The 288,358-nt window shown below is 44.7% G+C and overlaps 3 protein-coding genes across 4 annotated transcripts; all 3 read left to right on the top strand.

Moving 5' to 3' along the window:
• Positions 1-60,603: 60,603 nt before the first annotated feature.
• Positions 60,604-62,163, top strand: LOC309964556 (steroid hormone receptor ERR2-like; the record flags this gene model as incomplete). The annotated part of the gene is made up of 1 exon (XM_082843688.1): positions 60,604-62,163. Exon 1 carries the CDS (start codon positions 60,862-60,864, stop codon positions 62,161-62,163), a length of 1,302 nt encoding a protein of 433 aa, XP_082699814.1. The 5' UTR covers positions 60,604-60,861.
• Positions 62,164-68,151: 5,988 nt separating this feature from the next.
• FAM120A (family with sequence similarity 120 member A) lies at positions 68,152-172,265 on the top strand. Its single transcript, XM_082842586.1, has 18 exons — positions 68,152-68,645; positions 88,524-88,770; positions 92,616-92,698; positions 106,977-107,105; positions 107,869-107,965; positions 119,251-119,348; positions 119,593-119,870; positions 130,574-130,661; positions 132,435-132,662; positions 135,238-135,412; positions 144,963-145,212; positions 152,785-152,899; positions 158,238-158,447; positions 160,214-160,397; positions 160,991-161,128; positions 163,453-163,594; positions 164,063-164,159; positions 170,359-172,265. The coding sequence occupies exons 1-18, from the start codon at positions 68,172-68,174 to the stop codon at positions 170,668-170,670; spliced, it is 3,345 nt and encodes a 1,114-aa protein (XP_082698712.1). The 5' UTR covers positions 68,152-68,171; the 3' UTR covers positions 170,671-172,265.
• Positions 172,266-184,966: 12,701 nt separating this feature from the next.
• Positions 184,967-279,620, top strand: PHF2 (PHD finger protein 2). Of its 2 annotated transcripts, none has more exons than XM_082842588.1 (22): positions 184,967-185,397; positions 236,741-236,826; positions 241,285-241,399; positions 247,033-247,193; positions 255,830-255,971; positions 256,791-256,977; positions 258,144-258,306; positions 259,257-259,344; positions 259,789-259,895; positions 261,478-261,569; positions 263,047-263,136; positions 263,702-264,061; positions 265,137-265,256; positions 265,737-265,855; positions 267,721-267,899; positions 268,046-268,116; positions 268,892-269,052; positions 273,277-273,551; positions 275,216-275,311; positions 275,847-275,956; positions 276,559-276,949; positions 277,626-279,620. In XM_082842588.1, exons 1-22 carry the CDS (start codon positions 185,300-185,302, stop codon positions 277,712-277,714), a joined length of 3,300 nt encoding a protein of 1,099 aa, XP_082698714.1. In that variant the 5' UTR covers positions 184,967-185,299; the 3' UTR covers positions 277,715-279,620. The 2 variants fall into 2 exon arrangements, with proteins under 2 accessions (XP_082698714.1, XP_082698713.1); XM_082842587.1 differs by having other exon boundaries at positions 268,889-269,052.
• Positions 279,621-288,358: the final 8,738 nt, after the last annotated feature.

The following is a 288,358-nucleotide window of genomic DNA, read 5'->3' as shown; positions in this document are numbered from 1 at the left end:
GCTGGGAAGAGCAGAGGTTTAAATGTTTTTGAAGTTAAGCTGCTGTAAATTCAAATTAGAATGTTATAACTTTAGGATGTTAAATGTAATCTCCATTGTGATTACAAAGAAAACTATAGAATATACACAAAAGAAAATTAGGAAGGAATAGAAATATTTTACTATAAAAAATCAACTAAACACAAAAGAAGACAGGAATACAGGGAAGAAAGGACAAAGAAAAGCTGTAGGGTATATAGAAAAACAGCAGGACAGAAGTAGGTCCCTCCTTATCAGTAATTACTTTAAATAAAAATGGATTAATCTCTCCAATAAAATACGGAGATTGGCAGAATAGACAAAAACACATGATGTATGCTGTCTGTAAGAGACTACATGCTGTCTGCAAGAGACTCACTTCAGATCCAAATGTATAAATAGATTGAAAGAGAAAGGATGGAAAAACATATTTCATGCAAATAGTAACCAAAAGAGAGCAAGACTGGCTATACTAATATCAGAGTCAGTAGACTTTAAATCAAAAAAGTTTAGAAGAGACAAAGAAAGTTATTATATTATGATAAAGGGGTCAATTCTGCAAGAGGATATAACAACTATAAACATTCATGTACTTAACGACAGATCATTAAAATATATGAAGCAAAAACTGACAGAATTGAAGGGAGAAATAGACAGTTCTACAGTAACAGATGGTGAATTCAATACCCCACTCACATAATGCATAGAACAACTGGAGAGAAGATAAGCAAGGAAATTGATGACTTAACAAAATAAACCAACTAGATCTACACACATATACAGAATACTCCATCCAAAAACAACAGCATACACATTCTTCTCAAGCACACATGGGACATTTTCTAGAATAGACCATATGTTGGGCCACAAATTAAGTCTCAATAGATTTAAGAAATAGGTAACAAAGTATTTCCTCTGACCACAAAAGGATGAAGTTATAAATAAATAATTTAAAGAAAACTGGAAAATTCACAAAATGGAAAACAGAAGTTGGTTCATTGAAAGAATCAACAAAACTGACAAAACTTTAGCAACTGAGAAAGAAAAGAAAGTAAAGCAAAATTACTAAAATCATAAAGAAAGTGGGGAGATTACTACTTATTCTGCAGAGATAGAAAGGATTAGAGAATACTATGAACAATTGTATGCCAAAAAATTGGATAACCTAATGAAATGGACAAATTCCTACAAACCTAAAACCTACCAAGACTAAATCATGAATAGAAAAATCTGAATAGACCTATAATTTAGTAAGGAGATTTAATCAGTAATAAAAATATACAAACAAAGAAAACCACTGGTCCTGATGGCTTCACTGGTGAATTCTACTGAACCTTTAAAAACTAATACCAAACCTTCTCAAACCTTTCCAAAAACTGAAGAGGAAAGAACACTTCCTAACTCATTCTTTGAGGCCAGTATATCCTTATACTAAAACCAGACACTCCAAGAAAACTATATACCAATATCCCTATGAACACTGATAAAAATTCCTCAACAAAATACTAACAAAAAATTCAGCAGCATATTAAAAGGATTATACAACATGACCATGTGGGATTTATTCCTGGAATGCAAGGATGATTCAGCATGTGAAAACTGATCAATGTAAAATGAAATATTAGCAAAATTAAGGGGAAAAAAACCACACGATCATCTCAATTGATGTAAAAAAAGCATTTGACAAAATTCAACACTCTTTCATCATAAAAACATTCAAAATATAAGAATAGAAGGAAACTATATCCACATAATTAAACCCATATATGAAAAACTCATAGCAACCATAATATTCAATGGTGAATGATTGAAAGCTCTTCCTCTAAGATCAAAAATAAGGAAAGAGGGGGGAATCGGGAAGATGGCAGAAGAGTAAGACGCGGAGATCATCCTCCTCCCCACAGATACACCAGAAATACATCTACACGTGGAACAACTCCTACAGAACACCTACTGAACGCTGGCAGAAGACCTCAGACCTCCCAAAAGGCAAGAAACTCCCCACGTACCTGGGTAGGGCAAAAGAAAAAAGAATAAACAGAGACAAAAGAATAGGGATGGGACCTGCACCAGTGGGAGGGAGCTGTGAAGGAGGAAAAGTTTCTACACACTAGGAAGCCCCTTCGCGGGCAGAGACTGCAGGTGGCGGAGGGGGGAAGCTTCAGAGCCGCAGAGAAGAGCACAGCAACAGGGGTGTGGAGGACAAAGCGGAGAGATTCCTGCACACAGGATTGGTGCCGACCGGCACTCACCAGCCCGAGAGGCTAGTCTGCTCACCCGCCGGGGCGGGCGGGGCTAGGAGATGAGGCTCGGGCTTCGGTTGGTGTGCAGGGAGAGGACTGGGGTGGCGGCGTGAACACAGCCTGAAGGGGTTAATGGGCCACGGCTAGCTGGGAGGGAGTCCGGGAAAAGTCAGGACCTGCCGAAGAGGCAAGAGCCTTTTTTTCCCCCTCTTTATTTCCTGGTGCGCGAGGAGAGGGGATTAAGAGCGCTGCTTAAAGGAGCTCCAGAGACGGGCGCGAGCCGCGGCTATCAGCGCGGAACCTAGAGACTGGCATGAGACGCTAAGGCTGCTGCTGCAGCCACCAAGAAGCCTGTGTGCGAGCACAGGTCACTATCCACACCTCCCTTCAGGGGAGCCTGTGCGCCCGCCACTGCCAGGGTCCCGGGATCCAGGGACAACTTCCCCGGGAGAATGCACAGCGCGCCTCAGGCTGGTGCAACGTCCCACCGGCCTCTGCCGCAGCAGACTCGCCCCGCATCCATACCCCTCCCTCCCCACCCCCCCGGCCTGAGTGAGCCAGAGTCCCGAAGCAGCTGCTCCTTTAACCCCGTCCTGTCTGAGCGAAGAACAGGCGCCCTCCGGTGACCTACATGCAGAGGCAGGGCCAAATCCAAAGCTGAGCCCCAGGAGCTGTGAGAACAAAGAAGAGAAAGGGAAATCTCTCCCAGCAGCCTCGGAAGCAGCGGACTAAAGCTCCACAATCAACTTGACGTACCTGCACCTGTGGAATGCATGAATAGACAACCAATTATCCCAAATTCAGGAGGTGGACTTTGAGAGCAAGATTTACTATTTTTTCCCCTTTTTCTCTTTTTGTGAGTGTGTATGTGTATGCTTCTGGGTGAGATTTTGTCTGTATAGCTTTACTTTCACAATTTGTCCTAGGGTTCTATCGGTCCGTCTTTTATTTTAATAACTTTATTTTATTTTATCTTTATTTTATCTCCTTCCTTCCTTCCTTCCTTTCTCTCTCCCTCCCTCTCTCTCTCTCTCTCTCTCTCTCTCTCTCTCTCTCTCTCTCTCTCTCTTTCTTTCTTTCACTTTTCTCCCTTTTAATCTGAGCCGTGTGGATGAAAAGCTCTTGGTGCTGCAGCCAGGAGTCAGTGCTGTGCCTCTGAGGTGGGAGAGCCAACTTCAGGACACTGGTCCACAAGAGACCTCCCAGCTCCACATAATATCAAACGGTGAAAATCTCCTAGAGATCTCCATCTCAACACCAGCACCCAACTTCACTCAACGACCAGCAAGCTACAGTGCTGGACACCCTATGCCAAACAACTAGAAAGACAGGAACACAAGCCCACCCATTAGCAGAGAGGCTGCCTAAAATAATAATAAGTTCACAGACACTCCAAAACACACCACCAGTCATGGACCTGCCCACCAGAAAGACAAGATCAAGCCTCATCCACCAGAACACAGACACTAGTCCACTCCACCAGGAAGCTTACACACCCCACTGAACCAACTTTAGCCACTGGGGACAGACAAAAAAAACAACGGGAACTACAAACCTGCAGCCTGCAAAAAGGAGACCTAAAACATAGTAAGATAAGCAAAATAAGAAGACAGAAAAACACACAGCAGATGAAGGAGCAAGATAAAAACCCACCAGACCTAACAAATGAAGAGGAAATAGGCAGTCTACCTGAAAAAGAATTCAGAATAATGATAGTAAAGATGATCCAAAATCTTGGAAATAGAATAGACAAAATGCAAGAAACATTTAACAAGGACCCAGAAGAATGAAAGATGAAACAAGCAATGATGAACAACACAATAAATGAAATTAAAAATACTCTAGATGGGTTCAATAGCACAATAACTGAGGCAGAAGAACGGATAAGTGACCTGGAAGATAAAATAGTGGAAATAACTACTGCAGAGCAGAATAAAGAAAAAAGAATGAAAAGACCTGAGGACAGTCTCAGAGACCTTTGGGACAACATTAAACACACCAACATTCGAATTATAGGGGTTCCAGAAGAAGAAGAGGAAAAGAAAGGGACTGAGAAAGTATTTGAAGAGATTATAGTTGAAAACTTCCCTAATATGGGAAAGGAAATAGTTAATCAAGTCCAGAAATCACAGAGAGTCCTATACAGGATAAGTCCATGGAGAAACACGCCAAGACTCATATTAATCAAACTGTCAAAAATTAAATACAAAGAAAACATATTAAAAGCAGCAAGGGAAAAACAACAAATAGCACACAAGGGAATCCGCATAAGGTTAACAGCTGATCTTTCAGCAGAAACTCTGCAAGCCAGAAGGGACTGGCAGGACATATTTAAAGTGATGAAGGAGAAAAACCTGCAACCAAGATTACTCTAACCAGCAAGGATCTCATTCAGATTTGATGGAGAAATTGAAACCTTTACAGACAAGCAAAAGCTGAGAGAGTTCAGCACCACCTAACCAGCTTCACAACAAATGCTAAGGGAACTTCTCTAGGCAAGAAACACAAGAGAAGGAAAACACCTACAATAACGAACCCAAAACAATAAAGAAAATGGGAATAGGAACATACCTATCAATAATTACCTTAAATGTAAATGGATTAAATTCTCCCACCAAAAGACACAGACTGGCTGAATGGACACAGAAACAAGACCCATATATATGCTGTCTACAAGAGACCCACTTCAGACCTAGAGACACATACAGACTGAAAGTAAGGGGATGGAAAAAGATATTCCATGCAAATGTAAACCAAAAGAAAGCTGGAGTAGCAATTCTCATATCAGACAAAATAGACTTTAAAATAAAGACTATTACAAGAGACAAAGAAGGACACTACATAGTGATCAAGGGATCGATCCAAAAAGCATATATAACAGTTGTAAATATTTATGCACCCAACATAGGAGCACCTCAATACATAAGGCAAATACTAACAACCATAAAAGGGGAAATTGACAGTAACACAATCATACTAGGGGACTTTAACACCCCACTTTAACCAATGGACAGATGATCCAAAATGAAAATAAATAAGGAAACACAAGCTTTAAATGATACATTAAACAAGATGGACTTAATTGATATTTATAGGACATTCCATCCAAAAACAACAGAATACACATCTTTCTCAAGTGCTCATGGAACATTCTCCAGGATAGATCATATCTTGGGTCACAAATGAACCCTTGGTAAATTTAAGAAAATTGAAATTGTATCAAGTATCTTTTCCGACCACAACGCTATGAGACTAGATATCAATTACAGGAAAAGATCTGTAAACAATACAAACACATGGAGGCTAAACAATACACTACTTAATAACCAAGTGATCACTGAAGAAATCAAAGAGGAAATCAAAAAAATACCTAGAAACAAATGACAGTGGAGACACGACGACCCAAAACCTATGGTATGCAGCAAAATCACTTCGAAGAGGGAAGTTTATAGCAATAAAATCCTACCTTAAGAAACAGGAAACATCTCGATAAACAACCTAACTTTTCACCTAAAGCAATTAGAGCAAGAAGAATAAAAAAGTACCCAAATTTAACAGAAGGAAAGAAATCATAAAGATCAGATCAGAAATAAATGAAAAAGAAATGAAGGAAACGATAGCAAAGATCAATAAAACTAAAAGCTGGTTCTTTGAGAAGATAAACAAAATTGATAAACCATTAGCCAGACTCATCAAGAAAAAAAGGGAGAAGACTCAAATCAATAGAATTAGAAATGAAAAAGGAGAATTAACAAGTGACACTGCAGAAATGCAAAAGATCATGAGAGATTACTACAAGCAACTGTATGCCAATAAAATGGACAACCTGAAAGAAATGGACAAATTCATAGAAATGTACATCCTGCCAAGACTGAATAGGGAAGAAATAGAAAATATGAACAGACCAATCAATAGCACTGAAATTGAAAATGTGATTAAAATTCTTCCAACAACCAAAAGCCCAGGACCAGATGGATTCACAGGCGAATTCTATCAAACATTTAGAGAAGAGCTAACACCTATCCTTCTCAAACTCTTCCAAATATAGCAGAGGTAGGAACACCCCCAAACTCATTCTACGAGGTCACCACCACCCTGATACCAAAACCAGACAAGGATATCACAAGGAAAGAAAACTACAGGCCAATATCACTGATGAACATAGATGCAAAAATCCTCAACAAAATACTAGCACATTATACAAACAACAAAATATATACAACAAAATATATACAACAAAATACAGCACATTAAAATGATCATACACCATGATCAACTGGGGTTTATTCCAGGAATGCAAGGATTCTTCAGTATATGCAAATCAATCAATGTGATAAACCATATTAACAAATAGAAGGAGAAAAACCATATGATCATCTCAATAGATGCAGAGAAACCTTTTGACAAAATTCAACAACAATTTATGAAAAAACCCCCCAGAAAATTGGCATGGAGGGAACTTTCCTCAACATAATAAAGGCCATATATGACAAACCCACAGCCAACGTCGTCCTCAATGGTGAAAAGAAGAAACCATTTCCACTAAGATGAGGAATAAGACAAGGTTGCCCACTCTCACCACTATTATTCAGTATAGATTTGGGATTTTTAGCCACAGCAATCAGAGAAGAAAAGAAAGAAAAGGAATCCAAATCAGACAAGAAGAAGTAAAGCTGTCAGTGTTTGCAGATGACATGATACTATACACAGAGAATCCTAAAGATGTTACCAGAAAACTATTAGAGCTAATCAATGAATTTGGTAAAGTAGCAGGATACAAAATTAATGCACAGAAATTTGTTGCATTCCTATACAAAAATGATGAAACATCTGAAAGTGAATTTAATAAAACACTCTCATTTACCATTGCAACAAAAAGAATAAAATATCTAGGAATAAACCTACCTAAGGTGACAAAAGACCTGTATGCAGAAAACTATAAGACACTGAGGAAAGAAATTAAATATGGCACAAATAGATGGAGAGATATACCATGTTCTTGGATTGGAAGAATCAACATTGTGAAAATGACTATACTACCCAAACCAATCTACAGATTTAATGCAATCCCTATCAAACTACCACTGGCATTTTACACAGACAGAACTAGAACCAAAAATTTCACAATTTGCATGGAAACACAAAAGGCCCCGAATAGCCAAAGCAATCTTGAGAACGAAAAACGGAGCTGGAGAAATCAGGCTCCCTGACTTCAGACTATACTACAAAGCTACAGTAATCAAGACAGGATGGTATTGGCACAAAAACAGAAATATAGATCAATGGAACAGGATAGAAATCCCAGAGATAAACCCACACACATATGGTCACCTTATCTTTGATAAAGGAGGCAAGAATATACAATGGAGAAAAGACAGCTTCTTCAATAAGTGGTGCTGGGAAAACGGGACAGCTACATGTAAAAGTATGAGGTGAGAACACTCCCTAACACCATACACAAAAATAAACTCAAAATGGATTAGAGACCTAAATGTAAGGCCAGACACTATCAAACTGTTAGAGGAAAACATAGGCAGAACACTCTTTGACATAAATCACTGCAAGATCCTTTTTGATCCACCTGCTAGAGAAATGGAAATAAAAACAAAAATAAACAAATGGGACCTAATGGAACTTAAAAGCTTTTGCACAGCAAAGGAGCCATAAACAAGACGAAAAGACAACCCTAAGAATGGGAGAAAATATTTGCTAATGAAGCAACTGACAAAGCATTAATCTCCAAAATTTACAAGCAGCTCATGAAGCTCAATATCAAAAAAAGAAACCACCCAATCCAAAAATGGGCAGAAGACCTAAATAGACCTTTCTCCAAAGAAGATATGCAGATTGCTAACAAACACATGAATGAATGCTCGACATCACTAATCATTAGAGAAATGCACATCAAAACTACAATGAGGTATCTCCTCACACCAGTCAGAATGGCCATCATCAAAAAATCTACAAACAATAAATGCTGGAGAGGGTGTGGAGAAAAGGGAACCCTCTTGCACTGTTGGTGGGAATGTAAATTGATACAGCCACTATGGAGAACAGTATGGAAGTTCCTTAAAAAACTATAAATAGAAGTACCATATGACCCAGTAATCCCACTCCTGGGCATATACCCTGAGAAAACCATAATTCAAAAATAGTCATGTACCAAAATGTTCATTGCAGCCCTATTTATAATAGCGAGGACATGGAAGCAACGTAAGTGTCCATCGACAGATAAATGGATAAAGAAGATGTGGCGCATATATACAAAGGAATATTACTCACCCATAAAAAGAAACGAAATTTAGTTATTTCTAGTCAGGTGGATGGATCTAGAGTCTGTCATTCAGAATGAAGTAAGTCAGAAAGAGGGAAACAAATACCATGTGCTAACACACATATATGGAATATTAAAAAAAAAAAGCAGTTCTGAAGAACCTAGGGGCAAGATGGCAATAAAGACACAGACCTACTAGAGAAGAGACTTGAGGAAATGAGGAGGGAGAAGGGTAAGCTGGGACAGACTGAGAGAGTTTCATGGACATATATACACTACTAAACATAAAGTAGAGAGCTAGTGGGAAGCAGCCGCATAGCACAAGGATATCAGCTTGGTATTTTGTGACCACCTAGAGGGGTGGTATAGGAGGGTGGGAGGGAGAGAGATGCAAGATGGAAGAGATGTGGGGACATATGTATATGTATAATTGATTCACTTTGTTATAAATCATAACTAACACACCATTGTAAAGCAATTATACTCCAATAAAGATGTTAAAAAAAGAATGATTAAAATAAAAAATAGCAATAAACATGTAAGCATTGATACAAAAAAATCAATCAGTTGAAATACCATAGTAACGAATTGAAAAATACAAATGATATGATCTTCTCAATAGGTGCAGAAAAAAACTTTGGACAAAATTCAACACCAATTTATAACAAAAACTCTCCAGAAAATGGGCATAGAGGGAACATACCTCTACATAATAAAGGCCATATATAACAAACCCACAGCAAATATCATTCTCAATGGTGAAAAACTGAAAGAATTTCCTCTAAAATCAGGAACAAGACAAGAATTTTCACTCTTGACACTATTATTCAACATAGTTTGGAAGTCCTAGCCACAGCAATCAGAAAATAAAAAGAAATAAAAGGAATCCAAATTAGAAAAGAAGTAAAACTGTCACTGTTTGCAGATGACATGTTACTATATATAGAAAATCCTAAAGAGGGTACCAGAAAACAGCTAGAGCTCATTAATGAATTTGGTAAAGTTGCAGGATACATAATTAATACACAGATATTTCTTGTATACCTGTACACTAACAATGAATGATCAGAAAGAGAAATCAAGGAAACAATGCCATTTACTATCACATCAAAAAGAATAAAATACCTAGGAATAAACTTCCCTGAGGAGGCAAAAGACCTGTACCAGAAAACTATAAGATACTGATGAAAGAAATCAAAGATGACACAAACAGATGGAGAGATATACCATGTTCTTGGATTGCAAGAATCAATATTGTGAAAATTGTATACTACCCAAAGCAATCTATAGATTCAAAGCAATCCCTTTCAAATTACCAATGGCATTTTTCACAGAATTAGAACAAAAAAATTTTACAATTTGTATGGAAACACAAAAGACCATGAATAACCAAAATAATATTGAGAAAAAAATACGGAGCTGGGGGAATCAGGCTCCCTGACCTCAGACTATATTACAAAGCTACAATCATCAAAACATTATAGTACTGGCACCAAGATAGAAATATCGATCAATGGTACAGGATAGAAAGCCGAGAAATAAACCCACACAAGTATGGTCACCTAATCTATGACAAAGGCAGCAATAATATACAATGGAGAAAAGACTGTCTCTTCAATAAGTGGTGCTGGGACAACTGGACAGTTACATATAAATGAATGAAATTAGAGCACTCCCTAATACCATACACAAAAATAAACTCAAAATGCATTAAAGAGTTACATGTAAGGCTGGATACTATAAAACTTAGAGGCAAACATAGGCAGAACACTCTTAGGCATCAATCACAGCAATATCTTTTTGGATCCACTTCCTAGTGTGAAAATAAAAATAAATAAATGGGACCTAATTAAGCTTAAAAGCTTCTGCACAGCATTTTTTTTTTTTTTTGCAGTACGCGGGCCTCTCACTGTTGTGGCCTCTCCCGTTGTGGAGCACAGGCTCCGGACACACAGGCTCAGCGGCCATGGCTCACGGGCCCAGCCTCTCTGCGGCATGTGGGATCTTCCTGGAGCGGGGCACGAACCCATGTCCCCTGCATCGGCAGGCGGACTCTCAAGCACTGCACCACCAGGGAAGCTCCTGCACAGCTTTTAAGGAAAGGAAACCATAAACAAAATGAAAAAACAACACACAGAATTGGAGAAATCTTTGCAGACAAAGCAACTGACAAGGATTAATCTCCAAAATATACAAGCAGCTCATGCAGCTCAATATCAAAAAACAAACAACTCAATCAACAAATGAGCAGAAGATCTAAATAGACATTTCTCCAGAGAAGACATACAGTTGGCTAAAAAGCACATGGAAAGATGCTCAACATCACTAATTATTAGAGAAATGCAAATCAAAACTACAATAAGGTATCACTTCACACCAGTCAGAATGGCTATCATCACAAAATCTACAAACAATAAATGCTGGAGAGGGTGCGGAGAAAAGCAAAACCTCCTACACTCTTAGTGGGAAAGAAAATTGGTACAGCCACTATGGAGAACAGTATGGAGGTTCCTTAAAAAACTAAAAATAGAGCTGCCATATGATCCTGCAATCCCATTCCTGGGCATATATCTGGAGTAAACCATAATTTGAAAGGATACATGCACCTCAATGTTCATTGCATCACTATTTACAATAGCCATGACATAGAAGCAACCTAAATGTCCATCAATGGATGAATGGATAAAGAAGATGTGATATATATATATATATATATATATATATATATATATATATATATAACAATGGAATATTACTCAGCCATTAAAAAGGAACGAAATAATGCCATTTGCAGCAACATGGATGGACCTAGAGATTGTTATACTGAAAGAAGTAAGTCAGACAGAGAAAGACAAATATCATATGATATTGCTTATATGTGAAATCTAAAAAACGGGTACAAATGAACCTATTTACCAAAAAGAAATATAGTCACAGATGTAGAAAACAAACTTATGCTTACTAAGGGGGAAAGGGGGAGGAGGGATAAATTGGGAGATTGGGATTGACATACACACACTACTCTATATAAAATAGATAACTAATAAGAACCTACGGTATAGCACAGGGAAATCTACTCAATTCTCTATAATGACCTCTATGGGAAAAGAATTTAACTGATTCATTTGGCTGTATAGCAGAAACTAACACAGCTTTGTAAATCAACTATACTCCATTAAAAATTAATTTAAAAAAATTAAAAATAAATAAGTAAAGGGGATTAGTACATTGACTAGATGGAAAATTTATTAGATGATATCTCACACAAGAAACTGAAGTAAATTCCAAATTTATTAAAGAATTAAATATGAATGAAACTGGGGAAGAAACAAAGGAAAATATATTTAATGTTTGATCTCAAGTTTGGTATGGAAAATACTTTTTAAGCATAAAAGCAAAGAAAGAACAGTAAAGGAGAAGATCGATTGATCTATGTAAAAATTAAGGAAGTCTCTACATTGAAAAAAGTTCAAAGAAGCTAAGCATCCAAAACAAACTGGGAAAAATAATTACAATATATCTGGCAAAGTGTTATTACATTTAGCATAAAAGACAAGACATCTCAATATAAAAACATCTCAATATAAAAAGTATAATAACATCTCAATATAAAAAGTATCAATAGACATGAATGGGAAAGTTATTTTAAAATACAAATAAGTGGCCAAAAAATATTTTAAAAGGTCAATCTCAGTAAAAACAATAAGTACACTTTTGTACCTATCAGAAAATTGCAAATCTTTGAAAATGATAATTTTTGGAGTAGGTTGGGGGCAGGAAAACAGACACATTTTTCTACGGCAGTAGAGTGGTACGTGATACAATCTTTGTGGAGGGTCGTTGGTCATTGGGTCATGCATCAAAAGACTAATGGTTATACTACTTGCCCTTGTAATTCTATTTCTGTAATTTATCATTTGAAAATGAGTAGAAGTAAATATATCTATGTTTGGTGATGTTTGTTACAATGTTATTTAAAATAACAACAGACAGGAAACAAACAAAAATATACAAAAAAAAAAAAGTTTGGTCCATTCATAGGATACAGTATAGCACATTCATTGAGCAGAACACTCTGCAGCCATAACACACAGATAACAAAATATGTACAATATTCAACACAAAAGCATGAATGGTATCCACACTGGAAATATTTGTTGAAAACATGATTTTAATATCTACTGCATATTCTACCTAGTATTTGCCAAATACTCATAGTGTGAAATCTGTACCTCGAAGTATTAACAATGTTACCATCAGAGAGTAGGGCTATGCATGCAAATTTCCTTTACTATATCTTTCTTCATTTTACAGAAATTTGACAGTGACAATACATTGCCTTAAAATCAGAAAAGTAAGGAAATATCTGACTCTAGACAATTAAATAATCAGAAAGATGAATGATACTAGAGAAATGCTGACTTGGGAGAAAATGACAAAAAAGGGTCTTAGATACCCTTTGGACCCCCGCATTTGATAGATGATGAATCTAAAGCATCAGGGGTGAGCCAGTCCTGAATCACATGGCCAATCAGTAAACATCCCAGTCCAGACCCCGTCAGAGGACACCCCTCTCAAAAATGTCTTTGTGGGCACATATGGTACTCAATGGCTTAACAAATGCAGTTTTACAAGAAATGCATATGGTAAACTGCTAATTTTAGAATCCGATAGACCCTCTACTTTCTTCTTGAAAGCTTGGTGGCTTATTGTAAGGCAATTGAAGTACTAAGAGCAAAAGCACACTTTACTGGAGCTATATACATTATTATTATACTCTAGGTGATACCTTTCAAACTCACTACATTATTTATAAGCTTGTTGGCTATTCACTTAATTTTTTTTATCCCCCAGAGGGCTTCACATAGTACTATCAACATAGTGGGTGTCCAATAGGGCCTTTTGCTTGTTGTTTTGCATTTCCTTTTGTTTTTGTTCTTTGTTTAAAAACCAGTTTTAATATTTATCATTTTAGTGTTAAAAAATGAAATAGTAATAGAAACAAAAATAATATTCCCTGCCCCTCCCTCCCTATTGTTCCCTGCTCTTATGTAGACATAAGAAGTCATCAGAAGAAACTACATTCAACTTTAAGCTATTTCTTCTACCATTTACCTTCATGTTCCTAAATAATGCTCATGTGCAGTTATTTCCTAATTTACTTATTTTAGACATTATCTTCTGTGATCCTGTTTTGAGAGATGTAGAGGTGGCTCATGTGCACATTTGCTTTCCCTTCTTCATGCCCTCAGTATAATTATACCACAGTTTTTATATTTAAATTATTATTTGTATCACATAGATACTGTTCACTGGAAAGCCTCTGGGGCAAGAGAAGTGGTAATCACATGACTGCTTATGAGAGGGGAACAGATCAGAGCAACAAACTCTCAGCATATAGACTTCCAACCAGTCACCTTGTTTTAGCGCCAGTGCTCTAAATAATTTAATGTCTCAGTTTTGATAATACTCAGGAGTTCTGCAAGGCAAGCAGCCGTGTCCCTGCCAGCTTATTCCTTTTTTTTTTCATTGAAGTATAGTTGGGTATACAATATTATATAGGGTTTTGGTGTACAACATAATGATTCACAACTTTTAAAGTTTATAGTTATTATAAAATATTGGCTATATTCCCTGTGTTGTACAATATAAACTTGTAGCTTATTTTATACATAGTATTTTGTACCTCTTAATACTCTACCCCTCTCTTGTCACTTCCCCTTTCCTCTGCCCACTGATAACCACTAGTTTGTTCTCTGTATCTATGAGTCTGTTTCTTTTTTGTTATATCCACTAGTTTCTTGTATTTAGATTCTATGTATAAGTGATATCATATAGTATTTGTCTTTCTCTGTTAGACTTATTTCATTTAGCATAATACCCTCCAAGTCCACCCATGTTGTTGCAAATGGCAAAATTTCATTATTTTTATGGCTATGTTGTATTCCATTATATGTGTATATACCATGCCTTTTTTACAAAAATTTGAAATTGTAGTCGCTGTACAATATTATATGTTATAAGTGTACAATATAGTGATTCAGAATTTTTAAACATTATACTCCATTTATAGTTTTAAAATGATGGCTATATTCCTCATGTTGTACGATATATTCTTTTTTTTTTTTTTTTTTTTGCATTACGCGGGCCTCTCACTGTTGTGGCCTCTCCCATCGCGGAGCACAGGCTCCGGACGCGCAGGCTCAGCGGCCATGGATCATGGGCCCAGCCGCTCCGCGGCATGTGGGATCCTCCCTGGCCGGGGCACGAACCCGTGTCCCCTGCATCGGCAGGCGGACTCTCAACCACTGCGCCACCAGGGAAGCCCCGATATATTCTTGTAGTTTATTTTATACATAATAGTTTGTACCTCTTATTCCCTACTCCTATCTCCCCCCTTCTCTCTCTCTGTTTGTAACCACTAGTTTGTTCTCTATATCTGTGAGTCTGCTTCTTTCTTGTTTTATTCACTAGTTTGATGTATTTTTTAGATTCCACATATAAGTGAGAGCATACAGTATTTACCTTTCTCTGTCTGAATTATTTCACTAGTATAATGCCCTCCAAGTTCATCCATGTTGCTGCAAATGGCAAAATTTCATTCTTTTTTATGGCTGAGTAGTAGACCATTGTATATAAATACCACATCTTCTTTATCCATTCATCTGTTGATGGACTCTTAGGTTACTTCCATATCTTGGCTGTTGTAAATAATGCTGCTATGAACATTGGGGCACATCTTTTCAAATTAGTATTTTCATTTTTTTTTTAGATCTATACCCAGGAGTGGAATTTCTGGGTCATATGATATTTCTATTTTTATTTTTTTGAGGAACCTCCATACTGTTTTCCATGATGGTTACAATTTACATTCCTACCAACTGTGTTAAGTTTCCCCATTCTCCACATGCTTGCCAACATTTGTTATTTGTGGTCTTTTTGATGATAGCCATTCTGACAGGTGTGAGATGATATCTCATTGTGGTTTTGGTTTGCATTTCCATGATAATTAGAGACGTTGAGCATCTTTTCATGTACCTATTAGCCATATGCATTTTTTCTTTGAGAAAATATCTATTCAGTTCTTCTGCCTATTTTTAGATTGGGAACTTTGTTTTTTTGATGTTGAGTTGTGTGACATGTTTATATATGTCAGGTATTAACCCCATATCAGTCATATCATGCAAAATCTTCTCATTCAGAAGGTTGTCCTTTCATTTCTTGATGTTTTCCTTTGCTGTGCAAAACCTTATAAATTTAATTAGGTCCCATTTGTTTATTTTTGTTTTTATTTCCTTTGCTTCAGGAGATGGATAAAAAAATATTGCTGCTATTTATGTCAAAATGTTCTGCCTAAGTTTTCCTCTAGGAGTTATATAGTATTAGGTCTTTAAACCATTTTGAGTTTATTTTTGCATATAGTTTTAGAGAATGTTCTAATTTCATTCTTTTATATGTAGCTGTCCAGTTTTCCTAGCACCACTTATTGAAGAGACTGTCTTTTCTCCACTGTATATTCTTGCCTCCTTTGTCATAGATTAATTGGCCATAAGTGCATGTGTTAATTTCTGGTCTCTGTATCCTGTTCCATTGATCTATGTGTTTGTTCTTGTGCCAGTACCATACAGTTTTGATGACTGTAGCTTTGTAGTATAGTCTGAAGTCAGGGAGCATTATTCCTCCAGTTCTGTTCTTCTTTCTCAAGATTGTTTTGGCTATTCGGGGTCTTTTCTGTTTCCATATAAATTTTAAAACTATTTGTTTTAGTGTGTGAAAAATGCTATTGGTATTTTGATAAGGATTGCATTGAATCTGTAGATTACCTTGGATAATATGTCATTTTAACTATATTGATTCATCCAATCCAAGAACATGGTATATCTTTCTATCTGCTTGTGTCAATTCAATTTCTTTCATCACTGCCTCAAGTTTTCCAAGTAGAGGTCTTTAGCATCCATAGGTAGGTTTATTCCCAGGTATTTATTCTTTTTTGAGGTGATGATAAACAGGATCGTTTCTTTAACTTATCTTTCTGATATTTTGTTGTTAGTGAATAGAAATTCACACAGATTTTTTGGGGAATAGAAATAATGCACAGATTTTTGTGTATTAATTTTGTATTCTGAAACTTTACTGAATTTGTTGATGAGTTCTAGCAGTTTTCTGGTGGTGTCTTTAAGACTTTCTATGTATAGTATCATGTCATCTGCAAACAGTGACAGTTTTATCTCTTCCTTTCCAATGTGAGTTCCTTTTATTTTTTTGCTTCTCTGATTGCTGTGGCTAGGACTTCCAAAATTCTTTTGAATAAAAATGATGAGTGGGCATCCTTGTCTTGTTCCTGATCTTAGAAGAAATGCTTTCAGCTTTTCACCATTGAGTATGATGTTAGCTGTGAGTTTGTCATATATAACCTTTATTATGTTGAGGTATGTTCCCTCTATGCCCACTGTGTTTTATCATAAATGGATGTTGAATTTCATCAAAAGCTTTTTCTACATCTATTGAGATGATCACATGGTTTTCAGTCTTCAATTTTTTAATGTAGTGTATCACATTGATTGATTTGAATATATTGAAAAATCCTTGCATCCCTGGGATAAATCCCACTTGATCATGGTGTATGATCCTTTTAACGTACTGTTGGAGTTAGTTTGTTAGTATTTTGTTGAGGATTTTGCATGTATGTTCATCAGTGATGTTGGCCTGTAATTTTTTGTGTGATATTGTGGTCTGGTTTTGATATCAGGGTGATAATAACCTCATAGAATGAGTTTGGAAGTGTTCCTTCCTCTACTATTTCTTGGAATAGTTTCAGAAGTATACGTGTTAATTCTTCTCTAAATGTTTGGTAGAATTCACCTGTGAAACCATCTGGTCTTAGGCTTTTGTTTGTTGGGAGTTTTTAATTACTGATTCAAACTTATTACTGGTAATTTGTCTGTTCATATTCTCTATTTCTTCCTGGTTCAGCCTTGGGAGATTGTATCTTTTCAGTCATTTGTCCATTTTTTCTAGGTTGCCCATTTTATTGGCTTATAGTTGCTCATAGTAGTCTCTTATGATCTTTTGTATTTCTGTGGTGTTGGTTGTAACTTCTCCTTTTTCATTTCTGATTTTATTTATTTCAGCTGACTCCCCCCACCCCTTTTTTTTTGTGGTAGGTGGGCCTCTCACTGTTGTGGCCTCTCCCATTGTGGAGCACAGGCTCCGGACCCTCAGGCTCAGCGGCCATGGCTCACAGGCCTAGCCAATCCATGGCACATGGGATCTTCCCAGACCGGGGCACAAACCCGTGTCCCCTGCATCGGCTGGTGGACTCTCAATGACTATGCCACAAGGGAAGCCCTCCCTTTTTTTCTTGATGAGTCTGGGTAAAAGTTGTCAATTTTGTTTATCTTTTCAAAGAACCAGCTTTTAGTTTCATTGATATTTTCTATTTGTTTGTTTGTTTGGTTGGTTTGGTTTGGGTTTTTGTCTCTATTTCATGTATTTCTACTCTGATCTTTATGATTTCTTTCCTTCTACTAACTTTGGGTTTTATTTGTTCTTCTTTCTCTAGCTCCTTTAGGTGTAAGGTTAGGTTGTGTATTTGAGATTTTTCTTGTTTCCTGAGATAAGGTTGTATTGTTATAAACTTCACTCTTAGAACTGCTGTAGCTGAATCCCATAGGTTTTGGATCATTGTGGTTTTGTTTTCATTTGTCTCTAGGTATTTTTTATTTCCTACTAGAGTTTTTCAGTGATCCACTTGTTGTTTAGTAGCATATTGTTTAGACTCCACATGTTTGTGTTTTTTGCAGCTTTTTTCTTATAGCTGATTTCTAGTCTCATAGTGTTGTGGTCAGAAAAGATGCTTGATATGAATTTAATTTTTAAAATTTACTGAGGCTTTTATTTGTGGCCTAGAATGTGATCTATCCTGGAGAATGTTCCATGTGCACTGGAAAATAATGTGAATTCTGCTGCTTTCAGATGGAACACTCTATATGTATTAATTAAGTCCATTCGGTCTAATGTGTCATTTCACTCCAATACCACATCTTTATCCATTCATCTGTTGATGGACACTTTGGTTGGTCCCATATCTTGGCAATTGTAAATGCTGCTATAAACATTGGGGTGCATGTATCTTTTTGAATTAGTGTTTTCATTTTTTTTCATATACATAACCAGGAATGGAATTGCTGGGTCATATGGTAGTTCTATTTTTAGTTTTTTGAGGAAACTTCATACTGTTTTCCACAGTGGCTACAACAATTTACATTCCCACCAACAGTGTACAAGGATTCCTTTTTCTCTGCATTCTCACCAACATTTGTTATGTGTGGTCTTTTGATGTTAGCCATTCTGACAGGTGTGCAGTGATATCTCATTGTGTTTTTGACTTGAGTTTCTCTGGTGATTAACAATGTTGAATATCTTTTCATGTGCCTGTGGCCATCTGCATTTCTTCTTTGGAAAAATGTCTATTTAGGTCTTCTGCCCATTTTTAAATCTGGGTTTTTTTTTTCTGTTTTTTGATGTTGAGTTGTATAAGATGTATATTTTGGAAATTCATCCCTTGTCAGTATCATCATTAGCAAATATTTTTCCCCTTCAATAGGTTGTCTTTTTGTTTTTTCAATGGTTTCCTTTGTTATGCAAAAGCTTTTAAGTTTAATTAGGTTCCATTTGTTTATTTTTGTTTTTATTTCCTTTGCTCTAGGAGATAGATCCAAAAAGATATTGTTATGATTTTTGTCAAAGAGTGTTGTGCCTATTTTGTTTGTTTGTTTGTTTTTATTTCTTTTTTTATTGGAGTATAGTTGCTTTACAATGTTGTGTTAGTTTCCACTGTACAGCATAGTGAATCAGCTATATGTATACATATATCCCCTCTTTTTTGGATTTCCTTCCCATTTAGGTCACCACACGTGCTATACAGTCGGTTCTCATTAGTTAGCTATTTTACACATAGTAGTGTATATATGTCAATCCCACTCTCCCAATCCATCCCACCTCCCACTTCCCCCCTTAGTATCCATACATTTGTTCTCTACTTCTGTGTTCCTATTTCTACTTTGCAAATAAGTTCATCTATACCATGTTCCTAGATTCCACATATATGCGTTAATATATGATATTTGTTTTTCTCTTTCTGACTTACTTCACTCTGTATGACAGTCTCTAGGTCCATCCACGTCTCTGCAAATGGAACAGTTTTGTTCCTTTTTATGGCTGAGTAATATTCCATTGTATATATGTATCACATCTTCTTTATCCATTCCTCTGTTGATGGACATTTAGTTTGCTTCCATGTCCTGGCTATTGTAAATAGTGCTGCAATGAACATTGGGGTGCATGTGTCTTCTTAAATTATTATTTTCTCTGGGTATATGCCCAGGAGTGAGATTCCTGGGTTATCTTGTAGTTCTATTTTTAGTTTATTGAGGAAACTCCATACTGTTTTCCACACTGTTTCCATATTGATTTCTAATTTCCCTCTTAGAGCTGTTTTTGATGCATCTCATAAGCTTTGATATGTTGTGTTTTCATTTTCATTTGTTTCAAGATATTTTTTGATTCCTTTTTTGACCCATTGCTTGTTCTGGAGCATGTTGCTTAATCTTCACATATTTGAGAATTTTCCCATTTTCCTCTTGTCACTGATTTCTAGTTCCATACCATAGTGGTTAGAAAAGATTATTGTTGTCATTTCAATCTTCTTAAATATGTTGATACTTGTCTTATAGCTTATCATTTGCTCTATCCTTGAAAATGTTCTGAATGCACTTGGGAAGAATGTGTATTCAGCTTCTGTTGGATGAAATGTTCTGTATATGTCTGTTAAGTTCTTTTAGTTTAAGGTATAGTTCAAGTCCGGTTCTTTAATGATTTTCTGTCTGAATGATATATCCATAGTTGAAAGTGGGGATATTGAAGTCCCTTAGTATTACTGCATTGTTGTCTATTTCTCCCTCCAGATCTGATAATATTTGCTTTGCTTTATATATTTAGGTGTTCTGATGTTGGGTGAATAAATATTTTTAATTGTTACATCCTCTTGATGAATTGACATCTTTATCATCATATAGTGACCATTTGGTCTCTTGTTACAGTTGTTGGTTTAAAGTTTATTTTATCTGATACAAATATAGCTACACCTGCTCTCTTTTTGTTTCTATTTACATGAAATATTTTTTTACCTCCCTTTGTTGTCAGTTTACGTATGTCCTTAAAGCTGAAGTGAATCCCTTTAAGCAGCATAAGTTTGGGTCTTATTTTTTGTTTGCTTGCTTTTAAATCTATTTAGATATTCTATGTTTTTTGGTTGGAGAATTTTGTCCATTTACATTTATGTAATTATTTATAGGTATGGGTATACTGTTTCCATTTTCTTAATTGTTTTCATGGTGCTTTGTAATTCCTTTGTTCTTTTCTTCTCGTGTGCTACTCTTTTTTGGTTTGATAATTTTCTGTAGTGTTATGCTTAGATTCCTTTCCATTTATCATTTCTGTATTTTCTATAGGTTTTTGATTTGTGGTTACCTTGAGGCTTACATAAAAGTTCCTATAGTCTAATTTGTTAAAAACTAAAAGTTGAATGCATACAAAAGCTTTACATTTTTATACTCCCTCATTTTATGTTTGGATGTCATAATTTACATTTTTAATATTGTATGTTCATTAACAAACATTATTATAACATTGTTATAGCTATGGTTATTTTTAATACTTTTGTCTTTTATACTAGAGTTAGAAATGATTTACATATCAACATTATAATATTAGAGATATGAATTTAACTCTATATTTACCTTTACCAGTGAGTTTTGTACTTTCATATGTTGTTATGTTACTAATTGTATTCTTCCATTTCAACTTGAAGAACTCCCTTTAACATTTTTTATAAGGGATTTCTAGTGGTGATGAACTGTTTCAGCTTTTGTTTGTCTGGGAAACTTTTATACCTTTTGTCTGTTTTGTGTGTGTGTGTGTATTTCTTTTTGCACTCTGAGTATAGTAGCTCACTCACTTTGGTCTTCAAGATATTAGCTGGAAAATCCACTGATAGTTTTATAGGGGTTGGCTTGCATGTAAGAATTTGCTTTTGTCTACTGCTTTTAAGATTCTCTCTTTACCTTTAACTTTAGACAATTTAATTGTAATGTGTCTTGACGTGGGTCTCTTTGGATTCATCATTTTTGGTTGTTTTGGGGCTTCCTGTATCTGGATGTCTGCTTCCTTCCCCTGGCTTGGAAAGGTTTCAGGCTTTCTTTCCTTCTTTTTTTTTTTTTTTGAGTCACTAAGTTTCTTTAAATTTTTATTGGAGTATAGTTACTTTACAATGTTGTGTTAGTTTCTAGTGTACAGCAAAGTGAATCAGCTATACAGATAAATGTATCCTCTCTTATTTGGATTTCCTTCATATTTAGGTCACCACAGAGCACTGAGTAGAGTTCCCTGTGCTATACAGTGTGTTCTCTTTTGTTGTCTATTTTATACATAGTATCAATGGTGTTTATATATCAATCCCAATCTCCCAATTCATCCCACTCCCTCTTTCTCCCTTGGTAACCATACATTTATTCTCTATGTCTGTGTCTCTATTTCTGCTTTGTAAATAATATCGTCTATACCAATTTTTTCAGATTCCACATATATGAATTAATATAGGATTTATTTTTCTCTTTCTGATTTACTTCACTCTGTATGAGTCTCTAGGCACATCCACGTCTCTACAAATGATCCATTTCATTCCTTTTTATGGCTGAGTAATATTCCATTGTATATATGTAACATGTCTTCTTTATCCATTCATCTGTCAATGGACATTTAGGTTGTTTCTATGTCCTGGCTACTGCAAATAGTGCTGCAATGAACATTGCGGTATATGTTTCTTTTTGAATTATGGTTTCCTCTAGGTATATGCCCAGTAGTGGGATTGCTGCATCACATGGTAGTTCTATTTTCAGTTATTTAAGGAACCTCCATACTGTTCTCCATAGTGGCTGTATAAATTTACATCCCCACCAACAGTGCAAGAGGGTTCCCTTTTCTCCACACCCTCTCTAACATTTATTGTTTGTAGATTTTGTGATAATGGCCATTCTGACCTGTGTGAGGTGATACCTCATTGTAGTTTTGATTTGCATTTCTCTAATAATTAGTAATTTTGAGCATCTTTTCATGTGTCTCTTGGCCATCTTTGTCTTCTTTGGAGAAATGTCTATTTAGATCTTCCACCCATTTTAAAAAATAAGTTTATTTACTTTATTTATTTACTTTGGGCTGCATTGGGTTTTCACTGCTGTGTGCAGGCTTCCTCTAGTTGCAGCAAGCAGGGGCTACTCTTTGTCGCAGTGTGCAGGCTTCTCATTGCAGTGGCTTCTCTTGTTGCAGAGCACAGGCTCTATGCATGTGGGCTTCAGTATTTGTGGCATGTGGGCTCAGCATTTGTGGCTCACTGTCTCTGGAGCGCAGGCTCAGTAGTTGTGGTAAACAGGCTTAGTTGGTCCGTGGCATGTGGGATCTTCCCAGACCAATGCTTGAACCCATGTCCCCTGCAATGGCAGGTGGATTCTTAACCACTGAGACACCAGGGAAGCCACTGCCCATTTTTTGATTGGGTTTTTTGTTGTTTTGATATTAAGCTGCATGAGCTGTTTGTATATTTTGGAGATTAATCCTTTGTCAGTTGCTCCATTTACAAATATTTTCTCCCATTCTGGGTGTTGTCTTTTTGTCTTGTTTTTGGTTTCCTTTGCTGTACAAAAGATTTTAAGTTTAATTACGTTGCATTGGTTTATTTTTATTCTCATTACTTTAGGAGGTGTGTCATGAAAGATCTTGCTGTAATTTATGTCAAAGACTGTTTTCCCTGTTTTCCTCTAAGAGATTCATAGTATCCAGCCTTACATTTATGTCTTTAATCCATTCTGAGTTTATTTTTGCATATGGTGTTAGGGAGCGTTCTAATTTCATTCTTTTACACGTAGCTGTCCAGTTTTCCAGGCACCATTTATTGAAGAGACAGTTTTTTTCTCCATTGTATATTCTGGCCTCCTTTGTCATAGATTAGGTGATCATAGATGTGTGGGTTTATTTCTGGGCTTTCTATCCTGTACCATTGATCTATATTTCTGTTTTTCTGCCAGGACCATACTGTCTTTTTTAAAAAAACATCTTTATTGGAGTAAAATTGCTTTAAAATGTTGTGTTAGTTTCTGCTGTATAACAAAGTGAATCAAATATACGTATACGTATTCCCATATCCCCTCCCTCTTGCATCTCCCTTCCACCCTCCCTATCGCACCCCTCTAAGTGGTCACAAAACGCCAAGCTGATCTCCCTGTGATATGCAGCTGCTAACCACTAGCTATCTATTTTACATCTGGTAGTGTACATATGTCAATGCAACTCTCTCTCTTCGTCCCATCTTATACTTCCCCCTCCCTGTATCCTCAAGCCTATTCTCTACGTCTGCATTTTTATTCCTGTTGTTGCACTATGTTCATCAGAACCTTTTTTTAAAATTTTTTAGATTCCATATATATGTGTTACTATACGGTATTTGTTTTTCTCTTTCTGACTTACTTCACTCTGTATGACAGACTCTAAGTCCATCCACCTCACTACAAATAACTCAGTTTTGTTTGTTTTTATGGCTAGTATTCCATTGTATATATGTGCCACATCTTCTTTATCCATTCATCTGTCAATGGACACTTAGGTTGCTTCCATGTCCTGGCTATTGTAAATAGTGCTCCAATAAACATTGTGGTACTTCTCTCTTTTTGAATTATGGTTTTCTCAGGGTATATGCCCAGGAGTGGGATTGCTGGGTCATATGGTACTTCTATTTTTAGTGTTTTAAGGAACATCCATACTGTTCTCCATAGTGGCTGTATCAATTTATATTCCCACCAACAGTGCAAGAGGGTTCCCTTTTCTCCACACCCTCTCTGGCATTTATTGTTTCTAGATTTTTTGGTGATGGCCATTCTGACTAGTGTGAGGTGATACCTCATTGTAGTTTTGATTTGCATTTCTTTAATGATTAGTGATGTTGAGCATTCTTTCATGAATTTGTTGGCAATCTGTATACCTTCTTTGGAGAAATGTCTATTTAGGTCTTCTGCCCATTTTTGGATTGGGTTGTTTGTTTTCTTGTTACTGAGCTGCATGCACTGCTTATAAATCTTGGAGATTAGTCCTTTGTCAGTTGCTTCATTTGCAAATATTTTCTCCCATTCTGAGGGTTGTCTTTTCATCTTGTTTATGGTTTCTTTTGCTGTGCAAAAGCTTTTAAGTTTCATTAAGTCCCATTTGTTTATTTTTGTTTTTATTTCTATTTCTCTAGGAGGTGGGTCAAAAAGGATCTTGCTGTGATTTATGTCAAAGAGTGCTCTGCCTATGTTTTCCTCTAAAGGTTTTGTAGTGTCTGGCCTTACACTTAGGTCTTTAATCCATTTTGAGCTTATTTTTGTGCATGGTGTTAGGGAGTGTTCTAATTTCATTCTTTTAACATGTAGCTGTCCAGTTTTCCCAGCACCACTTATTGAAGAGGCTGTCTTTTCTCCATTGTATATTCTTGTCTCCTTTATCAAAGATAAGGTGACCATATGTGTGTGGGTTTATCTCTGGGCTTTCTATCCTGTTCCATTGATCTATATTTCTATCTTGGTGCCTGTACCATATTATCTTGATTAGCTTTGTAGTGTAGTCTGAAGTCAGAGAGCCTGAATCCTCCAGCTCCATTTTCTTTCTCAAGATTGCTTTGGCTATTTGGGGTCTTTTGTGTTTCCCCACATAATGTAAAATTTTTGGTTCTAATTCAGTGAAAAATGTCATTGGTAATTTGATAGGGATTGCATAGAATCTGTAGATTGCTTTGGGTAGTATAGTCATTTTCACAATGTTGATTCTTCCAATCCAACAACATGGTATATCTCTCCATCTATTTTGTGTCATCTTTAATTTCTTTCATCAGTGTTTTATAGTTTTCTGCATACAGATCTTTTGTCTCTTTAGGTACGTTCATCCCTAGGTATTTTATTCTTTTTGTTGCAGTGGTAAATGGGATTGTTTTCTTAATTTCTCTTTCTGATCTTTTGTTGTTAGTGTATAGGAATGCAAGAGATTTCTGTGCATTAATTTTGTATCCTGCAACTTTACCAAATTCATTGATTAGATCTAGTAGTTTTCTGGTGGCATCTTTAGGATTTTCTATGTATAGTGTCATGTCATCTGCAAATAGTGACAATTTTACTTCTTCATTAACAATTTGGATTCCTTTCTTTTGTTTTTCTTATTTCTCTGATTGCTGTGGCTAGGACTACCAAAACTATGTTGAATAATAGTGGTGAGAGTGGATATCCTTGTCTTGTCCCTGGTTTTAGAGGAAATGCTTTCAGTTTTTCACCATTGAGTGTGATGTTTGCTGTGGGTTTGTCATATATGGCCATTATTATGTTGAGGTAGGTTCCCTCTATTCCCACTTTCCAGAGAGTTTTTATTATAAACCAGTGTTGAATTTTATCCAAAGATTTTTCTGCATCAATTGAGATGATCATATGGCTTTTATTCTGTGTTAATATGGTGTATCACATTGGTTGATTTGCATATATTGAAAAATCCTTGCATCGCTGGGATAAATCCCACATGATCATGCTGTATGATCTTTTTAAAGTGTTGTTGGATTCTGTTTGGTAGCATTTTGTTGAGGATTTTTGCATCTATGTTCATCAGGGATATTGGCCTGTAAGTTTCTTTTTTTGTGATATCTTCGTCTGGTTTTTGTATCAGGGTGATGGTGGCCTCATACAATGAGTTTGGGATTGTTCCATCCTCTGCAATTTTTTGGAAGATTTTGAAAAGGGTAAGTGTTAGCTCTTCTCTAAATATTTGATAGAATTTATCTGTGAAGCTGTCTGATCTTGGACTTTTGTTTGTTAGAAGATTTTTAATCACAGTTTCAATTTCAGTACTTTCTATTGGTCTGTTTATATTTTCTATTTCTTCATGGTTCAGTCTTGGAAAATTGTACCTTTCTAAGAATTTGTCCATTTCTTCCAGGTTGTCCATTTTATTGGCATATAGTTGCTTGTAGTTGTCTTTTATGATCCTGTGTATTTCAGTGGTTACATTGTAACTTCTTTTTCATTTCTAATTTTATTGATTTGAGTCCTCCCTTTTTTTTCTTTATGAGTCTGCCTAAAGGTTTATCAATTTGTTTGTCTTCTCAAAGAACCAGGTTTTAGTTTTATTGTTCTTTGCTCTTGTTTTCTTCACTTCCATTTCATTTATTTCTTCCCTGATCTTTATGATTTCTTTCCTCTACTAACTGTGGGTCTCCTTTGTTCTTTTTCCTCTAGTTTCTTTAAGTGTAAGTTTAGATTTTTTATTTGAGAATTTTCTTGTTTCTTGAGTAATAATGTATGGCTATAAACTTCCCTCTTAGAACTCCTTTTGCTGTGTCCCATAAGTTTTGAATCATCGTGTTTTCATTGTCATTTGTTTCTATGTATTTTTTGATTTCCTCTTTGATTTCTTCAGTGATCTCTTGGTTATTTAGTAGCATACTGTTTAGCCTCCATGTGTTTCTGCTTTTACAGTTTTTTCCTGTAATTGATTTCTAATCTCTTTGCATTGTGGTCAGAAAAGATTCTTGATATGATTTCAATTTTCTTAAATTTTCCAAGGCTTGATTTGTGGCTCAAGATGTGATCTATCTTGCAGAATGCTTCAAGTGCACTTGAGAAGAACGTGTATTCTGCCACTTTCAGGTGGAATGTTGTATAAATATCAATTAAATCAATCTGGTCTATTGTGTCATTTAAAGCTTGTGTTTCCTTATTTATTTTCTGTGTGGATGATCTCTCCATTGGTGTAAGTGTGTTGTTAAAGTCCCCTAGTTTTATTGTGTCACTGTCAATTTCCCCTCTTTTGGCTGTTAGCATTTGCCTTATGTATTAAGGTGCTTGTATGTTTGGTGCATAAATATTTACAATTGTCATATCTTCTTGGATTGATCCCTGGATCATAATGTATTGTCCTTCCTTATCTCTTGTAGCAGTCTTTATTTTAAAATCTATTTTTTTCTGATATGAGTATTGCTACTCAGGCTTTATTTTGATTTCTATTTGCATGGAATCTTTTTCCATCCCCTCACTTTCAGTTTGTATGTGTCCCTAGGTCTGAAGTGGGTCTCTTGTACACAGCATATATATGGGTCTTGTGCTCATATCCATTCAGCCAGTCTATGTCTTTTGGTTGGAGCATTTAATCCATTTACATTCAAGGTAATTATCGATATAATAGTATGCTCCCATTGCCACTCTTATAAGTGTTTTGGGTTTGTTTTTGTGGGGTTTTTTCTTCTCTTGTGTTTCCCACCTAAATAAGTTCCTTTAGCATTTGTTGTAAAGCTGGTTTGGTGGTGGTGAATTCTCTTAGCTTTTGCTCTCTGTTAAGCTTTTGATTTCTGCATCAAATCTGAATGAGATCCTTGCTGGGTACCCTTGGTTCTAGGTTTTTCCCTTTCATCACCTTAAATATATCCTGCCACTCCCTTCTGGCCTGCAGAGTTTCTGCTGAAAAAGCACCTGATATCCTTATGGGGATTCCCTTGTATGTTATTTGTTGTTTTTCCCTTTCTGCCTTTAATACTTTTTCTTTGAATTTAATTTTTGTTAGTTTGATTAATATGTGTTTCAGCATGTTTCTCCTTGGGTTTATCCTGTATGGAACTCTCTGTTCTTCCTGGACTTTGGTGGCTATTTCCTTTCCCATGTTAGGGAAGTTTTTGACTATCATCTCTTCAAATATTTTGTCAGAGCCTTTATCTTTCTCTTCTTCTTCTGGGACCCCTATAATTCAAATGTTGGCGTGTTTAACTTTGTTCCAGAATTCTCTGAGACTGTCCTCATTTCTTTTCATTCTTTTTTCTTTATTCTGCTCCTTGGCACTTATTTCCATCATTCTATCTTGCAGCTCACTTATTCATTCTTCTGCTTCAGTTATTCTGCTTTTGATTCCTTCTAGTGTATTTTTCCTTTCAGTTATTTTGTTGTTCATCACTCTTTGTTCTTTAGTTCTTCTATGTCCTTGTTAAACATTTCTTGTGTCTTTCTCTATCCATGCCTCAATTCTATTTCTGAGATTTTTAGATCATCTTTACTATCATTACTCTGAATTCTTTTTCAGGTAAGTTGCCTGTTTCCTGTTCATTTATTTGGTCTTGTAGGTTTTTATCTTGCTCCTTTGTCTGTACCGTATTATTTTGTTATCTCATTTTTTTCGATGTGTGGGCCTGTGTTCCTGTCTTGCTGGTTGTTTGGCCTGAGGCATCCAGCACTGGAGTTTGCAGGCAGTTGGGTGGAGCCAGGTCCTGGTGCCACTATGAGGACCTCCAGGAGGGCTCACACTGATTAATATTCCCTGAAGTCTGAGGTTCTCTGTTAGTCCAGCACTTTGGACTAGGGGCTTCCACCACAGGAGCTCAGGCCTGACCCCTGTCCTGGGAACCATGACCCTGCAAATCACATGGCACAGCAAAAGAAAAAAAAAGGCAACAAACAAAAATGAGTAGAACAATAACAAAGAATTTTAAAAAATAAAATTAAAAAATATATTAGAAAAAATAAAAATGAAACAACAAAGCAAAACAGAACCACGAGAGCAAAAAAAAAAAAGCAAGAACAGGTCTTTGTCAAGGGAGGAGGAGGCTTTGGCTCAAGACCCACATGGCTGGAAAAGGTATTGTGGGGGTGGGGTTTAGACTCAGCACCCACCAATGTGGCCAGAAAAGGCCTTGCTATCGTCATTTATTTTTTGACAAATATGCCAAGAATACACATGAGCAAATGATAGCCTCTTTAACAAATGGTGCTGGGAAAACTGGATATCTACATGCAAAAGAATGAAATTGGACCCCTGTCTTATACCATACACAAAAATTAACTCAAAATGGATTAAAAACTTGCATTTAAGACCTGAAACCATGAATTTCTTAGTTTATAAGGAATAAGCTCCTTGTCATTGGTCTTGGCAATGAGTTTTTGGATTTGACACCAAAAGCACAGGCAATGAAAGCAAAAATAACAAGTGGGAAATGTCAAACTAAAAAGCCTTTGTACAGCAAAGGAAACCATCAACAAAGTTAAAAGGCAACCTATGGAATGAGAGATAATACTTGCAAACCACATATCCAATAAAAGGTTAATGTCCAAAGTATATAAGAAACCCATACAACTCAATAACATAAATAAATAAACGAGTGAATAATCAGATTTTAAAATGTGCAAAGACAAGAAAGACATTTTTCCAAAGAAGACATACAAAGTGGCCAATAGGTACATGAAAATGTGCTCACCAACACTAATCATCAGGGAAATGCAAATCAAAAACAGAATGAGATATCATCTCACAACTCTTAGGATGTCTAACATTATTAAATAGACAGGCGATAAAGTCTGGTGAGGATGCCAGGAAAAGAGAACACTTGTCCACTGTTGGTGGGAATGTAAACTAGTACAGTCACTATGGAAAACTGTATAAAGTTTCCTCAAGAAATTAAAATTAGACCTACCATATTTTCCAGTAATCTCACTTCTAGATAAATATGTAAAGGAAATAAGCCCACTATCTTGAAAAGATATCAGTATTCCCATGTTTACTGCAACATTATTCATAATAGTCAAGGTACGGAAACAAAAGTCCATTGATGGATGAATGCACAAAGAAAATATTTGATACGTGTGTGTGTGTGTGTGTGTGTGTGTGTGTGTGTGTGTATAACAATGGAATATTATTCAGCCTTATAAAAGAAGAAACTCCTGCTATTTGCAACAACATGTGTGATAGTGGAGGGCATTATACTAAGTGAAATAAGCCAGACAGCAAAAGACAAATGCTGCATGGTATCACTTATATGTGGAATTTTAAAGAAGAAAAAAAAAGTACAACTGTTAGAAATAGAGAGTAGAATGGTGGTTGCCAGGGGCTGAGAAGTGGAGGAAATTGGAGACATTTGTTAAAGAGTACACACTTTCAGTTATAAGAAAAATAAGTTCTCAGGACCTAATGTAAAGCATGGTGACTATAGTTAACACTGTAATATATAATTGAAACTTGCTAAGATAGATCTTAAACATTCTCGCCAAAAAAAAAGAAGAAAAGTAACTATGTGAGGTTATGAATGTGATTGTGGCATAGTTTTACAATGTATACATATATCAAATCATCACATTGTCCACTTTAAATACATTATAATTTTATTATTCAATTTTACCTCAATAAAGCTAGAAAAAAATTAATAAAATCCTAAGGAAAGAATCTGGTAACCATAGCACTTGGGATAATAGTATCTCCCATTCCAACTATTCTCTATGTTTTCAATTCAGTATTTTCCCTAAGTTTAGTAACGCTGTGGGTCTAGGACTAGTTGGTTTTGCTTGAAAGGAATCTATATTTGCATATTTAAGATTTTCTAAAGAGAGATGGAAATTTTAATGTCATAATTTTCTTTACCCATTTTCTCTGTAGCATTAGCAAATTAAGGGAAAATACAGTTCTTGAATCTATAATAATGCTAACTTTTTCATTTGATTTTGCTAAATTCTTTGTGCTTCAGATTTGAAATTTAACAATCTCAGTAAAATTTTAGCATTGATTTTTTTTTACTACGAACAAAACGTGGCATTTTTAGCAAAACTCCTTGTGTGTGTTACTAAAAATTCACTTTTTTATTTTGATTTCATTGAGCTATTTGTGGGTTAATTTTTGGCCCTTACACATGAAAACTCCTTCGAGTTCAGAGCGTGTTATGTTCATGGAATGACTTGAGAACTGGGCCTTTGGTTTATTTCTCAAATACTCACTTGAATTTCCTTTGGTTAGCTTTCAAAAGGTAGTTTCCCGGATCTCTATTCATTTGTACACTGCACCCTCTCTTTCTCTTTGTAAATTTGGACAATTCATACCCCTACCCTCTCTTTGGTTTCCAGAAGTTCTGGTCTATGAAGCATTGTTGCTTAGCAACAGGTTAACCAGCTCTTCCTTTCTATGCCATACTACAAAAGATCTGATCAGAACCTCCACACACTCTTACTAATCAAATGACTATAGATACAGTTTATAATGTTGTATTACTGATGGACTGTATAATTTTGTCTGTCTTCAAACTGTAACAAAATTATTAAAAGTGTGTTTTAAAATCAAACTTTCTTATTAAAATTTGCCTACTTGTTTGACTTGATTTTAAAATAATCTTTTGCTTAAAAAGATTCCTTTAATTGAAATAAGCTAAATCTTTTCCCCCTACATTTAAACCAAAGAAATAGACATTATTTTAAGCTGATCATAAAACCCTTCAAAATACCTTTTCTTACTAAAGTTTGCTTCATATAAATAGTGTTTTGAATAGAGTAGTGACAAGTTAATCTTCATATATCTTGTATCAAATTTAAATATACAGCAGAAGCCAATTTGAGATTCAAAAGTGCAGTATTTATACTTGGAGAAATAAAAAACTTTTTAAAACATCTTTAAGACATTCTAAAGCTAAGGTCCATTGAACCAGGGAGCGAGTGTAGAGAAGGTACAGTTGGTAGTTTCTCATTTAGGAATAAAAGATCATAACATGTCAGATTATTCACCTGTCAAACTGTTCTAAAAGTCCCTGTTGCTAGGGAAGGAGATTAAAAAAAAAAAAAAAAAGCTAAAACTGCTTGGAAAAAGCACTTGATTATCTAAAATAAATAAATAAACTCAAGCTTACATTTTACAAGATTTCAAAGTTTTGGACTTCTCATGCTGGCCAAGATAGAATAGGCACACTACAGCCTATCTCTCCCACTCCATTATAACTAAAATTTCTGGACAAAATTGTATATCAACCAACTATGAACTTTGAAAAGTAAATAATGGCAGGCACTTTGTGGGGTAGGCAGTCAAAACCTGAAAAAACGACATGTACAGGAGTGAGTTTCCCATTTTTTTGTTCTCTTAACACTTCCAGCTTTGACATGAAAGTAGACCCAGTCAGAGAATTCCCCAGTTGGCACATACAACAAAAACTCCAAAAGGAGCCCTGTGTTTCTGGTCAGAGGCCAAGAAAAGAGGTCCGTGAGCCAGAGAGACTGCAGGGGGAAATCCCTGTTTGTTCCACCACACTTATTCTTGATAGATATAGGTGATACAGACATAGACATAGACACAGATATAGACATAGTTATATCTTCCTTCTTTTCCTTTTTCAGCCCTACTTGAGGGAAACTCCAGTCCTAGTACTATGAAAAGGCAGGATGGGCAACAAAAACTCCAAAAAATTCCTGTGAGCCAAACAGGTGTTTTGGGGAATTCTAGAGAAGATGGAACTAGAGAAGTGGAAACCCTGACTCTGCATATGAACTGGCATAAGCTCTGGCCTCAGGCTTAAGGTACTGGACAGACTCAAAGAAGTGAACAAAATATTTGAAACCTTAATTGCCAATGGAATCACCACCCACAGAAGGAGAGACAGAATTTGCAGCCTGATCTTAACTGGGTTGATTGCCTGCTTTAAATCAATATACTCAAGAGGATTTTAACAGGTTTCAGAGACTCACAACATAATCAACATGTCCAATACAGGATTACTGGACACACAAGGAACCAGGGACGTATGATCTCCTCACAAGGGAAAAGCCAATCAACACCTGTCCATACAAAAATGAAGCAGATGTTGGATTATCAGACAAAAACTTGAAACCAGCGATTATAACCATACTCTTAAGACAAATAGAAAGAGAAGTTTTTGACAGAGACATAGAAGCTATCAAAATTCCAAGTGGGGATTTTATAATTGAAAAATACAATTTCTGAAATTTAAAAAAAGAGTAATGGATGGAATAGCAGAATGGAAATAATAGAACAAAGAAGCAGTAAATTGAAGACACATCAGTAGAAATTAACCAACATGAGGAACACCAAGAAAAGGATAAAACAAAATGAACAGAGCTTCAGGAATCTGTAAGACAATATCAGAAGGCCTAATATTTTTGTCATTGGAGTCCCATAAATAAAAGGAGAAAAATTTATTCATAAGAAAAATGTTCTGAAAGCATAATTGCTGAAAACTTTAAATTTTGTGAACTATATAAATTTACAGGTTCAAGAAACTCAGTAAAACTGAAACAAAATGCCCAGTATATCATAATCAAACTGCTGAAAAATAAAGATAAAAGATCTTGAAAGCAACCAGAGACAAAGAACACATTCAACACAAGGAACAACAATTTGAATTGCAGATAACCACAGACACCCAATAAAAAATTGTGTAGGCCAGAATGCAGTGAAACAACATCTTTAAAGTATTAACAGAAAGGGACCATCAACCCAGAATTCTATATGCAGTGAAAATATTCTTCAGGAATGTGGTGGTTCTAATATATATCCACAAATCCATATTTATCCTCCATTCAAAAGTTGGAGCCTAATTCCCTCTGTTTGAAGGTGAGCCAGAATTGATGATTCACATCTAATGAATAGAGTATAGTAGAAGTGACATTTTATGATTCTGAAATTGCAGTTACCACAGCTTTGTTGACACCAGTACCCCCAACACCATGGTTCAAATTTCAGTTACCACAGTGTATTAACTGTGAGTAAATGCATAAAGTACAAACTTGCTACAAACTGTGCTCCTAGCTCCTCAGTCCCCACCAATCACTACATAAATAATTCAGGTATCATGCTCAGTGACCAATGACATTACTTCTTGCAGAGTCTATCAGTGACTGGTCACAAGCATCTCTTAGTTCATGCACAGACGGCAAAGCATGTGGTTGTGTTGCCTCCTTGTCTCCCAGTGATAAGTTCACAAGATGATTTACAAAAATGGATCATCCAATGATGAAAGTGCAGCAAAGAAATTAAAACTGGAAACACTAAAAGTGAAATTTAAATCCAACATAAATGGTGTCATCAAAGAAATAGCTGACTGTGGGGAGGTCAATATTGCTGCCATTCCAGACACTCAGATGTGCAACCAGAAGAACTTAGTAAAGATATTTTTATCAAATACATAAGGAAACTGTTTGCGACAAAAAGGATGAAGATGTTCTAGAGGAAGGGACACCAGCAAAAACTTCACATTAAAGGAACTTGGAGATATTTCATGGCATTAAAAGCACAAAGGAGAAAATGTTGGAAGCTAATTCAAACTTAGAAAGGAATATTACAAGTTGTCAAATAAGTTATATGAAGAAGACAAGCACTGTTCAAATGACTCTTGATACATTTTTACAAAGACTAAAAGCACTTTAATTCTCAGTGTTGCTAATGTTTTCAATTACAGTGTGCAAAATAAATGTTAATTTTACTATTATGCTCATTTCCTTATACATTTATAAATGGCAGTATGAGTTTTTAATGTTTTGATGAAAATTTCTAGAAGTCACAGTAAACCATAATTTTACCCCTTCATTATTAAGATCATATGGCACGGTTTTAGCTTGCACAGCCATTTGTATGATTCCATAATGTTGGGCAAAACAAAAACCATCTGTTTTATGTTGGGAGACTAAATGTGCTAAAATTCTAAAAAGAAATTATCTGGAGAATGTTGATTTTTTGTTTGTTTGTTTTAGCAGGCAATCACCCAGGTTAGCCTCAGCCTGAAAAACCCTGTCTTGCCCTCTGTTAGTGGTGGTTCCAATGTCAGTTCGTTTTCAAATGCTGCTATGCAGCTCTGTACTGAGCACAGACATATGTATGAACACAGAATTGGGGAGCCCCCTTTCCAGGTCTCTTCTCTCTAAGATGTCCAGGCTCTCTGGCTCTCAGGGGTCCCCTTTCCTGGTGCTCTAGCTAGAAAGATGGGGTTTCCCTCTGTTACTTGCCAATGTGCCCCATGATTTTGTCAAAAGGAACTGCCCTCAGGCAAAGAGAAGAAAGAAAATGGAGGGAAAAAAAGAAACATAGATTCCTTCCACATTCTTCAGAAGGGTCACTTCTTCCTGTCTCCCTGGCTGGAAAGACAGGTTTTCTCTCAGGGTTGAGTAGACTGCTATCCCCTTGGCCTCTGCAGTGCTTCTCCACAACTAGGGTCAACTTCAGGTCAAGTCTGAGAGAGTAAAGATTTAGGAGCAAAAACAAAAACAAAACAGGGATACCGCCACACTGTGGCGTGCAGGGACCCCATTACCAGACCTTTTAAAGAAAGTTCAGACTGTTTTCCCATCAGCAATGTGAGAGTTCCAGTTCCAGCGCATCTTCATCAGCATTTAGTAATAGGCACTGTTAATTTTAGCCATTCTAAATAGGTGTGTAGTGGAATCTCATTGTGGTTTTTAAAAAGCTTTATTGAGACATAATTCACATAAAATTCATCCCTCTAAAGTGTACAATTCAATGGGTTTTGGTATATTCAATGTTAATTTTTTAATTGTGGTGAAATATCACATAGAATTTCCCATTTAACAATTTTAAAGCGTAGAGTTGAGTAACTTTAATTACATTCACAATGTTGTACAACCATCACCACTATCTAGTTCCAAAAGTTTTCACTACCTCAAACAAAGTCATAACTTTCCATTCCTACCTCTCCCACAGCCCCTGGTAACCTCTAATCTAATTTCTGTCTCTATGAATTTGCTTACTCTTCATATTTCATATAAGAGGAATTATATAATATTTACCCTTTTGTGTCTGACTCATTTCATTTAGCATAATGTTTTCTAAGTTCATCCACGTTGTAGCATGTATCAGTACTCCATTCCTTTATATGGATAAATAATATTCCGTTGTATTTATATATCATATTTTATTAATCCATTCATCTGCTTATGGACACTTGGGTGGTGTCCACTTTTTCGCTATTGTGTATAATGCTGCTATGAACATTGGCATATCTGTTCAAGTTCATGCTTTGAATTCCTTTGGGTAAATACATACGAATGGAATGCTGGGTCATATGGCAACTCTATTTAGTTTTTTGAGGAACAAACTATTTTTCACAGCGGCCGCAACATTTTATATTCCCACCAGAAAGATATGAGAGTTCTGATTTCTCTACATCCTCATCAACACTTGTTATTTATTTTTTTTAATTGCAGCCATTCTGGTGTGTATCTTGTTTGGTTTTGAATTGCATTTCCATAATGATAATGATGTTGAGTATCTTTTCATGCTTATTTGCTATTTGTGTATCTTCTTTGTAGAAATGTCGATTAAAATCCTTTACTCACTTTTGAATTGTGTTTGGTTTGGGGTTTTTGTTTTTTTGGTTGTTGAGTTGTAGGAGTTTTTCGTATGCTCTGAAAATTAATTCCTTATAAGACATATGATTTGCAAATATTTTATCCCATTCCATGGGTTTCTATATACTCTCTCAATACTGACCTTTGATATACAAAAGTTTTTAATTTTGATGAAGTCCAATTTTTTCCTTTTTTTCTTTTATTTTCTGTGGGTTTTGTGTCATACTTAAGAAATCATTGCCTAATCCAATGTCATAGATTTTCACTTAGAGTTTTATAATGTTAGCTCTAAGAGTTTTCTTCTAAGAATTTTATAGTTTTAGTTCTTAAGTTTAGGTCTTTGATCCATTTTGAATTACTTTTTATAAATGGTATAAGGTAAGAGTCCAGCTTAATTCTCCTGCATGTGTCTATTTAGTTTTCCCAGGACAATTTGTGGAGAAGACTTCCCTTACCCCATTGAATAGTCTTGGCACCCTTGCCGAAAATCAGTTGTCCATTTACGTGAGATTATATTTCTGGGCTCTCTTTTCTATCTCATTGGTCCATATGTCTATGCTTACGTCAGTACCACATTGTTTTGATTATTGGAGCTCTAAGAAAGTTGTGAAATTGAGAAGTATGAGTTCTCCAACTTTGTTCTTTTTAAAGAATGATGTCTTGGGACTTCCCTGCTGGTCCAGTGGTTAAGACTCTGCACTTCCACTGCAGGGGTAATGGGTTCAATACCTGGTCAGGGAAATAAGATCCTGCATGTCACATGGTCCAGCCAAAAAAATAAAAAATGATTTTTAAAAATGATGTCTATTTAGGGTTCCTTGGGATTCTATTTAAATTTTAGGATGGGTTTTCCATTTCTGTAAAAATTGCTGGATTTTTGGTACAGATTGCATTAAATCTCTTGATCCCTTTGGGTAGTGTTGTCTTCTCAAATAATATTAAATCTTCCACTCCATGAATATGGCATATCTTCCCATGTATGTAGGTTTTTAAAATTTCTTTCAGCAATGCTTTGTAGCATTTAGTATACAAGTCTTTTTCCTCCCAGGTTGAATTTATTCCTAAGTATTTTATTCTCTTTGACACTATTCTAAATGTAATTTAAATAAATCCTCAGATTGTTCATTGCAAGTATATAGATATATAGCTGATTTTTGCACATTGACTTTGTATTTCACAAATTTGCCAAATTCATTTATCAGCTCTAACAATATTTTTGAGGATTCTTTAGGATTTTCTATATATAAGATCATGTCATCTGTGTAGAGAATTTAACTTCTTCCCTTCCAGTTTGAATGTGTTTTATTTCTTTTTCTTGCTTGATTGCTTCAGCTAAGACTCTCAGTATGATAAATAGAAATGGTGAAAGTGGGTGCCTTTGTTTTGTTCCTGATGTTAGAGGAAAAGCTTTCAGTCTTTCACCATAGAGTACGATATTAGCTGTGGAATTTTCGGGCTTTATCATGTTTATGAAGTTCACTTTTAGTCTCAGTTTATTGGGTGTTTTCAATCAAGAAAGTGTGTTGAACTTTTCTAATGTTTCTGCATCAATTATGATGATCATGTGGGATTTTTCCTATTAATTCATTCTATTAACATGGTGTATTACACTGATTCGTTTTTTATGTTGAACCACACTTGAATCATCTTGGGAATAAATCTCATGTAGTTATGATATATAATCCTTCTAATATGCTGCTGAATTCAGCTTGCTAGTAATTTATCAAGGACTTTTGCACTTATCTTCATAAGGAAAATTGGTCTATAATTTTCTTTTCTTGTAGAGTCTTTATCTGGTTTTGGTATCTGGGTGATTCTGGCCTCTTAGAATGAGTTTTAAAGTTTTTCCATCTTTTCAATTTTTTTTGAAGACTTTAAGAAACATTGGTGTCAAATTCTTCTTTAAATGTTGGGTAGAACTCACATTGAAACCATCTTGTACTGGGCTTTCTTTGCTGGGAAATTTTTGATTCCTGAGTTAATCTCCTTACTTGATGTGGATTTATTGAGGTTTTCTATTTCTTTATGATTCAGTTTTGGTAGATTTTGTGTTTCTATAAATTTGTTAAGTTCATCTATGTTATCCAATTTGTTGGCATACAAATGTTCATAGTATTTGCTTATAATTTTTTATTTTTGTAAAATTGGTAGTAATGTCCCAAATCAGTAAATTTCTGATTTTAGTAAGTTTAGTCTTCTGTCTTTCTTTCTTACTGAATCTTTGTCAATTTTGCTGGTCTTTTTAAAGAACCAACTTCTGATTTTGTTGATTTTCTCTATTATTTTTCTGCTTTCTATTTTATTTATCTCTACTCTGACCTTCATTATTTCCTACATTATGTTAGCTTTGGGTTTAGTTTGCTCTTCTATTTATAGTTTCTTAAGGTGTGCAGTTAAGTTCTTCGTTTGTTTCTCCTTTTTTAATCTTGATTCTTTTCTTTTAATGATGTATTTTGAAGATCATTGTTTATCAATACCTGTGGGTATTCTTTATTCATCTTTCTTGCTACAGAGTATTTTATTGCATGTGTGTACAATTACTTATTTACCCTGTCTTCTGTTGATGCACATTTAGATTGTTTTCAATTTTATTGGTATTACAAACAATGCAGTAATTGATATTACCATGAAAATATTTTTATTGAGCGAGGATTGCATTTGGCTGAAGGTAAAAGAAAATTCAACTTTAAAAAACTTAAATAGAGTGTATTTTTCTCTTACAGAAAGGAGTCCAGGGGAAGGAATTAGAGAACACAGACAGTTGATCAATGTCATCTTCAGGAATCCAGGCTCCTCCTACCCTCTCTGCCTTCCTTAGTGTATGACTTTCATCTTCATACTTCCAGAATGGCTGCTTCTCCTTCAGGCATTGCTTCTGCATTCCAGACCAGAAAAAAGAGGACAAAGAGCCAAAAGACATGTCCATGAGTTCTGTCCATTTTTTGAGTGTGTTCTTTTATTTATTTATTTAAACATCTTTATTGGAATATAATTGCTTTACAATGGTGTGTTAGTTTCTGCTTTAAAACAAAGTGAATCAGCTATACATATACATATATCCCCATATCTCCTCCCTCTTGCATCTCCCTCCCACCCTCCTTATCCCACCCCTCTAGGTGGTCACAAAGCACCGAGGTGATCACCCTGTGCTATGCAGCTGCTTCCCACTAGCTATCTATTTTATATTTGGTAGTATATATTAGTCCATGTCACACTCACTTCGTCCCAGCTTACCCTTCCCCTCCCCATGTCCTCAAGTCCATTCTCTACGTCTGCGTCTTTATTCCTGTCCTGCCCCTCGGTTCTTCATAATAATTTTTTAAATTCCATGTATGTGTGTTAGCATACGGTATTTGTTTTTCTCTTTCTGACTTATTTCACTCTGCATGACAGACTCTAAGTCCATCCACCTCACTACAAATAACTCAATTTCGTTTCTTTTTATGGCTAATATTCCATTGTATATATGTGTCACATCTTCTTTATCCATTCATCTGTCGATGGACACATGTTGCTTCCATGTCCTGGCTATTGTAAACAGAGCTGCAATGAACATTGTGGTACATGACTCTTTTTTTTTACATCTTTATTGGAGTATAACTGCTTTACAATGGTGTGTTAGTTTCTGCTCTATAACAAAGTGAATCAGCCATACATATACATATGTTCCCATATCTCTTCCCTCTTGCATCTCCCTCCCTCCCACCCTCCCTATCCCACCCCTCTAGGTGGTCACAAAGCACCGAGCTGATCTCCCTGTGCTATGCAGTTGCTTCCCACTAGCTATCTATTTTACGTTTGGTAGTGTATATATGTCCATGCCACTCTCTCGCTTTCTCACAGCTTACCCTTTCCCCTCCCCATATCCTCAAGTCCATTCTCTAGTAGGTCTGTGTCTTTATTCCTGTCGTATCCCTAGGTTCTTCATGACATTTCCCCCCCTAAATTCCATATATATGTGTTAGCATATGGTATTTGTCTTTCTCTTTCTGAGTTACTTCACTCTGTATGACAGACTCTAGGTCTATCCACCTCATTACAAATAGCTCAATTTCATTTCTTTTTATGGCTGAGTAATATTCCATTGTATATATGTGCCACATCTTCCTTATCCATTCATCCAATGATGGGCTCTTAGGTTGTTTCCATCTCCGGGTTATTGTAAATAGAGCTGCAATGAACATTTTGGTACATGACTCTTTTTGAATTTTAGTTTTCTCAGGGTATATGCCCAGAAGTGGGATTGCTGGGTCATATGGTAGTTCTGTTTGTAGTTTTTTAAGGAACCTCCATACTGTTCTCCATAGTGGCTGAACCAATTCACATTCCCACCAGCAGTGCAAGAGTGTTCCCTTTTCTCCACACCCTCTCCAGCATTTATTGCGTCTAGATTTTTGATGATGGCCATTCTGACTGGTGTGAGATGATATCTCCTTGTAGTTTTGACTTGCATTTCTCTAATGATTAATGATGTTGAGCATTCTTTCATGTGCTTGTTGGCACTCTGTATATCTTCTTTGGAGAAATGTCTATTTAGGACTTCTGTCCATTTTTCGATTGGGTTTTTTGTTTTTTTGTTATTGAGCTGCATGAGCTGCTTGTAAATTTTGGAAATTAATCCTTTGTCAGTTGCTTCATTTGCAAATATTTTCTCCCATTCTGAGGGTTGTCTTTTGGTCTTGTTTATGGTTTCCTTTGCTGTGCAAAAGCTTTGAAGTTTCATTAGGTTCCATTTGTTTATTTTTGTTTTTATTTCCATTTCTCTGGGAGGTGGGTCAAAAAGGATCTTGCTGTGATTTATGTCATAGAGTGTTCTGCCTATGTTTTCCTCTAACAGTTTGAGAGTTTCTGGCTTTACATTTAGGTCTTTAATCCATTTTGAGTTTATTTTTGTGCATGGTGTTAGGGAGTGTTCTAATTTCATTCTTTTACATGTAGCTGTCCAGTTTTCCTAGCACCACTTATTGAAGAGGCTGTCTTTTCTCCATTGTATATTCTTGCCTCCTTTATCAAGGATAAGGTGACCATGTGTGCATGGGTTTATCTCTGGGCTTTCTATCTCTTCCATTGATCTATATTTCTGGTTTTGTGCCAGTACCATACTGTCTTGATTACTGTAGCTTTGTAATATAGTCTGAAGTCCAGGAGCCTGATTCCTCCAGCTCCCTTTTTCTTTCTCAAAATTCCTTTGGCTATTCAGACTCTTTTGTGTTTCCATACAAATTGTGAAATTTTTTGTTCTAGTTCTGGGAAAAATACCAGTGGTAGTTTGATAGGGATTGCATTGAATCTGTAAATTGCTTTGGGTAGTGGAGTCATTTTCACAATGTTGATTCTTCCAATCCAAGAACATGGTATATCTCTCCATCTGTTTGTATCATCTTTCATTTCTTTCATCAGTGTCTTATAATTTTTTGCATACAGGTCTTTTGTCTCCTTAGGTGGGTTTATTACTAGGTATTTTATTCTTTTTGTTGCAGTGGTAAATGGGAGTGTTTCCTTAATTTTTCTTTCAGATTTTTCATCATTGATGTATAGGAATGCAAGAGGTTTCTGTGCATTAATTTTTTATCCTGCTACTTTTCCAAATTCATTGATTACCTCTAGTAGTTTTCTGGTAGCGTCTTTAGGATTCTCTATGTATAGTATCATGTCATCTGCAAACAATGACAGCTTTACTTCTTCTTTTCTGATTTGGATTCGTTTTATTTCTTTTTTTTCTCTGATTGCTGTGGCTAAAACTTCCAAAACTATGTTGAATAACATAGTGAGAGTCGGCAACCTTTTCTTGTTCCTGATCTTAGTGGAAATGGTTTCAGTTTTTCACCTTTGAGAACGATGTTGGCTGTGGGGTAAGTTCCCTCTATGCCTACTTTCTGGAGGGTTTTTTAATCATAAAGGGTGTTGAATTTTGTTGAAAACTTTTTCTGCATCTATTGAGATGATCAGATGATTTTTCTCCTTCAATTTGTTAATATGGCATGTCACATTGATTGATTTGCATATATTGAAGAATCCTTGCATTCCTGGGATAAACCCCACTTGATCATGGTGTATGACCTATTTCTCCTTTTTTAACATATACATTTATAACTATAAATTCCCACTTTAGCACTGCTTTTGATGCATCCCATGAGTTTTTGTACATTGTGTTTTATTTTCTTTTGTCTCAAGGTATTTTCTAATTTTTCTTGTCATTTCTTCTTTGACCTATTGTTTCTGTAAGACTGTGTTGTTTAATTTCCACATATTTGTGAATTTTCCAGTTTGCCCCTGTTTTTCATTTCTAATTTCATTCCATTATGATCAGAAGATATACTTTGGATGATTTCAACCTTTTTTAAATTTATTAAGACTAATTTTGTGACCTAATATATGGTAAATACTAGAGAATGTTCCATGTGCACTTAAGAATAATGTGTATTCTGCTGTTGTTGGGTGGAATGTTCTGCATATGTCTGTTACGTCTAGTTGGTTTAAAGTGTTTGTACAAGTCCTACAGTTTCTTATTTATCTTCTGTTTGTTTTTGCTCTTCATTATTAACAGTAGTGCATTGAATTCTCCAACTAGTATTATAGAGCTTTCTATTTCTCTCTTCAACATGTCAGCTTTTGCTTCATACATTTTGGAGCTTTTTTTATATATAAAGTAGTACAATATCAGTTGAAGGTAGACTGGCATGAGTTAAAGATGTATACTGTAACCCTAAAGCAACGAATAAAATAAATAAAAAAGAATAATGGTACTAAAACTACAAATAAGATTAAATAGAATCATACAAAATACTAAAGTGACCAAAACAAAACAGAAAAAATAAGAAAAAGGGAGTAAAGGATATATGGGACAAACAGAAAACATAGGAAGATGGTAGATTTCTAATGTTTATAATTGTTATATCTTAGTGCTATATTAAATGTTTTATCAATATATGATGAAAACTTTTTTCATTTACAGTCTCTTTGTCTGACAATAATACAGCCAAGTCAGCTCACTTTTAGTTACTATTTGCATGGAGTATCTTTTTCCATCCTTTTACATTAAATGTATTTTCATCCTCATATCTAAAGTGAATATTTTGTAAACAGAATATTGATGAATTCTGGTTTTTTAAAATATGATCTTCCAAATCTGTATTTTAATAGGAGAGAGCAATCCTTTTACATTTAATGTAATTACTTAAAAAGAAGAATTTACTTCTGTCACTTAGCTATTTGCTTTCTATGGTTTTTATACTTCAATTTTCCATTACTGACTTTTGGGAGATTGCAATTAACATATTAAACTTAATAAACACATAGTTTGAATAATACATAAGATGATATCATATTTTACAAAAATTCTGCTTCCATACATCCCCATTTCTTCCCTTTTGGGTTCTCCACTTCAACCCTTTGTGATGTTATTATCACAGATTATCACCTTATGCACTGTAGTCCCCTTAACATGAATTTATAACTGTTGTTTTATACACTTGCCATTTAGTTTATATAGGAAAAAGAGAGAAGTTACAAATCAAATGAAAAGAACAATAATACTGGATTTTATATTTATGCTTGTTATTCTTTCTTATGGATGTGAGTTACTGTCTGGTGTCCTTTCATTTCAGCCTGAAGGATTCCCTTTAGTGGTTCTTGTAGGGCAGATCTATTGGTAATGAAATCTCTCAGCCTTCGTTTACCTGGGATTGTCTTAATTTCTCTTTCATTCTTGAAGGATAGTTTTGCTAGATACAGAATTCTTGATTGACAGGGTTTTTTTTTTTTTCTTTAAGGGCACGAAGCATGTCATCCCACTGCCTTCTGTCCTCTATGGTTTCTGGGGAGAAATCATCTGTTAATTTTATTGAGAATCACTTGTATGTGATGAGTCACTTGTACCTTCCTGCTTTCAAGATCCACTCTTTGTCTTTGGGTATTGACAGGTTGATGATAATGTGTCTTGGTGTAGATCTCTATATGTTTATCCAGCTTGGAGTTAGTTGAGCGTCTCAACTATACATATACATATTCATGTATTTCATCAGATTTAGGATTTTTTTTTTTGGCCAAATATATTTTCCTGCTCCTTTCTCAATATCTTCTCCTTCTGGGCATCCCATAATGCATATGTTGAACACTTAACAGTATCCCACCGGTCCTTCAGGCTTTGTTCATTTTTCTTCATTCTTTTTTCTTTCTGTTCCTCTGAATTTATTATTTCAATTGTCCTTATCTTCAACTGATCCTTTCTTCTGCCTGCTCAAATCTGATTTTGAACACCTGTAGAGAGTTTTTCCTTTCAGTTTTTGTGATTTCCAGCTCCAGAATTTCTATCCAGTTCCTTCTCTTTATTTATCTTCATTTGTATTCTTTTTTTTCCTTTTTTTTTTTTCCTGCGGTATGCAGACCTCTCACTGCTGTGGCCTCTCACATTGCAGAGCGCAGGCCCTGGATGCACAGGCTCAGTGGCCATGGCTCACAGGCCCAGCTGCTCTGTGGCATGTGGGATCCTCCCAGACCGGGGCACGAACCCGTGTTCCCTGCATCGGCAGGCGAACTCTCAACCACTGTGCCACCAGGGAAGCCCCAGTATTCTTATTTTATACAGACATTATTTCTTGATTTCCTCTAGTTCTTTGTCCATGATTTCCTAAAAATCATTTAATATATTTAAGAAAGTTGATTTAATGTCTTTGACTAATAATGTAAATGTCTGGGCTTCCTCAGGGATGGTTTCTAATTCTTTTGTTCCTATGAAGAGACTGCACTTTACTGTTTCTTTGTATGTATTGTAATCTTTTGTTAAAAACTGGACATTTTGAGTTGTGGTAACTCAAACTATAATGCTGTGGGAATTCTAGAATTCCAATTCTTCCCCTTATCATGGATTGCTGGATTTGATTGTTGAAGGCTGAAGCCATACAATGTAACTTTTCCAAACTGTTTCTGAGAAGCATGAACTCCTTGTGTGTGATCCTTAAAGTTTCTGTTCCATTGTCTCTGCAATCAACCTGTGACTCAACAAAGATATCCTTAAGCATCTGGCTCCCAAAAGGGGAAAACCTAGATACTGTCTCTTTAAACCCTCTCCAAGCCAGGAAGACATTTTAGCCCTTTGGTTTTGAAACAATGGCTAACCTCTGTGTCAGCTCCTCAGTGATTAACAATAAAAACCTATGATCCCAATTTTTGGAGGACAAGGTCCATATTCTCCACCATGGCCCCAGCAAGCTGCACCAGGAACTGGGTTGCTGCCTTCCGGGGTGCTGGAGTGTAAGGCATGGTAGCCACTACCATGTAATCACTAAAATTCACCAAAATTTAATGAAATTTACCAGCTTCTTCATCAAGCACTCCCCTGGGTCCTGTAAGAGGTCTATTAGACCAGGGTTGCAAAATAGTTGTGCAGACAGTTCTTACCAGCTCAGATGTCATTTCTGTGAAGAGTCATATTCCTGGGGCTTTCTACCCTGCCATATTCCCTGATATCACTTCTTTGTGGTTTTAATTTGCATTTCCCTAATAACAAATGATGTTGAGCATCTTTTCATGTGCTTATATGTCACCTGTATATTTTCTTTAGTGATGAGTCTGGTCAAATTATTTCCCAAATTGTACATTGGGATTTTTTTTCTTAATGAGTTTTCAAGGTTTTATTATGTATTATGAATACAAGTTTTTATCATATAAATGATTTGCAAATATTTTCTACCACTGTAACTTGTCTTTTCATTAACAGTATCTTCCTAGGAGTTCAAATTATTAATTTTGATGGGGTTCAATTTTCCAGTTTTTCTTTTACAGATCATGCCTTTGGCACTATCTAAAATATCTTTAAATAAGAAAATATCACAAAGACTTTCCCTTATGTTTCTTTCTAGAACTTTTACACTTCTAGGTTGCACATTTAGGTCAAACAGCTTTTTTTTTTACTAAATTTTAAGCTAATTTTTGTATATTTGTGAGATATGGATTACACTTATCTATTTTTTTTTACTCCCGTATGGAAATCCAATTAGGTAAGCACCACTTCTTGAAAACGTTACCTTTCTCCATAAGTTGCTTTTGCATTTTTGTTGAAAATCAACCCCAAATGTGCAGGTCTGTGTCTGGACTCTCTATTTTGTTACATTGATCTCTTTATCATGATGCCAGTATCACACTGACTTAATTACTCTAGACGTATAGTAAATCTTTTAATTAGGTAATGTAAGTTCTCTACTTCTGTTCTCTCTTTTTTTTCAAAGTTATTTTGGCTATTGTAGGTCTTTGGTAGTCCCATATAAATACAGTATATCTCTTTATTTAGATTTTTCCATGATTATTTCATTAGCATTTTAAAATTTCTTTTAAAATTGTACACTATGTGTACAACATAGTGATTCATAATTTTTGAAGGTTATTTTCCATTAGTTATTATAAATATTGGCTGTATTCCTTTTTCTGTACAATATATCTTTGTAGCTTATTTATTTTATACATAATAGTTTGTACCTCTTAATCCTCTACCCCTATCTTGCCCCTCCCCCTTCCCTCTCCCCATGGTAACCACTAGTTTGTTCTCTGTGTCTGTGAGTCTGTTTCTTTTATGTTATATTCAGTAGTTTGGTTTTTTTTTTAGATTCCACATATTAGTGATATCATACAGTATTTGTCTTTCTCTATCTGACTTATATCACTTATCATCATACCCCCCAAGTCCATCCATGTTGTTGCAAATGGCAAATTTTCATTTTTTAATGGCTGAGTAGTATCCCACTACACATACATACCACATTTTCTTTATCCATCCAACTGTTGGTGGACACTTAGGTTGCTTCCATATCTTGGATATTGTAAATAATGCTGCTATGAACATTGGGGTGCATATATCTTTTTGAATTGGTGTTTTTTTTTTCTTTAGGCATATAATCAGGAATGGAATTGCTGTATCATATGGTAGTTCTATTTTTAGTTTTTTTGAGGAACCTCCAAACTGTTTTCTACAGTGGGTACACCAATTTACATTTCCACCAACAGTGTACGAGGGTTCCATTTTCTCCACATCCTTGCCAACAGTTGCTATATCTTGTCTTTTTGATAAAAGCCATCCTAACAGGTGTGAGGTGATATCTTGTTGTGGTTTTGATTTGAATTTTTCTGATGACTAACAATGTTAAGAATCTTTTAATGTTCCTTTTGGCCATCTGTATGTCTTCACTGGAAAAATGTCTATTCATATCTTCTGCCCATTTTTAAATTGGGTTGATTAAATTTTGATGTTGAGTTGTATGAGCTGTTTATATTTTTTAGATATTAACCCCCTATCAGTCATATCATTTGCAAATATTTTCTCCCATTCTGTAGGTTGTCTTTTCATTTTGTTGATGGTTTCCTTTGCTCTGCGAAAGCTTATAAATTTAATTAGGTCCCATTTGTCTATTTTTGCTTTTGTTTCCTTTAGCATTTTGAAGTTTTGAGCATATAAATTTTATGCATGTTATGTTAGATTTACACCTAAGCATTTTACTTTTGTAAGCAATTGTAAATGGCATTGTATTTTTAATTTTGATGTCCACATGTTCATTGCTAAGTATATGGAAGTATACTTGATTTTTGTCTGCTGATTTTGTATCCCATGACTTTGCTGAATTCACTTGTTAGTTTTAGGAAATTTTAGTAGATTCTTTGGTATTTTTCTATGTTGATAATCATGTTATCTGCAAATATGGACAATTTTATTTATCCTTTCCCATCCATATGTCTTTTACTTCCTTTATTGCTTTATTGTTCTGGCTAGACCTTCCAGTGTTTTGTTTAATAGCAGCGGTGAAGAAAATATACTTGTTCTCAATCTTAGGAGAAAAGCATTCAGTCTTTCACCATTAAGTATAATGTTAACTGTTTTGTTTTGTGTTTTGGTAGATGATCTCCATAAGGTCAATAAAGTGTTTGCCTCTTCCTATTTTTCTGAGGGTTTTTCTCATGAATGAGGGCTGAGTTTTGTTAAATACTTTTCCTGCATCAATTGATATGATCACATGATTTTTCTTTTTTAGCTTGATTTTGATTTCCCAATATCAAATCAGTCTTGTATTCCTGGAATAAACCTCACTTGGTCATGGTATATAATTCTTTTTTTTCTTCTGATTATTAAAAATTTTATTGAAATATAGTTTATTTACAATGTTGTGTTAATTTCTGCTGTATATCAGAGTGATTCAGTTATACATATATATATTCTTTTTTATATTCTTTTCCATTATGGTTTATCACAAGTTATTGAATACAGTTCTCTGTTCTATACAGTAGGACCTTGTTGTTTATCCATCCTGTATATAATAGTTTGCATCTGGTAATCCCAAACTCCCAAACCTTCCCTCCCCCAACCCCCTCACCCTTGGCAACCACAAATCTGTCCTCTATATCTGTGACTCTGTATCTGTTTCATAGATATGTTAATTTGTGTTGTATTTTAGATTCCACATATAACTGATATCATATGGTATTTGTCTTTCTCTTTCTGACTTACTTTACTTAGTATGATCATCTATAAGCATCCATGTTGCTGAAAATGGAATTATTTCATTCTTTTCTGTGACTGAGTAATATTCCATTGATACACACACACACACACACACACACACACACACACACACATATTTAGTTTTTTAAGGAACATCCATAATGTTCGCCATAGTGTCTGTACCAATGTTTTGGTGCAATAGTAAATGGGATTGTTTCCTTAATTTCTCTTTCTGATTTTTCATTGTCAGTGTATAGGAATTCAAGAGATTTCTGTGCATGAATTTTGTATCCTACAACCTTACCAAATTCATTGATTAGTTCTAGTAGTTTTCTATGACACCTTTAGGATTTTCTATGTATAGAAATGACATATGTCATCTGCAACAGTGACAGTTTTACTTCTTCTTTTCCAATTTGGATTCCTTTTATTTCTTTTTTTTCTCTGATTGCTGCTGCTAGGACTTCTGAAACTATGTTGAATAAGAGTGGTGAGAGTGGACATCTTGTTTTGTTCCTGATCTTAGGGGAAATGTTTTCAGTTTTTCACCATTGAGTATGATGTTTGCTGTGGGTTTGTCATATATGGCCTTTATTATGTTGAGGTAGGTTCCCTCTATGCCCATTTTCTGGAGTGTTTTTATCATAAACTGGTGTTGAATTTTGTCAAAAGCTTTTTCTGAATCTATTGATCATATGATCATATGGATTTTATTCCTTAATTTGTTAATATAGTGTATCATGTTGATTGATTTGTGTATATTGAAGAATCCTTGCATTCCTGGGATAAACCCCACTTGATCATGGTGTATGATCCTTTTAATATGTTGCTGGATTCTGTTTCCTAGTATTTTGTTGAGGATTTTTGCATCTATGTTCATCAGTGATACTAGTGTATAATTTTCTTTTTTTGTAATATCTTTTGCTGGTGTCCGTATCAGGGTGATTGTGGCTTCATAGAATGAATTTGGGAGTGTTCCTCCCTCTGCAATTTTTTGGAAGAGTTTGAGAAGGATCAGTGTTAGCGCTTCTCTAAATGTTTGATAGAATTTTTCTGTGAAGCCATCTGGTCTTGGACTTTTGTTTTTTGGAAGATTTTAAATTACAGTTTCAATTTCATTACTTGTGATAGGTCTGTTTATATTTTCTAATTCTTCCTGGTTCAGTCTTGGAAAATTGTACCTTTCCAATAATTTGTCCACTTCTTCATGGTTGTCCATTTTATTGCCATATAGTTGTTTGTAGTAGTCTCTTATAATCCTTTATATTTCTGCGGTGTCAGTTGTGATTTCTCCTTTTTCATTTCTAACTTTATTGATTTGTGTCCTCTCCTTTTTTTTCTTGATGAGTCTGGCTAAAGGTTTATCAATCTTGTTTATCTTCTCAAAGAACCAACTTTTAGCTTTATTGATCTTTGTTGTTGTTTCCCTCATTTCTATTTCATTTATTTCTGCTCTGATCTTCATGATTTCTTTCCTTTAGTGACTTTGGGTTTTCTTTGTTCTACTCTCTCTAGTTGCTTTAGGTGTAAGTTTAGATTGCTTATTTGAGATTTTTCCTGTTTCTTGAGGTGGGATTGAATTGCTATAAACTTCCCTCATTTAAAAAAAGTATTTATTTATTTTATTTATTTATTTTTGGCTGCATTGGGTCTTCATTGCTGCGCAGGCTTTCTCTAGTTGCAGTGAGCGAGTGCTACTCTTTGTTGCAGTGCGCAGGCTTCTCATTGTGGTAGTTTCTTTGTTGCAGAGCATGGGCTCTAGGCATGCGGGCTTCAGTATTTGTGGTTCACAGGCTCTAGAGAGCAGGCTTAGTAGCTGTGACACATGGTCTTAGTTGCTCTGCAGCATGTGGGATCTTCCTGGGATAGGGCTTGAACCTGTGTCCCCTGCATTGGCAGGAGGATTCTTAGCCACTGTGCCACCAGGTAAGTCCCTAAACTTCCCTCTTAGAACTGCTTTTGCTATGTCCCATAGGTTTTGGGTCATTGTGTTTTCATTGTCATTTGTTTATATGTATTTTTTTATTTCTTCTTTTGTTTCTTCAGTGATCTGTTGTGTATTTAGTAGTGCACTGTTTAGCTTCCATGTATTTGTGTTTTTTAGCTTTTTTTCTGTAATTGATTTCCAATCTCATATTGTTGTGGTCAGAAAAGATACTTGATATGATTTCAATTTTCTTAAATTTTCCAAGGCTTGATTTTTGACCCAAGATGTGATCTATCCTGGAGAATGATCCGTGTGCACTTGAGAAGAAAGTCTATTCTGCCACTTTCGGGTGGAAAGTCCTATAAATATCACTTAAATCTATCTGTTCTATTGTGTCATTTAAAACATGTGTTTCCTTATTTATTTTTCTGTGGGGATGATCTGTCCATTGGTGTAAGTGGGATGTTAAAATCCTCTACTATTTTTGTGTTACTGTTGATTTCCCCTTTTATGGGTGTTAGTATTTGCCTTATGTATTGAGGTGCTCCTATGTTGGGTACATAAATATTTATAATTGTTATATATTCTTCTTGGATTGACCCCTTGATCATTATGTAGTGTTCTTCCTTATCTCTTGTAACAGTCTTTATTTTAAAGTGTATTTTATCTGATACGAGTGTTGCTATGCCAGCTTTCTTTTGATTTCCTTTTGCATGGAATATCTTTTTCCATCCCTTCACTTTCTCTGTATGTGTCCATAGGTCTGAAGTGGGTCTCTTGCAGACAGCATATATATAGGTCTTGTTTTTGTTTCCTTTCAGCCAGCCTGTGTCTTTTTTTGGAGAATTTAATCCATTTACATTCAAGGTTATTATCAATATGTATGTTCCTATTCCCATTTTCTTAATTGTTTTGTGTTTGTTTTTGTGGGTCTTTTACTTCTCTGTGTTTCCTGCCTAGAGAAGTTCCTTTAGCATTTGTTGTAAAGCTGGTTTGGTGGTGATGAATTCTCTTATCTTTTGCTTGTCTGAAAAGTTTTTGATTTCTCTGTTGAATCTGAATGAGATCCTTGCTGGATAATCTTGGTTGTAGGTTTTTCTCTTTCATCATTTTAAGTATATCCTGCCACTCCCTTCTGGCTTGCAGAGTTCTGCTAAAAAGTCAGCTGATAACCTTATGGAGATTCCTTTGTATGTTATTTTTTGCTTTCCCCTTGCTGCTTTTTTTTGGGGGGGGTGGGTACATGGGCCTCTAACTGTTGTGGCCTCTCCTGTTGGGGAGCACAGGCTCCGGACGTGCAGGCTCAGCGTCCATGGCTCACGGGCCTAGCTGCTCCGCGGCATGTGGGATCTTCCCGGGCCGGGGCACGAACCCGTGTCCCCTGCATCAGCAGGTGGACTCTCAACCACTGTGCCAAGTGAAGCGCCCCTTGCTGCTTTTAATATTTTTTCTTTGAATTTAATTTTTGTTAGTTTGATTAATGTGTCTTGTTGTGTTTCTCCTAGGGTTTATCCTGTATGGGACTCTCTGTTTTTCCTGGCTTGGCTGACTATTTCCTTTCCCATGTTAGGGAAGTTTCTGACTATAATCTCTTCAAATATTTTCTCAGACCCTTTCTCTATCTCTTCTTCTTCTGGGACCCCTATAATTCAAATGTTGGTGTGTTTAACTTTGTCCCAGAAGTCTCTAAGACTGTCTTCATTTCTTTTCATCCTTTTTTCTTTATTCTGATGCTCAGCAGTTATTTCCACCATTCTATCTTCCAGCTCACTTATTCATTCTTCTGTCTCAGTTATTCTGTTACTGATTCCTTCTAGTGTATTTTTTCCTGTCAGTTAATTGTGTTGTTCATCTCTGTTTGTTCTTTAGTTCTTCTAGATCTTTGTTAAACATTTCTGTATTTTCTCAATCCATGCCTCCATTCTATTTCCAAGATTCTGGATCATCTTTGCTATCATTACTCTGAATTCTATTTCAGGTAGGTTGCCTATTTCCTCTTCATTTATTTGGTCTTGTAGGTTTCTACCTTACTCCTTCATCTGTGACATAATTTTTGGTCATTTTTTTGTTTGTTTTTGATGGGTAGGACTATGTTACTATCTTACTGGTTCTTTGGCCTGAGGCTTCCAGCAGTGGAGTTTGTAGGCTGCTGGGCTTGGTACCGAGATGATTACCTCCAGGAGACCCCACTCAGATGAATATTCCCTGAGGTCTGAGGTTCTCTGTTAGTCAGTGGTTCGTACTTGGAGCTCCCACTGCAGTATCTCTGGCCCGACCCCCAGCTTGTGAACCAAAATCCCGCAAGCAGCACAGGGTGGAAAAAAAGAAAAAGAGAAAAGAAAAAAAGGAACAGAACAATAACAAAGAGTAAAAAATAAAATAGGATTAGAAAACTAACAGGTGTTAGAAAGAATAAAAAAGTAAAAATATAGATGAAACAACAACCAGAAGGTAAAGCAGAACCACAATAGTAAAAAAGAGGAGAGAAAAAGAGAAGCTGAAAACGCCTTGGCTGTGGGGGGCCAGGCTTAGGCAGGAGTAGGGTTTAGGTGGTGGGTAGGGCCTATGCTTAGGACCCACAGGCCTAGAAAAGGCCCTGCGGGTGGGGGGTGGGGCTTATAATCAATGCAGTAGGCAGTGTCCAGGAGTGCCTCTGGCCTTGGAGGTTGGAGGACCAGGTCCATGACCCCAGCAGGCTCACTGGGCCCAAGTGAGTGAGGAAAATGTTAGGCGCATTCCCCCCTGATCCTCCCCTGAAGGGCCCCTCCCCGTTGGCCTCTCTTCTTCTTCTTCCCCTCCTTCCTCCCTCCTATGCCCCTAGGAGCCACATGGCCAAAGGGGGTCCTGAAGGTAGGGGACGAGACCCCAAAGTCCAACAGGCTTCCTGAGGCCGAGTGGGTGGGGGAAATGACCTCTACACCTCCCCTGATCCTCTGATCCTGGAGGGCCCCTACCCATCTCTCTCTCCTCCTCTTCCCCGCCCATGCCCCTAGGACCCCTGCAGCCAGAGGGGGCCTTGGAGAAAGGAGGACTGGGCCCAGAAGACTAGCAGGCTTCCTGGGGCCTGAGTGGGTGGGAGAAACACCTGCCGCACCTCCCCTGATCCTCTGGTCCTCGAGGGTCCCCCCCACACCGTTCACCTCTCCTCCTCTTCCCCCCTCCTCCCTCCCTCCCATGACCCTAGGACCCATGGGGTTTGAGGGGGTCCCAGAGAATGGAGGACCAGGCCTGGGAGACCAGCGGGTTTCCTGGGGCCTGAGTTGGTGGGGGAAGCACCCTCCGTGCCTTCCCTGATCCTCCAATCTTGGACGGCCCCTCCCCATCCACCTCTGCTCTTCTCCCCGCACTTCCTCCTCTGCTCCTAGGACCAACGCAGCCCAGAGAGGGCTTTGGAGGGTGGGAGACCTGGCCTGGGAACCCAGCAGACTTCCCAGGGCCTGACTGGGCAGGGGAAACGCTAGGCACACTCCCCCTGATCCTCTGAGCTCCTGAGGGTCCCTCCAGGCATGGGAACCCCTCCCCCTCCCAGCCACCCCTCAGGGGCACTGGTCTTGTCTGGCCCCCACTTCTCTTCCCCACTCACTCCCCCCACATCCTACCCAGTCACTCAGGGGCTTCTCCCATCTCCTTGGGCATCAAGGTCCCACACCAGCGTCCAGCAGTCACCCTAGTTGTTGTCTATTGAGACTTAATTTATGGCCTAACATATGGTCTACCCAGGAAAATGTCCCATGTACACTTGCGAAGAATGTGTATGTTGTTCTTGGGTGAAGTGTACTGTATATGTCTGCTAGATATAGTTGGTTTAGTGTTTGTTTACATCCTCTATTTCCTTATTTATCTTCTTTCCAGTCGTTCCATCCAGTATTGTGATTTTTTAATTTAAAATATATTTTGTCTGATATTAGTATAGCTACTCATGCTCTCTTTTGGTTCCTATTTGCATAAACTCTTTCTCTCATCCCTTCACTTCAACCTGCTTGTGTCTTTGGATCTCAGGTGCGTTCTTGTAGACAATACCTAGTTGGATCATGTGTTTTTATCCATTCTGGCAATCTTTATCTTTTGACGGAAGAGTTTAATCAATGTATATTTAAAATTGCTACTGATAAGGAGGAATTATTTCTGTCATTGTGATGATATTTATTTTCTATTTGCCTTATAGTTTTGTTTTGGGTTTTTTTTTTGTGGAGGGCTGTCATTTCCTGCATTCCTACCTTCTTTTGTGTTGACTTTTCTGTAGTAAATTGCTTAAATTGATTCTTAATTTCTTTTTGTATATATTCTATAGCTCTTTTCTTTGTGGTTACCATGGGAATTACATTTAACATCCTAAAGTTATAACAATCTAATTTGAATTTACAGCAGCTTAACTTCAATAACATACAAAATATTTGCTCCTTTGTAGCTTCATTCTGCCCCTTTCAATGTTGATGTCACAAAATTACATCTTTATACATTGTGTGTCCAAAACAAAAACTAATAATTCTTTTAAAAGCATTGGTTTGGAGTTACAAACCAGTGTTTCAGTAATGCTAGCTTTAACACTAATTTTTTCCCATTAAATGTACTAATCTCTTGAATCATGTAGAATGCAAAAAGTGTAATTACAAACCATTGTTACAATAATACTAGCTTTAAAAATTGCCCATGTATTTACCTTTATTGTGATCTTTATTTCTCCATACAGCTCTGAGGTACTGCTGAGTGTTCTTTCATTTCACTTTGGAGGACTCCCTTGAGCATTTCTTGCAAAACAGGTCTAGTGGCTACACCCTCAGCTTTTGATTATCTGGGAAAGTCTTTATTTCTCCCTCACTTTTGAAGAGCAGTTTTGCTGGATATAAGATTCTTGGTTGATGGGGTTTTTTCTTTAGCACTTTGAATATATCTGCCCACTGTCTTCTGGCCTCTAAAGTCTCTGATGAGAAATCTGAACATAATATTATTGAAGATCCCTTGTATTATGTAATGATTTGCTTCTCTCTAGCTGCTTTCAAGATTCATTCTTTGTCTTTGTCTTTTGAAAGTTTGATTATGTGTCTCAGTGTGGGTCTCTTTGAGTTCATCTTATTTGGAGTTCATTGAGCTTCTTGGATATTTATATTCATGCCTTTTGTCAGATTTGGTAAGTTTTCAGCCATTATTTCTTCAATGTTCTCTCTGTGCCTTTCTCTCTCTCTCCTCCTTCTAGGACTCCAATGATGAGTAGGTTGGTATGTTTTATGATGTCTCACAGTTCCCTTAGGCTCCATTTCTTTTCTTCAACTTTTCTTTCGTTCTTCAGCCTGGATACTTTCCACTCTCTTATTTTCTAGTTCACTGATTATTTCTTTTGCCTGCTCAAATGCCTTTGAATCCCTCTAGTGAAATTTTCATTTCAGTTATTGTACTTTTCAGCTCCAGAATTTCTTTTTTATTTACTTTTAGGCTTTCTATCTCTTTATTTATACTTCTATTTTGTTTACACCTCATTCTCTTGACTTCCTCCACATCTTCATATAGCTCTTTGAGCATCTTAGGACAGTTGTTTTAAAGTCTTTGTTTAATATATATTCCATTAGGTCTATTTCATGGACAGACTATTGAATTATATTTTTGTCCTTTGAATTGGCCATACTTTCCTGATTCTTTGTATGCCTTGTGTGAGTTTTTGTTGAATGAACACTGGACATTTGAATCTAATAATTTGGTAACTCTGGAAATCAGATTCTCACCATTCCTCAGGATTTGATGTTTTGATCATTTTTTCAAAATAAAAATAATGTCTTCTTAGGTCTTTTCTGAGCCCTTCTTTGAGCACATTTAGTCACTTTCTAATTTCTCCCATATATGTGGTTGTTTTTTTAATGTCCTATTCATTAATGTCTGACTACCAAAAGGGGAAAAGCAAAAAATTAAGGCAGGAGAAAAGGGTATTGGCCTTTAAATTTCCTAGAAGGCTGTTCAGCTAGAGGAGAGAAGCTTGCAATGAGGTGGGGGGGGGTATGTGAGGGGAGGTGCAGCAACAATGGCTGCCTGCCTTTTTCCATGCACCTCTGTGATCAGAAGAAGCAATCAGTGACCAGAACACAGATCCCCAATATTTGGGGAACAGGGTCCTTTTTGTCTACCCTGGCTCCTGCAAGCTGTGTGCAAGCTACTCAATGCCTGCCATGTGGCTGGAGGTGGGGATGTGTAGCTACTACTGTCAGCTAAGAGCTGAAATTGACTAAAATTAACCAAAATTTACCATCCAAGACTTCCCCAGAAGTTGTAAGTCTTCAACAGACTCCAGAGTTCCAAATTAGTTATATCAGACAGAATCTGCCAGTGTCATTGTTGTCTAGGTGGGAGACAGATTTCTGGTGCTTTCTACTCCATTATCTTCCCAGAATCCTTGTCTAGAGTTAATTTTATCTCATTACCAGAAGAGCCTTTTTAGTACTCTAGCTGATGACTTTTGAATGATGTGATTTTCCAATCTGTTGGGACAAGCACTACTTCTGGCCTCAAGTGAACTTCAGGCACTGTATCCTTTCATCCTTCCCAATGGATTTTTCCTCTGCCTCAGGTAGCTTGCTCACATGTATTCACTAATTGATTCTCAGCTGAATATTTATGGAGGAGTCTCTGCAGATCTCTGGAGTCCTCTCTCTGTACATCACTCCTCTTTCCAGTACTCTGCCTTGTGAATTCTAGCCCTCTTGCCCAACCCAGAAAACAACCCAGTATATAATCAGTGGCTTAAAATTCAGAAGGCATGGCTTTACAGTGTCTATATTTTTTAAGGACAGGGTATAGGAAGGGTCTTATCATGCATGTCATGAACATATATCTATTTTGGACATTCAGCATTCCTTTTCCCTTCCTAAAGATATCCAGTATCTTTCTCAGAAGTTGTATATATTGGGCTTCCCTGGTGGCGCAGTGGTTGAGAATCTGCCTGCCAATGCAGGGTACACGGGTTCGTGACCCGGCCTGGGAAGATCCCACATGCCGCGGAGCGGCTGGGCCTGTGAGCCATGGCTGTTGAGCCTGCACATCCAGAGCCTGTGCTCTGCAACGGGAGAGGCCACAGCAGTGAGAGGCCCACGTACTGCAAAAAAAAAAAAAGAAGTTGTATATAGTTTTGGTGAAATGGTCAATCCAGGTACTTGCTTACCATATTAACACCAAAGGAGCCATATTCTTTTCACCATCAGGTTGGAGACATTAAATGTAATCTAATATGGGGCCAGACTGATGCAATTGCTCAGTTTGTTAGGAATTAAGATCTTTTGCTACAGTTTCCACTAGACACATGTAGCTATTTAAACTAAAATTAAAAATTTAGTTCCTCAGTTGTATACATCGAGTGCTCAATAGCCACCTATGGCTAGTGGCTACCATATTAGACAGTACAGCTCACTTCCTTCATCACGGAAAGTTCTATTGAACAGTGTAGTTCAAGGAACATAAATGTTAGGATAAGATTATTGAGTATATAATCTTTTCTCTTTTAGGGACATGGAAATTTTTATTTTAAAATACTGTATTTATAGTGCTTCTTGCTTTGACAAAACTGTAGGTATCTGTTATGAGATAAATAGACTTAACAGGCATTGTCTCATGACTGTGCTGAAATCCTTATTCCAGGTTGCACTGAAGTCGAAGATGTAGCTCTAGGCCCCAGTCCCCCATCCTGGGCCAGTGCTGCCTGTACCACCTACCTGGGACCCGCAAGGAGTGAGGGAGGGGGAGGAGGCAGTGATGGGCAGGGCAGGAGGGGCTGTTTCTTGCCTTCAGCTCTTTCCCAAGCTCAGGCTACTGCTCCACCCTGAGGGCATCTGCATTTAAGGCAGAACTTTCTCCCTGTCTTCCAGAGGCACTTGCATTCTTGTAGTTCCAAAGGCAAGCCTGGCCTCTTCGTTTGGCAGCAGGGTCTGTGCTAGGAGCCTCAGCTCAGTTTCCAGAGAATGACTATGTGCTCTCACCTGTCTGAGGCCCCAGACACCCTGGAGGAGGTCAGATTCATGTGTTCCAGCCTTGTCAGGGCTGGGTGCTTTTCATATTCTGGTGGGAGAGAACTGCTCTTTCCAGAAACATTTTTATGGTTTTTATCAAATGCAATAGACCATTTAATGATAACTAGTCTCTACATATATCTTAAAATGGTTTTGTACTTATGAATGGAGATTCCTGGTTTAAAAAAATAAAATTTTCATTTGATTTATATCACGTTAAAAAATAAGATTTCGTTTACTAAAAAAATTTGGGGAGGGGGAATTCCCTGGTGGTCCAGTGGTTAGGACTCTGAGCTTCCATTGCAGGGGGCGTGGGTTCAATACCTGGTTGAAGATCCTGCAAGCGGTGCAGTGCGGTGCGGTGCGGTGTGGCCAAAAAAAAAATTATTTTTTGAAGATTCCATAAGGTAGTATGTAAGGGATGACTATAAAGTTCTTCTATTCAAATGAGAGAATATATGGCCAACTGAGAATTGTCTTCCAAAGCATCCCTATGGATGGTTGTCTACTTACTCCTCAGCAACTCCCAGAGGTGAGGGTGGGAGTCAAGGCAGACTGATGCCTCCTGTCAGTAAGGACTGATGTGGAGAGGAAGAGGTCTTGGGTACACAGGAAATGCCAGGAAGGCCTCTGTGTATTTCCACAAGTGGTGGAGAGGGAACACAGACAATCCTTTACAGACTTCAGAAAAAATGGGCACCAAAGAGCTCCCAATTGTTGTTAGATAGGGAAGGGAAAATTAGTAATGAAGGAGTACAGTAACCCTTCAGCTGAGATGGTAACCAGCTGATTATATAAAATGTTTGTCAGCCACGCATTTGGAAACTCCCTCTATTCTTGAAAAGCCCTAGAAATTTGCATTTAATGAAATTCACTTATACTTTCCCATTGACGTACAATTTAGAACTATAATGTATACCTGTTTTAAAAAATTATGGTTGAAAGAGAAAATGTATTCATACTTCTGAAGAGAACATGACTTTTAATCCACATAACTTTTAATCCACATAATCCACATAACATAAAGACAAAAAGCACTTTTTAATTCCAGAATACCAAAACAAAAACAACAACAAAATCCTTGAGACTGTAGAGATACCTGTGTGTTCTTCCAGGTAATTTAAATTGACAATCAATTAACAGATTAGAGCTTAGTGCTAGGTAAACATTACATGTTCAAATCCCAAGCAGAGATTAATTTGCTCTCTTCTAGGGTCACACATTTCATGCTGAGCCCCAGCCTGCTGTTCTCCTACTATATGCTAATATTTACATGGGTCTCAGTCACCTTAGTTGAAACACTGAAAGCTTAACCTTTTAGTGGATAGAAGCCTCAGCTAAGTAGAATATTAAGTAAAGTTATCATTCTACTACAAAACACTTTAATTGGGAAATAATCATGTAAATAAGACAGACAATATTTTCCTACTTTGGGCTATAGATTAATTGATCAAAACTAAATTGGCTAAAATGTGAAAGAGCTGAAAATAAGTATTTCTGTCATTGGTTTTCCACACATCAGTAATTTTTGCATACATGGGTCGGCTTTCTTTGTCTATTAATCATAACTTTTTTTCCGAAATTTCTTTTTATAATTTTTATAAAGCCTGGAGCCATGTCCTTTTTAGCATTTTTGTTTATTTTTCAGATTTTTTTTCTTGCTTGTGGGGCAATCTCTTAGTGAAATTCAAAGTTTTCTAGAGAATGTCCGCAGACGACCGGCACCTGGTCTCCAGCTGCGGCTCCTTCATCAAGACCGAGCCGTCTAGCCCGTCCTCGGGCATCGATGCCCTCAGCCACCGCAGCCCCAGCGGCTCGTCCGACGCCAGCGGCGGCTTCGGCCTGGCCCTGGGCGCCCACGCCAACAGTCTGGACTTGCTGCCCATGTTCGTGGGCACCGGGCTGGGAGGCACCCCCTACCGCAAGGGCTACGAGGACTGTGCCGGCGGCATCATGGAGGACTCGGCCATCAAGTGCCAGTACATGCTCAACGCCACCCCCAAGAGCCCGTGCCTCGTGTGCGGGGACATCGCCTCTGGCTACCACTACAGCGTGGCCTCCTGTGAGGCCTGCGAGGCTTTCTTCAAGAGGACCATCCCAGGGAACATTGAGTACAGCTGCCCGGCCACCAACGAGTGTGAGATCACGAAACGGAGGCGCAAGTCCTGCCAGGCCTGTCGCTTCATGAAATGCCTCAAAGTGGGGATAATGCTGAAGGAAGGTGTGCGCCTTGACCGAGTGCGTGGAGGCCGCCAGAAATACAAGCGCCGGCTGGACTCAGAGAGCAGCCCGTACCTGAGCTTACAGATTTCTCCTCCTGCTAAAAAGCCATTGACTAAAATCGCCTCCTACCTGCTGGTGGCTGAGCCGGACAAACTCTACGCCATGCCACCCCCTGGCATGCCAGAGGGTGACATCAAGGCTCTGACCACTCTCTGTGATCTGGCAGACAGGGAGCTCGTGGTCATTACTGGCTGGGCCAAGCACATCCCAGGCTTCTCCAACCTCTCTCTGGGGGACCAGATGAGTCTGCTGCAGAGTGCCTGGATGGAGATCCTCATCCTGGAGAGCGTGCACCGCTCGCTGCCCCATGACAACAAGCTGGTGTATGCTGAGGACTATATCACGGACGAGGAGCGCTCCCGCTTCGCGGTACTGCTGGAGCTCTACCGGGCCATCCTACAGCTGGTGCACAGCTACAAGCAGCTCAAGGTGAAGGAGGAGATTGTGACGCTCAAGGCCCTGGCCCTGGCCAACTCAGATTCCATGTACATCGAGGATCTGGAGGCGGTCCAGAAGCTGCAGGACCTGCTGCATGAGGCGCTGCAGGACTACGAGCTGAGCCAGCGCCACAAGAAGCCATGGAGGACGAGCAAGTTGCTGCTGATGCTGCCCCTGCTTCGGCAGACAGCTGCCAAGGCCGTGCAGCACTTCTACAGCCTCAAACTGCAAGGCAAGGTGCCCATGCACAAACTCTTCCTGGAGATGCTGGAGGCCAAGGTCTGATGGCCTGGCCCAAGGACCGACTCCCACCCAAGGACAGACAAACCGACGGGGAGACCTCCACAGTCACCAGCCTCAACATTCAAGTCCTGTATCATGGCCGCGAGCAGTCCCAGAGGAAGGGGCTCCTGGCCTCCTGGCTGTGTGCAGAGCCCTGGGTGCTGTGGGGTAGGGAACGGGGATGGGAGGGCAGGGCGCGGGGCTCATCTGTAACGGGCTTTTTCTTTGGTATGTTTTTCCTCCGCCACGGGCAACGCTGAGGCCTGGGCCAGAGTTGACTCCCCTGAGGCTGGAGACCACCGAGGAAGCGCCCCCTCTCCCTGCCAAATCACCAAGAGGCAGCACTAACATAACACATTTCCTAACCCCATGCCCGACCCCCTGTCCTCTGTCCATGGCCTGCGTGGGCAGTGCTTAGCGCCCAGGACTCTGGCATACTCAAGTGGGGTACCTTCTGGAGGTTTCCCTCTCCCAGAGGGCAGTTACTTTCTTGCAGCGGTGCTGCCTACTCTGGGGTTCTGTGGGGCCCCTCAAGAGGCCCTACGCCTTCCACAGTTCAGACGGCTCCCTCCCTCCATCCTTCCTCTAAGCTCCCAGGCCTGGCTCACCATCAGGAGAGTAGCGCCAGAACTCATGCGTTTTCCTGGTGACCCCACCCCTCGGTGCGCCCCCCGCCTGCCTGTCACCGCGGCCCCAGGGCCTGTCCTCCCCCTCTCTTCCCCAGGAGTCCTGCTGCTACTTCCTGCCCTACCTCAGAGCTCACTCTCACAGTGGGTTCAGCCAGGCAAGACTTCAGGGCCCGTGGGTGGGAATGGTGCTGGCTCAGAGAAGAGCAGGGTCCAGGCAACACTCCCCAGCGCTCCCCCTTCTTCTGGCTTCTCCCACTCCCCTGGGGCAGGTCCAGAGCAGGTAGGCCTTGGGAAGCGAGGGAGATGCAGGGGCCTGACCCCGTCTGAGGGCACCCTGGGCACTTGATTCTGGCAGCCCTGGGAGGACCGGGTCAGGATAGGGAGAGGCCCAAACCAATCTTTGCCGAGCACAGAAAGGCCCAGAAGCAGAGATGAGCAGGCGGGGGAACCCTGAAGACAGAGGCTCGGTGGAGGTCACCAGCCTGCCTGATCTTTCCTGGTATCCAGGGGCAGTGGACACCGAAGCCCCCTCCCCTGCATCCCAAGGGCTGGGTGAATTAGCACCACAGGAGGGGTTGGTTGCTCCTGCCATCCTTGGCCTAAGGAGGTGTAGCGTAGCTCCCTGGGTGCACTTAGAAGACCAGCTTTCTGGCAGGACAACTACTCCGGCCCCCCATCAGTCCTCCAGGCTGCTGTGTAAGGTGACAGCCACCCCAGTTCGCCCAGGACCGGTTCTGGCACTGGAAGTCCATTTCCCAGGAAACCCCTCAGTCCTGCCCAAATGGGGACAGTTGGTCACCCATTTCTGTGAGTGGCTATGAAAGTTTGTTCTCACCCACTTGTGGTAGGTCGGGGGCAGCCTTGAACATGCCATCCGGTGCTCACGGGGTTGGCTGAGGGCCGCTCAGAGGATCTCCCGAGGGTGAAAGGTTTTGAGCATTATGGAGAAGCTTCTTCCAATCAGCTGCCTTCTAAAGCAGGGATAAGAGCATCCCCCCTGGGGCACATCCCTGGGGAATCCACACACATTCTAACCCGACCTCTTGTCACATGTAGAGGCAGGCAGATCCCACCCACCCGTCGCTAGGACCAAGAGGCCAGGTGCCCTCCGCCACAGCCTCGCAGCTTTCCAAGGGAAGCAGCTACTGCTGGTTCCACCTCTCCACCCCGAGACACCGCTCTTTCTGAACTTTTGCTGGGACGCGCTGAGGTCACCCCAGGCAGGAGGGTTGGCTAAATCCTAGCAGCTGCTCTCAGATACCTTCACATAGAAAATGTCAGGGGTTCCAAGAGACTTCACAGACCAGCAAAGTGTGCCCCCCGTCCCTGTTGCCTGTGGGGATGGCCACAGTCACTTGTCAGTCGGCATTGGAATGATCCGGGATGCTTCAGCCCTAGCTCTCTGTGCAGTCTCCAATCTGGGCGGACAGATGCACAGGTGCCTCTAAGAGACCAGGGGTAAAACCCAGGCCTAACTTAGCCACTGGGGGCCATGCCATGAAGTCTGGACTAGGGAGATGGTACGGTACGAGAACTTGGGGTCTGCTCTGCGGGAGCCTCCCCTAGCCCCTCACTGTGCTGTGTGCTCGAGGAGGTGGGGCAGAGAGTCGCACCTCATCACCCCATTCTCTGTAGCGTCACTGCTCAAGCATGAGGGCCCAAGCTGTGAGCTGTGGCAGGGGCTTGTGCACAACTGGCCTTTGCAATCCATCTTTTCTAGAAAAAGCAACTCTGGCTAACAGTGCAACAACTGGTTTGCAGTGGGTGGGGTGTTCTGTACACAGGGCAGCTTTGCCTCGCCGGATCACACACATCTGCAAGTGTCCCGGCATCAGAGCCCCTTTAAAGCAAAGAGGGGGCAGTGGTCCTGATGGCTTGGTGCTAATGAGATGGATCCTCCTGCTGCTGCTGCTGCTTTTACACTTAAAAAACGCCAATGGCAACAGGAAATGTATCAGTAATGATGAGAATTCTGTCTAATGGGAAAGGCCCTGATGTGTACTTGATGGATCCATTGGCATTCAGAGAAAAAGTTTAGGAGCCAACTTCTTAGTTGGAAGTCTAGCTAGCTTTGGGACCTCCCTGGGAAGGGGGGGGGGGGGCGCTGACCTAGTGGAAGACAGTGGAGCAAGGAGAGTTTAGACACCCCATCCCCCCAAACAGAGCAAAACTGAAGTTTACCCGCAAATCCGCTGTTCCTGGAAAATCTGTAAAGATGAAATAGCCCTGCTCAGTTGTACTCTCATGATACAGGTCATTGAAATGAACCAAGAAATAAAATGAAAAAAATCCAACCATGGGAAAAAAAAAAAAAGTTTTCTCATACGCTCTAAGTGCAATGTCGAAAGATAAAGGTGGTTGCAAATAGGAAAGTCCCCACCCATTAGTTATCATATATTGTGAACCCAAGAAGATATTATAATTTTTATTAAATTTTAAATACAGATGTTTGCTTTTACCTTGATACTTAAAAAATTTAACTTCAACCAACCTCTGAATTTGAAGATTATATAAAATATTTGTCAGCCAAACATCTTGCCAGCCACTAACAATGTTACTCAAAACATACGAGTTAGTTTTTTTTAACGTGAACACATACTTAAACAGGGAAAGTAAGCATAAATGAATTTGTTTTATACTTATGAAAATGAATTTTAAGATTTCAAAAAGTAAGATAACTGATCCATGTTCTCAAGGATAAAGTTTATACAATTATAGGATATGTAAGTAATAGTTCCAAAAGCCAACATTTATTGAGCATTTGCTCTGTGGTAAGCACACAAATTGTATGATTTAATCCTTATAATGATCTGGAAGGTAGATACTATTAATATCCTCATTGTACAGATGATAGAAAGCAAGGTTTTAAAAGTTTAAGTAATTTATGCCAGGGCACAGAGGTAGGACTAGACAAATTTGGTAGTCTGACTCCAGAACCTTCGTCCTCTATACTGTCTTAAGGTGAAAATAAATTTATTCTCAGAACCCCAGACACTGGCACCAAAGCATCTAAAATGTTAAAAGCAAGCACATTTAAAAGAAATAAAAACAGTACATAGCAAAAGTAAATATGGAATGCAATGCTATAAATTAAATTACAATGAGTGATTAAAATTAATACTCCTAATCTTGTGAACCTACAGTGGATCATAGAAGGAAATTTGAATATTTGTGGTGTCAGTATTTAACGTGGCTCTAAATGGCTAAATAACATAATCCTGGCTTCATCTCTAATTTTGTGTATGAGTAAGTGGCTTAACTTGCCAAAGTCTGTTTTTTAAAAATTAAACATACTTATCAAAACACCAAGAGCATTTTACTTATGTGTATATCATACTGGCCTATATTTGAGGTGAAGTTATAAGAAATGGAAAAATTCAACTTGCCTTTTCGGGGACAGAGAGTATGGATGCTTCTTGGAACCTACATGGGGGCAGGCTCCATCTGCTCTGCACCTGCTGTTGGGGCCTGCTCCTCTACAGAGGTTTCTCCAGAAAAAAGAACAGACAGGAGGATTGGAGGTAAGTAAAAACACCACTTCCAAACTTCAAAGAGTTCTGAGTTTTTAAATGCTTCATTCTGTAAGACATTAATCTGTTTTAAAAACCATTTTATTGAAGCATAATACACTTATAGTATTAACCTCATTTAAAAAGCAATTACTGCTGAGCTCTGGGACAGAAGTCATGAAAGGATCTCCTTCCAGAAGATGCTACTACAGCAAGAAGGATTTAAATCATTTTCCTTAGGAGGGGTTGCACAGCCTCAGGAAAGCGAGAGTTAGGGAAGATAGGCATTCCACAGTTGTAACTAAATAGAAAGGAGGCATTTCACATGCTGTAACAGATCTGTTTTTAAAGTCTCTTCGGTGATTATCTGACACTAAGGCTACTTGTATACTACATTATAGATTGTCAGTTGAGTGTCTGGGCCATGAAATCTGTTACTGGTGTGAAAATGAAAAAGGGGAGCCCGAGGCTCCTTCAGACAGTGAAACCACTCTGAGTGGGTTGAGTCAGATCTGCCTGTAGGGAACCCTGCTACCTAAAAGGGAGCTCCAGTGAGGGTCCCGGCTCACACCACCCTATTTCTCCCAGAAAAGCAGTAAACCCAGGGGGCGGTGGGGTCAATCTGCCACCTTTCCAACTTCCTCAGAATTACGACTCCACTCCTTGTGAACACCCAAGTCTGGAGAGTTATTTCCCAAGTTAATTAAAGATACTAACGCGATTAAGGTTGAGAGAGCAGGTGATCATTTCTCGAACTCGGTAACTACACTTGGGGACACAGCGCAGAGACTTATTCCTTTCTCCATTGGGGACAGTGGCTTCTGCTCCCTCCTCCCTCCCAGATGCACCCAACTTCCAGTTCCTGACCAGCCTGCCCACTTTCCCTCTGCAGCCACCCCGGCCAGGGCACTGGTCCCACCTCAGGATGACTGGTCCCCCCGGGACGAGGACGGGACCTCTTTGGGGTGACCAGACCCCAGGGATTAGGGCTCCTCAGGGCACTGGGATAGGAAGGGGCCTCCTCTGACCGGTCCTTGGGGACGAGACAGGGCCTCCTCGGAATGACTGCACCCAGGGACTAAGATGGGGCTTCCTTAGGGTGACCAACGACGGGACGGGGCCTTCTCGGGGTGACCGGCTTCCGGGATGTGGCCTCTTCAGGGTGACCAGATCCCCAGGACCGAACGCGGACTCCTCGGGGTGACCGCCTCCGAGCGGGTACGGGGAGAGGGCTGCCTGACCGGCTTCCGGGTATAAGGCCGTCTCGGGGTGACCAGATCCTGGAGCCGGAGATGTGGCCTCCTCGGGTGACCAGCTCTGGGAGACCAGGAAGGGGACGAGATGAGGCCACCGCTCTGGGACCTCCCGGGAGCTCGCGCAGGCCCAGCGGCGCCGCTTGGGCCCAGCGGCGCCGCTTGGGCCCGGCGCCCCCTTCCCTGAACTGGACCTCGCGGACTCTCCCCGGTCTGTCCTCCTCGGTCTGGGACTGGGGTTCAGGTTCGGAGTCCTGGCCCTCAGTATACCGACCGCTCGATCCGAAGTACCGGCAGCTCAGCCGCGGCACCGCCTCTTCCGCCCCTTCCGCCGGCCCACGTAAGTCAGCTGGCATCGCCCCGCCCCTCCGCCGCCGCCCGCCCGCCCGCGCGAGGCCGCCTCAGCCTGGCCTGGGCCTGGAGCGGCGCACGGCGCAGGTCCCTCCCCGCCATGGCCCTGGGAGGCGGTAGCACATGGCGGCAGCAGCGGCCATGAGCGCGCCCGCGGCCCGGCCCGGCCCCCCCTAGAGCCCGCCGCCCCGGCCCAGGCCAGCGCCACGGCCCCGCCGCCCCCGGCCCCGCCGCCCCGCCGCCCCGCGCCCGCCGCCGCCGCCGCCGCCATGGGCGTGCAGGGCTTCCAGGACTACATCGAGAAGCACTGCCCGAGCGCCGTGGTGCCGGTGGAGCTGCAGAAGCTGGCCCGGGGCAGCCTGGTGGGCGGCGGGCGGCAGCGGCCCCCGCACACGCCGCTGCGCCTGCTGGTGGACGCCGACAACTGCCTGCATCGCCTCTACGGCGGCTTCTACACCGACTGGGTGAGCGGCGGCCAGTGGAACCACATGCTCGGCTACCTGGCCGCGCTAGCCAAGGCCTGCTTCGGCGGCAACATCGAGCTCTTCGTCTTCTTCAACGGCGCGCTCGAGAAGGCGCGGCTGCACGAGTGGGTCAAGCGGCAGGGCAACGAGCGCCAGACGGCGCAGCAGATCGTCAGCCATGTCCAGAACAAGGGCACCCCGCCGCCCAAGGTCTGGTTCCTGCCACCCGTCTGCATGGCGCACTGCATCCGCCTGGCGCTCATCCGCTTCCACGTCAAGGTGCGGCCCGCCGGGCGGGCAGGCTGGCCGGGGTCCGCGTGGGCCTGGGGGCCGGGGGCGGGGTTGGAGGCCGGGGCTGGGCTGGGGTCTGCGTGGGCGTGGGGCCTGAGTCGCTCGAATTCAGAGTCAGGGTGGGTCGGGATCTGGAGTCCGAGGTCGGGGTTGGACTGGAGTTTGGGGTAACACAGAAGGAGCGGGCCAGAGGTCTGGGCCTGAGTCGGGGTCTGGGGTGCGGGCTTGGGCCGGGGTTGGGGTCTGGGGTCCGAGCGGGTCGGGATCTGAAGTTGGAGCTGGGCAGGGTTCGGGGTCTGGTCCGGGGGACTGCAGGCGCCTCTCCCCTCCCGGTCTGAACTGCTGCAAAATGGACGCGCGGCCTGGAGCCCGGCCGGTGGCTGCGAGTGCCCGGGGTCTGGGGACTTCGGCTGCTCCAGGCCGTCCGAGAACCTTAAGACCAGCGGATAGCTGCAGGCTTGGAGGGTGCAGTGCCACCATCGCTGAGATCCGGAGTATTCCTCCACTGTTTGAAGCAGGTAGATTACTAACGTGAACTTTTATGAGACGCTGGTTTTCCTTTAGCAGGGCTTGAACAGCAACAGGTTTTTTGGGGGAGCAAGTGGGCTTGATGGCGACAGAAAGGGGTCTCCAGCCACTGAGGGTGGATGGAAGGTCTGCCTACTGCTGTCACCCCGGCTCAGCTGGGGGCAGTGACCTGGGCAAGGCCTGTGGAGTTAGCCTCTTCTTGAGAACGCAGGGCTGGGTCCAGGTTCCCTGGAAGATGACAGTTTTTAGAGAAATTGTCGGATTTTCGTGTGTGTTAGATTTCAAAGAATCATAAATTTTGACATGCTGAAATTTTGTCAGTTCTGTGACTTAGAGTCTACGTGAAAAAGTCTTTGGTTCTGTGTATCTGAAGTGAAGAGAGTAGTTCAGAGTCAGGGCAAAGAGAATGTGAATCAGAGTTTCCAGGATTTATTTCTCTCTGCACAGTGAGGACTCCACCACTTTGGGCTGTGCACTCAGGTAATCAGAGCTTTGACTGTCCGGCATTCTGCTGTCCTTTTGGCAGAGGTCTCCTTCCAGAACCCAGGCCAAGGAGTGCTTGAGGACCTAGCAGCCACGGCAGAGATAACATGCAAATCAATGACCCTTGACTTGAATTTTGATTGCTTCCTTTTTGATTGTTCTTTGTTTAAAATTTTTAGGGGGAATGTTTTGGTTTTCTGACTTTTGCCACTCTGCCTTCCAACGTGTTTGTCATTCCTTTATTTCTGCTTGAAACTGTGCTTGTTCCCAAAGTTTGTGAAATTCAAACTTCCTGATTGCTCTTGCCTGTGCTGAGATGGTGGTGGTTAAGCCTAAAGTGATAGCGGAAGTCCCACCCCGATCCTGTTGCAATTGGCGACAGGGTTTCTAAGTGTGCGGGTCGAGGCTGCTGGAAGAGCGGCGATTGGTCTGTGAGTATGGCAGAGACCTAGCCTGCGTCCCTGGGGAAGTTCGGCTGAGAGCCAGGGACTGCTGCTGGCATTTTCTGCCCTGGAGCCTGGGCTCTCTGAGAAGTAAGACAGTGCCGACTCCCAGGTGTGATCCACCTCCAGAAGATGCCCTGAGTGTTAACAGTTTTATCTTGTTCAGAGATGGAAACTACTACTGGAAAGACAATGAGCTTTCTAGTCAAGTGGCTTTCAAAGGAACACCGTAAATTTTACTTAGGATTAGAGTCAGTGTTTGTACACAGTCACTGTATCTTTTGAAAGAACTGCTAAATTCTTTTTTAATTGTAAAATTTCTTGGTATTTATCTTTGTGCCCCTGTAAATGTCTCACTTACCTGCTGGATGCCCAGAATTTTGACCAATGTGTAAGTTAGTAAGAAACTAGATTTAAGATCATTTCTTCCACTTAGGTTTCTGCACTCAAGATGTAATTGAGTCTATAATTATTTTGCTTTAGATAAGCTTTTAACTCCTGATACAGAACCACAATATAGTGTTAATTTTACAGCTTAATATAGTAAAGACTCAATTCCTTGGTGGACACTTAACTGGCAGCCTCACCTTTTTGGAAAATGCCTAAGAAATCTAGCTACTAAAAATTTCTCAGCAGCCAAATGAGAGGTCAGGAAGCTTTGGTATAGTGACCCAAAAAGGAAAAAAAAAGCTTTCTGTTTCCTCCTTGAAGAATCAACTTCTCTCCCTTGTAGACTGCCCTCTCCTTTTCAGATGTAATTCTGATAAGCTTAGTTATCTATTTCTAAACTTAGCTTGAGAAAAGGGTGCAGAGGAAAGTCTGCCAGGCAGGCGCACCATTAATAGAAGGAAGTGACACTTCACAAGGGAGAAGATAGAAAAAGCTATAAAAAACACACATAATTCTGGGGCTTCCTTAGAAAAAAGAAAACAACCCTATGTACTTCAGTAGCCCCTGAGGGCAGTATGGTTTACTCTATGAGGATGATTTTGAGCCAGAAAAATTTATGTTCAGCATTCTCTAAGGGAGTGAAGGGAGTGTACTGTTTTTTAAAAATGCCCATTAAATGGTTAAGTGAATTAAAACCATGATAGCATATCACTACATACTTGTTAGAATGGCTAAAATAAATAATTCTGGCAATGCCAAGTGCTGGCAAGAATGCTGAGCAATTGGAATCGTCCCACATGGCTGGTGGGAATGCAAGATGGCACGCCACCCTAAAAAACAGCTCCCTTAGTTTCTTATAAAATGCAATTACCATGTGGTCCAGCAGTTGTACTCCTGGGTATTTTCCTAATGAAACTATTATTCACACAAAAACTGAACTTGAATGTTCATAGCAGTTTTATTCATAATAGCCAAAACTGGAAACAACCAAAATATCCTTTAATAGGTGAATAGTTAAGCTATGGTACTGTGCAATACTACTTAGCAATAAAAAGGGAGAAACTACTGATACATACAACTTGGATGAGTCTTTATAGCTTCATGTTAAGTGAAAGAAGCCAGGCTCAAAAGGTATGGTTCTATTTATATGACATTCTCTTGAAGATAAGGCTGTAGTGATGGGGACCCGATGAGTGGTTGCCTGAGGGTGTGAATATAAAGGGACAGCAGGAGGGAGCTTTTTGGGGTGATGGAACTGTTCTGTAACCTGATGGTAGTGGTGGTAGCATTTTTTGTGTGTGTGTGTGTGGTACACGGGCCTCTCACTGTTGTGGCCCCTCCCGTTGCGGAGCACAGGCTCCGGATGCGCAGGCTCAGCGGCCATGGCTCACGGACCCAGCCGTTCCTCGGCATGTGGGATCTTCCCAGACCGGGGCACGAGCCCGTGTCCCCTGCATCGGCAGGCGGACTCTCAACCACTGCGCCACCAGGGAAGCCCTGGTAGCATGTTTTAAAATCATAGAACTATACATCAAAAGTAAATAAAAGTTAATTTTACTGTATGATATTTGTATTTTTTTTAAGATTAAATAAAAATTGGCAAAGGAATTGATGCAAACATCTCACTATATATAATGTTGGGCATATGAGGCATTTTTCTTATAAAAATCTACCATCGTATTGGCCGTCTCCAGGGTTCTGCAAACTGGCAGAAAGTCTTAATTTCCCGTCAGCTTTGCTTAGAGAAATCTTCTTTGGCTTAGAAGAGTATGTCTTTGCTAAAGTAATAATTGCATTTCTTTAACCATTAGAAGTTGGCCCACACATCAGCTAATTTTGTTCAGGTCATTAAACTGCCCAGCCTGAACTTGGCTTCTGTTAGTTACCTAGGAGCATTTCCTCTTGTGTGCCTTGAGTCATCATAACCTTTGAAACTTGGTGAGGACTGATGTTGATTTTAAAATCTTGGTGGCATTAGATGCCTGGAGCTTTACTAAATGTTTCTGCCTCAAGACTTGTGGTGTTGGTGTGCAGGTTTATAATGAAGTCCTTGAAATCTTATCCTGAATCGGTACTCTGGGGTATTTACTCAGATCTTACATAAAGCAGAGCTCATGTTTTAAGTCACTGGAAGAATGTGAGATTAGGCTGTGGCCTGAGATCTTGGGATGATGATCTCTTTCTTTGTATACTTTGTAGGGTGCCAGTCCCATGCTAGGTCATCTCTCACAGTGCTGTCTCATTTAGCCCTCAGTATTTTGTTAATATGGGAAGAAACGGGATTGCGATTGCTGATTGAGCAACGTCTGGGGACAAGTAACCAGTAACCTCTTCAAGAGGGAAGTGGTGTGCTGAAGTCAAAGTTCAGTTTCATTGTGTAAGAATGCTGTGGGGTGTGCCTACCTGCAGTTCACTCTCAGGTCAGATCTGATAGCAAAACGCCTCTGCTGCTTTTTCCAGGCAGCACAGTTTCTATCCAAGAGACACTGAAAACTAGCAATGTACTGTTATTCTTAAAGATCTCTAATTGATCAGGGAATACTTACAATTCAGAATTGACCACATTATAACTCAAACCAGCCATACATTTAAAATACTTATTTAAAAATATTTATTTTCTTCAAGTGTACCAGTTTTGTGACTGGCTTATTTCTCTTAGCCATAATGTCTTCAAGGTTCATCCATATTGTAATGTTGTGTCAGAATTTCCTTCCCTTATAAGGCTGAAAAATACTCTATTCTGTGGATGGACCACATTTAGTTTATGGATTCTTGGGTTGCTTCCCCCTTTGGCTGTTGTGACTAATGAATAGTGCTGCTGTGAATATGGGTGTACAAAAATCTGTTGGGAGTCCCCGCTTTCAGTTCTTTGGGGTATGTACCCAGGAGTGGAATTGCTGGATTATTTGGTAATTTTATATTTAATTTCTCGAGGAATCACCATACCATTTTCCACAGCAGCTGCCTATGTATATTTTATATTATATATCATATGTTATCAAAATAGTTTGTTTTTAACATTAATGCGATCACTACATTATTCAGCAATTTGGTTTTTATAAGTGTGTAAAAAATCTTTTCATTTCTATACTTACAGTTCTGATTCTTTTTAATGCCTGCATAGTGTATGATTTATCTATCCCCTACAAATGGTATGCACACACAAACTTGATAGATTGAAGAATGTGCACATTTTAAAAGCCTTACAGGACTATAGAGCCAACGTTGCCAGACCTTCAGATTTTTCAAGAAAGTCAGAAATCCAGATTTTTATTTGAAATTATTCCATTTAAAAAACACCTTTAAGCCAAGGAAAATGGACTCCGGGCTAGATTCAGATCTTGAGCCACCAATTTGTGACTTCAGCACTGATACTTATCAACAGTTATCACCCATTTTTCAGGTTTAAAGTTAGACTTACCAAAGCCCATTGCCTCTTCCCTTCAACATTGTATTGTTGAAGCCTTTTTGATTATCAAAGCACTTCCATTTCCTGGAGTTACTGAAATATGACTTTCCATAAATGCCATAATTCTGTGGACCTTTTCTGTTATATACTCTTATTATTACCTCTTTTGAGGTTAATACTATGCACATATTCTTTCAACATCTGACAGTTTCCAGTGCACCCTTTTACTGTTCTCAAAGACTTGAGCAGCTGGTTTTATGTGCTTAGAGATTACTTCTCCCATATCCCATTCAACACACAAACTGACTATTCTCTCTAATCTGACCTCAGATTAGTCACCTCTAGTGACTATTGTAATTTCACTTTAGCTACCCTAGGGTTTGTGTCCTATAATTAGCAGGAAGAATGATACCACCTTTAAGACTTCAAACTGCATGTCCCCCCTAGAGCCTGACTTTTACTGATATACCCTTCATTCTCCTTTCACTTTCCACAATTGTCTCTTCTCCCAGTCTGTTCTGATTTCACTTTTAGCCCTAACTGGTTTGAGCCTGATGGTCACCTATTTCAAAGTTACACTTACCACCCTGGAGTCATCTTTGGCATTTTTATCATTCCATCCTGCCAGTCCCTGCAATATGACACATCAGTTCTAGCCCAGCAGTCTCTTACTTAAACTTCTGTTCCTCATTTCTAGTATTCCCAACATGTGAACTCACCAAGTTTACCGAAAAGGTCTGGTGGGTTGTGAAACCAAATTATTGGGTGTTTATCAGCATTTAGAAAAATTCACACAGAATAAAATAGAATAAAAAGTAGAATGCAAGACCTGTATTAAGGGTGAATACCATTACATTAAACTGTGTCTTACTGTGGATAGTAGTCAGAATTGCCTCCGGATCTGACCAGGCCCCCATGCCTAGTATCAACAGTGGAACTCATCTTGCACACAATGTCAGAGCACCCTGCAGGGTCCTCAGGTGAGTCATTCTCCTGGCAACGACTGTCAACAAAACCATTAATCCAAACTCTTTATTCAGGCTTTTAGACCCTCCTACAATCCGAATCCATTCTACCTTCCTTAGTTTCAGAATTCTTCTATTATACTTTTAAGATGCTCCCAACCAGACTGTTTACTGTTTCCCCAAGAAATGTCCATTTCCCAACTCTACTGATGTCTCCCTCTGTCTACCCCACTTTCGCTTGCCAGAATTTTGGTTCTACCTCAAAGCCCATCTCAAAAGCTTTATTGTAGCTACCTTCATATGTATCTCCCCCACTAACTCTAAGCTACTTGAGGCCAGGGACTAATTTTACTCCTCCTGTATTTCCTATGTTTAGTATAGGCATTCAACTTTTTAATCATATATTTTCTTTGTTCTATTTATATAGGCAATTTAATTATTTTCTTTCAACACCTGGGTCAATGGCCATTAAGTACGATTTATTTTCTTTAAATTTCTTATTCTCTCTTCTCTGGTTTCCAGTGATGATTCATTCTCCCTTTAGCAAACATTGAGTGCCTGCTATTGGCCAGGTGTGGAGGAGTGAATATAACAGAAAAGAATGGAATCCTTTAAGGAGTTTACTCTAGTGGAAGGCGGGGGTGTGTGTGCTCGTTTACATCATTTTCCCATGTCAACGTTTGGAACTTTCTTTGATGCCATAGGACAATCTATTTAGTCACTGAAGAGCAGTGATTCTCAACAGGGGCTAGAGGGCTGGTGATTTTGTCAAGGTCTAGAGACATTTTTGATTGTCACAGATGAGGGCATACTGGCTGCAGGCATCTAGAGGCAGGGGCCAGGGATGCTGCTAAACATTCTACAATGCACAGGACAGCCCCACAGTAAAGAATTATCCATTCCCAAATATCACCAGTGCCAAGGCTAGGAAATCCTGATGTGAACAAGTCAAAGAATTCTAAGCTTTGGGCCTTAGTAAAGCCATATAAAGGTTTGAAATAGAGATTTCTAAGTATACCAGGGAGATAAGTAAAAAAAGAGAATATAACTTAGTTTTCTAAATAAGATACGTACATACACACACCTTCTCTCTTATATATTTCTAGACCCATGTTGCTCTTCATTTTGTTTTATACAATTAGAATTTATACAATGGAAAGAAATTAATTAAAACATACTACACATTCCAGCCTTAGTAAGAAATTGACCATAGGAATAAATACCATGTAATATGAAGAGGAGTTCCTTTTTTTTTAAAATTGGGATATAGTGGACATACAGCATTATATTAGCTTCAGCTGTACAGCATAATGATTCAATATATGTATATATTGTGAAATGATCACCACATTAAGTCTAGTTAACATCCATCACCATACATAGTTATACTGTTTTTTCTTATGAGAACTTTTAAGCTCTCTCTTAGCAACTTTCAAATATACAATACAGTGTTAACTACACTCTCCATGCTGTACATTACATCCACATGACTTATTTATTTTATACAGATGACCCTTGAACGACACGTGTTTGAGCAGTGTGGGTCCACTTATATGTGGATTTTTGTCAATAGTAAATATTACAATCTGTGGTTGGTTGAGTCCATGGATGCAGAACCGTGGATGGAGGACTAACTATAAAGTTATTCTTTATAACTGCGTGGAGGGTTGGTTTGCCTAAACACCTCCCTCCCCATTGTTCAGGGGTCAACTGTAACTGGAAGCTTGTACATTTAGACTTCACCCATTTTCTCCACCCCCACCTTAAAGAAGCAATACTTTAGAATTTGAAAAATTAGATTTATTTTCCAATGGATTTATAGACAAAATTTTATAAATAGAACAATTAGATGTAAGTGAATCAGAGTTCAGATAGAAATATTCTAAAATTCTCCAAATGTCTCTATATAGCTGGAATTAATTTTTACTTATGTTTATGTTTTCTCTAGCAAGTAAGTCCTACGATGGATGACCACCTCTTAGAACATTATGTTATCCATCTCTTAGAACACTGGCATGTAGTACGTGTTCAAAATATATTTGAGACATGGACAAATAAATCAATTCCAGACTCACCAGTTAGTCACCTTGTGCAAGGCAGTGATGGCAGAAAGATGGTAGAAAGTTTGTGTTCAAACCCAGAGTCTAGTCAGTTCCACAGATAAGTAGTCTCAGCTTGGCCACCTGGCACAGAGGCTTTATCTTTGAGTAAGCCCTTTATGCTTCTTAATTTAGGAGCTGTGTTGAAGACATCAAAGGTGTGACTGCTTAGGGAAATTGGCTTCATTTAGCCATCTTTTTTTTTCTCCCTTGTTATACCTGGCTCTATCAAACATTGTTTCTAGGTATTTTAGGGCCAGTATAGAGTTGAACTTGGCACACTGATTTATCTGCAAGGGTGATGGTAAATCTACAGTAATTAAGGATCTGTGATCTAGAAACGTGATTCTTTTGTACCCCGGTTACTTGGTATTTCCCGCTTGTCTCTAGAATAAATTTATTTCTTTGGAAAAACTGAAACTACCCTGTTGGTATTTTGCCAATTAGTGTAAGAAAATATACTGGAAGGAGTATTACTGGAGGGTTGAGTTTTCATAGGTCTGGAGTGTATTGTTCATCTTCATGGGCAGGAGTGCCAGCCAGTCCAGACTGGGAGGGCCTCCCTGGACCGCTTGGATGAGCACAGGCACCATGGTTTTTCAATCTCCTGTACCTATGTGAGCCATTAAATATTTCAATAAAGAATTTGTACATGTCACCATTTTGAAATAAATTGCATCAGTCTGAGATTCATTTTTCTGAATTCCAAAAGTTAAATTTTGATGTATTTTGGAATTGGATTTTTAAAAAGAATACTACTGCTTGGAGTTAGCTGAATCATTAGGAGATTAATATAGTAGGCTGAATAGACACTGAATACAAATAATGTTGGTGTTTCAACACTCCTTTTTTCTTTTAAATTAATTTTTATTGGAGTATGGTTGCTTTACAATGTTGTTAGCCTCCACTGCACAACAAAATGAATCAGCCAAACACATACAGATATCCCCTCCCTTTTGGACTTCACTCCCATTTAGGTTACCACTGTGCACTAGGTGAGTTCCCTGTGCTATATAGCATGTTCCTATCAGTTGTCCATTTTATCCATAGTATCAATAATGTATATGTGTCAGTCCCAGTCTCCCAATTCCTCCCACCCCACCCCTTTCCCCCTTGGTTCAACATTCCTTTTTTTTTTTGCGGTACGCGGGCCTCTCAGTATTGTGGCCTCTCCCGTTGTGGAGCACAGGCTCCGGACGTGCAGGCTCAGCAGCCATGGCTCACGGGCCTAGCCGCGCTCCACGGCATGTGGGATCTTCCCGGACCGGGGCACGAACCCGTGTCCCCTGCATTGGCAGGCGGACTCTCAACCACTGCGCCACTAGGGAAGCCCTCAACATTCCTTTTATTATTTTTATTTTAAAAATGTATGAAGTTTAACTTGCATTTCTTTTAGGACATTCACTCTCTTATTTAATTTTTTAACAGAGAAAGAAAACAGTTTTATTATTGAATAAGCATTGAAACAGATTGCAGTTGCATCACAGGCAACCTGCTAAAGAGATTGCAAAGAAGAAATCTCACCCTTTTATGTAGGCTGGCAGATATAATACATTACATATATGCTAATGTCATTATCCAAAGGAAAAATAAAACTTCTGTTTTGACAAGGAGGAAGTTATATCTTGGAGCTAAGTGCCTAGGATTTCTGAGAAAACAGGGAGACGGGGTGCCACTCTCTTATTATTATAATTTTTATCTTTATTTTTTTAATTGTAATAAACTATAACAAAAGTTTTACCATTTTAACCATTTCTTATTTTTATATTAATTTATTTTATTTTTGGCTGCGTTGGGTCTTCATTGCTGTGCGTGGGCTTTCTCTAGTTGCGGCTAGCGGGGGCTGCTCTTCGTTGCATTGTGCAGGCTTCTCACTGTGGTGGCTTCTCTTGTTGCAGAGCACGGGCCCTAGGTGTGCAGACTTCAGTAGTTGGGGCGGGCGGGCATAGCCGTTGTGGCTTGCGGGCTCTAGAGCACAGGCTCAGTAGTTGTGGTTCAGGGGCTTAGTTGCTCCGCAGCTAAGCATGTGGGATCTTCCTGGACCAGGGTTCGAACCCATGTCCCCTGCATTGGCAGGCGGAGTCTTGACCACTGCGCCACCAGGGAAGCCCGCCCATTTTAACCATTTTTAAGTGGAATTAAGTTCAGTAGAATTAAGTACAGTCTTCCCTCAGGTATATGCAGGGGACTGATTCCAGGAGACCCCTCAAATACCAAAATCCAAGGATGCTCAAGTCCCTGATGTAAAATGGTGTAGTACAGTGAGTACAGTCGGCTGTCCATATCAGCGGATGCGAAACCACATTCACACTGCTATGCAGCCATCACTACCATCAATCTCTAGAAATTTCTCACCTTCCCAAAGTGAAACTGTCCTCATTGAGCACTAACTCCCCATTCCTCTCTGCCAGCCTGTGGCAGCCGCCATTTTACTTTCTTGTCTCTATGAATCTGACTACTTAAGGCACCTCATATGAATGGAATCACACAGAATTTATCTTTTTGTAACTGGTTTATTTCACTGAGCATAATGTCCTCAAGGTTCATCCGTGTTGTAGTATGTATCAGAATTTCCTTCCTTTTCAAGGATGCATAATAATTTCTTGTGTGGGATAGACCACATTTTGCTTATCTGTTCATCTGTCAGTGGACTCTTGGGTTGCTTCTACATTTTGGCTATCGTGAATAATATTGCTATGAAGATGGGGGTGCAAATATCTGTTTGAATCCTTGCGTTCAGTTCTTTTGAGTATATGCCCAGAAATGGAATCGCAGGATCATATGGTGATTTTATATTTTGAGAACTGTTATACCATTTTCCACAGCAACTACACCATTTTACATTCCACCAGCAATGTGTGAGGGTTCCAGTTTTTCCACATCCTCGCCAACACTTGCTTATTTCTGTTTTTTTTTAGTAGCCATCTTAATTGGTGTGAAATGGTATCTCGTGGTTTTGATTTACATTTCCCTATGATTAATGAAGTTGAGAATCTTTTCATGTGCCACTCCCTTATTTTAAAAGACATTGTTTTTCCTTGCTTTTAAGACCACTGCAACCAATTCTTATAGAATAACCAAGAGCTATATAAGGTAAGACGTTTATTCAGCCATGATTACAGATTTCCTGAGGAGGAGAGGTTTACTTTTAGAGACATTGCTAATGTATGTCATGACACTAAAATTGCTCTTTTAAAGTAAACAACAACAATAAAAATCTTCTACCAAGTTAGCATTGACTTTCATGTTCTCACTCTTCAGCTCGACTTGAGTAGGGAGTAAGTAGCCTGAGTAAGTTTTACCCACCTCATGCATAGTGTCTAGAATTCTGCTGGATAAAGGTCAGAGCCTGATTTTTTTTTTTTTTTAACAAAAGAATTTAGGTTGACTTATCCTTTTACGTTCAGGTTAACTTATATCTTTTAAAGCCGGTAGCTGGTTGGAGGACGTGTCACGTTATTCCCTGAGCCTCTGTAAAATTATTCTAAAGAAAAACCACATATGATATTTTTTTCTTTGTGTCAGAAAATCTCTTTATGACAACTCATAGTGTTTCAGGTCCTGCATGAAAAGTATGAAGAAGTAGATCCTTTCTCACATAGCTTACTTGAAAATAAATAGTACCTGACATTTATCAAGTGCTTATTATTTATGAATGATTCTGAGCTGTTTACATGTAGTAACTCATTTAATCATCACAGCTACCCTATGAGGTAGGAGAGTACTATTATTTTTGCAGATGAAGAAATGGAAGTACAGGAAGTATTAAAGTAGGCAGTGGAGTTCACCTGATGCCAGAGACACAAAACCTCACTGTACAAGTGCTTCTTCACTGGAGATTAGGAGTAAGTAACGGTGTTACATTTTCATTCTTATAGGACTTTCCCCATAGCTGCTTTCAGCATTAATAAATAATTACATTCACAAAGTAAGCTTGAGAATTTTTTAGTCATTATTCTTTGTAAAAAATACTGAATTTTGATGTATCTGCCTTTTTAATGATGAAACTTAAAACTATTGAGATAAAAAGATTTACCTAGGATTCTGTGGCAAATATACAGTTACATAAAATTATCCCTAGCTAAATACAAAATACTTCATTGGGACCAAAAATGGGGCGTTTTGCCAGCTACTGAAGATCTTCAACACTGATTGCATACACCGTGTTTCTTGGTGACGGATGGGTGGAGAGGTGAGGCGAGGTGTTTGGTGGTTCCCAGCCGAGTTGTGGCTACCAAAGCACGTATCAAGTGGGCTTCCCTGGTGGCGCAGTGGTTAAGAATCTGCCTGCCAATGCAAGGGACACAGGTTCGAGCCTTGGCCCGGGAAGATCCCACATGCCGTGGAGCAACTAAGCCCGTGTACCACAACTACTGAGCCTGAGCTCTAGAGCTCGCAAGCCACAACTACTGAGCCCACGTGCCACAACTACTGAAGCCTGCGCGCCTAGAGCCCGTGCTCCGCAAAAAGAGAAGCCACAGCAGTGAGAAGCCCGCGCACCGCAACAAAGAGTAGCCCCTGCTCACCGCAACTAGAGAAAGCCTGCTCACAGCAACGAAGATGCAACACAGCCAAAAATAAAAAAATAAAATAAATAAATTTATATATTAAAAAAAAATAGTAAAAGTTGAATGCTCTGTGCACTGTACTCAGGAGCTCTACGGTTTCACTCCCTTGATCTGAAGTTGCATTTTGATGCAGTGGTGATGGCAGCCATGGCAAAAATCAGTCAAGGCCTAGTGCCTTTAAGGTGGTAGGTGGTCTTTGGTCACTAGCCTGTGGTTTTCTGTGAGGAGGCTATGCATAATTCCAAGTCTGGCTCGCTCTCATAGGAGGCCTTAACCCTTTCTTTATCACCTGTGAGTAGATAGGTCTTGGCATAATTTTTTAGCTTGCTTTTTATACTCTTTGGGAATTCAAATTGAAATAATCTTCCCAACATTGTATTTCATAGTTTTTACTCATTTTGTAAACTAAAAATTAAGAACTAGACATACCATTTTCATTAAGCATAATGTGCCCAGTCTGAGCCAGGAGCTGGAAGGCCAGGGAATTGGAGAAACAGAACACGGGGAATAGGGTGAGTAGAAGAGATGGGAAACAGGAGTGAAAGGCATTCAGACCGGAAGAAAGACACACTGAAAGGAGAAAGAACAGCGATACCCTGTTAGACCCTGATTCCTAGAAGCTTAACCTCTGGAATTTAATTTTTTTTTGAATTAAATAACTACCTCTCAGGTTCTGTTTTGATGCAATCCAGGCGTTTTCCTATCCTCACCCAAACCTTGCTTCGAGTCTCCTCTGCACTGCATCCAATTCTTTGCCCCTGACTCTACCAGGCTCTTTGACATAAATCTTGAGGAATTGTTCAGTGGGCCTCTTACAGGTATTCTTGGTTGTTGGACTTTATTCTTTCATTCATAGGTTTATGCTGTGTGTGGTGGGCTTTCCTACTTCCCTTAGTTGGACTGTCTGGGGAGAGTTGTGTTTTCACATGATAGACTCTCGGAGACTTTGCCTGCCAGGCCTTTCAGTGCTTTGTTCACATGATTAAATAGCTTAAAACAGTCTCTCAGTTAGTGTCTTGTAGACCAGGGGTCCCCAACCCCTGGGCTACGGACTGGTACCGGTCCATGGTCTGTTAGGAACCAGGCCGCACAGCAGGAGTTGAGCAGCGGATGAGTGAGCAGAAGCTTCATCTGTATTTACAACTGCTTTCCATGGCTCGCATTACTGCCTGAGCTCTGCCTGCTGTCAGATCACCTGCGGCATTCGATTCTTATAGGAGTGCGAACCCTACTGTGAGCTGCGCATGTGAGGGATGTAGGTTGTGTGCTCCTTATGAGAATCTAAAGCTTGATCTGAGGTGGAGCTGAGGCGGTGATGCCAGCTCTGGGGAGCGGCTGCAAATACAGATTATCATTAGCAGAGAGGTTTGACTGCACAGAGACCATAATAAATCAGTTGCTTGCAGACTCATATCAAAAGTCTTATCAGTGAGTGGCAAGTGAAAGGAAGCCCAGGGCTCCCACTGATTCTGCATTATGGTGAGTTGTATAATTATTTCATTATATATTACAATGTAATAATAATAGAAATCAAGTGCACAATAAATGTAATGCACTTGAATCATCCCAAAACCATTCCTTCCCCCCACCGCCGCCTCCAATCTGTGGAAAAATTATCTTCCAGGAAACTGGTCCCTGGTGCCAAAAAGGTTGGGGACCGCTTTTGTAGACTATTGTGGTTTTGTTTTTTTTTTTTTCTTTTTAAAATAAACTTCTAACTTGGGAATAATTTGGGGTGTATAGAAAAGTTGCAAAAATGGTACAGAGAGTTCCTGAATATCCTTCACTCAGCTTTCATGCATCTTAGCATCCTATGAGCTAGAACAACTGTTACAACTAAGAAATTAGCATTGGTACAGTACCATTAACTGCATTATGTATTTCATTCAGATTTCTTCCATTTTCTACCTGTATCCTTTTTGGATTCCCTGTTGCCTTTAGGCGTCTTGTCTACTTACTGATCTCTGATCTGGGACAGCTTCTCAGCCTCTGCTTGTCTCTGTGGTGACCTTGACACTTTTGGAGAACTGATCAGGCATTTGGTAGGCTGGCCTCCAGTTTGGGCTGGCTGATATTTTCTTGTGATTTGGGGAGAATGCTCCAGAGGGGCAGTGCCCTCCTTCCGTATATCTACTGGGCGTCTGCTCAGTGACCTGCCTTTTAGTGGAGAATGGTATTTAGAAACCAGATCGGGGTACAGATGTTCTTTCTCCTGGGGTGTTGCTGCTTCTAGGTTCTCTGCTGACACCTGGGAGATATAGGTGTGTGTTTATAGACTAATCCACGTGCACACACTTAACCTCTAATGATTTCTGTGCCTGTCTGTCTGTGTTGTCATCTACTTGTGGGTTCTTACGGACATCTCCATGGCTAACCCAACACTACAGGGTCATGCTAGCCTCCTCCCTTTGCACATTTGTAAGCCCGTTCTCTGATAGGGAGACACTGAGGTCATCTACCATCCATTTACCCCAACCTTAACACATGTGAAAGTGATTTCAGAGTTGTTCATTGGCACCCCTGTGACAGACGGTTTATAATACAATTCGATACATTTGTCAGTTTGCATTCTGGCCTACCATCCCTGACTGCTGGCTGATTTTTTTTTTAAGTTGTGTATATTAAAGTTTATCCTTTGTATGATATGTACAATGATGTGAGTTTGTACAAATGCAGAGTCATGTATCCATCAGCCAGACTCTTTCATTTAGGTGTTTTGTGGGGTTTTTATTTCCCTAATTGAGTAACTGCTACACCACACTTCCATTGTTCACTTGTTGGAAAGGATTGCATCTCTGTTACCTTGTGGTTTTTAATGCCATGTAGCCTTCCTCAGATAAAGGCAAAATGGATTTTAACCAGTGGGGAAGAATACTAGAATTTCAGAAGTTGAAAGAATCTTAAAGATTCATTAATTTTACATTCCTAGCTAGGCAGGTTGGACATCAAGCCAGAACTGGAACCTGGACATTTTGGTTCTCCTCGCCATCCATATCACTCAGGGTACCCTAGATAGGAAAGATGAGCACGACAAGGGGCACAGATTGCTCCACCTTGCTTTATTATTATTATTTTTTTTATTGAAGTATAGTTGATTGAACTAACACAATGTGTTAGTTTCTGGTGTACAGCAAAGTGATTCAGTTATACACCTTGCTTTAGATTTGAAGTCTGTGCTTACTTAAGGGCAGAGTTCCTTTATCTTTTGTTTTAGGAGATTAATTCTAGCAGACAATTATTTGTTTAATGTTAGGTGTGCTTTGGGGGAGGATTAAGATATTGTTAACATTTGCAAATTAGTCTTGTAGTGAGTTATTAATAGTTCATTCACTTTGCTTATTAATGCCAGGCTGAAACCAAGTGTTCTGAACGAATGAGAAATTGTGTTTGGGGAAGGGTCAGTGGAAGGAGGTGACTGTGGAAAGCGCTACATTCCACTCCCCAGAGATAGATGAAACTGCTCTATAAGGCTCTACTGGCTGTTGGTTTCTACTGTTTAGAGTTTATAGTAATCTTTATAAATAATTTAAAGACTGTTTGGGGCCCCTGAACTGGGACTCCCAGAGTTTTTCGTTTCATAAATAGTTTTTACTGTGTGCCAGGCACCAAGCTAGACCCTTGATATGTAGATGAGCAAATTGTGTGCCTTGTCTGGCAGGAGAAGGATGTGAAAGGAGGAGTATTTGCCCCCAGTGCGGTGGCATAGAGGTGGCCAGTGTGGGCGTGCATGTATGAGGGCTGTTTCAACTTTTTATTAGATTTTTTTCCTTTAAAAAAGTTTTTTTTCTACCATAATTCAAAAAGAGTCATGTACCACAATGTTCATTGCACTATTTACAGTAGCCAGGACATGGAAGCAACCTAAGTGTCCATCAACAGATGAATGGATAAAGAAGATGTGGCATATATATACAATGGAATATTACTCAGAGATAAAAAGAAACAAAACTGAGTAATTTGTAGTAAGGTGGATGGACCTAGAGTCTGTCATACAGAGTGAAATAAGTCAGAAAGAGAAAAGCAAATACCGTATGCTAACACGTATATATGGAATCTTAAAAAAAAAAAAAAGGTTCTGAAGAACCTAATGACAGGACAGGAATGAAGACACAGACGTAGAGAATGGACTTCAGGACACGGGGAGGGGGAAGGGTAAGCTGGGACAAAGTGAGAGAGTGGCATGGACATATATACACTCCCAAATGTAAAATAGATAGCTAGTGGGAAGCAGCCGCATAACACAGGGGGATCAGCTCGGTGCTTTGTGACCACCTAGAGGGGTGGGAGAGGGAGGGGATATGGGGATATATGTATCTGTGTAGCTGATTCACTTTGTTATAAAGCAGAAACTAACACCATTGTAAAGCAATTATACTGCAATAAAGATGTTAAAAATAATAATAAATTAAAGTTTTTTTCTTTCTTTTTTTTTTTAAGTATAATTGTGCCACCGTGCACAACTGTGTTAGTTTTTGCTTACTCCCTTTCAGTCTTTTTCCACAGGTGCAGTTTTATGTGCTTGTATGTAGCAGATATTGTATTCTGAATTGGTTTTGCTTAATATTTTATTCTAAGCTTTTCTCAAGTTTCTCCACAACATTGTGTAGTTGCTGTGTTTACCCAGCTCCTTAATGTTAACTTATTTTTCCCATGGAAGGCTACCCTCACCCTTTTTATGCTCCCAACGTTTTTTATCAGATACGTTGCTTTCTTAGGCTCTATTTCCTGGCGTAAGATTGCTCCAGAGTCAAAGAGTATGAGTGCTTTACAGCTCTGGAAATATATTGCCTGTTGTTTTACAATGCCCACAGCCTTCCTTGAAAACCTGCCAGATTAGATCTGTCCCTGCCTGCTCTGACTCCATTGCCTACTGCTTTCCCCTGGGTCTCTGGGATGAGGCTGCAGACACCACACTCAGCTCTGAGTCAGTATACCTGCTGTTCCCCTGCTTGAACACCCCACTGAGTGACCACACAGGGCTATCTCCTCCTTTCCCCTCCAAGGGTTGTTGTGAGGATAATGAGGTGATGTTGTGAGGTATGCAGAGAGTGGGTGCTCAGGGAGGATGAGTCTCTGGACCGCTCTTGTCCTGGAGCTGGGCAGAGCTAGGTTCTGAACTGCTGGCAGCCTCAGTTTCCTGGAAGAATAGGTTAACAAACTCTCTTGCAAAATATAGCTTGTACAGTACTCAACTCATACATTTAATTTTGCCCCATCTCCTCTACAGGATATCTGGCTCTATGAAGCAAGCAGCCATGCTGCCTTTTCTAGAACTCCTCTGAGGGGACTGGAGCGAGGGGGTGGTAACTCACAATCTCTCTTCATTTCAGGGCCTCTTAGGAAGATTGTGCAGACTTAATATTAAAGATGTCTGGAAAACAGGAATTGCTGGTGATTTTTAAATGCCTTAAGACATTGCTGTAAATATAAAGTTTTAGGTAATAAAGTGATTTGAGGTAGAGAGCATGGACTTGGAGATTATCATTTCTAGATGAAGCTGGGCTAATTAAAATAAATTTTAACTGTAGTTTTCTATTTTAGTGAAAGTACTCTTTTTAGATTGAGATAAAACAGCATCATCCTATTCTAAGACAGAGTAATTGACTAATTGTATGTTGTTATTGTTTTCTTTGTAAAGCAAAATATTTTTATCAAAATACTTAAGAGAATGCAAAAAATTATTTTTCCTTTAAATATGCATCTTTAAAAGGACTGCTTTGCCGCTGAGATTTCATTATAACTAACTTTCTAACAAAATTTGCTGAAAGTCAGTGAGAAATGAGAGTAACTCTACAATGATGTCCATCTAGTAGGTGACCATTGAACACTTGAACTTAATTTTTAATGTATTTTAAATTTTAATTCAGTATAGCCACAAATCGGGCAGTGTAGTTCTAGAAATTTATGTTTAAGGGCACTCACTTGTTTTTTACCTTTAGGGCTCTATGGAGAGTTAATTTTCCACAGCTGAGTCACCCAATTAAGTTTAAAATTCTGTTTTCTAAAATACCTTTATCCATTGTAGGGGGAAAAAAAACCTGCCAAATTTTAGTTGGTTAAATGAGTGTGGGTAACAACAGGAGAGGAATTGTCTTTGACTTTATATATATAATTTTAGGAAAATATTTTTCAATGCCCTTTGGTATGTTTTTTGGAATAGAGAAATTCTGGGGGCTTTTTGCTTTCCTGTGGGCGTTGCTTCTCTGCCCTCTTTAGTATGTGACAGACACCTGAGATAGATGGGGTTGACCTTTCACAATGGGAGAGCCAGTAGAAGTAAGAAGCTTTAGCCTGTAGTTTTCATCACTAAAAAGGCAGTAAATTTAGACCTGGCCTTCACAGTTGTCCTGAACCTGGTGCCATACCGCCAGGCCTGGTCCTTTGCACAGAATAAACGAGTGACAATTATTTGGGGGTAAACATGTTCATTCTTATTATTACCCATGTGCTGAATGCTTCAGGGTCTATAGTAACTAGTAGGTAGGTGATGGATAATACTTGGCTTTTTTTTTTTTTTTAATCCTTCTGGTTATTTCACCTATTTGCTTTGACTTACTTTGAAGAAATTATTTTGTTTTCACTGAGAGTGGCTGGCTTTCTGTCTCCGTCCTTTACACTTCTTTATTTTCCTCTTCTGTCTCTTTTTTTCCCATCTGTCTCTTTTCCTTCAAAACACTGTCACAGGGGCCACCTGGGATTGTGTATTTTTAAACAGGGTGATCTTTGAACTTGATAAGAAATTGAAAGTTAATTTGCAGTCTGGATGGGATCGTAACTTACTGACCAGGAGATTATTTCCCACTGAAATTTCTTATTTGAGCAATGTGCTGCATACTTTATGATTGTTAGTTTTGACTGTTTGTCTCTCTTGCATATCTTCCATATCTGGAATTTACAGATTGTGTACAGATATGTCTGTGTATTGAGCACATGCTGAAGTGGTGCCTGGCCTCTGATGAAGTGGTCTTCTCCCTTGCACAGGTTGCACAGAGCATCGAGGATCATCATCAAGAAGTGATCGGTTTCTGCAGAGAAAACGGCTTCCACGGCTTAGTTGCATACGACTCTGATTATGCCCTGTGCAACATCCCCTACTATTTCAGTGCCCATGCCCTAAAACTGAGCCGGAATGGGAAAAGTCTCACCACAAGCCAATATCTGATGCACGAGGTTGCCAAGCAGCTGGACCTGAACCCAAACCGCTTCCCTATCTTTGCTGCTCTGTTAGGTAGGTGGGCAGTGTGAAAATTCATTTTATAAAGGAGTTCTGTACTCGGGACATACTGTTTTGTTTTTTTTTAATTTCAATGCTAGAATGTTTGGGATTGTATCTTACTTAAATTTCAAAAAAAACAGGGAATGGGCTGGGCTTCTCCTCAGTAACATTCTTTACTCATTATTTTTTGGTGTCACTGAAAATGTGCTTCATTTGTTCTTGTTTGTTTATGTATTGTTCCATTTAGGCCGATAAACTCATTTTGTGAAAAAAAACGCCCTTAAAGTTTGGGGAAAATAACATTTAAAAATCACAAGTGTTAACACAGTCTCACTTATGAAAATTAAACATTTAAACCTTTGGCACAAATTATGTTTGTTATAGAAGAAAATATGCTGTGAAGTTAGCACTGTCATGTTTTCCCCTCATTTTCAGGATTCTCATTACTTTAAAAGGAAAACAACAAAAATAAACTACGTTACCTTGTTTCCAGTGCCTGCATCTTAAGTAAATGTATACATGTCTTTAAAAACTCCCTTGGAGGGGGCTTCCTGGGTGGCGCAGTGGTTGAGAGTCCGCCTGCCAATGCAGGGGACACGGGTTCGTGCCCCGGTCCGGTAAGATCCCACGTGCCGTGGAGTGGCTGGGCCCGTGAGCCATGGCCGCTGAGCCTGAGCGTCCGGAGCCTGTGCTCCGCAACGGGAGAGGCCACAACAGTGAGAGGCCCGTGTACCACAAAAAAAAAAAGAAAAGAAAAAAAAACACTCCCTTGGAGGAATTCCTTATGCTGAATACCTAGAAAGGATGAAATCTGGTTTCAACTAAGATTTTATATATTAATTTCTTTCTCTTAAAAATAACTTGGCAATAGGTAATATATTTATTTATCACTTTATGTCTGTAGTTTATAGTTATTTCTTTCTTTTCTGTCCACTTCCCTTTCTTGTGCTTGGAATATACATGTTTCTAGCTACTTGAATATCCGGCTCTAGTTTGCTCAGAGTTTGTAAAAATTATGTCCACAGTATAAGTAAATGTGTTCTGAGCAAAGCCCTCCTGTGAGTAAAATCCATGAATTTCAGTGATGGGATTGAGGGCTGTTTGGGACACACAGGCCCTTTTTGAAAGATGTGTGGTCTCCAGAAAAGTGCGATCTTATTGTACTCTCTCAATTTCTGTTCTAGTGCTTAGCAGCCTGATCTGGTCATGTTTAAGAGGGGGATTATATTGTGGGTTATTTTTAGAAATTCCTAATTATCAGATTTTTTATAAACATTCCAAAAAAGTTTTATACAACTAGAAATTATAGTGAGACAGCCATAATTTTTCATATATTATTTGGTGATAACATTTCAAATGGTATAACTACAAATCAATCAAAAACTTTCTGATTTTACAAGTTGTCTTTATTTGGATCTAATCTCAAATACATGTCTTTAAGTTAGTACTTGGCTATTTTCTGTCCATTTTCTTAGTGAACTCTTGTGACTTGGGATTTGGAGGATTAAAACCTAATTTCTAAATGTGTGTAGTACTTTCATATTTTCAGACATTAAAATATAAAAGGATATTTCCTCAAATGTTAAAAAGTGATGGAGTGGATGGGCACATTATGAAAAGTTTCATATTTACTTAAATGTTACCACAATTGACTTTAAATGAATGGGAAAATTGTATGCTTTTAGAATATGGATGCCTTAACTAATTTGGGAAGGATATTTGTTTATCTTATTTAAGGAAACATTGAATAAATTTCTTGGGAGATAATGCCAACTAATACTTTTCTAGCTAACTTATTTTGTGAAATAGTAAAAGAAATGAAAAACAATAGTAACGTTGTGAATAATTTAGTAATAAATTAAGGCTTGGAATTTCTTCAGAAAATTTAGGCAAGTTATAGATAAACGCTTAATTGGGTGAACATTTTTAGTTTAGATTTGGTATAAAAGTTTCAACGTCCTCAAATAAGAAAGATTATTTTTCCAATAGAAAGTATAATTTCTCCTTTTTTGTAATAGAAGGTATAGCTATATAAGATGTTTTGTTTTAGAAAGGTTGAGTGAAATACTCATTTAAGTATTTGACCCAAGTTTTAACAGACTGTTCTTTTTTTTTTTTACATCTTTATTGGAGTATAATTGCTTTACAATGTTGTGTTAGTTTCTGCTTTATAACAAAGTGAATCTGCTATACATATACATATATCCCCATATCTCCTCCCTCTTGCATCTCCCTCCCACCCTCCCTATCCCACCCCTCTAGGTGGTCATAAAGCACTGAGCTGATCTCTCTGTGCTACGTGGCTGCTTCCCACTAGCTATCTATTTTACATTTCGCAGTGTATATATGTCCATGCCACTCTCTCACTTTGTCCCAGCTTACCCTTCCCCCTCCCTGTGTCCTCAAGTCCATTCTCTACATCTGCGTCTTTATTCCTGTCCTGCCCCTAGGTTCTTCATAACCTTTTTTTTTTTAGATTCCATATATATGTGTTAGCATATGGTATTTAACAGACTATTCATTTTTTTTCTTTTTTTTTTTTTCGCGGTACGCGGGCCTCTCACCGTTGTGGCCTCTCCTGCTGCGGAGCACAGGCTCCGGACGCGCAGGCCCAGCGGCTATGGCCCACGGGCCTAGCCGCTCCGTGGCATGCGGGATCCTCCCGGACTGAGGCACGAACCCGCGTCCCCTGCATCGGCAGGCGGACTCCCAACCACTGCGCCACCAGGGAAGCCCTAACAGACTATTCTTGATGTTGGAATTGGCTTAATATCTTTTCAGATAGAAGCTTCAAAAACAAATCTCAGATACTTAATACTTACCTCACAGTAAAGTTCTATACATTCCATGAGCCGAGGAAAGCAGTACAAAACTCGGTAACTGATACAATTAGGACTTAACTTTGCTCTTCTGGACATAATGACAGTTTGGTACATCTGTATCATGTATTTGTGTGTTTAGAGTATTATGATTAGCAGTATTGCAAATGAACTCACCTTGTTTTGTTTTCTGTTAGCAGCTGATTAATGAATCTGCTTAGTGTGGAGATGACTAAATCATAATATAAAAATTACAGAATTATTTAGGAAATTACTGCTTCTAAATTGTATCAAGACCACTAACAAACCAAAGATGTTAGTGTATCAGGCATCCAAGCACTACAATGAAGGGAGAATGTTCCCTGCAAAATGTAGTTTCTCAGCTGAATACACTTCTTATTTGTGACACAGCCCTGGTGATAGTGCATAGAGCTGATTGGCACTTCTTGATAGCACTTGTTGTAGTCTGTGCTTTGTACACCTATTTGTGGGTGGTGCTGGAAATTATGGGAGGAGGGTGTTGATCCATGTCACAGGCAGCAAACATTGTCACTTAACCTTCCTTAGATTTTATAACTATAGATTCTGCCTCTGCTGTTGAACCTACTTCACAGAATGCAGTTTGAACCATAGTCTCTCATAAACAAATGAAAAGTTGTTTCAAATTCACATTTGGCATCTGGCATTATCAGACTGACCTTAATACTGTGCTGGGGAATTACTTAGGTTTTTATGCAGTTTATTCAGTTTGAATGCTGTTGAGCCTCTACTGGAAATTCACGTTGTGCTTGAGGCAGCTGCAAGAAGTCTGTCTGCTGTATGTTGCTTTGTATTAAAAGATGAAGAAATATTCTCAATTTCTGTGTGGAAGTTTTATGTGGTGTATCAGATGAGGTGGTCCTAAGAAGTCATATTACAAAGTCTGAAGTCATATTACAAACTCAAAGATAATCTACAAATTATAACATGCAATGATACTAAGTTTCCCCTGTGTCACTCATGATGATGGCTTTTATGGTATCCCTGTTTGTATTCCAGGAAATCACATTCTACCTGATGAAGATCTGGCTTCCTTTCATTGGAGTTTACTTGGTCCAGAACATCCACTAGCCTCACTTAAGGTACATATTCATTTCATTTCCAACATTTGTTGATTTTGATATTACTTTCATAATATAAATAATGTTTCTTTATTGTAGAAGGAAATATACCACAAAATTAGCAATATCCTGCTTCCCGCTAACTTCAGAATCTGTGTTGCCTTAAAAAACAAACAACCTGCCTTATCTTGTTCCCAGCACCTATATTTTAGGGAAATATATAAATGTCCTTAAAAATTCCCTTAGAGGAATTCTTCGTGCCGTATACCTAGATAGGTGGAAATTTTTTAGCTAAAGTTTTTATGTATTAATTTTCTTACCTACAAATATTAATTTTTTTCAATAGATAATATCATCTTCTGTTAGATCAACATCTTAGCATAGTTTGATAAGTTTCATAATTTTCTTACTAATTTTTAAATATTATAAAAATCTATTTACAGTCTTAATGCTTTTTTATTTTTTTTTTAGTTTTAATGCTTTTTGAATGATGGAGGAGACCCAAGTTCATTAGAGAAGTGGTCCATTTGTACTATTTTGTTAATATTTATTTTCTTATTTTTCTCCCCTTCCTGTTTGTGAAAGTAATGAACATCCAAGAAGATTCTCTTAACTTTGATTTTCTAGAGTGGGAAGGTTTACGGTTTGATGTGAACATAGTAGTGAAATTGGTATGAGCCACTAGGGAACTTGGAGTTGTACTTGTTAGTGGCTTCCTGTGATTTTCCGTATTCCCTTTGCTGGGTAAAGTGGCTCTGGTGTTCTCTGCTTTTTAGTGTTGTGATCATAGCTGCCACTTGTTAGGTGGGGAGCTGGGAATTCGGGACCTACACTGGCTGGCAGCCTGGGCCTCAGTTCCTCATAGTAATAGGGAGGTTGCATGGAATGGTTTCTGAATGCACTTTTCCTGTTGTCAGAATTGCCCTCCAAACTGGAGTTTTTGTGTTTTAGCTTATAGTGAGCTTTTGTGATACTTGCAAGTTCAAGCGGCATTCCTTTCCTGCCTCTTTCATCTTGTTACTTGCTGCCTAGAATCCCCTTTCTTTTCCATTTCTTATTGATGGGTCCTGATGTTTTCCTTTTTATCCTAACAGTTCTTTGTATGGGGCTTTTCAACTTCTGTTCAAAAGTCAGTTTTTCTCCTCTTGTTAGAAATTACTTGTTTTCTTTTGCTTTTTTGTCCTTGAAGGGGAACAGCTTTCTCGTTGCTATTGGCCAGAGTGTTCTTCATGTGTGTTTTCATTTACAGAGTGCCACAATTTGTAATCTTGATTCCAAGCTCCTGGTGATACCATTATTGAATTGCAGAATGGGAAAAGTATAGTCCGAAATCAGGTGGACTCAGAAGTATTGTGCTCATTAGGTTCATTAAGCAGTATGCTTTTATAAGTTGAGACAGAATGAAGGCTTGTTTTTTAGATGGTTTGCAGAGTTTTGAGTAGCAGGGGTGAGAGGCTCCCAGGATCCCAGACCATATACATATATCTAAATTGAGCTTGCCTTCTTTCATGTATCAGAGGTTAGAAGTGAGGAGCTGTTTGAATAATTACTGGAAAACCAACTCAAACTATTGATAGGTTACAAACATCATTATCATGTATTTTTCCTAATAGTTTGTTAAGAAAAATACTAAGTATGTAAAAAGTTGAAATAGAAAATGTCTATCCATATATCCACCATCTTGGTTAAACAGTTTTTAACAGTTTCTTCTAAAGTATATTTGTATGTGTGTGTTTGTTTTTTAACTCAACTATTTGGAAGTAAGTTGCAGATATCATAACACTTCACCTGTGAAAACTGGTTTATTTCACCACCACCTAAAAATAAGGATAATCTCTTAATTATATTATTATTATCACATTAACTAAATTAGCAATAATTCCCTAATGTCATTTAATATTAAGTCCATGTTCACATTTTTCTATTGTTCTCTGAAAGTTGTTTATAGGATTGTTTGTTGGTTTTTATTTTAAAGCAAATCAGATTTTTTTTGCATTATCATCATGTGTATTTTAAATATTAGCTGGGTGTTTTTATGGCATAGTGAAGCAGTCCAAAATAATTTTTCAGTGACTTGATAAGTTGTAGGATTTTTAAAGTCATATTCTGAAAAGCAAAGCATGTCCAGCTTTGAGTTAAAAAATTGCATAACTTTTATGTTTTGACCTTTTATACATAGTTTTCTGTGTGTAGCATCGTTTTAATCATTTTAACAAAGACTGTGGGATATTGAATGTGGTTTTTTTCTCATGAACATTACTACTGTATAGAATTATCTGTATCCCATCTGCTTTTTTAGTCTCTTCTTTTTCACAGTAATAAAACTAACTACATCTTTTGAAAATTTGGTTAGTTGTTGTTTATGAAACTTCCTTATGATTTTTGTTTGTTCCTTTTTAACACAGTATGTTGTATACACAGCTTTTAAGGATACCTGATTTTGCATACCCAAGTTCAAGCATTCCTTTTATCATCCTTTATTTTGCCAGTGTTTCACCAAAGTCGTATCTACTAGTTTATTGTTCACAGAGGGTTGGTGTTATATGAACTTATTATCTAATAAATTCAAATCACCCCTTAACATGTAATACCATAATCTTAGCCCTGTCAACATTTCAACCATTGTATTCATTTTAATGGTTTTTGTGTTCCTAAACTTCATATTCAGTTTCATGTATTTCAGGTTTTTATCCCCATCAGTCATTCATGACCCCCCCAAGTACTTCCGGCCCCGGAGTCCCTTCACCATTTCCTTCACGTTGGACAGGCTACTTTGCAAGTTTTATGCTCGCCTTTCCTCTCCCCAGACCTCCCACATGTGTTGTTCTCCTGTACAGCTAATCAGGTTCTATTTTGGTCTCTCTATACCACCACCCCAATTGTGGCAAGCAGGCAGTGTGCCCCTCCCCTGGCACACTGCCTCCCCCCCGCCACTCCCCCCAGGCCTAGCTCTGCCCATCAGCCCCAGGCCAGGCAGGTGCTGGTTTCTCTTGAACTCCTTCTCCCTCTATGTGTCCAATTAAATTAAAATATGTCCTTGAAAGCCCCCTTGCTTGCTTCTGCCTCTTCTCAAAGATCTAAGTGCTAGCTCTTGTACATCTCTCTTTCTGATTTAAATAGTCTTTAGTGTTTATTTATATAACCCTACCTTCAGGTTCACTTATTTTTAGTCACCTTCCTTTTTTTTTTTTAAATTTTATTTATTTTTGGCTGTGTCGGGTCTTCGTTGCTGCGCACGGGCTTTCTCTAGTTGCGGTGAGTGGGGGCTACTCTTCCGTTGTAGTGCGTGGGCTTCTCATTGCAGTGGCTTCTCTTGTTGTGGAGCATGGGCTCTAGGCACGTGAGCTTCAGTAGTTGTGGCACACGGGCTCAGTAGTTGTGGTGCATGGGCTAAGTTGCTCTGCAGCATGTGGGACTTTCCTGGACCAGGCATCGAACCCGTGTGCCCTGCATTAGCAGGCAGATTCTTAACCACTGTGCCACGAGGGAAGTCCCAAGTCACCTTCCTTTACCAGCATTATCTTTTCCCTGAGGCAGCTGTATACCAGGGCAGTCTGTCAGGTCAGATTAGTAACGTTTTGTTTTAAATTTACCTAGAGTTTTACCAAAGTTATCTCTAACTTTATATTTTTTACCTGCCACCAGAAGTCACTGAGTAATCCTTTTTACCAATGTCTTTAGGGACAGGATGTGGCAATTGACCCCGGGGAGGAGGGAGTATGGTTCTGGGTGAGTAGCATGTTAGGGTCCCTAGGAACGTGGAGGTGGACAGAAGAGCCATCTATGTCTCATCATGCAGTCCATGCAACCCCAGCATTCCCAAGGTCAGGGCACATGGCAAGGCTCACAGTGGGCCCTCAGGATGAAGCCTGGACTCAAAGGATCTCCTCTCTCTTGGCTTCCCTGAAGGGGAAGCGGGTAGCAGCTGCACCTGCTGTGATCAGTGTCCAGCCAACCAGTGATCTTCATATCCACCATACGTGGCCCCTGTCTGGGTCTCACACTGGAGCCAGCTGCCAGAGAGAAGAGCAGCATGATTTCAGGCATTTTGAGTTTTATGGTATATCTAACGTACTATGCAAGCTTACTAGAGTGAGATTGATGATCAGACTTTCTGGGATCCTTTTTGAAGGAAAGTTGAGTATAAAAATTGTGCATGAATAGAAAGATGGGCTTCAATTATTCTGAGTTCCACCTTTTAAGGCAGGGGTCCCCAATCCCCGGGCCACAGACCGGTCTGTGGCCTGTTAGGAACCGGGCCACACAGCAGGAGATGAGCGGCGGGTGAGCGAGTGAAGCTTCAACTGTATTTACAGCCGCTCCCCATCACTCACATTACCGCCTCAGCTCCTCGTCATATCAGGTCCGCTGCGGCATTAGATTCTCATAGGAGCGCGAACCCTACTGTGAACTGCGTATGCTAGGGATCTAGGTTGTGTGCTCCTTATTTGCAGGAAAACAAGCTCAGGGCTCCCACTGATTCTGCATTATGGTGAGTTGTATAATTATTTCATTATATAAATGTAATAATAACAGAAATAAAGTGCACAGTAACAGCAATGCACTTGAATCATCCTGAAATCATCCCCCTCCCTGTCTGTGGAAAAATTGTCTTCCAGGAAACCGGTCCCTGATGGCCGAAAAGGTTGGGGACTGCTGTTTTAAGGCATTGCAAGGGGTGGCAGTTTGGGCACTTAAGACCTTCCAAAGAAGGAATTCCTGCTTGCATGTTAGTGTTAATTGAAGTTAACTCAATATATTCCTTTCTCAAAAAGTCATCCTGTAGTTTCATAAGAGCTAAGAAGTACTTCCTAAAATCTAAAGACTTTTCGGGCTCTAGAGAAAATAACGTTAGGGGCCTGGAAGGTTGAAAAATTCAACCATTATGCATTGTGGAAGTGAGAGCTATTTATAATTGCACTCCTGGAAGAGAACCACTTTTAACAGATTGATATTTGTTACTCCAGAATTGTTTTTAAATGTACATCCTGCTAGTATTATTATTATTATGTCATCATCATCATGCATTCAGTGAGCTGCACATTCTTAACAGTCTGGAATTTCAGTGCACAGATTCATGGTACTGGGCTTTAAGCTTTTAGGTCGTGGAAACTTGCTTCTAGTAAGAAGTCTTATTCTTTGCTCATTTAAAATTTATATGTGGATATCCTTAAATGGAAAATAAAAGACTGAACTCAAAAGATTTTTGCTTGTTTATATCTTCCCATCAGAGCTTCCTTCCCTGTCCCCATTTGGTTTTAAAGTGAAGATGGGGGACTTCCCTGGCGGTCCAGTGGTTGAGACTTCGCCTTCCAACGCAGGGGGTGCGGGTTCAATCCTTGGTGAGGGAGCTAAGGTCCCGCATGCCTCAGGGCCAAAAAACCAAAACATAAAACAGAAGCAATATTGTAACAAATTCAGTAAAGACTTTAAAAATGGTCCACATCAAAAATAAATAAATAAATAAATAAATATTAAATAAGTAAAGTGAAGATGGAAAGGTTGGCATTCTGAGGAATCTGCTGAAATCACTGGGACTCAAGAACAGCTTTTCTGTCTCTGTTTTACAGATTGTGGGTGGATCACAGGTCACTTTGCTGGGAAGGAGGGACAGAGTCATGGGAAGGGTTTGTGTTCCCTAGGTGTTACAGGATTGCTTTCAGTTTAGCTCCTTGCTGTTGAGGGACTGGGCCTGCCCTGGGCCTGCGGGCAGAATTCTTCCGAGTGAGCTGAAATGCATGACCTAGCCAGAGGAGGGGAGATTCGCGGTCCAAATGCAATTTGAAAGATAGAGTGTTTATAGTGCCCGACTTCTGATTCCTGGGGTGGTGAGTGATAGGGTCAATGAAACAAAAAGAAGCTTACTAGGGTATTTTTGCTTTCTCTGTTTCTTCTCATGACCTGGAATCTTCTAGTTTTATGTTAAATAAGTGGCATATTCTCAGTTTCAAAAATGTGTGCAGACACTGTCAAGCATATTTCCTCCCCTGTGGGTCCAGAATCTCCGCCTTGTTTATAAGTAGGCCTTCTCCATCACTCTGACTGCAAGAGATCACTTCTCTTGGAAATGTGGCTCTTTTGGCAGTTTCCCGACCCTGTGTCTTGGGTGCGCACACATACACCCCTCACCTTGCCAGTGGTCTGTCTGCTCTGAGCACTCCTAGGCGGCTCAACCGGAGATGTCACTTTTCTTGAGACTAGCCCAATCTGGGTCCAGAACGACATGTGACAGAATTGGGGTTTGCTGGTAGTTTACTTCCAAATTGCCATTCTTGGTTAGAGTGTTTTTTAAATTTTCTTTTTATAACAGTTTTATTGAGATATAATGACATATCATAAAATCTACTTTAAAGTATACAATTCAGTGGTTTTTAGCTTTCACAGAGTTCGTGCAACCATCATCACTGTCTAATTTTAAAATATTTTCATCACCTCAAAAAGAAACCCAGTACCTTATCTGTTAACAGTCACTCCCCATTTCTCCCCCTCTTCTACCCTCTGGCAACCACTAATCTACTTTTTCCTCTATGGATTTGCCTCTTCTGGACATTTCATATAAGTGGAATTATATGACCTCTTGTGTCTGGCTTCCTTCATTGAGCATAATGTTTTTTCAAGGTTCATCCACACTGTAGCATGTATCAGCACTTCATTTTTTCTTTTTATGGCCAAATAATAGTCTGTCGTGTGGGTATACCTACCATGTTTAATCCATTCATCAGTCAGTGGACATTCAGGTTGTTCAGCCACATTTTGGCTTTGTGATGCTGTGTGAATATTCAAGTACAAGTGTTTGTGTAGACATGTTTTCATTTCTCTCAGGTGTATACCTAGGACTGGAATTGCTGGTCATATGGTAATTCTATGCCTAACATTTTGAGGAACTACCAGACTGGTTTCCACAGTAGCTACACTGCTTATGCTCTTACCAGCTATGTGTGAGGTTTCTGACTTTCCCACAACCTCGTCAACACTTGTTATTGTCTGTTGTTTTATTTTTAGCTGTTGCAATGGGTGTGATGTGGTTTTGATTTGCATTTCTCTGATGACTAATGATGTTGAGCACCTTTTCCTGTGCTCACTGTCCATTTGTTTACCTTTTTTGGATAAATGTCTATTCATATCTTTTGTCCATTTAAAAATTTTTTATTAATGCATTGTAAGAGTTTTTAGAAAATATATTCTGTATACAAGTCTCTTATCAGACACATAATTTGCAAACACTTTCTCCCATTCTGTGGGTTGTCGTTTTACTTTCATAATGGTGTCCTTTGATAACTCTTCTGAGACTCAGGCAAGGTCAGCATCCTGGAGATTACCCACAGACAACTTGGCTGCATATTGTCTCCAGTAAAATAGTGTCTACTCTACTGCAGCCTTCTAGACCCAGAGTCATATACTGGGTCTTCTCCCAGAAGAGCTCCATTTCCTATCGTACACTTTTAATATCCCTTCTCCCTTTTGTCTCCATTGCTTCTATCTTTAGTATTCTCATAAGCTGACACTTGGCTCTTTTGCCCGTCCTGGGGCCTTCTGCCCATTTATTTGTTCACTGTTTCTTTCTTCCCTAGCTGGCCTGGACCTCTTGGTGGGTCATCTTGAACTGGTTGTACCAACATCACCCTTCTCTTGCTCCTTCTTCCATCTCACCTGCCCAGCAGACCCCTCCACCCTAGATAGGTACTATCTAGAGAAGATTTGAGAACCACACAGCTAATGGATGCCACTGTAAACTTATGGTCTAATTTTAAAAAGATCTAAATAAATGAAGAAATGTGTGTGTTTATGGCTCAAAAGATTCTGTTGTTATATAGATTTACTGCATCCCAATCAAAATCCAAGCAAGCTTTTTTTTAAGTAGAAATTGAAAAACTGATTTTAAAATTCATGTGGAATTGCAAAGGACCTAGAATAGCATCAGAGATGTTGAAAAGGAAGAACAAAGTGAAAGGACTTAGTATTAGACTCACTTTAAAGCTATAATAATCAACTCAGTGTGGTACTGACATAAGGGTAGTTGAACAGATCAGTGGAGCAGAACAGAGTCCAGAAATAGACCCATATATATATTTAATTATTTTCACCAGAAGGCCCTAAGTAACTAACTGAGGAAGGGTTAGTTTTTACAATAGCTGGATATCCATATGCAAAAATGAAAAGAATATAAAAATTATTCTAGAAGAAAATATAAGAGAGGATCTTTATGACCTTGAGTTAGTCAAAGATTTCTTAGTTAAGAAAATGAAAAGCAAGCAACAACAGTGGGAGAGGAGCTATTTGCAGAATATTGTCTCTGGTAAAGGACTTGTATCCAGAATGTGTAAAGAACAACACAATAAGAAGATACACAACGCAACAACAAAAAAAGATGGGTGAAATTTTGAACAGACGTTTTACAGAATATTCAGTAAGCACACAAAGAGATGCTCCATGGAATTAGGGAATGCAAATTAAAGCCATCATGAGCTACACTACCTGACCACTGGAATGGGCCAAATGAAGGAGACAGATGATGCCAAGTGTCAGTGTGTGGCAGCACCCATAGCTCTGAGATGTGGCTGTTGGGAAGCAGAATCCAGAATGGTCACTTTGAAAACAGTCTGGTAGTTTCTTACAAAGTTAAACTTATACCTACCATATAACCCAGCAATCCCGCTGCTAGACATTTACTCACGAGAAATGAAATCCTATGTTCACAAAAATAATTGAACCTGACTGTCCTGGCAGCTTTATCCATTGTAGTCTCAAACACACCAAGCAGTAGTCAGCTGGTGAATGGTTGAATAAATTGTGGGGCAGTCATACAATGACATGCTGATAGCAGTGAAAGGAACCAACAACTTTCTTATAATATGTATGAATCCTAAAAGCATTATCTTAAGTGAAAAGTCAAACACCAAAGAAATACATATGATTGATTTTATGTAAAACCCTGGAAAAGGCAAAAGTATGGTGATAGAAAGCAGGTTAGTGGTTGCCTAGGGCTATGATGGGAAGGGGCACAGGGAACTATTTGAGGTGATAGAAATGTAACACTTCATAATTATGGCAGTGGTTACACTAATGAATGCATTTATCAGAGCTCAGTGAATTATGTGCTTAAAATTGATGAATTTTACTTTAAGTAAAATTTCTCAGTAAAACTGATTTTTAAAATTATGGTCTCCAACTTCAACCAAACTATCAGTGTCAGCAGTTAATCCTTTTATTCTCCTTAATATTTATCTTCAACATTCATCATCTCTTCAGACCTCTCTTCAGTTTCACGCTTTCTCTTACAGAGAGATCCTTTATCCGAGGATGGTGAGAGTCCTCAGCTTCTCGTTCCCCTGTTTTCATTCTTCTTCATCCAGGCCCATTTTACTTCCTGAGACTAGACTATCCTGACATTCTTGAGCTGTTGTCACTGAACACATCCAGGGAGCCCTGCGTTACTTCGTCCAATCAACTCCTTGCTCCTGTGTAGACGCCCCCCTCTTTTGGTCGTTGGCCCTCAGTTTGTAAATGTGGTCTAGTCTCCCATATTCTCCTAACTCTCTTTTTCATCCTCGAATCTCCCGAAGGCAGCCTTCCATAATGTCCCCAACAGCTTAATCCACCCTCACTGCCCCCTGCGCCCCTCCCCCCCGATTTCTGGTGGACACAGTTGGGTCTTTGTCCAAGGCTGTGGATTTGACAAATGCTTTGTCAAATGATTTTCAGCCTCTCTGGAGCACTTGACACTGTCAGTCATCCTGCTCTCCTCACCCCTCTGGGAAATTCCTGCCTTGATTCCCAGACCCCAGCTTTGTTCTGTATTCCTTATTTCCACATCCTTTCCTTGTCTCTCGTGTGAGCTGGCTTCCTCTGGTTGCATGTGCATTCCCTAGGATCCATCTCTATACCTTGCTGTGATCCTCACACTTTCTTTCTGGCACATCTCATCTGCCCTTAAGGTTTCAACTACTATGTTGATGACTCCAGTGTACTTCTCCCAAGAGACCCCTTCCCTGAACCGCAGGGTGTATCCCACTGTCCACCAAGTCATCTCCACTTGGGCACTGCACCTGTGCACCAAATTTGATGTTTCTAACTTAGAAATGTCATCACCTTCTCTACATAGGTTTATCGTCCTGTATTTTGTTTCCCGCTAGTGATACCACTGTCCCTGCAGTCATCAGGTTAGAAATTGAGAATTATCTTTGATTCTTCTCGTCTCTGCATCTGACTCTCTACATCTGACCTTTCCCAACTTGCTGATCCTATCCTTCTCGACCACCTGTGTTATCGTTACTTAGGTTTACACAGGAGCTGCTAATGTTCCCTCCTTTGTTCCTCTGCCTTCATGCCCATCCTCCGTGTGTCTGGAACTCAGGCCTGATTTCATACCTCTCCTTTTGAAAATCTTTCTGTAGCTCCTTTCATCGACAACAGGGGTTTGGGTTTCACGGATCTGTTGGGGAAAACAAAAGTTGGGAGGGCTACTGTTGTGTTACCAACTTTTAATTATTCTAAATAAGAATGTTAGAGGAAAGAGGAACTCGCCGTCTACCATCATTTCATAGAAAAGGACATTTAATGCTAAAAGAGGCATAATTTAGAGACGACTAGACCAGAGTGTGGTGGCCAGGTGTGCAGTCTGCAGGTTAGGCAGTGGCCCAGCTACTCACCTCGTTGGCTCATATGGGTGCCTGAATGAACTCCTCTGTCAAATGGGGAGTACATTTAAGAGTACACTTCACAGCATTGTTTTGCGGATTAAATGAAGTGATGCATGCTGAGAGCAGTGTGTGGCATATAGTCTAGAAGAACTCAATCACAGGACAGTACAGCCCCAGCTGGATGCAGACACTTCTGCAGGAGGGAGCCCAGGCCTGCCCTCCTTTCCCTGTGAGCCTACTGGTGACCCTTGCTCATAAAACAGTGATGGAATTTTTCTTTGTTGACACTTAATACTTTAAATACTTTAAATTCAAATCCATTAAATCCTTCAGTATATCTGCATAACAGTTTCCCCCTGCAGAGCTCCCATTTAGCATTGTTTGTGATTAATTGCATTTTAGTGTCCTTTTCACAGCTATATTCAGGCAAATGTATACAAGATACGGATACACGTCATAACTTTTCAAGACTCTCAGGGCATAGCCATAACGGTTGTGGTGTTTAAATGTTTTCCTTACTCTTGACTCCTGTAGAAGATACTAGTCCTCAGGATGTGTTCAGTGATCCAGTGGTTGGAGGGCTTCCTACAACAAACCGCCAGAGCCCCCTCACACAACTCTTTTCGTTGGTCTGGGGGCTGCAAGACGGCACTGGGTTGGATCTCAGGGCCTGCACTCTGAGAACCACAGAGGATGCAGAAGCCTTTCTCCCTCCTCCGCTGGGCCATGAGTCCTCCAGGGTGTCCTCTGAGGGCCCTGTTGGAGTCTGCTCAGCATTTTTTCTCCAATAAGAAAGTGAGCATCTTGAAGTCAAGACCCTGGGGAGCAGCTCCGTATTCTTATTTTCTAGAATGATACCTTACCCACAAGTGAATGTCGATCAAATCAGGTTTCTAGTTTTCTTCCTGAAAATTGCCAAGATCTGTAATCCTTTCGCTTTGCTCTTTTCCAAATGGCAGTGAAGTGGATCAGGTTCTTCTGCTTCAGCAGTGATATTATGTGAAACTTTGTTTTCATAATCACTTGCATTTAAAGAGCAGCCAAGCTGTAGCTTGGGAGCAGTAGCACCAACAGTCTCAGAGGAAGATGTGGGTGCTCACCCTGAGTTGGATTTGGAAGGCTGGATTAGGAATGAAGCTGGGGGAATGCGGGGTGGTGGGGCGTGAGGGAGGAGTCCGGGCCATGGGAAATTATAAAGGATGCCGTTTCAGGGTGGTGGTCATTAGCCTCTCAGAAGGATTTAGGGGCCCTCTAATTATAGGATCTGCTCACTTCAAGGATTTTATAGCCTTAGTGTTGTGGGGAGTGGGGGTAGTGAAGACGAGGATATCCACAGGAACCAAAGTGACAGACTCTGTCATTTTCACTTGAGGTGGGATGGGACAGTATGCGGCTGCCCAGTCGTCTGTGGTGTCCCGGAGTCAGGGTGCACACGCTGGGAGAGGCTGCCTGCACTACCACATTAGCTCCCAACTGCTGGAGGAAAGCCCTTTTCATATTTTGGACATCTATGTACCCAGTAAATTCTGTTCTAACCATGTTAATCATCATTTGTTCTATATATAAACTCCTTCTACAGTGGCCGGCCTTTCCAGTGCTGTATGCAACATAATGAGGTAACCCTAGGCTTTCAGACTGCCAGGGGGAATTCTTTGGGCAACTAGTCTCAAACTGTAGTTAGAGACAGAAAGTCGAGGCCCAGAGAGGGGGTTGTCCAAGGGCCTGGAGGCCACTGGCCATTGCAGACTCTCCTCAGGCAAGGCTGTCCCCTTCCCTGTGGAATGTGCTCACCAGGGGGGAAATGTCGATGGTAGGACAGCTCAGGGTTTCTGTCCTGACTCCTCATTCCTGGGGCTGCCACCAGCTGGCCCTCCTCCCTGTCATGGCTGTGGGACTATTAAACACCCCAGAAGTTGGGGAGTGGACAGAATTTCCATTTCTCCCAGACTGGCTGGAACGCACTGTTCCAGGGACCTCTTCTTCATGGGGCGTGTGTGTGTCAGTAGTTTTTCATTCTGCAGAGGGGGAATTGGGTTTCTAGGAATGTGCTTGTGGTCTGCAGCCTCAGGCATTTTACTAGTTCCCTGGAGTTCATTGTGATGGGATTTACCTTCACCAAACACTGACCAGAGCAAGGAGATAAATGCTTCCCTAGGAGACAGAGCAGCTAACATTTTCAAACACAGAAAACATTATTTCAGAAGAAAACCATTGCTTGGGACTTCCCTGGTGGTCCAGTGGTTAAATTTCTGTGCTTCCACTGCAGAGGGCGCGGGTTTGATCCCTGGTCGGGGAACTAAGATCCCGCATGCTGTGCGGCACAGCCAAAAAAAAAAAAAAAAAAATTGCTTTTCTAAAGAGAAATTGAATATACTCATGTGCATCTGAAACTTTGCATGATGATACCCTAATAGTATAAATATCTATTTTTCCAGAAGTTCTTCCATTCTATTTCTTAATATTTTTTGTTTTTTCTTTCCTTTTTTATTTATTTATGTTTGGTGTCTTAAAACAGCAAATAATATCTTACAGTTCTAGAGGTCACAACCAAAGTGGGTCTCACTGGGCTAAAATCAAGGTATCAGCAGGGCCAGGGAGAATGTTTCTTCTGGAGGCTCCAGGGAGAGTTTCCTGCCTTTTCCAGCATCTGTAGGTGCTGCATTCCATGGCTCATGGCCCTTCCTTCATCATCAAAGCTGGCAATGGCCGATGGAGTCCTGCTCTACCTCATGTGTGAAACCTGCTCCTCTGCCTTCCTTTCTACATTAGAGGGTCCTGTGATGACATTGGGCCCATCTGAATAATCCAGGGTAACAGGCTTGGCCTGAGGTTAGCAGACAGCCAACCTACCCCCTCCTGCCATGTAACGTACCACATTCATAGGTGTGGTGGGCAGGAGTGCACAGCTCTGGAAACACAAAGCCTTTAGATGTTTTTGCCATCTTTTTTATCTTTATGATCTTTGTGACTAAATAGGAAATAAAATGTCATTTCCTACTGTCATTCAATTAAAAAAAGTTTTATAAACAGAGTTAGTACCTGATTCATCTTTGTTTCTAAGAACATGGGCATACCTTAGCTTTGTTAAATTAAGGTATCTTTTTTCTTTTAGTTTTCATGAAAAAGTCCCAAACAAACCTTTTTAAAAAAAATTTGCTTACTTACCTTTTCCTGGTATCAACTGTTCTTGGATAGAAAATATTCCTACACTTTATTCCATGTGTCTTTCACCAGACATGTCCCTCAGCAGTCAGGGGTACCATTGTCCTCCCCTTCAGAGCTTACCTTGGCTTTTTGCAGTGGTCTCAGGTGCTTGGGGCTGCATTCATCCAGCACAGCCTCCTGGTGCCTGGTGTTGAAAGAAAGGAAGCATCTGTGGCCCAGGGCTTCTCTGTGCCGTGCTCACATGAGCAGGTTGCAGACATCCCAGAAGTAATGGAAGGCTGTCAGACGCTCTTTTACCTAGCCAGGTTGAAGGAGCTGAGTTATAGTTCAACAACTGAAAGGGAGATCCAGGGCTTGATTCTCAGACCACCAAAGTCTTGGGGCCAAGAAATCACAAATTGATAATAATCAGGCCCTTAGAAGGGAAACATCACCTGGAGTTTCTGGGCCTGTGTTCAGAATTAGTGTATTGACACGTGTGCTTGTCTCCTTAGGTCCGGGCCCACCAGCTGGTCTTGCCACCGTGTGATGTGGTGATCAAGGCTGTGGCTGACTACGTTCGCAACATCCAGGATACCTCGGACTTGGATGCCATAGCTAAAGATGTTTTCCAGCATTCTCAGGTACAAATACAAGCTCCTGGGTAGCGCTTTGTGCTATGGTGTGTGCTGGGTTTGGAAGGGGTTTGAGAGGCACACACCAGCCGTGTCCAGGAGTGCTTGCCCAGCTGTCAGGCCTCTGCCAGCCAGGAGGGCTGGCACCTCACCTAGCTCCTCCAGCCTCCCCTCCGGCCTGCACAGAGGAGGGATTGAGGTAGATGAATGGTAAGGTCTCTGCTGCTCCTAGATTTGCCATCATAATTTAATGGGATTTCTACTAAGAAGACAGACGAATCAAATGGAATTGTGGACCTCTGATTTGTCCATCCCTTCAGGTGATGATCAGGGATTTCTTCTTCCTTTTTTGGAAAGTAAGGATGTGAGGGGGGGTCAGGGTTAGTAGAAGAGGTGAAGTTTGTGTGACTTCCTGTTTGCTCTCTGAAGAACTAAAACTGCTCCCCCACTTGCTGGAGATGAAAAGTAAAACCTTTCTGGGTAGCACCAGAGACCTGGCCAAGGAAAAGTTGGAGGACTGCATCCCAGAACGCAGGTCTCCTGACTGCCATGTCAGACTCTGATAAGTGCATTGCTCTAAGAGAATGAATGTTCGATTTGTTTCTTTAATGATAATCTGTTGATTTTCCTTGAAGATTTTAATGTCATTTCTGAACTCTCATTTAGCTTGAAAGGCTGAAGATTATTATACATGTGCTGAATTATAAAAATATATTAATACACATGACCAGTGGCATACTGATTTACAAAGGTTTTCCTGCGTTTATTTCAGTCTAGAACAGATGACAAAGTTATTCGATTTAAGAGAGCAATTGGATATTATTCAGCGACTAGTAAGCCTATGGCATTTCACCCACCACATTACTTAGGTAAGTAACTCAAAGCCTCTGTGATGGATGCCGACCATGCAATAACCAAAGAGGTTTAAATATTCACCCAGTAACCTTGTTGGTTTATTCTTTTGAATTGAGATTTCTATAGTTATACAAATAAGTATAGCAGAACTTCCTGGGCAGACTCAGTGGTAATTCCTGAAAGTGTTGAAGAGCAAGAGAAAACTTATGAGACTGGAGGAGAAGAGCAGGCAGCCATGAGGACCAAGGCTAGCAGATGACGGTGATGCTGACATCTCTGTCTGTGAGGTGTCCTCTTGCAGAGAGCACCAAGGACATAGAAGACCCTCTGGATCTATAAGTGCCTTCATAAATGCAGTGGATTTGTGTCTCCTTTTGCTGCTTTTTTTGGCAAAATATCAAATTTCACTCAGAGATTTGAAATTGGGGAATAAAAAACAATTATAAACTGTTTGCCTGAAGGCTGCTTGATAGTGAATATCTCATGGGAGGTTGTAAAGCACTAACCCTAAATACCAACCTCCTTCCTGAGTGAGATTGCCTTTCTTAGGCTCCAGAGCAGTAAAGCTATGAGAAATCATATTGCCAACCGTTGTTTCAGTTGTGCTTATTTCATATAATGAAAGAAGTCATGTTCCTGAGATTGTCTGTAGTGACATTCTAGTCCTCATATGACAACTGTACTTTAAACATTCATTATAGTATACTTGGGACTAGAACATTTAAAGAGAAGGAAAATGTGGGGAGAGAAAGGATAGAGAAAGACACTTGACTTAACATTTGGCATTTATCTGAGCTGATAACAGTTTGGAAGATGCTCTGAAGAGGAAGGTGAGTTTTAAATTAGGTTTAAGTTTGAACTTCTTAAAAATATTTACTGTTCTATAAAGTGCTTTCATGTTCTTATTAAATCATCAAAGGACATTATGAGGTAAGTATTTTATAAATGAAGTCAATACTCTTAGAATTCACTTTCACTCTGTGGTTTATGGACAACAGTGGTGTAATTGGTGAAGAATTTGGGGTATTTAGGGTGATGTTTTCAAGCAGGTTAATGTAGGTGATAACTACCTACAAATCCTTCTATAAAGCATTTCCCATTGCTTCTGACTGTTGCAGTAATCTGAATTGTACAGCAAGGGACTTAACAAAGCACAGTCACAGAATTACAACAGGGCAGGAAGTTTGGGGCAGTGTAGAGTTCAGTGTATGGCCTGGAATATTGGGATGAAATTGAGAGAGGTTGAGGCAAGATTGGGAAGGAAGGTTTATTTCAGGTTAGATACACATAATTTGGAGCCAGCAGAAACAGATTAATGTAAAAATCACTTTTATTGTTTTTTTTTCTGATAAGTATAAAGAAATAAAAGTATCTGGAGAAAGTGCTCATTGATTTCATCTATATGTGCTGTTAGGGACCCACTAAATGGAGAGTGATGACTGAAACGGAAATCAAGAGCGTAGAAGAGGCAACACTGAGTTGGGGAAATACTTTCTTGGCATCCCAAGTGAGAACCTAAGACATATTTTCCACAAAAATATTCTTATAAGTAATAGGTAGGTCGTAAGTGGTCTTTTCCAACCATAGTTCATTATATTATTCTACAGGAAAACACATTCAGAATTTTGAAGAACCAATATTGGAAAATAACTTTCTTGTTCATTAGACCCTGTCTGTATTAATCATTTTAGAAACTGGAATATGTGTAGAGTTTTGAAGAAATCTTACAGAAAAATGAGGAGAGTTGACTCTACCCAGAGGTTTCTAAATCTGGCTAGAATTTTAGGTTCTACCACAGAACAGTTTTCAGAAGCCTAATTGGCCTCAGGGTTCTGTATTTTCAAAAGAAAAACCTTCCTGGCCAGACCCCATGTGGACTGGCGTTGGGGGGTGACTGCTGTGTCTTCCATGCTTTTCCTTCTGAGTTTGTGGTTCTCTGCAGCATTGAGAAAAAACCCTCAGATCTCCATACTGTTATTGGATGGTGTGGAATTTACAAAGGAAGTGCACATGCTCCCTGTCCCGTTGCTGGGAGGCCTGGTCTGCATAGTGCGTGGTCTTTTTCAGGGTGGAAAAAGAATTTTTTCCAGCCCATGCTATTTTTGTACTATGAACTCCCAGAAATTATCTATATTATATAACATATTATAGATTATGGATATTTAATATATAATACCTATCTGTATATATGTATATTTCTGAATTATCTACTAGATAGATTTTTAAAATGTTACAGGTGAGATTAATATTATTTTTCAAGCATTTACTGTATCAGAAACACTGTGTTGGGAATGGGGGATCTAGATATGATTATAATTTTTTCCTTTCCATCATAGCACTTAATGTTCACCATCTCCAAAGAATCTGCAGTCTAAATGTAAGATATGTCAGAATTGAGTTGTCAGCAATATTTGGCTTCCTGGTTGAACAAGTAGTTCTTAAACCTTAGCTGTGCTCCAAAATCATTGGCAGAATTTAAAAATAACAAATAACAGATGTTAGAGGCCCGCCTCAGGTCTGTGAACGTGGACTCTGTAGGCGTGAACTAATCCTAGTGTATTTGTGGAAAGCTGTGCAAATAAAACAGAGGCCTTGTTAGTCTGAAGAAACATGCACTGTGTCCTCTTGGCCTTCCTCAGTGAAAAATAGATGAGCTCTCACTGCACACCTACTAGAATAGCTTAAGATCCAGAACACTGTCACCACCAAATGCTGGTGAGGATGTGGAACACAGAAATCCTCATTTCTTGCTGGTGGAATACAAAATGGTACAGCCACTCTGAAGACAGTTCGGCAGTTTCTTACAAAACCAAACATACTCTTACCACAAGATCCAGTAATCCTGCTCCTTGGTATTTACCCAAAGGAGTTGAATACTTATGTTCACACAGAAACCTGCACATGGATGTTTATAGTAGCTTTAGTCATTATTGCCAAAACATGGAAGTAACCAAGATATCCGTCACCAGGTGAATGAATAAATAAACTGCTACATCCAGGCAATGGAATATTATTCAGTGCTGAAAAGAAATTGACTATTAAGCCATGAAAACCCATGGAGAAACCTTCAATGTACATTACTAAGTGAAAGAAGCCAATCTGAAAATGCTACATACTGTATGATTCCAACTATATGACATGCTGGAAAAGGCAAAACTACGGAGACATTAAGATGATCAGGGGTTCCAGGGTTTGAGGGTGAGAGAGGAATAAATAGGCAAAGCATGGGATTTTTAGAGCAGTGAAAATATTCCTTATGATAATATAATGCTGGATTTATGTCCTTGTAAGTTTGTCCAAACCTATAGAATACACAACACCAAGAGGGAATCCTACTGTGAACTATAGACTTTAGTTAATAGTAATGCATCAATATTGGATCATCAGTTGTAACAAATGTAGCACACTAATGCAAGGTGTATACTTTCTGCTTATGTTTTCTGTAAAGCTGAGCTGCTCAAAAAATAGTCTATTAATTTTTTGAAAAACGTAAATGAGCCTTTGATGTATTTACTTCCTGCCAGGCACTATGCTGAGTGTTGGACAGGGTGGTAGACAAGACAGATGTCATCCTTGCCCTTGTAGGTGATTGAGACGAGGAATCATACAGGAATGTGAACAGGAAGGTCACGGAAGACCAACCCGGTTAAAACAGTACTTGATTAAACCAGTGTTTAGTTCTGCTCAATTAAATTAATGTTTAGGTGAGGTTTGAGTGTAGAGTAGGAATTTAGCAAGATGACGATAGAGAGGAAGTATATGTGCAGAGGAGACAGAATGTGTAAAGGTCCTGAGGTGAGAGGACAGGATGTAGAAGAAACAGAAGAATGTGGTTGGAGCACAGGAAAGCAAGGGAAGGAATGGTCAGGTGATGCTTGTCGGGCCATGCATGGCCTTAGATTTTAGACTTACACTTTGGACCACGAAAGCTCACTGAAAGATTTTTTTCATTGTAAAAACTTAAATTATTTTGAAACTATCATACACACAGTATATTTGTACAGTAAATTATTTTGAAACTATCATACACACAGTATATTTGTACAGTAAATAAAACAAACATCAGTGGAATATTACTAGTATCAGAGCCCTATCCCTGTCTCTTCCTGGTCATGTTCCCTGTACTCCGGCACCCTGAATTTTGTATTAATGGTCCCCTTGCTTTTCTTTATTGTGTGTGTACCCTGAGTACTCATTGGAGCAGCGGAAGTAGGTCAGATGCCCTGGGGAGGTTTTCTGTGGAGGGCCCTCTGTATGGAGGTCTTAAGATGGTGTACCTCAGATCAGGGAAAGGAGGTGGAGCTGGGGGCACAGGGAGAGCAGTGCAGCAGCCAGAATAGGAGTCGTGGCAAGAACAATTGTCAGCAGAGATGAGGGGGAGACTTCTGTGGCACTCACAGCTCCCAGACCCCGTGCAGGTGCGGGTGCCTGCGTGATCCTCAACGAGGTGCAAGGGATCCTAGGAAAAATAGTTTTTTAGCTTTGCGGCTTCTTCTGTGCTGTAAAATATGGAAGAGGGTGGGGTAGGTGGCCAGCACCAGTCCTCCAAATCCACCTCCAATTGCTTCCGTAAAGGGTGGGGCTTGAAATGGGAGGGAACTTTGAACATGCTTAAACTTTTAGGTGGATGATGAAAGCTGAGAGGGGGCTATGAAGGTAGAAGGAAGGTTGGAGGTAATAGTGACCCCCGGTCCCTTGGAGCACAGAGGAGTAGGGGTCTGGTGGGGACCAAGGGAGCCCTCAGGGCAGCAGGCCAGCATGAACAAATAATAGAGAATTGTGCAAAGAGAACCATATTGAAATAGGAGCTGTCACCGCTAAAGCAAAGAACAAATTCTACATAGTGACCACAAAGAAAGGACCTCTGGCTATAGAAACTTCCTAGGTGCTGGCAGAGAGGCCCCATGGGTGTTTTATCTGGACGGGCTTGCCCAGGCCAGGGGCCTGCATCAGCCTGTGTCCTGACAGGCCCCCAAGGCTGGCCACATTCTACCTGACTGGGTCAGAGGATCCTGATTCACAAAATGCCAGATGGCAAACTTCAGTGCCAACCTCTGGTGACCCATCTACAAGAGAACATAAATGCCTACTGTCTTAACAGGAACAATTAGACTCCGTAGTTGGTGCTCCTGGACCACAGCTCTTGGGACCAGGGCTCAGAAAGGTGCATCTTCAAGTGTAAGGGAGAAGCAAGGACCAGTCAGTGGGCCCTCATTCTGAGCCATGGCTTTACTGGAAGGCATCACTTTCTGGTGTCTTGAGAAGGCGGGCTCCTGAGGCTACACAGTCTGCACAGTGCTCACCAAACTGTTCTGTTGATTGTTGCTGGGCTTCTAGGTTGTGTTGACAGTCTTTTTGAAAATACATCTCTACCTTCCCAACAACACACACTCCCAGCATGAGAGGGGATGGTCAGGAAATGTCCCCCCCTGAACATGAAGACACAGTCTGTGAAGAAGGATGTGGCACCTGCTGGGCTTCCTCAGCTGATGAGAAGAGGCTGTTAGGTCTCCAGGACCCAAGGTCACTCATTTGGGTCCACTGTGGGACACAGAGGTCATGCAGAGTCCATAGTGTGACCTGCCCAGAATAGAGGGCGATGGCATGTACACATGTGTCTGGGGAGCAGAAGTGAGAGAGATCAGAACGCTGCCCACACTGCTCCTGTTGCTTGAACTGTTGAACTCCTCAGCGTCGCTGCTACCCTACGCCAGGTGACATGGCCCTCAGGACCTCGTCCACCTGCCATCGTCCATGCGCCCAGGCTCACTATGCAGGCGTGGCACAGGCCTCCTGCTGCAAGTGCTGGCTGTAGCCAGGCCGCAGGACCCATACTTGCCCTGACCGTACTTGCCCTGTCCCCACCCAACAGTGTGCCTTTGGAGCTTCCCTGTAACTTCACAAAGGTTTGCCTTAGTATTTTTTTTTTTTGCCTTAGTATTTTTAAAGCTTGTCTAATGTTCCACAGTGGGGATGTGCTGTAATCTACTTAACCATGTTCTGTAGTCATCACTAGAATATTTTTAGTTTTTCTAGTTACAATGATCACTTTAAAAAATTTTTGTCACCAAGTATATGATATTATACTGTTGCTCTACTCTACTAATAAGTTTTTGAAATTTGGCAAGTTATATAATATTCATTCTTATAGTTTTGACTACTAAACCCACTCTTTCCAAGGTTTTTGCTTAAATTTTCTTATTATGGAAAGCTTTAAATGTAACTGAAAAATACAAAGGATAGTATCATGAGCATTAGGGTACCCACTAAACAGGTTTAACAAATGTCTTTAAAGAAATACATTAGACTTTTCTTTCTTTTTTTTTTTTTTTGCGGTACGTGGGCCTCTCACTGTTGTGGCCTCTCCCGTTGCGGAGCACAGGCTCCGGACACGCAGGCTCAGTGGCCATGGCTCACGGGCCCAGCCGCTCCACGGCATGTGGGATCCTCCTGGTCCGGGGCACGAACCCGTGTCCCCTGCATCGGCAGGCGGACTCTCAACCACTGCACCACCAGGGAAGCCCTACGTTAGGCTTTTCTAAAAGTCATGTCTGTCCCCCTCTAATGGTTTTTATAGTTCCTTACCTCATATATGGAATAATAAGTCATAGTGTTTTGATTTTTAATTAAATGCTGTATTGTACCTTCATTCTGTACTTGCTGTTTTTGAGATGTGTGCATGTTCATCTTTTTCAATTTTTATCTTTTTAAAGCTAATGCAAATGGCATTGATGTCAAGCCCCCAGGGGTCTGACAGAACAGATGCTGCCAAAGAGAAGCTAAGATGCTATCATGTTAAATAGGAAGTCCACTTATTCTTTCTCCTTGATTCCTGGGTAGATCAGTAGATTCTCTCAGTCTGTTCCTGTGGCCTTTCATTCAGTTTTTAGTCAGTTTATTTCAGTTGATGTGGTATGCAGTGCTATAGGTTGTCTGGTCTTAAGGGTTTTTGAAAGGTCATTTTTTTTAAAAAACCTGAAAATTGGTCATTTTAGAAGAACTGAAAATACATCTCCTTTCAGTTGCTGTCTGGTTTAAAAGACGCAAGGTGTATCTTCCTGAGATGGGCACAGCTTGTCATCAGGTCTGTTGGTGGCTTCTCAGTATTCAGTGACAGAAGGGGACTGCTAGTTCAGTTTATCAGTGACTTCCAAATAAAGGCCTTTAGACTTTTCTTTTAGGTTGTGCTTTTTAGAATTCACAGATGGACAGAAACTGCTTTGTCTTGATTTATCATAGGCTTATAAAACCATGTAGGTGGCTGAATGAAATTTAAGAGTTCTTTTCTTTTGCTATTTAACGCCTATGATTCAAACCTGATTAAGTGAACTCAGGAACTTAATAGATTTGGATAAAATTTGGGATAAGTTTCTCACTATTCAGACTCTTGCTCTTCTAGACTCAGGTGTCACGTGGATTTGAATAATACTGTATCCTTTGAGGTCCACACATGCTATCCAAACTCAAGGACAGAAGAGATTTGGATAACCAGGGATGCTGTGTAAGCACCAGGATACCTCCTGACCATGGTATATTCCTACACCAACCATCAAGCAGTCAAAGCAGCCCTTGTCATTGTTGAACAGCTCTAGTTCTCAGAAAGGTCTTATTTATTGATATATTAACCTGAAATGTGCTTCCCTAGGTTAAGTTTTTTCATTGCTCATAATTCTTTCAGGTGCCTACTTGCTTTATTCATGATCTTACTTTAATTTGCCCTACACTTAGCCTTCCATTGTGAGGGCTTCTCTCCTGGACAGTGGCCTCTGACTCTTCCTGTGGGGCCTTGCCAGCACTGTGGCTCCAGGTAGGCATCAGCTGCCCCAGCTCTGAGCTCTTGGGAGTTGGTACTCACTAGGAACTGACAAGGTTCAGTCCTTAAGAGCTGGGATGATTTCTGTCTCCTCCTTCCCAAAAGCCCCCATGCCTCCTTGGCTATGCCCGGCCTACCAGGCTTCATAGGCCACACCAGTGTCCTGTTGGTTCCCACTGTCCCCCACACTAGCTTGCCTTCGGAAGCTATTCGTTTGGGAGAGGATGAAAACAAATTATGTAAAATTCTCCATATAACTTTGTACCTTAAGTTCTGTAGAGTATTGGTATTGAGTAAATATGTAAACATGGTTAACATAGTTTGAAAACTTTGTTTTTTTGCAAGCATTGAAAACTAGTGTTGGTAGTAGGGAATATATTAGTTTATTTATTCTTTAAATTTTCAAAGCTATGTTTTTTGTGTAACACTTAAATCATGCATCAGCACCCATCTAAATTATAGAATTAAAAAAATATTACTTTGTTACTATTGTTTGTTTAATGTAACATCTTACAGTAACATGCCCAGTAATAGATGAATATTTGTTAGGTAGGGGTAGGGGTGACTAGTTCTCAGTAGAGTTTTTGGTTAACACCATTCCTTCTTTTAATCTTATTTTAATTTAGAGAAAAGCTGGTTAGCTTCATACAGGCACAGTAAGTAATTCAAGGGAGTGGATACTGCACAGAGTGTCTTATCTATGAGAGTTCACAGCTAACTAAGCACAGCCGTAAGGGCTGCAATGCATGCTTTCTTTCTCTTATTCTCAAAGTCTTTAATATTTAAATATTTTTTAATTATGAAAATATTTTTCAAATACTAATTAAATACTTTTTTCCCTTTCGTCTGTCTTCATTCTGCATACTTTTCTAACAAAGGCCTACCTCTCTTAGTAAGTATTTGTGAAAGGAACAGAATGAGAAACTGGTGGTGTTAATCTCCACTCTGAACTGGTGTCAATTCTGAGAAAGATGTCCTTGTCACACAGAAGACAGACAATGACTCTGCTTAGCTGCACGAGGGCACTGAGAACAAGAACTGATTTATAAGAAGGCATGCAGTATGCAGAGGCAGGCCCTCGCTTATTAGGCATTCCTGCAGCCATCAGAGAAATGTAGACAAATTAATTCACTTAATAGACTAGGTTATGATAGAATAGTAACTAGTCCTGTGGGTTCTCAAAGGTTTATTTGAGGTCAGTGATTGAAATATGATTTTAGAAAATGTTCTTTCCTTGGAAATCTTTGCTTTTAAGTTATAGTTTTGTGTGTGTTTTCGTTTTGGGGGGTTTCTTTCTTTTTGTTTTTTCTTGTTTTTTTTTTTTTAAGGAAAGTTTGTGCTTTCAGGAATTTTGTAGCATATAATGGCCAAAAATAGAGTGAAACATAAATGTTCATCTTCACTTGAATGCTGCTGCATAATTGAAGAGTCCAGTCTCTCATTCTTATTACTCTGAAGTTAAGTATGGCAGGTCAACTACAAGAGATTGTATACTAGACTTTTTACAGTGATTTAAGTTACAGTATTAGAGCTTAAGTGGATTTCATAATACTCTTTCACCCAAAATCTGGCTAAAATTCAGAATCACCTGAGAAGGGACTTTCAGTTACGGCATCACGTATCTCACACTCAGAGGTTCATAACTCATGGACTTACTGTTTGATCAGGAATGTCTCCTTGTGTGTGTGAGGGCAGGCAAATGTGCACATGTGTCTGTGTGGTGAACATTTGTGTGTATGTGAGCGTGTGGACAAGTGTGTAGATGGGACACCAGCCCCACATGCACATGTGCCAGCGTCACCATTCCCAGCTGTTTGTCCCACAGCCATCTCTGTTCAGTGGAAAGTGGAAGCTGGGCCAAGCTTCCTGTTCGTGCGAGCTATGGCATTTCCAACTTGAGCACCAGGCGCTTGAGATGGGATCTTCCAACAGATCATGGCTTCTGAGGCTCATGAGTCTTGTGGGGTAGTAAGAAGTGAGTAACGGCCCAAGCCTCAGTGCTCGCTCCCAGTGTCCTTGCGGCCCAGGACTGGATTGGCTCAGGGAGCCTCAGGTTAGGAATCAGTGGGAGTTTCCTTTCAAAGAATGAGAGGGAGGGTTTGGGGCACTTTATTATTTTTTTTTAGTTAAATTAAATGTGTGTTTATTTTTCTTGACAAGTTGGTAGTGGTTTATGGGTTGTGTGTTTCTCACCTGATGTCCCTCAGGTTTTGAAGTTAGAAAAGCACTCTTCCTGATAAATGACGTTCGCGTTGAGGTAGCTCTAGGCTTGGTTTTGTTCTGTTTTTAAAAGAAACCTAAGGAAGAGACGGTGTGGCCGTGGGGGCACCAGTAGGGTCTGTTGTGTTTTCTCACTGGGTGTATTTTCTCTGTGTCTCCTGCAGTCTGAGTCCTGATGACACCCCCGGGTCTTGTAGTAGCCCTGGGCTGGCCCTCGCAGCCTGTCCTCTCAGGCACGCCACACCTAACTGTTCAGCAAGTGAACAAAGCCCTGAAGAGTCTCCTCATTTTTATCACATTAGTAAATCATGATATTTTGAAGTGTCTTTGACATGAAGGCTACACTCATCCCCTATCACCACATGCTGGGGGCATTACCCTGCTGGCCTTGCTTGTGCTGACCCCCACCTGTCCTCAGACCCGCAAGGAGACTCAGTGTTGTGGATATGGAGGTTTCTGAACCTTGGGCTGAGTTGATTGCTTTATGTCATGTCTTTAAGCTGACATGGGACCCACTCCTGCCTGACGTTGTGTTTGGGGCCGCTTCTCTACGTGGCTTCCATTCTGTGCTTCACTGTTACAAGTTAGCACGAGGATAATGAAGGGCAAATGCCAGCATACGTCAGAACAGGTTTTATAAAGTCATTTTCTAAGGGAGCACAAAATCCCAAGTTTTACTGACCCCGCAGTGCATGTATAATGCATGTGTAACCTGATCATGGTTTCCTTAACAATGAAAACAAACCAAAAGTATAGGCAGTGACTACCACACTTCACTTTTTGTATTTAAAAGTGTGCTAGTAGCTACGAACCTAATTTTAGTTTAAATAGAAAAATTCCATTGTTTCACGTGTGGAAGGGGAAGTGCTGTGTCCTTCTTTTGTTCCTTTAGTGCTTAGAGTACTACAGGGCTTCCAGCTTTGTCAGCAGTGAGCAGAGAGAGAACAAGAACACCTGTTAAGTTAAAGACAGACAAGCCAGGCATTCAAAGAAATGGACAAAAGCAAAAAGACCATCAGACATTAATTGAAAACTCTTGAAAGTTAGAATTCTAGCCCCAGTGTATAAAATTGGTCATCATAAGATTAAGTATTTTTAATGTTAAACATGAATTTCTGAAGGTTTCTGGGAAGTGGGGCCAGTGGTGTGCTGGCACCTGAGGAGGTGCAAGACAGATGGAGATGTGTGCTAGCCACCGCTGTGTCCTGGGGAATGTCCTTCTGCTCACAGTTGTTTTATTGTTTTCTTTCCGTATTGATGAAACAGCCAGACCAAATCCGTTTGGAATGCCTGGGATAGTGCCACCGTATGTCCCCCCCCAGATGCTCAACATTCCACAGACGTCTCTGCAAGCAAAGCCTGTGGTAAGGCCTTTCCTTTCCTTCCTCAGCTGGTCTGCCCAGCCTTGGTGTGGGACAGCTGCCTTGAAAGCTGCATATGCATCAGATCTTAATGAATGCTAAAATAATTTCTTAAACTCAGGATATGTGAAGCACCTGCTTCACAGTGTTTGTTGAATTAAAACTTAGCCAAGGCCGGATTATGCTTATGTGTTCCGGGCCATGCAGGCAGTGTGTATGCATGTGTGATCTATACCCTCTGTTTCAGGCCCCCCAGGTGCCCAGCCCAGGTGCTCCGGGCCAGGGTCCACACCCATACAGCCTCGCTGAGCCGGCTCTCACCTTGGAAACCAGCGGAAAGAATCTGACTGAGCAGAACTACAGTAACATTCCTCATGAAGGAAAGCATACCCCACTGTATGAACGGTCCTCCCCGATCAACCCAGCTCCAAGCGGCAGTCCCAATCACGTGGACTCAGCGTACTTTCCTGGTTCTTCTACGTCATCATCTTCAGACAATGATGAAGGCAGTGGAGGAGCTGCAAAGTGAGTGGTGTATGGAGTAGTTGGTGCTTTCCAGAAGTGTAGCAGCTTCTTAAGTAGCTTGTAGTCCCCAGGGAAGCCACCTTCTGGCTGGCCAGCCCACGGCACCGATGGTTGTGCTCAAACGTGCTGTTTGTTATAGGTAGGTGACAGTTACTCTGTGCTTGGACCAAGACTCCTCAGACCGAAAGAAAAGGTTGGATGTTTCCTCGAGGCTTCCAAGGTTGAAAATCTGTACTATGCCAGCCCAAAGCCTTGGTGTTCCCAACCCCCGCGCTCTTTTTGGGTGGAACTTTAGGAAAATTAGTTTATGTGACCACCAAACATGGTTAAGTTATCTGGTCAAGTTCTGCCTGACCCTTACTCTCTTTTGGGCTGTGATTCCCCTAGTCCCACCCCCAGAAAGCATTTTAAGTTAGACTCCTGTGGCTTTCAGTCTCTTGGCTCCTGGATTGAGGGGGAATCAGAATTTCCTTTCCTCCTGAATTCAGCAACTTGAACCCCAACTCAGCAGCTCATAGGACTGTTCTTGAAATAACACTGTTCACCCAACCAAAACCATGGAAAGCTGCCAGACCCAGGTTGGAATTCTCCCTGTAGAAGGAGTATTTTAAACAATGTGTCTCCCTGAATAAATGCATTTTCAAATACTTAAATTTGTTAGAATCTGATCGAGAAGGTCTTAAAATTCACAGTCCTCCTCCTCCCCTTACATAATCTTATGTTTCTAAGAAACCTGATTTCAAAAAAAGAAAGAAGAAAGGAAAGGAAGAGTCTTTCTTTTCTTTACATCTGCATCTCCTTTTCCTCGGTTTGAACGCTGATTCTCAGTAAATGCCCATGGCCAGTTATTGCTCTGTCAGTTTCTGCTGTATGAAAGTCTGAGACACAGTTTCCAGTCTTCCTGCAGATTCTATGGGTGTGTCACCTGAAGCCAGAGATTCTTCCTCTTTTGTCCGCTTTTTCTCCATCTGTAAAATGGGCATTAAGTCTGCTGACCTTGGGCGGCAGTTACTGAGGAGTTTGCTGCCAGCCAGGGATGTGTGCTATTGTGAAACAGAAGCATAAAATGCATAAATATTTACTTGTTGTATGTGCAATCCTAAAATTCTAAAATGAAGGAAAAAGTTGTAATTTAACATTCAGACTTTTAAATTAACCTTCTAGAAAGATAATATATTTAAGACCTACTGAATGAGAATTGCTTTGTTGGGGCTTAGAAATCTGCAGGTGTAAATGAGACCATGTGACTCTTCAGCACAGAGAAGTTTGAGAACAGCTGATAGATGTCTCAGGAGCCCTTTCACTCACTAAGGAACTATGTTTTCTTTGAATAATTGACTCATGTCAGCAAGACCAAGATATCTATAGGCAGGTTCATTTTAGTAAGAAACATTCTTTCTAGACTCTGAAACACAGGTAGAAATAAGACACAGAGCCACTGTTTGTGGCTTGGAGTCCTGTGCAGGTGATGAGCGTTGTGAGCCAGGAGAGGCCCTGGTCTGGGGAGGTCCAGTGGTGATCCTGTTCCTTCGGGTAGGGATGCGGAGATAATGTAAGTTGCCTGCTTAATTTGGCAAGCTGCCCTGTTAGGATATGAGTTGAACTTGAGTGGATAAGATTGCATGAGAGCCCCTCCCTTTTCTTGTGCGTACTCAACTCTGCCCTGTTCCCAAAGGTTCTGATCAGTGTAGCCTTCCCTGGAGCTCTTCCTCAATTTTAATCATTTCTCCTACCTCTGAGCTCTGTAGCACTTAACTGTCTGTACCCCCAACTCAGGGCATTTTTACTATGTTTTTCTGGAGGAGCCTCTGGAAGGGGAACTCCATATGTGGGGATGGCATGGGCCTCTCACCCTCTTGTGGTGTGAAATGTGGTCAGAAAGGCAGAGCACATCCACAATCTGGAATTGAAAGATTGCTAAGCCTGGATCAAGTTATGTGGCTTAGCAATGTTTTTATTTCCTTAAATCTGTTTTTCCATTTATTGTAACAAGTAAGAGATAGGTGTGTTAAAATTGAGAGGGAGGAGGGAAGGAAAAGGGGATAGGGCGCTTGTACCAGAGGCTTCAGGATCATAAGCCAGGCAGAGTAGGATCTGATTATGGGCATCCCTTACTTGTGGCGGGATGCTAAGAATGGTAGCGTTCATGATTTCAGGGTGAGGATTCTGTTTGAATAAGTTATGTGTGTACACTTTGGAGGCCGCGCATAGGACAGAGAACTGCCCTCCTAGTTCAGAAACTAAGTAGGGGCAGTAAGTCAGGATTTGGTTTACCTTTGGTTTGGACTGAAATTGGGACTCCTGGATCTGCACTGTGCTCTCAGGATGGTCTTAAGGGAAAGAAATCATCCATTCATTTAGCCAAGCAACACCTGAGCACTTGCCGTCTACCGTTGAGCATAGTGGCAGGCAGCGCAGATGTGGCGTGCTGATGGAGGCCTGCAAAGAAGTGAGTAGACAAATGAACAGATAACCCAAGTGGTGAGTATGCGAGGCAGACACCAGACAAGTTGGTCTGGAGGAGGGATTGCTTCCAGAGAGGCAGGATTCAAGCCGTGACGGAGCGGGGAGAGAGCTGGACGAGTGCGGGGTAGAGGAAGGGGAAGCCAGTGCGGCTGCGGCTGCGGTGTCGAGTAAGGTGGAGGCTGGGTGGCGTACACTCTGAATTCTGTTCTAAGAGTGATGGGAAACATCCACAGTATTTGCTTGGAATGGCCCTGGGGCTAGAAAGATCCCAGTGTTTCTTTGGAAATGAATTTGCTCCAATCTGGGTGCTCTTTGTCCTAGGGATGGGCAGGTGTCTGGGTGGCCAGGCCATTTGGCTAGGGAAATTACTGCACAGTTGAACTGAAGTGCCTCTTGTCGTACCACCTTCTGCAGATTGACTGTAGAAACATTTTTAATTGCCCCACCCTAAGACACCGACTTGTACAATAGAGAGGAGGGAGGCCTGCACCGGCCCTGGCTGGGTGTGCCCTTTCCTGTTCAGTTCCCTCAGGCATTTGCACTCCTTCCACCATATTCCCTGCAGTACTGGAAAATAATCCCGAATATGGGAGATCACAAAATAAATGGCCTCATTTCCCCAGTGGAAAAGCAGTAGCATTTTTTTTTTTAAAGGATGGTGCTGATGGGTAATGGGGCCTGTTACAGAATAACCCTCCCCAAAATACCCCCCCAAATAAGCCCCTCCCCCCAAAAAACCACCCAGCTTCCTACAGATTAAAAAGGTAACTGCTTTATATGGCAAAGAATATAAACTTGCAGTTCACAGAGGAAACACAGATGGTCAATAATACGAAAGAATGTTGTTCACTCTCACTAAAAAAAAAAATCAAAGGCATGCAACTTAAAACATAACAAGGTACCTTTCTTTAACCTATAAAATTGGCAAACATTGGTTTTTAAAGATAAAGTTCAGTGGGGGGCATCAGTGGAGTTGGTGGGACACGAGGTTTAGGCTCTCCTGGCAGGTCCTCGGTCTCTGCGGTTACCATGACCCACAGGAGTCTGAGGGCTGTGGATCTTCCTCCTGGTAGGGTTTGCACCGTCTGTGTGCAAAGGTGGGTGTGGGGGAGCATTTAAGAGCAAAAGATCTGTGTATGCCCCAAATGCAGACAATAGAGACATTCCTTATAGGGAATACTATGGAGCCACTCCAAAGAATGTTCCGATGTGAAAGGAAGAACATGCTAAGGTGTCCTATGGAGGAGTTGCCAGGTGTGAAAGTGTCTCCTGGCTGGTCTTCAGGTTCAGATGGTGGCACCTTTGCTGTATGTGTGTCTGTATGCACTCGGCAGGCCCTGTCCTTTATCTCCCTCCCCTTTTTTAGTACCTTACCTGGCATTTTAGTCTCTTCAGCTGGGAGTGTTCAGGTGTCTTTCCCATCGCACTGCTGGAATGAACTTCCTGGGTTGTTGTTCTCTTGAAGTCAGCACGTGTCCCTGCAGGGTTTGCAGGTCTGTGCCAGACAAGGAGTCTCAGGCTACGAGAGGCCCCCTGCACACAGCTATGGTGAGTCGGGCGTCCCGGCCAGGGCTGAAGCTGTCCTGAGTCTCCTTGGTGGCTTCACTTCTGTAGAAACGCAGCCTGCTGCTCATGCTGTGGTTCTTTGTGTGTCAAAGGGCATAGGCCGGTGCCTGGGCAGCTAGTCCAGACCAATTATTTTGAAGTAAAATAAGAAAGGAATGTGTTGCCTAACTAAATAACTTGTTTTTCCTATTCCTTTTCTTAGAGTATCATCAGCATGTACTTCTTTCTCTATTATTGGTTAAAATGTAAAAAACAAAACCAAACCAAACCTCAGGCTATATTCTTGTTTTTCTTTTCTTCTTTCCTGGTCTTTGTCAAATCTTTGTAATTCTGTTTTGGTTGAATTAAGAATTACAGTTGAATTCTTGTGGAGGTGTTTATATTATTTTCATAGATTTATTGGCTTTTAGAATTTGAGTCTGATCTGAGGTTGCTAATTTGCAGTTTTCAGTTACTTTGTATCTTCTTTCTAATTACCATTTCAATACACAGTTATAGAATTCAAACATTAGAAAATACAATATAGGAAATGCCCCATGATCCCACCTCTAGAGAGACAACTATTTTCAAAAGATTGGTGAATATTCAAACACCTTATTTTTTACTGCATATACTAACATAGGGTTTTTACAATAATGAGATCTTAGGGACAGCAACTTGCCTTTTTTCCTTTTTCCTTTTTATACTGACTACACTTATGTAAGTATGTATTTTTATTTGTATGTATAAATGTAAATATGTATGTGTACACTGAATATTGCTTCAGTGTTTTTGCATGCCACTACTGACAATTTTTAAATGGATATTTAAAAGTCCTATTAGGAGACAAGACTAACTTGATTTTTCTCCACTTTGTGACTTCATTTGTATAGATTTGTTCTCTTTCCCTGTACATTTATGTACACATCGATTTTGAGGAATCGTGTCATGGTGGCATGTGTTGTATAAGCTTTGCATGCCCCCATGTGGTCCCTGTGGGACCAGATCTGGGCTATAGAAGGTCGCTGTCAGTGCCTGAGAGACTGTTGACCAGTGCAGAGGCCCAATGCTGTCAGGACCCAGTACCCCAACCTCCCATGGCTTGTCTTGCTAGATACCACTTGGGGTTATGTGACCTAGAGCTCCCTGGGCCCAATGTGCCCAATGTGAATGGGAGGGCTCTGGGTTGTTTGTGATTTAAATCAGTTGATGAGTAACCACAGTAAGTGACAGCTATCATTATTATTTAAAAACTAACTACGAGTCCAATAAAATACCAAAACATATGACTTCATTCTTAATGTAAAATACCTAAAGAATTTCATTTAGCGCCCTTGATCTGGTGTCCTAGGAAACATGCTTCTTCTAATGCATCTTTTTTCCTTTAAGTGGTATTGGTGTTCTACTCTGAGTCCTGTCAGGCTTCCTCTCCAAAGAAACTGTGTGGTTTGCAAAGACAATTACATGTTACCCTGCCCTAGGGTACCCAGTCCCAGACAGGCTAAATACAGCTGCAGATTTTTCCTTTCAGATTGTTACGCTGTTGTGCCAGACAAATGGCTACTTTACATTTATATATTGATTTTTTAACATAAGCTAACGTTTCTAGTATCTTCTCAGAAAAACTATTCTGAATTTTTATATTTGGTAAAAATTAATGATTATCTATGCCATCATAGGGAGAAGGTCTGTATTTGTTCTAGCCACCTACTGACCCATGTAGGCATTTTCTGTCGAGCTCATCTGACTCGGGTGTCTCTGAACCTTCACTTGGGTGGGAAAAGCATGAGAAGTCCTGACAAACATGAAAGAGTAGCATTCGGGACACGAGGCCCATCTGACTGCTGCACAGGAACAAGACCAGTACTTCTGTTACCAGCTTTTATGAAAGAATCTGAATGTGTGACGCTAGCTTAATTTGGGGCATAGGGAGACTGTACCTAGGGTGTTTGTATGTGATAATCTTGTGGCTTCCCTTATCAGGGATCTCAAATCTTCACCCTCTGCAGTAGAAGCACCTGACTGCCAGGTCCCTTCCTCAGAATTCTTGGGGGTCTGTTGAATGAGAACAGGCTGTGGATCAAGTCTCCCTTCCATTCCCGAGTTGGGGAGCATATGGAAATGAAAATGTATGCACGCTTGTTGAAGCTTTACATGGTTTAGCCGTATCTGTGACCTTACACACATACACTAGATAGTGCTACTGACGATTTGATCTTTCATGTTTCGCTCCTTCCCTTTAGTTTTATTTGACTTTTCTTTCTTTCCTGTTGACAAGTAAGTCAGCTTGTGGTCAATGCTGTCTTCCTTTTCTGTTCCATAAAAACAAACCACACCCATGGCAGGGGGGCATGTGACCGGTCAGACACTTTTACACTTGGCGTAAATGGACACCAGTCTATTTCCATCCTAGCATCACCAACCTGCTGACTACAAAAATGTGTAGGAGAGAATTCAGTGGTTAGGACAACTGGCTACTTTCAACCAGCTTTAGTGCAGAAAAAGCCCCAGGTGTCCTGGAATACAGTGAGACCTTGCATCGCCTCCTGAGAGTCCACAGAACCTAGTGGTGTGATGCTGGCCTTTCTCCTTGCCACCAATCTGGTATGAGGGTATCTGGTATCTGGTATGAGGGTAGTTCTTTTCTGTTGATTACCTACTGCATCATAAGTGCATCTTAATGGCTTTTGGTAATAGCATGTGGTAATGTCTGGAATGGTGGGTCTGGGTTTGAATCCAGTCACTTTTGCTGTGGCTGTGAGTGGATTCCTTCTCTCTCAACCTGAATTTTACCAGCAGAGAGTTTTGCCTTGGGGTGAGCAGGAAAATTCAACTTGAGAATACATGCAGAATTCCCTGTGGTCTGCATGGGTCTCAGCAGGTCTCCCCAAGGCACAGCTGATGAAACTTCACATCGACGTTAGCAGTTCTAAATGTGATTATGAGGTGGGAGCAGTTGTATAGAATGGAACCTAACTGAATATACAAATAATTCTGAAATCTCTGATCTATCTTGTTCTTCAAAACAAGGCATTTGTTATATTCAAATATTTTGTTTTCTTAAGTTGTAAAGTAATATAGTTATCCTATTGAAATATTCTGGACTTTAAAAAAATTGGCTATTGTCAAGATTATTTTCAGGCAGAATTTTAGATTTTATAGTATAGTATTAAAAGGTCTTATGAAGGACTTCCCTGGTGGTGCAGTGATTAAGAATCCACCTGCCAATGCAGGGGATACGGGTTCGAGCCCTGGTCCAGGAAGATCCCACATGCCGCGGAGCAGCTAAGCCCGTGCACCACAACTACTGACCTGTGCTCAAGAGCCAGAGAGCCACAGCTACTGAAGTCTGCACGCCCTAGAGCCCGCGCACCACAGCTACTGAGCCTGCATGCTGCAACTACTGAAGCCCGCGTGCCTAGAGCCTGTGCTCCACAACAAGAGAGGCCTGCGCACCGCAACGAAGAGTAACCCCCACTCGCCACAACGAGAGAAAGACCTCACGCAGCAGTGAAGACCCAACACAGCCAAAAAAAAAAAAAAAAATTAAAATAAATAAATAAAAATAAAAGGTCTTATGAGCATTTAGATTATGACATTATTTTTAGTTTGATAATCTATATAAAACAAAACTAAGATTTATAAATAAAAATTCTATGTCATCTTAAGTGGGACAAGCTTTCCACTTGAGTAGTAGTGTTGGTATGGTCTCCCCCCATCACACTCTACCCATATAAAACCCAGGTTTGATACCTTCTTTGCCATATACCTTTAGGCTACAGTTATGTGATTTACTCATTCAACTGTTGGACACCTGTTCAGTAGTGACTCTAAGGTCTTATTATCTTCATGGAGTTTATAATTGAATGATGAAAACAGACAGTAATTAGAATTAGTGCTGAATATGATGCATGCCATGAAGGAAACACAGAAATGAGAATAGCAAGGATGGGGTGGTCAGGGAAGGCTGCACCCAGTTGCAGCCAAGTCGTACAAGATGAGGCATCACATGTATACAAAAACGTCAATCTGTTGTAAAGTGGGAGGGGTGGCAGTCCAGCAGGGCATGGAAGATAATTGCAGTCCATACACCTGACCAAGAACTTGTATCCAGAACATATAATTTCTTCCTATAAGTCCATAAGAACATTCTGTACATTCTCCACCTATTGTAGAATGTTTGAATAGGCACAACACAAAAGAAGATGTCACACATGGAGAGATGCTTATCTTCATCATTATCAGAGAAGTGCAGATTAGACTATGCTGAGATTCACCGCATTCCTTCCCAAAAGGCTAACACAAGAACAACAAAATACTAAGTGCATCAAGGGCAGGGATCTCCTGCAGGGCTGGATTACAGATCCAACTGTGGCATGCCCCCACAATGGGATGCATGCAGCACTGAGACCAAACCAGCACTGTGTACAATAGTATTGTTGAACCAAAACTGGACACAAAAAGTGTACAATCGCATGACTCTCTTTATATCGCGTTCAAAACCAGATAGAAGAAGTCTTTGCTGTTAGAAGTCAGAATAACCGTTGCCCTTGAGGAAGTGTCTGGAGCAGGTCAAGAAGGGGATCCTGGGATATCAGCCCTGAGTCGATTTGGTTGCTTACATGGTGTGTTCAGTTTGTGGACATTCATTAAGCTGTTCACGTGTGCATTTTATTGATGTGTTATACATAAATGTTTAAAATTGTAGGTAACAAATGTTATGTTTCTTTATAAAACATGTAAGTATCCAAATAATTTGTTCTAAAATTTCACAGAATAAAAGTCACCAACCTTTTAAGCAGCTCTGTACCACATTCTAATGGAATACTCACTTTGGATGTATGTATGACAAGATTGTCCACTGTCTGTTTCCCTATTTCACAGGTCCTGGCACAGTTATCACATAACATGTCCTGACCAGTAGACACTCAACAAATAATTGATTCGCTAATCAATTTGTCCAGCTTCTTATCTACTCACTCATGTAGTAGCTGCTTTTCTCTCGGATTTTAAACAGGATGGATCACTGTGCTCTTGGAATACTTACATTTATTTTTATGCCTTCTCATCACTTGGGTTTCCTCTAGTTTTGCAAAGTTGTAGCCTGAAATTGCACACATGAGTAGCAAACTTGGACAGAACAGTGGTTTCTCTGAGTCCTCACTGAAGATAGGGAGCCTGGATGCTGCATAACTGGGCATCTGGGTGACCTTGTTTCATGCGGAGGTATTGGGGTATCCCATCCCGTGACTGGGATCAAGGAGCTAGAATTAGACTCCAAAATATCACAACATGGGACACGATTCTTGGTTTAAGATGGGACAGGCTTCTCATCTCTCCTCCTTTTTGCAACTGCTTTTTTTTTTTTTTTTTAAATAGAACTAAAATGAAGTCGCTTGGAAGATAGAATTACCAAGTCTTAAAATCTGTCATGTGAGTCAGAAAGGCAAACCAAGTAAAACCTTTCTACGTTGGCTTGGCTTGCCTTGTGGCCAGCACTGGTTTTAGAAGATAATTTTGGCGTGGAGCCCTGCAGGGGAAGGGACAGGCGAAAGGTGTATGCCTATAGTGGCCCAGGCCATCCCTATAGCTCGCCAGCATTGCATCCCTGCTCAAGCCCCTCTAGATTCCCTCCTTCTCCAGGATAGTGCTTTTCACAAAATTTGCCCAGGTACCGAAGTAAATTTTCTTTGACATTGTGGCCCATAATACACGAATGCACAAAGAATTTTTGAAATAATAACATTCATACCACATTCACTGCATCTGGTCTATTCCGTTTCTTTTCTTTTTTTTTTTTGGCTGCACTGCGCAGCATGTGGGACCTTAGTTCCCTGACCAGGGATCGAACCTGTGCCCCCTGCAGTGGAAGCGTGGAGTCTTAACCACTGGACCGCCAGGGGAGTCCCCATGTCATTTTTTTTAAATCCACTACATTGTTTTCTCAGGCTACTAATGGGTCACAACCCACAGTTTTTTAAGAACACTGATTGAAATACGTCATTCTGGCGTTTAAGATACTCTGTAATCTTCCCCATCTCTTTTTCCCACTTTTACTTTGCCAAATAAAGTTATTCCCCAAATAAGATTCAGTTCACTCCCTGTTCTCTGAGCTCACCAAATCCATTCCCTCTCCTTTGGCCTGGAAGGCGCCCTCCCACCTCTGACTTGTTCGTGTGAGTTATCCCGAGCCTTAGCTCCCATGCCCCTTTCCAGGAATAGGAATGCCCCCCTGAATTGTCACTTGACATGTAATACCTTACATTTATTTATAAATTGAGTAACATGTGACCCAGATAATATTCAATCTTCTACTGCCTGATAATTATCAATTAAATATGATTTTTTAAATCTTACTGCTCCAAGATGACTGAGCTCCCAAAGGCGAGGTCTGCCTTTGTCTCCTCTGTACCCTGAGGCACTAGCACATCCTAGACCATCTTTAAGCAGTGAGGCACGAGTTAGGCGCTTGATTCCTCTTCCACAGTGGGTGGTTACCACCTACCTGTTTGGAGTAGGTGGAAAGTGTTCCTGTGATAGGATTCTCTCTGGAGATAGGTTGTTGGGGGAGGTGAGATCAGGAAAGCATAAGGTATCACTGAGTCTGTAGGCTTAGTGCAGGCCCTTATTATCATGAGCATGTGTGGGAAGTGGTTGACACTAATCAGTATTCTTGTTCATTTTATGTTCAGCCATATCAGTGGGAACAAAATTGGCTGGGAGAAGACAGGAAGCCATTCAGAACCTCCAGCACGGGGAGACTCAGGAGACCAAACAAAGGTAGTAAGTCTATGCCTTTTATTCTTTCAAATTCTCCTTCTTTCAGCATGTAGTGCCAGGGATTGGTTTAAAGTAAAATGCTCTCTCTTTTTTTAAGCATGTTATTTATGAGTAATACATTGGCAGGGGTGAGAGAGGAAGGAAGAACCCCAGGGCTGTGCTGCCACCAGCCTGCTTTCTTTCACAGGCAGGGTGGTGACCTGGTAGAGATCCTCTTCTCTCTGCTCGCTGCATAGCCTTCCAGAACCCTCATTTCTTGTAGGGTTTTTGTGGTGATTGAGAAAACCACCTGGGATGTATACATTAAAAATGAAAAAGATAAACTAAATTTTATTTTCCTTTTTTTTCCTATTTCTACATGTTAATATTCATCTCTAGAAATATCTGTTTAACTTACAAAGCCACATCTGTCCCCACATGTGATCACTTAGGATGAGCCGGTCTCCGGCTGGAAGAGGGCTTGTTTTATACAAGGTGATGGAATATCAGAAATCTGTTTAAAACTCTGAGATATTCTCACGGTTGAATGATTATCCTGCAAATAGGTAACAAAAATGCTTTCTGGATACCTACTATTTGCAAAGTACCTCCCAAAGCATTTTCAGTTGTTCATGTCTACATTCTATGGAATGGAAAGTGTACAAAACACTCGTGAGTTATCCATGAGTTATTCTTCTTAAGACTAATTTTGGCACTTTACGTTTTAATGGATAAAATTAAGCACTTGTTGCATACCACTGTAAAGAATACATTTCGTTTCAAAACAGAAAAATGTATATTTTTTAAGGTGCCACAAAATCAGTGAGCAAGTATTATTACTAGGATTTATTGTGAGAAAAAAAAGTTTACTGCAAAAATAATAATTGCTCTTGGTAAACAATTAGGAATTTGCTAAAATTTGTAAAGAGAAAACTAAGACTCTCCCTCTGCCTTTCCTCCCCTTGGTCCTGCTGCCTTGCAGCAATCCAGCACTGAGGTGATCATTTGGTGTCCACACGCTTTCCTATTCATGTACATACATTCTGTATTTTGGTTATTGGTTGTTACAGAATGAGTATTTTTCACCTGACAGTTTACCATGCACATATTTCTCTGTTAGTATATATAGATCTGACTCATCATTTTTAATGGTATTAGCTTGTTCTTTGGTTTTAATTTTTGGTAGATAGTTCTCTACATATACTTAATTTGGGGCTTTTAATGACCTAAGAGAATGCCTGAGGTTTGGTTTTTGTTTCTTCTTTAAATAACAACTGGTGGTGGTGGTGAAGAGCAGGCCTGACTTGAGCCTAGTTTTGAGTCCCAGGTCCATGAGTTACTGGTCTTGTTACAACAGATGAAAGGCATACCGTCTCAGAGCATTAGTTTTTTTTATCTGTAGGGAGGATGCTGCCTATTTAGTTTAGGAAGGGTCTCCAAAGAAGGCAGAAACACAGGAGTTGGCCACGTCGGGGGAGCCAGGTGGGACCAGGGTTAGCAACCACAAAAGGCCATTCACCCCACGGGGATCCCAAGGGAGGAGCCATGGGTGGGGGTCACCCAGCAGAAGCTGCAGCAGTCTTCCAGGCTCCCACCCCCAACACAGGCATAGTGGGTGTCCGATTACCACTTCCTCTGTCCGAGGAGGAGTGGATCATAGCTCCCTTGTCCTCATTGGCGAAGTTGTTAATCACATGTCTCTGGATAGGACTCTGTGTTGCAAGTGGACAGACAGGTTAAAGGAGTGGAAATGTGACATGAAACCATTTTCCCCTCTCACCCATTGCTCTGTAGGCAGAAGGTTCGTCCACTGCCTCTTCGGGCAGCCAGCTTGCTGAGGGAAAGGGGAGCCAGATTGGCACTGTTCAGCCAATTCCGTGCCTCCTGTCCATGCCCACCAGGAACCACATGGACATCACCACCCCGCCCCTGCCCCCCGTCGCGCCTGAGGTGCTGAGAGTGGCCGAGCACCGGCACAAGAAGGGGCTGATGTACCCCTACATCTTCCACGTCCTGACAAAGGTATGCACGGGGGCTGTGGGTGTGGCCGTCATCTCACAGTGGTCACTCCTGTGGAGCGTGTCCTTGTTCCTTTTGGAACTGCTTTTTATCTTACCAGCTACTTGAAACAAAGTTCATTTTCCCTTTTCTAAACTTGGAGAAAAAAGATGGAAATTTATACTTGCAAATATAATAAAAGAAGAACTTGGGAAAAGTCTTATTTTCCTCTTCAATTTAATACAAAATATTTTTGAAACTTCTGATTAACGGCACGTCATATTATTTTCTGATTTGTAATTTTATTCTTTTTATTTCTAATTTCAAAATTTCCTACATCATGTTTATGCTGTAGTGTCAAGTTAAATTATGATGTCACATTCAATATCTGATTTATCATCTGTCCGAGAAATACCCAACTTCTGAGTGGCTGATAGCAGTTCATGTAATTCGACTTGTTCCTCTACCTCACTGAGCACTTAGAGCAAAAAATGGAATACAGGACCTCGTCGATTTATTATTATCTTACTAAATGTATGCTTAAATAGATACACAGTGTGGTATTAATTGTTTCTGCATCTTAGTGTCTTGAATAGATCTATGTGTACTTAAACTTCCTCAATGATTTGTACTCTTTATGTTTATAATCACAGACCTACAATTTAACAAGTTAACTTGGTGACCAGATTTCTCATGCAGAATTGGTGAATTACTGTATGTATACTTAACATGTTTTCATCAGTATCTATACCACCATATATGATCAAACTTCTTTCTTCCTATTTTCTGTTGTCCATCTGTGGTTTGTAGAATGGAGTCAGTAAATACAAAAGTCACTCCCATTCCACAGCACTCCTGAGCTGGACTTTAACCGTTAATTGACTCATTTGAACTGCTTACTTTTATATTTTATAAATTAAAGGACATGAAGAATATTATATTTTGTACAATAAAGGAAAAGAAGACCAGTACTACTTATTCAGGTCCTTTAATGTATTTTTAAATTGTAATTGCCTCCAAGTCTCATCTGTTATTTGACATGGGTATGCATGTGTGGTATCACTTCTCAGATTATGGTTATAAAGTAAACATTTTATTTTTCAGGTCCAACGTAAATTATAAGGGTAAGTGAAAGTTACTGTTGCGGGAAAAGGATTTTGCTAAGTTTAAAGGGACCCGAGTTTGGGGAAGATTGTGCTCTTTCTCTTTGTGGTTATTTGGAATATGAGGTCCCTGGACCCCCTGCTGTTTGTGCCCTGTCATGCTGGTGGATCTGACTTGGGGACTGTCGGTTAAATCAATCTGAGTGATGCAAACTGCCTGTCCTCCTCTTCGGTACTCACTGATTTCAAGGGCAAATATTGATAAAATCACTGTGGTTGAGAAAAGTGAACTCGACTATCTTCTGATTTTAAGGTGCCACCTAAAATTTTTCAATATATTTGGGAAAAGTTTAGACTAAAATGTATACTGTTTCCTGGGACCTGAGTAGCTCTGGTATTAAATTGTCCAGGCTGAGACATTTGTAGTGAAGCTTCATAATAAGAATGTAGAGAATTATCAAAGTCTCATAATATTGAGAGAGTAATACTCACTAGATGAGTGTTAACCACATGTAGCTACTAGATTAATGAGTATGAAGGTTCTGATAAGGGAAAAGACCAATTTTGAAATAAAAGTTATGTGAAAGAAAGAGCAAATGCAATGACATAATTAAAAGTATGTATCAATAGAGTTAATAGACACTGGAGGTCATAAATATATTTTTATGTTATGAATATACATAAATAAAATTCCTTGTGAAATCTCTTGAGATGTACCTTGATGGCATAAAATATTCAAGACAGGACCAGGGTCTCAGGTGCAGGTGGTCATAGCAGTCATTTGTCTCCTGGAGCCACAGCAGAGCCCCTGCTGTGTTGGCAGAGGGGGATGGGGGTGATGAACAGAACGGGGCTTCCTTCGTTTTCTGCCCCTAGTGACAATCACGCCCTCTCAGTCAGTGTGACGCGTCTGTTGAGTACTTGGTGCACTGGGGCAGAGGCCTGATACATGCCGAACACTTTAAAAATGAATAACGCTTAAAAGAGTTCTCTTAGGTAGATCGTTTTTGTGTATGGTAATTTTTTATGGAAGAGCTTGGTAGAGAAAATTTGTGACCATTTTGTTTTCAGGGTGCTCATTTCTTGGATTTTGTATAGGTCATTGAAAATTATGAATTTCATTACCTATGGCTATCTTGACTCATAAATAAAATTTGCCACTTCTCAGCATTTTCTATTCTATTTGTTGTCTGATGTTATCTATCTAGACTGTTTCAAAGACTTTGGGATCATCTACATGGTTTTCTTTAGTTCTTGGTTCCAGATTAAAAATAAAACAATGTAGATTTTATTTTGACTCTTTGAGCATATGTTTTGACTACAACCTGCTAAATGAACTCTTCCTAAACATCTTGATGTAGGCAACTTATTAAGCAATTGATTTGGAATAGAATTGCAATTTCGTTAACTGGAGATAATACAGTATATTTCTGTGAGTTTATTGTAAATTCAACATGAAAAACGTGCAATATTATTCTGCTTTCTTCCATGCAAAGGGTGAAATCAAAATTGCTGTTTCTATTGAAGATGAAGCCAGCAAAGACCTGCCTCCCGCCGCCCTGCTCTATAGGCCAGTTCGTCAGTATGTTTACGGAGTCCTGTTTAGCTTGGCAGAAAGCAGAAAGAAAACTGAGAGACTTGCTTTTAGAAAGAACAGACTTCCACCAGAATGTATGTACTGTAAAATCCATTGTTTGTTTTCCTCGGTACCTCGTAATCTCTTGTGCATTTTTAAAGCATTAGAAGGATCGTAACTGAGTTCGCCCTGAGAGTCCCCACATAAAGGAGGTGGGCTTCACTGGGGCTCTTAGGAAAGGAGGACAGGCCACGGGCTGTTTTCCTCAGTAACATCCCAGCAATGGTGTTCATTCAGTAAAATGATAAAATAGCAGGTTTATGCTTTAAACTGAACGTTGATCTGGAAACAGTCCTGACGATTGCTGTCCTGCTGTGGTTAGCATGTCCCAGACAGAGCAACAGCAGTGTCTGCTCTGCTGTCCACGAGATATGGTCCACTCTTTCCAGAAGTCAGTGTTCCTGGGGCGGTCCCACCAGCTATGCACAGGGCCACTTCTGTGCAGTTGATGTATTGCTGCACACATCCCTGAAGCTGAGAGGGGACGTGTAATGATTTCCCTCAGAGACCTCTGGCTGATCAACTCTGGGGGTGGAGGGAGAAGTGGAAAGACAGAAAACGTTTGAAATTTTGGCAAAAGTTGAGGTCAGAGTGTTCCCTCTTCTAGTGAGCCAGTGTAATTTGGTGTGGGGGGGGAATCATGCCTTTCTGTTCTAGGTAACCTTATCTACTAATGTAGGGAATGTAAAAGTCACTGTATATTTAGTAGGAAATATAGAAAAGTTTCACAAAACATGCAGTCTAAAATAAGAATATTATGAAGTGTGGAAATTGTAGATTACTAGATCATCCTCTAAACTAAGGATATTTACCGATAAATCACCTTCTTGTATGGCAGGTCAGTACAGGCCTGGTAACATGGGTGAAGCTGACCAGTTCAGGGACAAGTGTGGGAGTGGGTCTTACCTTTGGAACTCAAAACTAGAGAGATTCTCCAATGCTAAAAACTCAGTACTATAGATTCCTAAGGTTTCTATTTCTAATTACTATGACACAATTGTGATTCTGTAAGCCTTTAAAATGAAGCAATCTGTCACTACCCTTACTTGAAGATAGTCGTACTGAGAGTGGCGTATGACTGTAGCTGGAGAAGGTGATGCCGGCTCTGCAGGGCCACCTCTAGCTGATACTTCTGCCTTGATCAGGGCTGTAGACACCATGTGAATACCGAGTGTTGTCAACGGACACTCTTTTCAAAGGCCCAGTACGTTCCGGATGTACAAATCCTCATTCTTTTCTCACGCTGTGTGATTTATTTGCTCAGAAAAGAAGGACCTTTCTAACTTTGCACGGGATTGGTCAGTTTTCTGTGCTGGCCCACCCAGGCCACCCTGGCTCCACAGCTGTGACGTCCACTTCAGTTCACCTCCGTCTTCGTCCCTATAGCCCCTTGGGTCTCTGTTGGGCATAGAATGCTGAGTGCTACAGGGTCCCATGCAGCCCCACTTCCTGCCGTATCCTCAGCTCCATAGCACCACATTGGCTTTCATGGTGAAAGGCTGTTTCTTTCATTTGCTTGTTTGTTCCAGAAACATAGTTATCTTTATGCAGAAACCCCTCAGGAGCTTTCAGTGATCACAACCTGGAGACCCTCAGGTAGATCCCAGGTCAGGCTCCCCTTGGCAGTATTCACAGCTTCATACAGCAGCCTGAATATGGCTGGTGTGCTCTGTTCACGCCCTCAGCAGTGGGCAGTGTGCATCCCTCGTGTCTGGTTCAGGGAGTTCTGCGTCACAGGTGAGCTGCAGGTGCCAGGTGCTCTCAGGAAGTCAGAGACGTGGTCTGTTCTGCCCTGCTGCCAGTCTGAGGCTTTAAAACACTGTGGAACACACAGCTGGCAGCACACAGCATGCTCCACTCCCTCATCAGTTAATTTGTACCTGGGTGGTACAGGTGTCTTACTGGCCTGGGAAAGGCTGGCCTGTTAGCAGACAATAGGGGAAGCAGAACCCAGGGGAGAGTATTAACTAAATGGACCAGCATCCTCTGAACATAAGCAAGAGAGAGGCACATTGTGGTGAAGGGCTGAGTGTGCAAACCACACCATAGGGCCTGATGCTGACAGGGTCACTTTGCCTGTAGCAGGCTAGTTCTGGCCGGGGCTGGAGGGCATGGGGAATGGCATGATCAAGAGAAGAAGAGAAGAAGGGTGGTACAGTCTGGGTGACTCAGATGAGCTCTGTGAGGCTATGGATGGAGGTGCCTTGACCTCATTTGGAGGGGGGAGGCACAGGGGAATACAAAGGAAAGGAGGAGAAAGGTGTACTAGTGTGAGGTGGACGGGGGAAGTGTGAGGTGAGTGGGAGAAGGCCCAGCTTCAAAGAGAATTTGGCAGGCATGTCTTTTTCCTTTCCTCCTGCCTCCACTCCCCTCCCCACTCCTCTGACTTCTTTTTAAGGATGGGACAGACACAGTTGTTTGTCACCGCTATGTTACTTTTGGCTAATGGGAAACACTGACTCTTATGATGCCACTGATATAGGTTTCCAAGCTTGCAACATCTACTAAGTGACTATGCATTTTACTATTCTTACCGAGAAAATGCTGTAGCTTCTTGATGGCCTGGATGAGATGGGAAAACAACAATGTCTGATCATGCCAAAACGAGCATTTTCTCAGGAGTTCTTGGTTGACAAGATTTGAAAATATGTTGAAATCTTGTTTTACCTACACTTACTCTTAGACCGTATGTAGATGAAACAAAATCAATGGCACTTTGCAGGAGATTCATAAACCACGTGAAAGTGCACCGTAAGGTCCTTGGGACAAGTTTGTTTTCCACATGCCCACTGACTTTGCCTTCCACTTTGGTAGTCTGGTAACCAAAACCGAGCTATGTGGGTTCCAGGTAAACCCACCTACTCAAGTAGGTGATGCACCTGCTTCTGAATGTGAGGGTTTTGATCTAACATGGCTTCAGAATGCTGTGCGTACATAGGCATGTTCCTGGTGTGGTCACTGTGACCATCAAGAGTTTTCCCAAGAGGGCTTTGTTGTCAGAACTAGTCAAAGGACATATTGAAGTCTATAGGGTTGTTCAAAAATACTTAACTCTCATTAGATATAAGACATGTATTCATTTGGACATTAGTTTCTTGCTTAAGGCATATGATAAAATGTTCATAATCTACAGTGAATTTTCGTGTGACTTACCAAAGTTTCATTTTTAAAGTCATTATATGGTTAAAGTAGGATATCTATAGTTGGATCCTTAAAAAATTCCAGCCTTTGAAAATCATACTGAATTACATGCTGGCAGTTTATTTTTCTGTTCTTTTCTGTCCATTTCTAGGCTCTATCATTTTGCTTTTAGGAATTTAATAAGAATACTTGTTTTATTGTGGCAGCATGCTACTGAAGTCACTATTGTGGAATTGGAAATCCTACCAGTCCAATCAGAAGACTGCTGACCCAACACAAACAGATTCACCCAGATGTGTTGGATGGTGATGGTGGCAGTTGCTTTGGGGAGAGATGGGAACAGGGACCTAGCTGTCTCTGTAGCTGCTGGAATAAAGGCTGGGCCTGGAGACAGGCGCCTGGGTCTGAGCCAGCCCTGGCCTCGGAGGCTTTGTGTGTGAAATCCAGATGGCGTGGCTGCTTCTCACATGCACTTCTGCCCTGGAGTCAGCTCTGGCCTTTAGTGCCCTATTGACTCTTCTCCCTGGGGGTGCTCCTCAGCCGCCTGGGCACTGGGGTTCCCCCAGGTGCTCCCCAATGGTGAAGGGGCCAGAAGAAAGGGATCAGGTTCTAAAAAGACTACAGGATAATGAGTCGCCTCATCTATAGCTGAACCGTTAAAAATCCAGGAAGTGATTTGTGAATTTAAAAATTATTATCCACTTAATAAAACTGGCTTCTGTTTTCTGCAAGTCTCTTCAGTACCTCAAAATTAAGTAAAAAAAAAAAAGCAGGCTTGGGAATTCCCTGGTGGTCCAGTGGTTAGGATTCCCCTGCAGGGGGCACGGGTTCAGTCCCTAGTCAGGGAACTAAGACCCTGCAAGCTGTGCAGTGCAGCCAGAAAAAAAAAAAAAAAAAAAGAAAGCAGGCTTGTAGAAAATAGATGGGCATAAATTATAGACACGTGAGATGTAGTTATGGAAATAGAAAGCAAGTTTATATACTATGTTTATATTTAGTATACTTATGCTATATTTGTATTTCCCCATATTCTCTACTTTTTAAACTATCAAGAAAAGCCAAAAGGAACATTGATTTCTTTTTCCTGGTCCACTGTGCTTTAGAAATTTTGTTAGTGCCAAATAATTGGGACTGCTAATTGAAAATAAATAAGTTAAATTTGTTCATTGTGAATTACATTATAAAACAGAATACTATAGCATGACCAATATTAATTAGTGTGCTGTTTCAATATGTGTGAAAATTGGTTATCATTATCATTTTTTTCTTATGATTTTATGAAGGCTGTTTATATATTAATCTGAATTTCTTTATCCTTCAGAGCTTTCCAGAAGTAGCATTAGCAAACTGCCTTTTCCTCACAGAACTTTGAGCAGCTGAGCTCAAGAGACAGCTGTTGGGGAAGGCACTGTTGTGTGACAGGCAGTGTTTGATGGTACTCTTTTGGATTAATGTTTATGTCATAGTTCCTTGAGCTTTGGAGTTTCTAATATAGTAGGAATGACATAAATGGGAAAAATGAAGACTAGGAACAGTGTTTACCACATGTCTGTAACACCATGTTCTATGTGCCCCGTGGCCTACTGAGCATGTATATGTTTGTGGACAGTAGGATACCCCCAGGCTCAGATATGAAAGGTTTAAGGAAAAAATTCATAGTCTTTTACTTTTGAGAGTCGTGGAGGGTGCTCACAGATGTGTCAGCATGAGGAAATGGGGGACTAGCTAGTTGAAACCCCATAACCTGTACACAGTGCTGCTTGGTAGTTAACCAGCAGTTTTCCCCATTGGAAGGATTGACCAACTCTCATTGCACCCATTTTTCTGTTTCTGCCCTGATACGAAGGAACTAGAGTTTTGTTTTTATTTGTGTGGTTTTGTTTTTTTTCTATAGCTCCAGAGGAGAGCTCAGGGAATAAAACAATGGCTCCTTCCCCAGATACACACACTTGCACAGACACAGACCAAAGGGTCCAGTTGGCCATAGTATTGGAAGTTGTCTCCGTCTTTTTCCTTACCTGTAACCATATTGTGTGGGTGCTACAACTCTCACTCCTAAGCCCTTATAGCAGGCACTGCTAGTTGCTCATGGTGCTCTGGCACTGAGCTTAGAGACATACTTCATCATATGGCACTATAGGCAGCCACTACCAGTCAGTTGGAATAGGCTTACAGAATGAAACGTTCATTATTCCCAGTCTGGGATGGATCCCAAATTCAGCATTCTAACAGATTTCTAAGGTAGCTGGTTGTCGTGTGTGTAAGTGTGAAAATAGTAGATGATTAACGTCTGATGGAAAACATTGGGTTTTTACTGACAGCTTAAGTCTTAATAGTGTTTTATGTCTGGAAATTGTATTTGAAGAGGTACTTCCAGTAAAGAAGCTGCATTATAAATTTAGCTTCCAGTAATACAGAAAACTTGTGCCCTGGAGTTGTTTTTGCCAGTGTAAAAATTCAGTTTAGTTTCAGGTAAGGAAGACAATCTAATATTCAGTTGTTTTGAAGTTGTCCACTTGAAATCATGAGTTTTCCTGTCAGTAGGAAAGACAAGATAAATATTTATTGATGGTGACACACAGAAAATTTATTCATGGACAGTAGCTGGATTAGCTAACCTCTGGGATTCTCTTATTCTTGTTTTAACAAGGCAGCATGAGCATGTCTTTCCAAAATGGTGCCTTCACAGAGAGGGTTTTATACCCCAGTGCTCTTGTCTGCATGCACTTGGAGTGTTCTCATAATCCAGCCGCCACGCACCATCTGGATAATCCCTGTATAACCAGTGGGTTTTGCAAAAATGATAAGAGCCCAGGTTACTTGCTGTTAGCTGGCTACTTTGCATCTGCTTATTCCTGTGAGCTGAATCAGAGACCGAGCCTTCCCTCCTGGGCAGCAGCGACTCGGGGAGAAGCCTGGAGCCAGAGGGAGAGAAGGTACCGTGTGTGTACCAGCCACCCCAAAGGGCAAGCTTGTAACACAGAGGCTGCCATGTGTCAACCCGAAAATGGGATGTCCCTTGGAATTCATTAATCTATAAAACACTAACCTTTAATTAATCTAATGTAATGAGCCTATACAACATAAGTTGATCTCACACAGTTGAAACCACATAACAGGGGTGCAAGATGCCTTTGTGTTTCCTCATCTGGATTGTGCAACAGAGTGAGTCATTGGCCCCTTTTTTTAGTGCCTATTTCCAGGGCTGGGCCAGCATAAGGCAAATGAGGGACCCAGGCCTCAGAATTTAAGGAGACCCTTGTTCTCACACTGGCACGTGGGAGTTGGCACCTGAGCCCTGGGTGCCTTTCCTGCCTCACCCAGTGCATACTAGGTGTCAATAAATATCTGTTAGGTGATGGGCCAAAGGTTCCACAGCTATTAAGTGGTGGCATACGCAAAAGATCTCCAAGTTTTCAGTTTAAAAACAGATACATGTTAAAAAAATGAAGCAAATTGGAAGCATCTTTGCTTTTGGAGCAAAGCTTTTTGTTACTGCACATTTATTTTCTCTGAGAAAGACATGTATTTCCTAAATTAGATATGAGCCATTCTTGTCATGACTAGTGCAGATAAGCAACAAAAATGCTTTGAATATGAGAGGAAGCTGCTATATCTGATGCCTCCTTTACAGCTGCAGTCTCCCCTGCCCTGTCCTGTGCTCCTGGTGGGTATGGACTGCATGTCCCTGCTAGTATTGGGGCAGTCCTTTCTCTAGGACATGGGAGTTCATGAGCATCAGCTGGCGGACCTCAGGCACGAGTGTGCTCTCATCTGTAGCCTATACAGGCTGAACAGGATCTGAGCACACAGCATCATGCCAGGTAAATTCAGGCATACTTAGGTCCCTCAGAGCCCCAGCTAGTGTGGACAGCTGTCTAGGGCAGCTTCAGGGAACACTCAAGTGAACAGACACACCTGTGAAGGGACTGCTGGTACCTCTGACCTCCACTTATCCTCGATGTAGGACATGGAACATAAAGTATGTATAGGTCTAAGCATTCTGAACTTGAGAATGAAAAGCTTCCATCAAAAATTTATTTCTAGAATGAAAACAATGTAATAAAATGATTGCTAAAAATTATTAAAGAGAGACAAGAGCAGAGCTGACAAAGGGGAAAGAAGTAAATGGATGCAGATGCAGACAGCTTTAATAAGAATGCCTCTTTTGAGAAAACTCAAGGGAGACTCCTGGCACTATAATCTGAGTTTTTTAAGATGCAGTAAACTTATGCCCTGTGTGCATGCGTGTGTGGGGGGTGTGTGTGTGTGTTTGTATTTTGGGGGAAGAAAGTGAGAGACCTTAGATTAACTAGGTTATTAACCCAGATTAACAACCAAAGATAAAATCTAATTAGTTCCATTAAATAAATCTTTGCCATCAAAATGAAGATGTTACATAGAAAAAATAGATTTATGCATTTTTGCTTGGGGGGCATGAAAATGAACTTTGTGAACTGACCTAATAGAAACATAGCATACTGGTTGTCTTGTAACCTCCTTTGACCTGTTTTCTTGGGGCTGACAATGTGCCAGCCTCTCAGACTGTAGTTGGGACAAAGGTGGGTGGGGTGTACTGCACCTAGGAGGGCCCTGCGGTGGTGACGGCCACCCTCTGCATACGGGTGGGCATACGGGTGGGCGACACGTGGAGCTGTGCGTGCTGGAGGTCGGCAGGAATGGGGGTGAGTGCTAGATTGTGAGTCCGAGGACAGGATCTGCTGGACAATGGGGACCTTGTGAGTTTGTATCTGGCACCTAAAATATAGATAAATTCAAAGACATGTATTTATATATACATGTATATCTCTGTTTTGACTTGATGGATTTTAAAAGAAACATTTTAAGTTAAAAAATTTTTTTTAACATTTAAACACTAAGATATACAAATGTAACTTAAAGGGATTTCCCAATGACAAAACAGTTACTTTTTTGTAAGGAAATTTTCAGAAACTGTCTTGACTTGTACCCCTGCTCAAGCAGCCTGCTCCTGGGAGTTGGGGTCCATGCAGAATGGCTGGTCATGGCCCTCCTCTGCAGCACACTGTCACCTGACTTGACCGGGGTTGATTGTGCAAAAGCTTGCTTTTCCTGTTGCTAACAACTGTGTATATCCAGGTATCTGACTCCTGAAGTTCTTCGTGACATTGGAAGAGACGATTGTCTTGCCTGATTTGTTCAGACTTGGGGTAGAGTTAGAGATGAGCCAGTTAATCATTTAATTTTGTCAGGATTTGGGTTCTTCACAGTCTCGGTTTGCCTCCGGTGTTACTTTAGGGAAAATGAGCCCAGGGAGGGGGTATGTTTATTTGGATATAATTGATGTATCCAAGATCACATTAGAATCATAGCACCGTCCTGGTTTCTGTATCAGCTGTCAGCCATGTGAGGGGAGGGTGGGGTATGCTAGCAGCTCTCTGGGTCGGGGGCTCCATGGGGCCCTGCTTCAGTTCTGATGTTTATTGACCAAAGTGAGCTATTTGTTACAAAATTCACACCCAGATCTGATGAAATTGTTTACATCAATGCACTTTGGTGAGAATTTTTAACATATTTCTCTGCAGTATGCTTTATCTCCATTTTTTTCCTTCCCCCGTCACAGTTTCTCCCTTAAGTTATTTGGAAATTATGTGGGAAAATGTGCATGTTTGTGTGTTTTAAGAATTAATTGATGCTAATAGTGGTAAGACTACGGTGGATAAAAGGTCATTTTTTGTATGAAATCAACTTAGAACTTCTTGATTTTTTTTGAAGTGAAATGGGGAATTTTACAGTTTGTCTTCAGTCTTGCTGAAGAGAAATACTGTGTGCTGACTTCACTTGGGATTTCAAAACATGGACTGTCGCTTCCGCTTGCCACTTTACTGGGCTTTGGGGATCTCGCTACGTGGTTGTTTGTCCCTGCCAATCTTTAAAATAGACTTTAACAGTTATATTTGTTAAAGTAGGAGGTCCTTAAGTAAAGTGGCTACCAAATGCAAATTATTTCTCAGATCTAATTAGTATGACATGTAGAAAAAGGTTCAATTAGGTTCAATAGTTCAATTTAGCTATCTAAATTGGATTTCTGTGATAATCACATACTTTCTGTAAGTTGTACCCATTGTTATTACTAAAACTATTAATGGATTTATAATATGAAAACAAATTTTATCTAACATCCTTGATTTACACATATTAGTTATATGGGGAAATCTAGTTTGATTTGATTGAGAAGAAATTTATTGGTGGCCGGACTGAAAATCTGAATGAGTCACCGAAGTTCATAAAGAACAAAATGAGGATTAGAGGTGAGGATTGATGACCGATGGCTTACTAATGAGAGAATCCGTTGTTACACCAGAATGACATCTCCATACTGTAATTATTAGAGCTGTTTGTTTTTGTTAGGCTTAAAGTTGCTGAGATAGGGCATAAATGGTTCTCTGATTTTCCTTCCTGTAGTTTCACCAGTGATCATTAAAGAGTGGGCAGCTTACAAAGGGAAATCTCCACAAACCCCAGAATTGGTGGAAGCTCTTGCCTTCAGGGAGTGGACCTGCCCCAATCTGAAGAGACTCTGGCTGGGGAAGGCAGTGGAGGACAAGAACCGCAGAATGAGGGCCTTCCTGGCCTGCATGAGGTCAGACACACCAGCCATGCTCAACCCAGCCAGCGTGCCCACTCATCTCACGGTGCTGTGCTGCGTCCTACGGTAGGTGCTGCTGGCCGCTGCCTCAGCCGCTGCGTGTTCTCTTGCAGGTGCTTGTACAAATGCCTCTCAGAGACGCTTTCTGTATGAAGTAGGTGGGGGTTCTTCCAGATGAATCATGTTGTCGGTTGAAGTTTGTCCTCATCTCATTTTTTCATATATTATAGAAATATAGGCCATGTAAATGCAATGTGGATTTGAATTGATGCTATATAGTATGTTTATAGAATAGGTATATTTGATGAACCTGTATTTTATGTAAATATCGTAATGATTTTAAATATAGTTTATCCTTTAAATGTTAACGCTTTTGAAGGCTATTGGGGAACTATATTATGTATTATTTGTAATTATTCTTCAGGGAGAATGTGTCTCTTCTTCCTCCTTCATTTATTTAAGCATATGTAGATCCGTATGGACTCATGGTTATTTGTCTTCCTAGGGTTATAACCTGATATAACCTCGTTATTTGGTTGTTCAGTTTGTTCCAGCTCAGACCTTGGGAGTTCGTTCAGTGGCTCCTATGTCCCTTGTCCCCCCAGCATGTCCTTGCTTTCTGGCACCACAAGATGCCCAGGCTGTCCTGTATCTTCCCTGCCCTGGGACCTGCCATCTCTAAGGGGCTGGCTCCTGCCTTGGAGAGAGGGGTTTAAAAACCTAGATGTGGGCACTCTGTGCTTCCAGACCGTCTCAGCCAATGGGCCACAGATACCTATGTGGACACTGTTGGTGTTTTGGAGTTAATTTGAATTGGCCTGTATACCTGAATCAGGTGAATTGGTTTTTTGAGGGTTTTTTTTGGAACCAATTTCAAACTTAGGAAAAAGTTGCAAGTATAATACAAAGAGCTTTTTCTTTTTTAAATACTTGATGTTTAAAAAAAATACTTGTGATTTTCTAACAAACAAGGACACTGTCCTATGTAACCACAATACAGCCATCAGGATCAATCAACATTAATACTTTATTTCTATCTTAACTTCAGGGTTTTGTTTCAGAGCCTCCCTTTGTATTTGGAGGTGAAGTCCCATTGGTCTTCAGCAGATGCTGTTGAGGGAAGAGCTGTTCCTCTGCTCCTCCTTGTCTCATCCATGCTGTGCATCTGTGCTCTGACCACTTGGCAAAGGGGGTGTCTGCCTGGCTTCTCCAGCGAGGCCATTCCTTCCCCCTCGTAACTGATACGATTTCATGGGAGGCACTTTGTGTAAAAATGCCATTCCTCCTCAGACTTCAGTGTATTTATATCAACATGGGCTCCTGGCTTCATCAATGACTTGTGGTCCACTACTGCTGTCATGTAATTTGGTACTCCACTGTCACCTGTTGGGCCAGTTGGGGGACTCGTCAGTCTGGCCTCCATGTGAGCACTTCTGTGCAGAGATTCTGACCTTACCGTGGATGCCCCCTTTTCCCAGCAGCCCTGGTTTCTAGTGGTGGGGTCAGTATTGGACACCAGGCTCTTGACAGCAACTTTGCTGCTCCCAGACCTTCCCCAGTATGCATACAGGCACACAAACAACCGCATGTTTATAGACTTCCGCTTTTGATTTCTTCAACCTGCCCATCCTAGCTCTCCCTTCCCATGTGTATGGTCTCTGGCCCTGACAAACAGTGAGAGCCTGGGGCCCAGCTGCCATACAGGTCGTCACCTGCCCCAGCCCTGTGTGTCCCATCCCCCTGGGCTGGCCCCTTCTCCATGGTCCCCTGACCCCCACTGGGTCTCACCTGCTCCCTGAGGATGGGGGCAGAGCTTTAGTCAGGTGTTTATTTCCTGAAGTTTCTTACATTCATAACAGACTTTAAGGCCAATAACTTATTTAGAAGCCTTTCCTTAAATAAATTGAGGTTGACTAAAATTAGCCTACTGTATCAGTTTCTTATCTTTATCTCCATTGAGGATTAGCTAGTGAGAAAGACTAGTTTTTTTGTTTTGGTTTTAGAATCCTCTTCTGGTTTCCTCTGATGGAGAGTTCATTTTATATTAGCCAAAACGTTAAGATTAAGACTTTGGCTGCTCTAAGATCAAATTAGCGGTAATAATTTTGGTTACTTTGTTTGTGTTTCTTCCGAGTTTAAAATGATGTGTGGCCTTTAGTCTAGTGGGTGGACAGCTAACTGTCTACCGTATACCTGACCTGAAGGTCCCACTGGGCACTGAGTGAGGATGATGTGTGCTGTGCCTAAGGCTTGTTTGGCTGCCTCTTGGCCAGAAGCAGCCGTACATTAGTGCAGGACAAGCCACTGCTGTGTTGATGTGAGCACAGTGCTCACATTATTTCATGCTCCTTGGGGTGGCGGTGCCTTCACGTCTTGTCTCTCCATGCACTGGGCCTCTTGGGACACTGGGTTGCCTGGTGGGTGCAGACTGGACAGTGTGACCAGACCCCACTCTTTTTTTTTATATATATCTTTTGGGTTTTGTGTTTTTTTTAACTTTTTATTTTATATTGGAGTATAGCGAATTAACAGTGTTGTGGTAGTTTCAGGTGCACAGCAAAGCAACTCAGCCATACATATACACGTATCCATTCTCCCCCATACGCCCCCCCCATCCAGGCTGCCACAACATTGAGCAGAGTTCCCTGTGCTATACAGTAGGTCTTTATTGGTTATCCTTTTTAAATGTAGCAGTGTGTACATGTCAATCGCAAACTCCCTAACAATCCCTTCCCTCCACCCTTCCCCCACTGGTAACCATAAGTTAGTTCATTCTCTAAGTCTGTGAGTCCACTTCTGTATTGTAAATACATTCATTTGTATAATTTCATTTTAGATTCCTCACATAAGCAATATCATACGGTATTTCTCTTTCTCTGTCTGACTGACTTCAGTCCGCATGACAGTCTCTTGGTCCATCCATGTGGCTGCAAATGGCATTATTTTATTCTTTTTAATGGCTGAGTAATATTCCATTGTATATATCTTCTTTATCCATTCCTCTGTCAATGGACATGTAGGTTGCTTCCATGTCTTGGTTATTGTAAACAGTGTTGCAGAGAACATTGGGGTGCATGTATCCTTTCGGACCATGTTTTTCTCCAGATATATTACTGGGCCCCACTCTTTGTCTTTGTGGCCCTTCCTTGGCCATTACCCCCAGAAACAGCTATGCTTCTTTTAGGCACTGTTCAGATGGCCTTTGGAAAGTCTTTCCAGATTTCAGGATTGTCCTGGTCCCTGTTTTTATTTTTTTGTGTTGTTTATAAAAAGCGTGCTCATTTTAGAACTTGAAAAGGTTAATAAATGCAGCTAGTAATCTCTCATTTCACCAAACCTCTTCCTGTGCTTATCTCTGTGGTGTCGAGAAGCTACAGTGAGTGCAGCTCAGGTTCCCTCGTATTTGCTACTCTGGTGGAAGCCAGAAGACATGCTTGGTTGTGCAGACTGTTGTGTGCATTATGGGCTTGGAGCCATGGAGTTTCCCACTTGGAAAGACTCACAGTTTCAGATCCTGAGGAGGAGGGGCTTACTGAGGCGAGGTGGTTGGGGAGAGATGAGAGAGAATGGCTTATGGGGCCAGTCTTGGGGATTTGGGGCCAGGACACCAGTAAATGGGTTGGTCCACTTCTGCTAAGAGCATTTGTTCTACCTTCATGAGTGTTTTGGGCCACAGGGACAAGCAGGTAAAGAAGGATTCCCTGTATGGCTTCTGTTTGATTGATGGGTATGACCTGCTGAGAACGTGGGGTGAAGAGTGGGAAGGGCATGGAGCAGGGGTTTGGGGGGGGGCGGTGCAAATGAGTAAGAGGGTTGGTGTATGTCTCCAAGGGCCTGCCAAGGACAGGCTGTGGCCTGGGGCCGTGGCCCAGTGGTCTTTCTCTGGCGAAATTGCAGCTGTGTGACAAAGGTCTGCTGAGGATGGGGGAGGGGGCAACAAAGGGCAGAGCCTGTGTCCCAAATATGGTAAGGCCCTGTGGAGGCCACACAGCATGACCCTTGGCCTTGATGGCTGGGGTGGGGCAAATGTCCGCAGTCACAAGGTTGGGCTGTCATCCCAAAGGCTCTCCCCTTCCTTTAATCTTTTTTTTTTTAGCATAATTTCAAACTTGAAGAAATTATAAGATTAGTACAAAAAGCTGGTGGCTGTTCTTCACCCAGATTCCCCACATATTAACCTTTTACTGCAGTGGCTTTCTCCTCTTCTCTCCCTGTGTCTGTGTGTTTGTCCTTAATCCCTTGAATGGAAGTTGTGAATATGATACCCCTTTACCCCTAAACTCTGTATGTTTCCTAAAAAAACAAGGGCATTATCAAAATCAGAAAAATAATACTAATACATCTGATCTACAGATCTTACTCAGATTTCTCCTATTATCCCAATAACATCCTTTGTTAGCAACAAAATCTTGCCTTGTGCTTGTGCTCAGGTGCCTTGTCTCCTCCAATCTCAGGCAGCTTCTCGTGTTTCTTTGGGTTGATGCAGAGATGTTTCTGAAGAATAAACACTGGTTTGTTTGCAGACCAGGGACCTGCAGATCATACGTCTTTTAGACAGCATGTGAACTGATGCGTGTGGCTGCTCCAGGAAATTGTGTTTAAAAACAGGCAGCCAGCCCCTGGGTGCAGTTTGTCAACCTCTGGGTAGACTATTTTCTCCGTCTAGATTTGCCTCTGTTCCTTGGCAGTGAGATTCCGCTTCTGCTTTTGGGGCAGGCATACCCCAGCTGGGAGGTGGTGGTTTTCTCTATGCTTTCACTAGTGATATCAGCACCCGTACAACAGCAATCAGGAGAATGGGGGAAGAAGTGGCAGTCAAATCTCTAGAAATCCTTGTAGTGAAGATGAGGAGGGGCCAGCATCTGAGCAGAGGTTCAGTGTGAGGGTGAAGCAAGTGTCCAGAACAGAACAGAAAGCAGCCTTTCCTAGGGTACAGCTGAGACCAGACAGACGAGATCCTTATCCAAGACAGCTTCTGAGAAGACAGACTGAGTTACGTTCTGGAGGAACTTAATAAATACAATAAGGGAGATAGAGGGCTTGAGCCCCCAAACAAGTGCAGGCTTTTCCAACACCCCAAGGAGCATACCAGGGTCCAGCTCCCCATCTGTGCCAATAGGAGGCAGACCACGTTGGTCCCCCAAGTGATGTGGAGACCTGCTTCTGTTCCAGCTTCCGTGCTTCTAAAGGGTAGTGAGAGGAGAGGTGACGAAGGGGGAACTGCAGATACCCTCAGACTTCCACGGTAGGTAACTTAAGGCCCGACCCAGGAAGAAGACATGGAAAAGAATGTCTAGAGAAAACTGAGAAACACAGAGTGATTGAAAACACTGTCAGTGCACAGATAGGAAGAGCGTGAACACGTGAGATAACCACGGGTCAGTTTTTGCTGCTCTCACCTTTGCCCCTGACTGCAGTGCCATTGGTGCCATCCATGTTCTATGGTATTTAAGCTGTCTATCTATGTACATGTGTATCTTTATGAACACACTTCATACTCTTTCTACGTCCAGAAAGTCTTTCTGAGGACTTACATTGAAAAACAAATAAAGGGTGACTTTGTTAAAATGTAAATAGAAAGCCAAATGGAGGAAGTGGTAGGTATTCTAACCCAAAAGGCTTTTCATTGTTGCAGCTGAACTGACTGCTGAGAGTCTTTGCTGCCAGAAAAACCAGGAAAGATCTTAAGAAAACCAGCCTGTCCCCAAAACAATCTTTTTCTGATTCATAATTTTTAAAGAAAGGTCTAGCCTAGGGCTAGGAGATGAAGAGGGGAGTTAGTGTTTCATAGATCTGCAGGATGAAAAGAGTTGTAATGATGGATGGTGGGAGAATGTCTGTGCAACACCGTGAATGTACCTAATGCCCTTGCCCTATCCACTTAAAAATGGTTAAAGTGGTAAATTTTATGTTATGTGTATTTTACCACAATTTTTAAAAAATAAGAAAAGGGTTGTATAACATGGATACTTAGGCAAAGAACATTGTATATTGAGCAAAATCTTTCCACAATAATTTTTTTCAGAGAAAAATAGGGAGACTTTCTTCAGATTTGCTGTTTCTTGCATCAAGCCCTGGTAAAAACTCAGTATGATTGTTTTATTTAAGATATTTGGCACTCAAACAATTGCAAAGGGTGTTATTTTTGTCACTGTAAATGTTGACAGTTTAATGAAGTAAAACTTTTATATCACTCGAATCTAAATACCATACATCCACTGTTTGTTTACCTTGAAATTGCATGCCCTTTCTGCTTCTACTACATAATTTTACCATGAAGTATATAAGCTCTGTGCCTCCACTTCCCCATCTCTACAATGGGATAGTAATGGTTCCTGCCTCAGAGTTGCTGTGACCACTTGAGGAATCAGTGTGTGTAAATACTCAGACTAGTGCCTGGCACCAGCAAGCACTTTCATTTTTCTATTGGGATTTTTATTGAAAATACTTCTCTTAATCAGCTGGATGAAACTTCCTCCTTCACCTTTTAAGTTTATGTTCCTGTGGGTGGATGTTAATTATTATAGAAATGAGAGCAGGCTCTGTACCAACTCTGATGCTGATTTTTGTTGACTTAAATTTTAAGCACTGAGAAAACGTTCTCAGCAGACAGTACTAGGAAGAGTTTTGTTAGGCATGTCACAGTTCTCCAGACTCCTTTTAAGCTATTTGCCAGAGATCACATAGGGACCTCTGTATCTCCAGAAGTTATTTTTGGTGATCATCTGGCAACTTGGCTAGGTCATTCTTCAAGTTCGCTGACTGCAGAGACTTAGGAACCACTGGACATGCAATGAGACTTATGACGAAGTTCTTAGTGGTTATCCCTTTACTCTCTCACACCCAAATACTATTTGGGATTGTGCTTTGGCTTAATGTCCTGGAGGTTGTCACTGGGGCAGTGCCGTGCGGCAAGGTGAGTAAAGGCGAAATGATTGGCAGAGAAAAGGGACTGTGGACACCTGGCAGTTCTCAGGTACATAGTACAAATGGAGGTTGAAGTTGTTGAAATTGATTTCCCTTTAGCTGCTCACACCAGGGTGGCCCCAGTAAGTCTGTGTGTCCCCAGGGATTGCAGGTACCAGTTCTGAAGGCTGAAGCTTTAGTTCTTGTCCCTGCTGTCCCTTCCTATTCCACTGCAGGGCATTCACCTGCCACTGCCAGAGCCCCTTCTGTGCACACGGTTCGCACAACACTTACTCTTCATCAGGAGGTAAATCTTGCTTATTTGGACCTAGGGCCTGCCTCCCAGGTATCCTGTCTTGAATTAAAATAGATAAGTCATATAAATTTGCGCTTAACATATATTTTCAGGGTTTCAGGGTAAAATTTGTGCTTAACTTTTACCTCACAAAAGTAAAGTTGTATCAAAAAATCACTTACCAGCTGGTTTGCAGTGTGTTTAAATTTAGTGTTATTTTTAATTACTCCAAACATTCTGATCAGCCCAGATGATGATTAGATTTTCACTTGTAATTGGCATCATCCAGTGAAAATAGAAAAGCTGGGTAAGAAATCCATATAGGCCTCCTTAGCTTGTGTCATCCTGAGTCTCCTTAGAACCTGAACACCAGGTTATGCATGTGACTGGTGACTGCTCCATCCTGACACCAGGCCTTCTCTGTCTACCCGCTGTAGGTATATGGTGCAATGGCCTGGAGCACGGATACTGCGTCGCCAGGAGCTGGATGCCTTCCTGGCACAGGCGTTGTCCCCCAAACTCTATGAGCCTGATCAGCTGCAGGAGCTCAAGGTAATTGACAAGCCTCATTCCTTGTTTTGGGAAGTCTTGTTTTGGAGTTCTGTGAGACACAGCTAACCTCACGGAGGAGTCACTCAGTGCACTAAACTAGTTATAATAATGACGTGAACTTAGAGCCTTCAGGGCAAAAGGAATTTCCTTCCCGGTTATGGAAACAGTCAAGTCTACTTTTGTTCGATAAAGGTTTTCCCTTGTTTACCAATGGGTGTTTTTTCTTGTTTTCCACATCAGGAAATAAACTTGCCTTTTATTTCAGGTGGGGATCCCAAACCCTGGGAGGGCTTGGTCCTAAGAATTTACTAACATCTGGCCAGGATTCTTTTTCTTGTTTCGTTCTGTTGTTCCTAAATACAACATTCGTTTTCTCTAAAAAATAGTCTTTGCCCTCCTAGTATTGTAAATCCCTTTTAAAAAAACCACTTGAAGAACAATGTTATGTCATCATCCCTGTGCCCTTTTAGTCAGCATTTAACATCGTATTCCTTTTAATTTTCCCTTCTAGTATTCCTTTTTTTCTTTAATTGTTTTGACAGTATTAATTTTCTCCATGTTGTCACCTGATTTTTTGGTGTGCTTATCTTTTCAGTGCACTTTTATTAGTCACTGTGTCCACATGGCTGTACTCGCTTTCTAATTTCTACACTAAATTTTAGAAAATTCAAGACTTTTCAGAGTTAGCTAAATTAGTGGATCTGCCTTTTCTTTTTAATGTACAGGGTTTTGTTTTTTTTCTTTGCCATTGGTTTGGTTTTCTTTTGTTGTTGTTTGTGTTTTTTGTTTGTTTTTTTACAGAATTTGATTTGTAATCAAGTAATCTCTTTTGACAAAATCGCCTTCACTTTTAGATCTTTTTGCCATTCTTTATGAAGGCGTTCTTTCCCTGCAGAAGAGTTTTAGGCTCATTTGATGGGTTGTCAGTATTCTCCTGTTGGGGCTCAATAAATCTCTGGTTTCCCCTAAACTACTGAGTTAAATTCAGTAATCCGGTGTTGACCCTGAACTGTGTGGAGCCCATGTCATTTGTGGTCGCCTTAGGCTTCTGATGACTTTGAAACAAGCTAAACTAAAGACAACCAAACTTAGGAGACTCTACCTCAAATTGTATTCTTTGTAGTTTAAGCTTTTCTGTTTGTTAGGCAGAAATTATTTTTTTTTAAATGGTTTTGAATTGAAGTTTTCCTTCTAGAATATTTGGCCGGGTGTCCCCCCGAGAGGCTGGTACTAAGTGCAGGCTCTCCCTCCCTGTGTCCTAGCGTGTGGTGCCACCGCCACCATCTTCATCAGCAGACTGTGCTCAGGGGTGTTGTAAATACTTTTACTAGAGTGTGGTGCCATCCCTCTACCTCTACTTCCTGTTTCTCTTATTTAGATTATTACATCAGTATTGACATCCCAGTTCTGAAAATCAGACCGCCAGGTATCAGGTATGCCCACCAAGCCTTATTCACCATCAACTTGCTTTTACTCAAAGTTCATCTTCTCCCATATCCTTTTCATTTTTGGATCAACACATAGGATATAACTTTTGAAAGACAGTCGCACTCTAAGCTTTCATTTTGGTTCTTTTGAGGTCTTAGTGCTTTCATAATTTTCTCCTGATTCTTCATCTAAAGCCAGGCGTTTCTAGAGCTGTGTTTAGAAAGACCCATTTTATGTGCAGTTACTTCAAGCCCACCACTATCCCTTTGGGTCTTGCTGGTCTGGAGGTCTGTGTTCCTTTCACCAAGGACAGCCTGCATCGTTAGTGCTTCATTCACGAGCACCATAAATTCTGAAAGAGCTGGAAGGGAAAATAACAGCGTTCATTGGGGGGAAAGATAGTTGGGTTTTTTTTAAGATCAGAGATCCTCTCAGCTATCAGATTGAGAACTGATAGGAATAATCATTATTTAAATGAACAAAAATCCCTATGCAGAGACTGAGGGTCCCAAAGTTCAGTGATAGAAAAGTAAATTTCAAAATTGCTTTTTCACTTAACCGTTAAAGTTGTTTTGATATTTCAAAAGCAATGACGATGCTTTTCTATAAAATACCATTTTCCTGTTGAGGATATAGTCAACTCTTGATTTTTGTTGTTCTTTTAGGGGCCATTATCCAGTTTGTGGATTGCCCAGATCCTGTTTTTCTTCTCCCATTTTTGTCCATTATATGCTTTGAGAATAAATAGGAGAAGAGAAAGAAAAGACCTAATTTTGAACAGTTTGGCCTCTTGATGGCTATTCTGATAGGAGGTTTGGTGGGAAAAGATGTTGAAACCGTTGGTTTAAATGAATTTGCAAGAGTTTCATCTTGTCCAGTCTCTGTCCTCCCGCCACGACCCTGAATAGTTGAGTGTTCTGCGTGGCTCCTTGAGGATCCATGACAATGATTGACTGACGGCCTTCACTTTTTCCCTGGTTTATTTTTGTGGCGCTTCTCCTAGGTTACCAGCACAAAAATAATGACTAAGGTAAAATCAGCACTGACACTGTGTTTGGAGGAGGGCGGGTGAAGGATGAGGAGAAGGACCTTTGCACAGTTTTAATATTTATCCAGTTTCTTTCTCCCTTGCTTTTGACATCCCTATAATTGCCTTAAATTCTTTTAACAGTTTCACATGCCAAGTGCAGAATTAAAAGATGGAAAATGAAGAGCTTTAAAGACAGTAGTAGGGACGTGCAGCATGTCTGTGATACCTGTAAGAATTGTTGTGCGTATAGGTAAATATGACAAATCAAAGTAAGAGTCTGTTGCCCAGTAATTAGAAGTTGGACCAAGTAACCTCACTGGAATTTGGTTCTTGAACTAATTGGCCAGAGCTACATTCCATATTTGTATTTTCTGTAAGATCATAAAATTTTGTCACTATTTTTCTAGTTGAGGAACTTTGAATAATGGTGAATATTTTATCTTATGTGGTATAAGAGAATGAGGTTGGAATGTGAATATTGCAACCATTTCTATGATCAAGGGTTCAGATTCTGGTGCCACCAGATCAGTTTTGTGACCTTGAGCTCTCTGTGACTCAGTTTCTCCATCTATGAAATGGAGTACTAACAGCAGTATCATACATGAGATTGTTGAGATGTTAATGAAATAATATATGGAAAAATACTTAGAGTGATGTCTGATACATATTTATTAAGTGCCCCGCAAATATTAGGTAGTATTATGTGTGCAATTAACATTTAGGGGATGAAATATAAAACACCATGTAAAGTAATTAAAAATTTTTTTGAATGAAGTGAAATCCACACAGCAATTGAGATTTTATTCACATTATTTAGGCAGTTTTTATTTTAAGAATTTTTCTCTATTGAATTAATGGTAGTTGTTATTTCTAAAACAGATTGACTTGAAAATCATTTTTTAAACCCGTAAGAACACAGTTCTTCAACTAATGATGAGGCCATTTAAAATAAATATATATGTGTGTGGATAATGTAGATTTATCCATTCCTCCCATCCGCTCACTGGGAGGTTACTTGTTCTAACTAGGGTGCTTCTGTGTTCCATGCACCGGCTCCCATTGCTTAGCCTCAGCACGCAGATGGCCATCTGCCCGAAATGGTCTTGAGCTGTATTAGTTAAATAAGGGCTAAGGGTGGGTATGACCAACACCACCAGTGACTAAGAAATGACAGCAGTATCGGGTTTCACCAGAAGGACCCCACTGGCACTTTGTTATAAAGCAAACGTCTTTAGAGCAGCATCAGCACCATCGTTCCCTTCCCCTCAGCCTTGACCTGGTCCTCCCTCCTCTGGCCTGGAAGGCTGTGGGCTGACAGTGAGAGAGCGGCTAGAGGCCTGGTTGCCATGGTCCCTGCAGAGGGGCCAGGGGATGGGGTTTCTGCACAGGCAGCCTCCAAGCTTGGGCTGGCATCGCTGCTGTGCCACTTTCCCACAGCGTCAGTGTTTAGGGAGGAGAAACTCCCTCTTTCTGCCTCAGGACTCAGAAGAAGGGAGTTTCCACTTCCTTTCTGCAGTGCAGAGAAAGACAAGGCCGGTGGGGATCTCAGTAAGTTAGGTGACTTTTTTTTTTTTTTTTCCATTTTGACCCTCTTTCTCTCCCCTTTCTGCTCATAAATGTAAAAAGGCATCTAATTCTATCATCCTGACCCCACCTGCCCTCAACTGAACATGTTTATTAGTTCCCTTTTCTGACACTACATTAGAGAAGCAGGAGCCAGCAGAGGTGGGCTGGGAGGGGTGGACAGACTTCTCCAGGTTCAGGAAGTTCTTCACTGCATTGACTTCAAATTTTAAAAAAAAAGGGGGGGAGGTTGGAAAACACAGTGTTAGCTGATAATGGGAATGTTGACACTGACAGCACAAAACATCAGATAATCAAATTCATTAGTATTTGGCACTGGAGTCATCTTTTTTATCTTTAATGAAAAGCCAGTTTACCTGCCACAATTAGGCATTGCTTAGTTTGGTACCCATAAAGACTGCATTCTCAAGAGACCATCACCTTAGAAAATAAGCGTGGAAGGTGGGAAGACAGAAACCAGGACAGTTAAAGCTCAGTCCTGGATAATCCACAAACAAGGTCCTTCACTGATAATCAAGAGTTGACTGTATTTGTCAGTGTTTCTTATCCTACACATTAGATGCTAGAAGAAAGGGCTGTGTGTACAAAGGAAGGCTCACAGCACTAATGACTGAGTGAGAAGAACCCACAGATACAAGTCTTTAGCTTCTGATAGTCTGCATGGTTCAAAGACAGTGTTTTTGCTGTTGTGTTCTTTCATTTATAAGCTATCCATTTCTCCTAAAACATTTTGACAGTCTCATTAATAAGTTGCTATCTAAAACATTAACATATAAAATAATGTAAACATAAAGTACAAACTTAAGAATGAAATTATACCAAGTAATTTTTTAAGATAACTGCTTGAAAAATGCAGAATCTTAATAGAGTATTCCTTTTTACAACATTTCTGTTAATATATTACCAGTGTTTAGAATCTTCAGTGTAAAATTTTATTTCGTAAATGAATTGTGGGCTTCTTAACTGCTAAGGAGACTATTAATAATTTGTTACTTTGTCATGTGTCCACCTTAAATACAGTATTACTTGATACTTGTGTAACTCTTTACAAATTCCAAATTGAAATATTTCAGTGTGTTTATCAAACAGTCTCTTAAATTTAAATTTGTTAAATAACGTAAGTCTTTCTGTTCGGACAAGTCAGTGTTAAGACACTGTAAGGTAGTGATAGGGCTGCTTAGGGGGCATTTGGTTGAGGGGTGTGCTCATTACCTGTGGAGAGTTGTAGTCAGACATTGTAAGAATTGGATACTGTAGTATTCTTACTCCATAGAAATCACTCTTTTCCATTTAAAGATTGAGAACCTCGACCCCCGCGGCATTCAGCTGTCAGCTCTCTTCATGAGTGGCGTGGACATGGCCCTGTTTGCGAACGACGCGTGTGGCCAGCCAGTGCCCTGGGAACACTGCTGTCCTTGGATGTATTTTGATGGGAAGCTCTTCCAGTCCAAACTCCTCAAAGCAAGCCGGGAAAAGACCCCACTCATCGACCTCTGTGATGGTCAGGTCAGTTGCAAGAAAGCAGGCTGGGTGGGGCAGGGAGGAGCAGGTGGCCACCTCCAACCAGAATGAAATAACGCTCACTGGCTAATCTGTCGTCTTTCCTACCGAATTTGTAACAAGCCTGTGCGACAGGAATTTGATTTAGATTGGGCCCAGCCCAGTGTGTAACTAAATGCCAGTTTAGTGCCCAGCTCAGGATATACACTTGGTTCTCATTATTCACGGTAATTATATTCTATATATTCGCCTTGAACACTGAATTAGCAAATACTGAACCTTTGCTCTTAGGGGAAATATACAGTTAGGTTCCTGCAAGCCTCCCGTCACATCATCTTCATCAACCAGTCAATACGTAACCTTGTTTTACATGTGTTTCTGTTTAAATACTTCTTAATGCATATATATTGTTAATCCACTCACATTGAACTTATGGCCGACAGCACTATAACTCAGCCTCACCAAAGCTCATTTAACTAATACGTGCATTTTCTCTGTAAGGTACATCACAGCCTAGCACTTGGGAACACTAGTCAGTACTCAGCACTGCTCTTGGGGCCGTTTGAAACAGCAAAATCATTCACAAAAACACGAAAAGTGTGGCACTAAGGAGACAGTGAACAGGACACATGTTTACAGTATAAAAGCTGAAACACGAAGGCAATGCTGTGTCTTCTTCAAGCTCAGGTGGCAACTCAAACTTTATCCCACTTAGCAAATGTCTTCAAATGACTATGAAAATGCCAGGAGTATCGATTTTGAGGTTACAAATAAATTTTAGCAAGTGGGTAAGTGTGCAGATGTGGAACTCATGAATAATGAGGATTGACTGTACTTTTTAAAAATCCTGATTTAAAAATAAAGTGAAGTAGGTTATGAGGTTATCTTGTCCCTTTGTATAAAAGAAGCTCACATGTGCTGCAGGCTTTTTAACCTTAGACTACAAAACATGCATTCTCCCACGTGCTGCTTTAGTCAAGCTCAGTCTAAAGACCGATTTACAGAGTAAGCAGATTTTCAATTTCTCTGATTACAGATTGGTTGCTGGCGTACATATTTGTGTATTTATTAACAAAAGACACTCAAGTTGAATGTTTCTGATGTTTTTTCACAGTGGAATTTGACATACACAAGTTGTATTGTCCATATTTGTGCAGGTGACTGAACAGTCATTTCACAGACAGCCCCACAGACAGATCAATTGGGCTGTTGTCCTGTCCAGTCTCAAAGAGCTCTAGGCTTCCCTTAAAAAGCATCTATCACTCTGTGCCTCAGTTCCTTCTCTGTAAAATACAGTAAATACCTGACCTAAAATTAAATTGATAGGAAAGTACATGTTAAAGATGTGAACTAGGCATCATCTACCCCCTGGTCCACAAGTGGAAGGAAGGCTGTGAGCATGATCTGTCTGGACTTACTCATTGATTTTGAGAACCAAATTCATTTTCAGTTAATAAACTTTATAGTAAATGGTTCTCACCTGAAGATATGCTGAGAAAGTAGAAATTTAAATTCCTGTTTTATGAGATTAAGATTATGAGATGAAGAGGTATCTGTTAATCTTTTTTTTTTTTTTTTTTTTGCATTTTTGCTTTTGGGGTCATGTTTGCATTCTGTAAACAAGTATCACTGAGCAGATTGTGACTGTGTTATTTATGGGTAAATAAGCAGGCATGGCACAGTGGTCAGCATGTCTCATTTCTTTCCTGTTCTTTCCAATTCAATTGAAACCTTGTGAGTGAAGTTTTCACATGCCAGTCCTTGACTTCCAGGCCGAGCAAGCCGCCAAGGTAGAAAAGATGCGGCAGAGCATCCTGGAAGGGCTGAACTTCTCCCGGCAGAGCCACCCGCTCCCCTTCCCACCGCCAGCGGCGCTGCCTTTCTACCCCACCTCCGTGTACCCACGGCACTTCGGGCCCGTCCCACCAGCACAGGGCCGAGGGCGGGGCTTTGCAGGTGAGTGTGTCCACCACTGTATGTAGGGACTTACTAGAGTGGGGAGACAGACGCACGTACAGCGTGCAGGCCTTCTTAGCGGGCAATATCTTGCTGTGTTGAGACCTTGTAAATAATTGACAGGCTTAGTTATGAAGTTTGCAGCAACATCTCTTCACATTAGAAAGGAGCAAACTTGATCCCGGAAGAGATTATGTATGGGAAAGGGAGCGGGAACTACAAAAGCTATTAATAGCAGAGATAAGATTCTAAAATTGGTCAGTGTAGCTGAAAACTCTGCTCACGTTTGTGATTTAAGATTTTCTCACGTGTGGGGTCAGTGGAGCTCTCCTCCACTAAGGCCACCTCCCAAGTCTGTGGCAGAGCCCACAGCAATAGTGTTCGGTCTCCAGAGGCTCCTCCAAGAGCAGGCAAGGCGACATTTCAGTGTTGTTGGTGACAGGAGGGGTCAGGAGTCTCCTCCCTGGCAGCTGATGGTGTAAGAACAAGAGCTGAAGGACATGGGGGTTACTCTGCCTGAAAGCCCACTGGTGGCTCTCCCTGAACCCAGTTCCTCATGGCTTCTCCCATCTCTCTCCACCCGGGTCCCACAGGAGTCTGTGGCTTTGGAGGCCCCTATGGGGAAACTGTAGCGACAGGCGCTTACCGTGCCTTCCGCGTGGCGACAGCAGCAGGACACTGCGGAGCCTTCTCAGGCAGTGACAGCAGCAGGACTAGCAAGTCACAGGGCGGTAATTATGCCACACCTCCTCCTAGAGCTTCTGTCCGCCAGCAGCTTCCCGCTTCTTCTGACTCTTCTTCCTCCTCGTCTGTCCTGACTCCAGCACCATATCCTTCCTGATAGGTCCCCACTCTGGCATTCACTGCTGCTCTTCTCCCAGCCTCTGCCTGCCCCCAGGTCTCTGCAGCAGCTTTGCTGTGGCCCATCTCTGCCTTCCAGAGGGGCCAGCGTGTGTCCACACACAGCCCTTCTTCTGTGCACCTGGCCCCCTAACCATTGTCTCCTGTGTTAGAACAGGCTGCCCAGTAATACCCAGTGATGTTTTTTTCCTGTCGTATTCCCTAACAGCCCCCTCTGGGTAAAGAGGATGATGCTTGTTTAGAAGATTCTAAGGGCATTGTACAGTTCTTGGCATAAAAAACTTTATCGCAGTTTGTTTCATAGAAACATTTTTAAAGAAAGATCTAATATCAGATATATAAATAGTCTATTTTAAATTCGCATTGCTTCTCTTCTTATTTGTATTAGGCTTGTGAGGGAGAGAAAAAGTCTTAACATTTAGTCTTGAAATACTATCTTGTGATTTTGCTGTACTTTGAAGCCCATAACTTGTGACTTTGTCATAAATCCCACATTTTGGGACTGCAGATCTAAACATGGCTATCAAGTCTACATTACAGGATTACTCAAATACAATTTTGAAGAACTTTTAGGATAGGCAAGCCTTTCTTGACCGGGAATATTTTTCCAGCTCAGTTACTTGCGTACTTACAGAAGCTACCTAGAGACATCTTTTGTAGCAGTAAGACTCTTACAGATGAATGCTGCCCTCTCTCTGTAGCTGTAGGAGCCACTTCTCCTCTCCTACTGCATGCCCCTCTCCTGCCTCCCCTTAGTTCTCCCGGCTGTCCAGGGTGCTTTTCCTCCTGTTACTGCGCATCATGCAGTGCACAGTAACGTGTGTTCTCTGCTTCACAATCGGCTTCAGCTTCTTGCAACCCTTACCTGGAAACTTACGCTGGCCTACAGTTGTGATAAAATACTGTGGTGGCAGGGAGGGCAGGAGGGGGGAGTTCTGACTATGAACATTGTTTGGTCAGAAGTGGTTTTTTAGTCTGAAATGACAAGAGGAGCCTGCTTCTTAACTTCCACCAAATTGTGTCTGGAATCCGGATCTGTGCTGTCCAGTATAGTAGCCACTGGCCACACGTGGCTCTCGAGCACTTGAACCGTGGCTCATCCAAACTGAGCTGTGTTCTAAGCACACATCTAATTTTACAGACTTAATACAGAAAAAAGAATGCAAAATGTCTCATTCGTAGTTGTTTTTTATATTGATTACATGTTGAAATTAATGTTAATTTGGGTATATTGGGTTAAATAAAATAGACTTTTTTTTTTTGGCTGCACCATGTGGCATGCGGCATCTCAGTTCCCCGACCAGGGATCGAACCCATGCCCCCTGCATTGGGAGCGCAGAGTCTTAACCACTGGATTGCCAGGGAACTCCCTAAAATATACGTTACTAATATTTATTTCATGTGTTTCTTTGTACTTTTTTAACGCGACCACTAGAAAATGTAAGGCTTGTAGATTTTGTTGAACAGCGCAACCTGGCTGTTAATCATCATGGCTAATACCAAGATGATGGAGAATTTATTATAATCCATTCCATGTGCCAGAAAAGAAGATGCTTGAGGTTCTGTTTTGTTTTGTTTTTATCAGAAATTTTGGTACCAACTAATTGTTTGAGGATTTTCTTAGGTAAGTCAGAAAACCTTAGAATATGCAGGCTACCAGTAGTTAATAGAAGTTAGTGAATACAATGAATATTTGTAACCCTGCCTAAGGAAATTATCGTTTAATAATGCAATAACAAGTAACAGGCTAGCTTTACTGATTAATTTCTGTAACGCTTAGTTAAGGTAGTAAACTTGTAAGTAATTACTCAAAGAGAAAGACATTCTGAGTTTGCAGATTTCCATCTTGGTAATATAGGAGGTGTGCCATAGGCACCCAATGCTTTATTGGATCTATTTCTACCTAACAGCCATGCTCATTTTGCAGTTGTAACCTATTTCAGTTGTCACGGGTTCTTTAAATGGCCAACACAGTTGTCTTACTTTCAGGTGTATTTTTAACAACAGCTTAAAAATAAAACCATTAAAATCAAACTTGTGCACATAGATAGTTCACATAATAAACAAGTCTTCACAAAGCAAGAGAAAGGGGCTTCATATGAAATGGAAACCACATTTGAAAAGAAACTGCTTGCTTATTTCTCTTTGTTAGTCCTGTGATTGTAAAGATTTTTTTTCATCTACTTTTGTGCAGGAATCCAACCTATACCTTCTCAGGGAGGGAAGCTAGAAATAGCTGGCACCGTGGTTGGCCACTGGGCTGGGAGCAGACGGGGCCGTGGAGGCCGTGGGCCTTTCCCCCTACAGGTAGTTTCTGTTGGAGGACCAGCAAGAGGGTAAGTTCTGAACAATGAAAATGTATTTGTGTAAGCTTAAAAAAACAGCCTCTTGTTACTTTAATCATGAGTTTACTAGGAACATTGTTACATCATTAAATACATTCTTCTTTAACATCATTCTTAGTGGTTGTATAGGATTCCATTATATATAGCATTATGTAATTATTTAAACCATTATTAAATAATTATCCCAGAATTACTCAATTAACCATTTTTTAATGTTTTTTAAAAAAAAAACATTTTTGAAGTGCATTATTTTGAAAATTGAGTACACTGGATATGTACCAAAAAAATAAGATTGATTACTTGGACTAAATCTTTGGTGTGACCATGATTTAATAAAGTTTGTGCTTCCTGTAGCGTAGACTAGACACCTTTAAATCCATTTGATATGATTTTAAATGTTTAAATGTTATCTGTAACAGATTCAAGTCTGTTTGTTTTTGTCCTCTTTTATGTGTTTAGGCGTCCAAGAGGAGTTATTTCCACTCCAGTGATCAGAACATTTGGAAGAGGTGGAAGGTACTATGGCAGAGGCTATAAAAACCAGGGTGCGATTCAGGTAATAACACAACATAGTGCTAGTGCCGGTTCACTCCTGAGTGCCTGGTCGTCCCAGGCCAGTGTTTCAGTGCCTGTGTCCAGACAGGAGGGGTGTCGGAATGTTTCTGTAGCTATTGAGCTAACACAATAGCGGCACATGGTGCTTACCAAATGTACATTCCCTCAGACCCAGATCATTTTATCATCATTTGTGGTAAAGAGAGCATGATCTCGTGTTCACATGCTGTACATAGGAATTTAGCTGAGAATAATCCAGGAGCTATTAATGCTGTTTATATTACAAAACATTATGTAGGTAAATCACATTTAGGATTTAAAAGAAAATTGTGACTTTAAATCCTGGAACAGTGCATCTTTTTCTCCTCCTGGACCATCTTGACTAGCTCTTCCCTGCAAGGATCAGCTCATGAGAAAATAAAGTCACATCTGTCTTCATGAAAGAGCTAGAACTGCCGCTTTGGATATTCCATTTTAGGACTTGGATTCTGATGAACTTCCCTTGAGAACAATCTTTTAAAAACACCAATCAGCCCTAACAATGTATTATGTTGTCTCATTTACTGAATTATGGCATTTAGTCAAAGTACACAGTTTTTTCCCATAGCATCCTTGTAAACATTAAGAGGAGTACACTCTTGTGACTCATTTATTAATAACCCATATTTGGAAACTTACTTGGCCAAGAGAAAATAAAACTTCTGCCTTTGCCATCTTGGTAGCTTCTGTTTTGATGAAATACATCAAGCAAGTCAAGTGCAGAGGCAGTCTCTTTCCTGAAAGCAGGCCCAGGCAGCCCCTCTTTGTAGCACAGCATCCAGCAAGGGGGAGGTACTTAGCTCGTTCTGGCTCTCCTGGAGCCCCACCCTGACCTTCCTCAGCCTTCACCAAAATGCCCTTTTGAGCTAGAGGCCCTCTCGGCCTCTTGACTGGTTTACAAGAGGGAGGGGAACTTCATTCTTACTGGTTCTCCAGAGCTCGTCCTATAAAAATGCCTCTGGTTGTATGTTATGGTCATACATGGTGGATACAGGGGCCTTTCCTAAGCTGGTAGTGGGGAATATGTGTCCCTATGTTGCTTAAGCACTTTTATTTTTATTTTAATATAAAACCGAGATACCAAAAACCACAGAGACACACAAATATAGCTTCATCAGTTATAAGTCAAATGGCCATGTAGCCATCACCTGTGTGATGAATAGCATTTTCCCAGCCATATCAAGAGCCCCTCACGGGCCCAATCCCAACACTAACCCCCTGCCTCCCTCTGCACAAAATAACTACAACCCTGGAGTTTTACACTCAGTTATTTCTCTCTTGTCTCTTTCTGGTTTTATCACTCATGTGTGCATTCCTAGACACTGATGTTGAATTGTGTTCATTTTCTTATAGTTTGCTATGTCTTCTAAGTCTCTTTGAATCAGCAGGCTTCCCTCCCGCACTTTCTTTTCCTTCATTTATCTATTGAAGGACAACCCAGGTTATTTCACCTACAGACTTCTGGCTTTTGCCGAGTGCACACTCATACTCATGGTACTGTTTCCCATGCGGCTCTGACCTTTCTTGCCCGCTGGTAGCTGGGTCTGGATGGTGCATCGGACTTCGGTTTGTCCCTGTGGCAAGACTGTAGTGTGTGCTTTCATGTCTGCTTATCTGTTTTTATGTTAGGACCTGTTAATCTGTTCATATCCTGCAGATTGCAAAATGAAGATATTCTCATTCGGTCATTTCTTTCTCTTGATTTATTGGGGTATTTTTATAAAAAGATGCTTCCCATTGCTTTCTGTTTTGGGTGCCTGAGTATTACAGCCCTTACAGGAACTAGGTCAACACATGGTTTTTTGTAGCTCACCTCACCCATCCTTGGCCACTGGGCCCTTTGCCGTGACCTCTGGTCTTCAGTAGCTTCCTGTCTGGTGTATCACCCAGCCCAGCAGACCAGTGACAGTCGTTTCTCTTAGTTTCTCAGTTTCTTTAGTGAGAAATGGCATTTCAAGTAGGAGCACCGATGGACCCTGGCTGCCATAGGGTCAGTCATTGTTCCTAGTGTTCTGTGTACATAGACACACAGAGTCCTGTTTCTTTATATATGTAAACACACACACAACCGATGTGCCTTTTTATTGTATTTTTTAAAGGTATGATTCTCATGAATTCACACTGATGTTTCCAGTTCAAACTGAGGACTATAGGCTTTTATTTAGTCTCATTTCTGTTACATCTCTATTTTCTTTCTTCTACACCAAATCACCATTTCTAGGCTTTTCCTATGAACAGAGCTAGAGGGAAAAGGTGTACACATGCACACTCACATATACTATGCACACACAAACATATATACATGTAATCTGCTGCTTTTTTCCTCCCTAATTAAACTGACTCTTCTAATTCAAATTTAGGATTTTAGGAATTTGACTTAACCTTTACTGTTTATATCAGTATGTCTTTTCTTCCCTTCTGAGAATCTTGGTTCCTAAGAACCCAGAGGATGATTAAATTAGAACATCCCGTAACTCATTATTTACTTCATCCCACATTGCATACACAGTCTGCTAGGAATAGCTAATTCTTCCATCACCAGCACAGTCACTGGGAACAATTAAAAGAAAATGTTGGTATATGCTTCCCCCATTTTCCCCTGTCATCCTCACAGTTTTGAAAAACGGCTTTGCTACTATTGTCTGCATTGTCCAAAGTATACTCCTTTCAGCCACATTTGTCCAGGGTTTGTAGATAACTGTGTCCCGTGCCCCACCAGCCTTGAGTCTGCTGGTCCATTTTGTCCCTCTAAGGCTCTTTCTTTGGTGGGTTCCTAGGGAAGACTTAGGAAAACAGTGTTTAATTTGAAAACAGTTTATTTTCCTAGCAATTAGAAATATTGGTTCACATCTTCTCAAGTGACTTACACATTATTTGATTTTCTTCTGTTATAAAGCTTTGCTGTTAAAGACTAATAATAATTGAATTGTCTTTCCCTTTGAAGTCATTTGCTGTTTTGGCTAAATGCCTAAATTGTTTTCGTTTTTCCATCAAAGTTTAGTGACATGCCCTGCTGCTGGTCATTCTTGGTCAATGCACTCAGTATGCAATGCTTTCTTTCCAAATGCAATTTCAAATTTGTTTATGTCAGAAAATTTTCTTGAATTACTAGTTTTTCATTTCAGTTCTTTTGCTTTTCTTTGTTTTCATCTCTGGTGCTCCTGTCATACTAGACCTTCTGGGTCTGTCTTCGGTGTTTGGCATACTCTTGATTCCTTTTCGTCTCTTCCTTTCTTTTTTGAGATGTAACTCATATACTATACAATTCACCTGTTTAAAGTGTACAATTCAGTCTCTTCCTAAGGTCATATGCAATCACCGTTAATTCCAGAACATTCATCACCCCAAAAGAAACCCCTTATTCATGAGCAGTCATACACCCCACCCCCATAGTCTCTGGTGGATCTGCTTTCTGTCTGGAGTTGCTCTCCGTACATTGCATGTAAATGCACACGTTGTGCCCCATACCAGGACTTCATTCTGTATTACTGCTGAGTGATGCTTCATTATATAGATGCACTACATTTTGTTTACTTGTTCATCAGCTGATGGACATTTAGATTGTTTCCACTTTTTGACTATTATGAATAACGCTGCTATGAACATATATGTACAAGTTTGGTTTTTTCCCCCCCCGGTTTTATTGAGATGTAATTGACACATAATATTATATTAGTTTCATGTGTACAGCATAATGATTCGATATTTGTGTTTATTGCAAAATAAGTCTAGTTAACATCCATCACCACACATAATTACAAATTTCTTCTTGTGATGAGAAATCTTTTAAGTGATGAGTATATCTTGTGATGAGTATATCTTTTAAGATATACTCTTTTAGCAACTTTCAAATATATGAGTACTGTTAACTATAAGAGTGTTGTTAACTACTGTTAACAACTTTCAAATATATAAGAGTACTGTTAACTACACATTTTCACTTCTCTTCAGTATGCATGTAGGAGTGAATTTCTGGGTCATATGGTAACTCTGTGTTTAAGCATTTGAGGAACTGCAAAACTGTTTTCAAAATGGCTGCACCATTTTCCATTCCTATCAGCAGTGTATGAGGATTCCAATTCTCTACATGCATGTCAATACTTGCTACTATCTGTTGTTGAGTTTGGCCATCCTAGTGGGTATGAAATGGTGTCTCATTGTGGTTTTGATCTGCATTTCCCTTTCTTCATCTCTCTGATTTTAAAAATTTTGTTCTTTCACCTTCTGGTACTATGATGTTTATTTGGTGTTGTTTCTTCTAGTTTAGTGTTCATTTCTGGAATTATTTTTTCTTTATTTTAAATTCTTCCCAAAGTTTTTCGCCTCACTTTATGGCTTTTCCTGGTTTAATCTGTGCTCCTCTTCCTCATCCTGTCCTGTCACAGCCTGTTTTAAAATCAAAGGAAGCAGTCTTGGTCTTTTATTGACATGCCTTTCTGATGTATTTCATTGTCCTTAGGGATGTTGTTCCATCTTTTATTGCCATAATGTGTGGATTCCTTGGTACTTCCTGTTGCTCGTTTTTAAGTGAAAGTAGTATTCTTGCACCTTGAGAAGGACAGATGATGAAGGGCAGCTTGTTTCCTAAGAGTCTCTGGCCTTCCTTTCTCTGTTGTTGCCATCCTGATGGGGCCAGTGCTGATACGATATGTCAGTGGGACAGAGGAGGCAGTGCTGCCCCGTGATTGTGGTGCATATAGTGGTGGAGGACCCCTTGCAGTGGCCTAGGCTTATGGGAAGAATTAGCTGTAGAGAGAGGCAGTGTCTGTTTCCAAGCAGGTACAGGCTGGCTTTCCTTCTTAGTCTTCCTGCATCCTTCATAACTATAGGGAGGTTCCCTAATAAGCAGGCACCCATGGGGGAAGTGCTTAATCACCACTGGCAATACTCTGCCACAAGTGTGTGTTTAGTCTGGCAAGTGGACTTTTCCTCGAGAGAGTGAGGGTTTTGAGATTTGAAAGCATGTACTTGAGGTCTTCAGTATTATTTTTCTCCGCTTCTTGGCCCTCCTATATTTTTGTATTAATTATGTTTCTCAAGGTTCCAAGAGAATGACAGTAGTATTGACTTCTAGAAAAGTTTACATGAGTGTTTCTGAACTATAGGATTGAAAACTAAAATGAGAAGACACTGTGTAAAACTGAGCCCAAATGGGGAACATGATTACCTGTGGTGTACAAGAGGGTGTCTCTAAAGCAAGGGTGATAGGTACCTCCAGTTCCACCCTGTATATAGACTACAGAGTGGATAGAGTATATAATAGAATGTTTAGACTATAGAAAATTTAGATGATAGAATGGATAGCGTATAAAATAGAATGTATAGAGTGGATAGATTATAGAGTGTATATAAAAAAAAATTTAAAAAAATAGAGTGTATATAGACTGTAAAGTATAGAGAGTACAGTTGACCCTTGGACAATGCCGACTCTCTGCGCAGTTGAAAATCCACATATAACTTTTTTTTTTTTTTTTTTTTGCGGTACGCGGGCCTCTCACTGCTGTGGCCTCTCCCGTTGCGGAGCACAGGCTCCGGATGCGCAGGCTCAGCGGCCATGGCTCACGGGCCCAGCCGCTCCGCGGCCTGTGGGATCTTCCCAGACCGGGACACGAATCCGTGTCCCCTGCATCGGCAGGCGGACTCTCAACCACTGCGCCACCAGGGAAGCCCCACATATAACTTTACAGTCAGTCCTCCTCCATATCCACAGTTCCACATCCGCAGATTCAACCAACTGTGGATCATGTAGTACTGTAGTATGTGTTTATTGAAAAAAAACCGCATAATGGCGGACTTGCGCAGTTCAAATCCATGTTGTTCAAGGGTCAACTGTATAGAGAATGTATAGAGTATATAATAGCATATATAGAGAATAGAGTGCATAGAGTATATAATAGAATGTAGAGAATAGATTAGAATATGTAGAGTTTAGAGAATATAGATTATGGAGGATACAGAATACGTAATAGAATGTATAGAGAGTATACACAGTATAAAATGCATAGGGTAGAGAGTACCTAACAATGAGAGATACAGCCATGCACTCGCTGTGTTCTGTTCTTAAATCTGCAGTGAGTGTCATCAGGCCTCAACTGGTGTCTCCTCTCACCCGCTGTTTATCAAAAACTGCCTTATCGCTTGCTGTGCTTCATTTTAAATAGGGCAAGCCTCCTTATGCTGCTTCAGCAGAAGAAGTGGCCAAAGAACTGAAGTCGAGATCCGGGGAATCTAAATCCTCCGCTGTGTCTTCAGACGGGTCCCTGGCTGAAAACGGAGCGGTGGCTGAGGAGAAGCCGGCTCCCCAGATGAATGGGAGCGCGGGCGACACCAGGGCCCCCAGCCACTCGGAAAGTGCCTTGAACAATGACTCTAAGACGTGCAATACAAATCCTCACTTAAATGCACTAAGTACAGACAGTGCTTGCCGTAGAGCTGATGCTCTGGAGGCAGCTGTCTTAAAGAAAGAAGAGTAAACTTATTTTTTATAGAGGGTGAAGGATGCTGGAAGGGTAAGGATTTAGGAATATCTGGAGAGAAAGAGAGCCTACAGTTATGTACATTTTTTCCTTTCCGTAAGAGAAAAATGAGGACTTTGGAAATTCGGATCCCTCTTTGATATCAGAGATTTAAACAACACATTTTTAGTTTTAACCAGTTGTAGTCAAAATGCTACAATAAAACAAAAAGAGAGAAAGAAAATGAAGAGCATTTGACTCCCACACTTAAAATGAAGTACACACAAAGTTTAAACTGGTTAATGACAAAAGCCTATAGCTGTGTTTCTTGAACTATAAAGAAAACAAATTTTGGCAGTCTTTAAGTATATATAGCTTAAAATATCATTTTTAGCATTTGGCACCATATGTATGCCATTATCTTTGATTTTGCATTACTGTTCACAAGAAAGCTTTGTCTAAGGCTTTGATTTTATGATTACGAAAGAAATTAGGCACAACCACAGTTTTTCTTTCTTACTTAAATTTCATCACTGTTGATGTGGTTCTTTTGTGTTAAAAAAAAAAGTGCAACTATCAAAACTAAAAAAACTATAGAGTAATATTGCCGTTCTGCTGATTTTAAATATACAGTACATCATACATACTTTACAAGCAAGTTAAATGGAGATAAAGTTGAAATCATAGAAGATGCAAATGACCTTTCAAAATCAACACACTGTGTTCTGAAACTTTTCGTGACTTAATACCATGCATCTGTGATCAATGAACTATGTGGTTTTGAATCGGACGTAGACCATTAGTGCTACTACTTGAGCTAAACTTCTGCATGGTTCATAATTTTTAAAGTGTGTAGTTAATATTATGCATGTTATTGTCCTTTCTTCCATTCTTACCAGTATGTGCCCATTTGCAAAACAAAAATGCTAATAATCAGTAATAGTCCTATAAAAGATGTTAACTCTGTTTAGTCATTGACTGATCTTGCTCTAACCTTAAAATTTTGTGATTATTGACCTCTGTTGCATTTATTCTAAAACCCCCCAAATTATCTAGCTGTTTCGAATATCAACATTACCCTGGTGTATTCACTGCTGTATGCATTATTGTTCTTTGTTGCTGTTTTATGCCTTCATATTAGCAAAATATGAAATTCTGTGAAAAACAAAAAAAATCCCTTTGATCTTTAAAAAAAAAAACAAAAAAAAACAACCCCCCCTTCTGTAGCAGGAAACAAATTGCTTGTTCTTGAGAACTTTCCCATCAAGAATTTAGTAGAAGCAGGTATACTTATATCATTTTGATGTTTTTGTTAATGTTTCCAAACAATGTACTTTGAAATCAGAATCACTTCTTATTCGTTTTCATATAATTCTCCTGATGCTCTTCATCACACATTAGTGATCAGAAATGAGATGTAATTCCCCAATCCCTGCCCGCAAGACCTGAGTAGGATCTTACTGTAAGTTGAAGGGAGTTTTGCCCTAACTCATGGATTGTGCAAGAATGAACTGCTGTTGGGTTTGACTGATTGTAGATGGGTTGTGGTGTGGTGTATCTGAAGGCTATTGAATGCAACTTACAATGCTTAATAAAAATCTTTATTCTTTTAGTATAAAGATGGTGCGGCTTTTAAATTCCTTGTAAAAACATACATTTTACTAAGGTTTAATTCAAATTGAGACAGCTACTGAAGAGCTTAGTCAAATAACCAAAATTTAGAAATATTTTGCCCATTGCAGGTAATTCCAGGTTTCTAGCTCTAAAGAAACATATGTGGTCAAAACGCAAGTTATGCTGATGTCTGAATTTCATAGTTACAAAAAAGACATTCTCTAATAGAGCAGGCTTAGAAATAGAAATTTAATTAAAAAAAAAAAAGCCCAAGGAAGAAATACATTTGATCTTGATTAAACCACTTTTTGTTTTTTACAAGATCCATACAGTATTCAGATTTGTTTCATTTTTACTTAATGTCCTTTTTTGTTCTAGTATCTACCGCATTATATTTAGTTGTCATGTCTCCTTAGTCTCTTCGTTCTGACAGTTTCTCAGACTTTCCTTGTTTTTGGTGATCTTGTGACAGCCTTGAGGAGTAGTCAGATATTTTGTTGAATGTCTTGTAACTGTGATTCGTCTGATTTTTTTTTTTTTTCATGAGTGGACTGGGGTTAGGCTGCATAAAATTAACATGCCTTATCACCATTGATAGCGACTTGATCATCTGGCTGAGTTAGTGTTGGTCAGGTCTCTACACTGTTAAGGTTGCCGGCTCCTACTCCTTTCCATACTGTGCTCTTTGATAGAGCCACCATGTGGCTCACGAGTGACTCACGAGTGGGGAGTCATGCTAGAGTTAGCTAGTAAATTATTTGGAATTCTTGTGCGTGGCAAATTTGTCTCTTCTCCGCCATTTCCCCATATGTTTTTACATCATTGAGTTCTGAGTGCTTAGCACAGGACAGGGGTGAACGGTAGGCATTTAATACATTTTGGTCCTTTTTTTGTGAACATCCACTGTAAATCTCTCACGTTCTAATAACACCTTCAATGATGATACAGGACGTGCTTTTTTAGAAGCACTGTTCTAGGTGTTTCAGCTCAATTAATGCTCACAGCAATGCTATCAGGATGACAGTGTTACCACCACCGAAGGTTTTTAACTTATTGGAGGCCACACTGCTAGTGAGCGGTGGAGACAGGGTCTGTCCCGTGCCCTTTGGAGCCCACGCTCAGAGCCTTTGTGGCGCCCTTTAGTCCATCATTCCCCTACGCACGGCCCGCCCAGCTCCTCCGGAACCGCTTCTCCGGGAGGTGCGGGGAGGTGGGGCTGTGTCCCCGCCTCCGCGGGGTGGGCCAGAGGGGAGTGGCCACACGGGAGAGACGGGGGCGGAGGGGGCGGTGTCAGAAGACGTAGTATCAAAGATGCTGGGACTGCGGGCGCGCGCTCTCGGCCGGGGTCGGAGAGGGGAGGGCCGCCTCAAGGCCCCGCCCGCCCGGCCTCCTAGTCAGAGGAAGACGCGCCCGGGATGCGCGCTTCCGGCCTTGCGTGGAGGGGGTGGGGCCATGCGTAGGGCGGGGCAGGGCGGGGCGTTGAGTAGGGCAGGCCCGTTCCTCCTTGCGCTGACGGTGCGCGCGCACCTCTTTACTCGTATTTGTGAGTCCTGCGTTCCGCTGCCTACCAGCGCTGCTACCCAGGCTAGGCGCGAGGCGACCGCGGGAGGTCGGCGGTGGCCGGTTCGGTGTCCACACTGCCGACACCTGAGGCCGAGTTCCGCGCGCGGAGAGCTGACCGGATCCTCGGGGACCGCGAGAGCTAGGCCGGGTTCCCTACACGGTCACCAAGATGCTGACATCGAAGATTTCAAAGCTAAAAAGAAGGAGCTAGAAGAAATTGTTCAGCCAGTTATTAGCGAACTATGGAAATGCAGGCCCTCCCCAAACTGGGGATGAAGAACCAGCAGACAAAGATGAGTTGTAGACATTGCTCTGCTAGTGCTGTAATATTGTAAATAACTGGACTCAGGAACTTTCCTTAGGAGAAAATTGAGAGAAAAGTCTCGAATGTGATTGGAATCTTCACCTTGGAGTGGAGTTGAAAATGCTGTCGCCCAAGTAGCTGTTTACTGCTTTTCATTAGCAGTTGCTCACGTGTCTTGGGGTGGGGGGCGAGGAGGAATTGGCTATCATCAAAAGTAGGTAAAAAATCTGGGTTAGGATATGTGTTCACCTTGAAAATGTTCTATTTAACAATTGGGTCATGTGCATCTGGTGTAGGAACTCGTTTTCTACCATAAGTGATACCAATAAATGTTTGTTATTTACACTGGTCTTAGAAAAAGAAAAGAAAACCCTCCAGTTCTGGGGTTGGGCACCGGCACCGCATGTCCCTATAGCCTGGGAGCCACCTACGCCTCTGTGGGACCCACCACGGTTCCCGGTGCCCGGGACTCACGAGGCACTGTCCTGAGCTAGTCTGTTCCAAGCAAGCCCTGAGTGTTCTCCTGGTTCTGACAGGTGTGCAGACTCCAAATGCTGTTAACCCTCTACTCCTACAGGCTGTGGCTCTGGGATTTGGAGGAAATAAAGGAAGCACCCACACCTCTCCTCTCTGACACTTGTCTGGTCAATGGTGTTGGCCCCACCGTTCCTCAGGGACGTAGGTTCGAGCTCCTCTGCGTTCGTATCATGCTCTGGTCCACAGTACCAAGGGCCACGTTGGCCCCCCAGTCCTTGCTTGCACTCATTTTGCGAGGCAGTGGGGTGCGGGGGTGGGGGCTTCCGCTTTACAGAAACCTCAATTCCAGTGAGGACTCACCAGCACGTTTAATTTAGTGTCAATTGCAAACGCCTGTCAAGTTTCCTCCATTGGACTGTCTTTTCAGGGAGGGTTGTATTCTCAGCGCCACCGGCCCCTACCCCCAGATGCCAGCAGTGCCTCCCCATCATGACATCTGCATGATGCTGCCCTTCCCCTTCCCCACCCCCGCTCCTCTCTGGAGCAGGTCCTCCCCGCTGAAGAAGAACGCTGTGTTTTGGAGACGGGAGAGGGATGGAGGCACAGGTCTGGGCAGGAAGCAAAGGGAGGCCGAGCACACCACGCTTGCTTGGGGACAGGCTGGCCATCTCTCCCACGTCACTAGGATCACGGGGGATGGCCTGAGTGGCATCCAGAAATAGGTGAGGGACCAGCAGCTGTGCGTGGCACTCTGGGGCTCGGGACTGAATTCTGACCCCAGCGTTGCTCGTAGGACAATTCACATACTCTCCTGGGCTGATGGTTTCTTTTCCCTTTCTTCCTTTTTGAAAAATAGCTTCTACTGATTTTTTTTTCTGGTTTCAAAAGTAATATGTTTATTGTAGTAACTTTAAGAAATATAGGTAGACAAAAAGGAAAAGAAAAATCACTATACTGTTAATATTCTTAATCACCATATTGTTAATATTTGGCCTCTCTTTCATTTTTCTATGTAATATATAATTTTTTTTGCAGAAAATAAACCATTATACATGTTTTATAACATTTTCTCCCCACCTACAAAATATTTTATGGCTCTTTCTCTCTACCATTTCATATTCTTCCATAGCCCCACGATTCCACGGGTAGCTGCGCCATGAAGTACCTGCTTGCCCCGTGTGGCTGGACATGGCTTTATTTTGGCATCCCCCAGTATTGATGGAGCATCTGTGTTGGGTACTGCCCTAGGTCCTGAGGCTCAGAGGGCAGCAAGGGCCCTCCCTTCATGGGCATTTACAGTTGGGGGCTGGGTGACGTATACCTATGTACAAATAAGACTATTTCAGACAAGAAGATGAGGAAAATAAAACAGGGTGATGGTTGCGAGGCAGGGAGGGCCTCTGGGATGGGGGATGAGAAGGACAGTGGTCTGTGGAGAATGGGGTCAGGCTCGGGCCCGGATTAGGAAGCAGTGGATGGAGAGAATTCATGAGTGAGAGGGAAAGCCAATGATGCAGGGTGAAGGTTCTGGGCATGCTGGTGGCCCTTCAGAGGTTGTGACCAGTCTCCAGGTGGTCACAGCCTGGGAGGCATGCACACCCTACAGGTGGTTAGCATTTCACCAGAAGGACTGCCTAAGGGTGGGATGTGAGGGTAGGTTGTCTTGGTCCTTGGTGCTGACCAGACCCTGACTCTTTGCTAGAATGACGCAGAAAACGGTTTTCTGGTTTTCATCTGCATTGCTTCGATTGCCAGCGAGGGTGATATATCCCTTCTTAGGTTTACTGTGCCCTCAGTTTACCATTTTCTAATTGACAGAGAACGTCTAATGCCCTGGCTCTTTCCTGATTCCAAAATCCCAGGCCAAGGCAAGAACGTTAAGAAATAACTCAGCAGTTGTACCCTCATCCATATGATTGCCTGCAAGGACAAAGAGTTTCCGACACCTCCCTCCTCGTCCCCCCTCTTGGCCTCAGAGGGAGCCTGTTGCTGCACTGGGTGCCTGTTCTTTCCCGATGTAGGTGTTCTCAGGAGTAGCTCTCTCTTCCAGGGAACTTATTCTACCCTCACATTTCCTGAGAATGACTAATTTATTACCCTCTTTTACTCCTTAATCCCCACTTAGTCAAGTGAACCTTGCAGAGGCCACTTTGCCTGGAGCCCTGTCTTTGCCCTGCCCATGTGGGCCTAGGCTGTTGCATGCTTGTCCTCTGCTCTTTGCTCTATTAGCTTCCCTAGCACAGACTGGGCCACAGATGACCCGAGGACCTGTAGACAGGGCCAAAGTAGCTCTGCACTAGATGCTTCACCCTGTGCTATGGGCTGGACTGTATCCCCTCCACTTTCATATTTTGGAGCCCTGACCCCAGTCCTTCAGAGTAGGACCTTATTTGGAAATAGGGTTATTGCAGATGTAATTAGGTAGGTTAGGATGAGGTCCTGCTGGAGTGGGGTGGGCCCTAACCCAACAAATCTGGTGTCGCTATGAAACGGGGAAATTTCGACACAGAAACAGATACACGCAAAGGAACAAAATGGCCATGTGAAGACTGGACTGATGCTACCACAAGCCAAGAAGCTACCAGAAGCTGGAGAGAAGCCTGGAGCAGACCCTTCCTGGGGCCTTCAGAGGGGGCATGACCTTGCTGGCACCTTTATCTTAGACTTCTGGCCCCTGGAACCCTGAGATGACATATTTCTGTGGTCCTAAGTCACCCAGTGTGGTACCTTGACATGGCAGCCGCAGGAAGCTGCTACGCTCTGCATGCTGCTGTCCTGTTAAGTGCAGACTGTACTCTGCCCAGGGGTCTCTGAAACCATGGTGGGTGGGCACCACCACCCCAGACCCTTAGCTGGGTGTGACTTAGCTCTGGCTGCATGTGTTTCTTTTTTCTTGACACCCAGAACAGTGACTGGAAATGGCCCAGGCAGACCTGAATGTGAAGGGTTCTACCTGGAATGAACCTGCCTGGTAGCAAGAACTATGGCCCTGCCTCTCAGACAGATGGAGGCTGATTTCAGGCTGAGGGTCTTGTCCTCACTTGGTATCAACCCAGCGACCATGTTGGGTCCTATACAAGTGCTCCCAAACCCATGCATCTGGGAAGAAAGATCTTAGGTCTTCCCTGCTTAGAGAGATCCCTGGATCTCCATCGGTCCTTTTGTCCACCTGTTGGTCATCTGGGCCCAGTGGGGCTGGCGTTGTGCTTGTTGCTGAGGACTCAGCCATGAGCAGAATAGAGACTTCTCTGTGCTGTGTCACGTCACCTGAGTGGACAGTCATGTGGAAATGCAACGAGAAAAAATAAACCCATGTGAAAATGCAACAGCAATGCTAATATGCTCTATGAAGGAAAATGCAGAGGAAAGGAGGAACTTACTGTGGTGGAGGAAGGTGTCAGGGAATCCTCTGATGAATGACCTGGAAGCCAGGTGGGAATTACCCAGGCAGAGTTTGAGCTGCATCAGGGTGGGTACCCTGGTTGGCCTTAGCCTGCCGTGTCTGGCAGGCACTGGCACCCATAGCAGACCTAGCCAGACCACATCGCGCCACACCCCCTCGTGGCATTTGTGCATGTCTATCCCTGCAGACCTGAGTGACCCCAGTGTGGGCTATAGGAGGGCCACCCTGGTCCCAGTTTGACCAGAATAGCCTTGTTTGCCCCTGTTCTGGTGTTTTATTAATAGCACCCTTTTGGATAATAAATTATATGGTCATCCAGCTGAGTGAGTTTGGTCTACAAACTCACTGCTTCCAAACATCACAGGGCCATCCTAGAGATGGACAACAAGAAGGGCACACTTTCGTACCCATCAGAAAAACCCAGAAGGCTTTCAAAGTTCCTGTGGCTTACTGTTCATTTCAATTGGTTCTGGTTCTGATCACCATGGTCCAAGTAGCCCAAGAAGCTCTTAGAATTTTCTTTGCATTCATCAGATGGATTCATCTGATACAAAAGCACACATCCAACCTTGAATTGGTATGTCCTTTCTGACATCTCCCCGCAAGACAGTTATTAGTTTTCTGTCTCCTGCTCTGGCATATGAGCTCCTTGGAGGTAGGAATGGTGTATGCCTTGTTCACTGCTATAACATCTGCAGTAGTTGTGTGCCAACACATTGGATAACTAGATTAAATGAACAAATTCTTGGAAACATACAACTTGCCAAAACTGAATCATGAAGATATAGAACATCTCAATAGATCTATAACTATTTAGAAGATTGAATCAATAATCAAAAACCAAGAAAAGCCCAGGACCAGATAGCTGCACTGAATTCTACCACACATTTAAAGAAAAATTAACACCAATCCTTCTTAAACTCTTCCCAAAAACTGAAGAGGGAATACTTCCTAATACTTTCTATGAAGCCAGCATTACCCTGACAAAAGCCAGACAAAGATTCTACAAGAACAGAAAACTACAAAACAATATCCCTTATAAACATTGACGCAAAATTCTCAACAAAATACTAGGAAACCAAATTCAACAGCATATTAAAAGGATCATACACCCTAACCAAATGGGATTTATTTCTGGGATGCAAGGATAGTTCAACATCCTTAAAATCAAGAAAAAAAAAAAAACAATCAATGTAATACAGACCACATTAACAGAATAAAGGGGAAAAATAATCATCTCAATTGATGCAGAAAAAGCATTTGACAAAATTCAACACTCTTTCATGATAAACAAACAAAAAACTCTACAAACTAGGATAGAAAGAAACTTCTTCAGTGTAGTAAAGGCCATATATGAAAAGCCCAAACCAAACATCATATTCAATGGTGAAAGACTAAAAAAAGCTTTCACCTTAAGATCAGGAACAAGAGAAAGATGCCCATTTCACCACTTCTATTCAGCGTGCTATTGGATGCTCTAGCCAGAGTAATTGGGCAAGAAAAATAAATTTAAAAAGCATTCAAATTAGAAAGGAAGAAGTAAAATTATTTCTGTTCATAGATAACATGATCTTATGTCATGTAAAATCATCAAGATTTGGGAACTCTAAAGATTCTACAAATAACTGTTAGAACTAAAAAACAAATTCAGCAAACGTGCAAGATACTGAATCAACATACAAAAATCAGTTTTGTTTCCATACACTAAGAGTGAACAATCCAAAAAGGAAATTAGGAACATAATTCCACACACAATAGCATCAAACAAACAAAATACCTAAGAATAAACTTAGCCAAGGAGACAAAATATCTGTACACTGAAAACTTATATAAAACATTGCTGAAAGCTATTAAAGAAGATACAAGTAAATAGGAAGACATCCCATGTTAATGGATCAGAAGGCTTACTGTTGTTAAGATATCAATATTACCCAAAGTGATCTACGGATTCAACACAATCCTTGTCAAAATTCCAATAGCTCTTTGTGCAGAAATGGAGAGGCCAATCCTCAGATTAATATGGAATTGTAAGGGGCCCAGAAGAGCAAAAACAATCTTGGAAAAGAAGAGCCAAGTTGGAGGTCTCACACTTCCTAATTTCAAAACTTACCACAAAGCTACAGTAATCAAAATAGCGTGGTGCTGGCATAAAGATACACAAAGAAACCAATGAAATACAATAGAGACCCCAGAAATAAACCCTTGGCCCATATGGTCAAATGATTTCTGACAAGGGTGCAATGACCATTCAGTGGGGAAAGGAGTGTCCTTTCAACAAATGGTGCTGGGAAAACTAGATAACCACCTACAAAAGAATTAATTTGGACCCTTACTTCACACTCTATACAAAAATTAATTGAAAATGGATCAAAGTCTTAAACTTAAGAACTAAAACTACAAAACTCTTAAATGAAAACATACAGTGGAAAGCTTCATGACACTGGATTTAGCAATGGTTTCTTAGATATGACATCAAATACACAGGCAACGAAAGGAAAAAACAGATGAATTGGGCTTTACCAACTCAAATAAAAAATGAGGAAAAGATGCAAAGACATTTCTCCAAAGAAGGTATATAAATAACCAATAAGCACATAAAAAGATGCTCAACATCACTAATCATTAGGGAAATGCAAATCAAGACCACAATGATCATGGAGTTTCAGTAGAACCAAATTGTTGCCATTAAAAACTATTATATTGGGCTTTCCTGGTGGCGCAGTGGTTGAGAGTCCGCCTGCCGATGCAGGGGATACGGGTTCGTGCCTCGGTCCAGGAAGATCCCACATGCCGTGGAGCGGCTGGGCCCGTAAGCCATGGCCGCTGAGCCTGCGCGTCCAGAGCCTGTGCTCCGCAATGGGAGAGGCCACAACAGTGAGAGGCCCGCGTACCGCAAAAAACAAAACAAAAAACTATTATATTGAACTATACATTGAGAAATCAATCAAAATAAAAATATTTACTTCAAAAAAACCCCACAATGAGATACCACTTCCCACACATTAGGATGGCTTTAAAAAAAATTAAAAAAAAACAAACAAAAAACAAATCCCAAACCAGAAAATAATGTGTTGATGAAGATGTGGAGAAATTAAGACTCTTGTGCACTGTTGTTGGAAATGTAAAATGCTGTAGCTACTGTGGAAAACAGTATGGTGGTTCCTCAAAAAGTTAAAAATAGAATTACCATATGATTCAGCAATTTCACTTCTGGGTATACACACAAAAGAAGTGAAAGCAGGGACTTGAACAGACATTTGTATACCCATACTCATGGCCAAATGGTGGGGACAACCCAAGTGTCCATCAACAGTAAGCAGATAAACCAAATGTAGCATAGCCATATAATGAAGTATCATTCGTTCTTAAAAAAGAAGGAAATTCTGACACATACTATACCATGGATGAACCTTGAGGACATTCTGCTAAGTGAAATAAGCATCACAAAAGGACAAATACTGTATGATGCCACTTATGTGAGGTCCCTAGAGTAGTCCAATTCATAAAGACAAAAAGTAGAATGGTGGTTACCAGGAGCTGGAGGTAAGGGGTAATGGGGAGTTAGGGTCAGAATTTCAGTTTGGAAAGATGAAAATAGTTGTAGAGATGGATGATGGTGATGGCTGCACATTATTGTAAATGTACTTAATGCTACAGAGCTGTACATCGAATAACGGTTAAAATGGTAAACTTTATGCTGTGTATGTTACCACAATTTAAAAAAAAACCAAAAGCCCTGTACCTGCAATTCAGTACACTTTGTTGAGTAGTAGGTGAGTGAATAAATACATACTGGAAGATGCTGCTTTTCCACTGGGTAATAAGGTGAATAAAACACGTCTTGTCCTCAGATGCTCACTGCAGGGTATGCGGCACTGCAGTCATACTTCACCAGAGTGCCAGGGCGGAGGGGCAGCACATGGCCTTGTAGTTTGGAAGCCCACCCACCTTACCCCTACAGCATGCCAGGCTTCTTGGGGTGGGTGGTGAGGTCCTGATGCTGGCACAGACACATGGGTGCTGTGCCCTGGAGAATGAGACAAACTTGGGGGACGGATGCTGAGGTAATGGGCAGACCACATGGAGGGGCCACTGAGCTTAGCGTGGCAGAGTGCTAAGGCCACCCCTATTCCTTTCTGGGTCCTTGCAAGTAATTTCCCTTCGCTCTCCTTCCTCGACTCACCCCTTCCAGGCCTCTGCTTCCAGGTCACCTCAGGAGCTCTCCGCCTCTGCCCAGCCCCACCCCAACCCCTGTGCCAGTTTCCCCAGGGCACTGTGGTACCCAGCCCACTATATGTGTTGCTGTCTCCCTTTACTGCCATATGAGCTCCACAACACTTGGGGCTGCTGAGTGCTCCATGGCTACAACACTGCTCAGCACACAGCAGATGTTCAATATATGTTGACGTAAATGAATGAGAAAGAGGGAGGACATAGAGATAAGGCAGGCTTTCTGATGGGGGATAAGAGGGAACTCATTGGGAGAAACCAAAGAGAGGAAGAGTCTGGGACCCATACTGAGTCTTATTTTAGTCTGTAGCTGGCAGGCAGCCTTGGAAGAGCTTTGAGTAACAGGAAAGTATTTCAGTGGACACTTCCAGATGCAACTGGACACAGCTGTAGACAGGGGAGTCCTGGAGGGCAAGGAGTAGAGGTGTGTGGTGCAGGGTGACCAGAGCCGTCCCAGAGGTCAGCAGTGAAGGACTTGGGGGTCAAGGATGGGCTCCCATGCCTAGTGTATGTGCTCAGGGTGCCCTGGGAGGTGACAGAGGGGCGGCAGTGCAGGCTTAGGCCCTGGAGAAGTCTGGGTTCCTGGCTTGCTCCTTCCTCTCACTAGCCAGCTGACCTCCTCCATGAGGCATTCAACTGCTTTGGGCCTCAGTTTTCACTTCTGAAAAATGGCACCAGTACTATACCTCTCTCTGATACCTGTTTATATACCTATCTCTAAAGTGGCAGCAGTAACACCTAAGGTGTCAATGTGAGTGCTGCGTATGTAATAATCACTACCTAGGGGGTATGCTGAGTGCTTTATAAGCAGCTGGGTGAGTTCTGGTCCATGTCTGAAGAACTAAGCACAGTGCACTGTACCTGGTAAGCATTTGACAAATGCTGGGTACCTACTATCATTATTTGTAAAATAGGAAATGGAAGTGGCAGAGATGAGGACTGCCCACAGTCAAGTTGGTCTCCAGAAGTTTCTGGCTTCGATGGATGATAAGTGGGGGGATGCGGACACTGCTAGTTTAAGTGCTTCTGTACTGCCATGGGGGACGGTAACTCAGCAGTGCCCAGGCCAGGCTCTTCGGGGCCTCCTTGCAGACTTTGATCTATAGGCTGAGTACTGTTTATCCGCACCAATTCACATTAGGGTGTTAATTGTGGACAATGCTTAATAGTCACTCCCTAAGACTCTGGAGGGGAGCGTGGTGGCTAGAATTCAGGTTGGAAGACCTTGTGTTCCAGATCCTGGGCAGCTCACCAATGTGTGAGAGGGTGAGGGAGGGAGATAATCCCTTTCTCCCCATTTCCCCCTTCAACATCTTCTTTTTCCCACTCTCACATTGTCCCTGAAGCTGAACCGCTGAAGCTGCGGTTGAGGGGTCACCTGTAGAGGGAAGGTGGCTGACAATGTGAAGGCAGATTTTGACTCAACAGGAGGGAGAGCTGCCTACAAGTGGAGCAAGTTGCCCTTAGCAGCTGTAGGTCTCGGCTGGGTACCTGTCAGGGATGCTTCTGTGAGGTGAGCTGGGCCAGGTTTCCTGCCCCAAGCCTGGAATTCTGTGCTTGTGGTGGCCAGCATCTCCTAGCACCATGCATATTTTGCTTAGGGAGGGTGGGGAAGACCGACAGAGTGAGGGAGCACAGACAGGTTCCTTACTCTGAATTAGGAGCCAGCTCTATTCTAGCATCCTGAAATGATCACGGATGCCCAAAGGATGCAGCAGCTGGGTAGGGGGCAGGGGAGAGCCTGCTACAGAATGCCTTGGGAAAAGATCCCTCAGAGCCAGGCCCCCTCCCCATCTCACACTCAACAAAGAGCCTGACCACCACAGGTGAGGAGGGAGGACCACTTCAGGGCAAAGGATGCTGGGCCCAGAGCAACACTGCAGCACCTCTCGGTTCCCCCCTCCTCCTATATCCTTGTTGCCACCAGCAGAACTCAGCAATTTGGGACACAGACAGGAGGCCTGGGACCTGCTGTCCTCCCTGCACCTTAGGTCTCCCAGGCCTGGGGGCTCCCTCCAGGGCTCCTGGGCAGCTCAAATTCCAGGTAACTCCTTTCTCTTTACAGAGCTGACCCGTCCCAGCATGCTCCCGGGTCCCCTGAATTCTGTCCTCCTCTGAGGACTGAGCATCAAGGGAAGTCCATAGATCGTGTGAGGGAGGGTGGGCTGTCTCCAGCCAGGAGTAAGGGGGAAAGGGAAGTTGTATTCCAGCCAGAAACTCAGTCGGTAAGGTAGGAAGGAGGAGGGAACAGGAGGAACCCCCCACCCCTGGCTGCCCCCTGCTCCGCTGCTTATCAGATGAAACTTAGAGCCAAGTAGTTGCTCCTCGGCCTTCTTAACCAGGAAGGACGTCGTCCTCCTCCTCGGGGTCCCACCTCACACCCAGAGGGTCTCCCAGACCTGCCTTCCCCCTGTACCCCCAGTCCACATTCTCCCCGGGGAATCCCCCTACCCACCTTCTTCCAGGTGACAGTCTCCTAGCCCACCTTCTCCCCTGGAGGGGTGTCCCAGTCCACCTTCTCTCCCTGCAGGTCCCCCGACCCACCTTCTCCTGGCAGGTCCCCCGGTCCCTCTTCTCCCTCAGCAGTGTTCCCCCGGCCCACCGTCTCCCCCGGCGGTGTACCCCGGCCCGCCTTCCCCGCGGTCCCCGGCCCGCCTTCCCGCGGCGGGAGCGGCGGCCCAGGCTGGCGGGCGGAGGCGGCGCCACCCGGGGCGCTGACGTAGAGGCCGCTCGGCGGCCGGGGGTCCCTTCGGTGGGGCCGCGGCTCTCCGCCCGCCGCCCCCGCGCGTCCATTCCCTTTTGTGTCCCGCGCGCGGCCCGTCCCCCGCGCACACTCGCGCCCTGCGCCCCGCGGGCCGGCGGGCGGCTCCCGGCGCGGCCCTGCACCGCGCGCCCCGCTTTGTGTGGACGCGCCAGCCGGGTGCGCGCGGGCTGTAGTGCGCCCCCGGCCCCGTCCCCGGCCCCGGCCCCGGCCCCGGCCCCCGCCCGGCCCGGCCCGCCCGGCCCGACCCGGGAGCGCAGCGCGGGCCGAGGGGCGGGCGGGCGGCGCGGCGAACATGGCGACGGTGCCCGTGTACTGCGTCTGCCGGCTCCCCTACGATGTTACCCGCTTCATGATCGAGTGCGACGCCTGCAAGGACTGGTTCCACGGCAGGTGAGCGCGCAGCCGCCCGGCCCCGGCCCCGGCCCCCGGCCCCCGGCCCCGGCCCGGCCCGGTGAGCGCCCCGCAGGCCCCCGCCCGCCGCCTCCCGCCGGCCGCGCGCCCTTTTGTGCCCGGGGCGGGGGCCGGGGCTGGGCGGGCGCCCCTCGCCGCCGCCGCTCACAAAGCGGGCCCGCGGGGGGCCGCGGGTGGGGGCCGGGCCGGGAAGTTGGGGCGCCCGGCCGGCCGGGCCGCCTGACAGCGGGGCCGCGGAGGCCGGGCTCCCGAGGCCCAGGCCCCGCGCCCGCCGCCTCCCCCGCGAAGTTGCAGGAACTTTCCCCGCGCGGGCCCCGCAGAGGCGCGAGTGGCGGGTTCGGACGCCGGCGGGGCTGGGACGGACGTGGGGCCCGGCCAGGTGGCGGCCGACGCGCCCACCCTCCGCCGCGGCCCGGAGCTCCGGCACCTCGTCCGGGCGGGCGGGACCCCTGCCCGGCCCCAGCAGGGCTCCTGGACCCGGCCGGCCTGCATGTCCCCGGGAGGGAGTGCGGGTGACAGAATGGTGTCTCTGTGTGGGTGGGGGTGTTGTGACTTTGCCGCCTCCTCCCTGGCCATCACATTTCCCCATTCCCCTCCTCTCTGTTTTCAGACACAGGCCCACCCTGGTTTTCACTTGACCTTATGCTCTCAGAGGAAGATGGGGTGGGGGGAGGTAAAGCTTGGCCTTTGCCTGTGACCATGACCTGGCCCTGTGCCGAGTTTTCAAAAGCCCGAGGCCCCTTCCCACCCGAGGCCCCTTCCCACCCAGAAGTAAGTGGAGGAGGAGGAAGAGGAGGTGATACTGGTGCCCAAACTGCTCCAACAGGTTCTCATGTGTTTGGGCCTCAGTGGGACCGCCAGAGGCTGGCCGGGGTAGTGTACTCTCCTATGCTCCAGTCTTAAACCCAGCAGGAGCAGGGCTGGGGGCAGGAGATGGGTGTGTGGTGGTAGGTGGTCCCTCAACCCCCAGAGAGGAGAGCCTCCCCCTGGCTTTAACTGTGGATGGGCCAGTGGCCCTTAAACATGGACTGTGGTGTCTAGTCCTGCCAGTTTACATGTGGGGAGCCAGGCAGCCAGATGTGACAGGGCTCGCTCAGGCTGATCAGCACCAGGCCTGATTCCCAGCTCAGCGCCTGTGATGGTGACCCCAGTGAGGATGGGTGGGACTCCATGGGACAGGGACTCCCACTGAAATCTCCTGGGCTTCCTGGGCTGCCTTCCTGTGGATGTCCAGGGTTGCAGAGACCCCACAGAGCAGAGGAGCCCAGAACACTGCTACTATGCACACCCACCAGTTGGCATCCTCTCAGAGTTCGTGGCTGGATCAAGGGTGAGAGCTGCCATGTGATCCTTCATGGCTCCTCAGTTCCAGAGATACTGAGAAGCGGGCCCTGAGTGCCACGAAAGTGGTAGGGCCTCTCCCTCCTCCCCACCCCCACCGGGGGCCTGCAGAACTCCCTAGGTGCCCAGGCTGGGGGAGTGTGAGCGCCTGGGAGGACCCTTGTCTGGCTGCCCAGGGGCCCTCTCCTTTGGGTGGGGAAGGCAAGACCAGTTCTGAGCTAGACTTTGAGAAGGGAGGTAGTGGGTGGGAGGAGTGGAGGAGGTAGGGAGAGACCCAAGAATGGGGGGCAGGCAGGGGAAAGGGGCTGAGGGCTGGCCTGAGGGGCTGGTGGCATTTGCTCGACTGGCTTAGGCAGAGGCAGGGAGAAGGATGCATCCTGACACCTTAAAGGGGATGTTTTTGGGAGGTCTTATTTCTTTATTTCTTATTTTTCATGTGAGGTCTTTGATTTGATCTGATATACGCACAGATCATTTTGATCAGCACAGATTCATTTCCACTTATGTGGGGTCGCCCTAGGGTCTGAAGGGGGCTGTGCTTTCCCCCTGCCATGGGGCACATCTTCTCTGCATCTAATCAAGGGTCCCTTAAGGAAGTGAGTGAGCCCTGAGGCCAGAACACCTCCTGTAGTCCTTAGTCCCCTGGGTGGCTCAGGGGAGGTGCTGTGATGGGGGAACACAGGGTCAGGGGTTGGGACCTTTGTCGGCAAGGCTGCATGCGGCCCTCACAGCCCTGGGCAAACCCCCCACCTCTCTTGGTGTGGCCCTTCTCTACTGTGACAGGAAGGTGGGTGACAGGATCCACATGTTTCCAAATCTGATATTCTGGATGGATGGCCCTCCACTCTTTCCAGATCCATGTATCATTTGTACTGTTGTTTACTTCATATTCAACAGCTCAACTCACTTTTTAAAAGTTTGAATACTTTGTAACTTCTTATTTTGAGAGAATTTTAGACCTAAAGAAGAGTTAACAAAAAAGGTACAGTTTCCTTCTATCCCACACCCTGCCTCCCCTGAAGTTAACATCTTATCAAATTATGCTGGAAGCATGGAAACTATGCTGAGGCAGAAACACTAGGACAGTACTGCTAACCAAACTCCAGGCCTCGGGCAGATTTATTTAGTTCTAGGACCCCATTTCAGTCTTGTGTCTCCTTACTCTCCTGAATCTTTCTTTTCCAAGGAAACTTCATATCATTCCCTGAAGTAGAACATTAGTATAACTTGCCATAGACAGTACTTGTAAAAATAAACATAACTGTGAAAGTAACAGGCTCCCTCTTGTTCCACCTGTGACCCCTCACATCCCTACAATGCACCTCATTTTGGATGGATTGGAAGGGGGTCTCTGAGGTTACTTTCACTCACAGTGGCCCACTCTTTGCTGGTAGGACTCTAGCAGCATCTCTGGCTGAGATCATGGTCGGGACAGTCCCCTTCTAGGGGAAGAACCTGCTCCCAGGATGTGTCCACCTCGGCAGGAATCTTTGAGCAGCCTGACCACCCCTCCTGGCATTCTTTGGGGAGGTCTCTCCGCTGGACTGTGCTGGCACTCGTTCAGCCAGGAAGTCAGGAGCTTGTGTTCCACCCCATCTTGACCATGGCTAGTCACTCCTGGGGCTGGGATACCCTGTCAGCCTAGTCTGCCTTCACTGGCACCTGCTGTAGTATCGCCTGGGAATTGGCTTTGACTGGGAGGGGATGGATTTTGCGGCTGGTTGTCTTCAGAGCTGTCTTATCTGTGTGTTTGATAGGGAAGCACGGCACTACTCAGGCATTGGGACACTTCTTCCCCAATTAGGGGGCCACAAAGCCACTTAGGTACAAGAACTCCCGGGGGCTTCTCACGACTGTGTCTTCTGTCAGACCCCGTGTGTCCTTCCACCCCTGCCTTCGGCAAGGCATCTGACCACGGACCAGTCACTCTAGGGAGTGACCTGGGCCTCTCACCTTGTCACCATCTTGATGTGAAGAGTCTCTGTCTGTGGGAAATAGGAATGATTCTGTTAAAGTATCAGATATCCTGAAGCTTCCTGGCCCTCTTTAAGTTCCTGTTGTATTAAACTTGAAGGGTTTTTGGAAGCATAATCAGTAAAGTTGATTTTAAAGAGTTTGAAAGCTGAAGGTGCTGTACAAGTCCTTCAGTGGCAGAAGTTTCATTTATCCCTCAGTAAGTACTATGGGGTGCATGTTCTGTGTGGGGTGCAGTGCTGGCCCTGTGGGTTCCTGGGGTAACAAGGCAGCTCCCTTGCCTCTTACAGGGTGTTTTCTATGGGAGTCAGACTTGTGGATCAGGAGTTCCATGCCAGCCTGGGGAGCTGTTTCAGAGCCCTGAGGAAGCACTGTTTGGGGCAAGGAAGCTGCATCAGGGACGGCCTGCAGGTGTGGCTAGGAGGCAGGAGCCACAGTGGGGGCTCTGAGCAGAGCAGCAGTGGGAGGGGACTGAGGATTTGACAGGGTCCTTCTGGCTGCTGTGGGCACAGTTGGGGAAGAGGGTGGGGAGGGACAGGAGCCTTTGTGCAGGTGAGAGGTGACAGGCAGGACCTGGGGGTGGGGACTGGGGTGTGCAGAAGGGGTCGAATTCTGCAAGTACTCAGAAAGGTGGGCTGACTAGACTTGCCTCGTGCAGATCCCCTCTGATTCCTGTGTGTTTGTCCCTCCACCTGGGGTCTGCCTGCCCTCCTCTCCAGGGCCCTATCTCTGTGCCCATCATCCCCAGGACTGGTTGGCCTTTGTGGGCTCTCGCTGTGTCTTTCACTCCACCCAGCCTTAAGCTTCCTGGGGCAAAGCCTCTTCCTGAGTCCTCGGCCCTCACGGCTGCTCAGTACCACAGAGTGAGACTGTTGGCTGGCCCTGTTGGCCAGCAAAGTGTGCGCACTTGGAGGGAAAGGAGGGCCTGCCAGGGGGTCAGGCCTCAACGTCGCAATCTAGGTGATTAGAGCTGACAATTAAGCCTTCCAACCTGAGATCCCTTAATACTGGGGGAAGTACCATTCACATGGCGATGGAGTTGTGACGTGTCTGACGTGGTTAGGAATAACGGTTCATCATTTTTAAATGAGGAATTCTCACTGTGTGAGTTTAAGAAGTTCCAGAGGAGGTTGGGGGAACGTTCTGCCAACTTACAGAGGGCAGAGCAGATGTCCTCTGTCCATTGCTCCTTTCCAAATGAGATGAATCTCAAAGGAAGCGACTTGGAGCTCGTGGTGATCACCAGAATGTTTGCTTTTATTGAAAATATTGGCCCAGAAACATGCTTGGTGTGAGCCTCTGCACTGCAGCCCACATTTGTTTGGGGCTGCTTTGGCTCAGGTGCGGCTGCAGTTGGCCTGAGATCGGGCAAAGATTTGAGGTACTTCATGTGGACCCTGCCACTGCTGGGTACCCAATCCTCTGGGGCCATCCCCTCGCCTCTGTGCTCGTGGCACCTGGCCATGTGGCAGGGCCTTTTTCAAAAAGAATGAGCAGATTTGCTGTTGGGAGGGAGCATTGGCCAGAAAATAATGTTCCATGACAAAATGTGCTAGAGGAATCTAACTCCTAAGATTCCGGTGTGGGTAAGGCAAAGCCGTCAATTGACTTCTAAATGACTGATGTGACTAATAGCGCTGCGGGGCTCACACTCAGGCTGGCCTTTATGGCATCAGGATTAGTTCACAGTTATCCTCTTTATTGGTTCTCACAGCTACCTGGGTGGTGGGCCAGGTGGGCCACCTTGTCCTCCCACTTCAAGCAGATGAGGGGGGCATCTCGTCTCCTCGCCTGCAGCAGGTGTACGTACCTCTGCCAGGTGCAGGGACAGAAGTGGCGTTTGGCATATTCTTGGCGGAGGGTGCTGAAAACCCCATTACTGTCCACGGTTTTGAAATGCTATGTGGATGGAAACATCTTCTCAGCAGGAAGGCCACATCCGGTGCCAAGTAGGGAAGCTGGGCCCTCTGCAGCACCCTCTGTGTCTCAGGTGTGCCCAGTGTCCAGCTGGCTTCCCACTGAGAGTTGTGCCTCCATCCCTGCACCTCTCCTTCTCTGTCTCACTCCATTTCCATTCCCGTACTTCTGCCTGTCTTGGTTCTCAACTTTTTGGTTTGGTGGGAAGTGAGCCTAACCGTGCTCTTTGGAATGGGGCTTGGCCCTCTGCTTCAGGGTGCAGGGTCTCTTCACTTCCACCCAAAGTGCTGGGTCATCCGTGGAAAAACATCTGTGGAAAAACATAGTTAGAATTCCAGCCAGTGACTGGCTTTGACCTCAGAGCATAAGAACTGAAGGTCCTGTGGTTTGTCCAGGCAAATGGTGAAACCCGCCTTTCATCCTTTTTTTAAAATTTAGGGTGAAATTCATATACCATGAAATTAACCATTTTAAAGTGCACAGTTAATAGCATTTAGTGCCCTCAGAATGACTTGCAGCCATTATCTCTATCTAGTTCCTAAACATTTTGGTCACCTCAAAAGAAAACCCATTAAACAACTTCCCTGTCCCTCCTTCTCTCAGCCCTGGACAACCACCCATCTGTTTTCTGTCCCTGTGGATTTATCTATTCTGGACATTTCATATAAATGGAATCAAACTATATGTAACATTTTGTGTCTGTCTTCTTTCACTTAGCATAATGTTTTTTAGGATCAACCATGTTGTGGCATGTATCAGAACTTCACTGATTTTTTTATGGCTGAATAATACTCCATTGTAAGGATATACCACAGTTTGTATATACATTCCTTTGTTTATGGATACCTGGGCTTTTTCCACCTATAGTTATTGTCAGTAGTGATGCTGTGAACATTTGTGTACAAATATTTGTTTGAAGACCTGTTTTCAATTGTTTAGGGCATTGCTGGGTCATATAATTATTCTATGTTTAACTTTTTGAGTAACCAACAAACTTTTCCACAGCAGCTGCACCGTTTTACATTCTTACTACCAATGCAGGAGCAATCCGATTTCTCCTCATCCTTATCAACACTTGTTGTTTTCTATTTTAAAAATTATGGGCGTCCTAGTGGGTGAGAGGTGGTATCTCATTATGATTTTGTTTTGCATCTCTGTAATGGCTGACGATGTTGAGTATGTTTCCATGTGCTTGTTGTCCATTTGCATATCTTCTTTGGAGAAACGTCTGTTGCAACAGTTTGCCCATTTTAAAATTGGGTTCTTTTTTTTATTTTTGAATTTTAAGAGTTCTTTATATATTCTGGACACTAGACCCTTATCAGATACAAAATTTGCACATATTTTTCCATTTTGTGGGTTGTCTTTTCACTTCTGTGGTTATGCCCATTGATGCACAAACATTTTAATTTTGGTGAAGTCCAATTTGTCTTTTTCTACTGTTGCTTATGCTTTTGGTGTTATATCTAAGAATCCATTGCCAAATTTGAGGTCATGAAGATTTACCCCTTTGGTTTCTTCTAAGAGTTTTATAGTTTTAGCTCTTGTATTTAGTTTTTGACTCATTTTCAGTTAATTTTTATATAAGATTTGAAGTAGGGATCCAACTTCATTTGTTTGCATGTGGGTATCCAGTTGTTCCAGAACCATTTGTTGAGAAGACTGTTCTTTCCCTATCAAAAGTCTTGGTAGCCTTGTTGAAAAATATTTGACCATATACATGAGGATTTCATTCTGGACACTATTCCATTCCATTGGTCTGTATGTCTGTTCGTATGCCAGTACCACACTGTTTTGATTACTGTAGCTTTGTAGTAAGTTTTTTTTTTTTTTTTTAATTGTGGTACGTGGGCCTCTCACTGTTGTGGCCTCTCCCGTTGCGGAGCACAGGCTCCAGACGCGCAGGCTCGGCAGCCATGGCTCACGGGCCCAGCCGCTCCGCGGCATGTGGGATCTTCCCAGACCGGGACACGAACCCATGTCCCCTGCATCGGCAGGCAGACTCTCAACCACTGTGCCACCAGGGAAGCCCTGTAGTAAGTTTTGAAATCAGGAAGTGTGAGACTTCCAACCTTGTTCTTTTAAAAAAATTATGTTGACTTTTTGGGGCTCCTTGCAATTCCATATGAATTTGAGGATTGGCTTCTCCATTTCTGCAAAAAGGGCTGTTGGAATTTCGACAGGGATTGCATTGAATCTGTAGATCGCTTTGGGTAGTATTGACATCTTAGTATTACGTCTTCTGATTCATGAGCATGAGATGTCTTTCCATTTATTTAGATTTAGGTATCCCCTGATTTCTTTCAGCAACGTTTTGTAGTTTTCAGTTTACAAGTTTTAAATTCTTGATTTAGTTTATTCCTAGGTACTTAATTCCCTTGGATGCAATTGTAAGTGGGATTGTTTTTGTAATTTCCTTTTTGTATTGTTCACTGCCGGTGCTTTTACCCTTTTTATTAAAAAAAAATCACCCTTTAACATGTGGCAGCTGACTTTCCAGAAACAGACATGTGTGGGGTGTGGGTGTTCATGCACGTGCTGGGGGGTGTGCACACACTCAGCTGGGTGCTTGTGGATGTCCTGTGTCCAGAGTGTGTGTGCATGCCCTGGGGGGGGGGTGCTGCTTTCCTTTTTAATCTTAAGTGTTTGTTGAGCCTTGCCTATGTCACATCCTGGGCTAGGCATTTTTCATACACATGTGTTGGGGGGTTCCTTCTTGTATTGCGTGGGGGTCGCCATGCAGGTCTTTATCTCCTTTACCCTGACTGTTGAGGAAGCTGCCACTGAGTAGATCAGGGCCCACTGCTGGGCATGTATTGCACATGGCCTTGCTGAACTTCCCACTGCCCCTGAGGGCTTGGTGGTGGTGGGCTGCTCTGATTGGGAGGCAAGCAAACTGAGGCTGGAGAGATCAGCTCCCTGAGGTTAACACTACAACATGATAGGCTGGGACAGCAGCAGTGTGTGTGTCCTGGAGCTCCCCCTGCCAGCGCCCCTTCATTGATGTTAATGACAGGGGACAGTGCCCAGGACCCCAGAAGGCAGGAGGTCCCAGTGAATGCAAACCTGTAGCATGGGTCGGCACTGCTCCTTGGGTTGAGCAGGACATGAGGGCAGTGAACAAGCCTCTGGGATGGTAGCCCAAGCTGCTGACTAAACCGTGAGCCTTATGCTGGGGTGGGCCAAGTGCCTAGGAAGCTTTGGGCACAGTCTCTGGCCTGGATCCTTCAAGTGTGGTGCCGTTTTCTGCTTCACACAGAAGTGCAGAGTGGAACTCATTTCTTCTTGTGCCCTACACACCGTGGGCTGGGCACAGGTCCCATGGTGCCGGTTAAGTGTGAATGGCTGGATGGGCTTTGGAGAGTGCCCTGGGGCCAGGTCTGAGCTCACAGATACCTACCCTTGGGACAGCCAGACTTGGGCTGGCAATCCCAGACTGATGTACAACCAGCCCAGCTACACGAACTCTGATACTTGAAAATCTTCTTGTAACTTTGTGAATTTGCCTCTCATTTTATCCATCCCCTTAGAACTACCCCCCGAGTCAGAGTCTGAATGTGAATTTCAGGGAAGTTGGGCTAAGTGGGAAGGGCAGTGAGAAAGTGCTTCTTGGGGACACGAGCGTGTCCCAGTGAGGCACAGGACCCTTCCCTGCCCAGACCCCATCTCACCACCCTCCTGGGCTGACTTGCCATCAGCTGGAGAGATGACACAGATTTAGGGGTTCAGCTCCCATTTCCTGCAGAAGAGACTGAGGCCTGGTGCAGCATGACTTTTGGCACCCTGGAATAATCAAGAAACTGCAGCCTGATCCAGTGTGCCTCCCAGATGAACAACGCCCGGGGAGGTGTGCAGCGAGCTCCCCAGACCCTGTGGGGAGGGGGATCCCTCAGCACTGCATGAGGCAACACAGTGGGTGTGCATCAGAGCTCAGGGTGGGTTCTCACTAAACATCCTTCTGCTGACATTTGCAAAACTCCAGGATTATTTGCCATTGGTGCTTGTAGAGTTTCTTTCCTGGAAAGTCTGACATAACTATGGCTAATCTCCCAGCTGTTTTGGAGCTATAGCTCGTAAAAAAAGGGGCACCTGGGACGGTGAGGGGTGTTTCTTGCCTCTTGTTTGCTCCCAGCAACAGATACTTTCTGTCAACACCTTGTCCTTTCAGCAGCTCCCCAAGGGCACTAGACTTGGGTCTGCTTAGGAGACTCTGGCTCGGAGAGGGCCAGCAGCCAGCCTGGGTCACTGGCTGATAAGTGGCACATGCGGCTTTGCCACTCTGACTTCCCCTTGGCAAGTTCGAAGTCTGCCAGGCACTGCTCTCTCCCCATACTTCACCCATGCTGTTGGAAGGTGGAAGTCTTAGCTGCTGTTCGGCCTCCTGGTTCTCATGGTACTGTGTTATCATGGTGACCTTTCGATCCCAGTCTGGGTGCTTGTGTAGCCGGCCCCCATCTGATCCTGGTACTGCCCCTGGGCCTCTCCAGCATCCCCCTCAGCAACCTGGACCCCTGGCTGCCAGGGCGCCTGCCACCTGCCCACTGTACAAGCATCAGGCATTTGCATTTCAGTCCTTGGCTCCAGATGTGGAGGTGGACAGGTAAACCTGGGGGTGGCTCACTAAGTGAGGGTGGGGCATCTTTGTAAGTCTAGGGGCCGGTCATATCAGCCCCCCGTTCACTGAGCCACAGCTAGGTGTGGGATTAGGGCTCTGAGGACCTTTTACCTGGGTTCTGCCCCAAAAGACAGGTACAAATGCTTTTCCCGTGTGCTCAGCCCAGTTCTGCCCAATGTGCGCTGTGTGGCCCTCTCCTGGCCTTGAGATGTCCCCTCCCAAGTCCCATAGCCACTCCCCCCACCCCGACTCTCTAAAATCCCTATGGGGCCTGAAGGTAATGCTGGGCAGAAGTGAGGGAGAGACCCTGGAGCAGGGAGCCATGAAGCCACTTTCCCAGGCCCCCCATGCCGTGTCCCAGCCTGCCCATCCCATGCCCTTCTCCAGCTCCACAGGGCACGTGGTTCCTTTCCTTTCGTCCACAGATGATGTGACCCTCTGGTATAGAAGGTGGGTGTTGGTGGGACCAGAGAGCACCACATGGCTCTGCTCATCCTTGCGCTCAGCGGCTGAGCTCCGGAGGTGCAGCCGTCCCAGCCTCGGGACTGTGAAAAAACCAAGTGCTGGATTGAAGCTTGGAGAATGAGGCAGGCAGATTTGCATTCAATTTGAGAAACAACTTTTTAATAATTGAAACTGACCCCAGGCTGGACACGTCTGGGGAAATAGTGTGTACGTTAGAGTAGGGTTTCTCAGCCTGGGCTCTGTGGACATTGGGCCCAGAAAATTCTTTGCTGTACAGGATGTGGAGCAGCATCCCTGGCCTCTGCCTACTAATCCGGTAGCACCCGCCCCCCCAGCTGTGACAGCAAAAGTGCCTCCAGGCATGGCCGATGTCCCTTGAGGGACACAGTTGCCGCCAGTTGAGGGCAAGGGGCGACTGAACTTCTGCAGAAACATATTCACCTTTATTGGGTAGAAAGTGGAGCTTCTGACCCCTTTTCTTTTCTTATGTTTATTGTGATAAGGAATAACTGCATTTATTCACTTCAAAATAGTTAATTGAAAAATTTGCAAACGGAACACTAGGACATGGGTTTTTAAAAAGGAGTATGAAAGAATATGTAGTGAAAAGCTGTCTTCTCACCAGAACCAACTCGATGGCAGCCCCTTAGGAAAAACTGCAGAGAGATTTCTGTCTAGACAACGTTTGTGTCAGGCAACCACCCCCCCCTCTCTTTTCTCAGGCACATAGGCACACAGACACACGTTGCGGGCATGGCTCTGCCTGGGACATGGTTCTCAGACAGGGCTCTGTTGTGTGGGCTGCGCTCAGGGATGCGTTTTCCCCGTCTCCTCTGGCCTGGTTGGCGTTAAGCTTGTTTCTCATCTGGAGCAACTGCAGTTTTGCGCAGGGAGCATCCTGGTACGTACGGTTACGTGTGCATATGGGCAAATTTATCTGTTGGATACATTCCAAGACATAAAGGTGCTGAGTTGAAGGGAAGCGTTTCAGGCTTTAAAATCGCCAGATAGGTTGTAGAGATTTCTCTACACACTGGCGGCACATTTTCTGAACTTTTTGATCTTTTGTCAGTTCAGTCTGGAAGGTGAAAAATTGTATCTCACTATGGTTTTGTAGTGCAGTTTTTGTATTATGTATTATTATATTATCATTTCAGTTTGTAGTTGTCTAATTATTAAGCTCACTCACTTTTAAATCCTTTTCTCCCTACAATTGTGGGATTTTGTAAGTGGCCCAGATGCTTTCTAATAAAGACAAAAAGAGCAGGTTGAATCTGAGAAGTGAAATGAGAGGCAGCCTTCCTCTGGTGGGTCTGGGCAGCGGGGGGCACTCCCGTCCTCTCCCTCCTCCTGCTGCAACAGTGCTCTGAGCCCCTGCGAACCTCCGGGGCTGGCAGAGGGTGAAAGCTCACTTGTTTGCTAAATATCCCCTCTCCCTTCCTTTTGAGTCTTCCTGTGAAGTCAGCCTCATTTGCTTTTATTTTCTTCATAAACTTTTATTTTAGACTTGTTTTAGGTTTATAGAAAAGTCCCAACCATGGTAGAGTTTGTGCATGCCCCGGCTCAGTTTACCTGATTGTTAGCATTTCACATCACTTGCGTACCCTGGTCACAGCCCTGGAGTCCATGTCGCTCCATTGCCATGCACTTCCTACCCCTAGTCCTCCCCACAGAGCCAGGTTTACTGGAAGCCTTGCACACCCATCTGCTCCAGTTGTGGTGGCTTCTTGGACCCCTTTGTCCTCTGATCCTGACCCTGAAGATCCTTCAGGGTTTGTGTACCTTTGAGGAGCCATGTCTCCAGCTCGTGAGGCCTCCCCCCAGGCGCCTTCACACATCCCTGAACCTAGGACCCCAGCCCCAGTGAGGGCACCCTGACAGCTCGCGGGGCTACCTGTGACCCCGTGAGGGAGCTGAGTGTCACCCAGCAGCCCTGCGGTGGTCCCTGCAACACGGACATGGGGCGCTCTCCACGTGGTCCTGATCACAAGGGCTACCATTTAGGATCATGGTGCTGGTTCCCTTTCACAGTTTCTTCTAGATCTCAGACTTGTATTGTTTTGTTAGATTTCAAACTACTCTTTGGAAAAGAAAGATGTAATTAGAGTGCTTTTTGCACTGCCTCTCTGAAAAGCTAAGAGAGCAGTTCCCCGCTCCCCCGCCCCCACTCTTACGCTCTGCCTTAGGGGCCAACGTTACCACCATCCACTTGAATGGCTCCCGCCCTCCGGCCACACTACTGGAATAGGATGTGCGAGTTGGGCCTCCCAGGGAAGACTTGGTCCAAGCCCCTCTTTCACAAATGAGAAACAGAGGCTGCCCAGCAGTCTGTGTCCTTTCTCAGCCTGGTGCTCTTTCCAGACCCTGGGGTGTTCCCCACAGATGGGCTGGAACCCTCTTGGTTGGTTCTGCCCTTGGGGAAGCCCCCCTGCCCCCAGTCCTGAGCAGCACACGTTTGAGTGCGGGAAGCCCTGTGCCTCCTGTGATTCGGTGAGTGACGACTGTCGGCCCCCATTCCAGAACACCTCGCTGTGTGGCCGGGCTGCCTGTCTGCAGTGGGAGGCTGTGACCAGCTGGCCTTGAGGTTCTGGGGTCAGGAGGAGGTGGCCTGATGCCTGTCCTGGTAGAGGCCTGCCCCGCTCTGGGGTCATCCTGCTGGGGCCTCCCTTCCCTGCCTGCCCATTTGCCTTTTCCGCAGGACCTCTGTGTCACCGGGGCGGCCCGGCCAGCTCTCCAAGGTCCCTTGTTGGAACCAAGGATCAGGATCCAGCCCATCTTCAGCCGCCCTCAGAGCTGGCCACTGGAGACCTGAGGGGTGGCAGAGCTGGGCCTGGTTGTCTCCTTGCCACTTCCCCCCCAACACTCCGGGGTTCCAGGATTCAGATTCATTTTAAACTCTTGGGGGAATCCCTGCGCAGACGGTCCCTGTGATGAGGCCGCTGGTCTGGATGATGGCACGTGGTCACAGAGCCTTGTTGTACCAGCGTGTCCCCTCTGGGAGCACGCAGTCACCTCCCGGCACCGGCCTGTTCACCGTGATCTGCACACACTGTCAGTTAGTGAAGGAAAAGGCTCTTGGCGAGGTCACCCAGCAACACTTGGCAGCCTGCCATTCTTACCCGTCGCTTGGCAAGAGAATCCTTCAAGGCCTTCCTGGAAGTGTCCTGTCTGTCGGGGGGAACTATGGACAAGGCCTAATGCTGTGCTTGCGGGTATCTGTCAGTGTGAGTGTCCCTGGGATGGACGGAGGGCTCTGGTGCCCTCTGCACAGTGAGGTCCAAGGTATGTGTGTGCCTCATCTTGTCCTCAGGACCCGCTCCATGAGCCAGGCGAGGTCCCTGATTTAGGGATGGCAGCATTGATGCTCAGTGTTCCCAACACACCCCTAGGTTGGAGGTGATCAAGCACAGCCAGTGTCCTTTCACCACGCTCCCTGCCCACTGGTCATGCTGGCTGCTGTTGAAGTGTGCCTTGAGGCCCAGCTTGTACCAACCTAACCTCATGGCCCCCATCTCCTCTGGGATAGGGTCCATCAAAAGGCGCTCACCTCAGGGGGCAGCAGCACATGTCTGCTCCAGGCCCTACACCTTGCATTTGTGCCTCCTGGGAGTCTGGGGCAAGGGCCCGCTGGAGCCCATCCAGGTTTCAATATCCTGATCTTTGCTTTTCTTGTCCTTTATGGTTAAAAAGGGAAAAAAAGATAAAGAACAGATATTAGAATGTTCCAGCAGGATAGGACCTTGGAGCACACCAGTCGCTCCTCCCTCCAGATATAGCAGCAATTGGGACCACAGCCTTCCCTTCATTCTGGGCTGCCCCCTGTAGGGTCACAGCACAGTTTGTTCCCAGGCCCCACCTCTGAACACCCTCCAAGTTGTTGCCCGCAGGAGTGTGGTAGGGGCTGAGGACAGGGCCCTCACCTCTCTTAGTCTAGAGTGGTATTTCTGTTAACATGACATTGGATTGCATTTGCTCTCAGGTGAAATTTGTCTTCCCAGCCACCTTGTGAGTCTCTGAGGGTTTTATCCAGATGGAAGGCTGTAATTCCCAGAGCTTCCTGACAGAGGTATTTGCTCTATAGCTGCATACAGTTGGTTTCCCTAGAAACTGCTGGAATAAATACTCCAAAACCTGCTTCTGATTTTTAAAGAGACCATGCCATTTATCTGGAATATCTATTAAAAATCCACTGGAACAGGTTCAAAAACATATGAAGAGATATTTTGAATATTCATTTAATATATCAAGGATTCTAGACTCTTAGATGATAGAATTGAGGGGAGGATTAAGTAAATTATAATGTACTCACAATAGGAAATTATTCAGTCATCAACAGTGATGTTTACGACAAGATTTCAATGATACGGGAAAATGTTTATGCTATAATGTTAAATGGGAAAAAACCCCAAGATTCTACGTTGTCTATATAGGATGTTAGTTGGTTTGAATCAGTTAAAACAGAAGACATGCTGGGAGCAAATGTTAGAGGGTTGAGAGTGGTTTTTTTCCTGTTGCTTTCATACTTATCTCCACTTTCCAACTCGTTTTCCAGGAGCATAATATCACTTTCATAATCAGAAATAAAATAAGCATGAAAATGAGATTTCAGAGTACAGAGGTCATCCTGCCCTGCCTCTCATTTCACAGGTTTTGTGGACTACAGGGTTTATAGACACTTGGGCTCGAGTGTCTCCCACTGCACAGCCGCCTGGAGGCAAGGGTGAAGGATGCTTTCTTTAGGACCCTTGACTCTAAAGGCCCTTCTGGCAACCCCTCTTCAGATGTCACCCCCCCACCCCAATAATGCACGCTAGCCTAGCCTGTGGCCTGTCTGCTGAGGAGGCGCTCCGTCAGCCACCCAACAGCCCCATCTGCCCCAAGCATCTTTCTGCAAGTGGAGCTTTAAGTCCCATAGGACCCTGTCCAGTCAGAGGCCCCCTTTGGGGTCATCCCAGGGATGAGGCCTCAGGCTAATGGGTTGAGGTTGGGCCCCCCCACCACTACCACCTAACTAGGAGCAGTGACTGAGGCCCCATGACCACTTCCCAGAGCAGCAGGACCATCCTGTTACCAGCTACACTCACGCCGGAGTGTCCCACCCTAGGTGGGGACCAAAGCATATGGCCAGCTTTGGAGGACAGAGCCTGTAAGCCAAGCTCCTTCAGGTCTGTCCTCACATTTCTCTCCTGCAGACTGGCAGCTAAGCCCCTAGTTACTGCATTCCACATGAGAGAAGAAAAGTGAGACCTCAGTGCCACAAAATGTGTGGTTTGCAAGGCTGATGGGGGTGTGACACAAGAGGGGGCCCTTGGGGAGATCCCAGCAGACACCAGCCTTACAAGACATACTGAAGGCACAGGCCGGCATAGATTAGTTCCAGTCTGAGAAGCTAAACACTGCTCTATAAACGGGGAGTCCTCCTTCACAGAGCTTTAAACCATTACTTACAGATACTAAATGATTACTCAAATACACTTGGATACTTACAGATACTAAATTATTATTTACAGATGCTCCACCTAAAGATAAAAAGTAGAGTAACCTAAGGCCAAAAATATGGGGAGCCACTTCCAATCGGATCTTCTTTAGGAATGACAGCAAAGAATTCTGAAAATACAATGTAAGCCTTGAGAGATTTAGGATTTGATGTTACAGAAAATATTTCCTGGCCACATTCATTGTGTGACCATTCATTTTCAAAATGCTCATTCTGGTGGCGCTGGGTCGGAGGATGGAGAGAACTATTAAGAACACTGTAATTTCTTCTTGAGTCAGACCTGCCATGTGGCTGACAGGGTCTTGGTGCTCCGGGCGGGTGTCAGGCCTGAGCCTCTGAGGTGGGAGAGCCAAGTTCAGGACATTGGTCCACCAGAGACCTCCCGGCCCCACGTAATATCAAACAGCAAAAGCTCTCCCAGGGATCTCCATCTCAACGCTAAGACAGAGCTCCACTCAATGACCAGCAAGCTACAGTGCTGAACACCCCATGCCAAACAACTAGCAAGACAGCAACACAACCACACCCATTAGCAGAGAGGCTGCCTAAAATCATAATAAGTTCACAAATACCCCAAAACATACCACCCGACGTGGTCCTGCCCACCAGAGAGACAAGATCCAGCCTCATCCACCAGAACACAGGCACCAGTCCCCTCCACCAGGAGGCCTACACAACCCACTGAACGAACCTTACCCACGGGGGCAGACACCAAAAATAGTGGGAACTACAAACCGGCAGCCTGCGAAAAGGAGACCCCAAACACAGTAAGTTAAGCAAAATGAGAAGACAGAGAAACACACAGCAGATGAAGGAGCAAGATAAAAACGCACCAGACCTAACAAATGAAGAGGAAATAGGCAGTCTACCTGAAAAAGAATTCAGAATAATGATAGTAAAGATGATCCAAAATCTTGGAAATAGAATGGAGAATATACAGGAAATGTTTAACAAGGATCTAGAAGAACTAAAGAGCAAACCAACAGTAATGACCAACACAAGAAATGAAATTAAAAATTCTCTAGAAGGAATCAATAGCAGAATAACTGAGGCAGAAGAATGGATAAATGACCTGGAAGATAAAATAGTGGAAATAACTACCGCAGAGCAGAATAAAGAAAAAAGAATGAAAAGAATTGAGGACAGTTTCAGAGACCTCTGGGACAACATTAAACATACCAACATTTGAATTATAGGGGTACCAGAAGAAGAAGAGAAAAAGAACAGGTCTGAGAAAATATTTGAAGAGATTATAGTTGAAAACTCCCCTAATATGGGAAAGGAAATAGTCAATCAAGTCCAGGAAGCGGAAAGAGTGCCATACAGGATAAATCCAAGGAGAAACATGCCTAGACACATATTAATCAAACTATCAAAAATTAAATACAAAGAAAAAATATTAAAAGCAGCAAGGGAAAAGCAACAACTAACATTACAAGTGAATCCCTGTAAAGTTAACAGCTGATCTTTCGGCAGAAACTCTGCAAGCCAGAAGGGAGTGGCAGGACATATTTAAAGTGATGAAAGGTAAGAACCTACAACCAAGATTACTCTGCCCAGCAAGGATCTCATTCAGATTTGACGGAGAAATTAAAACCTTTACAGACAAGCAAAAGCTAAGAGAATTCAGCACCACCAAACCAGCTCTACAACAAATGCTAAAGGAACTTCTCTAGGCAGGAAACACAAGAGAAGGAAAAGACCTACAATAAAAAACCCCAAACAATTAAGAAAATGGTAATAGGAACATACATATCAATAATTACCTTAAATGTAAATGGATTAAATGCTCCAACCAAAAGACATAGACTGACAGAATGGGTACAAAAACAAGACCCGTATATATGCTGTCTACAAGAGACCCACTTCAGACCTAGGGACACATACAAACTGAAAGTGAGGGGATGGAAAAAGATATTCCATGCAAATGGAAATCAAAAGAAAGCTGGAGTAGGAATTCTCATATCAGAAAAAATAGACTTTAAAATAAAGACTATTACAAGAGACAAAGAAGGACACTACATAATGATCAAGGGATCAATCCAAGAAGAAGATACAACAATTGTAAATATTTATGCACCCAAGATAGGAGCACCTCAATACATAAGGCAAATGCTAACAGCCATAAAAGGGCAAATCGACAGTAACACAATCATAGTAGGGGACTTTAACACCCCACTTTCACCTATGGACAGATGATCCAAAATGAAAATAAATAAGCAAACATAAGCTTTAAATGATACATTAAACAAGATGGACTTAATTGATATTTATAGGACATTCCATCCAAAACCAAAAGAATACACTTCCTTCTCAAGTGCTCATGGAACAGTCTCCAGGATAAATCATATCTTGGGTCACAAATCAAGCCTTGGTAAATTTAAGGAAATTGAAATGTTATCAAGTATCTTTTCCGACCACAGTGCTATGAGATTAGATATCAGTTACAGGGAAAAAAATGTAAAAAATCCAAACACATGGAGTCTAAACAATACACTACTTAATAACCAAGAGGTCACTGAAGAAATCAAAGAGGAAATCAAAAACTACCTAGAAACAAATGACAATGAAAACACGACGACCCCAAACCTATGGGATGCAGCAAAAGCAGTTCTAAGAGGGAAGTTTATAGCAATACAATCCTACCTCAAGAAACAAGAAACATCTCAAATAAACAACCTAACCTTACACCTAAAGCAATTAGAGAAAGAAGAACAAAAAAACCCAAAAGTTAGCAGAAGGAAAGAAATCAAAAAGATCAAGATAAGAAATAAATGAAAAAAAATGAAGGAAACAATAGCCAAGATCAATAAAACTTTAAGCTTGTTCTTTGAGAAGGTAAACAAAATTGATAAACAATTAGCCAGACTCTTCAAGAAAAAAAGGGAGAAGACTGAAATCAACAGAGTTAGATATGAAAAAGGAGAAATAACAACTGATACTGCAGAAATACAAAGGATCATGAGAGATTACTACAAGCAACTCTATGCCAGTAAAATGGACAACTTGGAAGAAATGGACAAATTCTTAGAAAAGCACAACCTTCCAAGACTGAACCAGGAAGAAATAGAAAATATAAACAGACCAAGCACAAGCACTGAAATTGAGACTGTGATTAAAACTCTTCCAACAAGCAAAAGCCCAGGACCAGATGGCTTCACAGGCGAATTCTATCAAACACTTAGAGAAGAGCTATCACCTATCCTTCTCAAACTCTTTCAAAATATAGCAGAGGGAGGAACACTCCCAAACTCATTCTACAAGGCCACCGTCACCCTGATAACCAAAACTAGACAAAGATGTCACACACAAAAAAAACTACAGGGACTTCCCTGGTGGCGCAGTGGTTGAGAGTCCGCCTGCTGATGCAGGGGACATGGGTTCGTGCCCCTGTCTGGGAAGATCCCACATGCCGTGGAATGGCTAGACCTGTGAGCCATGGCCGCTGGGCCTGTGCGTTCGGAGCCTGTGCTACGCAACGGGAGAGGCCACAATAATGAGAGGCCCGCGTACCACAAAAAAAAAAAAAAAAAGAAAACTACAGGCCAACATCACTGATGAACATAGAAGCGAAAATCCTCAACAAAATACTAGCAAACAGAATCCACCAGCACGTTAAAAGGATCATATACCATGATCAAGTGGGGTTCAGCCCAGCAATGCAAGGATTCTTCAATAGGCGCAAATCAATCAGTGTCGTACACCGTATTAACAAATTGAAGGATAAAAACCATATGATAATCTCAATAGATGCAGAAAAAGCTTTTGACAAAATTCAACACCCATTTGTGATAAAAACTCTCCAGAAAGTAGGCATAGTAGACATAGGAACCTACCTCAACATAATAGAGGCCATATATGACAAACCCACAGCCAACATCATTCTCAATGGTGAAAAACTGAAAGCATTTCCTCTAAGATGAGGAACAAGACAAGGATGTCCACTCTCGCCACTTTTATTCAATATAGTTTTGGAAGTTTTAGCCACAGCAGTTAGAGACAAAAAGGAAATAAAAGGAATCCAAATTGGAAAACACGGAGTAAAACTGTCACTGTTTGCAGATGACATGATACTATACATAGAGAATCCCAAAGATGCTACGAGAAAACTACTAGAGCTAATCAATGAATTTGGTAAAGTAGCACGATACAAAATTAATGCACAGAAATCTTTTGCATTCCTATACACTAATGATGAAAAATCTGAAAGAGAAATTAAGGAAACGCTCCCATTTACCACTGCAACAGAAAGAATAAAATACCTAGGAATAAACCTATCTAAGGAGACAAAAGACCTGTATGCAGAAAACTATAAGGCACTGATGAAAGAAATTAAAGATGATAAAACAAATGGAGAGATATACCATGGTCTTGGATTGGAAGAGTCAATATTGTGAAAATGACTCTACTACCCAAAGCAATCTACAGATTCAGTGCAATCCCTATCAAACTACCAGTGGCATTTTTCAAAGAAGTAGAACAAAAAATTTCACAAGTTGTATGGAAACACAAAAGACCCTGAATAGCCAAAGCAATCTTGAGAAAGAAAAACGGAGCTGGAGGAATCAGGCTCCCGGACTTTAGACTATGTTACAAAGCTACAGTATTCTAGACAGTATGGGACTGGCACAAAAGCAGAAATGTAGATCAGTGGAACAGAATAGATAGCCCAGAGATAAACCTGCACACATATGGTCACCTTATCTTTGATAAAGGAGGCAAGAATATACAATGGAGAAAAGGCAGCCTCTTCAATAAGTGGTGCTGGGAAAATTGGACAACTATATGTAAAATAATGAAATTAGAACACTCCCTCACACCATACACAAAAATAAACTCAAAATAGATTAAAGACCTAAATGTGAGGCCAGACATTATAAAACTCTTAGAGGAAAACGTAGGCAGAACACTCTATGACATAAATCACAGCAAGATCTTTTTGACCCACCTCTTAGAGAAATGGAAGTAAAAACAAAAATAAACAAATGGGACCTAATGAAACTTAAAAGCTTTTGCACAGCAAAGGAAACCATAAACAAGATGAAAAGACAACCCTCAGAATGGGAGAAAATATTTGCAAACGAAGCAAGTGACAAAGGATTAATCTCCAAAATATATAAGCAGCTTATGCAGCTCAATATCAAAAAACAAACAACCCAATCCAAAAATGGGCAGAAGACCTAAACAGACATTTCTCTAAGGAAGATATACAGATTGCCAACAAACACATGAAAGGATGCTCAACGTCACTAATCATTAGAGAAATGCAAATCAAAACTACAATGAGGTATCATCTCACAGTGGTCAGAATGGCCATCATCAACAAATCTGCAAACAATAAATGCTGGAGAGGGTATGGAGAAAAGTGAATCCTCTTGTACTGTTGGTGGGAATGTAAGTTGATACAGCCACTGTGGAGAACAGTATGGAGATTCCTTAAAAAGCTAAAAGTAGAACTACCATATGACCCAGCAATCCCACTACTGGGCATATACCCTGAGAAAACCATAATTCAAAAAGTGTCATGTGGACTTCCTTGGTGGTGCAGTGGTTGGGAGTCTGCCTGCCGATGCGGGGGACGTGGGTTCGTGCCCCGGTCCAGGAGGATCCCGCGTGCCATGGAGCGGCTGGGCCTGTGAGCTGTGGCCGCTGGGCCTGCATGTCCGGAGCCTGTGCTCCGCAACGGGAGAGGCCGCAACAGTGAGAGGCCAGTGTACCGCAAAAAAAAAAAAAGCGCAAAAACCAAAACCAAAAAACAAAAGAGTCATGTACCACAATGTTCACTGCTGCTGTATTTACAATAGCCAGGACATGGAAGCAACCTAAGTGTCCATCGACAGATGAACGGATAAAGAAGATGTGGCACATATATACAATGGAATACTCAGCCATAGAAAAAAACGAAATTGAGTTATTTGTAGTGAGGTGTGTGGACCCAGAGACTGTCATACAGAATAAAGTAAGTCATAAAGAGAAAAACAAATACCATATGCTAACACATATATATGGAAACTAAAAAAAAAAAAAGAAAACCGTTCTTAAGAACCTAATGGCAGGACAGTAATAAAGACGCAGACATAGAGAATGGACTTGAGGACACGGGGAGGGGGAAGGTAAGCTGGGACGAAGTGAGAGAGTGGCATGGACATATATACATTACTAAATGTAAAATAGATAGCTAGTGGGAAGCAGCCGCATAGCACAGGGAGACGAGCTCGTTGCTTTGTGTCCACCTAGAGGGGTGGGATAAGAGGGTGGGAGGGAGATGCAAGAGGGAGGGTATATCGGGATATATGTATGCATATAGCTGATTCACTTCGTTATACAGCAGCAACTAACACAACATTGTAAAGCAATTATACTCTAGTAAAGATGTTAAAAAATAAATATATAAATATAAAACTTTTATAAAAGTACAAAAAAGAAAAGCCTATTCTGAAATGCCCTGAGAACACGTGTATCTGTATGCCGGTGCACACACTCTTTCTGAGTGTGCTAGGTGCACTTTGCAATGCACGAGGATGAGCATTCCTACAGATGCACCCACTGGACACACGTCGTTTACAAATATGTGTGTCCACATGGCTGGTGTGCACCAAATATGTGCATATTCAAAGATGCCCTATTCTTTTTTTCTTATACATTTTACAAAATTCAGTTTTATTCTTTCCAGCTTTATTGAGTTGTAATTGACAAAATTGTAATATATTTAAAGTGCACAATGTGATGATTTAATATATGTATACATTGGGGAAAGATTCCTGCAATTGAGTCAATTAACATATCCATCATCTCACATAGTTTTTTTTTTCTTTTGGTTAGAACACTAAAGTTTTACTCTGTTGGCAAATTTCAATTATATAATACAGTGTTATGAACTCTAGTCACTGTGTTATACATTAGATCCTCAGACCTTATTAATCTTACTGCTGAGAGTTTGTGCCCTTTTACCAGCCTCTCCCCACCCCCGCTCCCCCAAAGATGCCTTCCTTGTTCTTGGAGGGATGGTAGACCTGGAATTCCTAAGACGATTGCATCAAACAGAAAGTCAATATCCCTAAGTTGACCACTTCCTTTACTTCACCAAGCTTCGTATTATTGTTAGTTTTGCTCCTGTACTGTGTCAGATTTGGTAACTGGTTTCTGTTTGAATTGTTGTGTTCACGGCAGCCAGCAGGAGTGGACATTTTCCCAGCTCCTGATTTACCGACCATCCATCCACTTGGGTGAGCTGCCCCCAGCCGTTCCTGACTTTTCTTTTGAGCCGGGCTCCCTCCTGTCCTGTTTTCTGGTTGTGGGATCTGTGCTGAGACATCTACAGGGTGTTTGAAGCAGAAGAGGCAGAACCAGGTTGAATGGGTGGCTGTCCTGGGGGGTAACTTTGAACAACCGTGGGCGAGGAGAAGCCAAGGAGGTTTGCTTGTTTCTGTCAGGACCCTGTGCCAAGAGCGGGAGGGAGGGAAGCTGCAGGTAGTGCTGGGACAGCAACCCAAAGGGGTCTGGAGGTGCCCCCTGAGAACCAGGGCAGAGACTATTCTATAGAGACTGGTAGCCTTGTTGGGCCACGACTTCTTCACTTAGCTCAACCCAGTTCTGCACCTGGCAGGTTCTGGGCCTCTGGGAATGATGAGCAGTGTGGGCTCACGGGCTGCCAGGTGTGTCCGAGACCTCTGTAGGAGGAGACAGGTGATGTCAAGTACTTTCCCAGCCCTAAAATCCCACACTTCTTGAATCTGATTGTTTTCTGTGGTGGGTTGGGTCTATCCTGGTGAGAGTGAGGGCTCCTGGCGGTCCCAGCCGGCCCCACAGCTTTGAGGAGATGGCAGGCAGGGCAGACGGGTGGGGTTGTTCTCCCTTCCTGGGGCTTCCCTCCCAGGATGATGCTGATAAAGACAACTGAAGGTGTGTCCCTGGGCAGAGTTAGGGAAATCATGCCTGAGAGTCTCAGAATTTCTGCCACGTCTTAAAAAAATAAAAAGTGCCTGGCTATGAGGTTCTGGAAGACGTGCAACAGGAGTGACAGGCGTTCTGGGACTTGCGTCCTGGTTCCTCTTGGTTCCCGGACCCCCGCCTGCTGGCTGTGGGAAAAGCAGAGACAGAGCCCTGGAGGGAGGAGCTGTGAAGGGGCGGGGGAAGGAGAGCAGAGGCTGCCAAACCTCAGTTTCCCTACCTGCAGAGCTGGAAGCAGCTGTTTGCTGGGTGCACGGGGCTGGTGGACGTGCAGTGCCCATGGAGGGGTGTGGCTTTAACAGCCCTGCCTATGCTGGGATGCAGGAGATCTGCTGGGGAAGGGCCCCTGTTGTCTCTAGGAGGAGCCTGGCTCATGCTCTCAGGGGGGCTGGGACCTATCCTGTAGGTGACATTTCAGTCCCCCTGCTGCTGAAGCCCTTTCATTGATCCCCTCCTGCATTTGTGGGTTCTTTCAGCCTCCCTTTCTATACAGTGTGGGAAATACCCATACAGCCACGAGTAGGGGGTTTTAAAGAACTCCTCTCTTCTTGGCTCTCTGCTTCTCTGATTTTCCACCCCCTTCCCTCCCCAGGACAGCACCTCGGCCTGGCATCCTCCTCCTCTAGGCACCCAGAAGGGGGGTGTGCTAATGTGTGCAGTGGTCCTCAGGAGCACCCTCTCCCAATTTCAGCACTTCCTGTAGCTCAGCTGTTAGGCCTCTGCACTTCGTCTTTCCAGAGGGCTGGCTGGTCTGCCCCTGCAGCCTGCGGCTGCTCAGCCTTGGGGGGAGGCCTGCTGCATGTCTGATGACCACCGACCCGGGGTGGGGAGGCGCAAGAGTCCAGATGCCCCTAAGAGAAGACAGGAAAGCCTGGCCCGTTCAGGCACGCAGCCCACCGTGAACCCTGATTGTTCTGACAGGTGAGAACCAGGCTGACTGACTGATAACGGTGGCACCAACTCCCTATGAATGTGGCTGTGCTTTGTGGGAGCCTTGCCGACTTCCTCATCGCCAGAACTTTGAGACTTGGCTCCTATCCCACCAGAAAGGCCATGGAGAGGGACACTGGGATGGGCAAGGGATGGGCAGCCATCAGGGTCCCTATGGGCTGGATCAAACTTCCACAAGTGATGATGATGAGCAGGGAAAGCCACCAATCTCCATCAGAAGCGCCGTGCCCATGCTGGTCCTGGCCCTTGCAGCTGTCGCCTCTGGAGGAGGGCGTGGCCCCGCATCCTGGTACCTCCTGGGAGGCCCCACTCACCTTTCATGCTGTGAGAAGGCCCAACAGGCTGGCCCTGAGGCTTGGGGCCGGGTCCCCTTTGCTGGGAAGATGGACAGAAGAGGAGCTTCCATAGGCCTTCCGGGCCAGGCTGGCTCCACAGCTGGAAGTTTCGGCTGCCATGTGCTCAGTTCTCATCATTGTTTCATGTCCCCAAGAATGGCATCCTTAATGCTGGCCCATGTGGGCCTGGGTCTCTCTGTCCCAGGACTGGCTGTGGTTGGTCCAGGGAAGAGCCTAGTAGGGTGTCCTATTGGCCCTGAGCCCCAGAAAGTACAGTTGTCCTCCAGAGGATTCTGCCACAGGCATGTGCGGTGAGTGTGTTTTGGTGGACCAGCTACCTCTGACCCCACGAGAGGGTCCAGCACAGAGGTCCCCATGCAGGGGACTTATGATCACCTCCAGGAGGGCATTTCCCTAAGAAGCTGCATCCCGTGTCATCCTGTTGGCCTCTCTCTGTCCCCACACTGCTGGGGGTCCAACATGAGCCCCCACCTTTCCACATGTTTGCTTCTTGCCTGCACCTTCAGAAACTGTTTTTATTGTGCATGTTCTTCATAAGTGATTTCATTTGTACCAGTTGTTCTTCAGCCCCTTCTTCCCTTCAATGCAGGCCTCAGTGAGCCAACCCAGTTGGATACCCTCAGTTGTTCCAGAGCCCCCAGGGTCCGCTGACCATGCCCCTCACGGAGGTGGAGCAGCTCAGACACCTGTCCCTAGGGACCCAGCAGAGGCTCCCGATGGCAGTTTCGGGGTGGCTTGTGGGGCTGGGGCTATTCTCAGGGTTAGTTTTTATGTCCAGCACATTCACTTCCCTATGGCAGTGACAGGCAGAGATCAGGCGCCACTGGCATGGCCTGAAAGCATACATGTACCCCCCGGAGCAGGCTCACGGCACACAGTGACGCTGCTGCCCTTCCGTGACCTCCGGGTCAGCCTTTCTGATCTGTAAGTCCAAGAAGTGAATTTTTAGAGGGATCAAGGAGGGGGTTTCAGACAAATTCCAAGTGAGTTATGGTCAAGGTCGTGCAAGGAGCTGGGGTTGGAAAACCAAGTAAAGGAGCGTGCTGCATACATCATTTGAATGCCAGTGTTTCAAAATGAGATCCCGTGCCAGTAAACAGCTCATGGGGGAGCTAGTCTACCACCTGGAGTGTTTGATGATCACCCCTGCGTTTCACCTTTCCTGGTCTGCACTAAAGCATGAAATGTCTCAGCTGGGACAGACAGGGTCCAACTCTCATTCCGCACATTGTGGGATTCAGAGTCAGAAGGAACTTAGAAATGCAGGTAGGGGTGCCAGATAAAAACTCGTTTGAATTTCTTTTTATTGGAAATTCATATTTGACTGGGTGTCCTGTATTTTTATTTGCTAATTCTGGCTACCCTAGATGTAGCCCAGCCCTGTATCTTTGTCAGTGAAGATGTTGCAGCCAGGAAAGGTAGGACTTCCTCCATCCCAGCACTTCTCAGGGAGGGAATCTGGCTATTGGGATGCCTTGTGCCCTCCCAGCTTGGTCCAGCCTGCTTTACCAGTGAGAGGAGAACCCTGCAGTGGGGTGTGTGTGTGTGTGTGTGTGTGTGTGTGGTACATGTGGGGTGTGTCGTGTGCGTGTGTAGAGTGTGTGTATGTGTGTAGTGTGTGGCATGTGGGGTATGTGCGTATGTGTTGTGCATGTGTGTGGTGTGTCTGTGAGCATGTGTTTGCATGTATATGTGTATGGTGCGTGTGTGTGTTATGTGTGGTGTGTGTGTGGGTTATATGTGTGTGTATGTTTGTGTGGCAGCCACAGGGCAGTGGAGTAGGATATGGCTGCCTGTGTTCAGCACCCTGAGAATTTGGGGGGAGGCCCTCATAAACCCTCAAGGCCATGGATTCCGCACATGCTTTCTCTTGAAGGGAAAGCAGATGCACTAGGAGGAGAGTCTAGGAATTTTCCAGAGCATCGCCTGTGTGAATCTCTTAGTCTGAAATCTGTCCTCACTGTGGGAGCCTGGGCCACTGCTCCACTGATGTGAGGCTGCCAGGCCTTCCTACAGTGTGGGATGGCCTTGCAACCTCAGATCTGTGCGGCCACCTTCAGCACATGGCCTGAGTGAGCACCTCACCTGGTATAGTTTCTCACCTGTAAAGTGAAAGTGACAGGGCCACTTTGCATGTTGTCATGCAGATTGAGTCCCAGGCCAACAGCCACTCTTTGATCACATCCTGGCTCCTGTCAAGCTCAGCAGGCCAGTGCCTTGGCCGGAGCCCCATTGGCTCAGCACGGGAAGTTCTAAGTAGCATCACGTCATAAAAGAGTTAAGTTTTGCTCAAGCCTGAGAGAGGGAAAGACTATCATGAAACCACAGTCAGGCTCTGACTGGTGGAAAACACACAAAGGGTGTCTAATCCTTTTTTCGATGTGTTTATTTGGTAAAGAATAGAGGATAAATTGGGCAACTATGGACTTTAAAAATCGGTGTTTTGGATTACTTGGCATTTCAGGAGGGGTAATTGTGTGCTAGCAGGAGGATTGGCATCCCGACCCCATGCACTGTTGCCAGGAGGGTCTCTGTGGACCTAGGAGGACCTAGGAGGTAGATCAGTGCCCAGTGAGAACCCCAGTGCCTAATGGGCACACCAGAAAGGCTCTCAGGAGGGTGGGAGCAAAGCCCAAACGTTGTTTCTGGGGGATGAGGGGACTGTTTTTTCCAGGACACTCCAGGTGGCGAAGCAGCTGCTGCCCCCACTCCCCCACACCTCCCCGCCTCAAACCTGATGACAGTGATGGGAAGAGATTCTTGGAGAAGGGGAAGCAGGGCCCTGACTAATGCAAGTGGCAGCAAGGTGGACGTTATGCTTCTCCAACTACTTACAGTCCATCCTGCCGTGGCTTTGCTTCCTAGAGCTGAGCTAAGCCTTTCTTCAATTCCATACAGCCCTCAGCCTCCATCTCTTGGCCTCTCTTCCATTCTCTCCTCACCTCCTGAAGCTGTTTTTTCTTGTGTTGGGCCTTCTCATTCTCTTTCATGGCCCTTTACTTTGCTTTCACATTTTCCCATATCTTTTTCTTTCTGTGTTTCATTCTTGGTGACTCCAGTTCACCAATTCTCTGAATTCCATGGGCACATTAAACAAATGTGTCTAATTTGTTGCTTACACTGTTCATGGAGTTTTAAATTTTAATATCATTTTTCATTTCTAGAAGTTCTGGTTTTTCAGATTTGTCCGATCATTTTATTTTTCCAGCATGTGTGAGTGTGCGTTTAATGCTTTTGAATCTTTTTTTTCCTACGATCATTTAAAATTGTTTTATATCTTCTATTAGATGACTCTGTTACTGTATAATGTACTTGGGGGTTTAGTCCTACTTTCCCTCAGGGTAGGTCATCTCCTTGTGTTTGGAAATCTGTCCTCCTGAGGCCCCAGGGAGCTGCCGTCCTCACCCAGGTCTGTGGGGCACAGCCGGCACCTGCCCCACGGTGTGGTTTCTAGGGGGTGTTGGAGCATCTGAGATGGCCCCCTAAAGTGTGCCCCCTCTTCTCTGCTCCGTGGGCTCTGGAAACCCCACCCCTGTGCAGAGGCTTTCAGCCGGCTTCTGTCTGATATCCTGTGGGCCTGGGCTGGTCTTGCGTTGATTTGCCTCTCTGACAAGGCCTTTCAGGGACTGGTGCCATGACTGAGCAGTGCAGAACTGTGAGAAGAGTTATTGGTCAATAAAAACACCTCCAGTGTCATGAGGAGAAATGAGGCCCGGCAGCAGGCCCACCCATAGTCTACCATGGACTGCAGCCCTGCTTCTGTTCCCCTGTTTCCACACGGCTGGAGACACATCCTGATGTTGTAAACGTTTTCCTTTGTTTTTCCACGGCCTCAGATTTCTCAGGGTGTGGCTCACTGTGAGTCCCTTGGTTAGTGGCATCCCTGCGTCAGGCCTTCCTCTGTGGAGCACCCGGAACATCAAAAACATCCTCTTATGTTCTTTGGAATCACATCTTTGGGGCAGAGTCCCAGCAGTGAATTTATTTGGTCAAAGGACCTGAGGCTGGTTGTATAGCTCATTTGTTGCGATATTGCCCCTTAGGGCACTCAGGGGTGGCTCTAGTGCTGTGACAGACGGGTGAGGCCATGGGGAGATGGAACCTTCTAATTCTTCCAGAGCCTGGGGCTGGGGGCCCTGCCTAGGAGTCTTTCCAGCAGGGAAGGGTGATGGACCCCTCCCTAAGAGGGAGGACCCCTGAGTCTCCTGGACCAGTGGAGGCACAGATGTGGGAAGGAAGCTGAGAAATGAAGATGGACTCCCAGGTCTGTGGCTTCCGTTCCCAGGGACCCAAGGCTGCAGAGGCAGCTAGCCCAGATGATGGCACTGGTGCTGGGAACCTCGTATTGGTGCCCTGGGCCACAGTGCACAGGCAGGACAAGGCCCAATCTAGATACTGGGTCCCCTCCCCTAGGGCCCTGTCACCACTTGGTGGGAGCGGCCAGGTCGGGAAAGGGATGGTTGGCTCCTGGCTGGGCCTGGTGTTTCCAGCACAGAGCACAGGGCGTTCACAGGCCTTGGATACAGTTTGTCCTTTGGTTGACTTTGAGGTGCTGTGGACCCCCCCAAAGTACTACTGGTGCTGGACTCCCCCTGCCCACACAGCTGGGGTCACAGCCCCTCCCCCTTCCCCAGGCTAGCCCTCACCTCAGGGCCTTTACAGATGGTTTCTGTCTGCAGCCTCTTCGTTCAAGCCCGGCTATACCTGCTGCCTGAACATGCTCTCCACTAGGGTCGACCACATGCAAACCTGGACGCCCCCATTGTCTGCAGATTCAAATGGCAATCCGCAGCCTGGGTCGGGACATGCTGGGTGCACCCTGAGTCCCTGCCAGCTTGTCTTGAGCCAGGACCACACAGGCTCCTCAGTGTACACTGCACCTTTGCCCAGCGGCACCCCTTACTGCAAACCTGCTTGTGGAAGGAAGCCTTATTCTCCCTTCAGGATGGCTTGTTCCAGATGCTGCCGGAACTCCTATCTGATGGCATCCCCATGGGGTTGTGTGGCCTGGCACAGTGCACTTACCTTCAGTGCTCACCTTGTTATTGCCCCATTAGTCAACACCTGGAGGCTACCCAGTGGCTGCTTCTGGATCCCCAGCCCACAGCCAGTTCTGGTCCAGATGGGCTCAGGGTCTGGGGTGGGCCAGTCTGCACCCACTGGACACTGCTAGTGTGTCTGTGGTCGTCTCAGAAGACTGCTGGCCAAGGGGGCATTTCTGCTGTTTGGGGGGACACCCTGACCTTGACCTGTGAGCATATGAGGAAGCACCGAGAGTGTGGAGGAGAAGACCCTGAGATAAGGAGGCCCCTGCAAGATGGGAGAAGACAGATGGTGCTCCAGACATCAGACTAAGAGGCAGATGGTGGGTGGTGGGTGGAGGCCTGCACTCACCAGGTGGGGGCTGAGGGTCAGGCACAGTGGAGGCCTCAGCCTGGAGCCCTGAGCTCTGCTCCTGGTATCAGGGAATCAGGGAGAAGAGTGGGCTTAGAGGGGGTGAACAGGAGGCCTAGGCCTTGCTTTTAAATTTAGAGAGATGATTTACATTAGCATAGGATTCCAAAATTTAATAGCTGCACGTTTCACCATCTCATTACCCAATAAGTCAGTATTTCTTATATCCTAGTCCTTGTCCGTTTGCTTGCTCATTTTAGGTTATTTTAAGTAATATCTGAGGTAGATATTATTTCTATAGGTTTTTATCAGTATTTCCTTCGTAAGATTTTCACGTAAGGTTTTGGCAGCGTTTCTCCAGCATTCTCACCAGATGGCTCCGCATGTCTCTCTAGGATCTTTCAGTTAGTGAGCATGTGGACACACGTGGAACTTTTCCTTTCTGATTGGAAAATGACTTTTTTAAAGAGTAGTTTTAGATTTACAGAAAGATTGAGTGGAAAGTGCAGGGTCCCCATGTACCCCTTCATACCTGCCCCCAGCCTCCCCTATTATTAACATCTTGCATTAGTGTGACATATTTGTTATAATTCATGAGCCAATACTGATACATTATTACTAACTAAAGTCCATAGTTTACATTAGTGTTCACTCTTGGTGTTGTACACTCTATGTTTTTGGACACACGTGTAATGACACGTACCTGCCATTATATCAATGTATAATACAGAGTATTTTCACTGCCTTAAAAATCCTCTGTGATCCCTCCCCCTATCCCCCCTGGCAACCACTGATCTTTTTACTGTCTCTGTAGTTATGGGTTTTCCAGAATGTCATATAGTTGGAATCATACGTATGTAGTCTTTTCAGACTGGCTTCTTTCTCTTAGTGATATGCATTGAAGTTTCCTCCATGTCTTTCATGGCTTGATAGCTCATTTCTTTTTAGTGCTGAATAACATTCATCATCTGCATATGCAGCAGCTTATTTATCTATTCAACTACTACAGGCATCTTCGATGCTTCTGAGTTTTGGAAATTATGAATAAAGCTGCTATAAACATCCATGTGCAGGTATTTGTGTGGACATAAGTTTTCAGTTCATTTGAGTAAAAACCAAGGAATGCCATTTCTGGATCGAATGGTAAGAGTACACGTAGCTTTGTAAGAAACTGACAAACTGTCTTCCAAAGTGGCTACACCATTTGCATTCCCACCAACAATGAATGAGAGTTCCTGTTGTTCCACATTTTCACCAGCATTTGATGTTGTCAGTGTCCCAGATTTTGGTCATTCTAATAGGTGTGTAGTTGTATCTCATTGTTTTGTTTTAATTTTACTTATTTTTGGCTGCATTGAGTCTTCGCTGCTGCATGGGCTTTCTTTAGTTGCGGCGAGTGGGGGCTACTCTTCATTGCGGTGCATGGGCTTCTCATTGCGGTGGCTTCTCTTGTTGCAGAGCACAGGCTCTAGGCGCGTGGGCTTCAGTAGTTGCAGCACGCGGGCTCAGTAGTTGCGGCTCGCGGGCTCTAGAGTGCAGGCTCAGTAGTTGTGGTGCACGGGCTCAGTTACTCTGTGGCATGTGGGATCTTCCCGGACCAGGGATTAAACCCCTGTCCCCCACACTGGCAGGCGGACTCATAACCACTGCGCCACCAGGGAAGTCCCAATATCAAGCTATCTTGACTACTGTAGCTTTATAGTAAGTCTTGAAGTTGGATAGTGTCAGTCCTCCAACTTCTTTCTTCTCCTTCAACGTTGGCTATTCTGTCTCTTTACTTTCCATTTAAACTTTAGAATCAGTTTGTCAATGTCCACAAAATAACTTGCTTTCCTTTTCATTGGAATTGCATTAGATCTATAGATCAAGTTGTGAAGAACTGACATCTTGACAGTATTGATTCTTCCTATCCGTGAATATGGAGTATTTCTCCACTTATTTAGTTCTTTGATTACATTCATCAAAGTTTTATAGTTTTCTTTATATGGATCTTGTACATATTTTGTTAGATTGATACCTCAGTATTTCATTTTTGGGGATGCTAATGTAAATTGTATTGCATTTTTAATTTCAATTTATAATTGTTCATTGTGGTATGTAAGAAAGCAATTTACCTTTGTATATTAACATTGGTATCCCACAACCTTGCCCTAATCACTTACAGTTCCAGAAGGTTTTTGTTGATTGCTTAGGACTTTTTATGTAGACAATCATTTCATCGTCAAACAAAGACAGTTTTATTTCTTCCTCCCCAATCTGTATATTTTTTATTTCCTTTTCTTGTCTTATTTTATTAGCTACGACTTCCAGTACCATGCCGAATAAGAGTGGTGGTATTGAATATCCTTGCCTGGTTCCTGATCTTAGGGGAAAAACATCTAGTTTTTCATATTACATATGATGTGAGCTGTAGTTTTGTGTGTGTGTGTTTGTTTATTGTTTTTTTAGGACTTTGTAACCAAGTAGAGGAAATTCCCCTCTATTCCTAGTTTGTTGTGAATTTTTACACAAAGGAGTGTTGGACTTTGTCAAATACTTTTCCCCCATCTATTGGTAATGATTATATAATTTTTCTTCTTTAGCCTGTTTATGTGGTGGACTATGTTAATTGATTTTCTTTTCTAAAAATTATTTATTTATTTATTTTTGGCTGTGTTGGGTCCTTGTTGCTGCACACGGGCTTTCTCTAGTTGTGGCGAGCGGGGGCTACTCTTCGTTGTGGTGCACAGGCTTCTCATTGCGGTGGCTTTTCTTGTTGTGGAGCATGAGCTCTAGCCGCGGGGGCTTCAGTAGTTGCAGCACGTGGGCTCAGTAGTTCTGGCGCGTGGGCCCAGTAGTTGTGGCTTGCAGGCTCACGAGCGCAGGCTCAGTAGTTGTGGTGTGGCATGTGGGATCTTCCTGGACCAGGGATCGAACCCATGTCCCCTGCATTGGCAGGCGGATTCTTAACCATTGCTCCACCAGGGAAGTCCCAATTGATTTTCAAATACCGAAGCAACCTTGCTTAGGTGAAATAAATCCCTCTTGGTCTTTTTAACATATTGTTGAATTTGACTTGCTTATGTTTTGTAGAAGATTTTTGAATCTGTGTTCATGAAAGATATTGGTCTATAGTTTTCCTTTCTTGTTTTTGTATGGTTTTCCTTTCTTTGTCCTTGTCTGGTTTTGGTATTAAGATAATGCTGGCCTCATAGAAAGAGATAGGAAGTATTTCCTCTGCTTCTAATTTCTGGAAGAGATTGTAGAGAATTGGTATAATATTGTCCTTAAATGTTTGCTAGAATTAATCAGAGAACCCATCTGGGCCTGGTGCTTTCTATTTTGGAAGGTTTTTAAATATTGATTCAATTTCTTTAATAGATACAGTCATAAGCAGATTATTTCTCCTTGCGTGAGTTTTGGTAGATTGAACCTTTCAAAGAATTGGTTTATTTAATCTAGGTTATCAAATTTGTGGGCTTAGAGTTGTTCATAATATTCCTTCATTAACCATTCAATGTCCATGGGATCTGTAGTGATGGCCCCTCTTTCATTTCTGACATTAGTAATTTGTGTCTTCTCTCTCTCTTTTTCTTTGTTAACTTGGCTAGAGGCTGATTAATTGATCTTTTCAAAGAACCATATTTTGCTTTCTTTGATTCTATTTCTATTTGCTGTTTTCATTTTCATTAATTTCTGCTCTAATTTTTTTTAAAATTTATTTCCTTCTGCTTACTTTGGAGTTAGTTTTCTTTTCTTGCTCTAGTTTCCTCAGGTAGAAGCAGAGATAACTGATTTTAGATCTTCTTTTGTAATGTTTGCATTCAATGCCGTAAATTTCCCTTTAAGCACTACTTTTACTGCATCCCATACATTTTCTTAAGTTGTGTTTCATTTTCATTTAGTTAGAAATATTTTTAAATTTCTCCTTAGACTTTGTCTAGGTGTTAATTAGAAGTGAGTTATTTAATCTCCTAGTATTTGGGGGGTTTTCTAGATATCTTTTTGTTATTGGTTTCTAGTGTAATTCCATTGTGGTATGTGAGCATCCTTTGTATGACTTCTAGTCTTTTAAATTTGTTAGCGTGTGTTTTATTGCCCAGAATGTGATCTCTCTTGGTGAATGTCCTGTGTGAGTTTGAGAGGAATGTTTATGCTGCCTTTGTTGGATGATGTATTCTATAAATGTCAATTAGATCAAGTTGGTTGGTGGTGTTGTTCAGTTCAACTATATCCTTACTGAGTTTTTGGTCTGTTGGATATGTCAATTATTGATAGAGGGTGTGGAAATCTCTAATATTATAATGGATTTGTCTATTTCTCCTTGAAGCCTATCAGTTTTTGCCTCTGGTATTTTGATGTGCTGTTATTAGGCACAGACACGTTCAGGATTGTTATATCTTCTTGGAAAATGAAACCATTTATCATAATGTAATGCCCCTCTTTATCCTGATGATTTTTCTTACTCTGAAGTTTACATTGTCTGAAATTACTTTAGCTATTCTGGCTTTCTTTTGACTAGCATAAGCAATGATATATCTTTCTTCATCCCTTTACTTTTTCTCCTCCACCTAAATTTTTATTATTTTCTAACAGACTTTTATTTTTTAGAGCAGTCTTAGATTCAAACTGAGCAGAAAGCACAGAGTTCCCATACCCTCCCTGCCCCTACATTGTCCCTTTACTTTTTAAAATTAATTAATTAATTAATTTTTGTCTGCGTTGGGTCTTTGTTGCTGCGCACAGGCTTTCTCTAGTTGCAGTGAGCGGGGGCCACTCTTCGTTGCGGTGCACAGGCTTCTCATTGTGGTGGCTTCTCTTGTTGCAGAGCACGGGCTCTAGGCGTGCAGGCTTCAGTAGTTGTGGCACGCGGGCTCAGTAGTTGTGGCTCGCGGGCTCTGGAGCGCAGGATCAGTAGTTGTGGTGCATGGGTTTAGTTGCTCCGCGGCATGTGGGATTTTCCCAGACCAGGGATCAAACCCGTGTCCCCTGAATTGGCAGGCGGATTCTTAACCACTGCACCACCAGGGAAGTCCTGTCCCTTTACTTTTAATCTATCTCTTTATTATTTAAAATGAGTTTCTGATAGAAAACATGTGGTTTTGTTTTTCCCCCCCGACTCTTACAGTCTCTGTCTTTTAATTTGTGTATTTAGACCATTGATTTTTAAAGTGATTATTGAAAATGTTGGATTAATATCTATTATATTTGTTTTCATTTTCTATTTGTTGCCCTTGTTGTTTGTTTAGGTTTTTGTCTTCCACTCTTTTTCTGCCTTCTCAGGTTTTAATTGAGCATTTTACATGGTTTTATTTTTTCTCCTCTCTTAGTATATATACTTCTTTTTAAACCTTTCTTTTAGTGGTGGCTCTTGAGTTTGCAATATATATATTTATGGCTTGCAATATATGTATTTATGGCTAAGCCAAGTCCACTTTCAAACAATATACCACTTATGGATAGTGCAAGTTCCTTATAACAGAGTATCCCCTATTCCTCCCTCCCATCTCCTATGACGTGGCCATCATTCATTTCACTTATCCATAAGCTGTAATCAAGTTCATTGTTGCTATTATTATTTTGAACAAATTATCATCTGCTACATCAATTGAGAATAAGAAAATAAAAGATTTCATGTTCCCTTAATTTATGCCTTTTCTAATGCTCTTCTTTTCTTTATGTAGATCCAAATTTCTGACTTATGTTCTTTTCCTTCTCTCTGAAGATATTCTTTTAACTTTTCTTGCAAGGTGGGTCTACTGGTGACAGATTCCCTCAAATTTTGCTTGTCTGATAAAGTCTTCATTTCTCTTTCACTTTTGAAGGATAATTTTGCAGGATACAAAATTCTAGGTTGGTGTTTTTTCTTTCAGCATTTTAAATGTTTTACTCTGCTTTCTTCATATTTGAATGATTTCTAAAGAGAAGCCCATATAATTCTTATCCTTGCTCTTCTATGAATAAAATGGTTTACCCCTATGGCTTTTGTTTCAGAGTTTTCTCTTTTTCTTTTTTCTGTTACAGTGTTTTTAATTTCTAGCACTTCCTTTTGTTCCTTTCTTAGGATTTCCATCTCTGTGCTTACATTGCCCATCTGTTGTCACATGTTGTCCACTTTTTCCATTAAAACCCTTAACATAGTAATCATAGTTATTTTATTTCCTTATCTGATAATTCCAACATCTCTGCCGTATCTGAGAAAGCATATCTCATGCTTTCTCTGTTTCTTCAGACTGTGTTTTTTTTTTTTTTGTCTTTCAGTATGCTTATTTTTTGTGCAAAAAAGCTATTTTAAAGACAAGAAAACTGTCCCCCATCCAGAGGTGCTCACTTGTAACTGCTGTACACCACAGTCTCCCTCCCATCTCTTTTCTGTGTGGATGTTGGGATGACTCAGTGTGCTGTTTCCTGTACTGCAGCATAAGCGTGTCCCTGTCAGTACAAACCTTTGGGTGCATAAACGATCTGTTAGGTGGAAACCGACTTAACAGCTCTCCTGTTGTTGGATACTTTAGTTTGTGAGTTTTTTAGTCTCTCCTGACCTGGGGAGGCTGAAAAGCAGGTTTTCTTGCTGTAGTATATGGACAAGGAGGCTGAGAGAGGCGCCCAGAGGGGCAGCACCCAGGCCAGCCTCCTCCCTCCTGCTCACCCTGATGCTCCTGCAGGCCTGGGCTGGACCAGGACTCCTGGCATTTCAGCATGCTGGCCTCCCAGCATCCTATGACCACGTACCAGCTATGCTGTTAGTTCTGCAGGTCAGTGTCCCAGAGCAGCTCCAGGCCTAGCGTCTCCTAGGACAGATGCAGTCCCCTTGCTGCTGGACTGCCTTTTGGTCAGGATGTGTGCAGACCCTGTGTTGGTGGGGGAGGAGGGGTTGCTACCCCAGACATCATCACTGAGGTCTGGCCAAGGAGGGAGCACTGGAAGGCCTCAGAGGCCAGTGGGACCTCTCACTACCCTGGCACCAGGCAGTGGAGGAGGGCCTTAGGTGGGCTCAGCCGCCTAGAGCAAGGGAGTATATTCTGACGTGGTGATGGGGGCAGAGGCAGAGGTTGCAAACTGCCTGCTGGGCCACAGGTGTGTGCTGGGCCCATGATGTTGGTCAACACAGGGTTTTCAAAAACAGTTCCATTAGCTGCAACATATTAAAATCAAGAAATTTCACATAAAGATGTACATTCCCACATTTTCTTGAAAAATCGGGAGATCTGACAGAGCTCAGTGCACATCCACAAGGTGCCCCCATGGGCCTGCTTGGCATTGGGCTGTGGTGTTCCCGTCTCTGCTGCTCACTGAGCTGAGTGGGGGCTGCACCTCTGCCCCCTTACACCTGCCCGCTCCTACCTGTGGGCATGCAGCATCCCCTGTGCACAGTCAGGGCCCATTTGTTGGGTTGTTCTAGATGACCTTCAGGTCCCTGCCATGTAGAAATGTGATGGGTCTCTGAGGGCTAGTTGTGTGGAGACCCATGAGTGCTAGGGCTTCTGTCCTTTCCTTAGAGCTGTGTCAGGGAAGGCTGTCCCTGTGCATTGGGCTGCCTGCTTCCTGCCATGTCCCAGAACAACATTAAACTGATTTGTTGAAGGAATTAGAGCAGGGTGGGTAGGCCCACTGCCTACGCTTGGCCTTAGTGTCCTCATCTCACAAATGAGAGTGCTGGGAAGGATGGATTTTTGCTGAGAGTCCCTTCATTTTTTTTTTTTTTTTTTTTTTGTGGTACGTGGGCCTCTCACTGTTGTGGCCTCTCCCGTTGCGGAGCACAGGCTCCGGATGTGCAGGCTCAGCGGCCATGGCTCACGGGCCCGGCCGCTCCGCGGCATGTGAGATCCTCCCAGACCGGGGCACGAACCCGCGTCCCCTGCATCGGCAGGCGGACTCTCAACCACTGCACCGCCAGGGAAGCCCTCCCTTCACTTTTGATGCTGCAAGAGCCTTTGATTCTTACCTGCTTGAACCTGCTCTCAGAAAGTTTTGAGTACGTACCATAAGCACACGCCAGCACTTGCTTATGACCTACATTCTATGCAGATATATTTTCGAGAGTCAGAAGAGTATATCTTTAAAAGTCTACTTTCATCCTTTAAAAAATTCAAATAGCTCTAATATGAATCTAATCAGTTTATTGGGATTACAGTTGTTCTTTATAATGTTTAAAGGGAGATAGCAATATGCACACACAGGAAAAAATTCAACAGTCAAGAATTTGTCTTCGGTGGCAGCTCTGTCTCCTCTCTGCTAACCACCAGTCTTCTCCAAAGGTGGCCACTTGGGTTAGGTTTCTGAGTCTTTGCAGAACATTCTGATTACAGAGGAGCATGTGTATGCATTTCTTTCAATGCCCCACAAAAAATGGGTGTGTGCCCTGGCCCCTTCTGTAACTTGTGCTCTTTGCTGCACAATAAATCCTGGAGATTGTTCCAGATAGAAAGTGTAGAGTTTGTACTTCTTGGCATTCCAGACATTTACCTAAGTCTCCCCTGGATGGGCACCTGGTTGCTGCTGCAGTAAACGCCCTGTACACCCCTGCGCCAGTGTACCTGTGCATTCCTGGAAGAGGGCCACAGACAAGGGTACACGTGTTCTCAGTAGCAGCAGCTCCCATCCTAGAGGCTGTGCCAATGTGTGTTTCTGCTGAGGACATAGAATGCTTGTCTGTCTGCAGCATCGACACACCAGGCGCTCTCCAGTCTCCCAGGGCTGTGCCAGCCGATAGGTGGAAAACCTTGCAGTTTTAGTTTGCGTGTCTTACTGAAAGTGCTGTTGTATCTCTTTCCATACGTTGAAAAACCACTATGTCCTTTTCTGTAAATTGTTTACTAAAAGCCATGATTTCAGTCACTGGTCAGGCAGTTTCACTATGTTTTTTTCTCCTACAAAAAGTCTTTCTACTGTTTGCTCCATTCTTGACATGTGGTCCAGACCTAAACTGAGGTCTCGCAGAGGCACGTAAGACTCCATGGAAAGCAGTCATTGATTTGGGTACTTGGTATTTTTCACTCCTGGTGCTGCTGTTCATTGTTTGGAATTGTTTGGGTTTAGTGTCCCTGAGGCCAGCAGCAGGGCACCCTGGCAGGGCTATGGGGAGGGGTCCCCCTCAGCTGTGTCTCTGTGAGGTGTGGGAAAGGCCAGGTTTCCCTCCCTGACATGGCCTTGGTTAATTAGTGCCATGAGCCTCTGTGTCCTGCTTACTTCTCTCCAGCAAACACTTACCTACACTAAACCTGCAGATGTGGTTTGTACTTTTAAATGCTTCAGGAGTAAGATTTTAAGAAGGCACCCCTTAGGAGGGTTGTTTCAGCTAAGTCCACAGGAGTGTCGTGGACCCTTGAGTGCTGACCTCCCTCTGGTTCCATCTTGTTCTTGTTTGCTTATGGGTGGCGGTGGGGGGTGGGGGTGGCAGCGTCTGCTCAGTTGTGATCTCTACTGGAGTCTCCATGCCGACTGGAAATCAAGGACTTCCCTGCTTCCTCTGGGACGGAGCTGCCCATGGATTTCTAGGTCGTGGAGCTTTAGTGTTCTTGGGACTTTGGAGATGTGCCGGCAAAGAAGTTTGCTGAGGGCCGAGTAACAGGACTCGTGGAGGAAAAGTGACTTCTGTCCCAGGGGGCTGTGCTGCATCTGTGGTTTCCACCAGTCACTCCTGGGGTTTTCCATCGGCAAATATAGTCCAGAAATGAGGTTGAGCAGTGAATTCCTAGGCAAAGCTGGCACCTGGGCACAGACTGTGGCTGAGGGCCAAGGTTGCTAATCAGGAGCGAGCCTAGGACTCATGCTATGCATGTGGGCTGCTTTTCTGGAAGGGATTGTGTGTCCCCCTAAGAAGGAAGTTATAGCCCCTATGGCTCATGGAAATCCCAGGTGAGAGCTGAGAGGAGCATAGGTCTGGCCCCACCTGGCTTCCTAAAATAGGCACTGCTGTAGCAGCTCCCAGACCCCAGCTTGTCTTTGGAAATGGGCCTAATCCAATAAGTTAGGTGGGGCTTGGGGTCCAGATCTTCAGAACCTTCCCAAAGGCTCTACCGTCTTGTCTGGACATATTGCCAAGACAATATAATTGCTAGGACATATTGGTAAGTGGAAACCCCAGGGCAATAACTGGATCAGCCCTGGACGCTGAGGCCACAGGTCTGACGTTGTGGGGACAACAGAGTGACCCCTCACAAAGTCCCTTCTTCATCACATCACCTGATAGTGGACTTGCCCTGTCCAAGAGACTCCAGGGTGCATGCCCACGGGGGCACAGCCTGACCCGAGTCTGTGACCTGCACCAGCACCACCCATGGGGCACTCGTGTCAGGTGTGCTTGGGCAGGAACACAACATAGTCCAGAACTCAGTGTCTGTAGGAGATCACTGACTTGGAGCTTGCAAAAGGCAATAGCGCCAAAGACAAATAGCATCCCTCACCCCCATTTAAGGAGCCCAGAGGCTGGGCAGCTGGTGCCATGTGTGATTCTGGGTCAAATATAGAAACAGCTGTGAGGAATGTTGTCAAGACAACCGGGAAAATGTGACTATGTAGACATGTGCATTAGGATACATCTTACGGTGTTAACTTTGATGTTGTGGTTATGGTGGCGACAGCTTGGTTCTTAGGAGACTGCAGGCTGATGAATTAGGGGGCCGGTCCTCATGTCTATAACATATTTTCAAGTGTTTCAGAAAAAAACTACAGAGCTATAAAGCAAGTAAGGGGGAATTGTTAACCATTGGAGAACCTGAGTGAAGGGAACATGGGCATCCATTGTAATTTTTCTATAGGGTTTAAAATTTCAAAATGGGTCGGGACAGCCCTCTCAGGTGATGGTGACATTGAGCAGGCAGAGACCTGTCACCTACCTCCTCTGCCTGAGTCCCTCACCTGTGCCAGGGGAGGGCCTGGGTCCTGTCCATCTCATAGTGGCACCTGTTTGTAGACTCCCCAGGGCTGTACTCCGCCCCACTTGGGACCCTTCCCGGGGCCTCGTGCTTGCTACCCGCTGCCCTGCTCCTCTCTATCCTGTCAATCCTCTCACCGCCCCTCATACTGCCTTTGGTGTCTTTACCAGATGAAGGAGACTAGGGACGTGAGTCACCTGCTTCAAGGTGGCTGGCAAGGGAGGTGTGTGGACATTGGAGACCTTGACCTCCACCTGCACCCACTGGAGTGGGTTTTATAAACATCAGTTTATAGGGTCCTGACTCACCTTGTTTAAACCTTTGAACTAAGAGAGAGGAGAAACCCCACGTGTCCTACAAGGTACATCTATGAATGTTTGCTTCCACTGTAAGTATGGACGCAAGTGTTTCTTTTAGAGATTGTGATAAATTGGGAAGTTAAAGAAGTGAAGGCTCTTTGGGCTCTGCTTTCCTCCCCTGCAGTGGTGCTTCCTCCAGATTCCTGTGAGTGGTGCTCTCTGGGTTGGCCTGGAGGATGATGGAGACTCCTCTCCAGTGTGTCTGCCTGTGGCTTCCATCCCCCCATGGCTTTCCTCCCCTCCGTGGCTTTGTCCCCCCGATGGCTGCTGTTCCCCCATGGCTTCCAACCCCCCATACCTTCCATCCCCCGGAGGCTTCTGTTTCCCCTGGGTGCCCCATCCTGCTGAGGAAAGTGTGGAGAAGCACAAACAAAGGTATTACGGCCAGGAAGGAAAAACTTTGGGCAAGATGGGGTGGGGCTCAGCTGGTCAGAGGCCACTGGCCCCTTATTCTCTCCTTGGAGATAGGGAGGGGCTGGGCTGGAGTCCATTCACCTCAGAGTCCTGGAGGAGTGAATGTGACACATCTGGGAAGAAGAATAGACGTTGACATTCTTTCCATATGGATTCTGTGTTTCCCTCTGGAGTTCTGCTCTTAGCCACTTGCTGACAGATATGAGAACATGTGTCATGATCCATCAGACCAGCAGGAGAAAATGCTGCTGCTGATGATAATGATGATGATGATGGTGATGGTGGTGATGGTAGTGATGATACTGGTGATGACGGTGATGATCATGATGGTGATGACTGGACTGATGATGATGGTGATGGTGATGATGACTACAACGAGCAGTAAACTGTCTGCAGGCTCCTGCTTGTGCCAGGCATGGCGCTGGGCACTGTACATACGATCCTTTTTGAGCTTACCTGCCCCCCTGGCAGGGGCTGGGAGGACAATTGTCCTTCACATTCTGGAACCTGTTTTCATTTCTTCTGAGTATGCAGTCCCTCCCCATAGTCCTGGTTATCTGTGGCTGTGTAATAGTCACCCCAAAACATAGTGGTTTCTGACAACAACTGTGTGGATTTTCCCCACAAGTCTGCATCTGAGCTCAGCAGACAGACCTACCCCCACCAAATCTCTGTCATTGCTCTGTGGCTGGGTCCCCACGAGGTCCAGGTGGAAGCCACATGGTCTGTGTGACTCTTGGGGGTCCTGATATACTGATACCCCGGGCTGACTGCCCTCCAGGGTTGGTAGTGAGACCCTCCTCTGTGGCGCAGTGTCACCTACCGCCCCCCAGGCCATGGCAGACACCCTGTCATCCCATGCACACAGGCGCCCCCCTCCCTGGGGGCCAGGCTTTTCCAGCTGGGTCAGGTCTGGCTGTTTTCTCTTTCCCCTTTCCTGCTCTTCTTTATGAACTTGTCCTATGAGGGCTCAGGTGCCTCAGGGGTCCAGTCCTTACTGCACCCTCCACCTCCTCCTGTGGCAAAGTGTTTGCTACCTATTCCTGCACAGCAGGCCCTTGGCTGACTGGAAACTGTGAAGGCTCCTGAGCCTGGTGTACGAGCTGTGGGGTGCAAACAGACTTGGCTGCCCCCACCTGCTCTTGCCACCTTTTCGCGTGGTCCTGGCAAATGCGGACCTCTCTGGGCCTCAGCTTCCCCCTTGCACAACATGCCTGAGGCTCTTAGGGTGAAACCACAAAACCCATGGACAGCTGTTGCCTGGGGGCATCCTGAGGTGGGACCCAGACACACTGCCTTGAGCCCATGTGTGGCTCTGAGGGTGTCAATTCCCTTCTCCCACTGTGATTTCTCCCCTGTCGTGTGGAGAAGGTTGTGTGGCTCCTGGACTAGTGGCTGGGCATTCAGTGATTTAGTAGTTGTTACATGATTAGGGCCTAAAGGACCACCTTAAGTTTGACATGTGGCTGATGACCATCTTGAAGCCGAGTGGTGACCGAGTTGTGGTCCCCATGGCTGCATCGTGTGGAATTGTGTCAGTGACCAGTTTCTGGGTATCCTTTGGAGACTGCAGGCTGGAATGGGGGAGGATGAGGGAGGAAGGGGATGGCCGTGAAGTGGGGCTGGCTTGACATAGGATGAAGTCATCATGAGGGGAATCACTGAGCACCCCCATGCCTTCTAGGGCTCCTTGGCCAGCCCAGGCTTCCATGCAGCTGTCCGCCTGCCCTGCCTCTCCCTGTTGTCTCCAACGTGGCCTCTCCCCTCCATCGGGCTCCCTGGGGGAGACCCAGGGGCCCTGAGATGGGTGTCCCAGCCTTGCTGCAGGGTGGAGAGCTCAGGAGCCCTTCTCAGTGGGGCACCAGCACCCAAGAAATGTGGGAGGAGGTGAGCTGGGAAGGGGCACCGTTCTGACTTTCCAAATAAAGCAGGAATTTTGCTGCTTGTTATAAAAAGAATACACACTCATTTTCAGTGATTTAGGGAAGTACAGAAAAGTGTAAAGAGAAAACAAGCATGCCACTGCCCGGCACCAGTGTGGAGCCCTTCTGTATCACTGTGTGCCAGGGCTGTAGTTTTAGTGTCTGCAGATCTTAAACATGTAAACTCAAAAATAAAACCTGAGTTTTGATGACTGCATAATATTCTGCTGTGTGAGCATAGCATGACCTGGGTATCTGACCTCCTGGCTGGAAAAGTTAACTGCTCCTAATTTTTCGCTGTTTTAAATAATCTTGAGGTGGACCATCTTGCATGTGAATCTTGTATGCATTTCTACTTTCTGCCTTATAACAGGTTTGTAGTTGTGGAATTACTGGCCTGAAGGATAAAATCCTTCTTAAAGCTCTTGGCACACACGACCATATTTGGGGAGACTGCTTCCCATGTTCATTCCTCCATGGGCAGTATGAGTGCCTGGTCCCAGTGGCCCCACCTGCATCATGACCATTATTGACACATCAGCTGTGCCACCTCTGAGCTCCTCGGTGCTTTACATTGCAGGGGCTGGCATGTGAGGCGAGGTTTGCCCGTCCCCCTCCCCTCGGGAATTGACAGGGGCCACTTCCTTTTTTGAGGCTCCTCCCCTGACTTAAAAAAAAGTCAAAACAGTGTTACAGAAGTTTTGGTTTCTGTTAAATCAACATTCTTGACAACACAATAGAAAAAAACCACAATGCAATCTAATTGTGGATTCATGAGAAAATTCCAGCCTTGATTCTCAAAAGCTGAGCAGAGGAGTGTGGTGGGGTGCCCAGGCCGGGCCAGGAGCCTGTGCCCTCGGGAGCTCCTCTGGCAAGGCTCTCACCATGAGGTCATACCCTGCATGCTTGGGGCTGGGATTCTAGAAAGTCCTGCTGGAAGTCGCCCTATTGGATGGCAGAGCAGGGATTACTGTGGGACGACCTCAGAAGAGCCGCTTCCTCTCTCGGTCCCCCTGGCCCTTGGTGTCACAAGGGTCTCACAACCAGAGCATCTCCAAGAGGCAGATTCAGACTTTGCACAAAGAGCAGGGAACCCAGGCTTCCTTGGGAGCAGGACTTCCCAAAGGTGGCTGGCCACTTTGGCAATTCTGACGATTTTGCCACCTTTGCAAATGTCTGAAATCTGCAGCCTGCCACCCCTCAGTTCCCTTTTTCTTGGTCATTTTCTTTGGTGTCTTATCCCCCACTCACCTCTGCCTTTGAAAATTCTGTTGTCTTTCTACTCACTGGGCTCTGGGTACCAAATTACCTTTAATATTTGTTTGGGGTTGACTTTCTGGCATGCTGGGGTTGCTGGTGGCTCAGATCAAACCAGTTCCCGGCCCCACTGGGTCGTGAGCCCCTGAAAATGCAGCTGCATCTCTCCTTGTTTCTCACCGCCTGCCCGCTCAGTGTCAAGGTGAGTGCGGTGGACTGAATGAGCACATAGACAGGAACACATGGGCCCACACACACACTTGCACACACATGTATGCACATATGTGCAACTTACATATGTATGCACACATACATGCAGTGCACATACACTCACGCACGCACACACACACACACACACACACACACACACACACACACACATTCACACACCCCATAATTTTGTTCTGGGTTTTCCACCAAAAGAAATTATACCATACACATTCTCCTATTACCTACGATTTTTCAGTTTACAATTACTGTGGATATCTTTCCATGTCAGGATGTAAAAATCTACCTCATTCTTTTTATCTTTAAATTAGTTTAGCAGTATCCTGCCTGCCCAGAGCATTCTGCATTACCGTCTGCGTTTGCTGGGCAGGTGGTTTCCAGGTTCCCTTTATGCTGTGAGGCCTGGGTCCAACCTCTGTCTGTGTCCCAGCCTCTCCCTCAGCTGTCACATGGGCAGAGCCATCCCTGGGCCCCTGGGAGGTCTACAGGTTGGTGGAAACATCACTCATTCATTTGAGTCTTCTCCTAGGCACCTGGAGTCCTGGGTGCCAGTGACCTGGGTTCTCTCCAAGGGAGGGAAAGCGGGGTCAGCAGGATCCGTGTTGATGTCTTAGGTGGCCCTGGCAGCCTGTGCTTCTGCCTGCTGCCCACCCCCTGGGGGGGCCACGGCTTTCCATCCTGGGCACTGGGGCTGGGCAGGCTGGATTTGGCCCCTGAAGCTTCTGTCCTTTAGGAAGCCATGTGGCCTATGGGGTGCTTGGGGGACTGCTGCTCTCACCAGAGTTAAAAAGGACAAACGCCACAATTATCTGGCTGAATGCGTCTTTTCTCCAAGGTGTCAGGGCTGTCGCAGTTGGAGCTCTGTTTCAGAACTGATGTCCTGGGTGATTCTGTCCCCATCTAGCCTCGAGGTTTGTGTAGGGCTCCCCTGCCTTGGCCCCACAACACCTCTCCCAGCTGCTGGTCTTTTCCCCTGTGCCCTGAGTTACCTCCCCCACTTGCTCTCCCTGCCTCTGCCCCTCTCCCTCTTACCCTTATGCCCTCCCCCAGTCACCACAGTGTGCTCACCTGGCCAGCCCAGCCCAAGGCCTGGCTGACCCTCCCAGGCTGCAGCTGGGGCTACCTTGTGCAGTTGTGATGATCCTGGGGACACGGATGCAGCTGGGCCCAGAATGTCCAGGGCCCAGCTTGCAGGTGATGCCCCTCATCCTCCTTTCTCCCTTGGACCATTTGCAGGTAACTTCGAGCCCTTGCTTGGGCCTGGAGTGTATGGCAGGCTCTAGTGCCTGCTTCCCAGGAGAGTGATGCCCACCTTCCACCAAGAAGCTCATTGTATCCTCATAGAGCTTTCGTCTGTTGCGGTCCTACAAGGGGCAGGGGGCAGGGGACAGGTGAGGCTCTTGGGTGCCTTGCTGTAGACACAGGAGGACTAGCAGGCTGGGTGTGCTGAGCCCCCCACGTCCATCAGGGCAGTCCTTGGGTGCCCAGCTCTTGTTGTGAGCCAGCAGTGGTCTCCATGGGGTGGGTGGCCTGTCTGCCTCTCCTAGGTGAGGGGTAGCTCTAAGGTGTTCCCGGCAGAACAGAACCCACCTTCCCTGCTTCTCACTTTCTCTTTCAGTCCCGGGGCCTTCCTGCACAACATAGCAAACAGCCAGACCCATCCTGGCCCAGGTGAGACCTGAGCCCACCAGGTGGTGGTGTTCTAAAGACCCCCAGGGGTGGAGTTGGGGTGTCATGCACAGTGCACATGGTCGTGACCCCTGTGTCTCAGCTTCCACACCTGTCACAGGGGCCCCTGCCGTGGGCTTTCCAGAGTATGATGAGGCTTCAGGGATGTGTGGGACCAGCAGGTAGTGTTTGGGGGAGCCAGTCCCAGTAACTAGGCCTGAGGAATGCCAAGTGGGGTTTTGTATTTTAAGGCACATTGGTTTCCTTCCTTTTGATTGACCTGGAGCCTCCATCAGAGAAGCCCCTTGGACCTTCCAAGGTGCACCTGACTCCCGACCTCCTGAAAGGGCCCTAAGTCTGTGTCATCTGACCTCAGACATCCTGCCCACCTGTAGGGTCAGTGCCGGCACATAGAGGCCTTGCAGCAGAACCTGCTGCAGCCTCCTTGTTTGTCCCTGGGGCCCCTGGGACCTGGGCAGGCAGGGGTTCACACCGGGCCATGGGACAGAGGCAGACCCATCAGGGGAGGTCGGCCATCCTCAGTGTTTGTGAGCTCCAGGGGCTGCCAGTGAGAAGATAGCCTGGAGCCACTGTCCAGTGTGGACGTGCAGTATGCACTGTTGACCTAAAATCGTAACACAGCCAGCTATTTTACCAGCAAAATGGGTTTATTCAGGCACAGCAAAGAATTGCAATTTGGGACATGCAATCTCTGGCAAGCCACAGGGAAGTCCAGGGAACAAAGGAGAGTAACATTCTTTTATAGAGGAGAAGGGAGAGTTGGGAGGAGCTGTTGTAAAACAAGAGTCCATTGGAGGAAACTGGGAGTTCGAAATATAGTGGCTTTCATTGGCTAAGTGTGACAGCCTTTGGTTGGCTGGGCTGTTGCCAGGCAAGGAGAAATTCTTCCTCCTTCTGGGTAGTAAAGTAGTAACATTCTTCCTGTTGGAGATACAAAGGTGTAGTCTCTTCCTCTGGGTCTATCATTGACACTGAGTGATAGGGTGTAAGAGCTCTCCCTTATGGCCTCCTGACTCCATTTTAAATGAGGGTCTGTTTATTAATTTTCACAGGACTCCAGGTGTGGACGTGGGGTGTAACTTCTGGGTCCAGTCTCTGGACCTGGCCAATCCTGAGCAGTTGCAGGGCTCTGCCTTTGTCTCAGTCCATGGCTCCTGGTGGGTATGGGTGACGGGGGCTCACTGTGCCCAGTTCTACAGTTGCTGGGTTTGAGCCATCTTCACCCTGGTGTGATCGCTGGTATCATGAGCCCACTTTATGGATGAGCAAACTGAGGACAGCCAGCTCGGGGCCTGCCATGCAGAGGAGACCCAAGGCACAGGACCCTTCTGTAGCCTGACTCTGGAAGGCAGGGGCTTGGAGAAGACTGGTAGGGAAGGAGCAGAGGGTCAGGCCTGGTGGGCTAGCCCTGGGTAGGGGGTGGGGGTTCAGGTGAGCCAGCTCTTCCTCCTCCTGGGTGGAGAGAAGCTGTCCTCTGCTGCCCCAGCCTCCAGGGAGTGCCCTATGCCTGGGGGCTGGGAAGATCTGGCTGTGTTTACTGTCCTCACTGTGCCTTTGCCAATGTGGCATGCTACCAGTTTAATGTGTTCGGTTTTGGTTAATTTGTCAGTTGAAAATGATATGTATTGTGATTTTAGCTTGCCTTTCATGGGTGGTTAGTGAGGTTGGGTATCCTTCTCACACAGCTGTAGCATGTGCCTGTTCTGTTCCTGGCTCTGCCCTGTTCTGTTGGGAGATCCCCACGGTATATAGTTCATGGAGGAAGAGTAGAAAAACTTTGCTATATTTGCTGTACATGCTTTTCATAGCACTTTGAAGTTTGTTTTCATGATTTGGAGCACTGTTTCAATCCATCAGTGTCCTCTCCGTTTTCCTTTCCGTTTTCTTTTTTGTTTGTTTGTTTGTTTAGAAAGTCACTTTGCGTCATGAGAGCAAATGTGCCCTCATGTTCTGATTTTGATGGCTTTGTCTTTTACATCTGACTCTTTAGATTTCTTTCACTTTATTACCGTTTACACTCTGAAGTGAAGACCGAACTTTATGTTTTCAAAAAACACTTGCCAAGGTCTTTCTGGGCTTCAGGCTGTGTTCCCAGGGCTGTCGGACTGCGGCAGCTGTGGCAGGCAGTGTCCTGCCCAGGGACCCCGGGGCGTTGGTGGCCTGCAGAGGGTCTTGTCTGCTGAGTGCTCCTCCTGGGCCAGTGGCTGAGGGTGGGGGGAGAACTGTCCCTCTGAATGGTGAGGAGACCTTTGGGTGTGGGCAGACAGCTAACCTCTCGTGCCTCAGTTTCCTCATTGTACAATAGGGCTAATGATAATTATCCCGATTACCGCAAGGTTGTTGCAAAAAAATGAATGTAGAGTTCTCGATGCTACCAGATGCAGAGTCAGCACTCAGCCAGCCTTAGTGATGATGGGTGGTGTCACTCTCACAGGGCCACCAGGTTCTTTTCTCTTTCTTTTTTGAGATAAAATTCACATCACATAAAATTAAACCATTTTAAAGAGAACAATTTGGTGGCATTTAATACATTCACAGTGTTGTGCAACCATCACCTCTGTCTAGTTCCAGAACATTTTCATACCAAAAGGAAACTCTGTGTGCACTAAACAGTCACTCCCCATTCCCCTCTGCCCCCACCCTCTGGTGCTGCCAGTCGGCCTCTGTCTCTCTGCATTTACCTATTCTGGGCATGATCATGTAAATGCAATCACAATATGTGGCCTTCTGTGTCTGGTTTCCTTCACTCAGCACAATGCTTTTGAGGCTCATCCTTGTTGTAGTGTGCATCAGCACTTCATTCCTTTTTAAGGCTGAATACTACTCCATTGTATGGCGGCACTGCAATTTGTTCAGCCATTCATCAGTTGACAGACATTTGGGTTGCTTCCATCTTTTGGCTATTGTGACTAATGCTGCTGTTAACATTTGTATACAAGGATTTGTTTGAGAAACTGTTCTTAGTTCTTTGTGGGTCTATACCTTGGAGTGGAATTGCCAGGTCATATTATAATTTTCTGTTTAACTTTTTGAGGAACCACCATACTGTTTTGCATAGAAAATGTACCATTTTATGTTCCTACCATGAATGTGAGAGGGTTCTAATTTCTCCACATCTTCACCAGCACTTGCTAGTTTCCTGTTTGCCATCCTAGTGAGTGTATAGTGGTATCTCATGGTTTTGATTTGCATTTCAGTGGCATCCAGATGACTTAAGGATGTTGAGCTTCTCTTCATGCGTTTCTTGGCCATTTGTATTTCTTCTTTGGAGAAATGTCTATTCAGATCCTTTGACCACTTTTAAATTGATTTGTCTCTTTGTTGTAAAGTTCTTTATGCATTCTGCATGATAGACCCTTATCAGGTAATATGATTTGCAAATATTTTCTCCCATTCTGCATAGTGCCTTTTCACTTTCTTGACAGTGTCCTTTAATGCAGAAAAGTTTTAAAGTTTGATGATGTCTAATTTATGTCTTTTTCCTTTTGTTTCTTGTGCTTTTGGTGTCATTTCCAGGAATCCGTGCCCAAATCCAAGGTCATGAAGATTCACTCCTGTGTTTTCTTCTAAGGGTGTTATAGTTTTAGCTCTTATATTTAGATTGTTAATCCATCTTCAGTTAATTTTTTGTATATGGTGTGAGGTAGGGGTTCAACGTCACCGTTTTGATATCCAGCTGTTCCAGCACCATGGTACAGCTCCCTGGGGAAGGTGACTTAAAGCCATCCCCTTCACGGGGTCCGGAGGGGCCCTGCCTATGGCTGCAAACTGCCTATGGTGAAATGGTAGGGGTGCCCTGCCTCTGAGACACGCCCCACCCCACCTCAACCTCCCTGGGCTCTGTGGGAACAGGGCAGTAATGGCCCTCATGGAGGCAGGCCCAAAGGATGGCTGGTTTCCTCTGCCTTTCCCAGTCACATATGGTGAGGTCTTCCTTGACCCTCCCTCTCCACTTCGAGTCTCCCATCCCATCCATGTGGGCCACTGTCCCCCCACACACTCTGCCCCAGCTGCCCTCATGCTACCCTGCCCTTCCTCTTGAAAAGTGAGTGGGAGGTGCTGCAGATCTTTGCAGGGGAAGCTCTTGAGGAGTCAGCTGACTGCTGGTTAATGATGTCTGTTTCTCCTTCGTTTCAGCTGTGTTGGAGTGGAAGAGGAGGAGGCCCCAGACATCGACATATACCACTGCCCAAACTGTGAGAAAACCCATGGGAAGTCCACCCGTAAGTATAGAACCATGCTGCTGCTCCTCGGATCTGACTATGGGGGCAGGGTCTCTGCTTGGCCTTGACCCCAGCCCCAACTGGACCCCACCTTGCTGACGTGAACCGCCCTGTGTAGTTGCAGCCAGGGGACTCTGGTATCTAGGAACCACCTCCTGCCTCATTTATTGCCCCTCATGGCCTTGCTGGGCCCACTGTGGCCCCTCCTGGTCATCTCCTGCCTGCACATGCAGCTGGGGCCCCTCACGGCCTTTGCAAAGAGCCCACCAGCCTTCAAAGGCCTGGGCAGGGGTTGCAAAGTCCAGCATTTGCAGTGACCAGGCAACCTGAGATGGGTACATAGGCTGGGAAATGTCCAAGGGACCATCCATCCCAGCCCTGCCCAGCTCTGCCCAGCTGGCCATCTCTCTGCAGGGGTTCAGGAATGTGCATGGTTGCAGATTTGCTCTCCTTCCCTTCTCTAGCACCCCCTGCGTGGAATCTTAGGTGTTCACCTTTCTCTCTCTCTCTTTATTTTTTCCAGCAATGAAAAACATTTTATTTCCTGTCAGATCTACATTATTAATAAGTAAGAGTACAGGGAGGAAAAATAATAGTTGTTTTTTTTTTAATTGAAGTGTACAGCCAAGGAATTTTGTATTTTTGAAATGCAAAAGAATTCCCTTTCTCAAACTATTTGTGCATTACAAGGACTTTATCCTCCTCCCCTTCCCTCTGGCCCTTTGGGGGTGTGGGAGGCCCAGTGGGGGCTCCCCAAGGCACAGGCTCATCCAGGGTGGCCCACATCATGGCTGGGAGGCAAGTTCTAAGGCCGGGTCTGTGTGGGGAAGTGCCATGACCTTCTGGGGCTGGACCCCTGTAGCCCTTGTGGAGTGAGTCCTGTGGATCCAGTGGGCATAGAGGGAGGACACCAGCACAGGGTGAAAGCCCACCTCCAGCACCCCTGTTCTGTGAGTCGTGGCCAGCCAAGGGAGCCCAGCCCAGCCCCTTGGGAAGCTGGGTGAAGTGGGGTCTCACCTCTCCTTGACTTTTCTTGGGCCTCTCTTTGTGCCTGGCCTGTGCCCCATCATCACTAAGTGACCATGGGAGCTGTATTCCTTTCGGCTCTTGTGCTCTGCCCTCCAGCGCATGTGGGCATGAGGTAAATGCATGAGAAGATGAAGAAGAAAAGGCCTGGTGGCGTCTGAACTTCCTAGGCATGAAGATTCTCAAGTTCCTGATTTACCCTCATACCCCTAGAAGTTGGCAGCACTGATGCTCACAACACAACTCCCCTAAACGACCCGATCCTCCTGGTAACTGCTTTGCAGCAGATACAGGAGGATGACTGTCACCCCGTGGCTTAATCTGAATTTCTGGCACCTCATGAACCTCCAGGAAAGCTCAGGGCCTAGGAGAGACAAACAGGGTGTGGACCCGGGTCCTGCATCTCGTGGCCCTGGGTGTGGGGTGGGGGGCTGATCAGGGCTGGGGCCGGGAGACAACCCCCTGCCATATAGAGCTGAGTGCCTGGGTAGGCGCTACCCTGGGAGGTGCTCAGGGAGGGTGGGGGGCAGGGCCACCTCTGTGAGCGCTGTTCTAGATCAGCAGACAGTGTGGGACTTCAGCCTGGCAGGACCTGGCAGCCCCTCCTTGGCTGTGTGTGTGTATGTGTGCCTTGCATGTGTGCACGCGTGTGTGCGTGCATATGTGATTTGTAAATTCTGTGAACCAGACTTCTTGTTGTTATTGAGGCCCGTGTGCCCACCAGGGACGAAGGCACTGATTTTAGCATCTTCCGCCAGTGTGCACTCCTAGATTGCCCATCACCCTTTATTTTACATGTGTGTGCCCTGACCAGAACCTGTCTGTGATACACTGGTTGGTTTTTTCTGCTTGGATTCCAGTCACACCTTCCACAGTAAGGCCCCTCGCTGACCCTGTGCCCCCTGGGGGCCACCTAAGCCCATGAGCCTGCCTCCTTTCCTTGCCCTGGCCTGGGTGAGATTTGTGACGGGCACAGTGAGGTGGGGATGGCAGGGGGAGGACCAGAACAGGATAGAGTTGGGGAATGGAGCACCGTGATGGGATGGAGGCGGAGTTCCCAGGGTGAGCTGGGCCTGAGGCCATATCCCTCTAGCTTTGCGTGTCTTACCAGATCTCGGGGTTCTCTCCCCACGCTGTTGCCACCTGTCCCTTGGACTGATTTTGGTCTGTGACCCTCAGGCCCACAGGTTTACGCAATTCACAGATTTAGAGTGAGACCCGGGAGTCCCTGTGGGAACTCGGCAAGGTATCCTTACTGACACGAAGGCTCACGGGAAGCGGGTGACATGGCCCTTAAAGGGGTTCTGAATCCTGGTGTTGCCTCTTGTTAGCGCTATGACTGCTTAAGAGGTTACTTACTAATTTCTTACTTTCCTCCTGCCTGAGGCGGGTGTAGCTGTCACATCTTCCTGGTGGGATGAACCACTCTTGGGACGGTGGGCCAGGCTCTGGTGCTGAATGCCTTAGGGACACCTCTTGCCCCCATAACCCGGGGGGCCCACTGAGACCCACCAGCTTCCTGCTGTCTCCTGGGCACCTTGTCAGAGGGTGCCTTGGGCCACCATAGGCAGGAGAAGGCTCAGCCTCTGGGCTTAGGAGGGTCATGGGACCTGGGGAGGGAGGGAGCCCACCAGCCAGGGCTGCAGAGGGGTTCAAGGGTAGCCCCATGGAGCTCAGACCCTGCCTCACAGCTTCATCTTTGGCTGTTGTCCCAGCATACCTGCTGCAGCCACAGTATCAGGTGTATTCCAGCCTCTCCACGAGGTTCTTGGAGCTGCCCAGTCCCGAGTGAGGGCCTGGGAAGCCCAGGTGGCCCAGGACTGCCACTGGCCCCTGGTCAGCATGCACTTCTCAGGCCCAGCTCCTGGCAGGCAGTGGAGATGCTGCTTCTCTCTCCTGCTGCCCACTGTTCCCCTGCATGTCTGCTACCGCTGGGCTGCATGCCCCCTCAAGACTTGGTTTCCCCACATGGCCTTCTGACACAGGGCACTCCATGCTCACGAGGAGCCTGGGAAGCCAGGACTAGCATTAATGATGAAGCACAGAGATACCTAGTAACTTGCCTAGGGTCGCATGACTACAAGATAGTCGGATCCCTTTGGATCTCATGTCTGCCTGGTGCTGCCACCAGAAGTTCCAGCTCCAGACCTCCCTTCGTAGGCTCTTGACAGATTTCCATAGTATCCACTCACACCTTGGTCTTGGAGACCAAGCATGATGTAAATATCACCTGTTGTAGGAGACAGTCTCAAGGAGCTATGACTTGATGAGACGGGGAAGGGGTGGCATTTTGGAACAGAGGTCAGCTCAGCCACCATCCACCGAGCGCTTTCCCCTTCTTGCTTTAGGCAGGTCCTACTCAGGGGCAGTTGTCAGCTCCCTTCATCCCCATAACCACCGGGATGCAGGAGGACTGCAGCCCCCACCCTGTCCCCATCTGTGAAGGACAGGCACCCTGAGGGCCCCACCAGCTCTCCCTCACCTCCAGTCTCATCTCAGCCTGTTTCAAACCCTTCCAGGCAGCCCCCAGGGATGGTCTCCATGCCTGGCCCATCTTCACTCACCGAGTTATCTGTGGCTGCCCTGAATGGGGGCAAGGGTATCAAGGAAATAGCTTCCTTCCCTCTGGGGGCTCAAAGTCCAGTAGGGGCAAACGTTAGTGTGTATGCGTGTGCGCGTTTGTGCTTGTGTGTGTGTGTGTGTATGTGTGTGCTAGTGTGCACGTGCCTGTCCCAGTCCAGCAGGGGCATGTGTGCTTGTGTGTGGGTGTGCATGCACGTGTATGGGTGTGCACACATGTGTCACAGCCCAGTAGGGACAGGTGTGTATGCTCACTTGTAAAAAGTCCAAGGTGGGTGTGTCCAGTGCCCTTGGAGCATGTGTGACAATAGGACAGCCTGAGGGAGTGGGCAGGGGGTGGGGAGGGCAGAGGGCACAGCAGGTGACGCTGGCCTGCCCTGCCTGTGAGCTGTGGTCTGTCATGGCAGCAAAGGTCCCAGCAGGGAAGGACAGGGTTGGTGCTGTCTGAGGGCAAATCTGAGGGGAGGCCAGGTGGGAGGGGTCCTGAATAGTGAGCCTTAGTGGGACCTTCTCAGGAGGTGCCTCTGACGAGTTCTCAGCAGACTGAGTGCTGAGTGACATGGGGTCCCAGGAAGGCCCCAGCTTTCGGGTGCATCGTCTGAGCTGGCAGGTCGGGAGGTGAGGTGGGGGCTGTGACTTAAGGATGTGGAGGGTGGGGGCTCCTGACCATGTGACAACTTGGGGTCCTAAGAGGCAGGGGAGGCTGGGTGGGCCAGGGACAGGGCACCCCAAGTTCTTTGCCTCTGAGGGGTCTGAGTCTTGCGGCATTCACGGTGGCTACCCTCCCGGCCGGGTCCCTGGAGGCAAGGGGAGGGGGCTGTGGGTGATGACCTGCCTCTTGTTCCCCCGCAGTGAAAAAGAAGCGAACCTGGCACAAACATGGCCCGGGGCAGACTCCCGAAGTGAAGCCCGTGCAGAATGGCAGCCAGCTCTTCATCAAGGAGTTGCGGAGTCGGACCTTTCCCAGGTGAGCAGGTGGCAGCCTTTTCCTCTCCAGCCTGCCTGCTCCCTCCGAGGTCTGGATACGTACCCCACCACTAGGGCTCCAGGGCCATGGGTTTCCCTCCGGGGGAGCAGCACAGTCCCCGAAACTCCAGGTGCTCCCGGCATGGGGGCTGATCTCTCCCTTCTCAGCACCTTCGAGGACAGTTTATGGGGACCCTCTTCACAGCCCGGGAGGGAAAGGACCTACCTCCCCCACCTGGTATGGGCCTTCCCATGGAACCTTCCTGAGAGAGAGGCTACCGTCCCCATTTTATGGACCAGGAGTGGGGGCTGGCGTCCAGCCTGAGACCATCCTCTGGAGGTGGCAGGTCCTGGTGTCAAATGGCTGTGGGCTTTCCTCTGTGTCCATGGCCTGGTGGGGTGTCCCTAGGTCTTCTTAGAGCACACCCTCCCCCTGCGCAGCCTTGTCCTATATGAGGACCGAGGGCAGAGACCAGGATCAGGGCCACAGGAAATGGTTTCTGGTGAGCGGGGCACCGTGACTGCATGGACGTGAGGTTGTACAGACAGCTGCTCTGAAACACCCTTGTCCCTTCACAGCTGGAAGACAGTTTCTGTTTGTCTGGCAAAGTCTTTACAGAGTCTTTACTTCTTCACTTTTGAAGGATAATTTGATGGACACAGAATTCTAAGTTGGTGGGTTTTTTCTTTTAACACTTTAAATGTCTCATCCCATGCTCGACTTGAGTGCATGGTTTCTGGTGAGAAATTCAGTGTAACTCTTAGCCTTGCTGCTCAGTGGATAAGGTATTTTTCCTCTCTGGCTTCTTTTTTATTTTCTTTTTTTCCACCTTTATTGAGATATAATTCATACACCATACAATCCATCCATTTAAAGAGTACAGTTCAGTGTATTCACAGCTCTGCACCACCACCAGTCAGTTTTAGAATGTTTCCATCACCTCAAAAAAAAAAACCTGTAGCTTTATCATCCTCATTCCTCCCCACTTCTCCCCAAAGTCCTATCACTAATCTGCTTTCTGTCACTGTAGCTTTGCCTATTCTGAACATTTCATCAAAGTGAAATCATATAATATGTGGCCTTTGTGACTGGCTTATTTCACTTAGCATAATGTCTTCAAGGTTCATCCAGGGTGTAGCAAGTGTCAGTGCTTCATTCCTTTTTTATGGCCGAATAATATTCCGTTGTATGTATAGACCACATTTTGTTTATCCATTCATCAGCTGATGGACATTTGGGTTATTTCTGATTTGGGGCTACTGTGAAGAATTCTACTATAAATGTTCTTGTAAAATATTTTGTTTGGACATATATTTTCATTTTTTTTAGGAGTAACTCAATATTTAATTGTTTGAGGAACTGCCAGACTGTTTTCTAAAATGGTTGTTTCACTTTCCATTCCCACCAGCAGCGTCTGAAGGTTTCAATTCACCAGAACTTGTTATTATCTGACTTTTTTTTTCTGACTGCGTTGGGTCTTAGTTGCGGCACGTGGGATCTTTGTTGAGGCATGTGGGATCTTTGTTGAGGCATGTAGGATCTTTCGTTGAGAAGCACGGGCTTCTCTCTAGTTGTGGCATGTGGGCTTCTCTCTAGCGGGCTTTTCTCTAGTTGTGGCATGTGGGTTTTCTCTCTCTCGTTGAGGCGTGCGAGCTCAGTAGTTGTGGTGAGCCAGCTTAGTTGCCCCGCAGCATGTGGGATCTTAGCTCTCTGACCAGGGATCGAACCCCGCGTCCCCTGAGTTGGAAGGCGGATTCTTTACTGGTGGACCACCAGGGAAGTCCCTTATCTGACTTCTTGATTCTACCTATCCTGTAGTTGTGAAGTGGTTTCTCACTGTGGTTTTAATTTGCATTTCCCTGATGACTAGTGATGTTGAGCATCTTTTCATGTTCTTGTTGGCCATTTGTCGTTTGCCCGTTAAAAGTTTTTTTTTTTGTCTTTTTATTATTGGATTGTAAGAGTTCTTTATGTATTTTAGATACAAGTCCCTTACCAGATATATGATGTGCAAATACTTTCTCCACTTTTGTGGGTTGTCTTTTCACTTTCTTGGTGTCTTTTGAAGCACAAAATTTTAAATTTTGATTAAGTCTAATTTATTTATTTTTTCTGTTGTTGCTTGTGCTTTTGTTTTAGACAAAAACAAACCATTGCCAAATTCAAGGTCATGAAGATTTATGCCTGTGTTTTCTTCTAAAAGTTTTATAGTTTTAGCTCTTATATTTATGTCTTTAACTCATTTTGAGTTAATTTTTGTATATGGTGTGAGGTAAAGGTCCAACTTCATTCCGTTGCATGTGGATATCCAGTTCTCCCATGCACCATTTATTGAAATGCCTATTCTTTCACCATTGAATTATCTTGGTACCCTTGATGAAAAACAATGGACCATAGATGTTTGGGTTTATTTCTGGACCCTCAGTTCTGTTCCATTGATCCATATGTCTCATATTATGCCAGTACCACACAATCTTGATTACTGTAGCTTTGTAGTGAAGTTTGAAATTGGGAAGTGCCCTCCAACTTTCTTCTTTTTAAAGACTGTTTTGGTTATCTGGGTGCCTTGTATTTCATTCAGCATTCCAAGTTCAGCATGTCAGTTTCTGCAAAGTAGTCAGCTGGTATTTTGACAGGGATTGTGTGGAGTCTGTAGATCAGTTTTTCATTATTTCTTGAATCCCACTCCTTCCTTCTAGATTTGGTTTCCTCCTTGTTGAATTTTATCCGTTAGTAGTTCTTTCAGAAAAGGCCTATAAAAATATTCTCTGTGTCTGAAAATATTTTGTCTTTATTCTTGCATGATTCTAATTTTTCTAAAATGGATCTAAAATTCTAGAGTAAAAGTTATTTTCCTTGAACTTTTTGGAAATACTATTTTGTTGTCTTTTGACATTTATTGTTACTGATATCAGTCTAGCCGCTGGAGTTTTTGTTTTGTTTCATTTTCATTTTTGGTAAATAATCTGTTTATTTCTCTGAAAACTTTTGAGATTGTTCTCTCATTTTTAATATACTATAGGTATACTGCAGTGCTTCTAATGTGCATTTGTTTTTATTTATCCTGTTCAGGACTCAGTAAGTGCCTTTAATTTGAGGTGTCATATTTTATCGCAATTCTGAAAAATGTCCTGTTTTCTCTTTTAATAACACTTCTTCCCCATTCTGTCTTATTTTTCAGATCTTTTCATCAAATTCACTATTTTTTTTCAGCCAGCTACCATTTAATGTATCTACTGAGTTTTAAAAAATTTCAATCATCATATTTTTTTTTCTACAATTTCTATTCCTTTTTAGCGTTGCCTGTTCTTTTCCTCCTTCTCTGTTCTTTGCCTTATCCTCTCATTATCCCTTTGGATGTGTTTAATGTACTTGTCTTAAAATGGCCTTTTCAATTATCCTATTATCCTCAGTTCTTGGGATCTACTCTTCTGGGCAGGTGAGGCTGCTGGCTCTCCCTCCTGGGGGTTCACCTCCTTCTGGGAGGTGTGATCTTCAGAGGGCATCATTCCCATGGCAGCCAGTCTGCCCTGGGCTCTGAGGTGTCCCTACAGGATGGTTTTGTGTTTGCCTCTTTTTTTTTTTTTTTTTTTTTGCTGTATGCGGGCCTCTTACCGCTGTGGCCTCTCCCGTTGCAGAGCACAGGCTCCGGATGCGCAGGCTCAGTGGCCATGGCTCACGGGCCCAGCCGCTCCACGGCATGTGGGATCTTCCCGGACTGGGGCGCGAACCCGTGTCCCCTGCATCGGCAGGCGGACTCTCAACCACTGCGCCACCAGGGAAGCCCTCGTGTTTGCCTCTTGCTGGGTCCTCATGGGTTTCACAGTTCCAGACCCAATCCATGGGTGTGAATTTGGAACTCTCACTAGTGAGACAAGAGCTTGGGATTCCAGTTTATCAAGGGTGACCTTCTACCTCTGGCTGCCTTGTAGCTTCCACAGCTGACTCTGTGCTGTCCCAGTACTCCCAGAGCTTCTCACAGCAGTTGCCCACCACACTACTTCTTCTTCCTCACCCTCCACTCACTCCTTCTGATTTATCCCTAACACTCTGTCACCATGGTGTCAAACCCCAGGATCACTCTTCAGTCCTCACCTTAACTGACCCTTGTCAACACGTAGCAGTGGTGCAGTCCCCTCTCCTTGAGTCCTGTCCTCTGTAGAGACCATGCCACCGTGCTCTGCTGGCTGTCCTTCCCTGCCCGGCCTCCTTCCCTGCTGACGACTCTCCCTGAGGGATTCTGGGAACTCTGCTCGATCCCCACCATCTTTTTCCCTGGCCTCATAGATTGTCCCTTGGCCAGCAGCTCCTCAACTTCTTTCTCCAGCCACTAGTCCTTCTGAGCTCCTGACCTGTCTGTCCAACTGGTGCATCCACTGGCCAATCCCAACAAGTGTGTTCCTACTCAGCTCTGGATCTGCCCCCACCCCCATTCCTGCCCCACCTCCAGGCCTCAGTCAGTGGCCCCGGTCCCTTGGTCACTCAGGCCAGTCCCTTGGCCATTCACCTTTGCCTCCCCCTGTTCTCCCACCCCCATCTGATCTCCTGAATCCACCACCTCCCTCTCACTGTCACCTTCTGGTCCAGGCACCGCATGCTGAGCCTCCTCCTCCGTGGTTGCCCTGCCCCACCCTGGTCCTTCTGCTGTCCACTGTACATCCGCACAGCAGCCAGATGAATCTCTGACCGTCACTGCCCTTCTCAAGTTGTCCAGTGGCTCCCCAGTGCTCTTGGCATGAGGTGGCCTGGCCCACCACCTCACCGACTTGGGTGCTTGCCCCCCCCTGCCCCCAGCCCCCCAGGTCCTTCTTATTCCTCACACTTGCCACATCCTCCTCCCTCCAAGGCCTTTGCTGGTACATTCCTTCTACTCAGAGCCCTGCCCCTCTCACTCCTGCTCCCCCAGGCTTCGACAGGCCCAGTCTGACACTGCTTCCTGCTGTCTCCACCACAGCACTGCTCTCAGCTGTGGGTTAATGGCCTTGCATGCTCATCTGATGAAAGCCCCTCTCCAGCGTCACCACACAGGGGTCTTTCCAGCTGGGCCCCACAGGTCTCTGGCGCCCAGGGCAGCATCCGACACACAGGGAGGCAGGAGAGCTGCTGACCACAGCATCCCAGCTCAGCCCTGGGTCCTGTGTTTGGCTTGTCCAGGGGGTAGGTTCTCTCTGTAAAGGGGTTTATCTCCATCTGCTGTGTCCTTAGACCTACCCCCATGCAGGGGTCTGATCTCTGAGCACTTGAGAGGAATATTATCGAGTGGAGGGTGAGTGGAGAACAAGGGAGGTGGGGGAGGGATCTCGCTCACATGTCTGGAGGCTCCCTCTGCCATAGTAAGAGGGATGGGTGCAGTGTGTCCCCATTCTCTACTCACCACGGCCCTGGACAGGTGCCCAGACCTCCTGGACCTCAAGGTTCCTGTCTGTGATGAGTGTGTGGGACCCTGTCATGTCTACCTTGTGGCTGCCCTGTGACCACTGAGTGTGGCACCATGACAGGTCCTCCTTCTGGGGCATGGGCGGTGTGTGCCTGGAGCTCAGGCTCCATGTCTGCAGCCCTGAGGCCCTGTCCAGGCCTATCATGGAGGCTGGGACCTGGGCTTGATGTGACCCCTGACTTGTATTTCCCTGCAGCGCGGAAGACGTGGTGGCCCGCGTGACGGGCAACCAGCTCACGCTGGGCTACATGGAAGAGCATGGCTTCACCGAGCCCATCCTTGTCCCCAAGAAAGATGGGCTGGGCCTGGCGGTCCCAGCCCCCACCTTCTATGTCAGCGACGTCGAGAACTACGTGGGTAAGTGCCCTCTCCTGCAAGTGAGTTGTGGGCTCCCTGAGCCAGGAGTCCCTGTATACGCTGCCTAGGCCCTGACTGTGTCTCAGAGCCATGTGAGCCAGTGTGACTCAGGGTCTCCTTGTTCCGTTCTGGGTGCTCTTCTTAGAATGAGACCCCATGCCCCAGCAAATGATGCGGGACCCAGGCCCCTTCCCTTCTCAGTTACTCTGCCCACAAAATGGGGGCTTCGTGGGGACCCCTGGATTCTGCCAGCTATAGTACTGTTGGGCGCTAATGATAGTCATGCCTGGGAGGGCCCCGCTGTGTTGTCCACAGTTCTTGATGCTCGTGCCATGTCCTCCTCTGCCTCTGCTGGGGCCAACCTGGGGGCTGACCTCCCTTATCTGCCCTGGACACGCCGTCCCATGGCCCCAGGACTACCTCCTCTTCTGGATCCCTTTGAGTTCTAGCTGGTGCTATTGGCGCCCTGTCTTGTGTTCCCTGGCAGCTCCCAGTGCTGTGGACACCCTCGGTCAGGACACCTCTGGGTGGATGAAGTGCTTGTATGTGCTGGAACATCATCTGGCACGGAGAGGCTAGCACGTGCTTGCAGTGACCTTGGCAGGGCTGGTGGCCTCACAGCCGTGGCTCTGAGGCCCTCATGGTTGCTGGGGATTGGGGTGTTCACAGGGATGCCTGGGTGGCCAGTGAGGAGAGGGGAGAGGAAAGACCCTGAAAAGGCAAATGCCCAGGCCAGCTCTGGCCGCACACTGGGCAGGAGAGGGCACAGGTGCTGAAACCCTCAGACGAGTTGTTCCATCACTGAGCTCTTGACCCTCTGCATCTCTAAGGCTTATGAGTGGGGGGCAGGGGGCAGATGGGTGTGAGGATTAAATGAGATCGTCTGTACAAGCCACACAGGAAGCCAGTGGCATTCCAGAGAACAGGGGGCGGGGTGGGAAACATGCCTTCTCTGGAGCCGAAGCCCACCAGGGGAGGCCCCAAGGCTGGCCGGCTTGTGGCAGGGAGGAAGAAGGGACTCATGTTTTCAGTCTGGGAATGACCACAGTCCAGGACTGTCTCTGCCATGTCGTAGCACCTGTAATAACAGTTAGTAACTAGTGAGTGTCTACCAGGTGCCAGGCATTTTTCTAAGCTGTTTCTGCATAGGAGCTAGTGTTGTCCTGCTCACAGCTCTGTCATCCAGGCCCCAGGCTCAGCCAGCTGCAAACGGCAGGGCCAGGTCTGCCGCAGTCCCTGCCTCCCCACAACCCCCTAACCAGTTGTGCTTACAGGAGTGGGAAGCAGCTTACTGAATAGGGGAGGAGACGGTCCAGAGGTTTCCGTTGTAAATGTCTTTCTTTCACCTTTTAATTTTTTTATTATGCAACTTTTCACACACACACAAAATGAGAGAAATAAGCAGTGAACCCTCATGTACCCAGTACTGGTCACAAAACCCATCAGCTTTTGGCTGTTTTCCTGTCTCCCCAACTCCCCCCGCCCCAAGTATTTGAAGGCAAGTCTCTGGTACATACATCATTTCTCCCATGAAAACTCCAGTACACAGCGCTAACAGACAGTTTAAATAAGTATATAATCACAGTTCCATCTTGCACTTTACGACACTAACAATAATTCCTTAAAATCACCTAAGACCACCTAAATTCTCCCCAGTTGCCTCAAAAACACCTTTTTATATTTGGATGTTTGACTCTGAATCTAAACAAGACCACACACTACATTTGGGTTTGATGTCCCTTCAGTCTCTTCTGTAACAGCCCCCATCCCCTTTCCATTCCCTTGGTTTGTTGGAGAAATGGGGTTGTTAGTCCTGGAGAATCTTGCTTTTTTTTTCTTTTTTGAATTTTATTTTATTTATTTTTTTATACAGCAGGTTCTTACTAGTTATCCATTTAATACATATTAGTGTATATATGTCAATCCCAATCTCCCAATTCATACCACCACACACCCCAACGCCCTGCAACTTTCCCCCCTTGGTGTCCATATGTTTGTTCTCTATATCTGCATCTCCATTTCTGCCCTGCAAACCGGTTCATCTATACCATTTTTCTAGGTTCCATATATATATGCGTTAATATACAATATTTGTTTTTCTCTTTCTGACTTACTTCACTCTGTATGACAGTCTCTAGATCCATCCACGTCTCTACAAATGACCCAATTTTGTTCCTTTTTATGGCTGAGTAATATTCCATTGTTTATATGTACAACATCTTCCTTATCCATTCATATGTCAATGGGCATTTAGGTTGCTTCCATGACCTGACTATTGTAAATAGTGCTGCAATGAACATTGGGGTGCATGTGTCTTTTTGAATTATGGTTTTCTCTGGGCGTATGCCAAGTAGTGGGATTGCTGGTTCATATGGTAATTCTATTTTTAGTTTCTTAAGGAACCTCCATACTGTTCTCCATAGTGGCTGTATCAATTTACATTCCCACCAGCAGTGCAAGAGGGTTCCCTTTTCTCCACACCCTCTCCAGCATTTTTTGTTTGTAGATTTTCTGATGATGCCCATTCTAACTGGTGTGAGATGATACCTCATTGTAGTTTTGATTTGCATTTCTCTAATAATTAGTGATGTTGAGCATCTTTTCATGTGCTTCTTGGCCATCTGTATGTCTTCTTTGGAGAAATGTCTACTTAGGTCATCTGCCCATTTTTGGTTTGGGTTGTTTGTTTTTTTAATATTGAGCTGCATGAGCCGTTTATATATTTTGGAGATTAATCCTTTGTCCATTGATTTGTTTGCAAATATTTTCTCCCATTCTGAGGTTTGTCTTTTCGTCTCGTTTGTAGTTTCCTTTGCTTTGCAAAAGCTTTTAAGTTTAATTAGGTCCCATTTGTTTATTTTTGTTTTTATTTCCATCACTCTAGGATGTGGGTCAAAAATGATCTTGCTGTAATTTTTGTCAAAGAGTGTTCTTCCTATGTTTTCCTCTAAGGGTTTCATAGTGTCCAGTCTTACATTTAGGTCTCTAATGCATTTTGAGTTTATTTTTGTGTGTGGTGTTAGGGAGTGTTCTAATTTCATTCTTTTACATGTAGCTGTCCGGTTTTCCCAGCACCACTTATTGAAGAGACTGTCTTTTCTCCATTTTATATCCTTGCCTCCTTTGTCATAGATTAGTTGACCATAGGTGCATCTGCATGGGTTTATCCCTGGGCTTTCTATCCTGTTCCATTGATCTATATTTCTGTTTTTGTGCCAGTACCATATTGTCTTGATTACTGTAGCTTTGTAAGATAATCTGAAGTCAGGGAGTCTGAATCCTCCAGCTCCGTTTTTTTCCCTCAAGACTGCTTTGGCTATTCAGGGTCTTTAGTGTCTCTGTACAAATTTTAAGATTTTTTGTTCAAGTTCTGCAAAAAATGCCATTGGTAATTTGATAGGGATTGCACTGAAGCTGTAGATTGCTTTGGGCAGTATAGTCATTTTCACAATATTGATTCTTCCAATCCAAGAACATGGTATATCTCTGCATCTGTTTGTATCATCTTTAATTTCTTTCATGAGTGTCTTATAGTTTTCTGCATACAGGTCTTTTGTCTCCTTAGGTAGGTTTATTCCTAGGTATTTTATTCTTTTAGTTGCAGTGGTAAATGGGAGTGTTTCCTTAATTTCTCTTTCAGATTTTTCATCATTAGTGTATAGGAATGTGAGCGATTTCTGTGCATTAATTTTGTATGCTGCTACTTTACCAAATTCATTGATTAGCTCTAGTAGTTTTCTGGTGGCATCTTTAGGATTCTCTATGTACAGTATCATGTCATCTGCAAACAGAGACAGTTTTACTTCTGCTTTTCCAATTTGTATTCCTTTTATTTCTTTTTCTTTGATTGCCGTGGCTAGGACTTCCAAAACTATGTTGAATAATAGTGGTGAGAGTGGACATCCTTGTCTTGTTCTGATCTTAGAGGAAATGCTTTCAGTTTTTCACCACTGAGAATGATGTTTGCTGTGGGTTTGTTGTATTTGGCCTTTATTAAGTTGAGGTAGGTTCCCTCTGTGCCCACTTTCTGGAGAATTTTTATCATAAATGGGTATTGAATTTTGTCAAAAGCTTTTTCTGCATCTATTGAGATGATCATATGGTTTTTGTTCTTCAGTTTGTTAATATGGTGTATCACATTGATTGATTTGCGTATATTGAAGAATCCTCGCATCCCTGGGAGAAACCCCACTTGATCATGGTGTATGATCCTTCTAATGTGTTGTTGGATGCTGTTTGCTAGTATTTTGTTGAGGATTTTTGCATCTATGTTCATCAGTGATATTGGCCTGTAGTTTTTTTTTTTTTTTTGTAGTATCTTAGTCTGGTTTTGGTATCAGGGTGATGGTGGCCTCATACAGTGAGTTTGGGAGTGTTCCTTCCTCTGCAATTTTTTGGAAGAGTTGGAGAAGGATGGGTGTTAGCTCTTCTCTAAATGTTTGATAGAATTCACCTGTGAAGCCATCTGGTCCTGGACTTTTGTTTGTTGGAAGATTTTTAATCACAGTTTCAATTTCATTACTTGTGATTGGTCTATTCATATTTTCTGTTTCTTCCTGGTTCAGTCTTGGAAGGTTTTACCTTTCTAAGAATTTGTCCATTTCTTCCAGGTTGTCCATTTTATTGACATAGAGTAGCTTGTAGTAGTCTCTTAGGATGCTTTGTATTTCTGCAGTGTCTGTTGTAACTTCTCCTTTTTCATTTCTAATTTTATTGATTTGAGTCCTCTCCCTTTTTTTCTTGATGAGTCTGGCTAATGGTTTATCAATTATGTTTACCTTTGCAAAGAACGAGCTTTTAGTTTTATTTATCTTTTCTATTGTTTTCTTTGTTTCTATTTCATTTATTTCTGCTCTGATCTTTATGATTTCTACTAACTTTGGGTTTTGTTTGTTCTTTCTCTGGTTCCTTTAGGTGTAAGGTTAGATTGTTTATTTGAGATTTTCCTTGTTTCTTGAGGTAGGCTTGTATAGCTATAAACTTCCCTCTTAGAACTGCTTTTGCTGCATCCCATACGTTTTGGATCATCGTGTTTTCATTGTCATTTGTTTCTAGGTATTTTTTGATTTCCTCTTTGATTTCTTCAGTGATCTCTTGGTTATTTAGTAACATATTGTTTAGCCTCCACGTGTTTGTGTTTTTTATGTTTTTTTCCCTGTAATTGATTTCTAATCTCATAGTGTTGTGGTCAGAAACGATGCTGGATATGATTTCAATTTTCTTAAATTTACTGAGGCTTGATTTGTGACCCAAGATGTGATCTATCCTGGAGAATGTTCCATGTGTACTTGAGAAGAAAGCGTAATCTGCTGTTTTCAGATGGAATGTCCTATAAATATCAATTAAATCTATCTGGTCTATTGTGTCATTTAAAGCTTGTGTTTCCTTATTAATTTTCTGTTTGGATGATCTGTCCATTGGTGTAAGTGAGGTGTTAAAATCTCCCACTATTATTGTGTTACTGTCGATTTCCTCTTTTATAGCTGTTAACAGTTGCTTTATGTATTGAGGTGCTTCTATGTTGGGTGCATATATATTTATAATTGTTATATCTTCTTCTTGGATTGACCCCTTGATCATTATGTAGTGTCTTTCTTTGTCTCTTATAACAGTCTTTATTTTAAAGTCCATTTTATCTGACAGGAGTATTGCTACTCCAGCTTTCTTTTGATTTCCATTCGCATGGAATATCTTTTTCCATCCCCTCACTTTCAGTCTGTATGTGTCTCTAGGTCTAAAGTGAGTCTCTTGTAGACAGCATATATATGGGTCTTGTTTTTGTATCCATTCAGCGTGCCTCTGTCTTTTGGTTGGAGCATTTAATTCATTCACGTTTAAGGTAATTATCAGTATGTAAGTTCCTATTACCATTTTCTTAATTGTTATGGGTTTGTTTTTGTAGGTCCTTTTCTTCTTTTGTGTTTCCCACTTAGAAAAGTTCCTTTAGCATTTGTTGTAGAGCTGGTTTGGTGGTGCTGAATTCACTTAGCTTTTGCTTGTCTGTAAAGCTTTTGATTTCTCCGTCAAATCTGAATGAGATACTTGCTGGGTAGAGTAATCTTGGTTGTAAGTTCTTCCCTTTCATCACTTTAAATATGTCCTGCCACTCTCTTCTGGCTTGTAGAGTTTCTGCTGAGAAATCAGCCATTAAACTTATGGGAGTTCCCTTGTATGTTATTTATCATTTTTCCCTTGTTGCTTTCAAAAATTTTTCTTTTTCTTTAATTTTTGTCAGTATGATTACTGTGTGTCTTGGCGTGTTTCTCTTTGGGTTTATCCTGCCTGGGACTCTCTGTGCTTCCTGGACTTGAGTGGCTATTTCCTTTCCCATGTTAGGGAAGTTTTCGACTATAATCGCTTCAAACATTTTCTCAGGTCCTTTCTCCTTCTCTTCTCCTTCTGGGACCGCTATACTGCAAATGTTGTTGAGTTTAATGTTGTCCCAGAGGTCTGTTAGGCTGTCTTCATTTCTTTTCATTCTTTTTTCTGTTCCATGGCAGTGAATTCCACCATTATGTCTTTCAGGTCACTTATCCGTTCTTCTGCCTCAGTTGTTCTGCTATTGATTCCTTCTAGTATATTTTTCATTCAGTTATTATATTGTTCATCTCTGTTTGTTTGTTCTTTAATTCTTCTAGGTCTTTGTTAAACATTTCTTACATCTTCTCAATCTTTGCCTTCTTTCTTTTTCCAAGGTCCTGGATCATCTTCACTATCATTATTCTGAATTCTTTTTCTGGAAGGTTGCCTATCTCCACTTCATTTAGTTGTTTTTCTGGGGTTTTATCTTGTTTCTTCATCTGGTACATTGCCCTCTGCCTTTTCATCTTGTCTATCTTTCTGTGACTGTGGTTTTTGTTCCACAGGCTGCAGGATTGTAGTTCTTGTTGCTTCTGCTGTCTGCCCTCTGGTGGATGAGTCTATCTAAGAGGCTTGTGGAAGTTTCTTGATGGGAGGGACTGGTGGTGGGTAGAGCTGGCTGTTGCTCTGGTGGGCAGAGCTCAGTAAAACTTTAATCCACTTGTCTGCTGATGGGTGGGGCTGGGTTCCCTCCCTGTTGGTTGTTTGGCCTGAAGGGACCCAACACTGGAGCCTACCCAGCTCTTTGGTGGGGCTATTGGCAGACTCTGGGAGGGCTCACACCAAGGAGTACTTCCCAGAACTCCTGCTGCCAGTGTCCTTGTCCTCATGGTGAGCCACATCCACTCCCCGCCTCTGCAGGAGACCCTCCAACACTAGCAGGTAGGTCTGGTTCAGTCTCCAGTGGGGTCACTGCTCCTTCCCCTGGGTCCCGATGCACACCGTACTTTGTGTGCACCCTCCAAGAGTGGAGTCTCTGCTTCCCCCAGTCCTGTTGAAGTCCTGCAGTCAAATCCTGGTAGCCTTCAAAGTCTGATTCTCTAGGAATTCCTCCTCCTGTTGCCGGACCCCCAGGTTCGAAAGCCTGACGTGGGGCTCAGAACCTTCACTTCAGGGCGTGGACTTCTGTGGTATAAGTGTTCTCCAGTTTGTGAGTCACCCTCCCAGCAGTTATGGGATTTGATTTTATTGCGATTGAGCCCCTCCTACCATCTCATTGTGGCTTCTCCTTTGTCTTTGGATGTGGGGTATCTTTTTTGGTGAGTTCCAGTGGCTTCCTGTCGATGGTTATTCAGCAGTTAGTTGTGATTCCGGTGCCCTTGCAAGAGGGAGTAAGCGCATGTCCTTCTACTCCGCTATCTTGAACCAATCTCTCTGGAGAATCTTTCATATTTGCGATTTGGGAAGATCTTACATTAGGGATTTGGCTGACAGCGTCCCTGTAGTGTCATCTAACGTGTTCTTCTGACCCTAATAGTTCCTGTAACGGGTGGTTAGAGGTTGCTTAGATTTGTGTTCAAGTTGTTGGCAGGACTCCTTCTTGGGGTGGGGGTGCTGCCACCCACTTCTTTTCAGTGGTCAAGGCAGTGCAGTCTCATCTGTTCACAGAATGCTCCATCAGCCTTTCAGCTTGCTGTCTGAGCAGCCGGTGAGGACTGTTGCAAAGGAAGAGTTTGCTAATTCTGTCCTTCTCTCTCTGTCTATTGTGAGTCTTCTGTAAAGAACTTTCCCTTATTAGTTACTTGGTTATCCAAAACTCTATTTCTGTCATCAACAGTTTTTACCCTGAACTTTTCCCATCAAGTATAGAAAATGTAGGATAAATGTTTTCCCTTTTATTTTCAATTTTCAGAATAATGAGTTGGTGTGCTAGAAATGCAAGAATTTTTTTGATTTAAAAAATTTTTTATGTATAAGTATGTCCATGCATAATTTGGGACATATTTGCACTAAAAACATCTTCATTGTTTATCTGAAGTGTAAGTTTTTACCTGGCGTCCTATATTTTTACTTGCTTATCTGGCCACCTTAGCTGAGGCTCAGTACTGTGCCACCCCACTGTACCAGGGGGTCTTCATGGCCACCCAAGGGAAGGAGCAGACAGGGCAGGTGGGGGGAGGGTTAGACGTTAGAGCCTAGAGCCTCAGCATTCAGCCCTCTCTCCGTTGTCTTCTGAGGGTGAGTGAGCATTTCCTCTGCACCTCCTGGCCCCCGACCTCACAGAAGGCCACGCCATCTTCCCTGGGTGTGCTCACCCTCCCCTGCTGCCTCCCCAGGCCCAGAGCGGAGTGTGGACGTGACAGACGTCACCAAGCAGAAGGACTGCAAGATGAAACTGAAGGAGTTTGTGGACTATTACTACAGCACCAACCGCAAGCGGGTCCTTAACCTCACCAACCTGGAGTTCTCTGACACCAGGTGAGTGGGGCCAGGGTGGAGGGATGGAGAGGGATAGCAGTTTGGAACATGCTGGAGATTTAAGCCTGTGACTGAGGCTGTTGAGGTCAGGATGGCCTGGCTTATGATTTGCGAACGTCTTGTCCGAGCAGGCATGGCCTTGAAGGCAGAGATGTGGCCAAGGCAGCAAGAACACTGAGACCCGGTTCTCAGCTTGGCTGAAGTGTCATTGCACAGGTGCTGCTGAGCTGGATGTTTTTGGTGCAGTATTGTGCATTCTATCCAGGACAGTGACATTTAATAGAATCAAAGGCTGCCTTTGCCTTTTCTCATCTTCCCTGGAGATCAGTTATCTGGTCTGACATGGCCCAGCGTGGCAAGGAGCTGCAGGCACCCCTGTTGTCTGCTCTGGAGAGAAGTGGCTTTTCCTTAGGTGTTGACAGGAAGCGCCTGGGCTGTGCATGAGTAATGATATTTACTCTCAGGGCCCCATCGTGCCCAGCGATACTAGCATGAGCCCACCTGACAAGTCTCTTTCCAGTTCTCCAGGAAGGAAGTTGTTTCTGGGGTAGATGGTTCTCAGGCCTTCTCCATGCCTGTCCTTGGGTGAGAGCTCAGTGTTGGATGCCTGCCGCAGCCACACCCAGCAGCTGGGCTCATTCTGCCCTCTGTGAACCTCAGTTTGCTCATCTGTAGAATGGGAGCAATGCCATGTAGCCCGAGGTGGAGAAGTAGGCATGGGACACACATCTCAGAGCACCTTTCCCATCCTGCCCGGTGGGCAAAACAACTGTGCTGACGGTTCCCATCACTGCTGACTGTTCCTGTCCGTGCCCCCAGAATGTCCAGCTTTGTGGAGCCTCCTGACATCGTAAAGAAACTGTCCTGGGTAGAAAACTACTGGCCTGACGACGCACTGTTGGCCAAGCCCAAGGTGACCAAGTACTGCCTGATCTGTGTGAAGGACAGCTACACTGACTTTCACATCGACTCCGGGGGTGCCTCTGCATGGTACCATGTGCTCAAGGTGAGCGCTGGCCTCTGCTCCCCATGTGGGCCCTACGGGGGCCTCAGGGGCAAGACCTGCTCTTGACCAGGCCACTGTCCACCTGCAGGACTGTTTGTAGTCCCCACAGGCCCTAACAGTGGCCAGCATCAGGTGGGACGAGGGACAAGATGTTTCTCCACAGAAGGGACACAGACGTTGGGCCCTTGGGAGGCATGGGGGTTGGGGGGAGCACCTCAGGACCAGAGCAGCACATGTGTGTTGCCTTTTCTAAAGATTGAGGCTCATGAAGCAATTGGAGGAGGCCCACTGCAGTGGTGACCAAGGGCTCATGTCCAGGGAAGGGAGAGCTGTGCTGAAGACTTCCTAGCAGAAGGGATGAGGGAACATGCCCCACTGGGAGGATGAGGGGGTGGGCTGGGGGCTGGGGAGCAAGGCTGCAGTGGCATCTGAGTGGCAGAGAGAGCTAGGGGACTTCTGGCTGGGGACAGGTAGGGAAGCTAGGGGAAAAGGGAGATGTGAAAAAAAACAAAAAAGGAGAACCGAAGCCTTGGGCTCACCACCTTGCCTCGGGTCTCCCCAGACCTGCTAGAGCCCAGGCTAGGGTAGGCAGCTCAGCTTCTGATCCTAGCCCTTCGAGGCCCTGAGCAAGTCCTGCCCCCGCCCCCCGTTCATCCCCACCCTCAGCCTGTGTGCCTCGTGAGTGAGGACCTCTATAGTCTATATCTCCCTAGTCCAAGTGCAGGGCTGGCCTGGTGCTGGTGCTGGCAGCAGGGCCGTCCTTCCGTCTCCATCTGGGACCCAAGCCACTCTCAAGAGCAGAGCTTTCTTGTAACTTGTCAGACAGCAGGTCACAACGTTGTTCCCCTTGGCACATAGGCATCCATAGCGCTGCAGAGATACAGTGTGTGGAGTGGTAGGGGCTGCCCTGAACATGCCGGAGGCGCCAGTGCCTCCGTGTTAGGATGTCTTCCTAACACGCAGACATCTGAACTGCAAAGCACATGTGGTCCCAGTGTTTCAGGGGAGGAATGATGGGCCTGGGCAGGATGCTGTTGAAGCTAGGACCCATCCCTGGGACACGGTGGGCTCCATCCCCTCTCAGCATCCCCAGGACATGATGGGCACTGCCCACCCCCAGCATCCCCAGCATATGACAGGCTCCGCCAATGGCCTCTTGTTGGCAGGGGGAGAAGATCTTCTATCTCATCAAGCCAGCCTCGGCCAACATCTCCCTGTATGAGCGCTGGCAGTCGGCCTCAAACCACAGTGAGATGTTCTTTGCTGACCAGGTGGACAAATGCTACAAGTGCACCCTCAAGCAGGGCCAGACGCTCTTCATCCCCTCGGGTGAGTGCCCTGTCCTCATGTTGTGTCTCCCACCTCTGACGTCTGCCAGGGGAGGTCATGCCCTGGCTGTTCCCTGCCTTGCCTTGGGGTCAGTCCTGCTCTGTGGTCACCTCTGGGGCCACCTTGGGGCCATGAGCCCCTGCAGCTTCCAGCCTGGCTGTGCTCACAGAGGCCAGGCACGTGGATTGCATGGGGCCCCAAGAGCCCAGCCCAGAGAGCGCAGCCACACTGTCAGAGATGGTGTTCGCTGATCTCAACATCTCAAACATGCAGAAGGAGGAAAAATGACATGAGCAGATAAATGCCCTTTACAGATGTCATGTTGCTTCACCCATAAATATTTCACCGTATCTGTAAGGTTTCCTTTTAAAGATAACATAATTACAATACTGTCATCACACTTTAAAAAGGAACAGTTAACAGTTCCTTAGTATCACCAAATAGCCAGTCAGTGTTCAGATTTTCTAATTGTCGTATATGGAGGCCCTCACATTTCCACTGATTTACGTGCCTCTGAGTGCTTCCTGATCTAGTCCCTACCCCTGTTTCCGATAATCACAGTTATTTCCCGAAGTCTATAGGGACAAACCCAGCTCTCCCGGGAGGTGTGGCAACTCTGCCTGTCTCTTTCCATCCCTGTATGTGGAGATCAGGGATGCCAGGTAGCCTGACCCTGGGGTGGGTCTGAGCAAGTCCCCTTGGCTCCTGGGCCTCAGTTTCCCTGTCTGTACCATACAGGGCTGGATAGAATAGACTGTGAGCTCGGACACAGTCTATCCTTCTGGGAGGGCTCACCCACTCATTATACGGAAGCCAGGGCCAGAGCACCTTCCAGGGGGCCCGGGTGGATGGGGGCACAGAGGAAGGGCTGGCAGGAGTCAGGCCCGGTGGCTGCCAAGAGCCTGGCACGAGAGCACTGTTAAGAGATAGCCCCACCCCTCTCTCCCCAGGCTGGATTTATGCCACACTTACACCCGTGGACTGCCTGGCCTTCGCGGGACATTTTCTGCACAGCCTGAGCGTGGAGATGCAGATGAGGTAGGGCCACACCTGACTCCCAGGGTCCGCTGGGCGGGGTCCCCACCATCGGTATGATGGTACCTCTCCTGAGTCCTGGCTGGGCCTCTGGGTGGTGGGGAGGAAGGAGGAGGGGGGCCATGATCTTACCAGGGCCCCTGAGGTGCCTGGTCGCTGCACAGCCTCGGGACTGTAGTGGGTTTGGGGTGAGCTGAAAGGCCGAGCTGCCTTCTCCTTGCGCACTGACCCAGAGCTCTAGAAGCCGCGGCCCACGGGGCTTGCCCTTAACGCAAAGCGCTCATCCTGATGTGGTCCTCTGGTCCACCTTGCCACGTAGTGCCCAGAAGGGAGGCCTGAGCGGTCATGGCCTAGGTGTGGCCTCTGGTCATAGTGTGGGTTCACCTTCCTTTATCATTGCCTGCTCAGGGCTTAATGCACTGAATAGTTCTTTGCTATGGCTTCCAGAGCATACGAAGTGGAAAGAAGGTTGAAACTGGGCAGCCTGACTCAGTTTCCCAACTTCGAAACTGCCTGCTGGTACATGGGGAAGCACCTGCTGGAGGCGTTCAAAAGTACGTCCCCTGGTCAGCGTCTCAGCCTGCGGCTCTGGACAGTTCGTTTGCGTGCGGAGCTCAGGGACGCCGGGGAGTGGTAACAGTTCTGCCATCATGCAGCAGGGCGGCTGGGCCCTGGGGAACAGGCTGAGCGATGCCTTCATGGGCCCTGAGCAAGTCTCCTTAGCTCACGGGCCTTGCTTTTCCTGTCTGTGCGCTGTGGGGCTGGACTGGACTCCTGCCTGCAGGGTCATCTGGTGTTGCACAAAGAGCACTGGCCGCATGTTCCCAGACCTGGTGTGTGTTCTGCTCGGTTCCTGTGGCCTTGTGTGGTTACTGACAGGGCTCAGTTGGGATTTTGAGAGGCCTGCAGGGACCCCTGCAGCATCCTTGCTGTACTGTGGGTGGGTGGGTGTGCATGCCAGAGTCCCCCGTGGAAGGCCTGGGGGAAGGGGTGGGCTCCACTGCGTCCATGCCCTCTGTGGGCATGGCCCTCCATCCCAGGCCCTGCCAGGCCATGCCTTCGGGATCAGCGTTTGGCTCCTGGTGGCCAACCCCTGCTCAGGTCTCCAGACTTTCTGCAGCCGGGTGAAGGACCCAGGAGGAGCATTTACTTTCACGGAGAGCTTCCTTTTTCAGCAGCACCCACCCTTCCAGGAAGTTGCTGTTTTGTGTTCCGATAAGAGCTGAGTGGAGACCACCACCTTTGCACTTTGGCTCTAATTTGAGATGAGAAAGCTGAAAATGGTTCTTAACCTGGGCTGGCCAAGTTTCAGTGAAATTCTTCCATCGCTCTCTAAATTCAAGCCCTGTGCTCCACCCTGGCAGAGCAAGTGCCCTGCCCTAGGGACCTCTTGCCAGGGAGATGGAATGGGGGTCGTGTGGGTGGAGTCACACTTGGGGACATTGGGACAGCCTGACCAGGGTGACTGCTGACTAGCTGGGCCTCTCTGAGCTGCCCCTGCCTCTCTGCCTCAGGCCTTCCTCTGTGAAGGGGCTGGCGGCTCAGCAGCCCCAGAGCTGAGAGGACCCAGGGATTTGCCACAGGCCAGACAAATGGTCACCTGGTGGTGTCGGAGCTCGGGGCTGCTCTGCCTCCACGCTGAGCTCTCTGCCTGAAGGGGGAATGCTCTGTCCATTTTGTTTGGGATTGGCTCCAGCTCCCAGGGGTGTGTTTGCGGTGGTGCTTGCCCTGAGCCACCCCAGCGGGAACTGGACCCACTGCCCAGCATCCTTCAGCTATGCAGGGGGCAGTGTGAGGGTGGGAATCAGAAAGCATCTAGGAATGCTTGGTTTGGGGCATGACTGTGGCCCCTCACTGATGCAGGCTGGGGACCAGGTGGAGGGAGGAGCTGGGCCACCTGCATAAGGGGCCTGGTGTGTAGACAATGGGAAGGCCAATCCTGCCCCTCGCAGGGCATCGTAGGTGCGCATCCCCTAGGTTCCAAGAGGAACCGTTGGCAGTTGGGCAGGTGGCAGTGGGCAGAGGCCTCTGAAAGGTCTGGCCCTGAGCGTCCCCCACCACGGGGGCTTTGAGTCACCTGCAGGCGGCAGGTGAGAGTGGGCACCCTCCTGAGCAAACCCGTCTGTCTTCCCCCAGGTTCTCACAAGTCTGGGAAGCAGCTGCCCCCTCATTTAGTCCAAGGAGCTAAAATTCTCAATGGTGCTTTCAGATCATGGACGAAAAAGCAGGTAGGGATGTGTACTAGGCGTGATCCAGGGCAGAAGGGAGGGTGGCAGGCGAGGTGTCATTCCCAGGGCTTGTCCTTCCTTTGGTGGGAACTAGCATGGGAAAAGCAGGTGGGTGTCTCCTGGCCAGGTCAGACACCTGTTGGTGGGGGCAGGTGCAGGACAGAGCCCTCCATCTAAGGACCTGGCCTGAGGGGTGGGGGCTGGGCGGCAGGGAGATTCAATGGGAGGAAATCAGGTGGTGGAGACAGCACTGCGCGAACCCAAAAGCACAGGGCGCAGGGAGGACTCGAGTCAGTGACTGGTTGGATGTTCAGGGCTCTGAAGAGGAGAGTGGAGATGTCCTCTTTGTCCTACTGGCTGTCCCAGGCATCAACTCAGAAGCTGGCTTTCCTCTGTGACTAGGACAGTCCCTTTGCCCCATGCCCCTCCATCACCCCCCCCCACCACCACAGTAGCACTGCCCTTTGCCCCTCATGGCTCACTTGAAGCAGCATGTCTGGGCCCCACCTCATGCCCCCACTGTAAAGCGTTAGCACCCTCACTAGCATCCATGCAGCAGCTACTTCTAATGGAGGCTCCAGAGAAGCAGCTTCCAGCTTCCTTTGGCATCTTGCCTGGATTGTTGGTACAGAGGGAGTGGAGAGGCCTGGTCAGCCTTGGGACTCCCTGTCTGCTGCCAAGGGACTCTCTCCCAATCAGGGGCGCCAGCATAGTCTGAGCAGATCCCATCAGGCCCGCAGGAGGCCTTGTGGGGGTGGGGAGTCCAGGAGGTGGGGCAGCAGGTACCCTCCTAGAGCCCCCTTTCAGCTACATCTTCTCTTGCCTCAAGGCCTGGAGTAATGCAGGGTGTCCCTCCTACCTCACGTCAGCTGTATGGCCAGGCAGAGTGGCCTCGTGCCCAGGAAGAAGGGATGGCCCACATTCACTTCACAACTGGTGGTGGACTCAGGCACCCCCTCCTCTCGGGGACTTGTTTGTCCACCTGTAGGGTGGAGTCACGGCAGGGCCTCCTCGTTGGGGCAGTGTCTGGCCAGAGTGGGCTGACTCCCTTAGGACCCCATGCAGCCAGTCCACACCTGTAGGGTGGAGTCACGGCAGGCCTCCTCGTTGGGGCAGTGTCTGGCCAGAGTGGGCTAACTCCCTTAGGACCCCATGCAGCCAGTCCACACCTGTAGGGTGGAGTCACGGCAGGGCCTCCTCGTTGGGGCAGTGTCTGGCCAGAGTGGGCTAACTCCCTTAGGACCCCATGCAGCCAGTCCACACCTTTGGCAGCACCTGCCCTTGTGCCTGTCGGGACGGCAGTGGGGCCGGAGGTCCTGGGTGGGTAGATGGGGGGACAGCCTGGAGGGACAGAGGGCCTGAGTCAGGAACCACAGAAGCTGAGGCTGCTTGGGGCCCCTGTGGGTGGGGGGTGGGTGGGCATCAGTGCCCAGACTGGGCGGCTGACCCACTGACCCTGTGCGTGGCTGTCCTGCAGGCTTTGGCAGAGCATGAAGATGAGCTACCAGAGCACTTCAAACCATCGCAGCTCATCAAAGACCTTGCCAAAGAGATCCGGCTCAGTGAGGTAGGGCTGACCTCGGGGGCCCGCTGACCCTGGTTGAGGGAGGCCTCTGCCTGTCTTCCCTGGGTATCCTTCCAGAGATGACCATGTGTGAGGCAGCCCCTCCTTTAGCCCTCTGGGGCAGGGTCACCTGCATGATGGCTCTGGACTCCCAGGTCCCAGTGGTAGACTTGCAGTCTTCTGGTGGGAGCCCTGGGAATTAGTGTGGGGTCTCCCTCCAGCTCCCTGTGGGGGTGGGGAAGGACTCTGCAGGGGGGACTTCAGCCCCTTGAGACCCTGCTTGTGTGAGCCTGTCTGGTCCCCACCAAGGAGGTAAAGGGGTCAAGTGGTTGGTGATGTAGATGGATGGCACCCTGCCTCACGGACGGTGTGGGACAGATGTGAATATGTCACACAGATGGTGTAGATGGATGTGAGCCTGTCACACAGATGGTGTAGGATGAATGTGAGCGTGTCACTGATGATGTAGACAGATGCTCCTTTTCCGCTTGAGTGTCCCCCATGGCCTGGGGCTGTGAGACCCTCCTGGCAGGGTGTGGTTGGTCACCTCTCCCTGTCCTTTTCCTAGAATGCCTCCAAGGCCTCCCGACCTGAAGTAACTGCGGCCGTCTCCTCGGACGAGGTCTGTTTTGGGGACCGAGAAAAGGAGGAGCCCCCATCCCCCATTGAGGCCAGCCCTCCTCGGTCCTTCCTGGAGAAAGTGTCCAAAAAAAAGACTCCCAAAACCGTGAAGATGCCCAAGCCGTCCAAAGTTCCCAAGCCCCCAAAGCCCCCCAAGCCTCCCAAATCCCTGAAGCTCAAGGACGGGGGCAAGAAGAAGGGGAAGAAGTGCAGGGGCTCGGCTTCACCCACCATCCCCAACCTGGACCTGCTGGAGGCCCACACCAAGGAGGCACTGACCAAGATTGAGCCTCCTAAGAAGGGCAAGGTGGGTGGCCTCACCCTCCCCACCTATAGTCAGCAGGCCTGCAGACACCTCCGAGGACCAGGCCTGCGGGATGGTGCTGGGACTGCCATGTCCTTGTGCTAGAGACCCAGGGCAGCTGGGCTCTGCCCCAACAAGCTTGGTGTAGTGGGCAGCTGGGGAGAGACCCTCACGATGAAGGCAGCAGAGTCTCTGCTGGGTCAGGGTGGCACCACTGAGGGTCATCTGGGGGGACAAGCTGGCTGAGTCTTCCCTGGGGCCCAGACATTGGCTGAGACCTGAAGGTGGGTGAGGCACCAGTGGAGGGCAGTGGGGAGGCAGGGGTGGAGCCAGTGATGGGGGCAGGTCCTTGGGGGGCCTGAGCCCCTGTGGCAGTGAGAGAAGCAGGCCTGGCCCTGAGGACCCACCAATGTGAGTAGAGGGTCTTAGGTGTGGGCTTTGGGGACCATGAGTCCCTGAGACCAGGCCACACTGAGTGATTTCCTGCTAGTGGGCGGTCATTGCTCACTTCCCAGGGGTTTGGTGGCCACTGGAGCTAGTGTTGCAGGGCTTAAGTGGGGCACATTGATTTTCCCTTCCTCAAGGCGAAGAGGGTAGATGAATGTATGAATGAATGAATGGATGGAAGGAAGGAAGGAGAGAGGAAGGAAGGAAGGGAGGGAGGAGTAAGAGTAGATGAATGAATGTGTGGGTGAATGGTTTGATGGATGGATTGGTGGATAGATGGATGGTTGGTGAATGTATGAGTGGATGGGTGGGTGGATGGGTGGGTGGATGGATGGTTGGGTGGATGGATGGGTAGATAGATGGGTGGTGGGTGGATGGGTGGGTAGATAGGTAGATGGTGGATAAATGGATGGGTGGGTAGATGGATGGATGGTTAGTTGGATGGGTGGGTGGATGGATGGATGGTTAGTTGGATGGGTGGTTGGGTAGATTGATTGACGGATTAGCTGATGCATGTAGGCCAGCAGGAGGCAGGAACTCTGTGCTGTGTGGTTCTCACTTTGTACTGTAGCCTGATGGAGGCCTGCTGCCCACCCATGTCCGCTACCAGATAATGGCTAGTATTTTCTAGGCCACAAAGAATGTCCTGAGTGTGCCCAACAAGGAGGTTATCAGCACGCAGAACGATGTGGAGAGGTTGGAAATCCGAGAGCAGACCAAGAGCAAGTCGGAGGCCAAGTGGAAGTACAAGGTGAGATGTGTGTGTACAGGTATGCTGGTGAGTGAATCTACCCTCAGGGAGGGCTATGTTAGTGAAAGAAGGTGGTGTGGGGGGCAAGTGTGGGCTTGGTGGGGTGTGTGTGTGTGTGTGTGTGTGTGCCTGTGGGGGATGTCGGGTGTGTGTCTGCCTGTCTGCAGGTGGGCAGTGCCGTGAAGGTCTTTGAGGGTCTGGGTGTGCACGTGGCTCCATGGAGCTACCTTCTGAGGGGCTGGCCTGGGCACATCTCGGCCTAAGAGCATGGATGGCGTTGCCCTTTGTGGCCTGCCCTGGTTCAAGCTCACACTCCCTGGAGCTGGGCAGCATCCGAGGGCAGGTCCTGTGGGCAGGTCCTGTGGGGCTGCAGTGGGTCCGCAGGTGACATGTCAGAGGGAGGAGGCTGCCCAGTCCAGCTGCCTCTGCCCACTGGGCGCCTGTGTGGGGCTCAGGGATGGTCCTGGGTTTGCTTTTCAGAACAGCAAACCCGACTCCCTACTGAAGATGGAGGAAGAGCAGAAGTTGGAGAAGTCTCCTCTGTCAGGGAACAAGGACAACAAGTTCTCATTTTCCTTCTCCAACAAGAAACTGCTAGGGTACGTGAGTGCTCGTGCCAGGAAGGGTTGGTTGCACGTGTGTCACATGCCACACACACACCCTGAACACCGCCCCCCCACATCACACACACACATCCCCTGCTTGTGCACACACGACACACACATACACCCTCCTGGAGGGCTCCGCGGTGAGCCCCCCTTCCGAGCTGGCTGCACCCAAGCCACAGCCAGGGCTGTGTCGCTCGGCACACCCCTCATGAGGGCCTCCAGGCAGACTCCCTTCCTGCCTCTTAAGCCAAAAGGCTTGGGTAGGTGGGGAGGGCCAGTGGTGTGCGCCAGCAAGGAGTAGGAGAGTGTGATTGGGCAGATGTTAGCCGAGTGGCTGTCCTGGGCTGGCACAGAGGACGTGGTGGGGGTCAGGATCTTGGCCTTGGAGTCTAGAGGCCAGTGGGGAGGGGCTGGTATGAATCCAACACTCTCAAATCCATCTAAAATTATGGCTGTGATTGGGGCCATGGAAGAAGGATTTGTGGGGCCTGGGGTGCTGTGGAGGCCTTGTGTGTCCAAGGGAGTTGGTGGGAGGGCTTCCTGGAGGAGACGGCACTGAGCTGAGAGATGGGGGCACCTCGCCTGGGAGGGTATGTGTGTGTGAGCTGGTGTGTCCGGGTTCTGGACTGTATAAGGGGTCTCCATCTGCTGACCAGTGTGGTGGGCTGGCCAGATGGGAGGTTGGTGGGCCAGACACCCTGTGCCCACCAAGAAGCCCCTCGGTGGCTTCGGTCCCACACCCAGTTGTATGCTGAATCCAAAGTCCAGGGTGGGTGCCCAGCAATCAGGAAGCAGACACGTCCCAGTGGGAATGGGGCCACTTTTCTGCTGTAGGCCTGAGTTTTCTCACCTGCAAGATGGGGGGAGAAGGCCATTTTTAGGTGGTGGGGGAACAGAGCCTGTCAGCATCTTGTGCTCTTGAAGAGCCTGGCACAAGTGGGCCTGTTGTTCCCAAGAGCTGACGGCAATGTGCCAAGGCTGCTTGGTGAGCAGGTGGGTTGGGTCTGATCTGCAGGGGCCCGGTTGCCCTGACTTCATGGCCCTGAGCACGGCCTTGATGTATCTGAAGCTCAGCTGCTGGGTCCCGGGGAGCTTCTGCACAGCATTAACTCTATGACTGACCGACTGCGCTACAGAGTTTAGAAATGGAAGGGAGAAGGGAGACATGATTCTATAACTATGGCACACCTGTGTGTATGTACATGGGTGTCTGTGTACGTGTGTGTTGTGTTACGTAGCTCATGACTACACCCAGCAGGGCTCACTGCCAGCCGTCCTCTGTGTTTCCGTTGTTGGGAATCAGAGCTGTACCTGTTGAGAATCGCAGATGCCTGTGCCCTGCCTGCTGTCCCCACTGCTGAGTGTGCGCTTGTGCCCTCAGCCCACAGGGAGACAGCGGCTGGAGCGTTGCACTCTCCTCGTTTGCAGTAGCCCTGTCTTGCCCCAGGAGAGAGATGAGTTGTGTGAAACTTTTTAGACTATTGTGTCTACACCTCGGCCCTGAAATTATTTTTCTAGAATAGCTCTGTAGAAAACCCAGGCCAGTTGGCACTGGCTCCATCTGACACTGGGCTTATATCAGGCCCCAGGGCAGCCTGAAAGAAGGCGTGCTCATCCGTTGGCTAGGGTGAGGGGGCAGTGGGGGGCACAACCTTAAGTAGCCCGAGAAAGGGCCAGGCATACACCCTGTGGGTTGTGCGCTCTCTTCACTGGGGTCACGACATTGGAGAGGAGGCTGTGGGGTTGGGAAGGCTCCAGCCTGGCTGTTGGTCCTCCAAGGCCTGTGGGGGGTGGTGCTGGAGGCACTAGCCAGGCTGTGTGAATGTCCACTGACCGGCCTACTTCTGCCGCCCCAGCTCCAAGGCCCTCAAGCCACAGCCAGGCCCAGGGGTGTTTGGAGCCTTGCAGAACTTCAAGGAGGACAAGCCCCAGCCAGTGCGGGATGAGTATGAGTACGTGTCGGATGACGGGGAGCTCAAGATTGACGAATTTCCTATTAGGAGGAAGAAAAATGCTCCGAAGAGGGACTTGTCCTGTGAGTTGGGGGGACATGGGGAGGGGGCAGGCCCAGCCCCGTATAGGCCATCTCAGGCATGTGGAGTGGGCATCGGGTGTGGCTGGACCAGGGTCCCCCTCTGCTCCTCCAGAACTGCTGCTGACTCCCATATGCTCTGCTTTCAGTCCTACTGGACAAGAAGGAGCCGCTGCCCACGCCCATTACGAAGCCAAAGCTGGACTCGGCTCTCTACAAGGTAAGCGAGTGCTTTCTGGGTGACTGAGCTTTCTGCCTGGAGAGCAGAGGGGGACGTTCTCCTGGGGAGGCTGGCTGGGCTCCAGCTGTGGAGCTCTGAGCCCCGGGACCCTGCACAAAGGGACAAAAGCAGATGTGGGACTTGTGGAAGGTCTGCAGGTCTCTGTGAGTGGTGGGACCTTGGGAGCCGCCCTCCGTAGTCAGATCCACCGTGAAGATAGTGCATCTCCTTGATGCCGGAGGACTGGGGTACAGGGAGTAGCAGGCCAGACCTGCTGGGGGTTGGGTCTTGCACTAAACGTGTGGGGGTTAAGCTAGCTGTCCTCCAAGGCCATGCATGTCCAACCCAGGATGCAGTGGCCGTCTCCAAGAAAGCCAGGTTCCCTGTTGGGGTCATACCCTGCCTGCAGAGCCCAAGGTGTCCCTGCAGAGCCACTTGCCAGGGGCTATTAACCGGTGTCCCTCAGGTGCAGGCACACTGCCTGTTCCCAGTCCAACCACGCCGACTCCTCTTGTATCTATGTTCAATATTGGGGTCTCACGTAAGGTCCTGTGAACCAAGGTTCACCTGGGGAAATGGTGCAGGCGGGGCTCCAAGATCCCAGTGCAGAGCTCTGGCACCTGTGCCCTGCTCTGTGTGTCTGGTCAGCCAGCCCCATGGTGCTCGTTACAAGGACAGGCTCTTTAAAAACCTCTTTTTCTCACTGAAGGGAAACAGTAGTCCCTACCCCTACCCCCAAGTCCTTTTCCGACCAGCTACTCTGTCCCCACAGCAGAGTGATGACTCCTCTGATGAGGGTTCGCTGCACATAGACACGGACACTAAGCCCGCCCGCAATGCCAAAGTGAAGAAGGATGGCGGGGGTTCGGCTGCGGGCATCTTGGACCTGCTGCAGGCCAGCGAGGAGGTCGGCGCGCTCGAGTACAACCCCAACAGGTAGGCCCGGTGCCCACGGGGAACTTGGGGAAGTGGCTGCTTCCACAGAGGTGGGCCAAGCAGGGCTCCGTCAGCCCATGTCCCAGAGGCCAGGCGGCCAGAGCAGGACCCCTGCCTGGCAGAGGTGGTGCCAGGTGGCCAGAGAGGTGAGAGGGGACTGGCTGTGCAGGTCCTGTGTGTTGCAGAGCTCCTGAGCGAGGGCACAGAGCTCTGAGGACGGATGATTCTAGATGCTAGATGGGGAGTCAGGTGAGAAGTAGTTCCGCGTTGGGGCCATGGAGGGAGGAGTCTGTGGGGCCACCATACCTCTAGGTGCCTGTGGGGAAGCAGGGCCAGGCTGGGCACCTGGAGGGTGTCAGGGTTGTTCCAGGCCAGGACGCCCAGCTGTCTCTGTCTCATCACTTCCTGAATGCCATAAAAATAACATAAGAAAAATTCCACAGTGTGTGCCCAGTGTCGGGGTCAAGGGCATTTAATGGGCCTCTCCGGGACCCCAAGCTGGCTTCCCTGCAGAGCCCTTATCTGCGGCAAGGGAGATGATGGCTTCAGAGCTCGGGGACGTGAGAGCCCACTCCCTGAGGAGCGGCTGGGTTGGCCAGGGGTCCCAGATTCCCACACCAGCTGGGGGGTGTGTGGGAACCAAGCCACGCTGTCCTTGAGACCTGTGTGCATCCAGATCTGCGGTCTCAGGAGCCCACTGGCTGCTCGTGTATATGCTGTTCTTTCCCGGAGGCCCTGAGATTCTGGGCGGTCGGGCAGGCCAGGACACGTGTCTGCTCAGCTCAGGCGGTCTTCTCTACCTAGGCCTGCCCAATTGCAGTCCTTTGCTTTGAGAGAAATGGATTCATCCTCTTTGGGTTTTGCATTGGTGGAAGGCCACTGGGCTTGTTTTTCTCATGGTGGTCCCGGTTAAATTCTCTTTTGATCCCAATTAACTTTTGTTTTTATGCATCATGGCCATTTTTTTTTTTTCCACATGTACCACAGACAGACAACCAAGGGATCAGGGCCCACGCCCCCTGTAGCCTCCCCATTCTGGGGACCTCAGCCACCATGGTGGGGGGTGGCTCCCCTCCTAGTCCTCGAGCCAGCAGGAGAGTCCTGCTGCACTGATGGGGAAACTGAGGCTCAGAGAGCTTAGGTGACTTGCTCAAGGCCGCACCGCCAGGAAGTGGCAGAGGCAGGGCCAGAATCTCCATCTGCTGATAATGGAACCCAAGCGTGGGGGTCTTGGAATGTTAACCATGCTGGGCGGTGACATCCAGCCAGGAGGGACTTGGCTTGAGGAAGTCAGGGCTCATGTGACCTGCTCGGGGTTCGCTTGGTCCTCCAGATCTGCGCTCCACCCATCCCCCTCTGCCTCTCAGTCTGTGCTTCCAGAATCGAGGTCCAGGGGCTACATGAGCCCGTGGAGGCAGCATGTCAGCCCCGTCTTAGACAGTGGGACTCCGGGAGGCGGATTAGGGCTTGATTGAAAAGCGTTCTTGCTAAATCAAATGGTTATATTTTCTTTCATAAATTACCATTATTTGTGCAGTGTTATGCTCACAGACAGCCATAGGCGCCTTCTCTCATGGGAGTGGAGTGTATGGCTGGAGGCTTCTACAGAGCCGTGGGGTGCAGATTTCCTGTTCAGCATTAAGTGGTTTCTGTAGATGAGCAAACCTAAGCCCCTCACTGCAGAGATGCCCTGTGGCCTTTGCAGTGGTGGGAGGGACCCTGACCTGAGGCCCTTTGCCAGGAGGAGAAGCCTGGCTGTGAACCCCCTTTTCCTGGAAGGTGCTGGTGCCCGGGCTGGCCCCTCACCTCTTTGGAGGTGCCTTTCTTCTGGGAAGGCTGTGGCTTGCTGGGACCTCAGTGACCGGTTGATGCTCAGACCCTGGAGAAGTGCCTTACACACCCTGGGTCCCCCATGAGTCCCAGGGAGAGGCACCCCTGGGATGAGGGCAGATGGGGCTGGTGCCAGAACTCTGCATGGAGCTGGGACACGGGTGCTGCAGCTTGGGCTCCTGACTGAACCTGGACACAGCCTGCCGGGAGGAGGGCAGCCAGTTTGAGGATGCGCTGTGAACTGCTCCGTAGGCACACACGTATGTGCTCACACACGCCTGCACACGTGCATGTGTGCCTGCTGGGGCTGGGTCTCCTCGGCCGCCGCAGGCAGTTCCTTTCCCAGGTCTCCCATTTGGAGTGTAGGTCAGTGTTTGATGGTCCATTTGCTCTGTTTTAAGTACTTGCTGTTTGGAAAAAGGCAGCTGAAGAAAATGGAGGAAAATATGTTAATTTCTTGTGGATGGTTTCCTTAGTGTTTACTGCCTGGGGGTGAGGCAAAGAGAGGATTTTGGTATAATTGGAGGATTAAGGTATTATTTTCCATGCGCACTAGTTAGACTTTGCTCCTTGATTCGCCGGCCCACGTGGACAGCCTGCAGCCCTGGGCTCCAAGGCCCCTCCCTCTCAGGTTGCAGCCGAGCTGGGCTGGGACCATGAGGTCCAGATGGCACAGGCAGGCGGCTGGCTTCCATGTTGGCTCCCGGAGGACCCTCGTGGTGAGTGTCCCGGCCCCCACCCTCCCATCCCTGCAGGAAGCCAGGAGTTTGTCTGGGCCATGAGGCTGGGTGAGGGTGCCTGAGACCTTCAGGGTGAGCCTGGAAGGGCCTCATTCGTAGAGCACTGGAGAGCCTGGCAGAGGATGGGGGGCCAGCTGTCAGCTCTTGCTGGCTCTAGTGCTGGGTCGGGGACCTGTCCGGGCTCAGAAAGCATCAGCGATGATGGTACAATGATATTACCGCTACCAAATGCCGTGTGCTCTTGGCTGGGTCTGGTAGCCCTTTGCCGTCATGGCGTGGGACAGTGGGGGTCGGGGGTATGCTGGGGCAGGTGGAGAGTCTGGTGGAAGGCTCCCGACTGTCCACGGCGGTCTGGCCATACTTGATTTTTCCCATTGTTTGTGCCTTTGGAGCCGTAATCCATTTGCTTCCAGCAAAACCCCAAAACGCTGTGGTCCAGTGTGTCTCGGGCAGGGCTTGGGGAAGTGGTATTCGTGCAGCGCTGCCCAGAGAGGCGCCTGCCCGTCGCCTCCTCCTGGCTTGGGGCAGAGTCCTTGGCCTGGAGCCCAGCAGTACCCCTCACAGGATGGCTTTTGTCCAAGCTTGCCTCGGTGGGCCCCCAGGCCCACAGGGGACCACCCTCTGTGTCTGTGCTTCCTGGGGCCAGCTCCATCTCCCTTCACCCTCCAGCCTTAATCCTGGGAACCTTATTTCTGAGCAGGGACTCCTTGTTCTAATGTCTTACTAAACATGCTTCCAATACTTCTCGGAAGTGGAGGAGGGAGCAGGGACCATGCAGAACCACCAGGGGCCCATGTGGACTGGCACTTTTGGGGGCTGCTTCTGGGTCTGGCAGCCCTGCAGGTGGGTCCATCCCCTGGGGGCACATGGGGCAGGCAGGAGGGGGCCTGGATGTCAGACACACAGGGTGGGCCCGCTGCTGGGGCTCCTGGGCCTCCTGGGTCTGTGACCAGGGAGGAGGGCTAAGCAGTGCCCCACTCCACGTCCTGCTTCCTAGGGTCCCAAGGAGCAATGAGAGGTATGGCCAGGCTCCCCAGAGGCCGGGGTGGGCCATCCTGACCCAGGTGGACAAAAGCCTGGGGTGATGGGCAAGGGTGAGGGTCTGGGTGCTGGTGCAGGTGCAGTCATGAAAAGATGGTGTGAGTCACCTGGGGAGATCGAGTGCCATGGGAGGGAGAGGGCTGTGCTGCCCCATCTCAGGTACCAGATGGGAGGATGCCCTTGAAGACGTGGGGGAGGGAGCGCTTGGGGCTGGGGCTGAGCGCAGGAGTCCACGGTGGGTGGAGGTGTGCACAAAACCAGCTGGAGTGGAAGAGGGAGGGAGGAGCGTGGCCTGGGTCCCTGGGGGAATCTGCTTGTTGACCTTTTGGTAGGAGAGATCAGGAGTAATGGCACCTTTGTCTACCACCTTCTATCCCTCTGCCCCTCTTCATCCCCTCCCTCTCTTCTCTCTTTATGCCCCTCTCTGTCCCAAGGCCTCCAGCCCTCCTTTGGTGTTGGGGGGTGGGAACAGAGGGTAGGGGACGGGGATAGCTGGCTCTTTCCATGGGGGAGTTATCAGCTACCACTGTCCTCCACCCCACACCCTCTGCTGGCTGCTGAGTGGGAGGATGTGTGGGCCATGGGCTGAGTGCCTGTCTCTCTGTGCCTCCAGCCAGCCCCCCGCCTCCCCCAGCACACAGGAAGCCATTCAGGGAATGCTGTCCATGGCCAACCTGCAGGCCTCCGACTCCTGCCTGCAGACCACATGGGGTGCTGGCCAGGCCAAGGGCAGCTCGCTGGCGGCCCATGGCACCCGGAAGAACGGGGCTGGCAGTAAGAGCGCAGGCAAGCGGCTGCTGAAGAGAGCGGCCAAGAACAGTGTGGACCTGGATGATTACGAGGAGGAGCAGGACCACCTGGACGCCTGCTTCAAGGACTCGGACTACGGTGAGCGCCGCTGTGCGGGGAGGGGTGCTAGACCTGGGGGTTGGGAGCCGGGCCCTCTTATGGATATGATTCACAGACCTTAAAAGTCACCCTTTAAAAGTGTGTAACTCAGTGGTGCTTAGTATATTTGGAGGGATGCGCATGCCACCATCATCACGCCCAATTTGAGAACGTTTCATCATCCAGAAAGGAAAGCCTGCGCTGTACCTGTTAAGAGTCAGTACGTCTCCTCTGGCCCCTGGCAGCCACTGATTTATGCTGCCTCGCAGATATTCCCAATCAGGGTGTGTCACGTGAACAGAATCGCACAGTGCTTGGTCTTTGGTGCCTGTCTTCTTTCATTAGCATACTCTTCAGGCTTCATCCACGATGTAGCACATGTCAGCTCTTTGTTCCTTTTGATGGCTGAATACTATTCCACCACGTGGACACACCACGTTTGTTTATCCCTTTATCCATCCACAGGCACTTGGATGGCTTCCACCTTTTGGCAGTTGTGAACAGTGCTGCTGTGAATGTGGGTGTGCAGGGAGTTTTGTATGGCCTGTGTCTATGGTGCTCCTGTGGTGTATACCTGGGTCGCTGCCTGTTTCACCTTCTGAGAACCTGCCCGACTGTTCTCCACGTGGCTCTACCATTTCAGACACGTTGAGACCGTGTCCATCCTATGTCTGTGTAGACAGAGAAACTGAGGCCCAGAGTGGCTTTGTGGCCCTGAGTCTGAGGTGGGCAGTGAGTTGGTGGCTGGGCCATAGCTGTGGCCTCTGCCCAGGGGCATGGCCCCTCGCCTCCCACTACAAGCCCTTCCTTCCAGGCCTGGTGCTTTGGGTTCCAACGGGCTCTGAAGGAGCTGCTGTTGGCCGCCTGGGAGGGGCCTTGGAGTGAAGACCTGCCTCCATGCCTCAGCCCATTGCCCATAGATGTCCCAGCCCCCGCAGGGTGCGCTGTGCTCCTCAGGGTCAGGGCCGTGCTGGCCCCCATGGTGCAGGGCCTGTTTTCAGTTCAGTCCTGATTGTCTAAGGGCAGTGTATTTGTCCTGGAGACCCTGTCCCTGGAGAGCCCTCCCGTGGTGAGGCTGGACCTGCCCTATCTGGTGGACACTTTCAGGCCTCACTGAGGGGCCTGCCGTGGTCTGACAGATCAACAGCGGCGTGAACTCCATTTTCTGGGCACCATTTTCTGGATTCGGGTGTCACAAGCCTTGGAGGTTGAACCTGTAACGGGAGGAGGTACCCAGTGAGTCACCCAGGGCTGCCGTGTGGGTCTCCCTCCTCCAGAGACTTGCTGAGGTTAGCCTGGGGTCCTTCAGAGCCACTCAGTTCCGTGGACATCAGATGTTTTCTTCTCTGATAGCAGCAGAGGAGACGTTTTGAGAATTGGGCATTCAAGTGGGTGCGGTGGCCAGGCTGGGGTAGGAACAGCTGGTCATGGGGGCTGGATGGAGCCCCTTGTCTGGCCCTCTCTGGACCTCAAGGGGGCCTGGGCTTGACAATTTCAGAGGCCACCTGTGCCTATGCGTGTGGCAGCCACACCAGGAGGGCTGGTGCTCTGCAGCCTGGGGACAGCCTGGGGGATGCCGGTCATAAGCTCTGCCAGTAGCCTGCAGCAGCCCCCCTCCTGTGGCCACACCAGCAGCCCAGCCCTTCTCCCCTTTGCCGCTCTAGTTTACCCCTCCCTGGAGTCGGATGAGGACAGTCCTGTTTTCAAGTCCCGTTCCAAGAAGAGGAAAGGCTCAGATGATGCTCCCTACAGCCCGACAGGTAGTGCTGGGGGCTGGAAGGGGAGCTCCATCCACACCGAAGGCCAGCAGCCGCGTTCCACACCCACCAGCTCTGTGCGGGGGCTCAGACGGGGTGTCACTTGCCTGCGGGAGCCTGACTGGGGTTCCACTTCTTTCTCCCGGGACCTCAGCCCAGGTGCTTTTGCAAGCTCACCCAAAGGCATCCCAGCTCCTGCCAGTAGGGCAGTGCGGTGTCCCTGTCTTGAGGTGACCCTCTGCCTAGTTTCTCCTCAATGAACAGCCCTGGGAGGGTCACAATTGCACCTGGCCCCCCCATCATGGCAGCCAGCGGGGTGGGGTCTGGCTCACCTAGCACGTGACTTCCCTCCTGACCTCTCCTGTCTTGCTGGTGTAGGGAAACCAGCCCCACACCAGGTTGGGGCCCATGCTGACACTCCCCGAGTTGTGACTTGTCCCTGGGATTTGGGGACAAACTGGGGCAGGGCCGGGGGATCCCAGGAGGGCGCACAGGCAGTGGGTGGCTGCTCGAGGCAGGCTGACCTTCTCTCCCGCAGCGAGGGTCGGCCCGTCGGTGCCAAGGCAGGACAGGCCTGTGCGCGAGGGGACCAGAGTGGCCTCCATTGAGACCGGGCTGGCAGCTGCTGCAGCCAAACTGTCCCAGCAGGTGAGGAGGGGGCCCCCTCCTGGGCTCAGGCTCCCCAGATGCCTCTGCTCCCCCCACCCTCATGTACGGAGACCACCCAGTCTGGGGCTGTCACAGCCTTGGGGACATTTGAGTAGTGCCGACCCCGGTTCCTCTAGGCTCCCAAGTCCCTGCTAGTGGGAAGCAGAGAAGCTGGGAACTGGTGGCAGGAGTCTCATGGCAGCTCAGAGTGGGGTGGTGGGGAATGGAGGGGGTTAGGGTGACGGGGCGGGGGCCCATACTACGTGTCCACCAATAGGTAAACTCAGATTGAGTCTGTCCACTACAGCTGAGCGCTGGTGCCACATCCCGCACGTCCCTGTGTCCGGGACGGCCCACCTCACAGAGGGGGGCCTGGTGGTCTCTCCACAGGCCCCAGTACTGCTCTGCAGAGCTCGTGGTGGCTGGAGGTGGGGCTCGGGCGTGATCCAGCCCTTTCTGCTCCTGCAGTGCTGGCTCGCTCAGCTCCATGGGAGAAGCCTTGTGCACAGCAGACCAGGCTGCTCCCAGGCTGCAGGCTGCTTCCCAGTGTCCGAAGCCTGGCCAGCCCTGTGGGGTGACACACCTGCATGTTTTGTTCAAAGGAGGAGCAGAAAAGCAAAAAGAAAAAGAACACCAAAAGGAAGCTGGCTCCCAACACCACCTCCCCTTCCGCCTCTGCCTCTGCCGGCACCACCTCGGCCTCCACCACCTCGGCCTCCACCACCTCGGCCTCCACCACCCCGGCCTCCACCACCCCGGCCTCCACCACCCCGGCCTCCACCAGCACGGCCAGCAGCCAGGCCTCACAGGAGGGCAGCTCACCTGAGCCCCCGCCAGAGTCCCACAGCAGCAGCCTGGTTGACCACGAGTACACGGCAGCCGGCGCCTTTGCTGGGGCCCAAGCCGGCCGTGCCTCTCAGCCCATGGCCCCTGGGGTCTTCCTCACCACGAGGAGGCCCTCCTCGTCATCCCCCAACAACACCGCTGCCAAAGGTACCTTGCCCGCCGACCCTGAGTCACCTAGACTTGCAGACTGTCCCTGTGGATGACCACAGGTCTCCTTTGTCCCTGCAGCCATGTGTGTGTATGGCCAGGCACTCCGTCAGTATGTGAAACAAATGGTCCCTTTCAAGACCAAGAGCTCTGGTTACTCACCAGGGGGGTTCTGGTTACCTTGGAGTTAGGTCTGGCCCTTCAGACTCCCAGGGCCTCGGCTTTGGGGCCTGGCTTGAAGTCAGAGTGTGGTTGGTGGTTTGCCGAGGATTCACTGGGAGGAGCTTAAGGTGACCCAGGCTCCTCTGTGTGAATTAGGGGTGGGACGGCTGGCCGGGTCTCGTGGCATTCCCCACTGTCACCCCCCAGACCCCTTGCACCATAGGCGTGAGGCCCAGCCGGCCATGGACATGGGGAGTGTGGCGCTAGGTGGCCCTAATGCCATCCCTGGCCTGTCCCTACCCTACTCACCACGGCCCAACCCCTTGTCGACATAGCCTCTGAGTGGGGCGCTTTGTTGACAATCGGTGGTTTTGGAGGGATGCAGAACCCCCTGGACCTGGGAATTGCAGGCCCATTTTACAGACAGGGTGGGGGCTCAGGAGGGTTACAGACCCCCATCCCACATGCTGCTCCTGTCACTCATCTGTCCTTTTTGTGTCTCTGCCTCCCCCAGGAAAGCGTACAAAAAAGGGCATGGCCACTGCCAAACAGAGGCTTGGGAAAATTTTGAAAATTCATCGGAATGGAAAACTGCTCCTTTAAAGTTTGGAAAGCCAGGATCCTTCTGCTCCGCTCAGGACCCTTGGAGCCCTGCTAAAACATCAGCCCCCAGGAGGGTGGCCTTGCTGCCTCACCCCAGGGAGGGCCTGGCCTCTTCCCGGCAACCATCCCCCTCACATGAGCATCTGTTGCTTCAGCGGGCGGAGCTCGCCAATACGGACAGACGTCCTTTCTCAAGTTGCTTAGAGTGACCAGTTCCCGAAACGTGGCCCTGCCAGTTTGAGGACCATTCCAGTTTCAGGACAGCCTCCAGGCATCCCCGAGCATGGGTGTGATTGCAGGGCCTTTGCAGCTCTGCTGGGAGCATGAGTCCTTCAAGGAAGGAGGAGTGAGCCAATGCTCACCAGGCCCAGAGTCTGAGCTGGCCACAGGCTGGTAGCCTCCAGAGGCTTTAAAAAAGGCAAAGAACACTAGAGAGGAAGAGGAGGAGAGATCGGGGTGTGTATGTGCCCCCCTTCTCTTCCCAAGTGATTCTCAGACAAGTCCAGAGACTGTTGGGCCCAGCCAGGAGAGGAGCCTCTGTGCTCCCCGGCTGGTGGGTGGTGGGCCGGATGGTGGGTGTTGCACCCTGAATGCCTGGGGCATTTCTCAGGGCTGGCTGGGGCCATCAGCAGGGTCAGTGTGTCAGTGTTGGGGGGGAAGCCCTCATGGGGTCCCCAGGGAAGGGTTCAGGCCCAGACACAGTGTGGGGCCCAGGGGGCCCAGGCTAAGCCACATGGGTGGTCCCCGTCCAGCCTGACCATCTATACTCCGAGAAGCACTTCCCAGCCAAGGCACCCCGCCGTATGCCTGGTGGGGCAGATGGTGGCCGGGTGGCCCGAGGACTTGGGGGCCGGGCACTTCTGTCTTGTCACCTGTTAACGTTTGGTGTCGAGTGCATGGGTGGCTCCTGGACCACGTGTCTGCCCATCGACACGGAGGGGCTGGATTTGTTTCTCAGGCAATCCTGTATTTTAATTTTAGATGTATTTCCTGAAGCATATTTTTCATAGAATGTAGCGTGTAAATAGCTTTTTAAATAACTTCTTTTTTATAAGAGTAAAAGTATCTTTAGGAATTTCTTTCTATAGAGTCCTTCATTAACATTTATACGAGTTTTTTGCCGAGTATGATGAACAGTTGGGTTTCCGATGCTTTTCCTTTTCCTTCTTTCTTTGTATTATTATGGTTATTATTATTATTTTTTCTTTTAGGAACTAAGGTATTGCCTGAAAAACAAGTGATGTCTTTGCAGCCTTATATCTGTCTTTACAGAAGCAAACAGTACACAAAAGATCTATTTCAGACACATTTGAAGAGGAATCTTCAACTTGAATACCAGCTCTTTCTTTCCTTCTTGTTGATGAAGGGGGTGGGGGTACAGTTATTTTACTAGCACCTTGTGAAGTGTTTCTGTGTTTTGTGATGCTGTAATTTATTAATGTTTGTAGCTTTTTATATTTGTACATTTCTTATGAGCTTTGTTTATATGCCCATCCCTGGGTGTTCTGTCCATGAGGAGAGGCAGCTTTGCGTGGGCCTTGCCACCCTTGCTCATCCTGTTTGGGGGATGCAGCCCCGGGACCCAGAGGCTGGGAGGGGTGAGCCTCATGGGGCCCTGACTATTCCGACCCGGCGTTTTGAAGGTTTCCTTTCCTGTCCTTGTTGAACATTTATATAATCTAACCTGGCCATCAAGCTGTTCTCTCTCTTCCTCTCTCTCTCTCTTTTATTTTTTTAATTTTATTATTATTATTTTGGCAACATGTACATTTCTAACAAAGTTTATTGTGGCTATTAAAGTGTTTTATTTCCCAATTCATATTACTCTTGTATCAAGTCCATGAGGTCTAAGGTAACTTAGATCAAAGTTTTAAAAGAGTAAAAATATTTCAGGTTTTGTACAGAACCATGTCTGTGTCATTTCTGCCTTGTTCACTGTCATCCACTCTGGTGGTGAGGACAGTGGGGATCCTCGACGTTGGGGAGAGGAGTGGGCCAGTGAGTGGGCTGGGTGTGAGGGTGGGCAGTCAGGCCAGGCCCCCTACCCAGGCCCAGCCCTGGCTGCCAGCTTTCCTCTTGGAAAGCCTTTGGATTGCCCACAGGGCATATGTACTGCCCTGCACCCCAAAGCTGCAGCACCCTGAGCCAGCCTGCAGGAGTAGGCAGAAGAGACCCTTGGTCAGAGTGGGCAGCCTTTGAGACCCTGACAGTACCAGCCCCAGCCCCTGGCATCCTCAGGAGCCTCTAGTACCTTCTTAGTGTTCACAGGTGTGCAGTTTAGTTGAGTCCGGTGAGAGGCACCCGAGAACATGTGCAGAATTTCAGTCTAAAGCTGATGTTAGGGACTTCCGTGATGGCGCAGTGGTTAAGAATCCACCCGCCAATGCAGGGGACATGGTTTCGATCCCTGGTCCGGGAAGATCCCACATGCCGTGGAGCAACTAAGCCCGTGCGCCACAACTACTGAGTCTGTGCTCTAGAGCCCACGAGCCACAACTACTGAGCCTGCGTGCCACAGCTACTGAAGCCTGCGTGCCACAGCTACTGAAGCCTGCGTGCCCTAGAGCCCATGCGCTGCAACTACTGAAGCCCGTGCTCCACAACAAGAGAAACCACCCAATGAGAAACCCATGAACCGCAACGAAGAGTAGACCCCGCTCGCCACAACTAGAGAAAGCCCACACGCAGCAACGAAGACCCAGTGCAGCCCCCCAAAAAAGCTGATGTTACTCACAACAAATGAACAAAAGCAGACACCCCCCCCCCCCACATACACAGATGAACAGTGTAGGGCACAGTGAGGATCGAGGATTAGGGAGAAAGAATGACCAACTGGGCAAAGGGGACTGCCACAGAGGAGACCCTAGGCACACGCTGGGGCTGCCCCGGCTGCCAGGCATTTCAGACATTGCTGGGCCCTGGTATGCAGTGTTTAGCCAAGGCAGCTCCACAGCCTGAATTTGCTCCGCTGGACCCCGCAAGAGGGGCCTTTGCAAACCCCATGGTTGGGCATTCACCCTTCCTGGCAACTGTCCTGTGCCTGCCCGGATCCAGCCAGATCCTGCCCTGTGGCTTCCCCAGGGGTCCCCGCCCCCTCACCCCACAGCCGCTGGGGGACCGTGCCAAGCCCTGGGCTGTTCTGTACAGCCCACCCTCCCGAGGCCTGGCTCTGGCTGCCCAGCCTCTGAGCTGGAGTCCTTGAGGCTGAGCTATCTGGGTGCTCCTTGGGTCTTCCCACCCCAGCATGGCTGTAGGGACTGGGTCTTCAGAGGGCCATCTGGGACCTGGGGCCCTAGGCTTGGGAAAGACCTCCCAGAAGGTACCCAGAGCCTCTTCCCTGTCCCTAGGCCCTATCCTGCGCTGCACCCACACCATCCTGGTGCAGCACGGCCTGGTCGTGCCCTGGGCCGTCACTGTGGCCCCAGCGGCCCTTGTGTTCGGGAATGTCTGTAGGTGGACTAGAGGCATGCATTTCTGGGTGTGCCTGCAGCATGGGCAGCCAGGGGCCTGTGTCGCTCTGTGCTTGGTGCTGACTGTGGCCCTTCCAGGGTCTTCTCCCCATCTCCATGCAGGGCCAACAGCCCTGCGACAGTGAACTGGGAGGGGAGGGGCTGAGCAAGCTCCCTGCGCGGCCCCACGGACCCAGCCCCTCATTTGACAGGTAGATAAACTGAGGCCCACACTGAAGCCCTCCATGGATGAGACTTGAGTGCTCCAGGATTGTCCCCTGCTCACCATAATTTCTCAGCCTCCTGGCAACAGGTGTAAGTGGAACACCACCATCGTGTTGAGGCAGCTCCTCATCGTGTTGAGGCCGCAGGATGCCAGCAGCAGGGTCCTGGAGAACCACCTGACCAGCAACAAACTTCGCAAGAGGAAACATGAAGGGTTGCACGTTAGGCCTCTGAGATGTTGGGAGCTGTTTTTTTACTGCAGGCTGCCTAGCTCTGTCTGACTGAGACTCACATGCGGCTGTGTCCTGTGTACTGAACACGGCATAAATAAACAAATTGCCCCTTAAGTCGGCTTCCAAATTTCAGCTGAATTTTAGTCATTTCCCGAGCACCTACTGTGTTCCAGGCTCGGTGCTGAGAACCTTCCAGAGGCTTCATCGGGGCCGATTTTGCCAAGGAGGACTCCAAGCTCAGAGGGGCCACCTGTTCCCCTGCTCCTTTTGGGAAGCCTGGGCTTTGCCTGGGACCCACACTGCCACCTGCTCACTTGTACAGAAGGACAGACTGTGATGAGACACACCCATGGTGTTGTGTTACACTCCAGGTGAATGAAGGGGGTCTGGAAGCTTCCCTGGAGCAGCCCATGAGATGAAAATGTCTTCAGCAACACAAGCAAAGGCCCCAGGGCAAGTGACCAGACCTCAGGGTGGTCAGATGGTGGGAGATAGGGCTGGAGCTGGCTCAGAGCAGGTGGAGGGTGTCCACCCAGTGGGGAATGTGGCAGGCCCTGGGGAGCCCCTGCAGGTTAGCAAGCAGGTGCAGTGGACTCTCCGGGAGAGCAGCCTCTGCAGGGTAGGCTGAGGGCAAGGGGTTTACTCTCCCCCTGGCTCGCATTCCCCTAGGATCCCCCTCCTCCTAGGGCTCCCTCTCCCCTCAAAGGCTCCCCCTCCCCCAGGTCTCGCCCTCTACCCCTTGTGCCCATCAGGCACGTGTTCCCATCGTCTCTGTGCAGGTGGGGAGCTTAGCCCCGCCGGCAGCCCAGTCTGCTTTGCATGGTCCTGCCTGGGTGCTCAGAGCCTTGGACGGTGAGTCCAAGAGCCAGTCCCCAAACCTGCAGGAAAGAGTCCCACTTGGTGCCTTGGGGCAATACTGAGAGTGACCACCAGGGGGCAGGGGAGGGCCATGAACGAACAGTCCTTCAATCGAATAGCAGTTCATTTAGCACGTGTTGTCCTGTGGGCAAGACCCTGGGGCTAACTGCCGAAGGGACAGCAATGGGCAAAGAGAAATAAAGTTAACAGCCTACTGTGAGCGTTGGGAAGGAGATGATAATAATCAGATCAGCTTGGTCCTGAACTGTTTAAGGGCTGAGTGTGCCGGGACCCGTTTAAGTATCTGACCTGTATTAGCGCATTCACGCCTCACAACTGCCCTCTGAGGAAGGTCCTACAACTGTCTCTATCCTATCAAGGAGGAAACTGAGGCACAGAGTCTCACAGTTAGTGGAGCTGGCAGGACAGTTACAGAGCCCTTGAGCTTATGAGAGACACCATCCTGCAGACAGCGGCCAGGAGGGCAGCTCCCCAAGGCCCAGGAGGAAGAGCTGTGCCAGCGTAGAGAGAAATTGCACAATTGCTACCGTTCAAAGGCCCTGAGATGGGGACAAAGTGAGGTGCCGTCTTTGAGGATGGCTGGAGCGAGGGGCTGAGCGCAGGGGACGGGGTGGAATGTTGGGCAGGGCAGCAGGCTGGGCCATCCCCTTGCCCGACTCTCCCTTCCATCATGGGGCTCTCCCTCTTTCCCAGGCTGCACAGAGACCTTCAACCCCCACTTTCCCCCAACCACACTTTCCCCTCTGGACCCAGCCCACCCTGCCTCTGTGCACAGCCCTGAACCGGGAACCCTCTTTGCAGATGAGGACACTGAGGCAGGTCTTGTGTTGGACACATGGCTGCCGGGGTCTCTGCCCTCCTTGTCCACGGTACTGAGCGCTGGATGGTGTGTGGGAGGAAGAGTGAAGAGGGCTCACTGTCCAAGGGTTAAAGAAAAAGATGCTGGGCTTCCCTGGTGGCGCATTGGTTAAGAGCCTGCCTACCAACGCAGGGCACACGGGTTCAAGCCCTGGTCTGGGAAGATCCCACATGCTAAGGAGCAGCTAAGCCCATGCGCCGCAGCTACTGAGCCTGCATTCTAGAGCCCGTGAGCCACAACTACTGATCCCATGTGCCACAACTACTGAAGCCCGCGCGCCTAGACCCCATGCTCCGCAACAAGAGAAGCCACCACAATGAGAGGCCTGCGCACCACAACGAAGAGTGACCCCTGCTTGCTGCAGCTAGAGAGCGCCTGCGCACAGCAACAGAGACCCAATGCAACCAAATATAAATAATAAATAAATAAATTTTTTAAAAAAAGAAAAAAAAGAAAAAGATGCTGCTGATGTAAAACTTCAGGCTGTGTTCCCAGCCCTGTGAAAGCAATTCTCCATAACAATAATGATAATGGTGCATAAGATTCATATCAAAGACATTAGTCTGGTGCTGAGTTCCATAGGTTTCACGTAGTGATTGTGCTGCCAGTGTGGTCCCGTTTCCTGAGTGCCTACAGTGTGCTGGGCAGGGTGCCATGAGCTTTCCCAAGGCTAATCACTTACCACTGCCCCTACACCTCAGGCTCGGGTCCTGGGACTGGGAGGCCTCTCTGAGGAGGTGACCTTTGAACAGAGCCCAGAGACCATGGAGGAAGAGTGTTGCGACCAAGGGAACAGTAGAACAAAGGCCCTGGGACAGGATCCAGCTTCGTGAGGAACAGTGGGGGCAGTGTGGGTGGAGAAGTTGGCAGGACCAGGGTTCCAGCAAGGCTTTGTCTGCCTCAGGCCTTGGTCCAGGCTGCGCCCCCTGACATGAGTGGCTATACTCTTTTTTTTTTTTTGTGGTACGCGGGCTCCTCACTGTTGTGGCCTCTCCCGTTGCGGAGCACAGGCTCCAGACGCGCAGGCTCAGCGGCCATGACTCACGGGCCCAGCGGCTCCGCGGCCTGTGGGATCTTCCCGGACCGGGGCACGACCCTGTGTCCCTTGCATCGGCAGGCGGACTCTCAACCACTGCGCCACCAGGGGAGCCCTGAGTGGCTATACTCTTGGCCCAAGGAGCCCATGGCAGGCCCAGCCCAGCCTGGCTGTGGAACCTTGGGGCTGGCCTCACCTTCCTCATCTGCAGAGTGGCAGATAGTGTGACCCCACACAGAGGTGCTTCAGGGCTGACTTCTCCCCACAGGCCCGCCATTCCCACCTGGCCCTCTGCTGGGGCATGCCCCACTCTACCTGCCTGCCCTGACAGTCTGTTTGCTATGTGATCTCAGGCAGGACTTCCCCTCTCTGGGCCTCTTCTTCCATCAGCCTCCCTGATGATGAGGAGGGGGATGGAGTAGGGATCTGGAGCTGAGGGGACAGCATGTCCCCACCTGGTCTGCCCTACGTCTTCTCTGCTATGGCCTGCAGAGGACTGCCCACACAGGAGGCAAGTCGCAGCAGGACACAGGACACAGCCCGGCCTTAGGTGGCCAGGCCTGGCCTGAGAGATCTGTCAACAGACATGCCATGTGCACCCCGACTTGCAGAGGTGTGAGGTGTAGAGCAGAGGCTGCACCCTGGGCTGGGTGTGTACCCAGGTGGTTGTGTCGATGATCAATTAAATGTTTATTCACATCCAGTTTGCAGTCTCCTTCCCATATTTTGGAGTGGATCCTTACTTTTCACGACTCACGGTTTTGTGTCTCCAGAGCCCGGTGGACGGAGGGACACCAGGTGGGGCTGCAGGGTTGAGGAGGGGTGCTGGTGTGAGGGGAGCACTGCGGGCTGTCGGGCAGCCTGACAAATGACCTCCCTCCTCAGCCGCCAGCCCGCCTTTCCCAGGCCGAGTCCCATCGGCCGCCTCATCCAAACATCCCAGGGGATGCCACCTCGGCAGAAAAATGATGCTGTTCCATTAACATCTGACACGGATTTGCAGGCCCCAAACAGACGAGCGTGCATGTAAACACCCGGCCTAGCTGGGCCCTCGCCCGGCTCAAAGCGGGATCCTCGTAATTAATTGTCCGCCTGCCGGCCTGCCGGCCTGAACCCACACTCCAGCCCGTGTTATTTCAAGATCGCAATCCGTCCTGTCCCCCCGCCCCACCCAACTGCATTTACCAAACAGCGGATGTGCTGGAGCTTGTAGGAAGGAGCAGAGCGATGGTCCTGGCTCTGCAGTCCTCAACTTCCTCCCTGTAAAATGGAGCCATCGCCCTGGCCTCCCTGATGGTCAGGAGAACAGGACCCATGTGCCTGGCTTGAGTTGGGCCGGAGCATCTGCACACTCATGAGCATGCTGTCTCGGGCTGCCCAGCCCGATGGGTCGGTTGTTGAGAGAGCACAGCTCCGACGGGCCACCAGGGTCTCCACACCCCGGATGTGGGCTCAGCTCCGCTGACACTGCTGTTTATCTTTTCTACTCATTTTGGCTGATTTAGTAAGTGTGTAAAGCCACATGTGTTACAATATGTGCCTTTTTACCTTGAAGAGGGACGATTTTTTGTAGAATGCTGTTCTAGAATGCTGTCTAGAGTCAGTGATACCTTGTGCATATGTGTACACCAATAATACCTCTTCTGCTTATCAAAGAGAAATCTCATATAAATGGGCCACAATTCTGAGTAAGCTTTGGTCTGCCACATTTATATTTCCTCTCTTCCCTCCTTTTTGGGTTAATTTATCTTAGAGTTTAGGAAAACTGCATGACTTTGCCTGTGATGGGCCATCAAGGGTCTCCCTGCTCTGCACCTGCAGCTGGTGGAGATGCCACCTCTGTGAGCTGTGACATGGGGACAATGATCTTACCTCCTATGGGGTCATAGGGATAAACCAAAGCCAGGCTCACAGATGGGTCCCTACAATGTGTTCTGGGATCAGTATCTTTGTTCAAATGCTTAAATCTGGGGGAAAAACCCAGTCCTACTTTCTTATTTTTTCTTTTTAAATGATCTAACTATGACCCCCTGGGATGAACTGTAGTTAATGGCCAAGAGCAGGGATCCCAAGTTTATCCTCCATCAACAGGTATTTATCCTCCATCCAGGTATTCGTGGCCCATATCACACAGACATTTGTTGGTGGGTTTCTCTTGGTGGCTGTGGATTAAGCTCTGCCAAAGTTTATTGGTGTCTGTACTCTGCTCTTCCCAGGGAGTTACCAGGATTATGATTATGGCTTCTTCAGGTCTCATGTACCTGCCTGCCCCGACTTAGCCTTCCCCAGGATGCCTTATACCAGCCCTGTCCTGACTCTGTTTCCCTGATTCCCTCCTTCACGGTCCCCAAATTCAGTCCCAGACACCACCTCCTGTGGTCATTCTTCAGCTCAGCCACCTTCTGTGGCTCCCCACTAACTGCCTACAGGATCCCCACAATCCAGGCCTTCCATCCTTTCATGCCTCAGTGCCCACAGCCCCAGCAGGACATCCTCTGTGTGGTCAAATGGACAACCTCCTGGCCCATTTCACCCCAGAGGATAGTCTATGTCCTCAACGTGGGCCTTGGAGCCATGGGGAGCCCCTGGTTCGGGGCAGACAAGGGCACCAGTGGCTGGTGGATAGTGGGAAAGTAAGGTGGATTGAAGGACCAGGGACCCCAGAGGAAGGAGGGAACAGGAAGGTGGGATGGGGACAAAGGGGGACTTTGAGAAGAGCGATGTTTTAGTGGAGAGAGGGAGTTTGTAAGGAAGAAGGCTCCAGGCAGAGGGACTAATGGCATGTGTGGAGCAGTGGCTATTAATTCCTGCCCTGCAGGGGTGGATTAGGACAGACAGGCATCCAGGGTGGCCCTTCTGAAGCCTGGGGTTATCACTGCTTCCTCTTGTGAGGCTGCTGGTGATTCATGGTCTGAGGGCTGATGAGCAGGAAGTCAGGGGCATGGCTAAGCCAGCAGGGAGGGGTTGCGGCCACTCACATTGTGGTGGGCTGGGCTGACCTGTGCAGGCAGGCACAGGCTCCTGGGAGCCCAGTAGGCAGAGGGCAAGATCCCCAGCCACAGCCTAGGAGTCCATTCAGACAAGTGCTGTCTGGCCTTCAACCCCACACCCCTAATACCTCTGATGGGGTGCTCACATCCTCCTGGATGCTCTGTCTCACTCTCAACTTGGCTGGACTCAAAGATCTGGAACCTGCCTTCCTAGGCTGGCTCTGGAGGGCCTGGAGAGGAGGTTCCCTGGGGCTTGGCTCTGGGGCTTAGGCCATAAACCAAATCCAAGAGAAGGGGCCATGCAGCTCTGGGGCTGGTGGCATTTTTTTCCTGGTAGTCCAGTGGGTGGCTGAGGCCAAGTGATGTAAGTGACATGGTTGTTCTTGGTGGCCCATTTAAGAGCGGGGGCTGCTTCTAGCAACCATGGCTCAGGCCTATGGGGGAAATAGATCATGCTCTGCTGGGAAGTCCTGTGGGAGCCCAGGTAATGGGAGCACTGCAATTTGTGAAGGGTGGTGCAGGGGCAGATCACTGTGTTGGAAGCTCCCTCTGGAAGCAAAAATGGAGAACAGACCGTTGGGACTGAGAGGAGGCAAAGGGACCAGGAAGAAAGGAGGCGGCCACAAGGCCTGAGCTGGGACCAAGGCCAGGGTCAAGAGGACAGGATGGTTTCAAGACCCACCTGGCTCTCCCATGACCCCTAAGAAGCTTAGAGAAAATGCCTAGCTAGGGGAGATGGGACTAATTGAGAAACAGACCTCCCTCCCTCCAGAGCAGGCCTTACCAATAAACTATTTGGAATGATGAAAATGTTCATATAGTGTAGTTGAACACTTGAAATGTGGCTAGTGTGACTGAGTTTTGAATTCTTAATTTTATTTACTTTTAATTGCTTTTAGTTTAAATTTAAATGGCTGTGTGAAACAATCAATGAAATAGAAAATAGAAGAATAATAGAGAAAACCAATGAACT

The sequence above is a fragment of the Leucopleurus acutus genome (assembly GCF_964270905.1).
Source record: "Leucopleurus acutus genome assembly, chromosome: 7".
Taxonomy (NCBI): domain Eukaryota; kingdom Metazoa; phylum Chordata; class Mammalia; order Artiodactyla; family Delphinidae; genus Leucopleurus; species Leucopleurus acutus.
This window is presented reverse-complemented; position numbering and strand designations above follow the sequence as displayed.

Coding starts and splice junctions, on each gene's coding strand:
- PHF2 (XM_082842587.1), top strand. CDS start 185,300: ATGGCGACGGTGCCCGTGTACTGCGTCTGCCGGCTCCCCTACGATGTT. Junction 255,972..256,790: donor CTGGAGTTCTCTGACACCAG/GTGAGTGGGGCC, acceptor CCGTGCCCCCAG/AATGTCCAGCTTTGTGGAGC. Junction 273,552..275,215: donor CTTCAAGGACTCGGACTACG/GTGAGCGCCGCT, acceptor TTGCCGCTCTAG/TTTACCCCTCCCTGGAGTCG.
- FAM120A (XM_082842586.1), top strand. CDS start 68,172: ATGGGCGTGCAGGGCTTCCAGGACTACATCGAGAAGCACTGCCCGAGC. Junction 88,771..92,615: donor TATCTTTGCTGCTCTGTTAG/GTAGGTGGGCAG, acceptor TTTGTATTCCAG/GAAATCACATTCTACCTGAT. Junction 152,900..158,237: donor ATCAGCTGCAGGAGCTCAAG/GTAATTGACAAG, acceptor TTCCATTTAAAG/ATTGAGAACCTCGACCCCCG.